The following is a 230,591-nucleotide window of genomic DNA, read 5'->3' on the forward strand; positions in this document are numbered from 1 at the left end:
TTTATTAAACTTTATTGCACCAAGGATGTCTACTAAACTCTTGTTTAAACAGATTTCAGTGAGTTATTCCTAAGAATTACAGGCCTCCAATAAAAAAACAACATATTTCCATTGAAAACAATGTACCGCTTTGAGCACAGAAATACTGATATAATTATACCGCTAGGGAGGTTAAACCCCTTCTTACTGTGTGCGCAGTATGCATATACGCGGCCTCATGAAAGTGGATCTTCTTACGTGGGGCTACATATATGCGCTACTGTATTTGTGCTGGGAGTGGTCTGCACAGAGGCTGAGCTGTCACCAAGAGCTCCCGGTCCCATACTAATGGAGGACTGGTACCTGATCACATAATTGTTGTGATAGCCTGTGAGTAGTTATCATAGTGATCCGTCCCCTGTGTTGTTTCTTCTCTTGAATGTGGAAAAAGATACTATCTTTTTCTGCATGCTAACAGCAAAGATTGTAAACAAAAAAATCATGTGAGCTAGGAATAGTGTAAGGGCTAGTTTACACTAGATTCAGTTCAGTGTGCTTTTTTTCTGCATCAAAAATGCATTCACAGTGTTTTCCATGTTTTTCAATGGCCCCGGTTCACACTAGTGCAGCCAGTTGGTCAGTTTCCGCTGCAGAAAAAAAAGTAGCACATGCTGCATTTTTTCTGCACAGAACCATATTGGAACATGGTAAACTGCATCAAAACTGCACCAGAACTGCATGTGGCGTGAACTGTAAGCAAAAATGTATCCGGAGTGCATCTTTGTAGTGTGAACGGGCCCTAAGTAAATATGTGCATCAAAGGCCAGGGTCAATGTGTTTTTAGTAACAAAAAAATTGTTGTATCGGTGTCAGTTAGTGTCAGTGTCTTTTAGGCAGGCTACAAAGTCAAATGCTCACTATTGTTTCTGGTCCCTATTAGTGGTATAAACAACAAATTACATACGCATACAGAATGTGGTGTCATTGTGATCGTCAGGAAAAGCAGAATTTATTTTAGGTTGGTCTTTTGTGGTAGGTTATGTTAACAGCAAGAAATATACAACTGTTTTTTGAATGACATTTTTTAATATTTTAGGCCAGTTTTGCATTAACCACTTGCCCTCCAAAAAGATGTACCCCCCTTCCCGACCAGGCCATTTTTTGCTATTCTGCACTGTGCTATTTCAACTGGTAATTGTGCCATCATGCAATGCTGTACCCAAACAAAATGTATGTCCTTTTTTCAGACAAATAGAGCTTTCCTTTGGTGGTATATGATCACTATTGGGTTTTTTTTTTTTTGTGATATAACTGAAAAAAGACCGAAAATTAAAAAAAAAAAAGATATTTTCTACTTTTGGTTATAAAAAATATCCAATAAACTCAAATTTAGTCATACATTTAGACCAAATTGTATTCTGCTACATTATTTTGGTAAAAAAAATCCAAATACATGTATATTAATTGGTTTGTGTGAAAGCTATAGCATCTACAAACTATGGTATATAAATGGTATATATATATATGGTATATATTTACACAGCTTTTACTTTCTGATTGATCACATTTCTTGAGGTGCTAAAATTCCAGGGCAATACAAAAAACCCCTAAATTAGTCCTTTTCAGAAAGTAGACACCCAGGGAATTTGCGAAAGGCATTTTGAGTTTATGGAAGATTTTATTATTTTTTGCGATACGGCGCTGCGTTATTTTAACTGACAATTGCGCAGTCATGCAACGCTGTATATAAATTAAATTGATGTCCTTTTTTCCCACAAATGGAGCTTTCTTTTGGTGGTATTTGATCACCTGTGCGGTTTTTATTTTTTTATACATGTAACTTAATTGGTTTACATGAAGGTTATAGCATCTATAAATGGCGGTATATATACTGGAAATTTTATTTTTTTATACTACTAATGGCGGCAATCAGCAACTTATGGCGGGACTGCGGTAGACATTCTGACACTGGGTGGAAACTAACTGCCACTGACATCCTCAGTGATACTAATACAGTGATCAGTGCTAATAAAAAGCACTAACACTGTACTAATGACACTGGCAGGAAGGGGTTAAAATCTGGGGCGATCAAAGGGTTAATTGTGTGCGTTTTACTGTGTGCTGTTTTACAAGGGAGATATGCTGTTTTGTATCTCTTTGCTGTGCAGAGAGATACAAAACAGCATGTCCATGCTGACAGGAGAGAGACCTGTGTTGTTTACACACAGGTGTCTCCCCTGTTGGCCTTCCTCAACACTTGCCGGCCGGGATCTGGTGATTGACATCCCTAGCCGCCAATAGCGGCGCAGGTAGGGCAGCACGCATGGGCGCCCCTTGCCCGGAACTGCAAATCATGAATATACATGTGATTTTGTGCAGCCCTGCCTCCCTGTAGCAGTACATCTGCTATAGGGCGGCAGGCAAGCAGTTAAGCAGTGCATTGAGGGTGCTTGCAGGGGCGGACTGACAACTCATGGGGCCCCCGGGCAATAGAGGATCATGGGACCCCTGTGTCCTTGCCCAAACTCAAAAAAGCCTATGAAAAAGGTACCAGGGGCATCTCATGGGGCCCCCTACTGACCCCGGGCCCTCAGGCAGTGCCCGAGTTTCCAAATGGTCAGTCCGCCCCTGGTTGCTTGTAAATTGGGACATCCTGGAAGGACATTATTCCACTGCATAGCTTGGTGTCACCTGCAAACACTGAAATGGTACTTTTAAAGCGGAGTTCCACCCAAAAGGGGAAGTTCCGCTTTAATGCTTTATCCCCCACTCCCCATTAAGGATTGGCACCTTTGGGGAGCGGGTATCTGAATTTGACAGTTACCCACTCCCACTTCCGCTGCAATCACCTAGGCAGAAGTGACTCCCTCCCTGTAGTCTCCTGGGTCAGGTCCCAGAAGACTACGGGGCCATTCACAAAGCCCAACTCTACTCGTGCATGCACAGTGGGCACCCGGCTGTGAAGCCGCAAGCTGTCACACCTGGGTGCCCACACTAAATATGCCAGCGCCAGGGAGAGAAGACGGCCGGTGAAACCAGCGGTGGTGAGGACCGCTGGACCGAGGGACAGGTAAGCAGCTTTAAAAGTCAGCAGCTACAGTTTTTGTAGCTGCTGACTTTTTTTTTTCAGCTTGAACTCCGCTTTAATCCCACACCTTATACCATTTATAAATATATTACAAAATAAAGGTCTCAACACTGAACTTTGGGGTACACCACTAATAACCTTAGATCAGGCATTAAGCTTTGTTAAACCCCCTATGGTACAAATGAGTTAAAGTAGAACGGAAAGCAAATCTTTTTTCTTATATTTGGACAGAGCAGTTGAAGGCTTAGAACCCCGGTCAGGTTTTACTACTGTTTGTGTCTCCATTGGGGAGAGTCACTCTAAATGTCCTGAACATGAATGTCCCAGGAAAAAAGCAAGGATAAATCCCATGTAATGTCCAATGGGGACACTTGTTTCTCTGACAACTGTCTATGAGGAGATATCCATCACATCTGAAAAATATCCTCTCACCTCCTGTGAAGTCTATAGGACAGGAAGAGAAGGGAAATATCCCTGAGAGACACATATGGCAATACAATAAAAAAATGACTTTTTGGTTTTAATATACACACAAACCAAAAACATTCTTCCTTTCTTAGTTTTGAATAGAGCGGTTCAGTATCAGAACTCGTCAGGTTTCTACTGCTATCCAAGGTTCTGTCAGTGAGATTTCCCCTCGCTAAGGCTAAGTTCACACTAATCAATGCTTTGAAAAGTGATCCATAGTGGATTGCTTTTAGAGTGTGGCTAGGCAGCCGCTGTAAGGCATGCAAAAGGCGATCCTGCCACCTCCCAAATGCCTATTTGTGTTTTGTTTTTTTACGCCAGACAGCAATTTATAATAAGACTAATGTGCCGTAACTGCGAGCTAAAGATTAGCATCACAGTTGTAGCATGGCCCCATATACTTGAATAGCCAAGTCTGACAGGCAGTGCCACCTGTTAACTCAACATACCGTGTTAAATTTGTTAACAGCCTCCTCTGGCTGGAATTGTAATATTTTAGGTGGGTAGCAGGGAGACTAGTAAAAGAGCAGCTCAGCTGCCTATTTTTACTGCTCCACCACCTGCTTTTGTGAATGAGGCTTTACTGTCCTGCTAATTATGTTTTACTAAACAGGAATTATGGAAAATCTGAAACAGAGACACAGACAGAAATACAAATCTGACATGGGCGTTCGATTTCCTCTAACTTACTAAAGAAGTTAATTTTTATATCTGTATTTGTTGTCGAAGTGTTCAATTCATTTAAACTTTTTATTTTATATATTTTATTTAGCAATGTGTATGACAGAATAATTTGTTTTGATTCGTTCGTTAAGTTAGTAGTTTTGTTTCATCATATTTGTTAAAACAAATTATTAATTTTTGGAATACTTGTTTTGCATATTTGGTATTTTCAAATTGATTTGGAAAAAATTCAAATTTCAGAAGACAGCTACATTCGTTCGATTCAATTCTTTTAAATTCTATTCTATTCTTTTCTATTCTTTTATTTTCTATTCTATTTTGTTTTTTTCTATTCTATTTTATTCCTTTTTTCTGTACTAATCTGTTTTATTTTATTTTATTTTCTATTCTATTTTATTTTATTATATTCTAGTCTCTTCTATTCTATTCTGTTCATTTCTATTCTCTTTTTTTCTGTTCAATTCTATTCTATTTTATTCTGCTCTATTCTTTTCTTTTCTGTTCTTTAAAGCAGCCTAAGTAGAAATCATCATCACTTTTATACCTTACTGTATTATTGCAATATGTTGACATTTTTAATTCAAATTCATTTTCGAATTCAAATTAGGATAATTAGTTTTGTTATAATCTATTTCGGATTAGCTGAATTTCATTACTATTGTGATTTCGAAATTCAGATACATCTGAATCTCAAATAACAAAAAAACTGTCCGAATTTCAATTTATAATGAAATGAATCGCACATATCTAATTTTACTTCTTTTAAAGCAGAATTGCCATGAGATCACAGGCCCCGTTCACCTATGGGTGATTTGGAATTGTGAACAGAATTCTGCCCAGGGTTCCAAATTGCAGCAAAACATGCAACACGCTTTTGTGCCACTCAGGATGATTGGCATGTTTTTGCTGCGATTGTCAAGCGACAAAACAAGCAAGAATCATGGCAAAAGGAGAATGAAAATCGTTCCTGGCTCAGGGCCAAATTGGGTCCCTGAGATTCTTAGTGACAGTTGTACATAGGGAAACCCATTCAAGTGAAACATGTGTTTCTGTGTGAGAATTGCGCTACACAAAATCGCAAGTTCCCGCAATGCGTAGTGTGAATGTGGCCTAAAATCACAAAGTAGAGGAGCCTGAAACAACGTGGAAATGGTGTTACATCTTACGTCCTCTATGTAAAGCTCCAGCTCCAGGGCAGAAAATGTATGAATTAGTAAATTTGTGCCCACAATGACAGATTTAATAGAAGTTAGTGGTCAGATGATTTCCTAAAGGACAGCCAGAATTTGAAGTCTTTGGATTGATTTTTATACGGTGACACGAATGCAGTGATGAGGCATTTATATAGCCATCTCCTCCAGCAATTAATCTATTTATAATTATTCATTGTCAGGGCAGAGAAGAGCTGTGAGATTTCTGGTGGCATCAAAGTTAATCCAGAGACAAGAGTGTAAAGTATGCAGGGGGAGGCATATGGAAATAGATACAGAGGGAGATGAAAAGACTGCAAGTGACTAGTCAGGGCAATGTCTCAATGTCACAGCAAGCCAGGGAGACAGCAGCTGCTGCTGGAGATGGGACTGATCCGCAAATACTACACACAGGGCATGGACAGCTTCCAATCAATAAGACCACAGAGCCCTCATTTCCTCCATTCACAGTGTGCAAACAAGCCAACGCATTCACCCTGTTCATTGAGAAACAAATGAATTCCAAATCAATGAAGACAGCTGGATAAATTCGGTCAGACGGCGTGATAAACTGCTGAGCGGGAACCAACTGTTTATATTTTCCTTACTATTGGCCATCATATTACAGCATGCATAAAAAGTTCTTTTTTATGCAATATTTATCACTAGCCATGCACACAAATATCTTACCTGTGCTCTCCTGTGACACAGAATCAGCCGATCGCAGGCTAAAGACCATAAAAGCAGCACACATTACTTAATGTTAGGCACACATTTAACCCCTTGATCGCTCTAGATGTTAACCCCTTCCCAGCCAGTGTCATTAGTACAGTGACAGTGTATAGCAGGGTGCAGGAACTCCCCCCTTCTGAATCACTTCTTGTGTCCATCCCCTTACCCATCTCTGATCACAGTGTCTTAGTTCCACTCCCTACCCACCTCCCAGTACTGCTCCTTATAGAGAATACAGAATACACAGCCAAGTATCATTTGGTGGTGCTGTCATTTGTATAGAGTTTGTTAATGATAACAAGAAATGCAGTAAAATAGCCAGAAGCAATAGACCCCCCTCCCAGCAACAATGGACCCCGGCAATGAAAATCACCCCAGCAACAACAAACCCCCAGCAACATCAACAGATCCCCCAGCAGAAAGCAATAAAACACTCTCCAGCAATCAGCAACAATAGACCCCCTACCTCAACAGTAGATACCTTCCAGCCACAATAGATACCCCACCAGCAACAACTGACCACCATGCAAAAATAGATCTGCTCCTGTAACAATAGATCCCCAAGCAGCCAGCATCAATAGACCTTCCAGCATACCCCAGCACACCTTGCCATTACATAAAATCAATTCTGGAGGTTCCCCTGGGTTCCCACTGAAAAAAATCCCTGGTTTATAGTAATATTACTGATCTCAGTATTAGCTTCACTGTTGATGTCAGTGTCAATTAGTCAGTTCCCTTCCAGTGTTAGTTAGTGTCAGATTGCCCACCGCACTAACGCAGTCCCATTATATGTCGCTGATCACCACCATTAGTAGTATAAAAGAAAAAAATTCCAATATTTATACAGAGTTTGTAGGCGCTATAACTTTCACGCAAACCAATCAATATACACTTATTGGGATGTTTTTAAACCAAAGTCATGTAGCAGAATACATTTTGGCCAAAAGTTATGAAGAATTTTTTTTTCTTTTATTATTGGATATGTTTTATAGCAAAAAGCAAAAAATACAGTTTTTTTTTTCAAAAGGTTTAGTCTTTTTACTTTTATCGCCAAATAATTACAAAACCCATTGGGGATCAAATACAACCAAAAGAAAGTTCTATTTGTGTGTAAAAAATTATATCAATTTTGTTTGCGTACAGCATTGCATGACCGCTCAATTACCAGTTAAAGTCACAGGGAGGCAGCTATCCAATTGGATGCTGGCACCCCATGTGACCATCTATGGTCAGGCAGAGTCTATTTATAACCCTGGCTTCCTGGTTTTACATGCATTTTTGTGAGTGGTAGTGCAGAGACAGGATACCCATCTTTCAGGGACAGAGCTTAGTGTCAGGGAAGAGTTCCTGAGAAGTATTGAAAGTGCAGGGACAGGTCAGTCTTCCTGGAAGACTCCCTATTTGGGTACAGACTGGCCAGGTTGCATTCCACTCCTCGAGACAGACACTGTCGGCACCTCTGGGTCTGCAATCTACTGTTGCTTCGCTGCTGCAACTTGCGAGTGTCCCTGGCCAGGTTACCTTGCCAGCTGAGCCTGTTGTGTATTGCTGGACTTCTGTTACAATATATTCCTGCTACTGCACTTGGACTGTGTTTACTGCCTGCCGAATCAAGCTGCAGCTACCCACAGCCCCATATTCTCACGAAGCACAGATGCAGGACCAGAGAGTAAACATTTCTCAGATTCCTCAGCAGTAGGTGATCTGCAGCCAGTGTGCAACCCTTGACTGTCAGGACTGGTGTGCAGGAGCCTAACTGCGCACAGCTTCTCCTGAAGACCCAGCTACTGTTGGAAGCCCCTCTCAAATTACTACTAGAGGTGGCTCCCCTGTGTCCTAGGCGTTTGAACCCCTCCAGCTGATTGTCTGTGTTACCAGGGCTACTCTGGACTTCACTAAGGCTAGGTTCACTGCTATGCAAGTTGCGTTTGAGCTGTTTATGCATCGCATTTTGCGTTTTGTTTGCATGTTTGACACGTTTTTGCAGCGGTATTGATGCATTTTGCGTTTTTTTTTTTTTCTTTTTCTTGTTGCTAAGCAGATTTAAAACACAAAATGCATCAAAGATGCGGCAAACCCACAATACATGCTTTTCTGCAGCGTTTACAATTAAGTCTATAGAAACAAAAATGCAACATTTTGCGTTCAAAAATGTCCCTAACCCTTTCCAAAAAACGCACAGGTGTGAACATGTCCCATAGGAAATCAAGTTAAATGGACTCTCTTACATTTCTGCAAAACGCTGCAGAAAACACTTAGGTGTAAGAGGGAAAGTATTCATGAAGATAATGGCGGGTAGCTGTCTGTTTTCCGAACTGTTTTACCGAAGTAGTGATGCTCAGCTACACGCTTTGTTGTTATAGACTGGTAAACTGCAGTATATTACATTGTACTTCCTGGGTTTAGATACATGTTCATTTTAGGAAGTTAGACAGCTATTGGAAGTGCTTGTAAGGCAAGCCATAGATCACGGCTGTCAAACTGGCGGCCCTCCAGCTGTTGCCAAACTACAAGTCCCATGAGACATTCCAAGATTGACAGTTACAAGCATGACTCCAAAAGGCAGAAGCATGATGGAACTTGTAGTTTCGCAACAGCTGGAGGGCCGCCAGTTTGACACCCCTGCCAGAGATGATTCAATTTTCTTTTCTTCCACCAAGGGTGGTAGGAAAGAAAATTGCTTGATTCCCCCATCAACATAGTCAGTGGGGGAATCTCTCCCACAGTGTTATAGTGTTCTGCCAGCAGGGAGCCTTCCTGGCCAGCAGAACAAAATATTTTCTGCTGGTGGCTATAGCCACCGACAATAATTGTATGCATAAAATCTGAAAGGTTGGTTGTACACAAGTCAATCAATGGATTGACCTGTATACAACCAGCTTGCCCATAAATGGATAGAATCTCTGCCGGCCCCTGCTGAATCGGACGACATTCCATCATTGGCCATCTTTCAAAACAACTGTGATGGGAACAATCCTTGCAATCACTAAGGAAAGAGAAGAATGTAAAGGCCCCTTTCACATGGTCGCCCTCCATTCCATCTCATCCTAGACTGATCCCCTGCTGAGTTGTATCAGAATGAATAGGGATGTCACATACATGAAATCTGTTTCCGTTGTGATTTCTGCACGATGAAAGGAAACATAGACTCCTGGTGGCCGCATGTCAGCTGATGTGCGTCTGCCTATACAGCACACACTGAGTCAGATCAGTAAGAGCAAACCTATATGGAAACTTTTGCAGTTGATCATAAACAAACCCGGATGTAGGCAGATGTAGGTGGATGCACATCCACTTACATCCAGCCACCCATAGGGATACATTGCAGTCTGTTTTTGATCCGTGTAATCACTGCTCAAAAACGGACGGACCAAATGTCATTGGAAAGGGGCTTTAAGATCTCATTCACACAGGCCTAATTCATTTATTTTATTTAAACACAGGGGAAATTGATCTGGGAAGTATAGTATTTGTTTTTCATTTCTATTAAGTGCTTTGCATCTCTCTGCTGGCTGAGTTAACAGGCACATCAGCAGGTCCCAGCGTGACTGAGAATGGGCAGATGTCTCCCTGTCATTATTCGGGACACAGATGCCTGTCTGTAGCCAATATTGCACATACACTAACCAGTCATTGATTGTAGATATTGCTCATACTTTGCATACTGAGGTCAACTGAGTTTTGTTTTCTTTTTACAGTAACTGTTAGGCCTCGTTCACACAAAGGGGTTGTGGCGAATACAGGCTGTTGAGCCTTGGTTTTATCAGACCTGACCACCAACCTAAAGAAGAACATGCAGCCGCTCAGGGCTGTACACATGCACAGCAAAAATTACTATCCCCGCCACATTCAGTGGGAAGTGCTGCCATTGAGCGCAACCCATGCAAGCGAATTGGGGCGTAGCACAATCATTCTGGAACCGCGGCACAGTGGTGACTTCTCAAGGTTAAAACAGGAGTCTAACCCAGCTGCCACCAGTGTAACCAGTGCCATACCTTAATATCACAAACTATTGGTGTGCATCAATTTTACTTTCGCATGAAATATTTACCAAATCTGTGCAAAGCTTTATTTTTCATGAAGCTCCATTTTTCCTGATACTTATTTTAACCATTTCCCGCCAATGGACTTGCCTGTATGTCTTTGGGTTTCAGTGGTTCTACCAGCATCATGGCGGCAGCTGCAGCCATGCTTCTGGTATCTATTTTCAGAGCCAATTAAACTCTAAAATGTAAAAGTGATTTGTGCAGCAATACAACCACCCAATCACTTTTACAGGGGGCAAAATGGGGTCCACACCTTTACCAGGCTTTCCTGTTTAATTGGGAAGCCCAGGACTGATGTGAGTGGTATGGTAGACACACCATAGAAATGAAAGAAGTACCTCTGTTCCCCAATGGTCTCTATGGTGTGTGATACTGGTGGTGTTGTTTACAAGCTGTTACTGGCTTTTACCATCTGTTACCAGTTGTTTAAATGCTTTTGAGGGCATCTGGGGTCTTTTAACCAGTTGCTGATGGGACATTTACTACAGGTGGGCGTCACATGCAGGCCAGATCACGTACATGTACCAGCTGCCGGGACATGTTGAAAAAATAAAGAAATTAATTTAAAAATTGATTAAAAAAATAATTAAAACATTTTATTTCAGCTTGTTTTGTTTTTTTTTAAACATACTGTCACCAGTCAGTGTCCCTGATCACCACCACACCAACCATATGATGACGCCATACTGCGCTGGTGACAGTATGTAAAACAATTATAAAAACATTTTCCAAAAAAAAAAAAATTGCAACTTCAAAAAGCTCACAATACCTCATACTAAATACCTCAGACTTTCTACTTTCCAAAAAGGAGTCATCTGGGGGGAATTTGTGCTGTCCTGGCTAGGCCATCAGTACTTGAGAACTGATCAATTTTCAAATATACACTGCTCAAAAACACTTCAGATCTCAATGGGGAAAAATATCATGTTGGATATCTATACTGATATGGACTGGGCAATGTGTTAGGAACTTAAGAACGCCCCATCGTTTGATGGAAATGAAAATGATCAACCTGAAGAGGAATGAATTCAAAGACAGTCTGAAAATCAAAGTGAAAAAATTATACAGCAGGCTAGTCCATTTTGCTGAAATTTCATTGCAGCAACTCAGAATGGTACTTATTAGTTTGTATGGCCCCCACGTGCTTGTACGCATGCCTGACAATGTCTGGGTATGCTCCTAATGAGACGATGGATGGTGTCCTAGGGTATTTCCTCGCAGATCTCGACCCGGGCATCACTGAGCTCCGGGACAGTCTGAGGTGCAACCTGGCGGGGTCGGATGAACCAAAACATGATATCCCAGAGGTGTTCTATTAGATTTAGGTCAGGCGAGCATGGGAGCCATTCAATGGTATCAATTCTTCATCCTCCAAGAACTGCCTGTATACTCTCACCACGAGTCCGGGCATTGTCGTGCACTAGGAGGAATCCAGGACCCACTGCACCAGCAATGGGTCCATGGATTTCATCCTGATGTCTAATGGCAGTCCGGGTGCCATTGTCTAGCCTGTAGAGGTCTGTGAGTCCCTCCATGGACATGCCTCCCCAGACCATCACTGACCCACCACCAAAACAGTCATGTTGAATTATGTTACAGGCAGCATTATGTTCTCCACAGCTTCTCCAGACCCTTTTACATCTATTACATGTGCTCAAGGTGAACATGCTCTCATCTGTGAAAAGCACAGGGCGCCAGTGGCGGACCTGCCAATTCTGGTGATCAATAGCAAATGCCAATCAAGCTCTATGGTGCTGGGCAGTGAGCACAGGGCCCACTAGAGGACATTGGGCCCTCAAGCCACCCTCATGAAGTCTGTTGGTAATTGTTTGGTCAAAGACATTCACACCAATGGCCTGCTGGAGGTCATTTTGTAGGGCTCTGGCAGTGCTCATCCTGTTCCTCCTTGCACAAAGGAGCAGATACTGGTCCTGCTGATGGGTTAGGGACCTTCTATGGCCCTGTCCAGCTCCCCTAGAGTAACTGCCTGTCTCCTAGAATCTCCTCCATGCTCTTGCTGGGAGACACAGCAAACCTTCTGGCAATGGCACATATTGATGTGCCATCCTGGAGGAGGTGGACTACTCTGTAGGGTCCAGGTATGCCCTCATACTACCAGTAGTGACACTGGCCCTAGCCAAATGCAAAATTAGTGAAAAACAGTCAGAAAAGATGATTAGGGAAACAAATGTCAGTGGCCTCCACCTGTAAAACCATTGCTGTTTTGGGGGTCATCTCATTGTTGCCTATCTAGTGCACCTGTTGTTAATTTAATTAACACCAAATCAGCTGAAACTGATTAACAACCTCCTCTGCTACGTAACTGACCAGATCAATATCCCAGGAGTTTAACTGACTTGATGCCATACTCTGATAAAAAAAAGTGTTTAATTTTTTTGAACAGTGTATATCCTATAGTTTGCAGTTTTGCATAACATTCACACAAACCAATTAATATACACTTATTGGGATTTATACCAAAGACGTGTAGCAGAATACATTTTGTCCTAAATTTATGAAGAAATTAAATTTTTTTAATTTTTTTATTGGATACGTGTTATAAAAGAAAGGAGAAAATAGTTTTTTTTCTTCAAAATCTTTGGTCTTTTTTTTTTATATAAAACAAAATAAAAAACCCAGTGGTGATCAAATATCACCAAAAGAAAGCTTTATTCGTGTGAAATAATATTAATTTAATTTGCGTACAGTGTTGCATGACCATGCAATTGGCAGTTAAAGTAGTGCAGTGCCAGATATCAAAAAAAGGCCTGGTCATGAAGGAGATAAAACCTTCCAGAGTTTAGGTAGTTAAGTTATCAATTAAGTTGATTAAAAAAATGTAAAGAGACAGTATCAGAAAAAAATTTAAATTGCCCTCCCCCCCTTCCAATCATCCGGTTATGCTCAAATGCAAAAGCTTACATAGGTCCTGCAGCCATATGTAATCAGTGATCACTCACACATGTATTAAGTATCGTAGTTTGTCCCCATTCCATGGGTGTGCACAATTTTAAAACATGACATGTTAAGTATCTATTTACTCTGTGTAACATCATCTTTTATATTTTACCAGAAATTGGGTATTATATTTGGCTCCATTCACAAAGTGGTATTTACAACTTTAAGAAATGCAGTAAAATACCGCTTGGCATTTTTCCAAAACTTTAGTATTCACAAAAAAACACTTTTAAAACACTGCATGCAGTATTTTTCCGAAATATAAGGTATTTATCTCATGAAACCATTCAGTATTTAATTTCATGCGATATCCAGTGGGATGGACACAGTGGAGAAGAAGTAGAACCCGTCGGTTTTTATAGCTAATAAAGAGGTAAAATGGTTTAAATCATAGAAATATACCAAACTCACTAAGTCAGTGCGGCCCCTGCAGCAAATGTATTAATACAAAAGAAAAAAGGAATACAGTCAAAGGGAATCTGCTTTCACAGGACACACATGGTGTATCAAAAACAGCAAGCTAAAATTAGGTAAATACAAAATAATTTTATAAATGTAAAATATTGAATGAAAACAGTATCAACAAAATCACACACATATATACAGTAAGGTCCATAAATATTGGGACATCGACACAATTCTAACATTTTTGGTTCTATACACCACCACAATGGATTTGAAATGAAACAAACAAGATGTGCTTTAACTGCAGACTGTCAGCTTTAATTTGAGGGTATTTACATCAAAATCAGGTGAACGGTGTAGGAATTACAACAGTTTGCCTATGTGCCTCCCACTTGTTAAGGGACCAAAAGTAATGGGACAATTGGCTTCTCAGCTGTTCCATGGCCAAGTGTGTGTTATTCCCTCATTATCCCAATTACAATGAGCAGATAAAAGGTCCAGAGTTCATTTCAAGTGTGCTATTAGCATTTGGAATCTGTTGCTGTCAACTCTCAAGATGAGATCCAAAGATCTGTCACTATCAGTGAAGCAAGCCATCATTAGGCTGAAAAAACAAAACAAACCCATCAGAGAGATAGTAAAAACATTAGGCGTGGCCAAAACAACTGTTTGGAACATTCTTAAAAAGAAGGAACGCACCGGTGAGCTCAGCAACACCAAAAGACCCGGAAGACCACGGAAAACTGTGGTGGATGACCGAAGAATTCTTTCCCTGGTGAAGAAAACACCCTTCACTACAGTTGGCCAGGAGGTAGGTGTATGTGTGACTGTAAATACCCTTTCTCTTCATTTCTATTGGTGGAAGAAGAGTATTTATATATGTGTGTGTTTTTTTTTATATTATTTCCATTCAATATTTGACATTTATAAAGATATTTTGTATTTACTTAAAGTATTACTAAAGGAAAAAATGTTTTGTTTTGTTTTTTTTGGATAGAGTGGAGAGATATAAGAACACCTATTAGGTTTTTACTACTGTCTGTCCCCATTAGAGAGATTCACCCTCTCTATTTTACTATTTGTCCTGTTTACCATTATCATTGAAAGTAAAATTAAAAGAAAATCCCAAATTCTGGGTTGTCCCAGAAAAGTCCCTTATTTTTGCTCCATAAGACGCACTTTTTTCCCCCAAAAATGGGGGGAAATGTCTGTGCGTCTTATGGAGCGAATATGGAGCAGCCGCCTCAGTATTCCTCCCGTCGCAGCCAGTGTTAGAATACCGGGCCGGCCGCTCGGCTCTACTGTGCAGAAGAACCCACTCCTCCGTCCTACCTGTTCCTTGGTCCAGTAGTGTCCTGCTTCCAACGGCTTATTCTCTCCCTGGTGCCGGCATCTTCAGTGTGGGCACCTGGCTGTGACAGCTTGCGGCTTCACAGCCAGGTGCCCACTGCGCATGTACGAGAAGCGCTGTGCTTTGTGACCTGTCACGTGTCCCACAAGACTACGGGGAGGGAGGGGGGAGGACAACTCCGTGGAAGTGGGAGCAGGTACTTGTCAAATTAGGGTACCCCCCTCCCCAAAGGTCTGCAGTCTCTGGTCATCTCCTGTACTATGTCCGCAGTCTCTGGTCATCTCCTGTACTGTGTCCGCAGTCTCTGGTCATCTCCTGTACTGTGTCCGCAGTTTCTGGTCATCTCCTGTACTGTGTCCGCAGTCTCTGGTCATCTCCTGTACTGTGTCCGCAGTCTCTGGTCATCTCCTGTACTGTGTCCGCAGTCTCTGGTCATCTCCTGTACTATGTCTGCAGTCTCTGGTCATCTCCTGTACTGTGTCCGCAGTTTCTGGTCATCTCCTGTACTGTGTCCGCAGTTTCTGGTCATCTCCTGTACTGTGTCCGCAGTCTCTGGTATTCTCCTGTACTATGTCCTCAGTGGTCATCTCCTGTACTATGTCCGCAGTCTCTGGCCATCTCCTGTACTATGTCCGCAGTCCCTGGTCATCTCCTGTACTATGTCCGCAGTCTCTGGTCATCTCCTGTGCTATGTCTGCAGTGTTTGGTCATCTCTTGTACTATGTCTGCAGTCTCTGGTCATCTCCTGTACTATGTCTGCAGTCTCTGGTCATCTCCTGTACTATGTCTGCAGTGTTTGGTCATCTCCTGTACTATATCTGCAGTCTCTGGTCATCTCCTGTACTATGTCCGCAGTCTCAGGTCATCTCCTGTACTGTGTCCGCAGTCTCAGGTCATCTCCTGTACTATGTCCGCAGTCTCAGGTCATCTCCTGTACTATGTCCGCAGTCTCTGGCCATCTCCTGTACTTTGTCTGCAGTCTCTGGTCATCTCCTGTACTGTGTCTGCAGTCTCTGGTTATCTCCTGTACTATGTCTGCAGTCTCTGGTCATCTCCTGTACTATGTCTGCAGTCCATTGGTTCAGAATTTTTTTTTCTTGTTTTCCTACGTAGTTTCTGGTCATCTCCTGTACTATGTCCGCAATCTGTGGTCATCTTTTGTACTATGTCCGCAGTCTCTGGTCATCTCCTGTACTATGTCCGCAGTCTCTGGTCATCTCCTGTACTATGTCCGCAGTCTCTGGTCATCTCCTGTACTATGTCCGCAGTCTCTGGTCATCTCCTGTACTATGTCCGCAGTCTCTGGTCATCTCCTGTACTGTGTCTGCAGTCTCTGGTCATCTCCCGTACTATGTCTGCAGTCTCTGGTCATCTCCTGTACTATGTCTGCAGTATCTGGTCATCTCCTGTACTATGTCTGCAGTCCATTGGTTCAGAATTTTTTTTTCTTGTTTTCCTCCTCTAAAATCTAGGTGACTCTTATGGTCAGGTGCTTCTTATGGAGCGAAGCATATGGTAAAAGAGGGGGACATTTTCCAATGGGGACACTAATTCTGGTTACTTGGGGGACCCCAAGGGATCCCTTCATTTGCAGGGTTTTCTTCTCACTTCCTGTTTTGTCAATGGGGCAGGAAGTGAAGGTAAATCTCCCCAATGGGACAAAAATGGCAAAAAAACTGATAGGGATTATAACCCTCCATTACTCTATTCAAAATGAAAAATAATGTTTTGCCTTTAGTTACACTTTCAAGCAGCCTTTCTGGACTTTCCGCCCTTAAAATAACTTTCCAGTCTCAGGAAACCACTGCTAAAAATTACTATATCTACAAATCATGATACATTAGTGTGATGTCAGTGGGAAGAAAGCTCTTTACACTTGTGGACACTGAGAAGAATCGCCCCCTTACAGATAGCTAAAAAAAGATCAATGATGTCAGTGGGAACTTGTCAGTGGGAAGATATCTCTAAAAATAATTGTGAAAAAGTAAAGTATCTATATTACATATGGCGTATATGGTATGTTCTAACAAGGGATTAGACCATTGTGATATGCATGTACAATGTATTAAGTTTGGAGTGATTCGGAGGTTTTTTGCTGCAAATGATGTATATGCTTGTATATACACAAACAAAAAGGTCTCTGAAGATCTGGCGAAATGACAAGATAAAATAGACAGATTTTACTACATGTAATGGAGTGGATTTACTAAAGGCACATAGACTGAGCACTTTGCAAGTGAAGTTGCTCCAAAGCTTAGTAAATGAGGGGCTCTGCTGACTTCCATTTGCTAAGCTCTGGAGCAATTTTTAAAGTGCACAATCTATTTGCTCTAAAGTAAAACTTATAGGCAAAACTTTTTTTTTTTCATTTTGGACAGAGTAAGGGAGGGTTATATCCCCTGTAAGGTTTTATTTTTATTTTTTTTGCCATCTGTGTCCCATTAGGGAGATTTACCTTCACGTCTAGCCAAAACAGGAAGTGAGAGGAAATCCCTACAAATTAAAGGAATCCCCATTGGAAGATTTTCCCTCTATTACTCTTCTGGAGACAACACACAACTTGGGATTTTCTTTTACTTTCACTTTCATTGATAATGGCAAACGGAACGATTAGAGGGTGGCTCTTTATAGGGGAAACAGACAGCAATAAAAACCCGACAGGTGTTCTAATACACCTCCACTCTATCCAAATCTAAAAAAACATTTCCTTTAGTTATACTTTAAGTAAATCAACCCCAATGATTTCCATATTTCCATAGTTAGGTTTCTAGACATTACTGTTGAGAAAACTGATCCAGTTTTCCAGATCCAAAAAAGCAGTGTTCCAAAATGGCTATTATAGTTTTACATTCCTTAGCCACTTGACCTCCAGAGGATTTACCCCCCTTAATGATCAGGTCTCTTTTTGCTACTCGGCGCTGCACTAATTCAACTGATAATTGCGCGGTCATGCAATGCTGCATCCAAATGAAATTTACGTCCTTTTTTTCACACAAATAGAGCTTTTTTTCGGTGGTATTTGATCACCTGTGCGCTTTTTATTTTTCACGCTATAAACAAAAAAAGGCCAAAAATTTTGAAGAAAAACAATATTTTTTACTTTCAGCTATAAAAAATATATAGTAAACTCAAAGTTGGTTAAACATTTAGGCCAAAATGTATTCTGCTCCATGTTTTTGGTAAAAAAAATCCCAATAAGTGTATATTGATTGCTTTGTGTGGACGTTATAGCGTCTACAAACTATGGTATAAATACTGCAATTTACGCCATTTTTCTGCTATACAGCGCTGCGCTAGTTTAACGGACAATTGCGCGGTCATGCAATACGGTACATAAATGAAATTTACATCCTTTTTTTTCCCACAAATTGAGCTTTCTTTCGGTAGTATTTGATCGCCTGTGCGGTTTTTATTTTTTGCGCTATAAAAAAAAAGGCTGACAATTTTGAGGGAAAAAAACAATATTTTGGACTTTTTGCTATAAAACATGTCCAGTAAAAAAAAATGCAAAAATCAAATTTAGTCATCAATTTCTGCCAAAATGCATTCTGCGACATGTCTTTGCTAAAAAAAAAACCAATACGTGTAAATGAATTGGTTTACGTGAAAGGTATAGCGTTTACAAATGGCGGGAAAGATGCTGGGATTTTTAGGTTTTTTTTATACTAATAATGGCGGCGATCAGCAAATTATGGCAGCAATCAGGGACTTATGGCAGCGACCAGCGACTTATGGCGGGACTGCGGTGGACATTCTGACATTGGGGGGTACTGACTTGGGGTCACTGACATCCCCAAAAACACTAATACAGTGATCAGTGCAAAAAAAAAAAACACTGACACTGTACTAATGGCAATAGGGAGGAAGGGGTTAACTTTATTTTGCAGGGAAGGGTTATAGGAGTGAGGGGAGTGTTTTACTAGGGGGCGGGGGTGTGTACTGGGTGGGACAAGGCTGATCGAGGAAGAGAAACTGTTCTTTCTCGATCAGCTCAACCTCGAGCTGACAGGGAAGTGACAGACAGCACAGCTACTGCAGCTGTGCTGTCTGTCACTGTTTGCCGACGATCGCCGGGAAACAGCCACTAAGGACTGGCTGTGACCCGGCGACTCACATCTGCGGCGGTGATCCGCGGGACAGATAGGGCGGCGGCGCGCCTCGTGCGCTCCCCCTATTTGTTTACAAAACACACGTTTTAAAATGTGGTTTTGCCTGCGAGGGCCGCCCTGCTGCCGTATATTTACAGTGGCTGGGTGGCATGCGGTTAAATACTGCATGCCTGGACCACTACTTAAATACCATGTGCATTTAATTATTTATTTCCTTCTGTGAATTGACTTTAGCCCCTTTTATGGTGGTATTTTCCGAGCATTTTGACTGTTTTGTGGCAAATACTGCAAAACGGTCTAGTGAATTGATAGTTTCTGGATCACATACAATATTTAGGGAAAATGTGTCAGATTGCCTAAATACCACATGCGATCTGCTTTTGTGAATGGAGCTCTTTGTCACTTGCGGTTTTGGTGTTTTTACAAGCTATTACTGGCTTTTACCAGCTGTTACCAGTTTGTTCAGATGCTTTTGAGATCTGGGGTCTTTTAAGTGATCAGTTAAGATCATAGAAAAAAATGTAAAGAAAAATATGTAACGTGCCCCCCCTCCAGTCATGCTCAAATGCAAATAGATATGTAGGTCTTGTAAGCATATGTAAACGATCACACCGAATGTATTGGGTACTGTAGTTTGTCCCCAATCCAAGGCATGTGCAATTTTAAAACATTACATGTTAGGTATCTATTTACTCAGCATCACATTATCTTGGGTATTATATTGTGTTTATGAGTAAATTGAAATTCTTTCTGAAAATGTATATTTGATAAACCGCTACGCAAATATCTTGTGACATAAAAAAATGCAACAATTACCCTTTTTTTCTCCAGGTTCTTTGCTTTCAGAAAATATACAATCTTTGGGGGTTCTAAGTAATGGAGATTTTTACACGTGGCAGCCAAGTATCTCCACCTTGAATGGGTCCCACTTATTAGGCACATCACAGAGACATTGCAATTAACAACAGTTAAAAAAAGTGTATTTTAAAATGTAAACAAAGGAGAGGTATGACCAAGGTTTTTTCGGCTCTACTTCTCCTGTGGATCATAGGAGTACAATTCGTTCTGCACTCCTGTAATCTGCTTTCAGCCATTACTCAGCAGGTCCAAGCATGGAAAAGATCAGCAGTCTTTGATCGCTCAGTTCTCAGCGCTGGATGTTCTGGATAGAGTGGTGAGTAATTAGGTACCCTGTTGGTAATCCTTCACTGAAATTGAGCAAAAAGCTAAAATTTTGACTTGTCTCCAGGCAGGGGCGGACTGACAACTCATGGGGCCCCCAGGCAATAGGGGATCATGGGGCCCCTGTGTTCTTGCCCAAACTCAAAAAAGCCTATGAAAAAGGTACCAGGGGCATCTCATGGGGCCCCCTACTGACCCCGGGCCCTCGGGCAGTGCCCGAGTTTCCAAATGGTCAGTCGGCCCCTGTCTCCAGGTCATTACCCTCACTTTGAATAGGTTTCCTGTCACTTCATGTTGTGTCTACAGGACCAAAGGGTCACAGATAGCAACAAAAACACTAAAACTGGAAGCTAACTAATGGATAACCATTATCTACTCTATACAAAATATAAAAAGACGTTTTTAGCCTTAAACTTTAATGCAATTTTAAAGCCAAATGAAGAAAATGGCCTCTTAAGTTAGGTTCACATCTTTGTGTTTCCTTGCAGCAACAAGGAAACACAGGGAAAAAGTCTCTGCATCTTTTCAAAAATGTGGCCGCAGGTAAATCACATGATGATCTGGCATCATGTGTTTCCACGTAAAGGACACCACGTTGCGTTTCCAGTGTGTGGGGTTGCCATTAAGGTTTAACCACTTTCCACTTGCTCTATAGCAGATTTACTTCTACAGGGCGGATGTTCTGTGCAATATCACATATATAATTGTGATTTTGCACTTCCGCTGTAGGGGGCACACACGCGCTGCTTCTGCTGTGATTGGACACAGCAGAAGTCAAGCAACAGGTGCCGGCCAGTGGATAAGCACTGGCACTCATTGATCGTTGAGGAGAGGGACAGGACACAGCTCTGCCTAAATAAACAATAAACTGTCAGTGGCAATCTGCTATATTTTCTTTCTCAGCAAAGCAGGGAATAAAATATTGAAGATTTCCTAGTAAAATCATCACACTTTGTACATGCAACACATAGCTAACCCTTTGATCGCCCTAAATGTTTAACCGCTTCTCAGCCAGTGTCATTAGTACAGTGACAGTGTATATTTGTATTAGTGACACTGGTTCTCACAGAGTTAGTGTCAGACTGTCCGCCGCAATATGAGGTGGTACATAAATCCTGTATAATATTAATAATGTAACGCTGTAAGGAGAAGAACCCAGTACAGTGAAGCGACGTAACGCTGCAGTGAGGAAAACACAGTACAATGAGGTGACGTAACGCTGTAAGGAGGAGAACACAGTACAATGAGGTGACGTAATGCTGTAAGGAGGAGAACACAGTACAGTGAAGCGACGTAACGCTGCAGTGAGGAAAACACAGTACAATGAGGTGACGTAACGCTGTAAGGAGGAGAACACAGTATAATGAGGTGACGTAATGCTTTAAGGAGGAGAACACAGTACAGTGAGGTGAGGTAATGCTGTAATGAGAACACAGTACAGTGGCATGATGTAACACTAATAAGAAGAACACAGTACAGTGAGGTGAGGTAATGCTGTAATGAGGAGAACACAGTACAGTGAGGTAATGCTGTAATAAGAACACAGTACAGTGAGGTGTCGTAACGCTGTAGTGAGAACACAGTACAGTGAGGTGAGGTAATGCTGTAACAAGGTGAATACAGTACAGTGAGGTGAAATAACGCTGTCGTGAGAAGAACACAGTACAGTGAGGTGACGTAGCACTGTTGTGAGGAGAACACAGTACAGTGAGGGGACGTAACGCTGTCCTGAGAGGAACACAGTACAGTGAGGTGAAGTAACACTGTAGTGAGAACACAGTACAGTGAGGTGACGTAACGCTGTAGTGAGAACACAGTACAGTGAGGTGCCGTAGCAATGTAGTGAGGAGAACACAGTACAGTGAGGTGAGGTAATGCTGTAGTGAGAACACAGTAGTGAGGTGACGTAACGCTGTAGTGAAAACACAGTACAGTGAGGTGACGTAACGCTGCAGTAAGGAGAACACAGTACAGTGAGGTGAAGTAATGCTGCAGTGAGGAGAACACAGTACAGCGAGGTGACCTAAAGCTGCAGTGAAAAGAACACAGTACAGTGAGGTGACATAACTCTGTAGTGAGAACACAGTACAGTGAAGTAATGCTGTAATGAGGTGAACACAGTACAGCAAGGTGAGGTAGCACTGCAGTGAGGAGAACACAGTACAGCGAGGTGACATAATGCTGCAGTGAGAACACAGTACAGCGAGGTGATGTAGAGATGCAGTGAGAACACAGTACAGCGAAGTGATGTAGAGATGCAGTGAGAACACAGTACAGCGAGGTGATGTAGAGATGCAGTGAGAACACAGTACAGTGAGGTGAAGTAACGCTGCAGTGAGAACACAGAACAGCGAGGTGACGTAGTGCTGCAGTGAGAACACAGTACAGCGAGGTGATGTAACGCTGCAGTGAGAACACAGTACAGTGAAGTGACGTAACGCTGCAGTGAGAACACAGTACAGCGGGGTGACGTAGAGATGCAGTGAGGAGAACACAGTACAGTGAGGTGACGCAGCGATACAGTGAGAACACTGTAAGGAGACCTGACGAACGCTGTAGTGAGAACACAGTACAGTGAGGTGACGTAATGCAGCGCTGTACTCAGTTCTGACGCACTCGGGGAATACGGGACGGCGGTGTTCTCCGGTCTGCACACCGCCTATGACATAATGCTCCTGTGGGTTCTGGCATACACACAGCGCATCCCTTCCCAGGGAAATGTGGATGGTCGTCCTTCCTCCTCCCATTCTGCTGTGCTGTAGCCTCTGTGGGTAGCGGCACACTTCCCATGCTGGGGACACACAGAGGAGCAGGGAAGCTCGGATAGAGGCGGGACGGTCCCCTCATACTGCCCGCTCTGCACACACCGGCCGAGCCGCCTCCCTCCCTCCCGGCTCTGCGGCCTCACACTTCGTGGGGTGAATGAGGTTGATGTTACTGTGCTGCAGCTGGAGTGAGGAACACATGGGGGAAGAGGAAGGTGAGGAGGCATGGACACCATAATACCATATACAGGATGCTGGGGGCAGGGAGGGGGGCTGCTGGATTCACTGGGGGTGTGCTATATTCTCAGTGCCATATGATGTGTTCAAGGGGATCTGTTCTGACTTCTGAGGGGTACATGTGTATTGTGGGGTGCATTCTGTATTTTGTGAGGTGCATGTATTCTAAGGGGTGCATTCTGGATTCTGTGGGGTTCATGCTGTATTTTGTAGGGTTCGTTCTGTATCCTGTGAGGTTCATTCTGTTTTCTCTGGTGGGTATGCTGTATTCTGTGGGGTGCACTCTCTTTTGTGGGGGTTTGTGCTGTATTCTGTGGGGCGCATGCTGTATTGTGTGGGGTTCACTCTGTATTCTGTGGTGGGAATTGTGTATTCTGTGGGGTTTACTCTGTATTCTGTGGGGTTTGTGCTGGATTCTATGGGGCGCATGCTGTATTGTGTGGGGTTCCCTCTGTGTTTTGTGGGGTTCACTCTGTATTCTTTAGGGCGCATGCTGTATTGTGTTGGGTTCATGCTGTATTGTGTGGTGGGAATTGTATATTCTGTGGGGTTCACTCTGTGTTTTGTGGGGTTCATGCTGTATTCTGTGGGGTTTACGCTGTATTCTTTGGGGTTCATGCTGTATTCTGTGGGGTTCACTCTGTATTTTGTGGGGTTTGTGCTGTATTCTGTGTGGTTCACTCTGTATTCTGTGGGGTTTACGCTGTATTCTTTGGGGTTCATGCTGTATTCTGTGGGGTTCACTCTGTATTTTGTGGGGTTTGTGCTGTATTCTGTGTGGTTCACTCTGTATTCTGTGGGGCGCATGCTGTATTGTGTGGGGTTCATGCTGTATTGTGTGGGGTTCATGCTGTATTGTGTGGGGTTCATGCTGTATTGTTTGGGGTTCATGCTGTATTGTGTGGGGTTCATGCTGTATTGTGTGGGGTTCATGCTGTATTGTGTGGGGTTCACTCTGTATTCTGTAGGGTGCATGCTGTATTGTTTGGGGTTCATGCTGTATTGTGTGGGGTTCATGCTGTATTATTTAGGGTTCATGCTGTATTGTGTGGGGTTCATGCTGTATTGTGTGATGGGAATTGTTTATTCTGTGGGGTTCACTCTGTATTTTGTGGGGTTCATGCTGTATTCTGTGGGGTTCACGCTGTATTCTATAGGGTGCATGCTGTATTGTGTGGGGTTCATGCTGTATTGTGTGGGGTTCATGCTGTATTCTGTGGGGTTCACGCTGTATTCTATAGGGTGCATGCTGTATTGTGTGGGGTTCATGCTGTATTGTGTGGTGGTAATTGTGTATTCTGTGGGGTTCACTCTGTGTTTTGTGAGGTTTGTGCTGTATTCTGTGGTGGGTATTCTGCATATTGTGTGTTGTATGTTGAGGGGTGTATGCTGTGTTCTGTGTGATGTCAGATGTCTTCTGTGGGGTGCATGTCCTATTCTTCATGATGCCTGCCCTGTACAGTGGGGTGCCTGCTGGCAGGTGCAGGCTGGCTGGGATCTGATGATTCTGCTTGAAGGAGATGACTGAAGCGGATTATCCTGTATTACACTTGGTTGCAGGGCTGCATGTCTACAGTATATGAGTTGTACATTGCAGTCTATAGATGTGTTGGGACAGTGAGCTCCGATGATCCATCCAGTGGAAGTTGCTGCATGTGCTGCTGTTGATGGGGATTCTACAGAGGATGTTGTTTACAGATGGAGAACTGAAAATAATGGAATGACAGTAGAGTGTCACTGATAGGGAATCCCTTTTGGGTTACAGATAAATGCATACAAGCGGAGCTGGGCTGTTGACATCAAAAGTAGATGTAAAGCCAATCAGTAAAGTCTCATGTAAGCTTTACCAGAGCAATCAAGTTTTAAAAAGTAATTTCAATGAATCAAATCAAATGCAGCTTTCATTACCCACTTAATTATAAAGGTCAAAATATATCTTAATACCTGAACCAGGTTTTGCAACTTTGACCTGTGTAAATAAAGCCTTGCAGCTGCTTAAATCAATATTAAACCCATAACCCAGAATGAAATATATTGCAGCTTACCACTCATTAGATGTGGTGGCTGCATTTGTTTTCTTTATTTAGGCGTTTTTCCTTGTTTTCACCCGGTGATCTGACCAGCAACACCAAACTAGAGTTTGGCTTCAAATTGTTAGTGTATCAAAATCTGTTAGTCCATCTAACACTTTGCTTCCCCCAGACTGACAATGCTGCTGACCGAAGGTGGCCCCTGTGCTTTTTCATCCAGAGTGCCCCCAGTCTAGATAAAAGAGCATAGGGGGCAGCTTTGGACAGCAGCATTGTCAGTTTGGGGGTGTTAGAATGACTAGCAGATTTGGGCTGCTTTTACACTGAACTGTTTTTCATCCACATTTGCGTTAAAATAAGGAAGAAAAACGCGTGACCATGTATCCCTATGGAACTCTTCACACTAATCAGTTGCAGGTCCATTGGAGGGCAGTATTTTCAACAGGAAACCAAAATCAAGAACATGGGGGCATGACCTTAAACTAACTGAAGGAAAGTTCAAAACTAATCTCAGAAAGTATTATTTTACTGAAAGAGTAGTTGATGCTTGAAATAAACTTCCAGCAGAGATAGTGAGTCAGTGAACAGTAAATAGCTTCAGACATGCTTGGGACAAGCATAGATCTACACAAAAAAGCTAACGAAGAAAAAAAAAAAAGGGCAGACTTGATGGACCTTTTGGTCTTTTTCTGTCATAACGTTTGTATATTTCCATGTTTCAGTGCATTTTTCAAAGTCCTGCTTGTTGCATTTTGGTGCAGGCTTGGTGCGGTAAAAAAATGCACCAAAATCACACCCCCCCATTGAAATAAATGACAGATGCAGCAAAATCGCATTGTGTTTTTGGTGCATTTTGAGTTACATGTCCTTTAAAAATGCACAGCAAATCAGGGTGGATAAAAATCAATGATTTGTTTTAAAAAAATCGGATTTTTTTGATTTAAATCGGATTTTTTTGAATAAAATGCTTTTTGGGGAAAATATATTACCATCCAAAGGTTATTCCATCATGAAATAAAGATTCGTTTTTTAATTATGTAGAATAAGGCTGTATATGTTTAATTTTTTTGGTAAATAAATTCCATTAATCCATTCACAATGTCATGCTCTTCCAGAGGTTTTTGTAAGATTATTGGGCAGTTTCTCTGCCTACAAGATATTATCACAGAAGCTTGGTTTACTTTTGCAGTTCTCAAAACTGAATTGGACTCAGCGGAGATCACATACCTCTTCTTCACAGCAAAAATGTTATAACATGAACAGAGTTAAGAAAAAGACCTTAATCCTAACTTCTACAAACCTATGAATACAGAATCAACCCATTCAGTGCTAAGTTTCAAGAAGTTCAGTGAATAGAATAGAAACAATATTTTTCTGATTGTTTGGAGTGGAATAGATCTGCACAAGAAGAAAGTGAAACTAAGTGTGAGGAGGAAGGGGCTGACAGTCTAAGTTTCTTAAAATACATATATTTTGTTTAGCCAAATTAGTTAACAAACATGGATGTTTGTTTAAGCAAATAACATATGCTGTAATGTTATTGTTTCAGTTGAATAAATCTATTTAAATTATTATTATTAAGGTAATGATTATTTTTCTCCTTCCTAAGTACACAGAAAAGTTGTCCAAATATGAATGATTAACCTATTAAACTGGGGATAAAAAAACTAATATGAAAAGGTATTCTAAAAATCTTCATCTACTTGCATATTAAAATTATACCAGCAAGAATTAGTCTATGTAGAAAACTATGATTTAAATCAAGCCTTACTGACTAGTGATTTAAATCATGATTTAAATCTTGATTTAAATCAGTTTGATTTAAATCAAATCCACCCTGCAGCAAATGCAGTAAAAATGCATAAAAATCACATACACATATTTTGACACAAAACAGTGGGAGAGTATCCTGAAATACACTAACAAATTGAAGCCAAACTTCAACACACTTTATAAGCAGTTACAGCAAGAGTTTTTTACTTTGGGCATAAAGTTTTTACCAGAAATAAAAACTGATCATTGTAAGCCCTACTGTCAGTGGTAAATGGTTTGTCTCAACCCTCTTACTGCTACATCTGTAGGACAGATTGTTCTATTGAAAACCAACAGACTTACTGTCCAAATCACCAGGTGAAATTAAAGTGTTATTAAACCCAGGACCCTGTGTTCACTATATCTGGTCTCCCACAGTACACAGATCATGGAAATGCAATTATTTTAGTAAATATAAACTGCTAAATACCTTTTCTCATCAGCAGTTAGAGCAGTCTTGTGGCTTCTATCAGTGTTCAGCAGAGCACTGGTTAAAGCTTGTAGGAGGTGTTTTCTCTAGGAGGCTGCAGTACCCCTGACCTCTTTCTGGACAGTGCAGATTGCATGTGACCAGCACAGGGCCACTCTCCCAAGAAAAAGAAAAAACCTCTAGCAATACACACCAAGCTGAGCATGTGCAGTGTCTCCACACAATATGTCTTATCCGGAGATAAGAGGGAGACACTGAAAGAAGGGGAGGGTCAGAGAAGACAGGATCAAACAACAATTTTACACAATGCAGAGGATTAACACCTTAGGTTCCACAGTGAGTATAACAAGCATGCTTTACTGCATCTACAGACTGATTTTACTGTTGTAGGTTTAGTAACACTTTAAATTACACACAGGTGGACTCTATTTAATAATTAGGTGACTTCTGAAGGCAATTGGTTCCACTACTTTTCTTTCTGCTTTAGAAGGATGCTGTCTCTGTCTGGACAGCTCTGATTGGCCCTGTGCTGATCACATACACTTTCCCAAGAAAACTAAAAAAAAAAACCTCTCTAGCAATACACACCAAACTGAGCATGTGCAGAGTGTCTCCACACTATGTCAGGAGATAAGAGGGGCGCACTGGAAGAAGGAGAGGATCAGAGAAGTCAGGATCAAAGAGCATTTTTACACAATGCAGGGGATTACCCCTTAGGTTCCACAGTAAGTATATGAAGTATGCTTACTGCATATACAGACTGATTTTACTGTTGTGGGATTTAGTGACACCTTAAGGGAGAGAGCCTAAAAATAAAAACTAATCACATCTAGGAATTGGTAAGCTGTAATATAATAAATGTTTGCTTTTAGGTTTAATATCACTTTAAGGTATTCAGGTGAATGATATCTTGTTTTTTTAGGACACATTTGGTGATAAAAGTAAATTAATATCTCCTGATCTTATCTTTTTTTAATATCTAAGGGCTGGCCAAAAAAAGAAAAATATTTTTTGAAATTTAGCGAATATTTCTTGACATTACTGTAGTCTAACCACCAAAGAACAACCCAAAATATTCTTCTGCATCTGACGTTCATGACGATACCTCATACTGTATGTGTGCATTATTTGCACAGAGATGAACTTCTATTTTTATTTTCAGGTAGTGATTGCAGCTGCCAGCAAAGAAGTGGGCGGGGGGATGCCGTGCATTTTTCCACCCCCCCCCTTTTTTTTTCCTAAACTTTAATGGAATGTAACAAGGTGGCATTCCGTTCGTTTTTATGCATGACAATGAAAGTACCAGTCATCAACTGCTTTTTTTGACAGATACCTAATCCCACTTCCACAATTCTCACCTAGGTGAGAATTATGTAATCTTGGCCTGCTCCCCACCCACCCATAAAGGCTGGCGAAGAACCGGCCTCAGTAAAGGCTCATGAGTATCTGTTTCTTAAAAGTCATTAGCCACAATATTTGTAGCTGCTGACTTTTAATATAAAAATAACAATGGAGTTCTTTTTTAAAATGTTTATGCAAGCTGTTCAATTAAAGGCAAAACTTTGGGGAGAAGGGTTGGACTCTCTGTAAAGTTATTATTGCTGTCTTTATTCCTGCTGAGTAGCTTCATCTTTTCCATTTTTCTTGTGACTGATGTCACACAGACAAAAAGTGAGGGGAAATCCAACATTTTAGAGTTCTCACTTGAGCAAAAGGTAAGGGTAAATCATCCAATAGGACGTATGTTTCCTTGACCACTGTCTAAGTCAGGAATACCCCTCATTTCACTGAGATTTTCTCTGACATCCTGTCATGTCAGAAGATGAGGAAAGATCTCCCCTGTGGGACAAAATCAGTAAAGAATAACCTGCTGGGGTTTTAATGCTTTTTTGCCCTATCCAAGACAAAAAAAGTCTATATTTGATGCAGAGAATAATTCCCCTTGATGCCGACCTCAAACAGATATGTGGCCTGATTGGCTATCAAGGTGATCAGTCACTGTGAATTCCGCCCCCGGATATTTTCTCTGAATGGAGGAGAGAGATAAATTGTTTTTTTATCTCTCTGTAAATAGAGAGATACAATGTGTAAAAAACAAAACATTTAAATAAAATTTTAAAAAAGAAAAAATACCTAGGTCAAGGTTTGATCTAGGTCAGTGCCAGGGTTAGTGTTTGGGTCAAGTAAGGGTCAAAGGTCAAGTTATTTGGGGCAGGATTTTTTCTATAATTAGTATCAGAGCCAGTTAGTGTCAGTGTGTTTTAGGTTTTTAGGGAAAAAAAAATGCAAAATGTGTACTATTGATTCTGAGCTGTACTATGGGTCCAAACAACAAATAACATACACATATGTGGTATCGCTGCGATTGCCAGAAGCAGGAGAATTTATTTTGGGTTGTTCTTTGGTGGTAGGTTATGGTAGTAACAAGAAATATACAGCCAAATTAAAAAAAAAATGATTTTTTTTTGTATCATTTTGGGCCAGTTTTCCTTTGATAATAAAAATAAAATCAGGAGATATCCATAACCACTTACCATCAAATGAAAACCCAATTTGTCTTGAACAAAATAAGGTATAATTCACCTGGATGTACAAAGTAGTTGTGATCACATGTACAGTTTAACGAACACATGTCACTAACAAAGTTGAAAAATTGTGCTTAGGCACCAAGATTGGTTTTACCCTTAGGCGTGAAGGGGTTAAACAGCTTACCTTAGGGAACAACCTGTCAGTTTTTTAGGCAGAGCTGATCGGAAGGTCCATTCATCCCATTCATCATTCGTCCATTCATCAGGACAGGTGGGTGTAAACGGACTTGTGTCCATTTACATTAACCTACCTTCGGGTGTGATCGGGTCGTCTAAAAAACAGAAGAGGGTTCCATCTTTTTCCGTTTAGGCAGAGCGGATCAGAGGTAGCCAGCTGTAAATGGACCGGGAACTCTGTTTACTCCCGGCCACCCATAAAGAATCAGCAGATCCTCTGCTGATTGGAACATAATCCACGCCATGTGAAGGGGGCCTAACATTGCAGAATATCCCACTGATTTTACTTTAATACAGTTAAGTCATTTATAGACTACTTTGTCAGGTCAGCTAAAGGTCACCATATACATTACAATCTGATTGTACTATCTCCTTTAGATCTACCAACAGCTGTGTGGTGCAAGGACCTGCCTGATTAATCACTTCCCGTCCGGCCCTTGTACATAAATGGCCGGACGAGAGCAGTGCCGAAGCGGGTGGCCGTCCGTAAACGGCCCCCGCATTCCCTGCCTGTGCGCGCTCCTGGGAGCGCGTGGCACTGCGATCCGGTGCTGCTGTGTGAGGGCCCGATCATGTGATCAGTGATTGGCCAATCAGTGATCACATGAATAGTAGTAAACAAGATGTCACTTCCTGACATCATTGCTTACTACTTGTGAAATCTGTGAATGATCACATGGTACAAGGCAATTTTATTATCTGGTTAGTGCAATCTATACCTATTTCCATTATCACAGGAGTCACGGATATTCTGCTTAACAAGATTATTGACTTTTTCACAGCAGTCACGATTATTTTGCACAACAAGTTTATTGACTGTACCTGTTTGGTATTTTATTTTTATTTTATTGTTACTTATATCCTACCTATTCAGTTTCTGGCGTCTTGTGTGTTACGTCCAGGTTTATTTATTTATTTCATATCTCTATGTTCATTAGCGCTGCATATATATATTTTTCATATATGCTTTTATGTTGTTTATGCCAAATTCTGACCCCACTATCTGAATGTCGTAGCTGTAATCGAGATTTATCAGACCAGGCAATATTTTCCAATCTTCTATTGTTCAACTTTGGTGAGCCTGTGCAAATTGTAACCTCTGTTTCCTGTTCCGAGCTGACAGGAGTAGTACCCGGTGTGGTCTTCGATGTGTTGTGCGTTCAGAGATGGTATTCTGCATACCTTGGTTGTAACGAGTGGTTATTTGAGTTACTGTTGCCTTTCTATAATCTTGAACCAGTCTGCCCATTCATCTCTGTCCTCTGACATCAACAAGGCATTTTCATCCAAACAACTGCTGCTCACTGGATAGTTTCTTTTTCGGACCATTCCCTGTAAACCCTAGAGATGATTGTGTGTAAAAATTCCAGTAGATCAGCAGTTTTTGAAATACTCAGACCAGCCCATCTGACACCAACAACCATGCAACATTCAAAGTCACTTAAATCTCCATTCTGATGCTCGGTTTGAACTTCAACAAGTCATCTTCACCACATCTAGATACCTAAATGCACTGAGTTGCTGCCATGTAATTGGCTGATTAGCAATTTGTGTTACCAAGCAATTGAACAGGTGTACCTAATAAAGCGGCCGGTGACTGTATATCTGTAGTATTTACTTGTCTATCTGCAAAGCTCTAAGTGTAGTTTCTATCAGGTGCTTCATTCCTTCGTTATCAGCATGAGTCACTAATGAGAATTTTTCCCCACACATGAGATACATTTGTGTCCAGAAGGGGGGGAGCTCAGCATAGAGCTTGTCTATACAGAACATAGCTCCTGTGTGCTGTGTAAGGGGGGGGGGGGGGTGAACCTTTCCTCCAATCAACTCTCATGGAGCTGTAACTGCAGCTCCCTGCCCCCACCTCTGTGATACAAATGCAGAAGGATTTTACCTAAAATCAGCCCTTTTGAAGGAATGTTGAGAAGAGAAGACTGCAGACAATCAAGTAAAATGTATGTAGGAGGATATGTTTAATCTCTTTGTATCACCTGAGGCTATTCACTTCACTGGGTATATGAGAAGGTGTACAACCACTTTGAGCTGCAGCAGAGTAATGATCTGGTTACCTTGGTGTCAGTTTGCTAGTTACCTGTAAGTACAGGGTACAGTGACCAAAACCATAGCTGTTGGCAGAGTAGAACTCACCAGGTACTATAAATGGTAGGAGGTCAACTATGTACAGAGGTATATGATGTCCATAATTCAAGATGGATTTTGTATAGTTTAGTTGCAGTGTAACAGGGGAATTTATTAAAACTGGAGCAGACAGAATCTGGAGCAGATGCACATAGTATTCTTTCAGCTTCTATCATTTTTAAAACTTGATGTGATATTAAAGGCTATTTTTTTTTAATTAAAATATTACAATATATTTTACAAATATTACAATATTGCACAGTGCAGTCCTTTACTGTCCACTCCTTTTTCTGAGTGCCCCCTCAGCAAGCTGGGTGCTAATGGGGCTCCTGTGAGTGCATAGTCCTGAGCCAGGCAGTGTGCATCCATAGACATGCACAACGCCAGCAAGCTGTGCCCCCACACCCTCCTCATAGGAGTTTGTCTGACAGCATAAGGAACCTATGGATTCTGCTGCCCTCTGTCTCCTGTGACACCAGAAATAGAGGCAATGTTTGGATGCTCATTGACAGAAAGGAGCAAAGTTTGGGTACAAAGTTTAGGCTAGGCTCACACTGCTGCAGCTGTGATTTGATCTGATTTTCAATGCAGTTATGTAGTGCGACTTGGTTGGTGAATTTAGTTTGCATCTTTTATGGGGCCAAAAGTGCCATGGAATTGCACTAAAATAGCTCTGGACCCCTTTCCAAAATCACTCTGCACTGCATTGATGTGAACAGGCACCATTGAAAACAATGTGATTTCTGTGATTTCCATTGTCATGCGATTCTGTGTAACTCAAGTCATGTCTGAAATCACAAGTGTGAACCAGAACTTTGGTGGAAGACCTGCTACATTCTTTTAAAATATAGTCATACTGGTAGCTGAAAAGACAGAGAGGGAACACATGGAACCACATGCTGTGTTTTGGGGGTGAGTCTATGTAAAACATTGTATCAGTGCAGTGCATGACTGTAGTTTAGGTTTACAGTCTATCAGAAGTTTGGAGGCCGCTATTACATTGGGGAGTAAAGCAGTAAACTGCAACAGTATGGGTAATGATACAATGTAAAGTGATTGATGTTATTTCAGATGGTCTGTGGTTTAGTACAGCATACATTGTGGACAATGATAATGGCTGGCTGTTAATTTGGGTGGCAGTATTAGTGCAGTGGATGGTTGCTAGGGGGGATGGTAAAATGTTTAGTGGCAGGTGCTATGCGATGTTTGTGACAGATGCAGAAAAAACTGGGAGAGTAAGTACAGAACATTGACAGATGGTGGCAACAAGTTTTAATCCTGTAATTGCATCTTTTGAAAAATCACAGACGGTGCAGTGAGCTAGAGCAAATTCAGTGATTTTATAAAATGCATCATGGATGAGCTTTACAGTGCGGTGTATGCTAAAGTTTAGTTATATTAGAGTAGTTTTCAGACGCTTGCATATAACCTAGGTGCTGATGCTGCACTGAACATGGATGGTGATGTACGCTAGCAGGAAATTGAAAGCTATACTGCAGGAGTATCTGAATATTTTAGTATGGAGCACTCTTACAGCAATAGAAACAGAATGGGTACAATGGGTTCTCATAAAAGAAAAAAGATCTGTCACAGATGACTGTCTTCTGCCTTGTGTATTGGCTCTAAAGAGAGCTGTGTAATTTATCATTTAAGGGCTCATGTTCACTGCAGCTGATAAACTCACGTTTAGGAGCTGTTCAGCATTTTTTCAGCAGCCCCTGAACTCACCCTAATGTTTTCCTATGTGTCCATGTACACATCTTCATTTACAGGCATTTGAGTTTACAGTAGTTTTTTTGAACGCAGAAAACTTGCATTCAGCAGTCGATTTTATCAAACTCAAAATGCTTGTAAACGCAGCAAATCACGTTTTTCAGCATTTGTGTTTGAAATTTTTTTTTAAGTCTTTCATTTCCCGATGCTGTCCAGAGCCTTTTTCCATCATGAAAAATGAATGCACAGTGTTTTCAGGGTACTCAGATAGACAAAAGACTGAACACAAGGATGTTCCTATCAAGCTTGTCACACATTGTAATGACCAATTCACACCTCAGACCTCTCCCACCCTTGGAAACAATAGATATGTTAATGACCATTTACACCTCAATTTCCTCATGAAGACCCCCTGCAAGGTGTCCTTAATGACTCACTCCACCAGACACCTTTCCCACCCTTGGAAACAAAAGAAATGTTAATGAGCAACTCACACCTTAGCTAATCTCAACACATACTGCTGTCTCTGCTTCTACTCTGTATTGCTCTGAAACAGTCTGAAATAGTTACTAATTTACCACTTTTCAGTGCATTCTGGGCATTTGGGAGGTTCTACTTTGCTTATCTTTAAAAAAAACGCACATAAACGGGTTATGCAAACCCCGCTAAACAGACTTTTTTAACCTACGTTTTCCAGCAGTAGTTTCCATCGTTCAGAAGTGTCCATGGGGCCTAGGACACACAGTGGGTTTAATGTCCCTAGATTATAGTAAAAAAAAAGTAATTTGTTCCGTGAGGCTGTAGGGAGAATCCTGTATGAATCTTACAGCAAATGAAGGTTGACAGGTTCAAAATAGTTACTATTACTCGAAAACACATCTGAAAACTTGAAGCCTGAAAACTCAATTTTTTTTATCATCAAAGCCCCCCCCTAAGTTACTACTATTTGTATCACTTGCACCTCCTCTCTACATTGCTAATAAAAAACTGATGATTACTGATTCAGGTTGCAACAGTTTACATCAGTTCAGCTCAGCTTACATCTGTTTTTGCATTCATTTTTTTAGTTGCTGAAGAAACTAATTATGACAAAGACATGCTGGTAGATTAATTGGATGCTGTCTAAATTTACTCTAGTATGTATGAATGTAAGGTAGGGACCTTATATTGTACGCTCCTTGAGGGTTAGGGACTGATGTGGATGTACAATATATTTGTAAAGCGCTGCGTAAATTGACGCGTTATACAAGTACCTGAAATAAATAAAATAAATGACTAACGTATAAACAAAAAATATATTTCTTGCCTAAAAACAGACAAATGGACACCATCTGTTTACATCCGATCAGATCTGTCTAAATTAAAAAGGATGCAACCTTGTTATGTGGACCTGAACAGACACAGATTTAAATGGATGATCATCTATTTACAGGGTCTTGAAAAAGTATTCATACCCCTTGAAATTTTCCACATTTTGTCATGTTACAACCAAAATTGCAAATGTATTTTATTGGGATTTTATGTGATTGTTGCACATACGGTAAATAATTCAACTGTGCGAAGGATGGGTCGGGTGAAACCAGAAGTGTTTTATTAGGAATGGCTGTAACAAACACAGAAAACCCTTAATTACATGTAACTGGATATGTTCACTGTAATCACTGTCCTCTATACATTACTAAATATTTCCATATACATTAATAAGTATTTTCCTATACATTAATAAACATCTTTAATTGCAATACTGAATATCTAAACCTCTGCAAATATGCTAATGACCTATTCTGCATAACAATAGCGTATTACAATAGAGAAATCACATTCCCTGTATCTTCCCGCCAAATCACATAGCTGCAATATATATTCACATTTATGCTACAAGTAATCTGATTGTATAATAGTAACAGCGGCATTTACTAACCACCAGGGCACATGTTAAGTCATTTTGTCCTATTTATCATGTTAAACAGCCTCCTGCTTACCTGTAACAAACACAGAAAACCCTTAATTACATGTGACTGGATATGTTCACTGTAATCACTGTCCTGTAGGAAACAAAGTGTTAGCTTTTTAGTTCCTACTTCTGTGTCTTCCTATTATCGCAGGAAGTAGTTCTGCCCTCTTGTGATGGTACAATAAAAATGCAATCACTAATATCTTCTATTGACAAAGATAGATCACTGTTATATTAGGTATTAGGCTTTGGATTTAAATTTTATGGGGCTGCCTATTTTCTACACCTCTTACACTATAGACCAACACAAAGTGGCACATAATTGTGAAGTGGAAGGAAAATGATAAAGGTTTAACATTTTTTTACAAATATCTAAAAAGTGTGGCATGCATTTGTATTCAGCCCCCCTGGAGTCCATGCTTTGTAGAACCACCTTTCACTGCAATTACAGCTGCAAGTCTTTTTTGGTATGTCTATCAACTTTGTACATCTAGAGAGTGACATTTTTGCCCATTCTTTGTAAAATAGCTCAAGTTCTGTCATTGGATGGAGAGCATCTGAGATCAGTAGTTTTAAGTCTTGCCACAGATTCTCAATTGGATTTAGGTTTGGACTTTGACTGGGCCATTCTAACAAATGAATATGCTTTGATCTAAACCATTCCATTGTAGCTCTGGCGGTATGTTTAGGGTCGTTGTCCTGCTGGAAGGTGAACCTCTGCATCAGTCTCAAGTCTTTTGCAGACTAACTGGTTTTCTTCTAAGATTGCCCTGTATTTGGCTCCATCCATCTTCCCATCAACTCTGACCAGCTTCCCTGTCCCTGCTAAAGAAAAACATTCCCAAAACATGATGCTGCCACCAACATGTTTCACGGTGGGGATGGTGTGTTCAGGGTAATGTGCAGTGTTAGTTTTCCGGCCACACATAGCGTTTTTCTTTTAGGCCAAAAAGTTCAATTTTGGTCTCATCTGACCAGAGCATCTTCTTCCACATGCTTGCTGTGTCCTCACATGGCTTTTTGCAAACTGCAAATGGGACATTGTATGGATTTCTTTCAACAATGGCTTTCTTCTTGCCACTCTTCCATAAAGGCCAGACTTGTGGAGTGTACGACTAATAGTTGTCCTGTGGACAGATTCTCCCACCTGAGCTGTGGATCTCTGCAGCTCCTCCAAAGTTACAATGGGCCTCTAGCAGCTTCTCTGATTAATGCTGTCCGTGCGTGGCCTGTCAGTTTAGGTGAACAGCCATGTCTTGGTAGGTTTGCAGTTGTGCCATACTCTTTCCATTTTTGGATGGTGGATTGAACAGTGGTCCCTGAGATGTTCAAAGCTTGGGATATTTTTTTTTAACCTAAACTTCTCCACAATGTTATCCCTGACCTGTCTGGTGTGTTCCTTGGCCTTCATGATGCTGTTTGTTAACTAATGTTCTCTAACAAACCTCTGAGGGCTTCACACAGAACATGGAAATGCAATTATTTTAGTAAATATAAATTGCTAAATACCTTTTCTCATCAGCAGTTCAAGCACTCTTGTGACTTTTATCAGTGTGCAGCAGAGCATTGGTTAAAGCTTGTAGGAGGTGTTTTCTCTAGGAGGATGCAGTACCCCTGACCTCTTTCTTGACAGTGCGGATTGGCCCTGTGCTGGCCACATGCATTCTGCCAAGAAAATGAAAAAACCTCACTAGCAATACACACCAAGCTGAGCATATGCAGTACCCCTGACCTCTTTCTGGACAGTGCAGATTGCATGTGACCAGCACAGGGCCACTTTCCCAAGAAAAAGAAAAAAACCTCTAGCAATACACACCAAGCTGAGCATGTGCAGTGTTTCCACACAATATGTCTTATCCGGAGATAAGAGGGAGACTCTGGAAGAAGGGGAGGATCAGAGAAGACAGGATCAAACAAAAATTTTACACAATGCAGAGGATTAACCCCTTAGGTTCCACAGTGAGTATAACAAGCATGCTTTACTGCATATACAGACTGATTTTACTGTTGTGGGTTTAGTAACACTTTAGTAAATAGAGTCCACCTGTGTGTAATTTAATTTGGTGGCTTCTGAAGGCAAGTGGTTCCACTAGATTTTAGTTAGGGGTATCAGAGTAAATGGGGTTGAATACAAATGCACGCCACACTTTTCAGATATTTATTTGTAAAAAATTTTGAAAACCATTTATCATTTTCCTTCCATTTCGCGTTGGTCTATCACATAAAATCCCAATAAAATACATTCATGCTTTTGGTTGTAACATGGCAAAATGTGGAAAATGTCAAGGGGTATGAATACTTTTCCAAGGCACTGTACATCTGCAAGCCCTAAGGCCCCTGGATGTTCCATTTGTCCATTTTTCATCCATCCGTTGAAGGATGAAAAACAGACATCAATGCATCTCTATGGAAAAACGGATGATCATCCATTTACATCCACATCTGTCAACATCTGTTTTATGAAACGGATCAAAGCCATATTTTTGTTCAATTTAAATAATTAAACGGACAAAAAAATGGATGTAAACAGACAAAAGGCCTGTGTTTGCATCTGTTTTTGTATTGGTAGTAGATGTAAAAAACTAATGTAAAAAGCGATGTAAAACTGATGAAAAATGGATCCACTTTTTTTTTTAAAAAAACCTGACTGAACTGGTGAAAAAAAACAGAATGCCTGTTGCCCTGGTTCACACTGGATCTGACTTTGAAATCATGCAACTTCACTTAAAGTCGCATAATTTGAAAGCCGCATGTCAGTGCGACTTGGCAGACATCTATGCAACTTCATGCACAGATATCTATGCAAATTTCACCTGAAATTGCAAAAAAATAGTGCAGGAACCTTTTTTCAAATTGCTGAGCCACTGCAAAGTCACACTGATTTGATTGGTTCCATTGTCGACATAAGGGTGCAACTTGTCTTGCGACTTGAAACTGTGAAATCGCATGGCAAGTCGCACCGGTTTGAGCCAGGGCTTAGGAATTAATTGCTGGCCATTTTTTATCAGAAAACAGATATGTAAAACAGATGAACAGAACTCCTGTGTGAAAGAGCCCAGAGGTGGTCACGAGCAGAAGCCCACAGCTTTACTCAGTGTGCATGTTATGAATAATTGTTTGCAGTGCCTAAGCAGAGTGCATTGTGTAGAGCTCTTGACTCCTTGCAGCTTTTTGCTATGGTGTAGATAATTTACTGGCAAGTATGGAACAATGTCAGTGTGAATGCAGAAAGTGATTCCTACCAAGCCAGTCACTGGTTGGTTTCGCCTCAAGCTAAGTGGGCCTCCCATTGTACTTTCTGTTACAGAAAAAGATCAGCTTCACATGGACATCTTAGTAGTTTCCCTACAATTCCATCAATTTTTACTACTCATTGTTCACCTCTAGAAATTTATGACAAATTCTGGTTTATTAAAATACACCTTTATTGACAAACATTTCAGACTAGCACTATCTGTCCCTAGTAGGCATAATTCAGTTTTGGCTGATTGCAGTTGCTAAATTCAGTATTGATTGCACCTTCATGCCATGCATTTTACCAACAGCTTCTGTGTCTTCACAATGTGCAGCATAAACTCTGCAATCCACAATACAATGTAGGTGTCTCAATAACTAATTGACAGTAGGGATATACAGCAGATACATAAAGTATGTACATCCAGGAGGGATACAGTCAACTAGAGGTTTTCGCCAAGTTCAGTCATTCTAACGCTATCATTCTAACCATTGGACTTATAGCATTAATGTGAATTTTTTTATGGGTTTAAGACACATTTAATGTGTGTTAACCCCTTGACGCCGACGTAACACAAATATGCGGCCTCACGGACCTGGGCTTTTTTCCGTGGGGCCGCATATTTGCGTACCTGTCTTTGTGCTGGGAGCGCGCCGCTCGGCGCGCTCCCAGCACCGAGACCGTGGTGTCACTGAGAGCCCCGGGTCCCGTTCTAACGATCGGGACCCGGGACTCCCGAATTCGGGTCACGTGATCGCTGTGATAGCCTCTGATTGGCTATCACAGTGATCAGTCACTGTGCAGCCCTGCCCCCTTGTTTTCTCTCTCTCTATGAATGGAGAAGAGAGATACATTGTATCTCTCGAACTCCTGACATAGAGAGATAAAAAAAAGTTTGTAAAAAAAAAAAAAAAAAAGATAAATAAATAAATATTAAAAAATAAAATAAAAAATAAAGAAAAATACCTAGATCAAGGTTTGATCTAGTTCAGTACCAGGGTTAGTGTTTGAGTCAAGGTCAGGGTCAAAGGTCAAGGTCAAAGGTCAGGATTTAAAAAAAATTATTAACAGTGTCATTTAGTGTTAATGTCAGTGTCAGTGACAGTGTGTTTTGTGTAAAAAAAAAAAAAAAAAAAAAAAAAAATAAAAGACAAAAACAAAATGCGCACTATTGTTTCTGGGCTGTACTACGGATACAAACAACAAATAACATACACATACAGTTGCAAGAAAAAGTATGTGAACCCCTTAGGATTACATGGAGTTTTGCATGAATCGGGCATAAAATGTGCTCTGAACATCATCTAAGTCACAACAATAGAAGAACACAGTCTGCTGAACATAATACTACACAAACATTAGATGTTGCCATGGTTTAATTGCACATAACATGTAAACATTCACAGTGCAGGGAGGAAAAAGTATGTGAGGCCCTAGCTTAATGACTTCTCCCAGAGCTAATTGGAGCCAGGAGTGAGCCAACCTTGACTCCAATCAGTGTGATGATATTGGATGTGTTGCTGACAGCTGTCCTGCCCTTAAAAAACACACACCTGTTTGGGGTTTACTGGTTTCAACAAGCACTGTCTGATGTGAACCATGCCTCGCAGAAAAGAGCTCTCAGAAGACCTACGATCAAGAATTGTTGACTTGCATGAAGCTGGAAAGGATTACAAAAGTATCTCCAAAAGCCTTGATGTTCATGTGTCCACGGTAAGACAGACTGTCTACAAATGGAGAAAGTTTAGCACTGTTGCTACTCTCCCTAGGCGTGGTCGTCCTGTAAAAATGACTGCAAGAGCACAGCGCAGAATGCTGCATGAGGTAAAGAAGAATCCCAGAGTGTCAGCTAAAGACCTACAGAAATCTCTGGCACATGCTAACATTTTTGTTGACACATCTACAATAAGGAAAACATTAAACAAGAATGGAGTACATGGGAGGACACCACGGAGGAAGCCATTGCTGTCTAAAGAAGACTATTGCAGCACGTTTGAAGTTTGCAAAAGAGCACCTGGATGTTCCACAGCACTACTGGCAAAATATACTGTGGACAGATGAAACCAAGATTGAGTTGTTTGGGAAGAACACACAACACTATGTGTGGAGAAAAAAAGGCACAGCACACCAACATTAAAACCTCATCCCCACTGTGAAACATGGCGGAGGGAGCATCATGGTTTGGGGCTGCTTTGCTACCTCAGGTCCTGGACGGATTGTTGTCATTGATGGGAAAATGAATTCTAGAGTTTATCAAGACATTTTGCAGGAAAACGTACGACCATCTGTCCTCCAACTGAAGCTCCGCAGAGGATGGGTGATGCAACAGTACAATGACCCAAAGCGTACAAGTAATTCAACAAAACAATGGCTGCAACAGCACAGAATACGCCTTCTGGAGTGGCCCAGTCAGAGTCCTGACCTCAACCCGATTGAAATGCTGTGGCATGACCTTAAGAGAGCGATTCACACCAGACATCCCAAGAATATTGCTACACTGAAACAGTTTTGTGAAGAGGAGTGGTCCAAAATAACTCCAGATCGTTGTGCAGGTCTGATCTGCAACTACAGGAAACGTTTGGTTGAGGTTATTGCTGCCAAAGGAGGGTCAACCAGTTATTAAGTCCAAAGGTTCACATACTTTTTCCTCCCTGCACTGTGAATGTTTACATGTTATGTGCAATTAAACCATGGCAACATCTAATGTTTGTGTAGTATTATGTTCAGCAGACTGTGTTCTTCTATTGTTGTAACTTAGATGACGTTCAGAGCACATTTTATGCCCAATTCATGCAAAACTCCACGTAATCCCAAGGGGTTCACATACTTTTTCTTGCAACTGTATATGGTATCGCTGCGATTGTCAAGAACTGGAGAATTTATTTTGGGTTGTGCTTTGGTGGTAGGTTATGGTCGTAACAAGAAACACACAGCTAAATAAAAAAAAACAATTTTTTTTACTATTTTGGCCCAGTTTTCCTTTAATAATAAAAATAAAATTAGGAGCTATCCATTACAATTTACCACCAAATGAAAGCCCAATTTGTCCTGAAAAAAACAAGGTATAATCCACCTGGATGTACAAAGTAGTTGTGATGATATGTACGGTTTTACTAACATGTCAACGTTGCAGAATTGTGCTTAGGCATTTAGATTTGTTTTACCCTTAGGCGTGAAGGGGTTAAAAAGCGCCCCGCAGACACCCGTGAAGTGATTTTTTTTTTTGTTAAGGAGGAGTTGTTTTTTTCCAACTCAAACACGATGTAAACACCCTGTAAATGCACTGTAAACGCTACAGGTGCCTTTACAGTGTGTTACCATAGACCTGAATGAAAGGAGTTGACAAGCTTCAACTTCTCCCATACTTGACATGTAGCTTAATTTTTGCCGCACAGTGAGGCGAGGCAACACAAATGCTACATGTTTTTTCAGTTGTGAACAGCTCTGTCCACTGTACATATTATCCATTGTGGCCTGCGTTGCTAGGCATTCGGGGAGTGGCAAAAACGTACCCCAAATGCATCTTTCTAATGCCAGTGTGAACAGGGCCTAAGTAATACTCTGTGGCTGAATATAAAATGATTACCTCCAATACCTCCTCCTCACAGAGGAGACAGATTTTTAATTTATGTGCTGTTGGAAATGCTTGCCTCCTGTGTTTTCCTAAGGAAGCGGTCTGTCAGTCTAAGAACTTCATAGAGAGGCTCTTCCATAGACCTTTGATGTAGGAAGATTGTAGTAATTGTATCTTGTATATCATATGCATTATGTTTAACAGATTTGATGGGTAGAGTGAAGGCTCGGTTATTAGAAGATCTGAGCTGAGAATTGGTGATAAAAGATATCATGTAATAATAATGTAAAAATGTAACAAATAATTTGTTTTTCTTTTATGTCTGTGTGGCTGGTCTGGTTTTGACCAACCTCCCCCCAAATTCATGTGATCCTCATCAGTTCCTAATTGGGGCTGAGAATTGCTCATTCGATCATCTTCCTATAAATTTAGACCAGCTTATGGGGGAGATCACAGACTGGGGGGGGGGGGGGGGGTACAGTTGCAGAAATTGCGCATTTTCCTGTGTGAGTGCATTTTCTGCTGGAGTATGAAGCAGCAGTTTAACTCAACAGTTTAACTAAAGCAGGATAACTCAAGCAGCAGGAAGACACAACACAGAACTTTACTGCACGCTGAAAGGACTGCAAGCAAACACCCTGGGAAACATCTCCAACATCTACAAGTCTGATTCCCACTCCATGTACCTTTTAATATGCCCCCTCTACTCCTCCTTTTCATATTACTATCCTCTGTTCTCAAAATCTCATTTCTTTACCCCTCTGCTCCACCCCAAAGTTCATACATAACACCCTCACTGCTATCATCTTCCTGCTACTGCTGTCATCACCTCCTGGTAATACTTTACTCACCTGCTGACACAAACACCAGGACAGGAAGGCATGTGCACGTATATACATCCTGCTCCCATCTTACTTTCCTCACCCTCCTTCTCCTAACCTCTGGGAATATCTCCCCAAACCCTGGTCCTCCAGTATCTCACCACCACTCCAGGCGCCCTTCTTCCTCCAGGAATAGCCACAATCCACTCAATTTAATCTCAATTCTCATGCTCCTAAAAACCACAGCCCCTTTTTGATGTGCACTCTGGAATGCCCACTCTGTCTGTAATAAACTCACCTCTGTCCATGACCTTTTTGTCTCCCACTCCCTTAACCTACTAGCAATTACAGAAACCTGGCTTCAAGCAGCAGATTTTGCTTCTCCTTTGCACTTTCCTATGGAGGCCTTCTCTGGACTCACTCACCCAGACCCAGTGGTCGAAAGGAGGTGGAGTTGGTTTGCTTCTATCCCCACTGAGCACCTTTCAAGTCCTCCATAACCCTCTCTCTCTATCCTTCTCTTTTTTCGAGACTCACTGCATTTGGCCGTTTTCTCCTATTTCTCTGATGTTTGCAGTGATCTACCGGCCTCCTGGACCGGTGTCACGCTTTCTTGATGACTTCTCTGCCTGGCTACCCTGCTTTCTCTCCTCTGAAATACCCACTATCATTCTTGGAGATTTTATATCCCCATTAATGTGAACAACCCAGCTACATCCCAACTCTTTAACCTAACCTCATATTTTGCCTTAACACAATGGACATTAGACCTTGCTTTCTCCCATCTTTGCACTGTCTACAACCTCACATACATCCCCTTTCCTCTCTCTGATCACAATCTCATCAACTTCACAGTGTCCTCATCTTCAAACATATATCCCTCCAAGCAGCAAACAATTACCTACAGAAACTTTCACAACTTAACCCTTCTCTTTTCCACTCTACAACTGATCGCCTCTATGACAGTATCTCTCCCCTGTCCTGCCCTGACCTGGCCACTGCTGTCTACAACAGTTCACTTTCATCCACACTAGACTCACTTGCTCCTCTAACTACATGGAGCATCAGGCCCTGACCATTACTACCGTGGCAGACTGACGACACCAGAGATCTTGAGACATAGCCGTGCATTGGAGCGATTGTGGCGTAAAACCAAATCTCACCAAGCATTCACCCTATATAAATCTGCTTTCTTTACATACAATTCCTCCCTCTATGCTGCCAAACAAGCCTACTTTGTCACTCGTATTAATACCTTGTCATCCAGTCCTCGTATATTCTCTACTGTTAACTCTCTACTTTCTCCACCTCCAGCTCCACCCAGTAACTTACTCACTGCTTACAAGATTGCAAATCATTTCAAAAACAAGATTGATGCAATTCGTAGGGGCATTTCCACTGCACAGACATCTATCCCACTTAGCATACCTTAAACTAAACCTCCCTCAACACTTTCTTCTTTTGACCTTGCTACTCCTAGTTTTCTCAGAAGCCCGTCTCACCACCTGCCCCCTGGATCCTGCCCCCTCTCAATTACTATGGTCACCTTCTTCTATCCTATGCTCCCTCACTCACATCTTCAATCTCTCCCTCTCTAATGGTGCCTTCCCCAGCCCTCTAAAGCATGCACACATCACTCCCATACTTAAAAAGCCCTCACTAAATCCCACCAACCTGAACAACTTAAGACCCATCTACCTGCTCCCATTTATGTCTATACTCCTAGAACACTTCGTCTACAATCGCCTGAGCTCCTACCTCACTGACAACAACCTTCTTGACCCTTTACAGTCTGGCTTTCGTTCACTCCACTCCACTGAAACTGCCCTACTAAAACTCACTAATGATCTACTAACTGCTAAAAACCAATGGCCACTACTCTATACTTTTCCTACTTGACCACGCTGTGGCTTTTGATACTGTTGACTATCCCCTCCTCCTCAAAAAACTCCACTCTCTTGGCCTCAGAGACTCTGCTCTCTCCTGGTTCCCCTCCTACCTATCGCAGCGCTCTTTCAGCGTTACCTATACCTCTGTCTCCGACACTTATATGTATAGCCTGTTGCCCTCTCACAGGTCTTATACATCTTGACCCCATATCTGGCACGCTTGCTGGGGAGAAATTGTTTGAATGGAAGGTGGACAGAAAAATTAATGAGCGACTCATCAACACAGATTTTTTTGCTCGGGAGTATAGACATCTGCAAATTTTTGGTTAAGGTGAAATTCAAGGTCACCCCGAGGATGACAGTGTATTGTCATTGAAGTGCGCAAAACACATTATACTCTATCTATGCCTGGCCATGACAGCAGAGAACACGGGCATATGATGAACTGGGTCTGTGGACCAATACTACCACAATTCATTTTTCTCAGTAATGCCCATGTTGAGGGTTAGGCCCAAAAAAAATTTAAATTTGGAAACCATAATGGATTTCCATGCGAATGGTCTGGCAAGGTTCGAATTTGGGTTGGTGGCGATAAATTGTTGTGCATATAAATTGCTTTGATCCACAATCAATGCATACAGATCTTCCGTGAAAAACAGATCCACAAAATCAAGGAGTAGTTAAATTTGCTGTTTCCACCTGAATTCCGGGTTGGGCAGTGAATGGGGGAAGTACGGGTGCTGATTCTGCGAACACTGCAGTTTTGTGTGCAATGTATCAAGTGGCCTACTGACACTGCACTTGCTGGGGGAGAAGGGTGGGGGTTAAGCGTAGGGGCTAAACACAAGTGCTCGCAGGTGCCGGGACTGATAGTTTTTGGGGACACTATACTAATGTGAGAAATTCTGAAGGACCCTCTGCACACTGGTATATACCCTTTCAAGCAGACTATGCAATAAATAGGGATATTTAGCTCACACATATTGCAATACATGCTTAAGCTGGCCAACCTTGTCAAAGTAATCCCTCTATGGCCAGTCCTACTCTGCTCTGCCTACTCAAATACTACTGTGGACACAATGCTATGCTAGCATTGTGTCCACAGTAGCATTTGCGTAGGCAGAGCAGAGTAGAACTGGCCATAGAGGGATTACCATATTTTGCGCTCCGAAAGACGCACCTGACCATAAGACGCTCCTAGGTTTTAGAGGAGAAAAACAAGAAAAAAAATATTCTGAACCAATGGACTGCAGACAGAGTACAGGAAGTGACCAGACACTGCGGACACAGTACAGGAGTTGACCAGAGACTGCAGACAGTACAGGAGATGACCAGAGACTGCGGACAGTGTAGGGGATGACCAGAGACTGCAGACAGTACAGGAGATGACCAGAGACTGCCGTCACAGTACAAGAGATGACCAGAGACTGCCGACATAGTACAGGAGATGACCAGAGACTGCAGACATAGTACAGGAGATGACCAGAGACTGCGGACATAGTACAGGAGATGACCAGAGACTGCGGACATAGTACAGGAGATGATCAAAGACTGCGGACAGTACAGGGGATGACCGAAGACTGCGGACAGTACAGGGGATGACCAGAGACTGCGGACAGTATAGGGGATGAACAGAGACTGCGAACAGTACAGGAGATGACCAGAGACTGCAGACAGTACAGGGGATGACCAGAGACTGCGGACAGTACAGGGGATGAACAGAGACTGCGGACAGTACAGGAGATGACCAGAGACTGCGGACAGTACAAGGGATGACCAGACAGTGCGGACCTTTAGGGAGGGAGGGGGAGTGGGTACCTAAATTTGACAGGTACCCGCTCCCACTTCCGCGGACTTTGACAGCTGGGTGCCCACTGCGTATGCGCGAGAAGCGCTGCACTTTGTGAATGGCCCGGCATCTTTTGGGACCTGTCATGTGTCCCAGAAGACACTGGACCATTCACAAAGCGCAGCGCTTCTCGCGCATGCGCAGTGGGCACCCGGCTGTCACAGATGGGAAGACTACAGCGCTGGACCGAGGAACAGGTGAGTTTCTGCCGCAGCAGCCGGCTCGGTATTCTGACATGGTGGCGGCGGAAATACCGGCCGCTTTATATTCACTCTATAACACGCACTGACATTTTCCCTCCTTTTTTTGGGGGAAAAAAGTGCGTCTTATGGAGCGAAAAATACGGTACTTTGACGCAGTTGGCCAGCTTAAGCATGTATTGCAATATGTGTGAACTAAATATCCCTATTTATTGTATAGTCTGCTGGAAAGGGTATATACCAGTGAGCACAGGGTCCTCAGAATTTCTAGTGTTAATATGTGGTTACACCCCTTTAGCACCTGATGGATAAATGCATGCACTAGCTGTTGGGATTTGAGCACAGGGATCTCTTGTTTGTTTTACTATACTAATGTGAATGCTGGTATAGTGCTGATCTGATCAAAGATATTGCTCCGTACAGACACTATACTAGCAATGGAGGTTTATTGTATATAAGAGTGTTCCTGGCAATCAAGGGGTTAAATATGAATACTGGTGTACTGACCGGCAATCTGACACTATCTGGGAGGGGCTTGAAAACTACTGGAGCACGAATCACGTATATTATTACGTACCTGGTGCTGGAGGCCAATGGAGAGAGGGCTTCCCTTGCGGCTAAGTTCTGGACTCCCCTGAGAGTGGGACAGCGGGAGTCTGGCCCAAAGTTGCACAGGTTGCCTGTAGGAGTGCTGGTTGGTGGTCCATTCAGAAGCACAGCTGGTGCACAGAGATAGGTCTGCAGAAAGGAGGTGCCTGTGCATGGTATGCAAGCCCTTCTGGGATTTGGATGTTTACTGGATAGTTGGTGCAAGCCAAGGTCAGGTACCTGGTGGGAATCAGAGCAGTCGTAGTCAGATGGGATAGCCGAGGTCATTCACAGAGGAGCGAGAGGGAGAGAGTATCCGTAAGCTAGGCCGAGGTCAGATCAGGGGTAAATCAGAGTAGACAGGTCCAAGAGCAAGCCGAGTTGGTAACAGGTAATCACAAGTCAGAACCACAGGAACAGGGCACGGGGAGCTAGAGATCATCCAGCAACCAGAGGAAGTGATGAGCCTCCTTATAAGGCCATCTGGCACCAGACTGAGGCTGATGTGTCCTTCTGCGGCCATGTAGAGTATTGGCAAAAACACCAGATCTTCCAGAACTCCTGCCGTGGACAGGACCCTGACATATATATACTTGATTTTGCGCACCCGTGCCTCCCTGTAGCAGTATTTCTGCTATAGTGCGGTCAGGTAACGGTTACAGAAGCGGTTTGTGTTACGGCACTGCATTACTTTAACTGATAATTGCACGGTCATGCAACGCTGCACCCAAATTAAATTTACGTCCTTTTTTTCCCACTAATTGAGCTTTCTTTTGGTGGTATTTGATCACCTGTGTGTTTCATATTTTTTGCGCTATTAAAAAAAAAACATATTTTGTACTTTTTGCTATAAAACATGTCCAGTAAAAAAATGTAAAAATCGAATTTCGTCATATTTAGGCCAAAATGTATTCTGCGACATGTCTTTGCTAAAACAAAATCCCAATACGTGTAAATTAATTGATAAGTAAAACCTTCTGCGCTTGAATGGATACCTACAATAAAGCTGCTATCACCTGACCTGACTTCAATAGGTGAATGGCAATATTGTGATGAATGGTGAAGCGCTACCAAAAACCATGTAATAGAACGAAGAATGGCAACATATATATAAGAACATAAAATGCTAATCACATCGCATGTTAAAAACTGTACAATATACCACTCAGTGTTCTGATCCGATTGGATCTAATAAAGTGCAACTAAAGTGAAACAGGTAGAACCTGTAACAAAGAAAAGTAGACCCTTCTCTTAACGGAAAAAATCAACCTCCCCCTGTCCACATAGGGGACTTGTAGTGAATAATGTGTGACCCCTCAGGGGGTGGAGGACACAAATCAATGTGACCAGTGTCAGTTGTGAATAAATCAAAGTCCAACACTCATATATGCACATGCGTAAATCAGTATAAATGTCCAAAACTAATAGCTGCAAGCCAACACACTGGTGCACGTGATAAGGTGGTCTTCACTCAGGTGACAGGAATCCTAAATGGCAGAAGTGCCCTCTCACCTCCGAGCATTGACCACAAGGGCCAGCTCGCCTTATGGATCACACCACAATCCCAGGAAAATGAACTCGTCCTGGCAGAGATGTTGCTTAAGATCCTTCCCAATATCACTCTCAGGTCAGATTCCCATCATGTTGTTAAAAACATAAGCAAAAACATCCTCCATAGTGCAATTTGTTTATTGAAAAAAACAAGTGATAGAAGATAAAAATGCCCACTCACATTACATGCTTGATAAAATCGCTTTTACACCACATAATATGGGTGTACTGCATGGGACTGTGAGAATGTCCAATATGGCGTCCCACCGGAAGTGTGTCACCGGAAATGGCGTACCGACGTGTTGCATCACGATATCACGTGACTTCCTCAGGGTATACCCTATGGCTTGTGTGAGAAATATATCATTTAAATTACAACTTTGTGTAAAAAAAAAAATGTTTTTGTCATTTTCCAAAAACTTGTGGAAAAAAAATTAATCTTCCATGGACTCAATATGCCTCTCAGCAGATAGCTTAGGGTGTCTACTTTACGAAAAGGGGTAATTTTGGGGTGTTTGTACTATCCTGGTGTTTTAGCACCTCAAGAAATGTGATGGGCAGTCAGAAAGTAAAAGCTGTGTAAATTGCATTATCTATACCATAGTTTGTAGACTCTATAACTTTCACACAAAGCAATCAATATACACTTATTGGGATTTTTTTTACCAAAAACATGTAGCAGAATACATTTTGGCCTAAATTTATGACAAAATTGTAGTTTGTTTGGATATTTTTTTATGACAGAAAAGAGAAAATATTGTATTTTTAAAAAAAAAATTTTTTCAAAAGTTTTTATGTTTAAAGCGACAAAAATAAAAGCCGCACAGGTGATCAAATACCACCGAAAGAAAGCTTTATTTGTGTGAAAAAAAGGATGTAAATTAATTTATGTACAGCATTGCATGACCGTGCAGTTCTCAGTTAAACTAGTGGAGCGCTGTATAGCAAAAAAATGGTGTAAATTGCAGTATCTATACCAGCAATGGGCAAACTACGGCCCGCGGGCCGTATACGGCCCAGCGGACCTTTTAATCCGGCCCGCGGAGCTAGGCTCCCGCTAGGCTGCTCTCACAGTCCGCCCTGAAGACCGGTGTAGCATGAAAATCTGTCTCCTATGAGGATCTGTCCCCCTCGACGTATCTGCGCATGTGCCGGAGATCGCCGATCGGCTGCTAATGCCTGAAACTGGCACTGATACGTCGAGGGGGACAGATCCTCATAGGAGACAGATTTTCATGCTACACCGGAACGGCGCGGCAACATGGCGAGAGGAACGCGCGGAGCAAAGGTAAGTGAATTGACACAGGGGGGACTTAATATGGGGAATGAATTACTATAGGGGGGATGAATTACTATATGGGGGATGAATTACTATATGGGGGATGAATTACTATGGGGGATGAATTACTATATGGGGGATGAATTACTATGGGGGATGTATTACTATGGGGGATGAATTACTATATGGGGGATGAATTACTATATGGGGGATTAATTACTATATGGGAGATGAATTACTATGGGGGATGAATTACTATGGGGGATGAATTACTATATAGGGGATGAATTACTATATGGGGGATGAATTACTATATGGGGGATGAATTACTATGGGGGATGAATTAATATGGGGGATGAATTACTATGGGGGATGAATTACTATGGGGGATGAATTACTATATGGGGGATGAATTACTATAGGGGGGATGAATTACTATGGGGGATGAATTAATATGGGGAATGAATTACTATATGGGGGATGAATTACTATAGGGGGGATGAATTACTATGGGGGATGAATTACTATGGGGGATGAATTACTATGGGGGATGAATTACTATATGGGGGATGAATTACTATGTGGGGGATGAATTACTATGTGGGGGATTAATTACTATGCTTACTGTGGGGGAATATTACTATACTTACTATGGATGACACATACACATCATTCATCTACTCTTGGTCCGGCCCCCGGGTCCAATATATGAACCCATTGCGGCCCTCAAGTCAAAAAATTTGCCCACCCCTGATCTATACCATAGTTTGTAGACGGTATAACTTTCACACAAAGCAATCAATATACACTTATTGGTATTTTTTTTTACAAAAAGCATGTAGCAGAATACATTTTGGCCTACATTTATGACTAACTGAGTTTACTATATACAGCGAAGGAAATAAGTATTTGATCCCCTGCTGATTTTGAATGTTTGCCCACTCACAAAGAAATGATGAGTCTAAAAATTGAATGGTAGGTGTATTGTAACATTAATGCAGGCCATAGATGGGGAACAAACCGGCCAATTTTTCTATAAAAAACCGAAAAATCGGTCGTTCAAGCAGCCGACGTTACCAGGAACGGTTAAAAAAAAGCCGATTTTCATCCCGTCTACAGCTGGCAAAAAGTGTCCCTGCAGAGAGCTTCGCTTTTTCTTTGACAGTTCTTTGAAATTTATAGCGGTTGCAACAATGTATCTATTTGTATCCATTTTGGATACAGATGTTTTTATTGGGAAACAAATAGATACATTGTTGCAACCGCTATAAATGTCAAAGCACTGTCAAAGAAATAGCGGAGCTCTCTGCAGGGACACTTTTTGCCAGACTGGAATTCTTCTTCTTCTTCTTCCTCTTCTTCATCTTCTTCTTCCTCTTCTTCATCCTCTTCTTCTTCTTCCTCTTCTTCATCTTCTTCATCCTCTTCCTCTTCTTCATCCTCTTCTTTTTCTTCATCTTCTTCTTCATCCTCTTCATCTTCTTCCTCTTCTTCATCTTCTTCTTCCTCATCCTCTTCATCTTCTTCATCCTCTTCTTCTTCATCCTCTTCTTCTTCTTCATCATCCTCTTCTTCTTCTTCATCCTCTTCATCTTCTTCTTCCTCTTCTTCATCTTCTTCTTCCTCTTCATCTTCTTCATCCTCTTCATCTTCTTCATCCTCTTCTTCCTCTTCTTCTTCATCCTCTTCTTCTTCTTCATTCTCTTCTTCTTCTTCATCCTTCCTCTTCTTCTTCTTCATCCTCTTCATCTTCTTCTTCCTCTTCTTCATCTTCTTCTTCCTCTTCTTCTTCCTCTTCCTCTTCCTCCTCTTCATCTTCTTCTTCTTAATCTTCTTCATCCTCTTCTTCTTCCTCTTCCTCTTCTTCTTCTTCTTTTTGTCTTCCTCTTGCAGGTTACTGCTCATGTGCAGATTTTTTATCGGTAAAAAGATTGGCCGATTTGCCCATAATTGCCGTGAAGATCGGCAAAATCGGCCGATCTTTTTCCAACTTTACCGATAAAAAAAATCTGCCAAAATACCGAAAAACGGCCGAACAATTAACCCACTAACGATCCGAAAATCGGCCGATTTTATTTTCGGCCGATTTTCGACCCATCTATGGCCTGCATAAGAGACAGAATAGCAACAAAAAATTCTAAAGAAATGCATGTCTAACAAATGATGCACTGATTTGCATGTTCATGAGGGAAATAAGTATTTGGTCCCCTTTCATTCAGCAGGATTTCTGGCTACCAGGTGTCTTTCATACAGGTAACAAGCTGATATTAGAAGCAGTCTCTTAAAGGGAGTGCTGCTAAACTCATTTTGTTACCTGTATAAAAGACACCTGTCCACAGGAGCAATCAAACAATCAGATTCCAAACTCTCCACCATGGCAAAGACCAAAGAGCTGTCCAAGGATGTCAGGAACAAGATTGTAGACCTACACAAGGCTGGACTGGGCTACAAACTATCACTAAGCAGCTTGGTGAGAAGGTGACAACAGTTGGTGCAATCATTCGCAAATGGAAGAAACACAAAACAACTGTCAGTCTCCCTAGGTCTTGTGCACCATCCAAGATCTCACCTCGTGGAGTGTCAATGATCATGAGAATCATCCCAAAACTACACGTGAGGATCTTGTCAATGATCTCCAGGCAGCTGGGACCACAGTGACCAAGAAAATTGGTAACACACTACGCTGACAAGGATTGAAATCCTGCAGTGCCACAATGTCCCTCTGCTCAAGAAAGCACATGTCCAGGCCCATCTGAAGTTTGCCACTGAACATCTGAATGATACAGAGGAGGACTGGTTGAAAGTGTTGTGGTCAGATGAGACCAAAATCCAGCTCTTTGGCATCAACTCAACTCGCCATGTTTGGAGGAGGAGGAATGCTGCCTATGACCCCAAGAACACCATCCCAGCTGTCAAACATGGTGGTGGAAACATTCTGCTTTGGGGGTGTTTTTCTGCTAAGGGGACAGGACAACTGCAAAGCATCAAAGGGACGAAGGACGGGGTAATGTACTGTCAAATCTTGGGTGAGAACCTTCTTCCCTCAGCCAGGGCATTGAAAATGGGTCGTGGATGGGTGTTCCAGCATGACAATGACCCAAAACACACGGCCAAGGCAACAAAGGAATGGCTCATGAAGAAGCACATTAAGGTCCTGGAGTGACCTAGCCAGTCTCCAGACCTTAATCTGATTGAAAATCTGTGGAGGGAGCTGAAAGTTCGAATTGCCAAACGTCAGCCACCAAACCTTAAAGACTTGGAGAGGATCTGCCAAGATGAGTGGGCCAAAATCCCTCCTGAGATGTGTGCAAACCTGGGGGCCAACTACAGGAAACGTCTGACCTCTGTGATTGCCAACAAGGGATTTGCCATCAAGTACTAAGTTATGTTTTGTGAAGGGCATCAAATACTTATTTCCCTCATGAACATACAGATCAGTGCATGATTTGATAGACATGCATTTCTCTTGAATTTTTTGTTGCTATTCTGTCTCTCAGTGTTACAATACACCTACAGTTCGATTTTTAGACTGATCATTTCTTTGTGAGTGGGCAAACATTCAAAATCAGCAGGGGATCAAATACTTATTTCATTCACTGTATTTTTTATAGCCTAAGGTAAAAAATATAGTTATTCTTCAAAATGTTTTTTTTTTGTTTATAGTGTGAAAAATAAATAGTGCACAGGTGATCAAATACCACCAAAAGAAAGCTCTATTTGTGTGATAAAAAGTACGTAAATTACTTTTGGGTACAGCATTGCATGACCGCGCAATTATCAGTTGAAATAGTGCAGCGCCAAATAGCAAAAAGAGGCCTGGTCAGGAAGGGGGGTAAATCCTCAGGATGGTAAGTAGTTAAGGCCTCATGCATGTGAACGTCTAGAGGGTTCAAAGTCCTCATCCTGTGACCGTGGAGCTGTAGTTGCTGAGTACGGCTGCCCATACAAATGAATGGCTGGCAGTACGTGGCCAAACTCGTGTACACACCAATGGCTCCTGAATCTGTGTTTACCCACATATGGTCTCGCAAGAGTACTTCCGCTTACAGCCATTCACTTGTATGGGCAGCTGTATGCAGCACTTACAGCTCCCGAGCATGAGAAGGGGTCAGGAATTGGCTGCTAGAGGACTTTGAAGCCTTTGACCTCCCTGGCGGTCTAATTATGTCAATATTTTTGAATGTCAAAGCAGTACATAGTTTTGCATGGAAATTTGTTGTTTTATATTGTAGGCCTGTAATTCTTAGGGATAACTTAAAGCTGTCCAAACAAGAGTCTAGTAAACATCCCAGGTATGATAAAATTTGAAACACAAAATCATAAATTATAATATAATAAATAATTATAAAAAATAATAATACATTTAATTCAATAATGTAATCAAACCAAAAACACTGAAATTTGAAATAGATCATCAAGTTCACACATCACTGAGCTCAGTCGCAGAATCGTCGCTGTCGTCACTTTCAGTGTTTGAAATTGAATTTCCCCACGAATCACTATCGCTCAATTCTGCAAGTGATTCTAATTCACTATTGCTGTTTTCTAGCTGGTCTAAAACCACTTTTGACCTAAAGGGACGCTTTTTGGATGCCATGGACATTCTCAAGTTTCCAGGCAGAAAGAACGGTAGAAGTGCAGGCAGGGCACTGGACAAAGCCCTGGGGAAAAAATTTAGGTGAAATGATTTGATACAGTAATGTAATCCTAACACATTACAATGCATTGTGTGTATGCCATATTTTAACCTTTTTGAATCTCCCACTGGTTCCGCCCCCCTACGTCCCAACGTTCACAGGCAAGGGAATCCGGCATCGGCCAGAGGACACAGCGGGAGGACACTGGGGGATTGCAGGACAAGGTAAGGATCGGGGGATCACAGGACAAGCACTACAGTGTAATCCTGAGTGTGGCTCGGGGTTACCGCTTTTGGTACTGTAAATTAATCCCGAGTCACATCCATTTACATGAGTTCCAAAGGAGGAAAGACTTCCAGGTAAATACCTATTCACCACTGTTTTAGGCGCATTTTGAATGTACCTTAAACGTCACGTAAGTGCATTGAATTTTCTGTACTATTTTCTATGGTGCAGATTTGTGTTTTTTTTATAACTCTGTATATGCAATTTGCAGGTTTTAATTTAGAATCTTTCACAAAATTAGTTTACTGCAATGCATGTAAATAGAACTGCATAATAAAACCTTTTTTAATGTACAATTGCAGGATTTCAGGGGTGTATTTGTGAAAAAAAAAATCACAAATCTATTCCTCATGGGAAACTGCATGTACATTTTTTCTGTGCGAATGGGGAAAAATCGCATGCTATTAGGCTATTTTCTTTCCAGGTCAAATGCTATTCATTCATTCATAAGTAGTAAATAAGTATTTGATTCCTATGATTCTTAGCATAAAATATTTGATTTTTCCCCAGTCACACAGAACAATTGCTAATGAAATTTTACAGGACAAATAGATTTGCAGATTTGTTTTATAAATACACTACTAGGTGTTTGAGGCATAGCACTGTTTTTCTTGCACCAGAAGTTTGCTCTAGCATTGGAGAGCTTTATTTGCATACATTTCCAGGGAAGCATTTCCTAAAATCTTCCCAGCTGTACTTTGTGCTTCAGTGAAATCAGTTCATATTGCTAGCAGTCATTCATGAAATAGGTTAAACATGCCTGCAAAATGCTCATGTCAGAGTTATCATACCTGACATGCTCCCCACAGCTAAGTCTTTCCATAATTTCAACAAAGTGGAAAGAATGCTTCTGCTAGGTTGTAGTAGTAACTCATTAAATGCTAGAGGTTCTGAGACATGCTAGTATGTGGGGATTTTTTTGTTGGGATGTGTTTCCTGGTTTATAGGTATGGTAGTGTTCTCTCACTACAAGAAACTGAACATATCTCCCCTCCATAGGACATGGAGATTGGGCCTTATCTGAATTAATATAATATGACAACATTTTCAAAAGCACATTGAGCAGTTTTTACTGGTTGTCACATTTGTATAAATGTAATTTGCATTCACAGCAAAGTTTCCAACAAAAGAATACCTTTATCCTTAACATTAATTGTTAGTTGTAGGTGGTTTACATTATTTTTAAATGTCTCCTTTAGCCACTACCTGGTGCTATATCCAAGTTACTGCTTCAGGTTTTGGGACAGGACATCAAGAGAAGCCACTGCTGTTTTTTGGTTTAAGTCCTGGAAAAAAAAAACAATGCCATGCAGTCTTTTGAAAGTGACTCTTACCTGCTAGAAGGCTGAGCTGTACGACCATAAGTTGCCCACGTTCCATTTGCCTCTCCTTGTGTCCCTTGCTGTCTTTTTACAGAAAGTAAAGCACATACACAGCAAACCAGTTACTTTCAGTGACAATTATCCACTGTTGCTTTTTTGTGTCACAGAATCCACCTGGATCCACGAATGGCATGAAACTTTCAGAAAGGGGAAACATAGTATGTATTTCAAATGGTATTGTAGGACTTACAGTTAGGTAAAGGTTTAAGATAAAGACTATGTTTTGGTTTAAGGGTAGGTTCACATCTATGTGGTGTGGTAATGCATGCACGTTAATGTGCATTATTCATGTGTTAATACGCATTGCGTCAGGGAAGCATATTAATTTGAATGGCCTGCCTATCACACCAAAATCGTATAAAAGAAGTGCATTATTATAATGATGCCCTTCTAAACGCATAATAAGTTGACATGCATTGTGATGTGCTGCAACATGTGTTGCCAAGGCACATTGCTGTGCCATGAAGAATGAATAGAACTGCAGCGCACAAACAAGAAAAACATGCCTTTCTGTGCATGGCAAGAATTAATGCACATCCATACAGCGCACACGTGTAAGTGAAGCCTTAGGGTGGGTGAATGCTAGACTATGTTGGGTTACAATTTATGGTAAAGTATTATGTTAAGGGAAAGGTTAAAAGGTTCATTTTCAGGGTTACATATTACAAAGTTTATAAGGCTAAAAAAAGGCACACATGTCTATCCAGTTCAACCTATTTTTGTATGATAGAGTAGGATTTAATAGGATTGGAGCAGAATATATATGGGAAGGGTGTACTGCGTATCACTGTATTTATGTCAATTCAGTATGTGATTTGTGGAAGTTTGGATCTGGGGGATCAATGTATAGTAACGGTCATGACTAGTTTCCCTCACAAGATGAGCTAGCAAACACCACTAATATACCTTCAGAATTATGGCTCCTGTTATCCATATAGACTACAAGGAATGGCATCTGCAAACAAGCTTTGGTAGCTTGGATTTGCTACCATGACAACAAGATTGGGAAAGAGTATAAATGAGCGGCAGTACATCCAATGGCTATCCCCTGAAAAAGTCACGTGGTGACGTAACGCGTAGGGCGGGCCGGTGACATCAACCGCACACCCTGAAGTTTGTGAGCCGCCATCTTGTGAGTGATCAGGGAAGCTTGTTTGTAAGGGAACAGAAGGCATTTTTACTGTGGTGCTCCAGTAGGGCATTTTTTATGTGAGTGTAATGCATACATTTTAATAAATATTGGTGGATACAGTTGATGTGCTATGATGGCATTTTCTGTCTAACATTTGGAGGGTATATCGTGCATGGTTCAAGAGGATGGATATGGATTGAATCACACTGGGCACTGGAAGCTGGAGAGTGCAAGAGGTTACACCTACCCAGGTTAAAAGGGATAAAGCGCTATTTGACATAAAGTAATCGGTGATATATAGTAAGTGAGAGCATATACATGTGAAACTCGAAAAATTAGAATATCATTTATTTCAGTAATGCAACTTAAAAGATGAAATTAACATATGAGATAGACTCATTACATGCAAAGCAAGATAGTTCAAGCCGTGATTTGTGAATATTGTGAAAAGGTGCAATATACTAGGCTCAAAGTGTCCCACTTTAATCAGCTAATTAATCCATAACACCTGCAAAGGGTTCCTGAGCCTTTAAATGGTCTCTCAGTCTGGTTCAGTAGGAATCACAATCATGGGAAAGACTGCTGACCTGACAGTTGTGCAGAAAACCATCATTGACACCCTCCATAAGGAGGGAAAGCCTCAAAATGTAATTGCAAAAGAAGTTGGATGTTCCCAAAGTGCTGTATCAAAGCAAATTAATAGAAAGTTATGTGGAAGGAAAAGTGTGGAAGAAAAAGGTGCACAAACAGCAGGGATGACCACAGCCTGGAGAGGATTGTCAGGAAAAGGCCATCCAAAAGTGTTGGGAATTTTACAAGGAGTGGACTGAGGTTGGAGTCAGTGCATCAAGAGCCACCACACACAGACGGATCCTTGACATGGGCTTCAAATGTCTTATTCCTCTTGCCAAGCCGCTCCTGAACAACATACAACGTCAGAAGCGTCTTACCTGGGCTAAAGAAAAACAGACCTGGTCTGTTGCTCAGTGGTCCAAAGTCCTCTTTTCTGATGAGAGCAACTTTTGCATCTCATTTGGAAATCAAGGATCCAGAGTATGGAGGAAGAATGGAGAGGCACACACTGCAAGATGCTTGAAGTCCAGTGTGAAGTTTCCACAGTCTGTGTTGATATGGGGAGCCATGTCATCTGCTGGTGTTGGTCCACTGTGCTTCATTAAGTCCAGGGTCAACGCAGCCGCCTACCAGGAAATTTTGGAGCACTTCATGCTTCCTTCCGCAGACGAGCTTTATGGGGATGCTGACTTCATTTTCCAGCAGGACTTGGCACCTGCCCACACTGCCAAAAGCACCAAAACCTGGTTCAATGACCGTGGGATTTCTGTGCTTGATTGGCCAGCAAACTCGCCTGACCTGAACCCCATAGAGAATCTATGGGGCATTTCCAAGAGAAAGATGAGAGACATGAGACTGAACAATGCAGAAGAGCTGAAGGCCGCTATTGAAGCATCCTGATCTTCCATAACACCTCAGCAGTGCCACAGGCTAATAGCTTTCATGCCACCCCTCATCGAGGCAGTAATTGCTGCAAAAGGGGCCCAAACCAAGTACTGAGTACATATGCATGCTTATACTTTTCAGAGGTCCGATATTGTTCTATGTACAATCCTTGTTTTATTGATTGCATGTAATATTCTAATTGTCTGTGATTGTGGATTTGGGGTTTTCATGAGCTGTAAGCCATAATCATCACAATTATGACAAATCACAGCTTGAACTATCTTGCTTTGCATGTAATGAGTCTATCTCATATATTAGTTTCACCTTTTAAGTTGCATTACTGAAGTAAATGAACTTTTGTACGATATTCTAATTTTTCGAGTTTTACCTGTATGTGTTTCGGTGGAGGAAGCACACGTGCGGGTGATTATGAGCACAAAGTATGAAATTGGCGGATCATGATATATAAAAGAAGGATTTTCTTGCATATTATTTCATGAATTGATATTTAATTATGGACCTCGCTTTTTGATTGCATAATGTATTGTATGTTGTACATGGTATATAATAATATGGTTGTGGTATTGTTATAATTTAGTAGTATCGCATTTTGCGGCACTTTATTCAGGTTTTAATTTTCTATTTTTGTGTATATGTACAATTTTTATTCTCTTAACAGTTCCCATAGCCCTGGATATTTTGTATCTTGAGGAAGACAGCTAAATGTTTTGAAGTTGTGACACTCTCGGCTAGTACTACTTACTGGGGAAGATAGTTCCATGTTTTAACTGCTCTAAAAGTAAAGAATCCTTTCCACAACATAATGTTTAACCTTCTTTCTTCTGTCATCAAATTGTGGCTGTGTGTAATGTTTTTGAGGGACTGTCCCTTTGGGATCAAGTATCTCTTTTCTCCTCTGCTTGCTATACATATCTGTAGTCTAATGTACAGACTCCTATCTAAATTTATTATTTCTCTGCTTAACTAGTAGCCGACCGCAGATAGCCAAATGACGGCTGCACTGCGGCCGGCCAGTTCTGAGTGGACGTCATATGACGTCCCCCCAGAACGCGCTCTCCTGCGCTTCCCCAGGGGGCGCGCACCCGGCGATCTCCGTGATCGCTGTGTCCTACGGACACAGCTGATCACGTGATGTGGTAAAAGGCCAATCACAGCGGCCTTTTACCACCTGATCAGCGGTGTCCAATGACACGCTGATCAGAGGGAAATCCAAGTGCCGGTTCTCGGCTGCACTTTCCTCACGCTGTCAGATCGTGAGGAAAGTACTGCCGAGAACCGGCAGTTGTCAGAACGGGGATCGGCACCAATCATCAGGGGACTGATGATCAGTGCCCTGATGATCGGTGCCCAGCAGTGCCACCCGCAAGTTCCGCCCAGCAGTGCGCCCACTAGCTCCGCCCACCTGTGCCCAGCAGTGCCCCCACCTGTGCCCAGCAGTGCCCCCACCTGTGCCCAGCAATGCACCCACCTGTGCCCAGCAATGCACCCACCTGTGCCACTCTGCAATGTCACACACCTGTGCCCAGCAGTGCCACCTACCTGTGCCCAGCAGTGCCACCCACCTGTGCCCAGCAGTGCCACCCACCTGTGCCCACCCACCAGTGCTGCCCACCAGTGCCACCCACCAGTGCTGCCCAGCAGTGCTGCCAGTCAGTGCCACCAGTCAGTGCCCAGCGGTTGTGCCAGTCAGTGCCGCCAGTCAGTGCCCAGCAGTGATGCTAGTCAGTGCCGTCTATCAGGAGCCATCATCAGTGTCACCTATCAGTGCTGCATATTAGTGCTGCCTATCCATGACACCTCATTAGTGCTGTCTATCAGTGCCGCCTATCCGTGCCACCTCATTAGTACTGCCTATCAGTGCCCTTTAGTGCTGCCTATCAGTGCCCATCAGTGCCGCCTATCAGTGCCCATCAGTGCTGCCTCATCAACGCACATCAGTGAAGGAGAAAAATTACCTGTTTGAAAAATTTTATAATAGAAACAAAGAAACGTTTTTTTTTTTTTTCAAATTTTTGGCAATTTTTTATTTATAGCGCAAAAAGTAAAGCGCCCAGTGGCGATTAAATACCACCAAAAGAAAGCTCTATTTGTGAGAAAAATGATCAAAATTTCATATGGGTACAATGTTGCATGACCGCGCAATTGTCAATCAAAGTGCGGCAGCGCTGAAAGCTGAAAATTGGCCTGGTAAAGAAGGGGGTATAAGTGCCTGGTAGGCAAGTGGTTAAAGTGTTATCCTGCACCACACTTTTTATCTAACTTTAATATTAATGCATGAATGGGGTCCCTCTTTTTTCATCTCAGAAGTTGAGAAGGATGGATATCTTTAAGCATTTCTGGTTGGCTTGAAATGTCCTGTGCTCTGTTGCATTTATTGACAGATGGATGGATGGTGGCTGGAGCGCACATGGGAGACGTTGATTTATATGAAGAGCACAAGGGGCATACTGATGCACTGCTTACCATAATCATTTGCAGGGCAAGCAAAAGATGAAGTACAGCATGTCTCTATAGCTTTTCGTGCAAAAAGCAGCATCACTATAGCAAAAATATATGCAGATGTGTAATATATATGTTTTGCACAAGCTGAATAGTTAAGTGGTTTCTGACATTACCTTAGACAGCCATTTATAGTGGTATGTTAAATTTTTACTATGTTACTATATGTATTCTAAGAGTGTGATGTTTAAATACTAGAGCACAGGAAAATTGGAATATTATCCATAGCAACCAATATGGCTCAATCTTTGATAACCTTTACCCAGGCTTGATCAGTTTACATGATGTTTAAATATATAACTTTGTCAGAGAATCTTGCATATTTTATGGCCAGTATGATAGACTGGGTGTGGGTGAATATTGATAGGGGACTATAATGGAGGGGAGAAGACACCATAGATGCCAATGCATCCTTTTAATTTTACATGAATTCCTTGGCAAGTGCTCTAGGATATCTTGAAGTGCTTATGCACATTCAGAAGCCCCATATGCCCCACTCTCACCATCCATTGCCCACAAAAATAGATTCTCATTATAAACAGAACAAAATATTTGGAGAAGTAACCAATGTGCAGGGCAGAGCACTCTGAAAAGTTTGATAGGCAGGTCTATTTTTTGTGGGAGTAGGCAATTGCCTTATGAGCAGTAGATAGGGAAGACCAGCATCTGTGGAGGTTCCTGCTGTTTGTGAATATTCTTTATGAGTACTGAACAGCTCATTATTGATGACAGAACACACACAAAGCCTAGTGCTATGCCCTGTGCTTGGAAAGTACAAACTAGCATAGAAGAACTAATTTGTCCGTAGTTAGCGCCCGTTCACATAGCAAACAAGAGTTATGGTTCTTATAATACATGACCGCTCACCTCACAGGTTTTACTTTATTTTTGCTTTACTGAAAAGTCACAAAATGTCACTTCATTCAACTCTATGCACACAACTCATTTATGAATTGTTGTGTTTTGCGATGCAAAAAAATGCAGACGTATTGTATTATTATGCAGCTAATCTGTATGGTGTGAACAGAGCACATAGAAAACAATAGTTTTTTCTGTGTCTTTGCAATGAACCTGCATTTATCAATGCTGAACAATGCACCTAGTGGGAATGATGCTATATTCTACGTGAGATATATATATATACAGTCATGGCCGAAATTGTTGGCACCCTTGATATTTTTCCTGAAAATCAAGTATTTCACACAAAAAAGGTATTGCATTAACACATGTTTTGCTATACACATGTTTATTCCCTTTGTATGTATTGGAACAAATATAAAACAGAGGCAGAAAAGCAAATATGACATAATGTCACACAAAACCCCAAAAATGGGCTGGACAAAAGTATTGGCACCCTTAACTTAATATTTGGTTGCACACCCTTTGGAAAACATAACTGAAATCAGTCGCTTCCTATAACCATCAATAAGCTTCTGACACCTCTCACCCGGAATTTTGGACCACTCTTCCTTTGCAAACAGCTCCAGGTCTCTCTTATTGGAAGGACACCTTTTCCCAACAGCAATTTTAAGATCTCTCCACAGGTGTTCAATGGGATTTAGATCTGGGCTCATTGCTGGCCACTTCAGAACTCTCCAGCGCTTCTTTGCCATCCATTTCTGAGTGCTTTTTGACGTATGTTTGGGGTCATTGTCCTGCTGGAAGACCCAGGATCTTGGACGCAAACCCAGCTTTCTGACACTGGGCCCTACAGTGCGACCCAAAATCCTTTGGTAATCCTCAGATTTCATGATGCCTTGCACACAGTCAAGGCACCCAGTGCCAGAGGCAGCAAAACAACCCCAAAACATCATTGAACCTCCACCATATTTTACCGTAGGTACTGTGTTTTGTTCTTTGTAGGCCTCATTCCGTTTTCGGTAAACAGTAGAATGATGTGCTTTACCGAAAAGCTCTATCTTGGTCTCATCTGTCCACAAGACGTTTTCCCAGAAGGCTTTTGGCTTACTCAGGTACATTTTGGCAAACTGTAGTCTTGCTTTTTTATGTCTCTGTGTCAGCAGTGGGGTCCTCCTGGGTCTCCTGCCATAGCGTTTCATTTCATTTAAATGTCGACGGATAGTTCGCGCTGACACTGATGCTCCCTGAGCCTGCAGGACAGCTTGAATGTCTTTGGAACATGTTTGGGGCTGCTTATCCACCATCCGGACTATTCTGCGTTGCAATCTTTCATCAATTTTCCTCATCCGTCCACGACCAGGGAGATTAGCTACAGTGCCATGGGTTGCAAACTTCTTGATAATGTTGCGCACTGTGGACAAAGGCAAATCTAGTTCTCTGGAGATGGACTTGTAACCTTGAGATTGTTGATATTTTGCCACAATTTTGGTTCTCAGGTCCTCAGACAGTTCTCGTCTCCTCTTTCTGTTGTCCATGCTTAGTGTGGCACAGACAGACACACAATGCAAAGGTTAAGTGAACGTCTCTCCTTTTTATCTGCTTTCAGGTGTGATTTCTATATTGCCCACACCTGTTACTTGCCCCAGGTGAGTTTACAGGAGCATCACATGCTTGTAACATTCTTATTTATCCGCAGTTGTGAAAGGGTGCCAATACTTTTGTCCAGCCCATTTTTGGAGGTTTGTGTGACATTATGTCGAATTTGCTTTCTTTCCTCCCTTTTTTTGTTTTGTCCCAATACACACAAAGGGAATAAACATGTGTATAGCAAAACATGTGTTAATGCAATACGTTTCGTGAGAAATACATGATTTCCTGGAGAAATATCAAGGGTGCCAACAATTTCGGCCATGACTGTATATATATATATATATATATATATATATATATACAATATATTGCCCAAAGTATTGGGATACTCCTCCAGATAATTAGATTCAGGTGTTCCAATCACCTCCATGGCCACAGGTGTATAAAATCATCAAGCACCTAGGCATGCAGACTGCTTCTACAAATATTTGTGAAAGAATGGGTCGACTCAGGAGCTCAGTGAATTCAAGCATGGTACTCTGATAGGTTGCCACTTATGCAGTAAGTCCATCCGTGAGATTTCCTTGCTGCTAAAAATTCCATGATCAATTGTTAGTGGTATTATACCAAAGTGGAATAAACTGGGAACAACAGCAACTCAGCCATGAAGTGGTAGGCCACGTAAAATGACAGAGCGGGTTCAGCGCATACTGAAGCACACAGTGCGCAGAAGTCACCAACTGTCTGCAGAGTCAATAGCTAAAGACCTCCAAACTTCATGTGGCCTTCAGATTAGCACAACAACAGTGTGTAGAGAGCTTCATGGAATGGGTTTCTATGGCCAAGCAGCTGCATCCAAGCCTTACATCACCAAGTGCAATACAAATCATTGGATGCAGTGGTGTAAAGCACACGGCCACTGGACTCTAGAGTAGTGGAGACAAGTTCTCTGGAGTGACATATCACACACTTCTCTGTCTGGCAATCTGATGGATGTGTCTGGGTTTGGCGGTTGCCAAGAGAACGGTACTTGCCTGACTGCATTGTGGCAAGTGTAAAGTTTAGTGGAGGGGGATTATGGAAGATATCCAAAACCTTGAATATTTTCAGGGGTTGGGCTTGGCCCCTTAGTTCCAGTGAAGGAAACTCTTAGGGTCCGGTCACACATGGTAGTGCGTTTTTTGCCATGTTTTGCATTGTTATTCTGCCCAGCAACAAAAAAAAAATTCCACTTTAACAAAAAAACCCCCAAAAAACTGAAAAGAATGCAATAAAAATGCATGGAGAACAACACAAAACAAACTGCAAAAAGCACCGGAGAAAGCATTAAATGCATATATGTGAACCAAGCGTTAAGGTATCAGCATACCAAGACATTTTGGACAATTTCATACTCCCAACTTGGTGGGAACACTTTGGGGATGGCCCCTTCTTGTTTAACAAGACTGTTCACAAGTGCACAAAGCAAGGTCCATAAAGACATGGGTGATGAGCTTGGGGTGGAGGAACGTGACTGGCCTGCACAGAGTGCTGACCTTAATTTGATAGAACACCCTTGGGATGAATTGGAGTGGAGACTGTGAGCCAGGCCTTCTCGTCTGACATCAGTGCCTGACCTCACAAATGCACTTCTGGAAGAATGGTCAAAAATTCCCATAGACACCCTCCTAAACCTTGTGGACAGCCTTCCCGGAAGAGTTGAAGCTGTTATAGCTGCAAACGGTGGGCCAACTCAATATTGAACCCTACGGACTAAGACTGGGAGGCCATTAAAATTCATTTGTGTGTAAAGGCAGGCGTCCCAATACTTTTGGCAATATAAGGTGTGTATGTGTATATATATATATATATATATACATACATACACACACAGTTATGCTCAATAGTTTGCATACCCTGGCAGAATTTGTGACATTTTGGCATTGATATTGAAAATATGACTGAGCATGCCAAAATACTGTCTTTTATATAAGGATAGTGATCATATGAAGCCATTTATTATCACACAGTTGTTTAGCTCCTTTTTAAATTATAATGGTAACAGAAATCACCCAAATGGCCCTGATAAAAAGTTTACATACTCTAGAATGTTTGGCCTTGGTACAGACACACAAGGTGAGACACACAGGTTAAAATGGCAATGAAAGGTTAGTTTCCCACATCTGAGACTTTTTAAATTGCAATTAGTTTCTGTGTATAAATAGTCTATGAGTTTGTTAAATCTACATGGATGCACTGAGCAGGCTTGATACTGAGCCATGGGGAGCAGAAAAGAACTGTCAAAAGACCTGCGTAAAAAGGTAATGTAACTTTATAAAGATGGAAATTATATCCATCTTATATCTTGGTATAAGGTATCTTATTCAAAACCTTGAATAGGTCAGTTAGTACTGTTCAATCACTTATTGAGAAGTGGAAAATTCAGGTATCTCTTGATACCAAGTCAGGGTCAGTTAGACCAAGAAAAATTACAGCCACAACTGCCAGAAAAGTTGTTCGGGATGCAAAGAGAAATACAGGCTGCTCTGTAAAAAGACAGTGTGGTTGTTTAAATGAGCAAAATACAACAATACTTGAACAAAAATGAGCTGCCAAAAAAGGCCTTTACTGCGCTAATGCCACAAAAAAGCATGGTTACAATATGCCCAACAGCACCTTGACATGTTTAACACAGCCTCTGGCACACTGTTATCTGGAGTGAAGAGACCAAAGTAGAGCTTTATGGTTGCAACCATAAGCACTATGTTTGGAGAGGGGTTAACAAGGCCTATAGCTACAAGAAGACAATCCCCACTGTGAAGCATGGTTACACAGTTACATGGTTAGTCTGGCTGAAAAAAGACAAAATTCCATCTAGTTCAACCATAAAAAAAAGTTACAGTTGCAAGAAAAAGTATGTGAACCCCTTGGGATTACGTGGAGTTTTGCATGAATTGGGCATAAAATGTGCTCTGAATGTCATCTAAGTCACAACAATAGAAGAATACAGTCTGCTGAACATAATATTACACAAACATTAGATGTTGCCATGGTTTAATTGCACATAACATGTAAACATTCACAGTGCAGGGAGGAAAAAGTATGTGAACCTTTGGACTTAATAACTGGTTGACCCTCCTTTGGCAGCAATAACCTCAACCAAACGTTTCCTGTAGTTGCAGATCAGACCTGCAGAACGATCTGGAGTAATTTTGGACCACTCCTCTTCACAAGACTGTTTCAGTGTAGCAATATTCTTGGGATATCTGGTGTGAATCGCTCTCTTAAGGTTATGCCACAGCATTTCAATCGGGTTGAGGTCAGGACTCTGACTGGGCCACTCCAGAAGGTGTATTCTGTGATGTTGCAGCCATTGTTTTGTTGAATTACTTGTATGCTTTGGGTCATTGTCCTGTTGCATCACCCATCCTCTGCGGAGCTTCAGTTGGCGGACAGATTTTCTTACGTTTTCCTGAAAAATGTCTTGATAAACTGTGGAATTCATTTTCATATCAATGACAACAATTCATCCAGGCCCTGAGGCAGCAAAGCAGCCCCAAACCATGATGCTCCCTCCGCCATGTTTTACAGTGGGGATGAGGTTTTGATGTTGGTGTGCTGTGCCTTTTTTTCTCCACACATAGTGTTGTGTGTTCTTCCCAAACAACTCAATCTTGGTTTCATCTGTCCACAGTATATTTTGCCAGTAGTGCTGTGGAACATCCAGGTGCTCTTTTGCAAACTTCAAACGTGCTGCAATATTCTTTTTGGACAGCATTGGCTTCCTCCGTGGTGTCCTCCCATGTACTCCATTCTTGTTTAATGTTTTCCTTATTGTAGATGTGTCAACAAAAATGTTAGCATGTGCCAGAGATTTCTGTAGGTCTTTAGCTGACACTCTGGGATTCTTCTTTACCTCATGCAGCATTCTGTGCTGTGCTCTTGCAGTCATTTTTATAGGACAACCACGCCTAGGGAGAGTAGCAACAGTGCTAAACTTTCTCCATTTGTAGACAGTCTGTCTTACCGTGGACACATGAACATCAAGGCTTTTGGAGATACTTTTGTAACCCTTTCCAGCTTCATGCAAGTCAACAATTCTTGATCGTAGGTCTTCTGAGAGCTTTTTTCTGCGAGGCATGGTTCACATCAGACAGTGCTTCTTGAAACCAGTAAACCCAAAACAGGTGTGTGTTTTTTAAGGGCAGGACAGCTGTCAGCAACACATCCAATATCATCACACTGATTGGAGTCAAGGTTGGCTCACTCCTGGCTCCAATTAGCTCTGGGAGAAGTCATTAAGCTAGGGCTTCACATACTTTTTCCTCCCTGCAGTGTGAATGTTTACATGTTATGTGCAATTAAACCATGGCAACATCTAATGTTTGTATAGTATTATGTTCAGCAGACTGTGTTCTTCTATTGTTGTGACTTAGATGACGTTCAGAGCACATTTTATGCCCAATTCATGCAAAACTCCACATAATCCTAAGGGGTTCACATACTTTTTCTTGCAACTGTATAATCCTATACCCACAGTTGATCCAGAAGAAGGCAAAAAAACCCAGCAAAGCATGATCTAATTTTCTCCTGCAGGGGAAACAATTCCTTCCTGATCTTCCAAGAGGCAATCATATATTCCCTTGATCAACTTTACCTATAAATGTTACAGGGGTGTGGAAGTTTTTGAAAAAAAAACGACTTGTCCAGGTACTAAATCGGGGGAACCAATCTAATTGTCCTGATAAAAAAAAAAATCAATTTTAACCAAAACCGTTTTTAAATCTGAGGTGCTGTTAGGATTGTCTGGGGCTTTTAAAAACAAAAGGGGCTTTATGGCGACCTAAACGTTTAATATTTTTAACATTAATATTATTATACAATATTTATAAAGTGCCAACAGTTCGCTCAGCGCTGTACATTGTAAAGGGAGACAGAACATGCGACAGTGCAATAACAATACAATACAATGCGATACACGAGGGGTTTGAGGGCCCTGCTCTTTCGAGCTTACAATCTAGGAGGAAGGGGAGAGTGGTACAGGAGGAGATAGCTGTGGGGGATGGAGTGGTAGGAAGAGTGGAGGAGGTCGGAAATTAGCAGGGGGTGGGGTAGGCTTCCCTGAAGAGGTTGGTTTTCAGGGTGCGCCTGAAGGAGAGGAGGGTAGGTGATAGTCTGATGGGTTGGGCCAGGGAGTTCCAGAGGATGGGTGACACCCTGGAGAAATCCTGGAGGCGAGCATGGGATGAGGAGACCAAGGAACAAGAGAGAAAGAGGTCTAGTGAGGAGCGGAGTGCGCGTGTTTGGTGGTACTTAGATATTAGGTCGGTGATGTGGTTTGGGGCAGTATGGTGGACAGCTTTGTATGTCAGTGTTAGGATTTTGAGTTTGATCTGTTGTGCAATCGGAAGCCAGTGGAGGGATTGGCAGAGGGGGGTGGCGGAAACGGAACATTTGGTAAGGTGAATGAGTCTGGCTGCCATATTCAGGATCGACTGAAGCGGGGATAGCCTGTGGCGAGGCAGGCCAGTGAGGAGGGAGTTGCAGCAATTGAGTCGTAATATGATGAGGGAGTGGATGAGCTGTTTAGTGGTTTCTGGGGTTAGGAACGTGCAGATTTTGGCGATGTTGCGGAGGTGGAGTCTGCATGAGTTTGTTAATGATTGGACTTGGAGCTAGAAGGATAGGTTGAAGTCCAGAATGACACCAAGTACCCTGGCATGCGGGGTGGGCCTGATAGTGGCATTGTTGGACGTGATGGAGAAGTCAATGGGGGGTGATGTGCGGGCTGGGGGGAAGACTAGGAGCTCAGTTTTGGAGAGGTTCAGTTTAAGGAAGTGGAGCGACATCCAGTCTGATATGTCGTTTAGTAGGTTTGTGATTCGGGCGGAGACTGCGGGGGTGAGGCGAGGGGTTGAGAGATAGATTTGTGTGTCGTCGGCATAGAGGTGATAGTTGAAGCCATGAGAGTGTATGAGTTGGCCAAGGGAGCAGGTGTAGATGGAGAAGAGAAGGGGCCCGAGGACGGAGCCTTGAGGGACCCCAACAGAGAGGGGGAGTGAGGGGGAGGTGGTAGCGTTATAGGTAACGCTGAAAGAGCGTTGTGACAGGTAGGATGAGAGCCAGGAGAGCAGAGTCACGAAGGCCGAGGGAGTGTAGTTTTTTGAGGAGAAGGGGTGGTCGACTGTGTCGAAGGCTGCGGAGAGGTCAAGGAGTAGGAGCACTGAGTAGTGGCCATTAGCTTTGGCGGTTAGAAGGTCGTTGGAGAGTTTGAGTAGGGCGGTTTCGGTGGAATGTAGGGGATGGAAGCCGGACTCTAGGGGATCAAAGAGGTTGTTGTCGTTGAGGTGAGAGCTTAGGCTAGTGTAGACTAAGTGCTCAAGGAGTTTGGATGTGAATGGGAGCAGGGAGATGGGTCTGAGGTTGTTCGGGTCATTGGGGTCCAGAGAGGGCTTTTTAAGTATGGGGGTGATGTGTGCATGCTTAAGAGGGGATGGGAATGTGCCGGAAGAGAGGGAGAGATTAAAGATGTGGATGAGGGAGCGTAGGATGGAGGGGCAAGGAGGTCGTAGCAATTGTGAGGGGATGGGATCGAGGGGGCAGGTGGTGAGGCGGGCATCAGAGAAGACCTTGGAGACCTCCTCAGTGGTAGTAAGGTCGAAGGTGTGGAGTGTTGAGGGGGCTCCAGTGTGAGGATTGTTGGGTGGGGTGCAGGTCAGAGCAGTGGTGGGGCTGTGGAAGAGGGGTGATGAGTGGGTAGCTGTGTGAGAGGGGACGGGGTTGGAGGGAGTTTGAGCAGCGACAAAGTCTCTGTGGATTGTGTCGAGGGAGAGGGTTGATGAGATTGTAGTTGTGTGAGAGGGGACGGAACTGGAGGGAGAGTGAGCTGCGGTGATGTCCTTGCGAATTGTGTCAATCTTGTTTTTGAAGTGATTGTCAATCTCAATGGTGGTAAGTGAGGTGCTGGGTGGAGGTGGGGGCGGAGAGAGTAGAGAGTTAAATGTGGAGAAGAGTTGGCGAGGATTGGAGGAGAGGGTCTTGATGAGGGTCAGGAAGTAGGTTTGTTTGGCGGCGTGGAGGGTGTAGGTGTAGGTGAGGAAGGCAGATTTATAGCGGGTGAAGGCTGGTTGGGATCTGGTTTTGCGCCATAGTCGCTCCAGGGCACGACTGTGTCGTTTGAGAGTATTGGTGTGATCAGTCTGCCAGGGTTGGAGCAGTCGGGGTCTGATGTTTTATGTGGTTAGAGGCGCTAGTGAGTCACGGGCTGTTGACAGCGCGTTGTTATAGGCAGTCATAGCCAGGTCGGGGAAGGACAGGGGGAGGATGCTGTCATGGAGTTGATCAGCTGCAGAGTGGAGGGGGGCAGGGTTCAGGTTGCAGAGGTTATGGCTGGTAGTAGTATGACATTTGGAGGGGTAGGCAGTAGAGGACGAGGAGATAGAGAAGGTAATAAGGTTGTGATCGAAGAGAGGGAAGGGGGTGTTTGTGAGGTTGTGGGGAGCGCAGCGGTTGGAGAAGATAAGGTCCAGGATATTTCCGTTGGAATGGGTGGTGGATTGTATGCACTGTGCAAGTGCAAAGGAGGATGTTAAGTGGAGGAGTTGGGATGAGGTCGGGTTGTCAATGTTGACAGGGATGTTGAAGTCCCCAAGGATGATGATGGGTAGTTTGGAGGAGAGAAAGAAGGGTAACCAGGAGGAAAAGTCATCAAGGAAGCGGGATACGGGTCCAGGAGGCCAGTAGATTACGGCAATCTTAAGGGGGGTTGGGGAGAATAGTTGGATGCTATGGTCTTCAAAGGAGGAGATGGATAGGGAAGGGGGGTTAGGGAGGACTCGGAAGGTGCTCTGTGGTGACAGGAGCAGACCAACCCCACCACCTTTACGACCGTTGGGTCTGGGTGAGTGGGTCCAGGTGAGACCTCCATAGGAGAGTGCTGCAGGAGAGGTAGAATCAGTGGCCTGGATCCAGGTTTCCTTGATCGCTAGGAGGTTGAGGGAGCGGGAAACAAAGAGATCGTGGATGTCGGTGAGCTTGTTGCACACCGATCGGGCGTTCAGGAGTGCACACGAAAACGGGGGGGAGGGGTGGTTTTAGGGAGCAGGGGGACAGATACTAAGTTGCGGGGGTTGCGGCAGGACGTGGAAGTGGGAGGGTGCTGTGTGGGTGAGCGAGGTGGTGGAGGGCCAGGGTTCGGGGAGATGTCCCCCGCGGTTAGGAGGAGAAGAACGGTGAGAAAGGTGGCATGGGAGCGGGATGTGCAGGAGCGTGCAAATCTACCAGTGGAGGTGTCCGGGTCAGTGGGAGAGTGGAGTATTAGGAGGAGGTGGTGGGTGCCGTAGAGCGGCGAAGGAAGCAGTGAGGACACAATATACAGTTGTTTGGGAGGAGCAGAGGGATAGAGTAGATTTTGGGAACAGAGGAGAGGAAAATGAGGAAGAGTGGGAGAGGCATTTTAGGGAGGTGCTCGGGGTGGCGGATAGGAGTGGTGGGAGGCTTGGCTGTCTATAGTCCAGCGTGCAGTGGCGTATCTCGTCGCTGTATCTTCTGGTAGCTGGAGTTTAGGGGAGTAGGGAGAGGGGATCGGGTGTGGATGGATGGTTTCTGGGGGCGCTTGATTGGAGACAGACTGGCGTGCAGTGCGGTGTCTCGTTGTGATTTTTTACGTCTAGGGTTCTAGTCTTTAGGTCAGTTTGAGCTGGGGTTTGGTGTGAGTGGTCTCTGGGTGGGCAGATCTGGAGCGTTGTGAGACTGTTACTTGTCCTTTGGGTCGAGCTGGGTTGGGGTCGGCGTGTGGGGTGTCTGGGTGATCGGATCAGGAGTGTTGTGTGGCTGTAACTTGCGTGTGCTCTTGCAGAGACTTGCTTGGCAGGGTTTAGGGTCCAGGTGGAGGTCCCAGGGTGGTGGTGCTGGCGTGTGGGCTGCCTGTGGTGGTCCTTGGAGCCTGGTGCGCTGCTGTGGATCCCACTAGGTGCTGGTGGCATCCCCTGTGTTGGTGGTGGCAGCTTCGGTGGGGGTGATGGCTGCTTGCCCCTCACACTGGAGAAGAGCAGCGGTGCACTGGCGTCCCGGGGGTGATGGCTGCTTCGCCCTCTCTCACCGGCGCTTGGGGTCGCTGTGGGCCAGCGCATTTGGGTGCTGTAGGGCTCGGCGTCTGTGGAAGCGGCAGGGTCTGGCGCCTGTAGGTGTTGTAGGGCCAGGTATCTGTGGGTGTTGTAGGCCGCGTGGCAGGCTCATGTGGGCACGGGGGGCGGCTGTGCAGCACATGGTGGGGAGCAGGGGTGCCGTTCTGGTGGTGGTGGCTTACCCTGTCCGTGCTGGTGGCTTCTCCTCACGGGTGGAGGTGGTAATAGCATCCCCTTGTCCCCTCGGGCTGGAGCGGAGGCGTTCTGGTTTGTCGTGGCCCGTTCTGGTGGTGGTGGCCGCGCAGACGGTGGTGCTGCCGTGCGGGTATCCTGAGGTGGTCCTGGTTAGGCTGCGGTCCTTCTTAGGTTGCTGTCTGCTTGCTGGTCCTTGCGAGGCTGATCTTTGTGAGGTGGTCCTTGTTAGGTCCTTGGAGCCTTGTGTCTGCTTGCTGTGGCCCCTGGAGACAGTGGAGAGGGCCAGGGGCTGTCTGGGGAGGACCACCCCGCTGCGTGTCGGAGCGGCGGCAGTGCCGCGAGTCGGCCCGCAAATTAATCGAGGCTGCGGCTTCGTGGGCCGCAGTAGGCCGCGATTTTGGAGGGGGCCCAAAATTGATCAGCACCCCTCCTGGATGCTTCACCAGGGGCCGCAAGTGTTCCGGGGCCCCAGTAGTGTCTGCTGCCACCCGGATGGCAGCGGATTAGGCAGTGCAGCGACGGAGCTCGGTGATGACATGTTGCTCCGTCGCCATCTTGATTAATCACCATTGTGTTGTTTATCTTCTCCTCCCTTCCCTGCCTGTCTCCAGCACCGCACCCAGGGATTAGCAGGGAGGGGAGAAACCTTGCAGTGCAATGGGCACCGATTGGCTGCTCCTTAGGAAAGGGGAGTATCGAGCTTATCCTTTATTCCTTTCGCTGCCAGAGCCGGTTTTGTGTTTTTTGCACAAGTTTCAAAAAAATCATTTTAGGCCTGAAGATGACACAAAACCTGCAAACATGATATCTTTCCTGAAAGTAGAGACCCTAGAGAATAAAATAGTTGCAGTTACAATTTTTTATGTCACATGATATTACTGTAAATTTCAGTAAAAAATACACAAAATACACAAAAAAGCAATTAATTACCCTATTTTTGGTAAAATATAAAAAAATGAGGTTTCACTGAGTAAATAGATATCCAACATGTCAAACCTTAAATTTGCGTGCGCTCATGAAATGGTGACAAACTTCAGTACCCTATATTTTTTTTATAGGCGACCCTTCTAACCACTTGCCTACTGGGCACTTATACCCTCTTCATACCCAGGCCAATTTTCATGATAATTGTGCGGTCATGCAACACTGTACCCATATGAAATTTTTATTTTTTTTCACACAAATAGAGCTTTCTTCTGGTGGTGTTTAATCACCGCTGGGTGTTTTATTTTTTGTGCTATAAACAAAAAAGCAAAAAATTTGAAAAGGTTTTCTTTGTTTCTATTATAAAATTTTGCAAAACTGGTAATTTTTCTCCTTCACTGATGTGCGTTGAGGCTGCACTGATAGGCAACACTGATGGGCACTGATAGGCGGCACTGATGAGGCGGCACTGATGATGCTGCACTGATCTGCAACACTGATGGGCAGAACTGATGGGTGACACTGACTAACGGCACTGCTGGGCACTGATGGGTGGCACTGATGGGCACAGGTGGGTGGCACTGATGGGAACAGGTGGGTGGCACTTGGGAACAGGTGGGTGTCACTGCTGGGCACTGGTGGGTGGCACTGCTGGGCACTGATCATCAGTGCCCTGATGATCGGTGCCGATCCATCCTCTGACAATTGCTGGTTATTGGCAGAACTTTCCTCACACTGTGACAGCCGATAACCTGCAACTGCATTTACCGGTGATCTGCTGTGTCATTGGACACGGCTGATCACATGGTAAAAGGCTGCTGTGATTGGCCTTTTACCACATCCTGTAATCAGCTGTGTCCATAGGAGACAGCGATCACGGAGATCGCATGGTGTGCGCCCCCGGGGGCGCGCGGGAGGGCACATTCTGGGAGGACATCATATGATGCCCTCCCAGAACTGGACAACCGCGCTGTAGCCGTCATTCGGCTATAGCGCGGTTGGCAAGTGGTCAAAGCCTCTTATAGGGGTGGAGGCTGGCACCGTGGGCTAGGTGGAAGCAATCGGGCGGCAGTGCTGCCGCCCAAATGCTTCCACCTGACAGGTGAGCCCTGCTGCTTGCCCGCAGCAGGGGGCTACAGGTTGAATAAAGCTACCTACCCAATGCCCGGAACTACATGTTCAACATCCCTGTGTTAGTAACCAGTTATATTTTGTTTATCTAGGAAAGAATCCAGGCCTTTTTAAAGCAATCTACTGAGCTGGCCAGAACCAACACTTGAGGGAGTCTATTCCACATTTTCACAGCTCTTACTGTGAAGAAACCTTTCTGTATTTGGACATGAATCCTCTTTTCCTCCAGACGTAAAGAGTGCCCCTTGTCCTTTGTGATGACCTCAGGGTGAATAACTTTACACCGAGTTCACTATACGAACCACTGATGTATTTATACATGTTGATCATATCCCCCCTTGATCTCCTCTTCTCAAGAGAGAATAATTTCAATTCCTTTAATCTTTCCTCATAGCTGATCTCCTCCATGCCTCTTATCAGTTTGATTGCCCTTCTCTGCACTTTCTTCAGTTCCCCAATGTTCTTTTTGTGAATTGGTGCCCAAAACTGTATATTCCAGATGAGGTCTTACTAATGATTTGTACAGGGGTAAAATGATATCTCTCTCTCTGGAGTCTATACCTCTTTTAATACAAGAGAGGATTTTGCTCGCTTTAGAAACCGCAGCTTGGCATTGCATGCCATTATTAAGCTTGTGATCTACCAGAACCCCCAGATCCTTCTCCACCATTGATTCCCCCAGTTGTACTCCCCCCTAGTATGTATGATGCATGCATATTCTTAGCTCCCAAATGTATAACTTTACATTTATCAACATTAAACCTCATATTCTACATAGCTGCCCAATTAAACAGTGCATTGAGGTCAGCTTGCAAGTCAAAGACTGAAACTGTATTTTTAATCGAAGACCCTATATCATTTATAAACATATTAAAAAGTAAGGGTCCCAACGCTGAACCTTGGGTACACAACTAACAGCCCTAGACCATTCAGTGCATGAATCAATAGCCGCTACTCTCTGAATATAATCTTTTAGCCAGTTTTCTATCCATTTACATACAGATTTTTCCAAGCCTGTAGACGTTACCTTACACATTAGCCGTGTGTGGGGAACTGTGTCAAACTCTTCTGCAAAACCCAAGTATACCACATCCACAGTCACCCCTCTGTCCAAGGTTTTGTTCACCTCTTCATAAAAAGAAATCAGATTTGTTTGACAACGTCTGTCTTTCATGAATCCATGCTGTCTGTAGCTTAAAATATTTTTTTCTAGCAAGAGCTTATCCATGTAGTCTTTTATTAAACTCTCCAGTATCTTCTCAACTATAGAAGTTAAACTAACAGGTCTATAATTACTTGCTAAAGATTTTGATCCTTTTTTAAATATTGGCACCACGTTGGCCTTACTCCAATCAAGTGGTACTATGCCAGTCGTTAAAGAGTCCCTAAAAATGAGAAACAATGGCTTTGAAATGACAGAGCTCAATTCTTTAAGGACCCGTGGGTGTATGCCATCCAGTCCAGGTGCTTTATTTACCTTTATTCTGTCTAAATATTTCTGGATCATATCAATTGTGAGCCAGTGTGGATCAACTGGAGCTGTGTCAATACCATGCCCATTCTGGACAAGAGCTCCCCCATGCTCCTTTGTATACACAGAGCTGAAGAAGGTATTTAATAAATTTGCCTTCTCTTTGTCCCCACTCACCCACTCTAGAATATTTTGTAAAGGGCCTACATGCTCGGACTTGACCTATTTTACTATTAATATATTTGAAGAATTTTTTTGGGGGGGGGGGCTGTCCTGCTATCTTTTGCAATCTGTCGTTCGTTTTCAATTTTTGCGGCCTTGATTTCCTTTTTACATATTCTGTTATATTCTTTGTAATGTTTAAAGGATGATAGCGTTTCTTAATTTTTAGATTTTATAAAAGCTCTTTTGTTATTATTTATAGCTTTTTTAACTTTGGCTGTAAGCCACATAGATTTCATTTTTGGCCTTTTCAACTTGTTGCCCATAGGAATATATTTTGCAGTGTGTTCACATACAGTCTTTTTGAAGAACTCTCATTTGTAGTACGCACCCCATGTGCAGTTCCACCCATAATGCTTCAGCCTCATCACACTCTCCATCAACTAGGTCCTCTTTCACACTCGCTTTGAGATCACTTCTCGCATAGTGACAGACACCACCACCTTTCCTTTTACCCTGTCGCTTCTGGCATTGGTGAACAAACACTTTAATCCATTAACACCTTTTCCATGCGTATGTTGCAGCGGTTTTTCAAACAAATTTTTTTGGGCAAAAAAGTATAGCGCGATCGATGTTTACGTAAGCACGTAGGACATGTTCATTCGCCTTTGTGTGCGGGGACGGGGGTGCTTTTAAAAAAATGTTTATTATTGTTTATGAGTTTTATTTTTCATTTTTACACTGTCTCTTTAATTTTTTTTTTTTAAAAGCATAGCATGGGCAGTGACAGGTACTCTTTACTGAGAGATCTGCTGTCTATTAGCCTATTCTCCCTAAAAGCGTAAGATCAAACCAAGATCGGTTTGATCCAATGCTTTTCCCAAGCCAAATAATGCTTTGTTTACATCCTGGCGAAACCATAAGTGACTAAACACTTGTCGCTTTGGGTTTCTTAGACCATAGAGATGATCTGGGACATTAAGGTAAATGTAAATTAATTTTAAAAGCCGTAAGAACGATAATAACTCTACACTGGTTTTGAGTGTACTCTGATGGATTGGCCGGGGTGTACTGCAACGTCTCCCTAAGAGGTACTTCTAAAAGAAAAGTCTGTGTTTTGGGGGGTTTTCTTACCTTACCTAGGTGGATGCAGCATTGGGGCAGCAACAGTTAGGAGCAGTATTTAGTCCTGACTCTTCAACTGGCTAAACCGTCGATGCTCTTTAACGGTTGGCGCGCTTTCAGACTCTCAATAATGCTTACAGGCAGTATTAGAGCTATGGAGTAGCTGATTGGGTGGTTCCTAATGGCTCAGTCTACAGGGATGGTAGTAGGTAATGGCAGACCCTCTTACCAGACCCAGCGATACCGCAGCAGATGTTCCTTCACTCTGGGTTGTCTGCTTGACTCCGGTCTGTAATGCAGCAAGTCTGTACCCTGGCAGCGGCTCAGTCTCTCTCCCTGCCCATATGCCATAGCTCTACATGGACTGGCATGGTGAGGGGTGTTTCAGTGGCTTGGTCCCTCGCTCTCTCTGGGATGGTGCTGGGCAGTGGGGCTCTCTCTCCCTCTGATGGCGTCCCCCAGCATAGTCCTCTCTCCAGTAACCTGGATAACATTCTACACAGCCCCTCACCTTTTTTCCTGAGCTCCTGGCTCTCTTCTTCCTCTCTCAGCAGCCATGCTGGGTGCTGTAGTTTACCCCCTGTCAGTTCCAATGGGGCCACCTCTCATCTGGGACTACATTTCCCTTGAAGCTCCTGTCCTCCTAATTGGTCCCTTGCTACTGCCAGGGGGGGCGGGGGAAGCAGATTGGGCAGCAAGCCAGTATCACGTGCAGCTCACTGCAAACACATATTGTCCAGCTCAATGCCCTGGTCCTCGGGCAGGAACATAGAGAACTGAGGGGGGTGGGGGGGAGAAGAGAAAGCAGCACAGTCAAGCTTCCTTGAGCCCACTCCTGTCACTTCCTGATGCCGACACACTGTGGCAGGAAGAGCAAGTCAAGATGGGGGGGGGGGGGGGGGGGTTTGACTGAAAATATTTAAGCATGATAATTGCAAAATAATGTGTTATGTCATCAAGTTTTCTTGATTCACTCAGCCTGTGCTAAGTTGTAGATTGTTTGCTCGACTCTGTTTGTGAACTTGAAAGTAACATGCACATAGATCTCACAGAACTGAATGACGGTATTCTATGGGTGTATGTTGTCTCCTTAAAGAACATTTCATGCTCTGGACACTTCATTTATGTTGTCTTTATGTGTCTGTTGCTGCAGGTAATGAGTTGCCGGTATGTGCCAGCTGCAGACAGAGTATATTCGATGGACGCTATCTGCAGGCCTTGGAGTCAGACTGGCATACTGACTGCTTCAGGTATTTGTGATTTCTTATATATATATATAGTACAAGTTTCAGGTTCAAATTAAAAAGCAAACACCACCACAAAAATATTTGTGTCTTATGATTTTTTTTTTTAACTAAAAATGCCCTTGTGTAAGCAGGTATGGAAGTGTAGGTTGGGAGGTGAGGGGGGACAACAGGAATATATGTTGCAAAGGACAGTTATGAAGAATAACTCATAAATATATATATATAGTAACACTGCACTACTTTGTAACTGTAGTATTGTGTATAGGTATACAGTAGGAAAGGTTAAAGGTTTTTTTCCATCTTTGTGCCGTTCAAGGGATTTACCTTCACTTTCTGTCTTGTAAACTCAACAGGAAGTGAAGAAGTCTCTCCAAAGTGGGGTAAATCTTCTCTTGGACAGCTGTCTCCAGAACAAGAGTCCACACTGAGTTATTTCTCCTCTATTCCTGTTCTTGTGGCAAGTCAAAATTTCAGGATTTTCCCTTACTCTCAGTGCAGTGACAATAGATCTTCCTAGCAGGGAGACAGACAACAATAAAAACCTAACAGGGGTTCTAACCTCTTACCACTCTACCCAAAACTAAAAAAAAATTGTTATACTTTAACAAAAGATCTTCAAATCACAAAATAAAAATAGGCAGTGCACATATTACCAATATGTAAAGAATAAAATGTGTAAACTAAGCAAAATAAAACATGAAAACCTAATTCGTATCCCTTGAATAATTGATAAATCCGCAAATGTGTATCCTCAGTAGTCTAAGCGCAGTCCCACCATTTACTAAGTGTGAACTCCCAAAATCAGAATGACCAGCTGTATATTGGCAAGTCAAAAAGCACTTGATAATCTCCACTCCATGGAGTCAAACGTATTTCTCTATGAAGTCTTGAACTCTGTGTAAATGGATATCCCACTGACAGAACGCAATGTTCTTGTACTGACATATAAATATGAAATACTCAGGAAAGATAAAAGTTCTCACAGGTTCATTATGAGAAACAAAGTTAAAACAGCATAGCACACTGACCTGACACAAGTGGATCCAGCTCTTATCCATCAGATAAATACATATGTATACAGAGGGTCAGCAAACTAGTGCCAGATCACAACCACAGTCAATTTTTCAATGTCTTATTAAGTATCAGATACAGTGGATATAAAAAGTCTACACACCCCTGTTAAAATGTCAGGTTTTTGTGATGTAAAAAAATGAGACAAAGATAAATCATTTCAGAACTTTTTCCACCTTTAATGTAACCTATAAACTGTACAACTCAGTTGAACAACAAACTGAAATCTTTTAGGTGGAGGTAAGTAAAAATAAAATAATATGGCTGCATAAGTGTGCACACCCTTAACCACTTTCTGTCTGACCCATGTACATAAATGGCCGGACGGGAGCAGTGCAGGAGCGTGTGGCCATTTATAAACATCCTCCCGCTTTCCTGCCTGTGCGCATTCCTTGGGAGTGTGCAGCACCCATCACTGTGTGGGACCTCTATGTGAGGTCCCAATCATGTGATTACTGATTGGCCAATCAGTGATCACATGAACAGTAGTAAACAAGATGTAATTTCCTGACATCATTGCTTACTACTAGTGAAATCTGTGGATGATCACAGAGGTCACATGGTACAAGGCTATTCACAACAGCCTTGTACCATGTGACAAGCTGTGACCAATCACAGCTCTCACAGTATTTCTCAATGGCTGCAAGAATGCAGCCAGAGAGAAGGAGAAATGATTGCTTTTACAGCCTTTATAGTGTAAAAAATCAGTGTAAAATAAAAAAAAAAAATCTTCATCACCCCCACAAGTAGTACAGTGTCACCATGGTGACACTGTAATGCTAGGGTGACAGTATGTTAAAAAAAAAACAAAACAAAACATAAATAATAATAAAAAAAAATAAAATAAAAAATGTAAAAACAATTTTTGAAAAATTATAATTTTTGGTTATAAACTAATTTGGGTTAGTTTTTTTTTCACTAAAAAGATAGTTGAATACATTTTGGCCAAGATTATGAATACAGATTATTTATTTGCAAAATTTTATAAGAAAAACACTTTTTTTCAAAATGTTTGGACTTTTTCATTTATATAGCAAAAAAAATAAAAATCCCAGTGGTGAATAAATATTGCCAAAATAAAGTTTTATCTGTCTCAAAAAAATGCAAAAAAATTCATATGGGTACAGTGTTGCATGACCGCGCAATAGTCACTCAAAGTGTGATAGCGCTGAAAGCTGAAAATTGGCCTGGACAGGAAGGGGGTGAAAGTGTTCGACCTTGAAGTGGTTAAACTAATACTTTGTTGAAGCACCTTTTGATTTTATTCCAGCACTCAGTCTTTTTGGGTATGAGTCTATCAGCATGGCACATCTTGACTTGGCAATATTTGCCCACTCTTCCTTGCAAAAACACTCCAAATCTGTCAGATTGCGAGGGCATCTCCTGTGCACAGCCCTCTTCAAATCACCCCACAGATTTTCGATTGGATTCAGGTCTGGTCTCTGGCTGGTGAAGCCAATCTGTTGATTTGGATGTATGCTTTGGGTCATAGTCATGCTGAAAGATGAAGTTCTTCTTCATGTTCAGTTTTTTAGCAGAAGCCTGAAGGTTTTGTGCCAACCTTGACTGGTATTTGGAACTGTTCATAATTCCTTCTACCTTGACTAAGGCCCCAGTTGCAGCTGAAGAAAAATAGCCCCAAAGCATGATGTTGCACCACCATGCTTCACTGTGGGTATGGTATTCTTTTGGTGATGTGCAGTGTTGTTTTTGCACCAAACATATCTTTTGGAATTATGGCCAAAAAGTTCATCAGACCATAACACTTTTTCTCAGATGCTTTTGGGAGACTTCAGATGTGTTTTGCAAAATTTAGCCATGCTTGAATGTTTTTCTTCGTAAGAAAAGGCTTCTGTCTTGCCACTCTACCCCATAGCCCAGACATATGAAGAATACGGGAGATTGTTGTCACATGTACCACATAACCAGTACTTGCCAGATAGATGTTCCTGCAGCTCCTTTAATGTTGCTGTAGGCCTCTTGGCAGCCTCCCAGACCAGTTTTCTTCTCGTCTTTTCATCAATTTTGGAGGGACGTCCAGTTCTTGGTAATGTCACTGTTGCGTCATATTTTCTCCACTTGATAATGACTGTCTTCACCGTGTTCCATGGTATATCTAATTCCTTGGAAATTCTTTTCACCCTTCTCCTGACTGATACCTTTTAAAAATGAGATCCCTCTGATGCTTTGTAAGCTCTCTGCAGACCGTGGCTTTTGCTGTAGGATGCGACTAAGAAAATGTTAGGAAATACCTAGTAGAGCAGCTGGACTTTATTTGGGGTTAATCAGAGGCATTTTAAATGATGATAGGTGTGTACCGACTCCTATTTAACATGATCTTAAATGTGATTGCTTAATTCTGAACACAGCTACATCCCCAGTTATAAGAGGGTGTGCAAACTTGTGCAACCACATTATTTTATTTTTTTATCTTTACTCCCCCCCCCAAAAGATTTCAGTTTGTTTTTCAATTGAGTTGTACAGTTTATAAGTCACATTCATTGTGGAAAATGTTCTGAAATTATCTATCTTTATCTCATTTTTTACATCACAGAAACCTGACATTTTAACAGGGGTGTGTAGACTTTTTATATCCACTGTATGTGCCACTGTGTTTACAACCCACGTCTGATGTATTTCCTCACCTGGACTTCAACATAGAGATTTGGACTATTGTTTCATGTGTATTTTGCTTGATTTACACGTTTTTTTACACATTGCTATTATGTGTGCTATTGTGTTATAAAGAATAATTTGTTTCTAACATCTCTTAAAATGCAGTCTTTTGAAGAAATACTGTTTCAAGATACACATTACTTACTAGATTAAACAAACTGAACAGGTCGGGTGTATACAAGCATTATAAGCAGCTACAGAAGAGATGGAAATGTTTGGTAAAGTAAAAAATGTTAAAATTATGGTTAATAACTTTGACGGGCATCATCTTAAAGTGGTATTAAACCCAAAAGCAACATTTATTATATTGCAACTTACCAATTCTTAGATGTAATGGCTGCATGTTTTTATAGGCTTTCTTTCCTGTATTTTCATATGGTATCCAACTAGTAAGTCTGTTGTTTTTCAACAGAACAAGCTCTCCTGAAAATGTAACAGTTACAGGGATGAGACAAACCATTTACCACTGACCAGGGAGATTACAATGATCAGCTTTTATTTATTTATGTAAAACCTTTATCTCAAAAAGAAAAAAAACTGTTGCTATAACTGCCTATAAAGTGTTAAGTAGTGTTTGACTGAAATGTGTTAGTGTATCTAAATCTACTAGTACATGTAACACTCTCCTACCCCAAGACTAACAGTGCCACTGTTTAAAGGTGCTTTGTTGCTCCTTCATCCAGAGGGGGGACACTCTAATATAGGAGGTGCATTACTGGCCAGATCACCAGGTGAAAACAGGAAGAAAGCCTAAGAAAAGAAAACTAAATCAGCCACCACATCTAATGATAGGTAAGCAGCAATTTTTACATTTTTGGTTTTGGGTTTAATACCAGATAAATATACTGTTGGAGAGATGCCAACCAATAAAGCATCTACCTATAAAACTCTTGGATTCAGCAGAAAAATCTGTTGGTCCAAATGCCAAAACTTCTACCTGTTTTGCTGGCACTGTAGGTAAGCAAAAGGCAAGCTCTTCCCTCTAAATTTTTTAGTAATGAACAATAAAAATCAAATTAAATCCACGCTAGGTCAACAATCAATAAAACTAGCTACTGCTGCGAAACTGAAACCAGCCAATCAAATAGTGCAAACAAAAGCATAATAAAGCAAGCAATCCTCATCTATTGGTATCTAATCACATTTCAAACATAATGGCATTTAGGTTTTAAATACTAAAAGTGCAAACAAAAAGCAGCGCTAATACAAATTAAGTTATCAACTTGTGACATACATTCAAAAATAGACTTTCAAAAAACCACATTAAACAAGTGTGAAATAAACCAAAATAATCAAAATAATAATACATAGTTCTAAATTAACCACTTCCTGACCGCCCTATAGCAAAAATATATACGTGATTTTGCATTTCCAGGTAGGGGGGGGCACACGCGTACTACCCGTGCTGCCATTCGCAGTCGCGGTTGTCAATCACCGGGCCCTGAACGGTAATTACCCGCTGGCGTCCGGTGATTACCGCGCATCTCCGACGGGGAGGAAGACTGTTTTGTTTACAAACAGTCTTCGTCCCTGTCAGCTCAGGCACACTGCTCGGGATGGCTGTGCACAGCACAGCCATCCCGAGCAGTGTGCTTACAGTGAAGCACTCATACCCCGCCCCCTAGTAAAATACTCCCTACATATAGTTAAGCCTTTGATCACCTCTCATGTTAACCCCTTCCTGTCATTAGTACAGTGTCAGTGCTTTTTTTTTTTTAGCACTGATCACTGTATTGGTGTCACTGGGGATGTCAATGACACCATGTTAGTTCCCCCCAGTGTCAGAATATCCGCCGTAGTCCTGCTAAAAGTTATTACTAGTAGAAAAATAAAATCCCAGTATCTATACCGCCATTTTTAAACGCTATAACTTTCACGTAAACCAATTACTTTACACGTATTGGGATTTTTTTTTTTTTAGCAAAGACATGTCGCAGAATACATTTTGGCCTAAATTTATGATGAAATTAGATTTTTTCCATTTTTTGTTTAATAGCAAACAGTCCAAAATATTGTTTTTTTCTCAAAATTGTCGGACTTTTTTTGCTTATAGCGCAAAAAATAAACGCACAGGCAATCAAATACCACAGAAAGAAAGCTCAATGGGAAAAAAAAAGATGTACATTTCATTTGGGTGCAGTGTTGCATGACCGCGCATTTGTCAGTTAAAGTAACGCAGCACCATAATGCTAAAAATGGCCAAGTCAGGAAGGGGGGTAAATCCTCAGGAGGGTGTGGTTAAAGTGTCCATGTAAATAAACAAAATATTAACATATACAGTTAGCACTAAATTAAAGTGTCCATACAATCTCTCATCATGAAATATGCTCAAAATTCTCTCCTGCGACAGGAGTTTATTGTCATCCTCCAAGAATTTTACTTTGGCCTCGAGCTGTCAGATGTAAGGACATGATGAAAAGGTTTTTTTCAGAAGAGCAACAAAAGAGAGACCTAGCACTTGGGCCCTCCTGAGCATTGAGAACGACCAACCCATCCTCAAAGTGGAGACGGATATACTCTCCAAAAGCACTACATCCAGATTCATCTTCCATTTACATCCGACAGCTCGAGGCCAAAGTGAGACTCTTGGAGGACAACAATAAACCCCTGTCGCAGGAGAGAATTGTGAGCATATTTCACGATGGGAGATTGTTTGTTTATTTTTCATCCACGTGTGACATCACTTGTTGAAGGCGTTTGTATGCCATGGTGAAGCCGTCCTTGGTCATGATGTATTGAGCGTATTATGACCATTTATAATTTGTGATGGTCCATCTGATCTGGTGAGAGGCACTTTTAACCATGTGACAGAGTGGCATAATCTCCTTTATTATTGTGGATTATACTTCTCTAACTGATGAGTGGTAATCTTTACTCATACTTTGTGATTGGATTCTTTCCTGGATGGAGGATTTCTAAACAACAGTGTTATTTATCTATCCTTCTGGATGCACATTGTATGGACACTTTAATTTAGTGCTATATATTAATATTTTGTTTATTTTTATGGAGACTTTAATTTAGCATATGTAGTAAATATATATAAATTAAATGTATTATTATTTTTGTTTATTTCACACTTGTTTAATATGGTTTTATGAAAGTCTTAATTTTGAATGTATGTCACATGTTGGTAACTTAATTTGCATTAGCGCTGCTTTTTGTTGTTGCTTTTAGTACTTAAAACCTAACTGCCATTGTCTTTAAAATGTGATTAGATAGCAATATATGAGGATGGCTTGCTCCAGATGATGATACCACAGCCCTGGAAATATGCAAAGCTATGCTTTCTGTTAGTAAATAATTGCACAGGCTAGATCTCCAAGTGAAAATAAAGGAAAGAAAGCCTAACAAAGAAACCTAATGCAGCCATCACATCTAAGAATTGGTAAGATGCAATATACTAATTGTTTGCTTTTGTTTTCTTTAATATGTTTCTATTTAATACTTCTTTAAGCCCTGGTTCACACTGATGCATTGTGGAATTCACAGCGTTTTCTATACGAATTCCACACTGTATCAGAATCGCGCCCTGTTCATGCAAACCACTGCGGGTGTGTATGTTAAGTTAACAACACCCCAAAAACGGTCTGCAAAACGCGGTGTGATGTGCAGAATCGGATCGCATGGGTATGAATACCCATGCGATCTGATTCTAGTGCGGACCAAAAAAAGGGTCCTGCATGATTTTGGTGTGGGTGCGGTGCGATTAGAGCCATACAAAATGTATGGCTCCAATCTCACCGCACACAAATCGCATGTGATTTGCTCAGGAATGCGGTGCGGTCCCTGTGCGAATCACATGCGATATACCACACCGCATATGTGAACCCAGGGTAAAGGATTGCAAATGGTCATTTCACCAAACATGTACAGTAATTAATTTTCTTTGCCAGACACTGCTGAAAAATGCCTTGAATAGTGTGCACTTTGCATTTTTATAATTAACCCCCACTACTGAAATGAAACAAAACCTCAGCCCTGTCAAACAGAATTATTGTTTTACTTTTATACTCAATAAATATCCCTCCCCTATTGGCTTGACTAAGAAACTACTGCTAGAATTAGTTTGAGTGAACTTAGGGGTTCTCTGGCTTTCAGAGTTATGATTGTTTTATGTTATCAAACTACAGGGATCCTGTTGTTTTAAGCTAGACAGGCTCTGTCTGGTATTCTTACAGCGTGATAGGAAAATCATCTTGAGTATGTAAGAACACATATGACTGCCTCCACATACAGATAATTACAGCCTATAAATAGAAAAACTGTTTTAAAACATGAGTTCACTTTGACAGGTATATCCATGGTAAATTGATCTTTTCCACATGTGTCTCTGAAAGACAATGACAAGGCTACAGTCCCTGTTTATATGGTTGTAAATACCCTAAAGGGGTAGGTAAGGCAAGATGCATAAAACAGGGGATGTGTCCTATGCATGTGTTATTTGTAGCCTTCTGCTGACCTTCAGAAAGCTGCTCATTTGTGTGGAGCCAGTGAAATATTACAGATGTCCTTTGCCAATGGTATTGCACTAGACTGTAAAGCAGCACTTAGTCTAATGAATGACGTTGTAACTTCTGCATTTGCAAATACAGTTCAGGTAACAGTATTTGTTTCACATGTGGAGCCTTGGAAATGAAGCTGAAGGACATGTTTGTTATTCTTCATGCACCACATGTGAACAAACTCTTCACAAAATTGTCGATTGGCATGTAAAGCAGACCAGCTAACATTTGCACACATTATCCAACTTTGCTACGTCAAATGTAGGATGTATAATAACTGATCATTCGAGTCAGTAAAATATGGGCATCCATGAGCAAGACTTGTGTGTGCTGTACTCAGTATATCATATTGTGGACTTCCATCCAGAGGAACTGTAATTGGCTCACAATTTTTCTCTGTAGCGCTAGCACTTTCAGTGTATGAAAAATCTACTTAAAAACCTGTCAATGCAACAAAGTATAACATGATTGCATATCACATCATATACTGTCACTCCAGTCAGCTCACAAGGCATATTGTGGATGAAGGAGAAGTTTCTTTCTCCAACAATGCATTCCCAGGGTGCCTTGCAAGCTGACCGGAGTGAGAGTGGTCTGCTATTAAATCTCAGTGGTGGTGCCTGATCCTTATACTGGTTTTTCTGGGGTGTCTGCAGCTCAATCCACCTTCCTGCTCATAGTGATGGCTGCGCATGTTTTCTCAGTGGACATATCACAGGACTCTGAGACTGAGCTTCCTTACATGTGCACTCTCTGTACCCACACTTGTGAGTGCAATACATACTGTGTTTTCATGTGTACTATTTTAATAATGGTATCACTGCACTATGTAGCTCTTTTTGCTCCCTTGTTTACCTTCCTGTGTTATAGCTTGCCTATTACCTGCTAATGGTATGTTACATGTGATAGGCTTCTCCCTTTAGAATTTCTAATTTTAGTGAGGAACTAGAACTGATGTTTGCATAACAAATACATTTAATTTAATTTACCAAGGCAACAGTAACTAGTTTGCAGACAGGCTGTCCCTGAATACCCCATCTGCTTTAATTGACTATCTGTATCTTCCAAGTTTGGAAAGTTCTTAAAGGTCAATCTAAAGTTTTTTTCTCTTCAATATGAATTACACATTTATGCAATACTTTCTGAAAAGTACTAGGCAGACCCTCAAACTTAGTACTACCTTTCAGAGTCCCTGCACAGTAGGCAGCTGAAAAAATGCCAGAACCTCTGGCAGAAAAAACAGCATAAAGAACGCTCATAGTGGCTTGTATTGCACAAGAGTTTATGCACATTTATAGGCATTTGCTTTTAAAGACATTTTTTCCAAAACATTCCCCTCTGCACATTTTTCACTGTAATCAATGTACACTTGAAAATGGCAGACACTCCTAAACGCCGCATCGAGACGCTTTATGTTCGTCAAGTGTTTTTTTCTGCCTAAAAGCTGCTCTCAAAAACACGATTGTGATGGTTTTTTTCAGCCTGAAAACACTCCTCTGCAAATATGCCTGCAAATGCTCAAATGTACATGGAAAAATAGGCTAACATAGAGGTGCTTATGCAGGCTGAATAGAAAAATTCCAGAAGTCTGTATGAGCTGCATTTGTATGCCCAGCGTACGTGAGGCCTTACCAAGTACACTGGCATGGTCTATCTCAATCTTTCCAGTACAGATACAGATAACAGTCCTTGCAATACATATGGATCTGGAGGAGATTTAATTTTGCTATAAACAAATATGTAGTGCAATGACCTTTACAGACAAGCAGTCAGCAATTAAAGCCCAACTCCAGGAATTTAAAAAAAATCTACCTTTGCGGTCTAGGGGGAGTTAAATAGTCTATAACACTTACCTAACCCCCGCTTCGGCGCTATCCTCCTTTCCGTCCCTCGGTTGTACCTCTGCGTCATCACATACAATGCATTATACACGAAGGAGTCAGGAGTGTACCACAGCTAGGAGCACCTTAGAAAGGATGCTTGCACGCACACTGCTGGAGCAAGAAATTTGGCTAGTATTACTCCTTATTCCTGCAGTCTAGAATTAATGAGCTGTTAACCTATGGGTGGGGGGGATAGGGTAGATTTCATCTAATTTCTAGAGGAATATGTCTGAACTTTCATGGTTTAGTTGGTCTGAACTAATTAAAGGTGAAATATCGTTTGTTGCTACTGTCTACATCATTGTTGTCTACAGCAGTGTAAAGCCTAAAGCAGAACTCCAGGCAGATAGATATAACTGATACAAATCAATGCAGCTCTATAATTAGCAATACATCATGGATTTTTTTTTTTTAAATGCAAGTACTGCAGGTACCTTATTTTGCATTCCATATACAGCAGAGCACAGAGAGAATTAAAAGAAGCAAAATGAGCCAATCAGGGTGTATTGTAGTGCTAAGAGCGTGCTGAGAGGAGAAGAGAGTGAAGTAGCAAAGAGGTATGCTCATGAGTCTGCTGCTTCTCCTTACATTGTTCATTCAAATGGTTTGGGTGGGGCTGTAAAAGTGAAACTGCAGAAGAGAAAGATCAGTCTCAACAACCTGGAAGGGCTGTGTAACTCTCAGGGCTGGATGGACAGAATCACAAATCCTTTACCAAAGAGAGGCATTCGCCGAAGGAGTCGAGCAAGGGACCCTAGAAGAGGAGGTTTGGGGCCACTCTGTGCAATTCAGTTGTACAGAGCAGGTGAGTATAAACCTTTTTTTTTTTTCTTTTTTTAAAGCATTTACAATCACAATGAAAACAAAATTGTGAACATGCAGGCTTTTTAATACAGAAAAGGCATATTATGTATCCTCAGTATTAAACTATTCTTATCTGCCTGTTCACAATTTCAGCCTCTGCCAAAATGAGTGAACTCCCGAGCATGTGCAGGAGTGACATCATCTTGGTCCTGCCAATCAGTTTCAGCATCATCCAAGGTGAATGAACTCCCTAGCATGTACGGGAGTGATGTAATCTCGGCCCGGCTGAGAGTTGGAACTGTAAAGAAGACCAAACAAAGATGTCAGCAGTCAATGAGGGTGCTCCTGGGCAGCACATTACTGGACTAGATGTGAGTAACATTCCTCAGACCTATTTGTCAAAATTCTTACCCATGCACTTATAGTTTACCACTTTCAATGCTGTTGACTCCTGCTTCCCTGAACTTCTGATATTTACAGAGAAATGTTAACAGTGGACAGTGCAGTCTCTGGTCAGTATGTTAGTTTGAAGAGTAGAGCCGTGCCTTGCCATCCTAGGCTTTGTGGTTGTGTGTTTATATTGAGGAACACAGAGTAAGAAAACACAGCTCTAGTCCCTATGTGCTTCATAGGAGGCTGCGAGAGAACAAAGCCACCCTGAAACAGGAAACCTGGAGCAATGGTCATGGCACCAGCTTAAACAGGAACAAGGATTTAAAGATAAAGAAGCTGCTTACTGAGGGTTTAATATCACTTTAAGCGCAATGTAAAATGTAATTTGAATAGAGCAGCGCACATGATCTCAATATACTGTACGTGCACTTCTCGTATTCAGTAAACGGAAGTAAAAGAGCCCTAATGGGGAGGCATAGAAGTCAGAGTAAATAAAGAAAGGTATTGAGTGAAGATTTAACAATTTTTGGAAACCTGTAGCTTATGACATTGTGAATAGGACTTTGTGGATAGGGTTTTGCACCAATTGTTTATTAACACATTAATTATGTATTTTAGATCACAGAACATATTCATTTTTGTTTTTTTTTGTGACTAAAGTTCAGCTTTAATGTGAAGGACAATGGCAAACTACACATTTCACAAAGTCTCTGGAGTATAGAGAATTGATGAGCTCTGATATTTCCCATTTGCCCGCACATCACATTACCTAAAAGCTTTTCGATTGGAGTGTGTTTTTATATGGTCGCTTGAGCCACAAGTGTGCTGAACAGATGTCTTCAGTACAAGGGAGCACAGGAACCCTGTCATGTAGTTTGAATAATAGCAGTCCAAATAGCGGGATTCCCACCAACTAAACTATTTGCTGGAACGGAATGCATTGATTGGATTTTACATGGGTAAACCTCTCTGAAACTCTGAGTTCATTTTAATTACATACATAAGATGGATGGTACTTTGTTATTAAATTGGCTTGTCTTTTCATTTTTTAGAAATATAGCATGTAGAGGTGGGATTCTCCACACCACAACTGAATGCTGTTATAAACATTTATAAATACTAGCATATTCAGGCACCCAAACACTAGAAAGACTGTAGTAGGCGCTAATCTATGAAACATATGCTGACAAGAAATTTTCTGCACTGCAGGATGGGAAATGAAAAAATGATTCTCAGTGGTTGCTTAAGGCCTCATGCACACAGGGCATTTTTGCAGCCACTTTCAGGGGCGGCAGACTTTTTTTTTTACAGCTTTTAAACGGTCCTCCATGTTATCCTTTGTGTCCATGCACACATAGACGTTTAGAAGCTTTTACCCCCCATGCTTTTTTTAGGGGTTTCCCACTGACAGCTGAAAGAAGAAAAAAAACATTCCCGGCAATAAAAAAAAAAAGTGAACAAAACAGCATGGGGTCCCCTCCCTAATCCATACCAGGCAGTTTTGGGTCTGGTAAGGATTTTAAGGGGAACCCCACGCCAAAATTTAAAAAATAAACGGTGTGGGGTCCACCCAAGAATCAGTACCAGACCCTTATCTGAGCATGCAGCCTGGCAGGTCAGGAAAGGGGGAGACGAGGGAGTGCCCCCCCTCCTGAACCATACCAGACCACATGTTCTCAACATGGGGGGATGCTTTGGGGCAGGGGGGGCTCACCCCCTCACTCCCAAAGCACCTTGTCCCCATGTTGATGGGGACAAGGGCCTCTTCTCCACACCTGTGGCCTGTGGTTGTGGGGGTCTGCGGGCAGATTCCGATAAGTTCCCTTTAACAAGTGGGCCCCAAGATCTCAGCCCCCCCATGTGAATGAGTATGGGGTACATGGTACCCCTACCCTTTCACCTAAAAGTAAATAAAAACACCACACAAGTCTTTGACAAGTCCTTTATTCAAATATTAAATAAAAAAAAATATGCCCCCTGGTATAAATCCATCGTCAATCACGCCGCCTGCTGCCACCGCCGCCGACCTGAAAAAAGGAAATAAAGAAAAGACGAAGGCTTCTGCCGTCTGACAGATCTTAAATAACCAAGGGGCAGGGCCACCTGGTGACATCACTGGGTGACCCCCACCCCCTGTGACGTCACCGACCCAGCATGCCCCGTGTCAGTGATGTCACAGGGGGCAGGGTCTCTCAGAGACGTCACCAGGTGGCCCCCGCCCCTTGGTTATTTGAGGCCATTTAAAAAGGTACATTTTCTTCTTCTGAAGCCAGTATTTGGTGAATTTACTTTGATGCTTAGGGTCATTGTCCTGCTACATCACCCAACTTCTATTAAACTTCAGCTGGCAGACAACCATCCTGACGTTATCCTGTTGGATATTTTGGTAAACTTAGGAATTCATTTTCCCCTCAATGATGGCAAGTTTTCTAGGCCGGAGGAAGTGAAACAAGCCTAAATCATGATGTTCTCTTCACCATACTTCATCATTTGGATGATGTTTTGATGTTGGTAAGCTGTGCCTTTTTGCGCCATATACAGTGCTGAGTATTCTTCCTGAACATTTCAACTTTTGTTTCATCAGTCCACAAAACATTTACCGAGTAGCATTGTGATTTGCCAAGGTGCTCTTTGACAAACTTCAGGCATGCAGTGGCTTCCTCTGTGGTTACTGCTATGGACACCATGCCTTTTCAAAGACTTAAGTATGGTATACTCATAAACAGGGATGTATGGCAGTTCCAGTGATGTCTTCAAGCCTTTAGCTGTTACTCATGGCTTCTTCTTGACCTCATTGAGGATTCTGCATTGTGCCTTGGGAGTCAGCGTGATTGGGAGCTCATTTCTAGAAAGAATATCCAAAGTACCAAACTGTCTCCATTTATAGACTGTTTGTATAACTGATGGAAGCCTAAACACTTTGAAATTGCTTTGTATCCCTTTCCAGCCCTATGCAGATCAGCTACTTTTGATCATATGTCTTGATCGTATAGCTTTTTGCAAGGCATGGTTCACATCAGCTGATGCTTCTTCTAAACAGCAATCTTAAAATGTTTGAGTGTCTTTTATCAATCAAAATAGCTCCAAACTATACCTACAAATTCATTTCAATAATTGGTTCACAGGTGTACTAACTACTGACTCCAATTAGCTTTTGTTTAAGTAATTTGTCTATGGATTCATTTATGTTTTCCTCCAGCGCTGTAAATGTTTAATGGGTGTGTTCAATAAAGACACAAGAAATGTTAATTGTTTGTGTTATCAGCTTAAGCACATTGTGTTTGTCTATTGTTGTGGCTTAGATATGGATCAGCTCACATTTTATTGCAAAGTACTGCACAAAACCAGTTAAGTTCAAGGAGTTCTCATACTTTTTCTTGCCACTCTATTTGTCAAGGACATATAATGAAAAGATGAATTAGACAACAACCTAAATTTTCTGTGTTAAAATTATCCTTAGCTGCCCTAATATCTGTGGATAGATTGTTTTTGTGGCTATACTGTTTAACATGTAGAAACCAAATTTGAAGTTCTTGGTAATATGTAAAAGTCATAGTTCCTGCAATTCATGGTTGCTCAAACCATTATCTGCTGTTAGAGCATTTGCAGAAGGCTGCTCTGCGGAAGCTGTGGATGATGATTTTGTGTGTGTGTATGTAAGGGGGGTGGGGGTTTTTGTCTGATGGTAAAACAGCTGTGTTCAGAACTTCCTGTTCCCTTCATATTACTCACCAGAGGGTGGGGGGAGTCGGGGAGACAAAGCAGGGGATAGGGAGAGAGACAGACAGCTGTGGGAACTGGCTGCATGGAGAATGGAGCAGCAGCAGCCTGTCAAGAAACTGTAAGTTTGTCCAACATCACTAATGTATAGACAAGCACTTCGAGCATGTGTCTGGTGACCCAAGATTTTTTATTCTCTTGCTTTGCCTTTTAGCTTTTGTATATACCAAAATAATTTTATTCATACAGCAAAATATATTTTATAAAACTTAATGTAAAGGAAAGTGAAGTGCTGCCGTAATATTTCACATTTTAGTACCATTTTTTGTGATTAAAAAAGTTAACCGATGACTTTTCACTATAGGAAATATCACTATTTTCCTATGTATCACTTTTCTAATCAATGAATAGTGTATGAGCAAAGTGTGTTAGGTGAACTGGTTATGAATTAACACATACAAATCATGCTAGTTACTTATGTGAAAAACTCATTGCTAGCAATTAGATAAAGTTTACAGAAGTCAGGGCTGTAACCAATAATGATGACTGGTCTCTATATATTATTATTCTTTACACATTGTTTTTTGCTTGTACTGACATACTCCTGTCTGATTAGTTTAGTTTATTAGGAATTAGAAAATGGCACCTTCCATCAGAAACTTCTCACACAGGTATTTTTGCTCAGTAACATATTCTTTTTTAGTGTGGATTGTGCACTTGCTTTTATTTCACCAAGAGTTGAAAATTATATTTTCATGTGCATACAGCTTCTTCGTTTAATTACATTTATCTGTTTTTATAATCAAAGCATTCTGGTCATTTGAAAAAAAAAAACCTGTCTGTGTCTCTCTCCCATTGAAAAAAAACTTCTGTCTGTGTCTCTCTCCCGCTGTCTTCCTATCTTTCTGTCTTCCCCTCTCTTTTTATATTAGAGAACTATATAATTTATACCCATTATTATTTTCAACTTGGCCTATGTAGGTAATGTGGATGAATGTGGGAATAGGAAGAAATAATAAAAAATAGGCTCAGTTGGGTACAGGAAATAGGTTATAAAACATTGACCAGGTGGTACAGAGCACCCGTGAGGCTCCATAAGATGTTTCCTTTGTCCCGTTGCTGTGTTGGAGATGTGGCTTAGATGAAGGCACCCTTCTTCACACCTTCTGGTAATGCCCAAATCTGCAGCCCTTTTGGAGCAATATGTGTAAAATAATGCTGGATGTCACTGGGATTAGTTTTGTAGACAATCCTGTGGTCCTACTCCTACATCTTATCCCATGCCCAAGGAAACAATATAAACGTTCCCTGCTGATTCACTTCATTAATGCAGCAAGGGCCTGCATAGGGGTCAAATGGACAAACTGAAACTCTCCCACAGTAGGTCAGTGGATACCGATGGTTGCTGAGATCATAAGAATGGAGGAGCTCACTCTTACCCTCAGACACCAGGCAGAAAAATTCAAGACACAAAGAAGCTATAACAAACCCTATCAATAATAGTGGGAGAAATGCAACACCCTGATTCATCTGCTCCCTTTTCTTTCTATTTGTCTCTTTCTGTTATTTTCCAGCTCCTGTCTTCTGCACCCCCTTTTCTCCCAAACTCCACATTTTTGCAAGTGTGTACAAGTATTTAGAAGAGTATTACAAGTGTTTTATATGTGGTTTATGTGTGTATTTAAGCTTCAGGTGTTTTTAGCCAGTGCAAAGCACTAGGAAGAAAACATGCAAAAAGCAACCTTCTTGGCCAAGCTCTAAAACCTCTTCATGGGCTTCCTGACCAAGCTCCAAAACCTCTTCTTGGGCTTCTATCACCTCAAAATGCAGACCCCATCGTTCTCCTCAGGCTTCATCTTTAAATCCAAAATTCAGCCCTTTTTCATCTCAAGACTTGGAGCACAAAGCCCACCAAGTCTACCCCAAAGCCTAGTTCACAATGAAGAGGCACCCTCATTCCTAAGAATTTGCATTCCTCTGAGTCACATATATCCCAGACCTATGGGTTCAATTGTTGGTTTCAAAGGAGTACAAAATAGAGTTCCAAACTTTAACCACTTATTTTCTTCTCTCAAACCAACCAATATCTGCCCAAGGACAGTCAGATTTGCAGACTGGCCTGGATCATCTCTTGTCCCTGAGAATAATTGTTCTGGTCCCTCTGGAGGGCAAGTTCAAAGGATTCTATTAAGACCTGTTCACAGGACTAAAACCCAGTGAGGGTATTTGTCTTATTCTGGATCTAAAATCCATAAATAGGTGCCTTTGTGTTTCCAACTATGGCATGGAATTTGTAAGGTCAGTTATTGCCTCTCTGAGACAAGAAGTATTTTGGCGTCAGTAGATATACAAGATGTCTACCCCCATATTTCCTATTACCCACTTTGTCAGGGCTTACTGCACTTCGCAGTAGGTAAAAAACACTTAAAATCTGTTGCACTGCCATTTAGCCAATCCTCTGCACCCATATTATTCACAAAGGTGTTTAAACCCCTACTTTCCCTCATAACAATTCAAGGCATCCAGGTTATAGGGTACCTAAAGGACCTTCTTCTGAAGGTTTCATCTCCCTCAAAACTGTAAGAAGATAAGAAGACCTTTATTGTTATTATAAAATAAATTTACATTGTGATTACAGTGCTACCTCTCACAATATTAAAAAAAAAGAAACATAAAAAAAGTATTTCATACACACCTCACAAGACATAAATGTTAACCACTTTGCCGCCGCCCTATAGAAGATGTACTGCTGCAGGGTGGCAGTGGTGCGCTAAATCACACACACACACACATATATATGATTTTGCATTTCAGGGTAGGGAACGCGCTCCTCCTGCCTATGTTTCCCTGCAGACAGGCTGGGAAGGAGCTGGGTCATGTAACAACTGTTTATCGGTTAGGAAAAAGGTACTTTTTATTTTACTAAAATAATTACAGTGCCATCTCCCATATACAGAAATGAGAAAGAACAATGTAAATTAAACAGTGTGTGTTTAGTATCAGTTTCAGATCCAAAAGCCATCCCTCAGTGAGATTCCCCATGAAAATCCTAAGCCGTATGATTGCCTCATTTGATGATGTTCTCATTGTTCAGTTCCACTCAAGGCCTCTCCCAACACACCATTCTGTTGGCCCCCTTTCAGCTTCCCTATGCTTCTGTCCAGTCAAGCAAGGAGTTACCTAGTATGGGGTCTTTCCAATCCAGCCTTGGAAATGGGAAAGTTGTTTTTCCCACACTCATAAAAGGTTATAACAACAGATGCCAACCTCACAGGCTGGGGAGAAGTGTTCCAATCTCTCACAGTACAGGGAACCCGGTCACCCATGTAAGTAAAGCTCCCCATCTACATCTTGGAGCTCAGAGAAATAAAATTGGTTCTGCACTACTGGACCCCTTTCTTTGAGGACACCCAGTCAGGGTGCAATCAGACAATGCCATGGCAGTGGCCTATATCAATCTTCATGGGGGTACCAGAATTCAGGCAACCTTGAAGGAATAAAGTGTGATTTCCTGGGGGCAAAGAAACACTGTCCAGCAATTTCTGATGTTCATCCACCCCCCACCCCCTTCAGGAGTGGCTTTCCCCAATCACTTCACAGATCTAGGAGAATAGTCTCTTCAATCTGACATCTTCAATCTCTCATTTCAAATGGGGGACTCCAGATGTAAACATCCTGGAATCCAGGTTCAACAGCAAGTTACCATTTGTGGCCAAGACCAAGGATCCTCTAGCACCAGCAATGGATGCTCTGGTAATTTCCTGGACTCCATTCAAGTTAATAAACGCCTTTCTCCCAGTGCAGATTTTTCCTCAACTGCTGTGCAAAATAGAGAAAGAATAAATCTCATTGCACAAAACTGGCCAAGAAGAACGTAGTCCACAGACATAATCAAATCTAGGAGATGATCCCTGGCCTCTTCCAAACAGGCCTGACCTGCTGTCTCAATACCCCCTGCTCCATCCTGCTTCTCAGTCACTCTGTAATGGCAAACATTGAGGAGTGCAAATAACACACCATGTAGATATACACAATATAAACAAACCAAAAAAAATTTACAGTGTCTGTTTGGGAGACTGCATATTTAAACAAAATTAGAGAAACGATAAGCTCGTGACTGCTACACTTCAGAGAAATACTAGTAATTTATGTCTTTATGGCTATATAGGAAGTGGGAGAAAACCAGACAGAGGCTTTATTTATTTATTTTTTTTATTTCCAAAATTAGAAAAAAGGCTGGGCAGAGCTTGACTTTAATATCTAGTAGCTTGAAAGTTACCAGTATGCATTTTAATGAAACCTTTTATATTCCACGCAGATTTTTTAATGTGTGATAATGACAAAGTGTGGTCAGCTTTGTCTTCATATTTGCTGAGAGAAATTTTGGTTAATTTCCATGAGTCACAGTCACACAAAAATCACACAGCATTTACTGGACATTCTGGACAAAGCAGAGAGTCAGCGAACAATCATGGATAAGCTGTGTTTGGAAGAATCAGGCCTGCTTATTGCTGCCATTCATGTTCATGTTCACAACCCTTTTCTTAATATCAGCTTAAATTAAATACCTAGGAATATTCTACACAAATAACCGCATGATGCTTTACCATGTGAACACTTTAACAAAAAGAGATTTGCCATGTTAATTGCTTACTTTGCACTTGATTTAAACACATTGCTGTGCCATTTGAGTTTTGGTAGAACATGCATTTTGAAAGTGATTGTAAAACTAAATTTTTTACGGTATTTGTTACAAATAACAAATATGATATATTTACCTGCTCTGTGCAGTGCTTTTGCACAGAGCAGCCCCAATCCTCCTTGCCAATTGCCCCCATAGCAAGTGGCTTGCTATGAGGGCATTTGTGCGTGTTCACTTCTTAACCCCCCCACTCCCTCCTCACTAGCTGTGATTGACAGCAGTGGGAGCCAATGGCTCCTGCTGATGTGTCTGAGCCATAGAGGAGGGAGAGAGCCGAGAGAGCCTCTGCTCTCGTGCACAGCGATGGGTTGAGGTCGAGCTCAGGTAAGTATTAAGGGGGGCTTTGGAGGAAGCTGCATGCAGAAGGTTTTTTACCTTCATGCATAGAATGCATGAGGGTAAAAAAAAACCTTCTTCCTTTACAACCACTTTAATTTGGACTGCATTGAAAAGTTTTCCACAGTGTATTTATTTACAGCAAACTCTATCATCAGGTTCAAAGTGTAAATCTAGAAAAACAGAGGTGTCTGCACAAACCTTTTAACTCTCTGCATGGCTTCTGAGACCCCATTGTCCAGGTTGCACTGTCACGCAAATAACTATTTAGTAAAGTTGATTCCTAGCACACTTGTTGGTAGTGCGTAATTATAAAGCATCACAGTGATGCAACAAATGTTCATTGGTATAAACTTTTACTATACCTTCTCCACACCAGTGAACAGATTGCTAATTTAAAACAAAACTTGTAGCTAGTCCATTGATGCAAATGTATCCTAAGGCTCCATATACACGAGCCTACCCTGACCACCAGCTGCAGCGGTCCTAAGGCTTCATGTACACGGCCAGCTCCTGAACTCGAGTTTAGGAATTTTTGGCATTTTTTTGCAAAGCTCCTAAACTCAACTCCATAAAAGCCTATGTGCCCGTGTACACATAGGCTTTTAGCAGAGTTTAGGAGCTGCCATGTTTAGGTGAGGTTAAACCTCCCTCTCCTGAACGCGGAAGAATCGCGTTTAGGATAGGAACGTTTTGACTGCGGGAAACGCAAAACCGAGGCAAAATCGTGGTTGCCACGTTTTGCGGTTGCCGGCGGTCAGGGTAGGCTCGTGTACATGGAGCCTAAAACTATCATGAATAGAACATTCTCCAAATCAATGGGACTGATTTATCAAGCAAATAGACTATTCACTTTGCAAGAGAAGGTGTGTGGTGCAAGGGAATTCTCCGCAGATTTTGTGAATAAGTTGAAGCTCTGCCCATCATCATCCAAGCAATATTGCTGTTTTTTTTTTCTCTGCACGTGATTGGGTGTTCTTTGCAAGGTGAAATTTCATCTCATTCAGAAAGCTCTATGAAAAATTCTCTTGCAAAGTGCAACTTCCCTTGCAAAGATAATGAAAAGAAAATACAACAACAGCAGTTTGCTTGCACATGAATGGATGAGGGAGGTCAGCAGAGCTTCAACTTATTTACAAATTTCTCAGAAAAAATAAATCAACCCCAATATATTTTTGCCTATTCCTCCACCACCATACAATACACAACATACCTGTGAAACCTCTAAATAATTAGAAGGTTTATGCTCAATTATCGATACTCCTTTGTTATCAGTAACTCCACACGCATTCTCTCTTGTGTCTTATGTGTGACCAGAGTCTTCCATACCTTTGGTAACCTCTTCCACAGGCTGTTTTGGAAGAAGTCTTTGTTTTGCTTTCTGTTTCAATCCCTTCTAACATTCTGCTTAAACTTTGTGATTTGTAATAGTACTGTTTGGACTTTGAAGAAGGGGACATACCTCGAAAGCTTGTCCTCAAAATTGTATGTTAGTGCAAATAAAAGTATCACGGACAGTACCCAATTGTTTCTGCATGCACATGAAAAGCCACAAACCCAGACTGATAGGGAGATTTCACTGCCTTGAACAGGACTGCAATCTTTAATTTCTTATTTAAAGCATTCATTCAAGTAAATGATTTTTACATTTCTAATGGAAAAAAGAAAAACTGTACAAGATTATTTATAGAAAAGAATAATACAAAACAGACAAGAGGAACAGTGAAATAAACAGGATTAAAAATTAATGGTATTTTGCAATCTTTGCCTGTCTTTGGTTCCTGTGCAGAGTGAAATTCACTTCGGTCAGAGTATGATTTTGCCAGCCACTGGCCCTCAGAAATTACTCTTAGCATTCTGGCATGGTTCTGGTGGAAAATGCGAGCTGCAGCTGCCAAGTGTCAAGCAGTTTTTTGTTGAACCTCTGATAGGTGTCACTAAGCAAATCCTCCCCAGTTAAAAGAGCTGAGGGATGTGTTGTTGGACTGACAAAGTGTTTTATGATACTTTAGCTGACTTTCCCTTTATTGCAATGTATTCAGTCTATATCTATATTTCCAGATGGCCCTGTTTTACAATCTGAAAACCAATATTATTGAATGTATTTATTTTTTGCAGGTACTTGTATAGCACCATCAATTTACGCAATTATTATTAATAGGAGTGTGGACATTTTCTAAAAACCTACTTGTCCAAGGGACTTAATCAAGGTCCCAATCTACTTGTCCTGATAAAAAAAAAAAAAAAATTCCCAGAATGGAAAATACAAAGGGTTGATTTTTTTTTTTTTAGACAGAGGTGCTTGAGGCTGTTAAAAACGAAAGGGGCTGTATGGCGACTTAAACTTTTAATGTGTTTTTATTTTTTGCTAGAAAATTTCTTAGAACTCTGGGAGTATGCGTGTATATCTGATAAGCCGACTGCTGGCTCTCAGAAGGCAGCAATCCAGCAGCTTGGCAGCTGCCCGTTTGCTACCATACACCCCCTGGTAACGGCACCCCCCCTCCCCGCATGCACACACCACTGCCATTTATCCCAGGCTCCCCATGTCCGTTGGCACGCCCAGGACCAGCATAGTGGATGTCGCCTGGAAAAGGGGATGGAGCAGACATGTCATCCATCAGCTCCCTTCCCTTTCTTCTTGCTGACCTTGAAGCAACATGTAAAATGTCGCTTCCAGGTCCCTCTTCACTTTCCCAAACCTGTATGGCTGGGGCACAAACTGATGGAATGCAACCTGCATTCCATTAGTCTCATTGGAGGACAGGTCTGACATCAGGGGGCTTTTAGACCCCTGGTTTCTTATTAAAGAGAACCTGTCACCAAAAATCATCACATAGGGGAATTTTTGTCCTTTATGTAATAAAAAAAGTATAAAATCGTAAAAAATTGCAGTTGCAAGCACTTACATTTTTGCACTTCCTAAACTATTGTGCTAATATCGTGTAACATAAAAAAAATGGAACTACCACCATTTTGTTCTCCAGGGTGTCTGTTTCATAAAATACATAACGTTTGGGGGTTTTATATAATCCTTATGGCTAAAATGATTTTTAAACATGCAAAGAAGCACAAAAATGGCTTTGACAGTGAAAGGGTTAATGTATCCCATCCGCCTGTGCATTATAGCATCTTCATGTTCAGTAACAAGCTGATATACTCCTATGCCTCTTTCACATGAGGAAATCTGTCTGCTGATCCGATCAGAGCAGGCAGATGACAGGTCTGTGTCTGCTCACTTTCTGCAGGCTGCTGTGCTCTATGGATGGCCAGGTGTAAATGGACTCCACTGTCCATTTACACCTGACTGCCCTCCATTCCGAACTGCCTAGATAGAGGGGGACTGATTCTCTTACTTTCTTTTTAAGAGAATCAGATTGGAGGTCAGTGGGTGTATCCATTTACACCCAATGGTCCATAGGTATGAATGTAGGGTCCAATCAGGTCTGCCTGAAAAACTGACAGGCGGACCTGAATGGACTCTTTGTGTTAAAGGGGCCTTATACATTTGTGTACACTTGTTACTTATGTGGCTCCAGCACAGCATTCTTTATGGAAAGTATATGAAACTTTACTCTAGGCAGGTCATCTGCATGTTAAATATAAGTCACTAACTGGCAAATATGTTTTCCTCCAGACTATTTACAATAGGCTGCAATAGGAATCTCTGGCTTTCCAGTCTCTACTAAGTGCTGTTTATGGTATCCATTTAATCATTTATGACATGGCTGATTACCGGGCTCTGCAGATCCTGATATTTGTAATGGCCTGCTTCAAGTCTTGGTAAACTGCGTTTTATTGTAGGGATGTTCAATCTGGTCCTTTCAAATTGAAATCTAGACCTTTTATTTTGCAAATTTATGAATTTTGAAGAAATGAGGATGGCATTATGTGCAACACAACTTCCTCCTTTCTCACTTAATTTGTTTTCATCAGACCTCATTATCATCACAAGAATTTGATGATTTGGCTGTAAAGTTTATGCAATGTATTTCCTATTTTATCTACTTACAGCATTAATAACTCTAATTTCACTTTAGAAAAGATGACATCCGTAGCCGCCAATGGCGGCGCGGGCAGGGTGGCGCACGCGCATGCGCCCCTCCTACCCAGAAATGCAAATCACGTATATTTACATGATTTTGCGTAGCCCTGCCGCTCTGTAGCAGTGGTTCTAAGGTGGCGGGAAACTGGTTAAAGTGGTTATAACTAGAGATGAGCGAATTATTCAAAAATTCGATTCGGCTGATTCGCCGAATTTGAGGAAGAAATTCGATTTGATGCAAATTTATTCGCTACGAATTTAACTTATAAAAAGGGTTTCTAGGCTTCAGAGAGCCTTTAAATTAGTGCAGAACACTGTACCTTTAATTTAAATGCCATTGGAGATGAGGAAGGAGAAGGAGAAGGATGAGAAGAAGGAGAAGGAGAAGGATGAGAAGAAGGAGAAGGATGAGAAGAAGGAGAAGGATGAGAAGAAGGAGAAGGATGAGAAGAAGGAGAAGGATGAGAAGAAGGAGAAGGAGAAGGATGAGAAGAAGGAGAAGGATGAGAAGAAGGAGAAGGAGAAGGATGAGAAGAAGGAGAAGGAGAAGGATGAGAAGAAGGAGAAGGAGAAGGATGAGAAGAAGGAGAAGAAGGAGAAGGATGAGAAGGATGAGAAGAAGGAGAAGGATGAGAAGAAGGATGAGAAGAAGGAGAAGGATGAGAAGAAGAAGAAGGATGAGAAGAAGAAGAAGGATGAGAAGAAGAAGAAGGATGAGAAGAAGAAGAAGGATGAGAAGAAGAAGAAGGATGAGAAGACGGAGAAGGATGAGAAGAAGAAGAAGGATGAGAAGAAGAAGAAGGATGAGAAGAAGAAGAAGGATGAGAAGAAGGAGAAGGATGAGAAGAAGGAGAAGGATGAGAAGAAGAAGAAGGATGAGAAGAAGAAGAAGGATGAGAAGAAGAAGAAGGATGAGAAGAAGAAGAAGGATGAGAAGAAGGAGAATTCCAAGCCGGCAAAAAGTGTATCTGCAGAGCTCCGCTATTTCTTAGCGGAGCTCTGCAGATACACTTAGTGGAGCTCTGCAGATACACTTTTTGCCGGCTTGGAATTCTTCTTATTTTCATCCTACTTCTTCTTCTTCTTCTTCTTCTTCATCCTCATCCTCTTCTTCTGAGGATGAGGATGAAGAAGAAGAAGAAGTAGGATGAAAATAAGAAGAATTCCAAACCGGCAAAAAGTGTATCTGCAGAGCTTCGCTAAGTGTATCTGCAGAGCTCCTCTATCTCTGACATTCACATTTACAGCGGTTGAAACATTGTACCTATTTGTTTCCATAAATGGAAACAAATAGATACAATGTTTCAACCGCTGTATGGAGTGAATGTCAGAGAACTGTCAGAAATAGGCTATTTCTGACAGTTCTCTGACATTCACTCCATACAGCGGTTGAAACAATGTTTCAACCGCTGTATGGAGTGAATGTCAGAGAACTGTCAGAAATAGCCTATTTCTGACAGTTCTCTGACATTCACTCCATACAGCGGTATGTTATGGAAACAAATAGATACAATGTTTCAACCGCTGTATGGAGTGAATGTCAGAGAACTGTCAGAAATAGGCTATTTCTGACAGTTCTCTGACATTCACTCCATACAGCGGTTGAAACATTGTATCTATTTGTTTCCATAATGGAAACAAATAGATACAATGTTTCAACTGCTGTATGGAGTGAATGTCAGAGAACTGTCAGAAATAGGCTATTTCTGACAGTTCTCTGACATTCACTCCATACAGCGGTTGAAACATTGTTTCAACCGCTGTATGGAGTGAATGTCAGAGAACTGTCAGAAATAGCGGAGCTCTGCAGATACACTTAGCGGAGCTCTGCAGATACACTTTTTGCCGGCTTGGAATTCTTCTTATTTTCATCCTACTTCTTCTTCTTCTTCATCCTCATCCTCAGAAGAAGAAGAAGAGGATGAGGATGAAGAAGAAGAAGTAGGATGAAAATAAGAAGAATTCCAAGCCGGCAAAAAGTGTATCTGCAGAGCTCCTCTATTTCTGACAGTTCTATGTCAGAGAACTGTCAGAAATAGAGGAGCTCTGCAGATACACTTTTTGCCGGCTTGGAATTCTTCTTATTTTCATCCTACTTCTTCTTCTTCTTCATCCTCATCCTCTTCTTCTTCTGAGGAGGATGAGGATGAAGAAGAAGAAGTAGGATGAAAATAAGAAGAATTCCAAACCGGCAAAAAGTGTATCTGCAGAGCTCCGCTAAGTGTATCTGCAGAGCTCCTCTATTTCTGACAGTTCTCTGACATTCACATTTACAGCGGTTGAAACATTGTATCTATTTGTTTCCATAAATGGAAACAAATAGATACAATGTTTCAACCGCTGAGCTCTGCAGATACACTTAGCGGAGCTCTGCAGATACACTTTTTGCCGGCTTGGAATTCTTCTTATTTTCATCCTACTTCTTCTTCTTCTTCTTCTTCATCCTCAGAAGAAGAAGAAGAATGAAAAGAAGAAGAAGAATGAAAAGAAGAAGAAGAATGAAAAGAAGAAGAAGAAGAATGAAAAGAAGAAGAAGAAGAATGAAAAGAAGAATGAGAAGAATGAAAAGATTCTTCTTCTTTTCATTCTTCTTTTCATTCTTCTTCTTCTTTTCATTCTTCTCATTCTTCTTTTCATTCTTCTCATTCTTCTTCTCATTCTTCTTTTCATTCTTATTCTTCTTTTCATTCTTCTCATTCTTCTTTTCATTCTTCTTCTTTTCATTCTTCTTCTTCTTCTTTTCATTCTTCTTTTCATTCTTCTCATTCTTCTTTTCATTCTTCTTCTTCTTTTCATTCTTCTTTTCATTCTTCTCTTCATTCTTCTCATTCTTCTTCTCATTCTTCTTTTCATTCTTCTCATTCTTCTTTTCATTCTTCTTTTCATTCTTCTTCTCATGAAGAAGAAAAGAAGAATGAAAAGAAGAATGAAAAGAAGAAGAAGAAGAATGAAAAGAAGAAGAAGAAGAATGAAAAGAAGAATGAAAAGAAGAATGAAAAGAAGAATGAAAAGAAGAAGAAGAATGAAAAGAAGAATGAAAAGAAGAAGAAGAAGAATGAAAAGAAGAAGAATGAAAAGAAGAATGAAAAGAAGAAGAAGACGAATGAAAAGAAGAATGGAAAGAAGAAGAAGAATGAAAAGAAGAAGAATAATGAAAAGAAGAATGAGAAGAATGAAAAGAAGAAGAAGAATGAAAAGAAGAAGAAGAAGAAGAATGAAAAGAAGAAGAAGAAGAAGAAGAATGAAAAGAAGAAGAAGAAGAGGAATGAAAAGAAGAATGAGAAGAATGAAAAGATTCTTCTTCTTCTTTTCATTCTTCATTTCATTCTTCTTTTTCTTTTCATTCTTCTTCTCATTCTTCTTCTCATTCTTCTTCTTTTCATTCTTCTTTTCATTCTTCTCATTCTTCTTTTCATTCTTCTCATTCTTCTTTTCATTCTTCTCATTCTTCTTTTCATTCTTCTTCTCATTCTTCATTCTTCTTTTCATTCTTCTTTTCATTCTTCTTTTCATTCTTCTTTTCATTCTTCTTTTCATTCTTCTTCTTATTCTTCTTTTCATTCTTCTTCTCATTCTTCTTCTCATTCTTCTTCTTCTTTTCATTCTTCTTCTCATTCTTCTTTTCATGAAGAAGAAAAGAAGAATGAGAAGAAGAATGAGAAGAAGAATGAAAAGAAGAATGAGAAGAAGAATGAAAAGAAGAATGAGAAGAAGAATGAAAAGAAGAATGAGAAGAAGAATGAAAAGAAGAAGAAGAATGAAAAGAAGAAGATTGAAAAGAAGAATGGAAAGAAGAAGAATGAAAAGAAGAATGAGAAGAAGAAGAAGAATGAAAAGAAGAATGAAAAGAAGAAGAAGAAGAATGAAAAGAAGAAGAAGAAGAATGAAAAGAAGAAGAAGAAGAATGAAAAGAAGAATGAAAAGAAGAATGAGAAGAGTGAAAAGATTCTTCTTCTTCTTTTCATTCTTCTTTTCATTCTTCTTCTTCTTCTTTTCATTCTTCTTTTCATTCTTCTCCTCATTCTTCTTTTCATTCTTCTTCTTCTTTTCATTCTTCTTTTCATTCTTCTCATTCTTCTTTTTATTCTTCTTTTCATTCTTCTTCTCATTCTTCTTTTCATGAAGAAGAAAAGAAGAATGAAAAGAAGAAGAAGAATGAAAAGAAGAATGAGAAGAATGAAAAGAAGAATGAAAAGAAGAAGTATTCCAGTACAGCAAAAAGTGTATCTGCAGAGAGCTCCGCTATTTCTGACAGTTCTCTGACAGTTCCTTCACATTTACAGCGGTTGAAACATTGTATCTATTTATTTCCAAATAAAAACATCTGTATCCTAAATGGAAACAAATAGATACAATGTTTCAACCGCTGTACATGTGAAGGAACTGTCAGAGAACTGTCAGAAATAGCGGAGCTCTCTGCAGGGACACTTTTGCCGGCTGATCGGGAAAAATCCGATTCGCGCACCCGAAGTATGCAAATATTCGGATTCGACGCGAATCGAATTTTTCCTGAAATTCGAAACGAATTCCACTTCGCCTGGTTCGATTCGCTCATCTCTAGTTATAACCCTAAAAAAATGCCCCTGTCCCTTAAGGTATAATATATAGCATAGTGTTTCTGTAGTGTCATTTGTCCCACTCTTATGTTTTACAATACCTTGTTGATCCTGCCTGTTTCTGTATCCCCCTACGTGTGCTGACTATGGTAATCATTGTATTTAGCATTATAATTTTAGGAAATTACTCACACTGTACTAAACAGGGACCTAAAACAGAAAATCAAAGAAATTAATACATGTGACTGTACAACCACTTTAAGGTTCGAAGATAATAAATTACATTTATGATGATGGCACTCTCTGCCTTACTCTGCACAGGTATATTCCAGCTCGTGGGACAACACTCCAAGTACCAGCAAACTAAAAGTGATCTTCACTGGAGTTGGTTTAGTCCATGGTTAAACTCTTTATGCACAAACAGCTGCCACAACATGTTTTAACTGAAACGAGCATCATTTACAGTATCTACTTTAACAATTAGAATCAGCTTTAAAGTGGGTGTAAAGGCTGAAGGTTTTTTACCTTCAAGGATTCTATGCATAAAAGTAAAAATCCTTCCGCGCATCCCTCCCCCTCCCCCGCCTCAATACTTACCTTAGCCTCATCTCGATCCAGTGATGTGCTCAAGAACAGCAGCTTTCCCAGGTCTCTCCCTCCTCATTGGCTGAGACAGTCACAGCCAGTGAGGAGGGGGCGGGGCTGAGCCATGCTCTGTGTGTCTTATTTACACACAGAGTCAACTCGGGAGCAAGCATGCACAAGTGCCCCCAGAGCAAGCAGCTTGCTCTTGGGGTATTCAGCAGGGAGGAGGAGCCAGGAGCTCTAGGGGGGATCTGGGGTGCACAGTGCAAAACCATAACACAGAGCAGGTAAGTATAACATGTTTATAATTTTTTTAAATATGAGCCTTTAATATCACCTTGTACTTAAAGCGGAGGTCCAGTCAAAATTAAAAAAAAAAAATAAAAGTCAGCAGCTACAAAAACTGCAGCTGCTGACTTTTAAAAAACAGGCACCATACTCCAGCGGTGTCCTCACTGCAGCTGGGTTCACCGTCTGTCCTGTGTGCCTGGCGCTGACATCTTCAGTGTGGGCACCCAGCTGTGACAGATTGTGGCTTCACAGCTGGGTGCCCACTGCGCTGCACTTGAATGGCCCGTAGTCTTCTGGAACCTGTCATGTGTCCCAGAAGACTACGGGGAGGGGGGGGGGGTACAACTTCCACTTCTGAATGCCTAGGTAATCACAATATAAGTGGGAGCAGGGTACCTGTCAAATTCAGGTACCCCGCTCCCCAAAGGTGCCAATCCTTAACGAGGATCGGGGGACAAAGCCTTAAGGCGGAACTTCCCCTTTTGGGTGAAGCTCCACCAAAAATCAAAAATGTCATATAGTGCAGCTTATGAATCCTTAAATATGGTGGCTGAATTTATTTTCTTTTTTTCAGTCTCTATTTCTTTTATTTTCACCTGGTAATCCAGCCAATAATACACTTCCATTTTTAATGCAATAATAAAGGCTTACGTTTAAAAAAAAAAAAAACAAACAAACAAAAAAACACACACACACGTTAAACTTACCTGCTCTGTGTAATGGTTTTGCACAGAGCAGCTCTGATCCTCCTCAGGTCCCCTGCCAGCGCTCTGGGCTTCTCCACCCCTCCAAGTGCCCCCAGTACCTAACAAGGTATGCCTGGTCTTTGGTGCTGGTCTTATTCAATGCAGAGCTAGTTCAATATCTTACAGAGCCACTGGCCCTCAGAATGACTCTAGCCATTCGTGGGTAGCTTCTATAAAACACAGAGTTGACAAGCTGTAGATGTAGCTGTCTTTTCTAGTCCCTCAGAGTACAGAAATGACATAACCACTTTGAGGGGTGAGAGGAAGGAGTGCTGAAGCATTTTATATTTTCAGCTGACCCACCCTTCAGACCCTTCAGACCAGACATATAAATGCATCCATATTTTTATAGGGCCGGGTTTTACAGTTTGATAACCAACATATTATTGCACAGCATGAAATCACAATGTGATAGACCTCAAACTTGATATGGATTTTATGCAGATTCTCCTTAGGAGATGCAATATTATGGATCTGCCTGCTGTACATTATAGTATAGGCATCTGCAATATCAAATGGATTGTCCTTCTCTTGTGTAGACACTTGTAGTAACTTTATCAGATCAGGATTTATGGAATATGACTAGATTTTGAGAGCTGCCTGTTAAAAAACAACACTGACAGGAATATGGATTCCTTTAACTGTCTGCTAAACTGTTTATGACTAACATGAAGGCTTGACCTAGCCATTTTAAAGCACACTTAGTAAAAGTCTCTTCTTAATGCTGTTTACAGTGGCTTATCAGTGCTCTGATTTACCAGATTTCTGTTCCAGTACTGTTATATCACTGCTGAAGTTCTAATGGCAATTTTGCAAAGGCCATTACCAGGCTTTCTTAAAAGAGTTCTATACAGTAGCCACACTTTCATGTTATAACATTAGCATTGTAATAGCAATAAAAACAATACTTATTTTTGACAATCCAGTATAAACTTACTTGAAAAATCTCCTTTCATGTTGTGAGCTCTACCTGTCTGCTGGCCATATCTTTCCACAACTTCCTGGATTCCCTGCATACTTTACAGCTTCTCCTCTGCTGTTTGGTTTTGATTTCTAAGGACTAAATATCCTATGGTACCTTGCTGCCTGAAAGCAGTGATTCCACCTCCTGAAACCCTTCCTCTCTGCAACTCTGTTGTCCAGGTGGCAGGCAATTTGAAATAAATGACACAGCAGTGCCAAATCACAGTGTATAATGCAGGGCTAGGCAACCTTTGAGGGGTGGAGATCTACCTGAACAACATGAAAGAGATCAAAGATCACCGGGGTTTAGCACTATTTAACAAAAAAATTAATTAAATAGCAAGGCTTAACTATATAGGAAAGAAAATGTAGAAAAATATAATAAAACAAATGTCACTGTAAAAATACAAAATTAGCCTACCTTAAAAATGGACAGTGTCAGTCAGTAAGGCGGTGGATGGTGTCAGTAGAGCAGTGGATGGTGTCAGTAGAGCAGTGGATGGTGTCAGTAGAGCAGTGGAAGGTGTCAGTCAGTAGGACAATGGACAGTGTCCGTAGGGCAGAGGTTGGTGTCCGTAGTTTTTATTTTTACAATTTAATTATTTTTCACATTTTTTTTAGGAGCCCAGTTGAAAGGGGAGCACTTGTGGGAGGGGCTGGGCAGCAGAAAAAAAGAAGGAACAAGGACGGGAGGAACAGCGGGGGAAGCATTTACTAGAACTGATCCCCTGGATGGGCAGGTATTTTGAAAATCTGATTTCCCAGCACGTGGCTGGGGATTGGGATTTTTCTGCCCCCCCCCCACAGACACACACACAGGTGTCCTAATGCAGCTGCCTAGGCCATCATATGCTGGGTGCCAGCCATAAGGCTACTTAGGCAGCTGCCTTAGGGCACCAGGGTGGGGACAGAAAAATCCCAACCACTTCAGGAAATTCAGATTTTCCAAATACCTGTCCATGGGAGTTAAGGGGGGAAGAGCACACTGCTGGTGGTGGGAAGGGGGGGGGGAGGAGGGCTAGAGGTCACAGCTATGAGGCTTGACTGAAAAAAAAAAATTTTCGGTAAAAAAAAGTCCAAAAAACGCTGGTTTGCCATGATTTACCGCTTTTTACCACGCTTTATTACGTTTTTCAGCGTTAGGGGGTAAAACCTTCTGGAAGTCAAGTGGTTAAACAAGCATGGTTTAGTGCATTTCCAATAGCAGACTGCAGCCTCATGGAGAGAACTAACCCTGTAGACTGATATTTGATTATAGTAACCATTTATCCTTTCCCAGCAAAAATCTGCAGAGTGGCGCAAACAACTATTTTAGTACAAGGTCACTTCTGGACATTATTGCTGTGCTGTGGGAAACGTATTGTTGGTGCACTGTGCATGTTTTTCATGCAGTCAGCAGTCTAGGAACTGTTTATAGAGGGCTGCTTCTCTCCTCAGTCTTCACTCAAGTTCCAGCCTGGACTTCTCCCAAATTCCGCCTTTCCATCTATAGGTGCTGACTTCATCCCAAACAGTGGCATTCTCTCCTGTTCTATTGATAATTCTACCTTTTATCTTAAATATTATCTATCCTTTGTTATTCTCCAACTATACTGCATGCAAACCCATATTAGTAATTAGGATTGTCTGCTCGAGGTAATAGGCTAAACTGCTTCTGCTACCTAGCACTAGATTAATATATCTGCCGCAAAATTGGTTGTTTAATGCCATTTTCATAATAGCATTATGCACGAATCAGCGAGTGTGCATGCTCAGTGGCACACGCAGAGCACGATAGATTCTGGTGCCTATTCTCCTTTAAAAGGACAGCAGCTCTGACCACTAGTTGCTGGATGATCATCAGTCGCCCTGTCTTATTTCTAGTGGATTTCATGTTGCCGACTCTGGATTGCCTTTGACCTGTCTTGTGTCATCTCCCGGCTCTGACCCCTAGTTTGCTTCACTGACTTCTCTGCTGCCTGATTACCAGTGCATGACCTCGGCTTGCCTTCTGACCCTGCCTCCACCTGACCACCTGTGATTGACCTCACACTGTTCTTGATCTTGCCTCTTGCTCCTGCTTCTGACCGATTCTCTGTGCATGACCTTTGGCCTGACTCCTGACCCTGTCATCTGCCTGCTGCAAAGTTCAGCTTGCCATGTCTGGGGAATATCTACCTGCTGCCAAGTTCTGCCTGCCATGTCTTGGAACATCTGCCTGCTACCAAGTTCCGCCTGTCATGTCTGGGGAACATCAGCTCTGCAGCCAATCCTACCAGTCCTATATCTTCAGGTGACCCTCATCACAAGCTCGTTGGGCTCTTACAGCTGGCAACCCATGCTTTTTTGGGCTGAGTACCTACTAACCCTACCCTCGGGAGTGTTCTGCACTCAGCCGCTTGGGGAGCCTTCTCAGCACTCTGGCCTCTGACCAGGTACATGACAGGATGCAAATAGAAATTGGGGTTGATTTTGTGAAGGCAAAAAGACAGTTTACTTTGTAAGGAAAGTTGTACTTTGCAAGAGAAATGTCCCCAAAGCTTAGTGAATGAGATGAAACTTTGCAACTTTACTGACACATGCTGAATCATGTGCAATAATGTGTTTATTTTCCTTGCTTGTAATTGGGTATTTTTTGTCTCTGCATGTTCATTGGCTTTTATTGCTCCTCATGGTGGGCTCCTGGGGAAACTTTGAAAGTCAAGCCCAGCTCCTTAAGTAAACCTTGCACGTAATGGATTTTGAAAAAGCTGTCAGTGTATTTTTAGAGTTAATTTGCAAAACATTTTAAATGTGAGCTGCAGATGTTTGTGCATGAACACCTTTATGTTCCTTCATCCTACCTTCTATGTAAAAAGACTGAAAGAACAAATGGTTCAGATGAAGAAGACCGTAAGACTCTATCACTGAAAATGAATTCTGTCTAAATAAATATATCAGAATCCTTTTATAATAGCATTTGTTAAACTTGAACCGGTGGAGTGAATTTGAGGGTGAATGCATAGCCAATCAAATATACACTATATTGCCAAAAGTATTGGGAAACTCCTCCGAACCACTGGATTCAGGTGTCCCAATAACCCCATGGCCACAGGTGTATAAAATCAAGCACCTAGGCATGCAGACTGCTTCTACAAACATTTGTGAAAGAATGGGTCGCTCTCAGAAGCTCAGTGAATTCAAGCGTGGTACCATGATAGATTGCCACCTGTGCAATAAGTCCATCTGTGAGATTTCCTTGCTACTAAATATTCCATGGTCAAACTGTTAGTGCTATTATAACAAAGTGGAAGTAACTGGGAAAAACAGCAACTCAGCCATGAAGTGGTAGGCCACATAAAATTGCAGAGCGGGGTCAGCGCATACTGAAGCGCACAGTGCGCAGAAGTCGCCAACTGTCTGCAGAGGCAATAGCTAAAGACCTCCAAACCTCTTGTGGCCTTCAGTTTAGCACAACAACGATGCATAGAGAGCTTCATAGAATGGGTTTCCATGGCCGAGCAGCTGCATTCAAGCCTTACATCACCAAGTGCAATGCAGAGCTCTGGATGTAGTGGTGTAAAGCATGCCTCCACTGGACTCTAGAGCAGTGGACACGATCTCTCTGGAGTGACGAATCATGCTTTTCTGTCTGGCAATTCAATGGACATGTCTGGTTTTGGCAGTTGCCAGGAGAACGGTACTTGTCTGACTGTACTGTGCCAAGTGTAAAGTTTGGTGGAGGGGGGATTATGATGCTGGTTGTTTTTCAGGGGTTGGGCTTGGCCCCTTATTCCAGTGAAGGGAACTCTTAAGGTGTCAGCATTCCAAGACATTTCGGACAATTTCATGCTCCCAACTTTGTGGGAACAGTTTGCGGATGGCCCTTTCTGTTCCAACATGACTGCGCACCAATCACAGCAGGCCACATGCAGGCTTCCTTTCATGCCATCCATTGTATACAACTGTCATGTGGCCTGCTGTGATTGGTGCGCAGCCATGTTGGAACAGTGGATGGCTGTATACAATGGATGGCTTCCTTTCATGTCATCCATTGTATACAAGTGTGTCCAGCTGTGAATGGTCACAGTGATCACATGCACAGGCTGGGACAATCCTGATTAGCCGTGGCCAATCACAGTTAATCACAACAAAAAAAGCTGAAGGAATCAATTTCATTCAGTTAAATGCTTGCTTACAGCAAATAAATTCTTTGCTGTAAGCAATCAAATTGTGTAAAAAAAAATACTGATCACTTCCCCAAAGTAGTACAATGTTACTATGGTAACATTATACTACTTTGGGCGTAGTGTAATATGAAAAAGAAATCTTAAAAAAGAGAAAAAAAATTTAATAAAAAATAATAAATAAAAAAAATTTAAAAAAAATTTTTTTTCGTACTGTCACCAGTCAGTGTCCCTGATCACCACCACACCAGTTATATGATGATGCTGTGCTGCACTGGTGACAGTATGTAAAAAAAAATAAATTGTGAAAATAATTTTTTTAATTTCTTAATGTTCTGAAAAATGACAAAAAAAATTACAACTTCAAAAAACTCACCATGCCTCTTATGAAATACATCGGACTGTGTACTTTGCAAAAAGGGGTCATTTGGGGGATATCTGTACTGTTCTGACATTTTTGGGCCTCAAGAAATTAGATTGGCTGTCAGTACTTCAGGATTGATCAATTTTCAGATATATCCCATAGTTTGTGAACTCTATAACTTTTCTACAGACTAAATAATAAACACTGATTCGGGTTATTTTCTCCAAAGAAATATCGCAGAATACATCTTGGCCTAAATTTATGAAGAACAATTATTTATTTGCAAGCTTTTATAACAGAAACAAAGAAACGTGTTTGTTTTTCAGAAGTTTTGCCTTTTTTTGTTAATTTAGCAAAAAACAAAAACCCCAGTGGTGATTAAATACCACCAAAAGAAAGCTCTAGTTGTGTGAACAAAATTATAACATTTTAGTTTGGGTACAGTGTTGTATGACCGCGCAATTGTCATTCAAAGTGTGAGAGCGCTGAAACCTGAAAATTGGCCTGGGCAGGAAGGGGGTAAAAGTGCCCGGTATTGAAGTGGTTAAACACTGGGAGAAGTGTAGAAATATAGCAGGGGAGTATGTCGAAAAAATGAATGCAGTTTCCACTCCTTGAAATGTGTTCTTTTATTATATAAATTCAAACGTCCCGGTTTGACTTGAACGCCTCTCGTATTATTATATTACAAATTTATAACATCCTTTTTTAGCAGTCAGAAGTATCCCTGTACAAGTGTGACTAGGTCTAGATTACTGTAAGGGTAAAAAGAGTCACATAATAATGTAGAATTTGGTACCCATATACAGAAATATCAGAGATGGCCTTAATATGGTCATGTAAAGATGCAGGTATTTTAAAATCAAATACAAATGTTGCAAGTTTGTTAACCACTTGCCCTCCTGAGGATTTACCCCCCTTCCTGAGAAGGCCATTTTTTGCGTTACGGCGCTGCGTTACTTTAAATGACAATTGCACGGTCATGCAATGCTGCACCCAAATGAAATTTACGTCCTTTTTTTCCCATGGATTGAGCTGTCTTTTGGTGGTATTTGATCGCCTGTGCTATAATAAAAAAAAGCCTGACAATTTTGAGAAAAAACTGTATTTTTGACTTTGCTATTAAACATGTCCAGTAAAAAAAATTTTAAAAATCAAATTTCGTCATCATTTTAGGCCAAAATTTATTCTGCTCCATGTCTTTGCTAAAAAAAAATCCCAATACGTGTAAATTTATTGGTTTCTGAGAACGTTATAGAATTTACAAATATCAGTATATATACTAGGATTTTTTTTTAATTTTTACTAGTAATGGCGGCGATCAGTGAATTTTTGTGGGACTGCGGCGTGCATTCTAACACTGGGGGGAACTGACTTGGTGTCACTGACATCCTCAGTGACACCAGTACAGTGATCAGTGTTAAAATAAAGCACTGACACTGTACTAATGGCCTCTGCTGCTGATTACTGGGGGCCCTCCTCATCTAATTGGCTGTAGGCAAAACATTTTTGAGAAGCTCTGACACATCAACCACACAATGCTGTTCATCTTTTTTTCCCCAATAATGAAGTCTGATCTAGCAATGGGCCTGCCCAGAAGAAAAGAATAATACCAACTGATAATAGCCTTGCCAGTGCTAATAAAACAGTCAGGAGGGTGTTAAAAATGAGTATCTCCTTAGGATTTGGGTCATCTAGTCATGTTTTCCACTTTCTGTTTGAAATAGAAAAACCCCTTTACATTTGTCAGTGCAACAGTATTATAGAAATATTCAACATTCTGATATTTTGAGCTCACTATCTTGAAATACAAACAGCTTCTCACTCTAGACAGGTATTCTTCTATGGGGATGACCCAAACATATGGTGACACTTGGGGGTCATTAATAAAGGAGAGGGATAGAGGAGTGCTGTGATTAACCAGCCAGCTAGATTCTGGATTCTAGGTTTACAGACAACAGTAATTGCTGCTTTCTGATCTTTACACCCCCCACATCACCTCTTTGTAGCTTTTCAGAAAATGCTAGTGCATATTTCCCATGTTGAGTACTAATAAATTCTTCATCTTGTTGCATTTTAATTGTTACAGATGTTTCATCAATTTGCAGATGCAGTTCCAGTGTCACAGAATGTCAAGCTATAGAGGAAGAAGACTGAGTACTGGTTTAGGAGTTTGGTTTAAGAGGAGCGTACTGTAGCTGTATTTTCACATGGGATGTGGTATAATTTAAGGCTGGTTAATACATGCGGCAGCCCTTCTGTCCCTCTGAAAACTGATCCACCACCACCAAATTTGACAGGCAGTGTGAGAAGGCAATATGTTTCCTTCTCATTGCCTGTTTTCATCTTTAAAATGTTGACTCCACGTGCTGAAGCTGTGTGTAATACACCTGTCAAATGGGCATCCACTTGAATTGGTCGTGTACTGCCAAATGCAACAAGCCATTTCATTTTTGTGGACAGCCCTGAATGGCTGCATGCCCTTATTTAGGTGGGCAGTTAAGGGGAGATAAAACTTCAGCTGAACTGCCTGCTTTTACTGTCCCTAGCCACCTGCGTCATTGAGCCCTCTCTGTGAGAGAGAGGTAGAGAATGTATTTCCAATGAACACTATATTATATCACAATTCATTTGCATATTTACGCTAACATTTTGAGTCCTCGGGCCTTTTTTCCTAAACTCCCTTGGGTCCACAAGTGGTTTTTTGTTTCTGTAATTGTCTCACTCCTGCGCATTATATCTTTTAGCGTTTGTAGTCAACCCTGGACACATATTTTTATTTTGTTTTTTATTTGGAATAAATAGTAAAATAAATTTTCCTGTAATTTTCACAACCCCATATGCAGTGAATATAAAAAGTCTACACACCCCTGTTTAAAATGTCAGGTTTCTGTGATGTAAAAAAATGAGACAAAGATAAATAATTTCAGAACTTTTTCCACATTTAATGTGACCTATAAATTGTACAACTTAATTGAAAAGCAAACTGAAATCTTCCGTATTCTTCATATATCTGGAATATGGGGTGGAGTGGCTAGACGGAAGCCTTTTCTTACGAAGAAGAACATCCAAGCCCAGCTAAATTTTGCAAAAACACATCTGAAGTCTCGCAAACGCATGTGGGAAAATGTATTATGGTCTGATGAAACCAAGGTTGAACTTTTTTGGCCATAATTTCAAAAGATATGTTTGGCGCAAAAACAACACTGCACATCACCAAAAGAACACCATTCCCACAGTGAAACATGGTGGTGACAGCATCATTTTTGGGGCTGTTTTTCTTCAGCTGGAACTGGGGCCTTAGTCAAGGTAGAGGGAATTATGAACAGTTCCAAATACTAGTCAATATTGGCACAAAACCTTCAGTCTCCTGCTAGAAAGCTGAACATGAAGAAGAACTTCATCTTTCAACATGACAACGACCCAAAGCATACATCCAAATCAACAAAGGAATGGCTTCACCAGAAGAAGTGGAAAGTTTTGGAATGGCCCAGCCAGAGCCCAGACCTGAATCTGATGGAAAATCTGTGGGGTGATCTGAAGAGGGCTGTGCACAGGAGATGCCCTTGCAATCTGACAGATGTGGAGTGTTTTTGCAAGGAAGAGTGGGCAAATTACCAAGTCAGGATGTCTGACAACTAAATCTCACACTTAATAGGTGCACTTTGCACCTGTGCCTTATTTCTGGAGTGATGTTTATACGTGGTATTCCAGAAATGAACATCCATCTCCATGCTGCATTTTTACAATATGGCAGTATGAAGTGGTTAAAATAGCATTAAACTGTCATAAGCAAGTTATTGTTTTCGGTTTGCTTTATTTCAAATTCTTTTTTTTATATATATATTTTTCAAATAGTTTTTTTTCTACCTTTCTAAAACTTGGCTGCCACTGTTTCCCTCTGCTAGCACTTCCCTAAGCATCTGGCTGGGGGGGTGCGAACTGAATTTCTACTTGACCTTATGACGTGGGCAGTACATGTACCATGATCCCTTGTGCGTTTCTCTTAAAGTACAATGATTCTCCATTGAGCATGGTCTGGGCACATGCCGCTTCATCAGTACCTAGATGGCTGTTCCATCCCCAGCCCTTAGATTGACAGCAGCACTGGAAAAAGCTGACAAATAAGTTTATTGGAAACAAAATGTAAGTCACTCTAAATTACAAAAATACAACAAAACTGACAGAAGCAGCATTGTCTTTCATTCCAAATCTGAATTTACTTCTGTGAATAATTTTGTACAATTGAAATTAAAGTGAAATTACAATATGCTTGTTAACATGTCTCTTATAAATGCATACAATTAACAAAGTTCTTAAAAACAGCTACCAACAAATCACATTAAATATATTTTAATGAGATCTAGTTATGTATATGTATACTGTGTATATATATATATATATATATATATACAGTGGGGATCGAAAGTTTGGGCACCCCAGCTAAAAATTTGTATTAATGTGCATAAAAAAGCCAAGGAAAGATGGAAAAATCTCCAAAAACCATCAAATTACAGATTAGACATTCTTATAATATGTCAACAAACGTTAGATTTTATTTCCATCATTTACACTTTCAAAATAACAAAAAACAAAAAAATGGCGTCTGCAAAAGTTTTGGCACCCTGCAGTTAATATCTTGTACTGCCCCCTTTGGCAAGTATCACAGCTTGTAAACGCTTTTTGTAGCCAGCCAAGAGTCTTTCAATTCTTGTTTGAGGTATCTTTGCCCATTCTTCCTTACAAAAGTCTTCCAGTTCTTTGAGATTTCTGGGCTGTCTGTCACGCACTGCTCTTTTGAGGTCTATCCATAGATTTTCAATTATGTTGAGGTCAGGAGATTGTGAAGGCCATGGCAAAACCTTCAGTTTACGCCTCTTGATGTAATCCCCCGTGGATTTCGAGGTGTGTTTAGGATCATTATCCATTTGTAGAAGCCATCCTCTCTTTAACTTCAGCTTTTTCACAGATGGCATCAAGTTACCATCCAAAATTTGCTGAAATTTTATTGAATCCATTTTTCCTTCTACTCGTGAGATGTTCCCTGTGCCACTGGCTGCAACACAACCCCAAAGCATGACTGATCCAACCCCATGCTTAACAGTTGGACAGAGGTTCTTTTCATTAAATTCTGTGCCCCTTCTTCTCCAAACGTACCTTTGCTCATTCCGGCCAAAAAGTTAAATTTTAACCTCATCGGTCCACAGAACTTGTTTCCAAAATGCATCAGGCTTGTCTATATGTTTATTTGCAAAGTTCAAACGATGATTTTTGTGGTGAGGACGTAGAAGAGGTTTTCTTCTGAGGACTCTTCCATGAAGACCATATTTGTACAAGTATCTCTTTATAGTGGAATAGTGTACCACAACTCCAGTGTCTGCCAGATCTTTCTGGAGGGATCGTACAGTCAAACGTGGGTTTTGAATTGTTTTTCTCACAATCCTGCGAGCTGTTCTGTCTGATATTTTTCTTGGTCTTCCAGATCTTGCTTTAACTTCCACTGTTCCTGATGACTGCCATTTCTTAATTCCATTCCGAACAGAGGATATTGACATCTGAAAACGCTTTGCTATCTTCTTATAGCCTTCTCCAGCTTTGTGAGCGTCAACTATTTTCAGTTTCAGTTTTCTAGACAACTGCTTAGAAGAACCCATGGTGCTGATTGTTGGGGCAAGGTCAGATGAGTCTGGGCATTTAAAACCTTTGAGATTGACATCACCTGGTTTTCCCAGACGATGATTGAGAACAATCCATGACACTGGCAGGTCTCAGCTTTGCAAAGGGGGCAGGGCATGCTATAAATTCTGCAGGGTGCCCAAACTTTTGCAGACGCCATTTTTTTGTTTTCTGTTATTTTGAAAGTGTAAATGATGGAAATAAAATCTAACTTTTGTTGACATATATAAGAATGTCTAATCTGTAATTTGATGCCTTTTGGAGATTTTTCCATCTTTCCTTGGCTTCTTTATGCACATTAATACAACTTTTTAGCTGGGGTGCCCAAACTTTCGATCCCCACTGTATATATATATATAGCCAAAAGTATTGGAACACCTGCCTTTACACGCACATGAACTTTAATGGCATCCCAGTCTTAGTCCATAGATTTTAATATTGAGTTGGCCCACCCTGTGCAGCTATAACAGTTTCAACTCTTCTGAGAAGGCTGTCCACAAGGTTTAGGAGTGTGTCTATAAGAATGTTTGACCATTCTTCCAGAAGCGCATATATGAGGTCAGACACTGATATCGAACGAGAAGGCCTGACTCGCATTCTGTGCTCTAATTCATCCCAAGGGGCTGTAAGCCATAATCATCAAAATTAAAAGAAAAGAAATGCTTGAAATATATCACTCTCTGTGTAATGAATCTATATATTATACGAGTTTCACTTTTTAAATTGAATTACTGAAATAAATTAACTTTTTGATGATATTCTAATTTGTTAAGATGCACCTGTATATGACTTTGACGAACAAAATGAAAGAACTTACAGTCATATGCCTATCAAAGGGAGAATGGAGGAGACCTTCACTGGTGTTCTTCAGAAAGCTAAATGGCTGCAGTGGTAGATGGGCAATCTTTATTTTTAACAAGCAAGAGACACTCCCTGTTCTTAATTGACAAAAGTACAGAAGAGTGCAATTGTAGTGAATGCCCAATAGATCGCTCCTTCAGCACAGTTATGTGAATACAGAACACCCGCTATTAAAAAAAAATATTCATATATACCTATTTTTTATTTGCTATGGTCTGGTCATGTGATTCTGCAGTTCCAGTCTCCTCTGTGTCACAGAGCTACTGCTGCTGCAAGGAACATGAGGGAGCACTCTCAATGGCTGGGCCATAGAAGCCTATGGGTGATGTCACGAGCTCAGGGAAGTTCACAGCCATTGTCAAGCACTCCCTTATACAGAGAAGCTGGGGCTGCTGAACCACATGACCAGACTGGACTGGATTAAGCAAAAGATAAGTATACAGATCTTGTTTGTACAAGGTACTCAGAATAGGTGTGTTTGGTGGGGAGGGAATGTTTTAAAAAATAGTTAGATGTAGCCTTTACGACCATTTTAAGTTATAGAGGTACAGTGGGACTCACATTTAGAAGTGTTATTGGGTCACTTGTTAAGAATTCCAGTCACAATCCTCACCATAAGTGATAAACCTACTGAAATGTTCATGTTATCACAGAAGAAAATAAACATTCATACGTGAATGAAATGCAGCTATTTTTCTAGGCAAACCTAATTAGTATTAGCAACTGTACATACAAGGAAATGGTGCCTGGACGCACACAGGATCAGCAGACTGTAAAGCTAAAACAGTGAAAGATAATGAAAATTGGCCTCAGCTCAGTTCTCCACCCATTGAACATCCCCCCCCCCCCCAATGCATTTTTCCCACGTGGGACTTTTTTTGCACTCCTTCATGAACCTTTTTAATCACATTGGGATCAAAGATCATTTATGAACTGTGGGTATTATACATATATAAAATATTGCACTTTAAAGTGATTGAAAATTATTTTTTTAAAATAACAAACATATCATACTGTGCAAAACAGACCAAATCCTCCCCTTTTGGGGTCCCCTGTCTGCACTCCTGGCTTCTCCCCCCTGCCGAGCTATGCCACACTGGCACTTGTGCGGGCTCGATCCAGAGCCATGCTGTATGTGTCCATAGACACCCACAGCACAGCAAGGCCCCATCCCCACTCTCTCCTCATAGGCAGTGACTAAATGCAGCAGAAAGAAATATAACACAAGGTTTCATATTACATTTATAAATGTAGCGCTCCTTAAAAATATATTAATCCATGCTTGTGATTTGTGATAAATGCATAGCATAATCAAATCATACTTTTATAGATAAAACAATTATAATGACATGATTTCAATAAATAAAAATGTCCACATATAAAAAAATGTGATTATTACTTTACTCTAAAAAATATATAGTCCCATTACTCAATAAGTGATCCAAAAATCGTGACGTGGTGACTTATTAATCATAAAATAGTGACTTTCAGTGAGCTATCACAAACCACTGATGAAGCCACGTGACCTATGGCGTAACGCGTAGGGGTGGGGCTACGAAGTCACTCGGCACCAGAAGAGATCAGACGGCAGACGGCAAGTACATGCCTCAGCGGCTGACAGAGGATTTATTGTTACCGAGCATTTTTATCTTATCTTAAATGTGAGTGCAACAGAGATTGGTATTGGAATAAAACGTATTGTTTTAAGGATAAAGCACTATGTCTCCTACTTTCATTTATTGCTGAGGAACGAATGAGGAGGAGATAATCAGGAGGAGAAAAGCAGGTGATTTCTGGCAGATCAAAGAGGGATTAATCCCTGCAAAGATATCCAGCTATTAAGGGGCTTATCGAGGTATCCATAGGAGAGATCACATATCCACGATATGCTACAGCTAATCCAGCAGGTTCCAGGTTGTGTGAACCACAAGCGTGTGTAGCCTACTTTTTAGGCATAGAAGGAGGTGAGCGCACAATCTTACTGGTTGGAGGATCACAGAAAGTCACTATTTTATGATTAATAAGTCACCACGTCACGATTTTTGGATCACTTATTGAGTAATGGGACTATATATTTTTTAGAGTAAAGTAATAATCACATTTTGTTATATGTGGACATTTTTATTTATTGAAATCATGTCATTATAATTGTTTTATCTATAAAAGTATGATTTGATTATGTTATGCGTTTATCACAAATCACAAGCATGGATTAATATATTTTTAAGGCACGCTACATTTATAATTGTATTATTAGGTTGCACAGTTTGAGTTATGTGTTAAATGTTGGCGATCCATAGAAACACTTGATTGAATATATAGTTTGGCTCGCAAGTCACATACATTTTTTACAAGGTTTCATATGTCTTCTGCGTGCAGGGAGATGTTCCATGTAGTATTGGTTATTTACGGAACTTCTCACAATTAGCTGGATTTGATTGGGTGGTTGTCGATATGCAAGTAGAGGTGGTTCCAGGGATAGTTCTTGAAGTCTTTCATCTTTTTGCAAAGAAGGTGAAGCTTTTTTCTTTCTTGAAGGTTCTAGGCCTGAGTTGGAGGTGACCACAAGAGGGACCCGATTATCCTTTTCAGTCTGTTTAGTGTAAAAGACTGGTTCTGGGGATGTCAATTGCTTTTCTAATCTGTGTGTTGGTTGTCATTGGATTATATCCTTGCTTTATGAAATCCCTCCAGAGGAGTTCCATTTGAGCATTACTGTCTGTGGTATCTGAACAGATACTATCCTGTTGTATCCTATGGCCTATACAGTACATGACGAATTATTTTATTTGCATGGCATGAAAGCTGTTATGCTAAAGGCATGTGGAATGGTCTATGGGTTTCCTGTAGATGGATGTTTGCAAAACTGTTCGTTTAACATATATTGTAGTTTATTTCCTTTTGTGAGTGGTTTAATATAATGCCCAGTTCTTAACTTCTTCTTCTCCTTAACTAAACTTAAACATTTTCTCTTGAAATGGTGCTGCTCCTGCACTTGGGTTAATTACTTGTTTAGTTCTAAAGAACATAGGAAATAAAAAATCTACTTACCCACTCCCCTGAGCTGCTAGACTAGTCCCCACAGTGTCTTCTCCCCCAGGTTCCAGCAGTTTAAGGTCCTGACATCATCAAGACCAATGCAGAGTCCATAGCCCTGCACTGGATGTGATGATGCCGCGGGACAGTTCCCTGTTAGAGCGCAGGAGAGCACCATCTGCCACGGGAGCGGAGGACCAGGTAAGATAAAGTGCTTCATACCTCTCCCCTAAACTAAAAAAGCAGTTAACGCACTGCAATGGATCATTTTCAAATTTCCCAGTGTCAGGCTTTAGGTTTTATTGTGGGGTGAAAGATGTAGGTCCTTTAAAATTGGGAAAGATCCTCCTCACTTGTTATCCAGATGTTCAAAATATCTTCAGAAGAAAGCCATATGTTTTATGGGGCATATAGATGGGTATGTCTCCTCTGTTTAGCCAGAAAAGCTGCATGGGGGGGGGGGGGGGTTATCCTATTGACACTCCCATCTGATGGAAGTAGAGATCTTGGCCAAAGAAAAGGTAGTTGTGAGGATAACGTGTATCAGCAAGCTGGTCCAGTTTCTGCTGATACTGCAGACAGGATGCAATAGCACCGTAATGGAGAATGTTGGTGAATAAGGATTCCACATCCATGGTGACTAGGATGGTTCTTTCAGGTAGGCCTTCTTCTATAGGGCCAATTTCTGCAAGTTTGTTTAGTACATTGGTCTCCAAACTGTGGCCCAAGGGCCAGATGCAGCCCTTTGCTTTCCTTCATCCGGCCCTTGGGGCAATTTCTCCCCTACTGATATGAGGTATTATTCCTTCCACTGACCCCAAAGATGGGGTACTGTTCCCTCCACTGACATCAACAATGGGGCACTTTATCTTCCACTGTCACTGATTGGGCACTATACCTCCCACTAACCTCAACGATGGGGCTCTATTCCTCCCACTAACCCCAACGGGGCACTATTCCTCCCACTGACAATGATGGGACACTTTTTCTTCCACGGATACCAAAGATGAGGCACTATTCCTCCCACTGACCCCAACAATGGGAAACTATTCCTCCCACTGACCCCAACAATGGGAGACTATTCCTCTCACTGACCCCAACAATGGAGACTGTTCCTCCCACTGTCTCCAACAATGGGAGACTATTCCTTCCACTGACCTCAACGATGGGAGAGTATGTCTTCCACTGACCCCAACGAAGGGGCATTTTTTCTTCCACTGATGCCAATGATGAGGCACTATTCCTCCCACTGACTCCAATGATGGGGTAACATTCTTTCCACTATTACCAATGATGGAGCTAGTGACGGAAGCGTAGGTAGGACAGAACGCACACGGAGGATGATAAACACACAAAGCTTTATTGAACTATGGAAGGCACTTAATCAGGGTAGGAAGGTAGCGTCCGGGTACCCAAAAAAGGGGGGAAGAGGTGGAAGGAGTCCAAACAGTTATAATCCAGCCCACGATAGGGCGATTTGGGTAGCGATGGCCCAAGCACTCGGGGGGGGGGGGGGGGGCAGTCCAGGTAGCTATGATACTCCAGACATGCAATAGGCAGTCCGAGCAAGTATTAATCCCAGCACACAATAGGGGCAGTTCAGGCAGCAATAATCCGGGCACTCAATGGGGAAGTTCAGGTAGCAATAATAGAGGCAGTTCAGGCAAGGGTAATCTGGGCACACAATAGGGGCAGTTCAGGCAAGGGTAATCTGGGCACACAATAGGGGCAGTTCAGGGCACTCCGCAACATGCAGCTTGTAGGGACACTCACGGTAGGTGGCTTGCAGACACTCAGCAGCAGGCGGCTTCCAGTGACACTCACGGTAGGCGGCTTGCAGACACTCAGCAGCAGGCGGCTTCCAGGGACACTCACGATAGGCGGCTTGCAGACACTCAGCAGCAGGCAGCTTCCAGGGACACTCACGATAGGCGGCTTGTAGACACTCAGCAGCAGGCAGCTTCCAGGAACACTCACGATAGGGACACAGCAGTCAGCAGACAGGGCAGCTTCAGGGACCCTTACAGCAGTCAGCTTTCCAGGGACAACAGCAGGCCTACAGGGACTCAGTGGGGGTCCTGGCTGTGGGGTCTGGCCTCAGCTCAGACCCCACACAGCGCTTCCCTCAAGAGCAGGGGACCAACAGGCTTGCAGGGACTCGGCAGGGTCTTGGCTGTAGGGTCTGGCCTCAGCTCAGACCTCACACAGCACCCTGTCCCGAGTGGGAGATGAACTTGCGGGCTGGGTCCTGCTCCGGCCTTCTTAAGGCCGGAGCAGGACACTTCCCGGTTGCCCTGGCAACGTCCGGCTCAGCACCACGTTGCCAAGGCAACGAGGCACGCCCCCTGACTCGGGCCGTGCTCTCGTGAGCGCAGCCTTTGTCTCCGGCGGGTGCAGAGCGCAGGAAGCCTCGTGCCCGCGCTGCGCCCGCCGGGGGGGACGCGCTGAGACATCCCGGCGGCCTGTGCCGGAGGTCTCCTGGCGGGGGGTCGCGACTCTCCGGCGACATTGCATTGTAACTGTAATGTCTACCTTCATTTTGTAAAGCGCTGCGCAAACTGTTGGCGCTATATAAATCCTGTATTATGATAATGTAGTGGGGGCTGAAATTACCTAAGTATAGAAGCTTAATCCTGTCTTGGATTGGGGGGGGCAATGTTATTTTAGCTGAGTTTTCAAAATAACGGGTACTAGTTTGGAGAGATGCTGGAAATAATGAAAGTTTGGTTTGAAAGTAGCAGTAAGCTGACATAAAAAGGTACTTCCGGCCTTAATCAAAAATAATTCAAGTACAGTAACCTGTAGTAATCATCTGGCAGTCAAAGGACCTGTGCCAAAAACTTACAGATAATTGCAGGGTTCTTATTTTTTTGCACCCCTTATTTTTATTTTCCTCTCCATTTTTCTCATGGTGGCCATTTTTACTAAATGAATCCATCTTCCTTTACTTTCTGGAACTTTCTAAAACTCTGGACCTGTCTCCTGGAACATGCGACAGGAACTTCCCAGGATGCAGCTATGAGTCCAGGGTTAAATCAATAGGGCCTCACTCAACCAGAAAGTGGAAAAACAATAATAGTAAGTAAAAGCAAAAAGTGTTTGAAGAACAAATTATAGTGAACAAAAACCTGTTGACACAGGATCTTAAGTACCCCATTGATCACATCCTTCTGATCATACTTGTTGTCAGGCTGTGAATGACTTTTTTACTTCTGGGTCACAGACCCTAAACAAGCTTGCAGCAGGTAAATCCAATCTTTATATTCATTCCAGATCATTCATTTACTGTAAAAAGTATAGAATCCATTGGGTCACTGTGACAGCAGGGAGTTAACATTTTCAGAGGGAGAGTTCAGTAACTTGATAGGTGCGATTTAATGAAGTCAAACCAGTACAAGATGGATTCTGATTGGCTGTTTGAAGTACTGAACTTTTAAAACAGGCTGCAGTCACTCTTTGGGGGGATTTACTAAAACCGAAACATGAAAAATCTGGGGCAGCTCTGCATACAAACCAATCTGCTTCAAGGTTTCATTGTTAAAGCTTAATTGAACAAGATGAAGTTAGAAGCTGATTGGCTACTGTGCACTGCTGCACCATTTTCTGAATGATCCAGATTTAGTAAATCTCTCCCTTAGCGTTGTTAAATATATGCCGTTTTTGTGCCATGCTTTGACATGTGTGCCGATGTTTTTATCTGGTCATATAATATCCATTGTTGCTACACAATAAACTTTACAACTACACCATAAATTCAATGACCCCAAAACACAGAGTTTTCCCATTATCCACTGTAATACTGAGATATGAAGAGCACTGGCTTATTTATTGACAATTCTGTGTTTGATTCAGCTGCTGCTTTAAACTACATGTGAATGCAAGCTACTAACAGTAAAAAAAAAATTATCTTTAGTATATTAGAAGGTGGTATTGCCATGTTGGGGTAAAGGAACATTAGATATGCTATGGGATTCCTAAATAGGAAGTCAGTTGTGGGTTTGAAAATATCACTGCCCACTATCACCTACGTGTAGCTTTGATAAGTTCTTGCAATATTTGCTTGTTTGCACACAAATGTTAACACTTTTTAACACCATACCAACTTGTCATTTTGTTAGTGACAATAGTACTTTTTTTTTTACAACTCAAGAATGACCGTGACCTTGTGCACATCGTTATATTATGTCATTGCACAGGGTAGCTAAACTGTTCCATTACTATGTCCCGTGCAGTGCCTCTTCCTGTAAACTACACTTTGCAATGAAGCAGGTATGCTGCATGTTTTATCGGCAGACGGGAAATGTCTTAGAGCAGCGGTTCTCAACCTGGGGGTCGCGACCCCTTTGGGGGTCGAACGACCATTTCCCAGGGGTCGCCTAAGACCATCGGAAAACACATATTTCCGATGGTCTTAGGAACCGAGACACCGCTGCTGTCTCCGGCGATGTGTGGGCGGGATGATATGCTGCCCCTGTCACCGCCTCCTCGCCGCTGATTGGCCACCGGAACTGTAGCTCAGGAGAGGCACACAGGCGGCCAATCACCGGCGAGAAGGTGGAGCTTGGAGAGGAGGAGCCGAGCGGCAGCGCGCGGAGATCGAAGAAGATCGAGGGAGCTGCAGGAGCGAGTGAAGAGAGAGGCCAGAGAAGGAAGACAGCTGACAGGTAAGTGCAAATTTTGCTGCTGCAGCCAGGATTGCAGGCTGTAGATGGGAGAGGGAGAGAGCGAGCCCAGGCTGGAGCAGGGGTCAGCAAGGTAAGTATCATTGGTGTCAGTGGAAGGGATAGTGCCCCATCATTTGTGTCACTAATACCAACGATGGGGCACTATTCCTCCCCCCACTGACACCAACGATGGGGCACTATTCCTCCCCTCACTGACACCAACGATGGGGCACTATTCCTCCCCTCACTGACACCAACGATGGGGCACTATTCCTCCCCTCACTGACACCAACGATGGGGCACTATTCCTCCCCCCACTGACACCAACGATGAGACAGTATTCCTCCCCTCACTGACACCAACGATGGGGCACTATTCCTCCCCCCACTGACACCAACGATGGGGCACTATTCCTCCCCCCACTGACACCAACGATGGGGCACTATTCCTCCCACTAACGCCAACGATGGGGCACTATTCCTCCCACTGATACCAATGATGGGGCACTATTCCTCCCACTGATACCAATGATGGGGCACTATTCCTCCCACTGACACCAATGATGGGGCACTATTCCTCCCACTCATACCAATGATGGGGCACTATTCCTCCCACTCATACCAATGATGGGGCACTATTCCTCCCACTCATACCAATGATGGGGCACTATTCCTCCCACTGACACCAATGATGGGGCACTATTCCTCCCACTGACACCAATGATGGGGCACTATTCCTCCCACTGACACCAATGATGGGGCACTGTTCCTCCCACTCATACCAATGATGGGGCACTATTCCTCCCACTGACACCAATGATGGGGCACTGTTCCTCCCACTCATACCAATGATGGGGCACTATTCCTTCCACTGACACCAATGATGGGGCACTATTCCTCCCACTGATACTAATGATGGGGCACTATTCCTCCCACTGACACCAATGATGGGGCACTATTCCTCCCACTGATACCAATGATGGGGCACTATTCCTCCCACTGATACTAATGATGGGGCACTACTCCTCCCACTGACACCAATGATGGGGCACTATTCCTCCCACTGATACCAATGATGGGGTACTGTTCCTCCCACTCATACCAATGATGGGGCACTATTCCTTCCACTGACACCAATGATGGGGCACTATTCCTCCCACTGATACTAATGATGGGGCACTATTCCTCCCACTGACACCAATGATGGGGCACTATTCCTCTCACTGATACCAATGATGGGGCACTATTCCTCCCACTGATACTAATGATGGGGCACTATTCCTCCCACTGATACCAATGATGGGGCACTATTCCCCCCACTGATACCAATGATGGGGCACTATTCCCCCCACTGACACCAATGATGGGACACTATTCCTCCCACTGACACCAATGATGGGGCACTATTCCTCCCACTGATACCAACGATGGGACACTATTCATCCCACTGACATCAGTGATGGGGCACTATTCCCCCCACTGACACCAATGATGGGACACTATTCCTCCCACTGACACCAATGATGGGGCACTATTCCTCCCACTGATACCAACGATGGGACACTATTCATCCCACTGACATCAGTGATGGGGCGCTAGTCCTCCCACTGCAAAATTACAGTTATGAAGTAGCAACGAAAATAATTTTATGGTTGGGGGTCACCACAACATGAGGAACTGTATTAAGGGGTCGCGGCATTAGAAAGGTTGAGAACCACTGTCTTAGAGGATAGTGGAAGTCCCTGGCATAGGGGAAAAAATTGTGAACCTTTGGCCTGGTGGTATAATGCAAATAATTAGACGTTTTATGTTAAAGCGGAGCTCCACCCAAAAGGGAAAGTTCCGCTTAAAGACTGCTCCCCCGCTCCCCATTAAGGATTGGCACCTTTGGGAAGTTGGGGGGGGGGGATTTGACAGGTACCCACTCCGACTTCTGGTCAGTTCACCTAGGCGATCAGAAGCGGAAGGCGTCCTCCCTCCCTGTAGTCTTTTGGGACACGTGACGGGTCCCAGAAGACTACAGGACCATTCATGAAGCGCTGTGCTACTCGCGTATGCACAGTGGGTACCCAGCTGTGAAGCCGCAAGTTATCATAGCCGGGCGCCCACACTGAAGATGCCGGCCTCCTAGAATACAGGATGGCAGGTAAAACGGGTTGCAAGGGACAGGTAAGTGGCTGTTTTTTAAAAGTCAGCAGCTACAGTTTTTGTAGATGCTGACTTTTATTTTTTGACAGCGCAAGTGGAACTCCGCTTTATGTACAGATTTTTGTAGGCTAAAGAATGTGCACCATGCAAAGTGTGCCAAGGTGCCTTATTGATTGGTGGGCATGGTTAAATAAAAGGTGGGTGTTCTTAAAGTAAATGTTTTATTGGTACACAACTTTTCACATCTTCCAACATCAGCTTCTTTTGTAGCATTCAATCGCATGACATCTCCGAGACCACAAAGGAAGTTGGTGTTGGAAGTCTTCCCCCTGCCAGATTTAAAGTGGTTGTAAAAACAGAAGGTTTTTTGTTACCTTCAAGCATTCTGTGCATGAAGGTAAAAAAAACCTTCATTATGCACCCCCCCCCAAGACTTGGGTACAACCAGCCTGCCTATAGATGGATCAAATCTCATACGGTCCCTGCTGAACTGACCGAGATCGATCCATCTATGGCTGGCTTACATCCAGCCTAACATATCTTATCAGAACTGTGCAAGGGAAGCAATTGTCCTTACCTGCCCTGTTAACTCCTTGGTGCAAGGACTTGGTGGAACCATTAACATCCATGGCAATTTCCCCTCTGTAGACAGCTAATGCACCAGACCTGCTTCATTAAAAGTGGTATTTTACAGCAAGAAGTGTAGTGCTGGAAGAAGCAGTGTAACATATTAGGTACTTTGCACCATTACATTTTTTTCAAATAAATTGTATTTTAAATTATAGCTGTTCTTCTAGTCTAGTGATATTATTAGCAACAAATGTATGTATAGAATTCCAAGTAGTTTCAGCTGTGTAGAACAAGCATGATATCAGCTGTTGAACACAACAAAGAGGTGCTGACAGGCTGGCCTGTGTGTGGGATTAGGAGTTATGTGTGAAATATTTCTCCATGCTGTACAAAGTCATACGCTGGGTCAGTAGGGCTTTAAATGTATCAGTGGAGTGATGCTCTAAATCCCTTTTAGGCTTAGCATTGACATACTTTCACTTCGTGTTATGTGGTTCTCTTAATTCAGTATATGCTTTGCAGGCGTAGAACTACTAGAGGGTAAATAAAAGCTTCCAATTCTATCCAAATGTTCTACTGGAGGTCCTAGCCTTGGGAGGATTTAAATGGAACAGTCAAGTTTCCCAACAATTGCAGCTTTGCAGAACAATGACCTTATGTCAGCCATTTAAAGGATGTGTTCACCTTAATAACCCCAACCACCTTCCCCCATCAGTCACACTACACCATAGCAGCACCTATGCTAATCAGAGCTCACAACCATGCCTCTCATTTGGTAACCTACCTGTGGACTATATTCACAATGACAGGAGCTTGCTGGAAAACTGCCTCTGTAGTACAAGGCTCCGTCCCATCTTACTATGGGGACAAAGTAGCTATCAGGATGAACACCCCCAGTGCTACGGGAAGGCACACTGCCCTCTACACACTATCACACTGCACATGTGTGGCACAACATTCCTTGCTTAGCAATAGGGGGTGCTCATATTGATGGCTTCTCCATGCCTATGCTAAAATGGGGGCACTTGCCATAACAGCTGTAAAAAGATAGGATGGGGCCATGTAAAGCAGTGGCAGTTTTTCTGGCAGGTTCCTGTTATCGGAAATATGGCCCACGGGTATGTTACTTCTACAGTTTTTTCTAATATCCAAGTACCGCCCAGCACGCACACTCCGCTCCTCACAAGACCTCCTTCTCTCTAGTTCCCTGGTCTCCTCCTCCCATGCCCGCCTCCAGGACTTCTCCAGGGTGTCACCCATCCTCTGGAACTCCCTGCCCCAACCCATCAGATTATCACCTACTCTCTTCTCCTTTAGGCGCACCCTGAAAACCCATCTCTTCAGGGAAGCCTACTCCACCCCCTGCTAACTTGCCGACCTCCTCCACTCTTCCCACCACTCCATCCCCCACAGCTATCTCCTCCTGTACCACTATCCCCTCCCTCCTAGATTGTAAGCTCAAAAGAGCAGGGCCCTCAATCCCCTCATGTTTTGCATTGTATTGGTATTGTTCTGTCACATGTTCTGTCCCCTTTGTAATGTACAGTTCTGAGTGAACTATTGGCGCTTTATAAATACTGTATAATAATAAATAATAATACAGTTACTGCTTAATGTTTTGTTTTTTTGACTAAACTTTTATGGCCGGTTCACACAATAGAAATGCAGTCCAGATGCGTTCTGGATGCATTTCTGCATGCGTGTTTTTGATGCATTTTTGACGCGTTCCAGTGGGTTTTTTATGCATTCCAGTTCATTTTTTCCCCTCTCTTTTTCTTCAATTTAAATAGTGACATGTGCGTTCCAGTGTGTTTTTGGTGCGTTCCAGTGCGTTTTTTATGCGTTTTACCGCGTTCCAGTACAGTTCTGTACATGCTCTACTTTTTTTTTCTGCAACCAGAATGCACTGGAACTGCAAGCAATTATGTGAACTATGACTATGACCACATAACCTAATTTCTGTGCGTTTTAAATGCAGAAAAAAAAGCAACTGAAACTCATGTAGTGTGAACTAGCCGCTAGTTTCCATGCACACTATTGTCTTTTTTCAAGCTTCTAGAAGTTTTTTTTCATCAGCATTTTTTTTTCCTGCTCCTAGAAGCTAAATAGTATTATCCCGTGTGGCCATGCACACTATTTTAGGCTAATAGCATTTTTCAAGCTTCAGTGTTTAGGAACAGGAAAAAAGTGTTTTTGGAGGATTTTTGGGAGAGTTTTTCTGGACAGAACAAAATGCTGAACGCTCCTAAATGCTACTAAAACGCTCCTGACAGCTTTTTTATAGTTTTATTTTTCCCTAGATGCACTGCAAAAATGCTAATGAAACAGTAACGCTCCTAAACACTACTATACATTACGAACATGCTACTATGAGCCGACACAAAATTGCTATTATAAGCATTTTTCATCCATGTTTTTTTTTTCTATCATTTTTTGAGCTTTTGAAATATGCTATTGTGCATGGAGCATTAAGATGTTTATAGGGGATAGCAGAAGCAAGAATTTGAGTTTACTACACAACTACAGAAAATCAGACAAACCACTTCCTTTTCACAATCTGCAATATCACTTCTTGTTTATGACGTGTATTTTATTTCACACAGGAAAGGTTACACATTAACTCTGCATGCACATTGTACATGTAACAAACTGCACTCTTTAGGGCTTCTTATCACTGGACACATTGGAAGAATGAAGTGATAATGGGATGCTAAAATATAAGAGGTGACAACAAAATGCGGCATGAGCTCAGTACTTGATGTCATATGGGTGCTCTTATGCAAGGGTACACTGCCTATTTGCTGCTGGGAAATGTAATTCATTGTAGCCCATCATCCTATTATAATCACATTGATTTCAGTAAGACAAATGAATCCTTCACAGGTAGATGCATGTTAACTGCAGTTTATACCGGTGTGTACCAAACGGCCAGGCCTGCTCACTTCTAGTTTTCTTGCTAGAATTGCAGTCTGCATCATTGTCAGCTGTTAGAATGCATGAGATGTTTGAATGCAGTTTGCATAGAAGGGGGATCAGCAGGCTGCTGTAATGCAGGTTCCCACAGTTACTTATGGTTGGCCAGCACAGTCTCTGCATGAACCAGGACAATAGGATGACACAGCTGTATGTTAAAGGCACAGTGTTCTTCTGTGTCACTAGAATAAGCATTTCATTTCCTGATTCAGCATGAACTCTTGCTTTTGTCACTAAAGACAAACTGAAATATCAGTTTTTTTCTTTTGGTAGAGAAGCTTTTCTAGTGCTAACTTTATAGTGCTTTGTGTCATTTAATACCATAGTGTAAACTACAAATGATTGCTACTCCCTTTAGCAAGCAACATATTTTAGCTTTCATCTGCATAGCGTAATAAAACAACTGAAATATGATTTCTGATTAAATACTATGAGCCAGGCAGGCCCTAGATGGGCAGATTTTCCACTGAGGATCACACTATAAAGTGGTGCTCAGCTGCTGAGCAGAAACAGCACATGCATGGTTAAAGTGTCACAGTACTTGCTAATGTGAATGTCTGGCACCAACAGGCAAATATATAAAGAGAAGATGTTTTGCTTATAACTATACAAAGGTCTTGCATGCAATGGTCTTTAACCTCTTCATGACAGAGGGTAAAACAAATCCTAATGCCTGAACAGTTTTGCAACTTTGACATTTACCAGGAAAACTGTACACATCATCGCACTTGGTGTATCCAGGTCAATTATACCTTTTTTTTTTTTTTTTTTTAGGACAAATTGCATTTTCGTTTGGTGGTAAATAGTAATTTATATCTCTTGATTTTTTTTTTTTATTATTGAAGAAAACCCAGTTGTTAGTACAGGATCTGGTGCTCTTGGTAAGAGCCCTGTCTCTGTGCTGTGCAGTGCACTTGTAGCACAAACATAAGCCCCATTTCTGAAAGGACGCATATATGTGTACAGTTGGCAGGAAGGGGCTAATGGAGAAAATGTTGTTCCAGGCTCTCTCCAGCGCTGATCACGTGACCTGAAAACTAAATCCTTTTGCTTTTGGCCACCATACATAATTTATTGGCACCTGAAATCTAGCCCTGCAAATTTGAAGGAAGGTTCTGTTAAAGTGGTTGTGAACCTCAGTCATGAAATCTGAACAAAGCACATATATCTATAGTGTTTACTTGTCATACTCCAAAGCTCAAAGTGTCATTTCTCTCTGTTGATTGTTCCTCTATTATCAACATGTGTCACTTCTGAGTTTTCCCAACACCCTAGATCAGGGGTGTCAAACTCCATTTCATTACGGGCCATATCAGCATTATGATTGCCCTCAAAGGGCTGGTTGTATCTGTAAGGCTAGATGTCCACAGCACCCCACCCCCTCCCCCTCATTACATCAGATGTCAAGAATCCCACACCCTCCCTAACATCACCATGCACCCCCTTTGGGGGCAGAGCTGGATTGCAAAAAGTGCAGGGTCTGGAGGAGGACCAGAGGAGGAATGGAGTCAGTTACCAGAGTCTGCTGAATGCTGAGACCAGGGGAGGCAGAGAAGAGGAGGTGCCTGTAACTGCACTGAGAAGTGCAGGATTTGGCAGAGGAGTTCTATTCTCTTTGCTGCCGACTGCTGAGACAAGGTGGGGGCAGAGACATGGGGGTGCCTGCAGGAGAAGTGCAAGGGCCACATAAAATGGCCTGGAGGGCTGTGGGCCTTGTGTTTGACACCTGTGGCCTAGATAAAATGGTGATGAGGAGGGTGCTCAGCACATAGCTTATCTACTCACAACATAGCTCTGCATGTTCCTTCTTCCTGTGCAGTATGTGGATGAGGGGGTGTCCCTTACAAGAGCTTAACTGCAGCTCCCTGCCCCATCCTCTGTGATACTAATCGATGTTATCTAAATCTAGCCCTTTTAAAGGGTTGTAGAAAACATTTAACTGCTCCTAAACTCTGCTGCTGTTAAAAGCCTGTGTGCATGGCCACAGAAGCTATTATTGAGTTGAATTCAGGGGCTTTGGCGAAAGAATACCAAAAGCTCCTGAACTCATGTTTAGCAGCAGCAGTGTGCGAGTCCTTGCTGTGTCATACTGTAGATCCGTATATTGTTAAATTCAGATAATCTAACTTCTCAACGGTGATCTTCTGGATTTTTCTTGATACTATATACTGTACTTATTGGTCACAAAAAGGCAATACTAATATGCCTTCTGCAGCCACCAGTCATATTCAGTGCAGCCTAGAAAGGTTGTGATGTGTGATGCAGGAAGCAGTATACGGCTAGTGCCCTTCTACTGACCCTGCAAAGTGGTCTGTGTTTTCTTTGACTACAGTAGATTACAAATTGAGGTATATTATTGATATGTCTAATTTTAGCACAGCTGCAGAGTTCTGGAGTGCATTAGTAGCAGAGTGATTGGTTTCACTTGTTGCATGTAATGAAACATACAGAGTTCAGAAATCCAGTTTAATGAGGAAATGTTAGGCTTGATATTCCAGAATATATCAAGATGCTTCCTGACGCCCAAGGCCAAATTCTTCCAGTCTTCTAAAAAAACAAAAAGAATTTATGAGCTGCCATCAGTGGAGGGCTATGACTAAACAATTGCATAGGTATGAGTGTGTTTTGACACCTGTGTATTTTCAGTATATAGCAGATGTGGTGTGTTGGAAAAGGTTTCTGCAATTTTATGTGGTTTACAGCAAGTCATGCTTTTAACCGATATATTTAGATTGTCTGATTTTGTCCTAGAGCAACAAGTATTTGGCTTTTTTTTTGGTATTTTTTACCTATTTTGAAAACAAGGAATTAATATGCTGTATACACTTTTACATACATACACGGTATTTTTTGTAGATTGACAGTTCTACAGTCTGCCCTGTTGTGGGCAGCATTGCCAGCTTTGGAGCTTTTAGACATACAGTAGGCGCCATCTAGTGTCTGGTATAAGGAACTGCAGTTTCAAAAGCACTCATTTACTAGCTCTTACTACAGTTTTATAAATTGTTACTGTATATTCAGATGAATATGCACATTATGGCTGTCATTATGTCCTGCTGGTTAGGCAGATTTTAAAGGCTGTCCATAAGATGGAAAAGTCCAAAACTATCCATCCTATACATGTGTACATCCAGTGGCCTGTATTTAGTGCCCAACAGAACCATCATGTCCTGGTGTGTTGTGTTTAATGTACTTGCTCTAGTGTACGCTTTATTGCACATTAATGTGTATTTTGTTCAGGCAGGCCATTCATCTGAACAGATGGCCAAAGCAGCAGAATACACAAAGTGCATGCACTATTTTTATCAATGCAGCACACCACAACATAGAGTAGTAACGCCACTTGTTGTGCTGCAACGCACATGTGTTGGGAATATACACCAGGGTGCCATTGAGCATGAATGGCACTGCAGCGCCCCAGTGCACATAAAATGCATTATTGTCACATATTTCTGCAATGCTTATTGTTAATTCAGCCTTAAGGAAGATCTATCAATACAATTTTATTTACAGCTCTGTAGAACTTTGTTCCATGTTTCTAAGTGCTTTCTAAGCATTGTTATGAGTACTGACCTGCCTCTCTCCCCTCCTGCAGAGCCAAAAACAGCTTTGAAAGAGACGGTTGATTCAAAGCTGCAGCTTGTCTTGGCTGTGAACACTTACCCAAGCCTAGCAATGTCAGGAGGAATTCTGAGGCTGACACTTCTATCCTCCCTCTCAATTCCACTCGCCTTGCTTATCTTGGAAACGTTTTCACAGCCAAGACAAGCTATGATTATGAATCAGTTATCTCCTTTATAATCTTCTTTAAGGAAACCTGACCCAAGAGAAATACAGTATGTTGGTTGCCATTGCTGAACTGGTCTTCTAAAAATGCTGGTTATTATTATTATACAGGATTTATATAGTTCCAACAGTTTGCGCAGCGCTTTACAAATTGAAGGTAGACATTACAGTTACAATACAATTTGGTACAAGAGAAAACAGAGGGCCCTGCTCATTAGTGCTGGCTGTGCTTTTGATGCCTAGGCTTTAAAAAATTCTTTGACTCTGAAATATTAGGGGAGACACAACCAGCCAGCTCTGTCATGACAGGTGTACTTCAAAATGTAGCAATTGATTACATTGGCCGCATTTAATAGATCTGTCTATCTGTGGGACTGTGGTACACATTTTTTAAATAGTTGTACTATTACAGTTGTCTGACAGTTGTACTTCATGGAAAATGCAAATTTTTTATTTTTAAAAAATCCCTCTTGTATCACTCTTGTAAAAAAAAAAAAAGTTAATCATATTTATGCTTATTTACTTTTAATAGTGATATCATTCTTCTTTCCAGATGCAGTGACTGTGGTGTGTCTTTGTCCCATCGGTACTATGAAAAGGACGGAAGACTTTTCTGTAAAAAGCACTACTGGGCACGGTTTGGTGGCATGTGTCAGGGTTGCTCAGAGCACATCACTAAAGGACTAGTTATGGTACGTACAATGAAAAGCAAGTGCCAGCTCCCTAAAATCTTAGATATACTTCTTGTGTCTATGTGTTGTGATTGTGAGTTGTAGCATTCCTTATGCTGAAGGCTCAAAAGTGGCTTCATTGCAGCAAAGAACAAGTTTTTAATCAAGGGAATGGAGACAAGGGCATCATTGGTTGTAGTTGTACTCTGTGTGAATATTGCTTAGTGCCTGAAACAAACAGAATCAGGATGTTACTAGAGACCCAGAACTTTCATGTACTGTACATGATATTTGTCTTCGAATGCTGCAAGCTGAAGCATAACAGCATCAAAATGTAGATGATTATTCACTTTGCCAATTCAGAATTGGATTTTGCATTTCTGCAAGTCTCTCAACAGAAATTCAGAAGAGTCATTAATACTGTGTCAATGTCAAGTACATGCAAATCTCTTTTACGAACCATGGTTCTATTATCAGCTTTGTGATTTATTTTATTTTTTTTTTAATTTGAAAGAATATATGGGACAAAAGTAGTAAATTATATCAAGACAATGATAAATATACTGCAGCTCACTAATGATAGTGCAGGGGAGAGTTTGGCTGAAGGAAGTTGTAGCCATGTGTTAATAAGATATTTTGGTCTGGAGATTTCTTACCATTCAGACATTATGCAGAGCAGGACTAACAGTCAGTAACACATGCTGGGAATTAAAGCTACCTGCTCACTGTCCAGACCTTTGATTACCAAGCCTGGCAAAAATAAATCTTTCAGCAGCAACTGCTTTCACAGCTCTGAGATGTCAAGTGACTGAACGCTGAGAGCTGACAAAGAAACTGATATGAAAATGCCTGTTACAATAAACCATGCATTTTGGGAACACTCACCCTTTCCTGTGCCCACTAGTCAGTAAGGCACCATAGCACACTTTCCATAGTACACTTTCTTTAGCCCAGAGAAATGTGTTTTACCATGAAAGCACTAGTCAGTTTTATCTGCCCCCAAGGTCAAAGATTTTGAGTCCTTCCCTCTGCTAATGGAATCTAAAGCATTTTATTCTAACATATCTGTTAGAACGAAATAAATGTTTCAGAAAACTGTAAAAGTTGTCTTCGGAAACTGATGCTTCTCTTTTTTTTTTATTTAAATTTTTATTTATTTTCCATATATAATACATATTTCATCATTATTCTCATACAAAAACCATTTCCATATCATTAATAACATTTCTTACTATCTTTATTCCCATTTCCCTCCCCCCCTCTATCTAATTTCCCCTCCTCCCTAAATAAAACCTCCCTCCCCCCATGTAAACCCACCCACTCTGCATTGTTCTATTACCTCTTTTCCCAACTAGAATATAGGATATATAAATCCTTCCATCTTTCTCACATTGCTACTTCATATATTTCACCATAAATTCTTCCCATTTTCTCCACCTCTTAGAGAACAACTCCATCCTGTCTTCCTGCATATAACACAATCTCTCCATCCTACATATTTGATTCGTTCTTTCCACCCAGTCCTCTATCTTCGGCACCTCTGGTCTATGCCAAAACTTAGGTATCAGACCCTTCGCCGCATTCAGGTAGCACCATATACCCGAGTCCTTATATTTATTTACTGATAACTCTGTACTATGTAGTAGACATACTTCTGGGTCCAGTCCTATCTTTATCCCAGAGATATTCTCAATTAGTTGGGCAATTATCTCCCATAAACCTTGGATCTTCGGGCACTCCCACCATATATGATATAACGTGCCTATTTTTCCACAACCCCTCCGTCACCCTTGTGAATTTTCCCCACATACAGTCAGGTCCATAAATATTGGGACATCAACACAATTCTAACATTTTTGGCTCTATACACCACCACAATGGATTTGAAATGAAACGAACAAGATGTGCTTTAACTGCAGACTGTCAGCTTTAATTTGAGGGTATTTACATCCAAATCAGGTGAACGGTGTAGGAAGTACAACAGTTTGCATATGTGCCTCCCACTTATTAAGGAACCAAAAGTAATGGGACAGAATAATAATCATAAATCAAACTTTCACTTTTTAATACTTGGTTGCAAATCCTTTGCAGTCAATTACAGCCTGAAGTCTGGAACGCATAGACATCACCAGACGCTGGGTTTCATCCCTGGTGATGCTCTGCCAGGCCTCTACTGCAACTGTCTTCAGTTCCTGCTTGTTCTTGGGGTATTTTCCCTTCAGTTTTGTCTTCAGCAAATGAAATGCATGCTCAATCAGATTCAGGTCAGGTGATTGACTTGGCCATTGCATAATATTCCACTTCTATCCCTTAAAAAACTCTTTGGTTGCTTTTGCAGTATGCTTTGGGTCATTGTCCATCTGCACTGTGAAGCGGCGTCCAATGAGTTCTGAAGCATTTGGCTGAATATGAGCAGATAATATTGCCCGAAACACTTCAGAATTCATCCTGCTGCTTTTGTCAGCAGTCACATCATCAATAAATACAAGAGAACCAGTTCCATTGGCAGCCATACATGCCCACGCCATGACACTACCACCACCATGCTTCACTGATGAGGTGGTATGCTTAGGATCATGAGCAGTTCCTTTCCTTCTCCATACTCTCTCTTCCCATCACTCTGGTACAAGTTGATCTTGGTCTCATCTGTCCATAGGATGTTGTTCCAGAACTTTGAAGGCTTTTTTAGATGTCGTTTGGCAAACTCTAATCTGGCCTTCCTGTTTTTGAGGCTCACCAATGGTTTACATCTTGTGGTGAACCTTCTGTATTCACTCTGGTGAAGTCTTCTCTTGATTATTGACTTTGACACACATACACCTACCTCCTGGAGAGTGTTCTTGATCTGGCCAACTGTTGTGAAGGGTGTTTTCTTCACCAGGGAAAGAATTCTTCGGTCATCCACCACAGTTGTTTTCCGCGGTCTTCCGGGTCTTTTGGTGTTGCTGAGCTCACCGATGCGTTCCTTCTTTTTAAGAATGTTCCAAACAGTTGTTTTGGCCACGCCTAATGTTTTTGCTATCTCTCTGATGGGTTTGTTTTGTTTTTTCAGCCTAATGATGGCTTGCTTCACTGATAGTGACAGCTCTTTGGATCTCATCTTGAGAGTTGACAGCAACAGATTCCAAATGCAAATAGCACACTTGAAATGAACTCTGGACCTTGTATCTGCTCATTGTAATTGGGATAATGAGGAAATAACACACACCTGGCCATGGAACGGCTGAGAAGCCAATTGTCCCATTAATTTTGGTCCCTTAATAAGTGGGAGGCACATATGTTGTAATTCCTACACCGTTCACCTGATTTGGATGTAAATACCCTCAAATTAAAGCTGACAGTCTGCAGTTAAAGCACATCTTTGTTTCATTTCAAATCCATTGTGGTGGTGTATAGAGCCAAAAATGTTAGAATTGTGTCGATGTCCCAATATTTATGGACCTGACTGTATCTTATACTCAACCTTCAGTGTAATGTGCCATCTCATGCAGTTTTTTTGTAAAATCATATTTTTGCTTTCACAGGTAGCAGGAGAGCACAAGTATCATCCCGAATGCTTCTTGTGTTCACGATGTGCCTCTTTCATTGGTGATGGAGAAACATATGCTCTAGTGGAGAGGTCCAAGTTGTACTGGTAAGACAGAAAAAAATTTATTTTGGGGGCTAAAGTCAACATATTTGACTGACTTTATATGTTTCTTTGTTGTGCATGAACATAATATCCATTCTGGATATGTTAGGAGACAAAATAAACCAAAAGATTCTCTACTAAAGTTCTGTAAAACAAACATACTTGCATTGTTAATACAGAAGATAGTTTCATGCCATTTTCATAATAATTAATTTAAAAACAAAAGGAGTTTTTTTTTTTCTTGTCTTTGGAGGCTGTAGGAGCCCCGCAAACTATTCCTTTATTCCCTCATGGTAAATTTTGCAGAGCACTCAGTTTATAGAGCCTCATTGATAATGATGGTAAAGCATGAAATACACAAACGTTTATCAAACTGGCATACAGCTGTTTCAGCTTGTTAGAACAAATCATTGCATGATATTCACAGCATAACCAATGTGGAGTAGGATTTGGAGAACAATGAGACTAGATAACTAGCTATAATTAGGGGGCCAAAAATACCAAATAATGTAATATACTGCAGTTCTCCAATCTTTAGATGTGGTGACTGCATTTGTTTTCTTTTTTCCCCCTTATTTGTACCTGGTAAACCTGTGATCAAGTCTGTTATTTCTCAACTTATTTTAACCACTTGTATACCAGCCTGTAATACCCCTTCATTACCAGGACATTTTCCAGTTTTCAACACTGTGATAATTTGACTGACAATTACTGTCATGCAACAGTGCTCCCGAATTAATTTTCTTAAATTAATTTTATATCATTCTTTAGAGAGTTTTCTTTTGGTGGTATTTAATAACTGCTGTTTTTTTAAATGTTTTACTATAAAAAAGGAAAAAAGACCATACAAAAAAACAGTTTCCCTTATTTTCTTTTAACATACAAATTGCCAGAATAGTTTGAAAAACCCCAAAATTAAGTTTTATGGAAATTAGACACCCCAAAGGGACCTCATTTTTTTGCCACAAGTTTTTGGAAATGAAGAAACATGACGGTACTGAGGGGTTTATACATGGTGCTTGGTAATTGTCTGGTAGATTCAGTAATGTAAAGGTCAGACACAGAGGGAGGAGGCAGTGAAGTGGTTAATGTACTGGTCACATATAGTGACATGATTCAGGGATTAACATTCAGATGGGTGGGATAAGAGAGGAGAAGGGTTAATATACAGGCCACTAGGGACAGCGCTGGATATAGTATAGGTAGGAAAGGAACAGGAAAGGTTTAACAAAAAAAAAAGATTCCTGTGTTACAGCAACTGAACGAATGGTTCATTCTGTCCCCATTCACAATTACAGTATCTCTCTCCTTCCCCTGTTGGAAAGGAAAGGAGAGGAATCAGCACTGTAATTAGTACCATGTAATTTCTTTAATGACCAATCACAGAGATTCGCATAGTACCCAGCCACTCGGATCAGCTGGGTACAACATCTCTGTGTATCCAGCTGTCTACACTATGATTAGCCAGCGGATCAGCCACCCGAGGGCTGTTTGTCCTGTGCCATTCATAAACACACTGGGTAAATAAAGGCCCACTGATTTGCCGTTGTTAAATGTACTATGGTATCTAAGTAGTTACCAGTCCAAGCTGTCCAGAAAAAGTGTCAAAGGGTTAGGACAACCCATTTATTACTAACATGGGGTGTAAGTGGTCAACTTCCAGTCATTTATGTAAAACCTTTATGACAAAAGCAAAAATGTTGCTGTAACTCCTTTTAAAAGTGTTAACTTTGGCTCAGCTTTGATTCATTAGTTACAAATTTACCATTTATGTCCATTTTGTCTATGAGTAGATATAGTCCCAGGGTGTCTCTATTGCTTCTTCATAGAGGAGCTACCTATAAAGTGGAATTCCAGTCAAACACTAACTATGCCTAAATTAACTCCCTCCCCCATTCTAAGGCTATTCTAACTACTCTGTAAAAAAAAAAAAAAGATGTCTGTACTTACCTATTCTGAAGCAGCTCCAGTTCGGTCACATGATCGGGTCCCAGTGCTGGCTTCAATGTAGAAGAGAGACAGCAACAACGGCTGCAGAGCTTGGGTGATGACTTCACCCTTCGGCTTACTGAGGGTCTGCCGTTGTTGGCTGTTCCTCCTCTACACTTAAGCCTGTGCTGGAACCCGATCATGTGACCGGACTGGAGTGGCTTCAGAATAGGTAAGTATAGGCATCTTTTCTTTTACAGGGTAGATAGAATAGTCTTAGAATGGGGATGGGAATAGATTTTAGCTTAGTTAATTTTTGGCTGGAATGCCATTTTAAGATGGGAAGGTAAAAAAGACAGAAAAAAATAAAACTAATACCACTACATCTAAGGATTGGTAAGCTGCAATATATTCCATTTCTTTTCTGGGGTTTAGATACACTTCTTAAAACAGAAGGTATTCATATGCCATTTCCATTTAAAGATAATAAATAAAGCAAGTGGATTTGTCTTCATTTAAAGTTGAATTTAGGAATAAAATATAAATATTAATTTGGAATACATATATGAAGGAGGCAAATAATCTGTTTCTCATTTTTGTCAAAGTGGACCATGCTACTATCAAACCTCATTGACTCCAGTGATTGACTCTCCAGTCTCTCGATCACCTCACACAGTGACTCTGGTATCTCTTCCTGCATCAGATGGCAGACGTGGGCTGTCTGTTTCCATCACTCCATCATGTGCTGAGCACTCTCACACTGTGCGAGTCCGTGAGTAAGTACTTCTGTTTTTTCTTTTTTCTTTTTTTTTGACAGACATATTTCATCACTGACCTCCCTACGAACTCTTCAAACTAGCATTTCAATTGTGTACTGGTCATCCAACACATAAACTTTAAAATGGCTCATCTGCTAACACGATACCAATTCATTCAAGATAAACTTAAGCAAGGGTTAAATAACAAATTCTTTAAAAATAATAAGTAACTGCCTAATAAGGTAGAATCAATATGTCAACTGCTAAAGATCATTCAGGAAATATTGCAAGTGAGAAAGTCAAGTTAATTTGTATCTAAAGCCAAACATTTTATTTTAATCGAACAGCACAGAGCACAGACTAGCTATTCATAAAAAAAAAACAACAAAGAAATATTCCCAGCTTAAGAGGGAGCCCACCCCTCCTTAAAGGCACAGGGCGCACTGGACACTTAGCATATAGCACAATGGCAGCAAAGGTGTCCAGTGCATCTCCTCACCAATATACCAACATTACAAACAAACGGCAACTGCCCCAGCCTATAACTGGCCTTTGCAGCAAGGAGCAAATAGAAGGGCGACACATGCCAAACAACAAGAAAGAAAAATTCCCAGCTCAACTTACCAACCAGCCTGCAACCAACCAAATTGTCCTGTCCTACTAACTTTAGCTTGTTCATTTAAACTTTGAAAGAAAACAAACCTGGAAGCTGATTGGTTTCTATGCAGAACAGATTTTGCACTCTCCAGTTTTAGTAAAGCAACCCCTGAGTGTAGTTAGCTGCAGGGTGCTATACTGGCCCAGAGCTGTAATCCATTCTTATGATTCCCAGACCCTTAAGACCGCTTCCGAGTTATGCCAACTGTGATGGGGGAAGCCTGGACCCATACAGGGACAAGTGATGTGGAAAGGTTATCAGGCAATTGCTGTAGCCTTATAGCAAGTATGCAGCTACTTCAGTACAGTACACTGATTAGTGTCTTCTAAATAGTATTGACACTTATGTTAAATATATCAGGAAACGAATTGTGTTTGACTTCATTCACCTATTGAATGTTTAAACTTTCAAACTTGGCTATAAAATTTGGACCATTCAGAGCTTAATCACAAGTAGATGACAAGCTGTTACATCACACGATAGGTTGCATTAATACCACCACTTCTGCCCAGAGCACTTCAAAAGTACTTGTCGCATACTGCCATTTGGCCTATCTTCTGGACCCAGAGCATTCACAAAGGTGCTTGCACCCTGCTCACCTTCTTAAGAATTTTAATTTACAGGGCACCTAGATGACATTCTTCTGAAGGATTTATATCCCTCCAAAACTCTGGAAACCTCCAAAGGTCTATTCAGAGTCCTCAGGCTCTGGATTGCTTTATCAACTTCCAAAAGCCTGCTCCTCAGCTGCTGTTTTGTCTGGAATACTTAGGCCTCATCCTAGACATGGCAAAGGTTTTGCTTCTGGCAAACACGCTTCTGTCTCTATTTCTAATGTCTCATGATTGGACCTTAAGGGCTCATTTACACTTGCTTCAAAATGTGGCACTGGAAACGCTTTTTTAAAGCAATTTGAATGCAAATCAGAGTACCTCTAACTAAATAAAATGTTAAGCTTACAGTTCCGTTCAAACATTGCCTTTGCTTTGCTTCAAAAATTATACCACATGTTTCTTTCTTGGTGCTTCAAAGCATCTCCGAAGCCTTCAGCAGTCTATGACAAAGCTCACTAACAGCACCTGCAGTGTTTGAGGGGCTTTTATTCAGAGTTACCTTGGCGTACTTTTGGAGGTATTGCAGATACAGTATGAGATATCTCAGGATGCACTGGGAAGTCAACAGGTGAACCGGAAATACGTCATCAGCAGTCACTTCTGGTTCATGTGTATACAGTCATGGTCAAACATATTAACAACCTTGCATTTCTGTCAGATACTTCGCTCAGAAAATTGTTGCAATTACAAATGTTTAAAAAATGGACTAGACAAAATTATTGGCACCCTCAATTTAATATTTGGTAGCACACTCCTTGGAAAAAAATAACTGAAATCAATCTCCTAAACATTTGTAGAAATGCAGGGGTGCCAGTATTTTTGGCCATGACTGTATATTTTGCAAGCGTATAGTACAGACATCACATCTTGTGTGCAGCGTGGAACAGCTGAAAGGTGAGTGGGGTCCGGAATGGAGCGGAGCAGCTAGCAGATGGCACACATGGTCTGCAGCAAGGGAATGCTATAGCAGAAGGTGAACAGGGACTGGAGAGAGAGGACTGAGCATCAGAGGATCAGCAGAGCTGGCAGACTGGAGCAGGAGAAACTAGCAATGTCACACGTGGTACGCAGTGTGGGAGCAATATAGCGGGAGGTGAGCAGGGACCAGAGAGAGGATCAGCAGAGCTGAGGGTTACTACTGAGCAGGGGATCAGCAGAGCTGGGTGTTACTACTAAGTTTCTACTGAGCAGGGGATCAGCAAAGCTAGGGGTACTACTGAGTGGGGCATCAACAGAGCTGGGGATACTACTGAGCAGGGGACAACAAGGGTACTAATAAGCGGGGAATCTGCTGATCAAGGGCACCAAAGAGCTGGGGATCTGCTGAGTGGTAAAGGGTAAAAGGCTTAAAAGGTACTACTGGGTCCCTTTAAAACAAAAAAAATTAGCACACAGGGCATTTGACAAGCTTTATTAACCTCTTAGAGGATTTAACCCCCTCACTGAGCAGGCCATTTTTTTTGCGATATGGCACTCCATTACTTTAACAATAGTACGGTCATGCAACGCTGTACATAAATTAATTTATGTCCTTTTTTTTCCACAAATAGAGCTTTCGTTCGGTGGTATTTGATCACCTCTGCGGTTTTTATTTTTTTTGCGCTATAAAAAAAAAAAACAACAATTTTGGGGGAAAAAAAACTATATTTTTTACTTTTTGCTATAAAACACATCCAGTAAAAAAAATTAAAAATCAAATGTCTTCATAAATTTAGGCCAAAATGTATTCTGCTACATGTCTTTGCTAAAAAGATCTACTACATGTAAATTAATTGGTTTATGTGAAAGTTATAGCGTCTGCAAATGGCGGTACGTATGCTGGAATGTTTTTGTTTTTTTTATATACTAGTAATGGCGGTAATCAGCAACTTATAGCGGGACCGCGGCAGGCATTCTAACACTGGGTGGGAGCTAACTGCCACTGACATCTCAATGACACTAATACAGTGATCAGTGCTAATAAAAAGCACTGACACTGTATTAATGACACTTGGCAGGAAGGGGGTAATATGTGGGGCAATCAAAGGGTTAACAGTGTGCTGTTTTACATGATGTGCTGTGTGTGTTTTACTAGGGAGACATGCTGCTGTGTATTTCTCTGCTGTGCATAGAAATACACAGCAGCATGTCCTTGCTGGCAGGAGAGAGACCTGTGTTGTTTGCACACAGATCTCTCCCTGTCAGCTTTGCCCGGTGATTGACATCCCTAGCCGCCGTGATTTTGCACAACCCTGCCACGCTGCAGCAGTAGTTCTACTATAGGGAAGCGGGAAAACGGTTAAAGCTTCAAAAAAGCATCACAGAAGTGTAAAAAACACATCAAAAAAGCATGCTGAAGTGGTAGGCATTTAAAATGGTTTTAAAGGTTGAAGATTTTTTTACTATTAGGCATTCTATGCATGAAGGTAAAAAAAACCTTCAGTGTGCAGCTTCCCTTCTCAATACCCCCTTACACTCACCTGATCCCGATCCAGCGATGTGCACAAGAGCAGAAGCTCTCCTGGGTCTCTGCCTTCTCATTGGCTGAGACATAATTGCTCTCGCTGTTGTCAATCATAGCTAGTGAGGGGGGAGTGGCTGTGGGACCGAGCCGCACTCTGTGTGTCTCATAGCTATACACTTTTTATTCCAAAAGTGTTTGGTCTCGCTTTTACTTGTTAAAACCTTCATTCATGGTGTATCATGGATCAGATCCTTGTTAGAGCAGCCTTTGCTTCCTTGGGATCTCTATTTGGTTTTCTCTGCAGAAACCACTCTTTGAACCCATTTGGTCCTCTCCTTGGGTGATCTCTCCTGCAAAGTGGCTTTAGTGGTGGCTATTACATCTGGCAGATGTTTTTCAGAATTAGCAGCTCTCTCTTGTAAGGAGCCCAGTCTTCATAAGGATATTATGTATAGAGAACCCTCAGCGCAATGGACCTCCTAACGAACTTGTGTGGCTAGCTATCACGGTGTAAGGTCAGGTTCAGAGACCAGTTGCTATAGCAGTAAAAGGCTTACCTGGAACCAGCAGGATAGGTACACCAGCGGATCCCCCTGGGAGTGACGCAGGCTCACCTGAGGTGTGGGGTCTAAGTATTAACCGGTATTCACCAGAGCTCCTAATGGTGGAGATGGATTGGGCTGCGTGTTAATACCAGGTCGCAGATCTCAGGATCACCCCACCAGGGAATGAGCAGACTGGGAACCAATAGCGGATCAACAGGTTAGGGATCAGACGAAAGCAGAGTCGGTCACAAGCCAAGGGTCGGTCACAAATGGTAGCAGATCAATCGTGGTCAGGAACAAGCCAAAGGTCAGTAGCGGAGGTGTAGACAGCAGCAGGAACAGTAGCAGGATATTGGCTGGAAAGGCACAATAATCTGGCAAGGAGGAAGTCCAAGGACATGGCTTATATAGGAAGTTCATGGGAGGAGCAAGGAGTTCAAGGTTCAAGAGCAAACAAGGCACAAGGCAGGATTATCCAATAGATGAGGCAAAGTGTTGTCCAGCATCCCAGGTAGCTCAGTGAGTAGAGTTACTGCCCGACACAGTAGAAGTCCCAGGTTCAAGTCCAGGCCCTGACAGTAGCATATAATGTGTTCCCACATGTAAAGCATAAATAAATGAAGAAATGCAGTGCAACAGTATATCTACAAGTATGGTGCTACCAATATAATACGTGAATATATAAGTAGTGAAAAATAGAAGACTGTGCCTGTGAAAATCAATGTGTGCTATACCAGATGTCTTACTAATGCATACATATAGATCCCCATAAACTGCACATAACCGGTGCTATAAATGAATTGTGCACACAAATACCAAATAGAAATGTCCTTAATAGTGCACTGTCCCTTTAAATCTTGAATATCAACACGTGGACTTGTGTGGTATATATCCTATAAATCGTGATCCAAAAACACCAACAAGTGTCATCCGAATATGGTCTCAAAAAATGGTGAGCTGTCCCTTTAAATCCGCTGTACTTCAAGTAGACCAGTGTAACACACTACTGTGTCAACATGTACAGTGCTCCTGTGTCACCCATTAGTGCTCATCCACTTCCAACACTATTATGCTCACCTCCAAGTTTGATCCAACATTACGGGTCAAACTTGGAGGTGAGCGCAATAGAGTGTAAGACATCTGGTATAGCACACATTGATTTTCACAGGCACAGTCTTCTGTTTTTCACTACTTATATATGCACATATTATATTGGTAGCACCATATTTGTAGATATACTGTTGCACTGCATTTCTTCATTTATTTCTTCATAAGGATAAAGTGACCTTACGTCTACATCCCTCCTTTCTACCTCCTACCTCCTTTTGAAAGTGGTATCAGCCTTCCAACATAATGAAGGCCTTGCCATTTCTTTCTTGTGCCCTGCTTATGAGCATCCCAAGGAAATTGCTCTCCACTGTTTAGACCTAGAGCCATCAGAGTTTATTTAAAATCCACAGCTTCTATCCAGAATATGCTGTCTCTTTTTTCCCTACCAACACTCGATAAGGACACCCCACTTTCAAGTCTACTATTGCTAGCTGGATAAGACAACTCATTGTAAGAGCTTACACTCAAAAGGTTAAAGTATCTCCAGTACCTTCACACACTTATTCCACCAGATCAGTGGGGGGTTTCTGGGCTTTCCAATATCAAGAATCTGTTGTAAGGTCACCACCTGGTCTTTCAGTCATGCATTCTCCACGTTCTGCTAGGTGGATGTCCAGGCCTCTGTGGATGCAGCTTTCAGCCACAAGGTTCTTTCATAGGCGCTCTGAGTGGGGCCTCTGACCCTCTTCTATTTGTTGGGACAGCTGGCACAGTTCTGTTTGTCTTCTGATTCTTTGCTTGGGAACATCCCAGGGTACAGTACAATTAGGATAAAAGGAATTTTGACTTGCCTGTAAATTCCATATCTTGGAGTACAGTACAGGACACAGGACAGTTTTCCTTCTTTCCTGTGTTACTATGCATTGCTCACTCAAAGGTAGCAGCCTATAAACCAGGTTCTATAAATATCTAGCCTGTGTCCTGTACTGTACACCAAATGTGACATTTATAGGTAAGTTAAAATTCCTTTTTTTTAGTTTTGGATAGTGTTGAAGGGTTAGAATCTCTGTCATTTTAATATTGCTGTCTGTGTCCATGCTTGGGTGAGTCACCCTCTAGTTGTCCTATTAACCACTGTGACAAGGCAGAGTAATGGGAAATCTAAATGTTTACAGTTGTCACTGAAACAGGAATAGATGAGAAATCTTGTAATGGGGACACCTATTCCAATGATAGTCATCCAACAGGGATTTTCCCCGCATTTTCTCAAGGACAGGAAATTAATAGATATCCCCCCAACACAACACAAAAAAACCTGAAGTCCTAAAACTCTTGGTCTGGATGGCCACATTTACCCAGAGATAGGCTTTAACTATTCTTTACGAAACAAAAAATATCACTTTATATGCACTTTAATTTACATTTAATTTGAGTTTTATGTACTCTCAAGGAACCAAATTTAAACAGATACTAGTGTCCACCATAATGTGAGATTTTTACATGACTCTTCTGTAGTGCTTCAATTTTAATTTCTCTTGTGTGCAATTAGGCTATTTTGTAGTCTCAGGCTCAGGGCCATTCAGAAGATTGCAGTCTCAGACTCAGGGCCATTCAGAAGATTGTAGTCTCAGACTCAGGGCCATTCAGAAGATTGTAGTCTCAGACTCAGGGCCATTCAGAAGATTGTAGTCTCAGATTCTGAGCCATTCAGAAGATAAAGAAGCTGTCAGCTAGGGTTGTTTTGACAAAAAACATAGTATCCTACAAGTACAAAGGAGGCCATCAAAATATTTGCATATATTGGCATTTGGATTAGGGGACTGCAAACATTTCACCCCCCAAGAGCTCTAGAAAGACATTTATTTCTAGAGATTTAAAACATCAAATGCCTTTGGTCAGATTAAATATATATGCAATTTCATTTAAAAACATATTGTCATTGATCATAAATCTAATCTCTCCCTAATTAATAATTCAACTTTAAGAGAACTATTTTAAAAGACTGGAGAAAAGAATAAATGTTAGAGCCACACAGCAGGTAGTTTGTGTCCCCTGAGTTAGTTCAAAGTTTGCCTTTTTAAAATTTTTGTTCTGATTATTTTATCAAAGTATATCAGCTATTGAGTGTACAGGCTTATGTTCCCATGCAGGGGGCTAATATGTTTTTAAGGAGAATACAGACAGTGATCTAGCAAATTAAATGCATAACAGCACACTAGCGGGAGATGAATTGGAAATGAGCCTACAAATTTTCCAGCCAGTTAACACTAACATATTTGTGATACGACAAATGAGATATATATTTGTAGTTAAAAAAACAGGGGATTATGAAACTCAGAAATGGGTCCAGGCATCTTCTCTTAATATCAGAAAGAATCTGGCAGACCCTGATTATTTTATCCCTCCAGAATCGCTGGGCTTTTTCCAAAGGTTTCCATACAATCATTGTTAATGGCATCAATTCTTTCCTAGATCATTATTATGTCAGTATGGATTATAACAGTCATCAGGTGTGATTGGACATTTTTATGTGTGTACACAGCATTAACAAAATTTAAAGTGGTATGCAAGTTTTTATTTCTGTCTGTTTGACCTAATATCCTGTCCCAGAGACCTCACTGAAAGTAAGGGAAATCTTCCAACTGGGTAAATTTAAATTTAGAGTCTAACCTTTCCCTTCTCTACTTTTTAAAAAATTTAATTGAAGTTGCACTTGGCTGTGATAAAGGATTTTAGGTACATAACAATTAAAAAATAAGTCCAGAGGTTATTTGGTGAATTAGAATACAAGATCACCAAACCCCAAACAAATGTAACTGAACTGCATTTGCGTGGATAACAGTATATATGACCTTCAGTATTTTATGTGCTCTGAGGAACGTGTACAATTCAGAATTCCTGAGAAGTCTGTGATATGGAATGTGGCATTTTTTTCTGTGAAAGAGTTTCATCATATGTGTATTATGTAGCTTCCTCATTCTTATTTAGTTCTTAGTATTTCTCATTTATTCATGGGCGGCAATCTATGAAAGTATTTAAACTGCTAACCAAGAATATGTTATCTAGAAAATTAAATAGTAGTGTCTCCCCTTTTAGTAATTGTATGAATAGGTAAGCTATTTAATGATGTATGTCATTGTAGTCAGATCATGAAATAGATGCACTTTGCACTTCATAATTATATAAACCTGGATGTGTTTCATTGCATTCTAGAGTGAACTTGTGCATCCCCTCTGCTTCCTTCTTCCACTGATCCTTTTTCCAAAACTCTTGTTGCAAAGACTTCTGGGTCGAAACATTCTGCTGCTTCCTCTACCTAGCTGTCAGAGATTTTATTTTAGATTTTTTATGGATCTGACACTTGCAGCATCTACAGAAAGAAAGCTACGGCTGGCGTTTGAAATGCCTGGTACGGTACCAGAGCCAAATGACAGATCAGTAGAAATTCAGCCCAAGGCAAAGTGACATCTGAACGGCAGACTCATCTTGCTTTGTTTCTCTCTTATGCACTGAGCAAAGTTTCTTGGGAAAGGGAAACATAGCAGTGTCTCTTGCCTGTCAGCAAGTCTACATAATGGCATCACTTGAGTATAATTCTTCAGAGGATGGCAGTGGTGCCATTGTTTAATTGAGTTATGAAATGCTTGTCCTTTTACCTGATTAAACAGGATTTTAAGCTGACCTTTGGGCAGGGCTACAGCCTCTTGCTAATTAGACTCTGTTGTATAGCTTTAATCTCTGAGAAATGCATATCTCTGGATATGATATTTATTTATAGACTATAGTGGAGGTTAAGCAGGGGAGTTAATTTCTTTCTGAGTGATAAGCTTGGATAATTAGATTGCATCAGGAGTGTGCATAATTACACTGACTTGAAGAATAACAGGCTCAGTATTAGGCATTTCCAAAACACCCATTTAACAACTAGAAGATTATACACAGTGGTGCTCTGATGTACTCAAGCAGTGATAGAATGAAAAACAAAATTCCTTGGCAGGGTTTAGTTTGTACCTTTAAGGGTGAGTGATATGGACTTCAGAACTCTGCAAAGTGTCAGAAACTGAGGGCTGTGTAATGGGGACTTCTCTGGAATATGAGCCCTTTTCTTTTTATAAATGAAGAATCTCTTCAAGTTGCAAATGTTCTGGTTAATAGATACATACCATAATCTGGGTAAGAGAAACATACCAACCAATACATTACATTTGTAATAGAGATAATAAACATATGTAAAAATCTAATAAATGTGACTGAACAACAAGGTAGTCAGGTAGTAATATTTTCATGGTCAGGGGTTGCCATGTGTACTGTATATGTTATTCTCAAATTATCTTGATCAAATTATCAATTGGACACAAAGCCTAATGAGACAATGATAACATAGAGCTGATGCTGACAGTCAGACGGATGAGGTAATTAATGAAGAAATTCTGGTCAGGCTCAACAATGAGCAATACATTAGCTATTCTTGTTCATGTCAAATTGAAAATGTTTCCAGATCATTAAGCTGGCTTCATAAAATGCTTGGCCAATTTTCTGGAACTCAGAAAAGAATCAGTTTCAGATGATTATTAGAAAATATATACTTACACTGTTGTTATTCATTTGGTTTGCTTTTACCTTATATATATATTTGCATTAAACTAAAGAATTATGTTGCGTATTTCAGAGGTGATTTATGTTAAAACTGAACTGAATTATAATATAGGAACACAGAACACATTGCTATTTATTTGCTACTTAATGTGCATGGCTTTGTGGTTTTGCTGGGCTGTGTACACAAGGGCATTTAAAGATGAAGTTCTGAAAAGCAAGATTAGAGTGTGGTGAGTGTAGTGATGTGCATTACAAATACCTCTGTGCTCCCAATCCAGGGAACATCGTTCTGAAACCTGAGGTGCAGGCACTCTGGGCCCTGTTTAAGCATAATAAAATTACATCCACAAGAATCTGGCTACAGAGCAGAATGCAGAGTTTAGATGTGTGCTGGCATCTCAGCAAAGAGGAAGTTGTTCCATATCCTAAAAAGCAATTCCAGAAGCTTTTGAGTACATCTCTTCTCTATTGAGCTCTGTTTATTGAACATTGCTCCCTCACAGTCATTGGGGGTAGTTAGATCAATGCTATATGGCTCACTGCCCTCCTATGTACTGTATGTGGGAATCTATATATGTGTATTTATAACCATCAAACAGCATACTGTATTCTGACAGTCAGCAGTAAACTAGGTCATCAGAGCACTGAACAGTACAAGGGCAATGAAAGGTGCCAAGCATTTTATTCTTTTGAACCTTTCTGTCCATAAGTATTCATGGCAGTAGAAAAGGCTTAGCCTCACTTAAGGGCAGATATTACCATTTTATCAGGGATTGGCAATAGCAATTGAATCAGGTTGTTTACTCTATCCAATCAGTTGTTCGCCCACACATGGTGCACTGGTGGGCATCAGACTAATGCAGAAAAAAGGGATTGCTGAACAACATGGGGAACAATGGCTAACATCTGATGCTTATGGGAACTTAAAGCCACTTCCATATCAAAAGCATGCTGCATTTAGGGTTATACTGGGTACCTGGGGCTCACCAAAGGAAATGAGAGTTCGGGACCACCTTACAGCAGTATGTGCAGCTCTCCATTGTCAATAGTGGGTGTGGATTGTGAGCAGGACTTGGCATTATTTAGGTACTTGGTTTGATGGTTTAGGCTCACTCATTATACATTGCCACTTTTGGCTAGGAACAAGTGTAGTATCTTTTCTTATAAGTGTCCAGTAGGGATTGTGCCACAGCTAAGTTTAGCCTTATGGTCGGGATGGCTGTTTGTATAGTGTCCCTGTAATGTGTGGGTCAGGAATACTTCCAAGGGGCCCAGTGCCACCTGTTTTGAGTGGTGCTACATGGTCTGGCCAAGGGCTAGGAAGGCAAAAAGCCCTCTGTGTCAAGCACCCCCCTGGGAGTGGTGCCCAGGGAGTGCTCTGAGTATCATCATCAGTTTGGGACTCCACTGTGAGAACAAGCAGTAACCACTTTGCTTTTTTCTGCACCACACCTGGAAGGCCTTTTGGTTAAGACTGAGGCAGTTTTTTTGCCAGGCCAAAAAGCCTAGCCAATGCACCTGGACTGGCACTTTTTTGTTTAGCATATTTATTGTTTCTCTCCACGTGTGTCAGTTATCTGTGTGTTCTTTTACACTGAGGATGGAGGGTGTGTGTCCTCAGGCCTACCCTGAAGTCCAGGAGGAGGATGTGTGGCATTTAGGTTCTTTTCTTTACTGCATTTGGTGGTCTGCCTTTGGGAGAGCTCCTCACCTAGTATTCAGTGGTTAGCCTAGCCCCTGTCAGGAGCCTTGGTCAAGGAAAGGTCCTGCTTCTTCAGGAGGTAGAGACACACTCTAAGTGCACTTTTTTGGATTACGCACACATTTACTTTTAGTTGACATACTAGTATTTTGCTTCAAGTCACAACAGCACATTTTATCAGGAGACTATAGGATATTACAAAAGGTTGCAGCAAATGATAGCAGGCCATATCAGTTATTTTATGAAGCAAGAGCATGACCATGCCACAACTACAATTACTCTAGCCAGTAAGAACTTAACAAATTGCAGCAATACATTCTATAATAGTTGTGCAAAAACATAATGCAGCTCATGTGATTGGGCATTGCTTAAAGGGGGTAGTAAATAGTTTATTATACACTGCGCACAAATGCCTCATTCTTTTCATCAATATAATACTCCAAAAGCAATAGTCTCATGAACACATTATCCTCCAGTCAAAGGATTCTTTTTAAAAAATTAAACTCTTACATTACCTATTCTTTTCTGCAACCAGAATATACACAGAGAGCTAACACTTTTGTCTGAGCCTGCGTTTAAGAAGGGCTTCATTACAATCCTTAGAAATTTAGGTTTCTTATTTCATTTATCTCCACCAATTTGGTAAGTTGCCAATTGTCTATATTACATTCTTTTCACGATATAGCAGACCTTGTCGTATTTATTCCTTTGAGTGAATATGTTTAACATAGGTGTATATCTTTGTCAGCATTGATGTTGTTACTTTATGCCTATTTCAATATTAATAAAAACTCCTTTGGACTGAAAAAATATTGTAGAAGTACTTAGCAACCAGCATCTGTTGGGCCAATAAACATTGTGGGGCTGATTTACTAACGGCAAGTATACTGTGCACTGCAAGTGCAGTTGCTCCAGAGCCTAGTAAATGAGGTAAAGCTTTACTTTGCATAGAATACCCAGTCACATACAAGGAAAATAAAAAAAACTGTATTTTTGCTTGCACATGATTGGATGATAGAAATCAGCACAGTTTCCCCTCATTTTGGAGCTTTCCCTCAGATCTAGAAAAACTGCACTTGCAGTACACAGACTATTTGCCTTTAGTAAATCAACTCCTGTGAGTATGTAATGTACAGCAGAGGATATAGAGTGCAATGTTCAGGTCATTGTAATAGTCCCCTCAGAAAAATCATTATCATCATATTACCACCAGCCGGGCTCATTCAGCTATCACCTCTGGTCCCTGTTTAAAAGGCCATAACTATTCCCCTTCATATTCTCTTCTTACCAGCACCCCTCATTTTCAGGCTCTCCTATGTTCAGCCCACCTCATTTGCAGTCATATTCACATTTGTCCCTATTCACAGTCCTATTCCACCATGCTCTCTGAAGTGCAGCTTTCACCAATTTCCCTTATATTTATCCACCGTTGGCACCCCCAATGTAAAAATCCCTCTTATATTCAACAATCAATTGCCCACCCGATGTAACGCTACCTAATAGTCCATCAGCAGTCCCCCATCCCATTATAAAGTCTTCTTCTGTTCATTCATCAACATCTCCCTCATTCAGAACGTACATCATGCACTTATAGTTGTGCTCAAAAGTTTCCATACCCTTGCAGAAATCGTGAAACTTTGGCATTTATATTGAAAATATGACTGATCATGCCAAAAACTGTCTGTTATTTAAGGATAGTAATCATATGAAGCCATTTATTATCACATAGTTGTTTGGCTCGTTTTTAAATTATAATGGTAACAGAAATAACCCAATTGGCCCTGATAAAAAGTTTACATCTCCTGAAATGTTTGGCCTTGGTACAGACACACAAGGTCACGTACTCAGGTTGAAATATCAGTTTTAACAATTGCCAAAATAATTGTTCTGGATAAAAAGAAAAACCTACAGGTATCTTTAGGAGAAATACCAGAGAAAAGCCTGGTTACAATATGCCCGACAAAACCTTGACACGCCGATCTTTTTTGTGGCATTAGAGAAGTAAAGTTTCCTTTCTGGAAACTTGACTATGCAGCTAATTTTTTTAAAGTATTGTCGTTTTGTGCTCCTTGAAACAACCACACCATCTTTTTCCAAGCAACCTGTATTTCTCCTGAGGCTACCAGTGGGTTTTTCTTTGTATCCCGAACACTTCTTCTGGCAGTTGTTGAACAATTCCAGCCCTTACATTCATCCATCAGAGCCGCTGTCACATGCACCCATCAACAGCCCTCAACGTGCAGCCCCTCTCATGTATCTACCACCAGTTGTCAGTGTACACCCTCTCCCACATATCTATCATCAGATCTCAATGTACAGATCCCCTTCCCCCCAAACTTATTTTTTTATCAACTTGATCTCAATGTACAGCCCCCATATAATTATCCATCACCATTTTCCCTCATACAGTATATATTCTTGATCATCTTCATGTTCTTTAATGTACAGCCCCTGCATTAGATTAGTCATTTTATTTTTATTGCCATCTGGATAATCTTGCCTCCCCTAACCTTACCCCCATTCCTTCTAGGTTTGCACTCACCTGATGTGTACAATGACGTCTAAATTATGCAGCCTATGTGTTTAGCTTGACTGCGTATCGTCCCCACTGGTGATCAAACCACTGTGGGAACTACAGAGCCAGTGTCTGAGCTGAGTGCCCGCCAGAGGCTCCTCTGGTTCTGCAGTTGGCCATCTGAGCCTAGCTGCACTTATCCATTTAACCCTTTAACACGGGCCCTAGCACCATGTATAAGGTGTAGACAAAATGTGGTGACCACTGCAAAAGATTATCTGAACCACCACAAACACTGCATACATGGTCAAATAAATATACATTTTATTATGTATTCTTCCGTACCATAATAAACCAACAGTATGATGCTTTTTTTTCAGGGTAGACAATGACTGCCTCAGTCCTGACATTCAAGGTTCAATTCATGTTGGGGACCGAATACTAGAGATCAACGGCACCCCTATTCGCAGTGTTCCACTGGATGAGGTGAGCTGTCTGTTTTGTTTTTTTTTTGAAAGGTGTTTATTTAACCACTTACGGTCCAGACACTTTTACCACCTTCCTGTCCAGGCCAATTTTCAGCTTTCAGTGCTATCACACTTTGAATGACAATTGCGAGTTCATGCAACACTGTGCCCATATAAATTTTTTTGCATTTTTTTGAGACCGATTTATTTTGGTGGTATTTATTCACCACTGGGATTTTAATTTTTTTTGCTATGTAAATTAAAAAGTTTAGTTTGAAAAAAAGTGTTTTTCTTATAAAATTTTGCAAATAAATAATATTTCATCATAAATCTTTGCCAAAATGTATTCCGTTATATTTTTAGTAAAAAAAAAAAATAACCCAAATTAGTTTATAACCAAAAATTATAATTTTTAAACATTTTTTTTAATATTATTTTTTATTTATTATTATTATTATTATTATTTTTTTTTTTACATACTGTCACCCTAGCAGTACAGTGTCACCATGGTGACACTGTAGTACTTGTGGGGGGTGATGAAGTTTTTTTTTTCTTTTTTACACTGATTGCTTTTACACCCATAAAGGCTGTAAAAGCAATCATTTCTCCTCTCTAGCTGCATTCTTGCAGCCATTGAGAAGTACTGAGTGAGCTGTGATTGGTCACAGCTTGTCACATGGTACAAGGCTGTTGTGAATAGCCTTGTACCATGTGACCTCTGTGACCATTCACAGATTTCACACATAGTAAGCAATGATGTCACAAGTGGCATCTTGCTTACTACTCTGCATGTGATCACTGATTGGCCAATCAGTGATCACATGATCGGGACCTCTGTCCCGTCCGATGATCGGTGTTCCACTGTGTCCGGAGGACACAGCGGGCACTGGATCGCGGTGCTGCACGCTCCCAGGGAGCGCGAACAAGCAGGGTGCAGGGAGGCCGTTTATAAACGGCCACCCGACCCTGCACTGACACCGTCCGGCCGTTTATATTCAACGGCCGGACGGTAGGTGGTTAACATTTTCACATAAGAAAACACAACAGTAGGAGGAATAAAAAGGCAAAGGTACAGGAATACATGACCAACAATAATAGCAAAAGAAGTGCATAAAAGTAGCTACACAGAGCCACAAATAAGGCAGACAAAAAGTCATGTCAAGAGCTGTCCTTAAACTTTTCAGGGTCTTGTGTGTCGTGTTCTTCTGCTATACCGTTGATCTTCTTTTCCTTTTTTTCTCCAGATTGATGTCTTGATACAGGAGACCAGTCGTCTCCTGCAGCTGACCATTGAGCATGACCCTCATGAGAACAGTGCCATGTCTACTCCATGTACAGAGTCTGGAGTCAGGCGTCAAAAACCAGTCACGTAAGAAATTTTCTTTTGTGGCACAAATTAGAAATATCATTATTATGATGAAATATTTAAAATAACCACAATTTAATTTGTTAATTTTGATATTTTGTTTACCTTGAAACGCTTGAAAAATTGTGCAGATATCTATAAAAAACCTAATGTCCAAGTCTGTACAGAAGTATACTAATCTTGTGCAATTTGTTACTATGCAGTGTCTGAACTACACCCTCACATGCCAGGTTTCAAGGCTAATATTTCCAGTTTCTCGTAATTATTTCATGCTTCTTCCTCCCCTACATTTGAAACTTACCATATATCGGAATTGTAATTATTTTCCACTGCTCTAAATGTCAGGTAGCATAAACAAGGCTGTAATGCTGTGTCCGTGACTAGAGCAGTGGCGGTCAACTTGAAAATTATAGAGTGCCTCAAGTGCAGTCCCCAACACTTCTAGAGAGATGGACAATAGCAGCACATTTTGTACATTGGGGTCCATTTAATCAAGTTAGGCAGCCCAAGGGCTATAACGCACCTCACCCAAACATTTTCGTCCTATTGCATTTTTTGCAGTGTATCGCAATACGCACTGAAGACTTTGGAGTACAATAACCTCCAGCATTGTTATCAATGGATGCAATAATAACCCCTAGCATTGATGTCAGTGAGTGCAATAATAACCCTTAAGATTGGTGTCAATAGACTCAGTAATAACCCCACAACATTGATGTCAGTGTATACAATAATAAGCCCCAACATTGGGGTCAGTGAATGCAATAAAAAACCCCAGCATTGATATCAGCGAGCGCAGTAATATTCCCCAACATTAGTGTCACTGGATGCAACTGTGACCCCCAACACTGGTGTCAGTGGACACAATAATAACCCTCAACTTTGGTGTCAGTGTGTGCAATAGTAACCCCCAACACTGGACACAATATAAACCCCCAGCAACACAGTAATATCCCCCAGCATTGATGTCAGTGGAAGCAACAATGGCCCCCAACACTTATCAGTGAACGCAATTTTGTTTTTTGCAGCCTCAATAATACCCCCAGCACTGGTGTCAGTACTGTTAACTCCCCCCACTGGTCACTGCCAGTAAAATTTAATTCTCCCCCTGCATTAGTGATCAGTTACCTGATCACATGCTCACATGCACTCTGTCTCTTCCCAGGCCAGGACTTTACTTAAGCCTAGTACACACTTGGTTTTGTTTAGTTCAACCCAGCGGGCTATCTCAACCATCCAATGTTAGTAAAGCGATCTCCCCTGCTGTAAACCCCCCCACCTCTCCCCACCGGAACACTCCAGTGAGCGCTCTCAACCATTGGCTGAGATCACTGATCGGGAGCCAGTCGGCAGATCTTTTCTGGTCATGCCCCTTGGACAGACTTCTGTTGGATGGGCTTCCGCACACATGGGCCGCATGTTCTGCCCAACATTCGGCCTGTGTGTACCAGGCTTTATACTCTGAGGAAGAAACTCTGCCTCAGGTCATTTGCTGAGCTCCAGGGGACATGTGGCTTTTTCCACTGCTACACAGAATGCACCTGCTTAAGATCAGGGATTTTTGTCAAAAGGATACTCAGTGGCTTTTATGTAAATAACACCATAGTGACACTGTACTACTCTGGGGTGATCAGGGATTTTTTCTTTTACACTGTGATTCCTTATAATAATGATGATCAATCTGGTATAAGCAGTTGTCTTAACTGTCATGAATGGCTTTCATTTATGACAGCTTGCTTACTGTTGGGATGCTGTGATAGGCTACAGCTACACATGACACAGTGCTGTGATTGGCCTAGGTACCATGTGATAGCTGTGGGCCAGTCACAGCATCACAATAGTAAGCAAGCTGTCATGAATGGAAGGCATTCACAACAGTTTTGCTTACATGTTTTCATGTGATCGCTATTATTGGTCATGGTACTCACAGCAGCCGGGTACCAAGAGCTGTGACCTGCTGTGTCCACTGGACACAGTGGTCACAGGGTCGTGCTAGTGAGCTTGTGCACCGCGACATATGGGTACATCGCTGTGCCTGGAGAAGCCACCCGCCAGCAGTTAATGTATTAATGGAACTTAGTAAGTGGTTAAAACCTGTGTTGATGGGCATTTGCTCACATAAATGTTCACATAACTGCTTTTCTCCCTATAGAAGTCAATAGGAAAGCAAAAGCAGCTTGATGAACATTTTTGCAGCTTAGAGGAATATTAAATACAGATCAAAAAGAGGTCAACTGCAGGTCAAATGCAATAGTCCATAAACGTGGAAGGATCTCAGGAGCTTCTTATATTATTCTCAAATGCAAGCAGAATACATTTGAAATCAAGCTATTTTCGACGCAATTGACACATATTGTCACACTTTCAGATGCCAAAGAGAGAGGTCACCCTCAGGACCCCTAAAAATGTTATTATGGCGCCCCATGGATTGCAATTGCGCCCCTTGTAGACAGCTTTAATGAGGTTTGCAGATAAATAAACACAGTCAAATACCCAACTTCTGTTGTCATCTTTCAACACTATTTTGGCTTTGTATAGCTAAAAGTCAGGCTTGATTCACCATGTATACAATTTTTGGGTGGTTTTGGGTAATTTTTAAGCATTCTGCCAAGGCACTCTTCAAGAACACAGAATGCAGTCCAGGGTGCCACAGCACCCTGGTTGAAAAAAAAGCTGTCATAGAGCATATAATGACTGATATATAAAACAGTTAAAAAATATTAGTCTTGGCCTAACCCACTGTGATCTGCTATATGTCTGGTCATATAAAAATTGTGGCAAGATTTAACTTCACAACAAAATGTTCCTGTGCAGCTATCTGATCACTATACAAAAAGGCCTCATGCTTTTTCTCTCTTTTTTTTATCTACAAAGACGCAGCTGCAGTATAGACAGATCTCCTGGATCTAGTTGTGTGGGATCCCCATCGTGTTCACGGAGAGACATGTGTCGCTCCGAATCTGTGCGTGGTGTTGCAGGTGCCCATCGCATATTCAGGCCCTCAGACCTCATTCCTGGGGAGGTTCTGGGAAGGGGCTGCTTCGGACAAGCAATTAAAGTGAGTGTCTTTGGACTAGTGTCCTGTATGCTGTTTTAAAATTGCAGTGAACTTTTGTCAATGAAGTTTCTTGTAGAATACAATTAACCAAGTAACATGAAAAGCCTGCCTGTTTCTAGTACATTTCTTCTTCTTCACTTCACAAAGTACCTTAAAATGACATCTTTTACCAGCAATACTACATGGCCAAAACTTTGTGGACACATGACCATCATGAGCTCTTTTGATATTCAATTTCAAAACCAAGGGTATTAATATGAAGTCCCCCCCCCCCCCCTTTGTGACAATAACAGCCTCCAAACATCTAGACATGTTCCAAGATTTTGGAGTGTATCTGTGGGAAAATCTGGCTCACTATCAGCGTTCCAATTAGGAATCAGATTAGGCACATACTTCACATCGTCAAATGCACTAGCAATACTTGTTAATTTAGAGGCCTGCCTAAGAACACGCTTCTATGTTATCTGCTTCCATCTACTAAAGAATTGTAAGCAAAACTTGATGGCCAACACCAAATATTCTTGTTGCAGGTTACTCATCGTCAGACTGGTGAGGTTATGGTGATGAAGGAGTTAATTCGGTTTGATGAAGAAACTCAACGAACCTTTTTAAAAGAGGTACGTTTTCTCACATTTCTCTGTGTTACAATAAATGCCAAAATATTGTGTAATATTATGTTTATTATTCTTGACATTCTAAGTCTTGCCAAATCCTCAGACAAGCCTTCACCTGCATGAATATGCACCATCCACTTTTCAAATACTTGGCCAACTTGTATTCTGAATACTTTGGTGCAGGAGGTGATGTCCCAGGGCAAACCAAGTCAGTTCCCCATCCAGTGTCAGAATGTCCCCCGCAGTCCCACCATAAGTCACTGGTTGCCGCCATAAGTCGCTGATTGCCGCTATTATTAGTATAAAAAAAATTAAAAATCCATTATCTATACCGCCATTTGTAAACGCTATAACTTTCACGTAAACCAATTAATTTAGACGAATTGGGATTTTTTTTTAGCAAAGACATTTTGCAGAATACATTTTGCCCTAAATTTGTGACGAAATTTGATTTTTACATTTTGTTACTGGATATGTTTTATAGCAAAAAGTCCAAAATATTGTTTTTTTTCTCAAAATTGATGGTCCTTGTTTTTTTTTATAGTGCAAAAAATAAAAAATGCACAGGCTATCAAATACCACTGACAGAAAGCTCAATTTGTGGGGAAAAAAAGGACGTAAATTTCATTTGGGTGCAGCGTTGCATGACCGTGCAATTGTCAGTTAAAGTAATGCAGCGCTATAGCACAAACCGCTTCTGTAACCACTTCCTGACCGCCCTGTAGCAGAAATACTGCTACAGGTCAGCATGGGTGCGCAAAATCACATATACATACGTGATTCACGTCCGTCAGTACACCAGTAATCACATTTAACCCCTTGATTGCCAGGAACACGCTCATACACAATAAACCTCTATTTCTAGTATAGTGTCTGAACGGATCAATATCTTTGATCAGATCAACACTATACCAGGGTTCACATTAGTATAGTGACCCCAAAAACGCGGCTTTAGTGGGATCAGCCCCTGCACATGCCAGCACCGGCTTGTAGCCCCTACACTTACCCCCCCCCCCTTCTCCCCCAGCAAGTGCAGTGTCAGTAGGTCACTGTCACTTGATATATTGCACACAAAACCGCAGTGTTCGCAGAATCAGGCCTGATCTCTGTTAGCACTTGCCGGTAAATTTTGATGACTCTCATATGCAGCAGAGTGCCAGTACTAGTGCCGCTCTACCTTTTGGTGAACTGGCAAGCACCAGTGGCCTAGTACATCCTGGTCTTTCACATACCAGCACTGCAGTATCACTTGGTGACGTGGGGAGTCCCATAAGTGCAGTACAAGCTGGTGCGATGGCGAGCACAAGTATTGTCCTGCAACCACCAAGAATTCGCACACAGGCCCGTTGAGCCCCTGGTATCCTTCCGGATGTGCTTGCAAATCTTGATTGGCAGCCCACAAATTCTGCAGCACCCGTACTTCCCCCATTCACTGCCCAACCTGGAATTCATGTGGAAACAGCAAATTTAACTACTCCCCTTGATTTTTTTGGAGCTGTTTTTCATGGAATATCTGTATGCATTTAACGCCGTCAACCTAAATTCAAACCTTGCCAGACCATTCGCATGGAATTTAAATTTTTTTTGGTCCTCACCCTCAACATGGGCTTTACTAAAAAAAAAATTAATTGCGATTGTATTGGTCCACAGACCTGATTCATCATATGCCCGTGTTCTCTGCTGCAATGTCCAGGCATAGATATGAGAGTATATTGTGTTTTTTGCATTTCAACGACAATACACTCTGTCATCCTCGGGGTGACCCTGAATTTGACCGGCTCCACAAAATTCAGCCCCTCGTAAATCACCTTAACCGAAAATTCGCAGATGTCTATACTCTGCATTGATGAGTCCCTCATTAATTTTTCTGGCCGCCTTGCATTCAAACAATTTCTCCCCAGCAAGCGTGCCAGATATGGGATCAAGATGTACAAGACCTGGCTATACATATAAGTGTCGGCTATACATATAAGGCTATACATATAAGGGCAACAGGCTATACATATAAGTGTCGGATTTATGAGGGAAATATAATCACATGGAGACCCCTGGATGCCCATACTATATGGGGAGTAGTGGCAAGAATAGTTTGGGACTTGGTGTCATCCTTATTTCATATGGGGTACCACTTATACGTGGACAATTTTTATTCAAGCTTGCCACTATTTAGACATTTGTACAATCTTGGAACTGGCGCATGTGGCACCGTGTGACCTAATATGTGCCCACCATTATAAGTGGGTGGATGCAGGGCAGTATATTCTAATGGTGGGCATACCACACACTTTTCCTGACAGAGACTTCTTCTCTTTTTTTCATTCAGCCCACAGGCTGCATGCAAAAAAAAAAGAACATAGTATATATACCCAAAAAGGACCAGCGACGTACTGGTACATCACTGGAATTTGAATGGTTATACCAGGATGATGCCTACAGCTGCCGGCATCATCCTGGTATCATTTTTTTCAGCTGGCAATTGGCTTTCACGTAAAAACAATCCTAGTGGCTAATTAGCTGAAGGATTGCTTTTACAAGCAGTGGGAGATGATGCCCCTCCTCCCCCGCTGCCTTCTACGGCCTTCTCGGGCAGTCCCGTGCCATCGGAGGGAACCTGAGAATGCAGCCGGTATTTTTGCCACCTGACCATAGAGCTGATTGGAGACTGGAATGGTGCCAATCATCTCTATAGTCTAAGAAATAAAAAGCTACGAGCCTTTCATCACTTCCGTTTCGCAGGATATAAACAACGCCATTTGTAAATTGGGAAATTATCTGATCACACCGATCTTGGTTTGATTAGATAATGTAAGGGCAGAGGAAACATCTAGAGTCTGACAGACCCCAGATTTCTCAAAAATGAATATATGACAATACCCATTGAAGTTATAGGGGATATTTGCATTTCCTGTGATAGCATTAAAAGTGATAAAAAAAATGAAAGGGACAGTGTAAAAATAATTGTAAAAAATCAAAATAAATAAATAAATTTTAAAAAAAGCACCCTCGCCTGCCTGCACGTGCACACCTGCGTACGCGAGTGTTGACCCTGTGCCTGTATGTAAACAGCGGTTGCACCATGCATGTGAGGTATCGCCGTGAATGTCAGATCAAGGGCAGTAATGCTAGCACTAGACCTCCTCTGTAAATCTAAAATGATAGCTTGTAAAGGCTTTTAAAGCATTGCCTATGGATATTAAATACGTATGCAGTTTGTCACCATTGCACGGGGCATGCGCAGTTTTAAAGGATGTCATGTTTGGTATCTATTTACTTGGCATACTATCCCATCATCCTTTATATCTTACCAAATAATTGGCCAATAAATTGTGTTTTTGTGAAATAAAAGTAAAGAAAAGTGTATTTTTTTTTTTAAATTTGCGTTTGAAAAATTGCTGCGCGAGTACTATGTGACATAAAAATTGCAGCACCCACCATTTTATTCACTAGGGTGTTTGCTTTAAAAAATATATAATGTTTGTGGGTTTAAATTAATTTCCTAGCAAAAATTAAAGATTTTTTTCATATGAACAAAAAGTGTCAGAAAAGACTTGGTCTTCAGGTGGTTAGAAGAGTGATGTGTGACATAAACTTCTAATGCTGAGCATAAAATGTCCCCACCCCCCAAAACAAAACCTTTTTGGAAAGTAGACACCCCAAACTATTTGCTGAGAAGCATGTTGAATCAATAGAAGAATTTGTTTTTTTTACCAGAAGTTTTTGGATAATGACAAAAAATAATTTATTTTTTTTACACAAAATTGTCAATTAAATGATTTAGTGCATACACATGCCATGAGTATATGTGGAATTACTCCCCAAAATACATTCTGCTACTTCAACCGAGTATGAGTGTACCACATGTGAGAGACTTTTTGGCAGTCTAGCCAAGTACAGGACCTCAAAATCCAATAAGCACCTTCAGGCTTTTAAAGGGCTTTATTTTCTCATTACACTTCCTGACTACCTATCACAGTTTCAGAGGCCCTGAAATGCCAGGATAGCACCAAACCCCCCCAAATGACACCATTTTGGAAAGTAGACACCCCAAGGAATTTGATAAGTGTGGTGAGTATTTTGCAGATCTCGTTTGTTGCCACAGGTTTTTGGAAAATGAAGAAAGAAAATTAAAACATATTTTTCTTTTCTTTTTTTCTTTTTCAAAACCTTGTGAGAAAAAAATGAGATATGCAGAATACTCACCATACCTCTTTTTAAGTTCCTTTGGGTTTCTACTTTCCAAAAAGAGCTCATTTGGGGGAGGGGGGGGGGGGGGATGGTGCTGTCCTGGCATTTCAGGGCCTCCAAAACTGTGATAGGTAGCGAGGAAGTGAAATGAGGAAGTTACGCACCTTCAGGCTTTCAAAGTGGTCATTGGATTTCAGGCTCCTGTATGTGGCTAGGCTCCCAAAAAGTCTTACACATGTGGTAACCCCCTTACTCAGTAGAAGTAGCAGAATATATTTTGGGGTGTAATTCCACATATACCATGTGAGAAATATATAATTTAAATGACAGCTTTATGTAAAAAAAAAAAAAGTTTTTGTCATTTTCCAAAAACTTGTGGAAAAAAAATACATCTTCAATGGACTCAATATGCCTCTCAGCAGATAGCTTAGGATGTCTACTTTCCTAAAAGGGGTCATTTGGGGGTGTTTGTACTATCCTGGTATTTTAGCACCTCAAGAAATGTGATGGGCAGTCAGAAAGTAAAAGCTGTGTAAATTCCATTATCTGTACCATAGTTTGTAGATGCTATAATTTTCACACAAAGCAATAAATATACACTTATTGGGATTTTTATAACCAAAAACATGTAGCAGAATACATTTTGGCCTAAATGTATGACGACATTTGAGTTTTTTGGATATTTTTGATGACAGAAATGAGAAAATAGTGCAAAAAGTATGAGTGCAGTGCTAATCAGTATCTAATAGAACCGTAATACAATATACTCAATCCCCCAAATAAATCCAAGATACTCAATACATATACAGTGTCATGCATGTATTCCCTCATGGGGAATATCTCGTGCAAAAACGTGAAAATAAAATAATATATACTATAATAACATATATACTAATAATAAACAGTGCCACACAAAAAGTGCACAAAGGAATAAACGATAGTTCAAATACGAGAAAAGTCCAAAGTTAATAATAATAATAATGATGATGCTGTGCTTAATGATGAACTTCACACTCCACTCTTCATGCAAAATTATGTGCAGTGTACGTGATGCACACGTGACAATCCTTAACAGCCAAAATGCCCCCTCACCTCCTTCCTTAGACCCCAAGGGGCCAGCACGCTTTCAGGATCACACGATCCTATCAGTATGGATCACTCTCTAGAAAATATCTTCCTCCTCCAGCGTCCACCAGTTTAGCAGCCAGCTCCTCCCAGGGTCATAGTAAGACACAAGCAGAGACCCTCCATAGTGCAACCAGTAATTTTATTGGTAATAGGTATAAAAAGTAGATTTCCACTCACAAAACGATGAATCTTCCAGCCTCCTACCACATGCTATGGGTGTACTGCATGGGTAATACACAGGGTGTTCCAATATGGCCCCCACGCCGGAAATGACGTCACCACGATTACAGGAAGCTCCTCCCCACGTACCGACTAGTTGCGTCACGCCCACTTCGTGACTTCATCAAAAGGACGTAAATGTTTGGGTGCAGCATTGCATGTCCACGCAATTATCAGTTGAATTAGTGCAGTGCCGAGTAGCAAAAAGAGGCCTGGTCATTAGGGGGGGGTAAATCCACTGGAGGGCAAGTGGTTAATCAGGCTCTCTCTGGTTTTCTGGATCAAGTTCTAATTCAGTAGTGGCACCAGGGAGGTGCATGAGTGTGTTAAAACACCTCTCAAAATTCAGTGCCCTGATTATCAGTGTAGATGTTCCCTCTGAGGAATGTTGCTTACCAACTCTCCTCTCCTCTCATGCTGTCAGAATGAGGAGAGGACTGCTGATAAACAGCATTTCCTGTTTACATGTGATCAGCTATGATTGGACACAGCAGATCACATGGTAGAGCAGACGTCATCAGCTCTTTACCGTGATCGGAGATCCGCTATGTCTTAGGGACACAGCGCACCCCTGATCGCCGCTCCACATGCCCCCGGGGGTGTGCATGCACAGCTAGAGTGGGAGGACGTCATATGACGTCCTCCCAGAACAAGAGAGCTCTCGCCCGTCCATTATTTCCCTATACAGCGGGCGGGAGATGGTTAAAGTAGAACTTTAGGCAAAACTTTTTTTCCTTTTGGATAGAAAAATGGAGGGTTATAACCCCTGTCAGATTTTGTTTCTGTGTCTCGTGGAGATTTCTCGTTACTTCCTGTCATAGCCAAATTGTTAGCGAAAATCCCTACAAATTAAGGGAATTGCTTGGGGACCCTCAGGTCACCATAACTAATGTCCCCATTGGAAGATTTCCCCTCTATTACTTTTCTGGGGACAACCCCAAATTTGGGATTTTCTTTTACTTTCAATTTCAATAATAAAGGTAAACAGGACAAACTGAGAGGGTGAATCTCGTTAAAGGGGGCATAGACAGCAATAAAAACTGACAGGGTTTCTAATTCCTCACCTCTGCATTTTGTGTTACGGTGCTGCGTTACTTTAACTGAGAATTGCGCGGTCATGCAACACTGCACCCAAATGAAATTTATGTCCCTTTTTTTCCCCAAAAATAGAGCTTTCTTTTGGTGGTATTTAATCACATGTGCAGTTTTATTTTTTGCGCTATAAACAAAAAAAGACACAATTTTTTAGAAAAAAACAATATTTTTTGCTATTAAACATATCGAATAAAAAAATGTAAAAATCAAATTTCATTATAAATTTAGGCCAAAATGTATTCTGCTGCATGTCTTTGCTAAAAACAAAATCCAAATACGTGTAAATGTAGACAGTTATAGTGTTTACAAATGACTGTATATATACTGGAATTTTTTTTTTTTACTAGTGATGGCGGCGATCAGCAACTTATAGCGGGACTGCGGCAGGCATTCTGACACTGGAGGGAACTGACTTGGTGTCACTGACATCCCCAGTGACACCAATACAGTGATCAGTGCTAATAAAACTGACACTGTACTAATGGCACTGAGCAGGAAGGGGTTCACATCTGTGGAGGTCAAAAGGGTTAACTGTGTGTTGTGTGTGTTTTACTGTGGGGCTTTGTCTGTGCTTTCCACTGTAAGCACACTGCTGTGTATGGCTCCTCTATGCAGAGCCATACAAAGCAGTGTGCTGAAGCTGACAGGGGAAAGAACTGTATTGTTTACATACAGTTCTCTCCCTTGTCGGTATTACTCGGTGATCACCGGGTGCCGGCGAGTAATTACTGGCCGGGACCCATGATTGACAGCCAAGGCCGCAAATGGTGGCGTGGGTAGGGCGCGCACGCAGCTTATGCACCCCCCTGCTCGGAAATGCAAAATCACATATATGGTAATACCTCGGTTTACGAATTTAATTAGTTCTGCAGAACTTTTCGTATAACGAAAAATTCGTAAACCGAAACACTGTTCCCATAGGAATACACTGAAAACCAATTAATCCGTTCCGGAGATCAGAAAAAAGTTAACGGTACTAAAATAGCACATGAGTTATTTTACCAAGTCATGCGGTATTTTAGTAGTGACAGCCATGTCTTAGTGTTTCAGCTGTCAGCAGGATTCCCCACTGACAGCTGAATGTGAAACAATTGCTGGCAATTAAAAAAATAATTAAAGAAACGGCGTGGGGTCCCTCCTCCCATCCATACCAAGCCCTTCGGGTCTGGTATGGATTTTGAGGAGAACTCTCACGCCAAAATTTAAACAAAAATGGCGTGGGGATCCCCCCAAAATCCGTACCGGACCCTTTAAAAGAATTTTTTTAAAAATGCTCCGCTTCTGACGATGGTTTCCAGCCTTCTGCCTGCTCTGGTGGTTTGACAGTTCTTAAATAGGTAAGGGGTGGGGCCACCCAGGGACATCACGCATGTGACCCCATCCCATGTGACATCAATGATGTCACATGGGGTGGGGTCACTTGGATGATGTCCCCGAGTGGCCCCGCCCCTTACATGTTTAAGAACTGTCAAACCACCTTGTTAAAGGGGGCTTCGAGATTCCAATAAGCCCCCTTCCCGCACACACCGACAACCACCAGCCAGCGTTGTGGGGAAGAGGCCCTTGTCCCCATCAACATGCCCCAAAGCACCCCCCCATGTTGAGGGCATGTGGACTGGTATGGTTTGGGGGGGTGCTCACGCTTGCTCGCCCCCCCTCCCTCTTTCTGGTTTGTCGGGCTGCGTGCTCGGATAAGGGTCTGGTATGGATTTTGGGGGGGAGACCTTCAGGCCCTTTTTTTTTAAATTTTGGCATGGGAGTTCCCCTCAAGATCCATACAAGACCCGAAGGGCTTTTTATTATGGTGCCGGTTTTTAAATGTAATTACCACTTTTTTTTTCTTCACTGTAGCTCAGAATTTCAGCTGTCACTTCCCCCCCAGCTAAAAGGAAGAAAGTTTCTTTTAGTTTATTTCCCTGAGTTAAGAGAAACAATGTTTCCTTTTAGTTTCTTAAAAGAAACAAAGTTTCTGTTAACTCCAGGGAAAGTGACAGCTATGTGAGCTGTAGCAAAGAAAAAAAACAGGCAATTGCATTTAAAAGCTACAATTTCTGGGGAAATTGTATGAAGTGTTCTTGCCTCCACCAGTAGTCTACAACTGGAGTGGGCTGAGTAACTGGGTGGAGTGGCTTCAGTAACTGTTGTGTGGTTGGAGTGGCTGGAGTAACTGGGAAAAGGTTGGACTGGGCAGAGTAACTTTATGGAGTGGGCAGAGTAACTGTGTGGAGTGTTTGGAGTGAGTAAAGATAGTAAACATTACACTAACCAATTGATTGATCAAATTTAAAAAGTGCACATGGCAAGCTTGATAGAGTGAGAAATGCATTTCAACTTTTAATTATTTATATAGCACATTTAATTGCAATGTTGTTGGCCAAAGTGCTTCACAGTTACATTAAAACATACATTTATAAAAACATTAGCAGCATTATCACCTGAAATACTCTCTACTGTAGAAAGCATATTTCCAAACCTTTAAACAGAAGCCGGCCAAACTGTCACGAATTCAAAATTAGATTTCAAATAGGGCAGAGAAGAGCGGTTAAAAACAAACTGCTCCAAATTGCTCATTTCACTGGCATCTTCAAATGGTTGTTCTTTTAAAAACTATAAATCCTACAGTGAAGAGCTTTATATTGTGAGAATCACAAGACCAAGACCTAAATTTTGATGCATAGTATGTCTCTGAAATATTAAAAAGGAAGGCACAGTCGCAGTTTAGAAATTGCCCTTCAAATTTGAGGTGGCTAGAGTGGAGTTTCAATGAATGTCAATGAGTTGCAAACAAATGGTCATATTGTGCAAACTATCAGGACTATGGCTTAGCCATGGACATTTTTAGTGGCAGCAGAGATAGCTGAACGTTTTGATATAAGATTTGTGTAGGTGGGCTTGAAAATGAGGGAGTGATGGCAGTTTAGAAATCATGTCCTGATTTTTCAGCTCACACTCTAGCTTTTGTCAGCTCCCACTCTAGTTTTGAACATTCCGCCATTCATTCCTATGGGACCAATTTCACCACAAAAACGCCGATATTTCGTGAACCATTCGGTGAAACGTTCCACAAAGTAATAGCACACCAATCGGGAACAATCCGCACGTTTCGGTATATTACTGTCTATGTAGTGTAAAAACTGTAGGAGGAGTTAGGGTGCAAAATTTGGCTATAATAATAAGAATATATATGTGAGATAACAATAATGACATACACTGACATACACTTCGTATTGCGAAAACAAATCGTAAAACATTTGTAAACCGAGGCATTATTTTCAATGGATTTTCATTCGTAAACCGAAAATTACGTTAAACGAGGCATTTGTAAACAGAGGTATTACTTATATACATGATTTTGCGCACCTTCTGCCCTGTAGCAGTATTTCTGCTATAGGGCAGCGGTAAAGCGGGTAATGCTTGCCTGAAAACAGTTCCACTTTATTCACTTTGCTAAGTGAACATTCTCTTCTTGGTAAATCATCCTAATGTATTCTAGTCAAGTAGATAATACAATAATTTTAATAGAATAATCATTTTGGATGCACAGAGTGGAGACCACTAAATCTCTCTGCCATGAGTCACATAAATTGGTATCTAGGTAACTGTGTTTGTAACTTTTATTTGTTTGACAGGTGAAGGTAATGCGCTGCCTGGAACACCCAAACGTGCTGAAATTTATCGGAGTGCTTTATAAGGACAAAAGATTGAACTTCATAACAGAATACATCCCTGGAGGCACCCTGCGAAGAGTGATAAAGGGCATGGTGGGCATTGTGCATTGTTTTTATACTTTCATTCATTGCTTGAAGCACACAAGCCAATAGAGAAATGTACACTATGGACTATAATTCATATGTCAGAAGGCAATTTTAAAACACAGAAATATACAGCAGCCTTTCATAGTACATCCCAATGGGCCTAGAGTTTGTTTGTTCTTTGCTAGAGTGGAGAGGGATAGAGCGTCCAGCAGGATTTTATTTGTCTGTGTCCCAGCTGAGAAGATGAGCCCCCACTTATTGTCAGGACAGGAAATTTTTGAAAATCTCTCCTACAAAGACACAGCCAAAATACATTTTTAGCAGTTTGGGGAAAGGAATAGAACTCCTAACAATGCTTTTATTGCCACCATTGCCTTTCTGTCATAGTAACAACTACACTCCCTATTTTTGTACAAGTATTGCAGTAACAGGAAGATAAGGAAAATCTACGCAATGGGGTCACAATCAGAAATCCAAACCTGGTATAAATAAATGTATGTTTTCATTGATCGCAAAGATTGGGGCTTAGCCAAAACGTATCTTTCTAGTCTTGAATAAAGTGAGGACCAAAGCTGTGTCAGTTTTCATTATTTGGCATTAAATGTATATCATTGACATTCAGCTGACATACATTCACATAAATATTGATTATTTGTGAACAAGAACTTGTTAACTTTTATTTTTAAATATATATCTGCAGGATGCTCAATATCCCTGGAATCAAAGGGTTAGCTTTGCCAGAGATATAGCTGCTGGAATGGTGAGTCTTTAGTATATATTGCAGGTGTATTACTTATTTCTCCAGAATCCTTCTTGTGTATTTGGTAGTAAGTCATAGCTTTACATACTGTACAAAATCCCTGTTTTACAGGACCCATTTGTGTCTCCTCCTAAAGAGCAAATGTTTTTTGCTTTTCAGACCTACCTCCATTCTATGAATATAATCCATCGGGACTTGAATTCTCACAACTGCCTTGTGCGAGAGGTAAGATAAGATTTCTGTTAAAAATAAACAATATGGCTATTTATGTCAGAAGATGTATTTGGAATAATTGGGTATATTTACATAGACAGGTAAGATAAGATTTCTGTTAAAAATAAACAATATGGCTATTTATGTCAGAAGATGTATTTGGAATAATTGGGTATATTTACATATTGCCAACATCCCATTAAACCATAATAATTAAGAAAATATGTGACTTTTTAGACATTATTATGACATAAAAATGTGTATTTTTGTAAAATCATCTGAGATTTATTGTTAACAAATTCATTAAAAAAGGTATAAAAACAAGAAGACAGACAAGTTTCAATCACATTGCCATCAAGCACCCCACTATTACCCACATATTATCACAAAGTGATTTTGTATGTACATCAAAAGCCAGTACTACACTATATTGCCAAAAGTGTTGGGACACCTGCCTTTACACGCACATGAACATTAATGGCATTCCAGTCTTATTCCGTAGGACTCACTATTGAGTTGTCACACCCTTTGCAGCTATAACAGCTTCAACTCTTCTAGCAAGGCTGTCCACAAGGTTTAGGAGTGTGTCTATGGGAATGTTTGACCATTCTTTCAGAAGCGCATTTGTGAGGTCAGACACTGATGTCAGATGAGAAGGTCTGGCTCGCAGTCTCTGCTCTAATTCTTCCCAAAGGTGTTCTATCGGGTTGCGGTCAGTCCAGTTCCTCCACCCCAAACTCGCTCATCCGTGTCTTTATGGACCTTGCTTTGTGCAGTGGTGCGCAGTCATGTTGGAACAGGAAGGGGCCATCCCCAAACTGTTCCCACAAAGTTGGGAGCATGAAATTGTCCAAAATGTCTTGGTATGCTGATGCTTTAAGAGTTCCCTTCACTGGAACTATGGGGCCAAGCCCAACCCCTAAAAAATCAACCCCACACCATAATCCCTCTTCCACCAAACTTTACACTTAGCACAGTGCAGTCAGGCAAGTATCGTTCTCCCGGTAACCACCAAACCCAGACACGTACGTCGGAATGCCACCCAGAGAAGCGTGATTCATCACTCCAGAGAACATGTCTCTAATGCTCTAGAGTCCAGTGGTGGCGTGCTTTACACCACTGCATCCGATGCTTTGCATTGCACTTGGTGATGTAAGGTTTGGATGCAGCTGCTCAGCCATGGAAACGCATTCTATGAAGCTCTCTATGCACTGTTTATGTGCTAATCTGAAGGCCACAAGAAGTTTGGAGGTCTTTAGCTATTGACTCTGCAGACAGTTGGCAACTTCTGCTTACTGCGCTTCAGCATGCGCTGACCCCGCTCTGTGATTTTACATGGCCTACCACTTCATGGCTGACTTTCTGTTGTTCCCAGTTGCTTTCACTTTGTTATAATACCACTAACAGTTGACCGTGGAATATTTAGTAGCAAGGAAATTTCCCAGATGGACTTATTGCACAGTTGGTTATCACGGTACCATGCTTGAATTCATTTTGCTCCTGAGAGCGACCCATTCTTTCACAAATGATTGTAGAAGCAGTCTGCATGCCTAGGTGCTTGATTGTATACACTTGTGGCCATGGAGGTGATTGCAACATCTGAATCCAATGATTTGGAGGGGTTTCCCAATACTTTTGGCAATATAGTGTATGTGGAAAGAACCCAACATCTTTTGAGAAGTAACTCTTCTTCAGGGGTTCAAGTGAGGTTCTGTGTATAAAAGAACTCATATAAAGTACATCAGACAAATAACATTCAAAAACATTATCAGACAGATTATCTTCTAAATTGTCTTCCTATGTTTATTGTGATATGGGAGCTCAGGATCATCGCCAGGTACTTGTAAAATTGACGGTCTTTATTGAAACTTGCAAACAGTCCAGAAATCAAAACCGCTTACTTCAGCAAATGGACACAAAATAGTGCATAACTCTGGTATAATGGAATAACAAGGTTTTGCCTCACTGCCACTATACCAGATCCACACTGGACTTTGAGGGCATCCCATCTGCTTCAGGGGTCCCATAGAGGAGGTATACACATTTCAGCATCCGTGGTTCGATCCCAAGCTTTATTCGCTCAGCTCACTCGAGTGCTTTCAGCTCTCTCTCTCTCTCACAGCCAGATGCTGACTGTTTCCTTTTACTTTTCTGGACTCAGATGTTCTCTTAACCCCTTCAGAACCAAAGTACCTGTAATCAGGATTTGGAGGTTCTTCCCACCCAAGATTCTTGAAACCTCCAAAATTCCGGGTCCCTAATAAGGGTTTAGAAATCCAGAGAATACTGAAATCAATCCTTTTTTATCAACCAGACTTCCCTGAAACCCCTCACCCTGCATAATTGAGAACCCCTGAGTACTCAACAATGACTGCAAACCATCTCCCTTAAAGGTGCCACAACCCAAATAATGGGGAAACATCCCTGCTGTTCAGGACACATCCCTGGCATCCTGTACAGTATATATGTATCCACATAATGCACTTGCATATTAATAATAATTTCCTATTACTTATCATCCAATTTTATATGTAATAACAATTTGAGCTGAAGGGTCCATGTACACACATGAGCAGGACACCTAGGCCTCCACCCGCCCACAAGGAACTTAATTGCAGGGAGTGTCTGCATGATTTAAAATTAAAAGTAATACAGCTATATATTAAATAGCAAGCATCTGCATAAATAAAATGTAAAATTTTTGTAGGGCATGGGTGAGAAAGAAAGGGGGAGAAAGACAATGTAAGTCCTATATATCTTGGATAATAAGCTCCCATGTGGCTAATATATGTAATAGTAGAGGCTATATAACTGGCTGTGAACAAAGGGGCAGACAAGGCAATTGAGGCCAACAGGCCAGCTATGGGGATATGAGTACCTCATGGCCTTAACAAGCTAGTAGAAAGGCAATGAATAATATATGGGCGCATATAGGCAAAATTATGGGCCAATGCACAAATAAGTAATGGTTCCTTTCAAAGGGAACAGGGAAGACTTACCACAACCCCATTATATATGAATCACCCCCACCGCCAATTTAGCAACCAATCGTGACGGCCCTACAAGCATCATGGCACCTACGTCATACGCTTCCAGCAAGCCACTTGGCGTCATCACTCACTTCCTCTCAGTTTTCTCATTTCCTGATGGGGATCTCTGTCAGGTAGGTAAACAGCATCAAATACCAAGTGATGGCACATGCTCCACCAATGCTGGTATGCACCCCCACCCATTTCCTCTCTCCCCATCAGTGCACTATCACAAAGGTGAAAAAAGAAATTCTGCAGCCCAAAGGAAAATCTGGATAGGACTAGGGGAGTGCCCATAAAGGGGCATAAAGTGAGGGAGCTCAAAGGAAAGCCACCAAAAGAATCCCACACTATATCCCCCTGGATACTAGACAGGCCCCTAGGGCTATTACTATTCCAGTATTTCATCATCATAATCTTCAACATTATATTTTATTTATATCTCAACAGCATATTTTGCAGTAATTTATTAAAGGGAGTACACCAGAAACACACTGTAACAATACATAAAATCAGAACATAGCTGGAGAAAAGAGGCTCCCAGTTTAATGGCCCATTCACATCTCCGTGTCTGCCTAAAGGTAACACAAGTTTTTTTAACTGCATGTAAACGCAGGAACAATCAAAATTGGAGTGGTGTCTATGTAGGCTGTTCAGACCACCATGCTTTGCAGCTCAAATTAAAATGAGCCCTGGCCTATTTTTTCTGTAGGAATAAAGGGCAGCAGATAATAGCACACTTTATCATGCACTTTACCTGCATATTGTAAGAAGCACTTTTTAAAGGGAATGTGGTGGTTTTGTATTAAAACATTTTTTAAAAAAATATCTCTCTTTTTGAAGCAGCAGCTGGAGCGTTAGGCTCATGTTTTCCAGAGTCTCCTTAGCCTCTCTGTTGTAAATACCCCATTGTTTACTGAAATCAATAGTGCAACTAACAATATACACAAATAAATGAATGAGTCAGAGTAGTGACTGACCCCTTATTGAATGGCTGTGTCTGAGGTTTCAAAGTGAGCCTGAAGGCAGACTGGTTTTGCCATACTTTCTGTTTTGATAACTCGTAGAGGGCAATTTAATAAAGTATTTACAACACTTTTCTGGTGTTGTGGCCTCTATAAAACAGTGTGTACCTAATTCATAAAAATGCTAAAGTTTCAATAGGAATTCTGACATGTGCAAATTATAAAAGAATAATTGCCAGTTCACAATGGGTATATTTGGTCAATGATAGAAATCTCCCAGCTGGCAGCTGAATGGGACCGAGGATGTGTTTTAGCAATCACTGAAGAAATGCAGCCGACATTGTCATAGCTACCAAGGACGTTGTGCTGCCTGGTGTCCGAACATGGCATGACACTCTGGCTTTAGTGCTACTCCATCCATGCAATAAATGATTCTACCTACTTTATAAATAAGTGCTGCACGACATAAAAATGCAATCTTCATAATAAAGTGCCTGTGCAATTACCCATATAACTTCTTATAAAGTGCATATAACATCACAGTGCATACATAAACAATTTGTGACATAGAGATCCTATATGACAAAGAAAATCCTTATGTGACAAATTATATCAATTCTTCTAAAAGCTGCTCAAACCCTTCTGTGTTTCTCCTCCACCGACATACATATGTACTCTCACCACCTTGATTTGACCTATATATATTTAGGTCAATTGTGCTTTTCCCTTTTAACCTGGGTAGGGGTTGAAATAGTCTTCCTATTTATTATCCAACATATCCTCCGAGCATGTAGAAAAAACACCCATCATAGTGTGTCAATTATAACAACCAATATTTATTAAAAGATTGAGTACACTCACATAAAAAGTGTCTAAACTGGGACACTGCAGTTGAAAAGCTTCCACAGAAAATACATCCAGGGTTCTATGGTGACTCACAAAATGGCAGCTCGCAAATTTTTAGCCATGCGGCTTGACGTCATTGGTCCACCCTACGTGGTATGTCACAACACGTGACTTCATTAGGAGTGGCCATTGGACGCTCTGCCGCTAATTTATATCAAACTCCCTAATTGTTGTCACGGTAACAATCGACACTGATAAGACTAGCGCTGATTTCCTGTAGCTCAGTTTTCAGACATAATACATTAGATGCAATTTTACTATAGCCCACAAGCCAGCTCATCTTGTGAGGTCCAATACGAATGAAGTAAATTAAATAAAATTGACCATACTAGTAACTATACTCCTGCAGTAGAGAAACTAATATGGTTTTACCACAATATGAAAAATGGGCAAATAAATTGATTAGTACATTAAATGAATATATTGTTCAAGCCAATCTGGCTTGTGTGCTAGAGTGGCCAGACAGAACCCACTCCACAGTAAAAGGCAAATGGCAGCCCGCCTGGAGTTTGCCAAAAGCCACCTTTGGGACTCTCAGACCATAAGAAACAAAACTCTCTGAACTAATGAAACAAAGATTGAACTCTTTGGCCTGAATGCTAAGCGTCATGTGTGAAGGAAACCAGGCACCGCTCACCACCTGGCCAATACCATCCCTACAGTGAAGCATGGTGGTGGCAACTTCGTGCTCTGGGGATGTTTTTCCTCGGCAGGAACTGGGAGAATAGTAAGGATCAAAGGAAAGATGAATATAGCAATGTACAGAGACATCCTTGATGAAAACCTTTTCCAGAGCGCTCTGGACCTTAGACTGGGGCGATGGTTCATCTTTCAACAGGACAACGACCCTAAGCACACAGCCCACATAACAAAGGAGTGGCTACGGGCCAACTCTGAAGGTCCTGGAGTGGCCCAGCCAGAGCCCAGACTTGAACCCGATTGAACACCTCTAGAGAGATCTGAAAATAGCTGTGCACCGACACTCCCCATCCAACCTGATGAAGCTTGAGAGGTACTGCAAAGAGGAATGGTGTGCCAAGCTTGTAGCATCATACTCAAAACGCCTTGAAGCTGTAATTGGTGCAAAAGGTGCTTAAACAAAGTATTGAGCAAACGCTTTGAATACTTATGTACGTGGTTTTTTTCGTTTTTTTTTTTTTTTAATAAATTGCAAAGATTTCAAAACAAACTTCTTTCACATTGTCATTATGGGGTATTTGTAGAATGTTGAGGAAAAAAATTAACTTAATCCATTTTGGAATAAGGCTGTAACATAACAAAATGTGGCAAAAGTTAAGCGCTGTGAATACTTTCTGGATGCACTGTATGTATGCACTGTGATGTTATATGCACTGTATAAGAAGTTACAGTATTTTTCACTCCATAAGACACACTTTTTCCCCCCCCAAAAAATGGGGTAAAATGTCTGTGCGTCTTATGGATCGAATATGGAGCAGCCGGCCCAGAATTCCTGCCGCCGGGCTGGCCGCTCGGCTCTTCTGTGCTCCTCGGTCCAGCGCTGTCCTCACCGTCTTCTCTCCCAGGGCTGGCATCTTTAATGTGGGCATCCGGCTGTGACAGCCTGCGGCTTCACAGCCAGGTGCCCACTGCGCATGCATGAGAAGCGCTGCGCTTTGTGAATGGTCTGGCAGTCTTCTGGGACCCGTCACGAGTCCCAGAAGACGGGGAGGGAGGACAGCTCCCCAGAAGTGGGAACAGGTACCTGTCAAATTCGGGTACCCGCTCCCCCCCCCCTCTGCTCCCCAAAGTTTGCAGTGTTTGGCTATCTCCTGTACTATGTCTGCAGTGTTTGGTCATCCCCTGTACAATGTCCACAGTCTCTGGTCATCGCTTGTACTATGTCCGCAGTCTCTGGTCATCTCCTGTACTGTGTCCGCAGTCTCTGGTCATCTCCTGTACTATATCCGCAGTCTCTGGTCATCTCCTGTACTATGTCCGCAGTCTGGTCATTTCCTGTACTATGTCTGCAGTCCATTGGTTCAGAATATTTTTTTTTCTTGTTTTCCTCCTCTAAAACCTAGGTGCGTCTTATGGTCAGGTGCGTCTTATGGAGCGAAACGTACGGTATATGGGTAATTGCACAGGCACTTTATTATGAAGATTGCACATATGGGATAAATTGCATTTTTTTGTTGCGAGGCACTTTTTTATAAAGTATTTACTGTATACATATGTGGGAACACATATAGTGTCAGCAGCAAGAACAATATTGGAGCTGGGAGTTTGTTAATTGTGCTGAAGTCATTGTGAAAACTAAATTCTTGTACCTGTTTCCCCACATGTACATGCTTGATGCAGGCACCAACATATGTTGTGCAACGCGTTTATAATTTCCAGGGACAGTGCTCTGTGAATCCTTTCTCACGTATTAATTCTCCACTTGCAAAATTTTATATACCGTATATACTCGAGTATAAGCCGAGTTTTTCAGCACATTTTTTGTGCTGAAAAACGGCCCCCTCGGCTTATACTCGAGTCAACGTCTGCAGATGTCTAGCAGGGGGCGCTGCTTCTAAAGCCAGTGCTTCTCAAATAGTGGGGCGCGCCCCCCAGGGGGGGCGCGAGGCTCCGTCAAGGGGGGCGTGTACAGGGGTGGGCAGAGGGCTGCTGTCTCTTACCTGGCTCCCACGATGATCCATCCAGGAAGTGCTGCTCCTTCCGTCACTCCGGCCACTCCCTCACTCCTGCCGCTCGGCTCCGCCTCCTCACCGGTGATTGGCCGCCAGAACTGTAGCTCAGGAAAGGTACACAGGCGGCCAATCACGGGCGAGGAGGCGGAGCCGAGCGGACCCGCGAAAATCGAGCGAGGGAAAAGCCGGTAAGTGTGCAGTGCAGAGGTGCTGCTGCAACCACATATGCTGGCTGCAGCAGCACCATACTGCAACAGGGGTCAGCAAGTGTCATTGGTGTCAGTGGGAGGAATAGTGCCGCATCATTGGTGTCACTGATACTAATGATGGGGCATTATTCCTCCCACTGACACCAACGATGGGGCACTATTCCTCCCACTGACACCAATGATGGGGCACTATTCCTCCCACTGATACTAATGATGGGGCATTATTCCTCCCACTGACACCAACGATGGGGCACTATTCCTCCCACTGATACCAATGATGGGGCACTATTCCTCCCACTGATACCAATGATGGGGCACTATTCCTCACACTGACACCAATGATGGGGCACTATTCCTCCCACTGATACCAATGATGGGGCACTATTCCTCCCACTGACACCAATGATGGGGCACTATTCCTCCCACTGATACCAATGATGGGGCACTATTCCTCCCACTGACACCAATGATGGGGCACTATTCCTACTTATAACAATTTTATAGACAAATTATACTATTTACAGTCGCGCGGGTGGGCGCGAAATGTTTTCTTCTTCCTAGGGGGGGGCATGACAGAAAATAATTGAAAAGCACTGTTCTAAAGCTAAGGTTTCCATAACCGCGGCTGCAGATATGGAAACCTTCGCAGTGATGTGCTGGGCATTCCTACAGTGTGTGCTGTGCCTGTGCGAGCGGCGGGTGCTAAGTTGTCACCTGCCGCCCGCAGAAGTAGTTGTAGTAAGCACGGACCCTCCCCCCCCGACTTCCCCTGCAGAGGTACCTGTAGTTGAGCAGAGTTGGCCCCCCCTCGAGCCCGCAGCAGCACATCCTGGACAGTGTGACAGGCTCGGGCTGTCACAGGCAGCGTTAAGGAGGCTGGCACATCACACATTGACTAGTAGGTGCCTCATTTCCCACCCTCGGCTTATACTCGAGTCAATAGTTTTTCCCAGTTTTTTGTGGTAAAATTAGGTACCTCGGCTTATATTCGGGTCGGCTTATACTCGAGTATATATATATATATATATATATATATATACACACACACACACATTGGGTATAGAAAAGAATCACCCCCTTTTAAATAATTAAATTTTGTTGCTTTAAATCACTGATTTAGGAAAAGGATCACCCCCTTGTGTCAGTATTTTGTTGAACCACTTTTTTCTTTTATTACAGCCTTTGTTCTGTTGGGATATGTCTCTACTAACTTTGCACATCTAGACTTGGTAGTATTTGCCCACTCTTCTTTGCAGAACTGCTCAAGTTCACTTAAAGTTGATGGTGACCATTTGTGGACTGCAGTCTTCAAGTCATTCCTCAGATTTTCAATGGGGTTTAAATTTGGACTCTGACTAGCCCATGCGAAGATATTCACCTTTTACTCCTTCAACCACTGTGTGGTCATTTTTGCTGTGTGCTTTGGGTCATTGTCGTGTTGGAAAGTAAACCTTCTTCCTACTGACAACTTTCTGGCAGAGGGCAGCAGATTTTCCTCAGTATGACGGTATTTTGCACCATCCATTTTTCCTTATATCCTGACAAGTGCTCCAGTCGCTGCTGCAGAGAAACATCCCCATAACAGGATATTACCTCCTCCGTGCTTTGCTGTAGGAATGGTGTTATTTGGATGGTGAGCTATATTGGAATTCCACCAGTTATATTGTTTAGTGTTGAGGCCAAATAATTAAATTTTAGTCTCATCTGACCATAGCACCTTTTTCCGTGTGGCTTCAGAATCTTCAAGGTGCGTTTTGGCAAATATCAGTCGTGACTGCATGTGGCCTGTCTTGAGGAGTGGCTTTTTTCTTGCAACCCTCCCATATAAGCCACATTTGTGGAGAATTTATGATATTGTTGTCACATGCACACAATGACCACTCTGTCATAAATTCCTGCAACTGCTTTAGAGTTGCTGTAGGTCTCTTGGTTGCCTCTCTGACCAGTTTCCTCCTGCATCTTTCATCCAGTTTAGAGCAACGCCCTGATCAAGAGGGTCTGTGTTGCACCAAATACCTCCCACTTCTTAATAATAGACTTCACTGTGCTTCTAGGCATTGATAAAGCCTTTGAAATGTTTTTTGTATCCATCTCCTGACTTGTCATATGACTACGTCCACAACTTTATCCCGCAGATCTTTTGACAGTGCCTTGCTACCCATAGTTGATTGTTTGCTTCAGTTGCACTACCGGGACTAAAATGCTCCAGGAAAGCTCTTTTCATGCTGAGTTAATAAAAATGACCACAGCTGATCACAGTTGAAAGTCAAATGGCTTTTTGTGCCATTGAGAAGATGATTAGCTACACCTGAATAAGTTTGCAAGTAATTTTTAGGAGAGGTGATGTTTTTTTTCCTGATATGTTGGTGTTATATATTTGGCTTGGATGTTATAAGTTGCCCTGAGTAAATTCAGCTGGATAAAACATAAATTGTGTCTGACTTTATTTCAGGCTGCAAAGCAACAAAATGTGATTATTTTAAATGGGGGTGGTTCTTTTCTATAGCCATTATATGTGTGAGTATAGATAGATAGATAGATAGATAAATAGATAGATAGATATTGAGGGATTATTAGCTCAGTGGTAGTAGCAGTTTTAGTGAGATCCTCTTAGTCCAAATTTAATTTTAGAGCTTGTTGAACCAGCTTTTTTTAAACATCAAAGTAAAAGTTGTCCATTCACACACAGAGCCGTGGTTTGGCCCCGCCCCCTCGCTCTCCTCATTAGCTGACTGTTCATGATTGACAGCAGTGGGAACCAATGGCTCCCACTTGCAGTCTCAGCCAATGAGGAGGCAGAGACCCAGGACAGCCCACGCTGTCATTCACACCGCTGGATCGCGATAAGGCTCAGGTAGGTATGGAGGGGGCTGGGGGAGCTGCTGCACACAGAAGGTTATTTACCTTCATGCCTTTACAACTACTTTCATTTTGTTACGGATGCAGAGGAATGGATACATCCCTACAGGGCACATATGAGAAGTTTAATCAAAAGTAGGAGACTTAGAAGAATTTTGTCTCTCTGAGTGGAGGACGGCATAGAACAAATTCGACTTAATAATATATAAATACAAGAACATATATAAATACAAGACATACTAGAGTTTATTTCTTTGTATATAAAACGGTTCTCCGAGCGCTCTCTCCATTTTTTTTTTGTTTTGTTTTTTCCTCTCTTCTTGTTGTTTACGTAGTCATATGAAAATGTGATAATATATTTAATATAAGTCAAGGTAGGAGGAGTAGTGTAGGGCTGTCTTGTGTCAGGGATATACAGTAGGTATAGTCTTGTAACAGGATTTGTTCTAGAGTATGTGTTTTTTGTATTTTTATTTTTTATATATATATGTAATGGAAAATAAGAAATAAAGATTATTTTAAAAATCACAGATAAATAAATGCAGATAAATAGACAGCCCCGCTTCTCTGTAGTAAGGCATTGCAGGCAGAAGAGACAGTGCCAAGCTAGCTTTTTCAGGAAAGGTAAAGTTTTCTACAAAACTTTAAAGTGTCTGTGTTAGTACAACTTAAAAAACACATTCAGTTTATTTGACGAATACATGTACATCCCCCATGTGCAACATTAGCAGTGCTTTCAGGATAGGCAGGTGCTGGCCACATTTCTGGCAGGATCATCGGGATTTTTATACTACATGCAGTTGAATATACCCCTAGATCTACTGAAGGTTTTTACATGCGGTTTTCACTGTATGTTACCACTGCTTATCTCATATGCTCAGTTTGAATTGCTGATATATATATATCATAAATGCTTACAGTTCCAATAAAATGAAAAAAACAAAAAACAGATGTGACTTATATTACACTTGCTGAGCAACAATACAATCTGCATAGGGTGTATATATGTTTTATTGATGTTGCTTTACTTGTTACAATAGAGTATATTCTGCACCAGAAAAAATAGGTGTTTGACTAAATTCAGTTAGATTCTTCATTTTATGACTTTGCCCAGCTTCTGTAAGAATATGAGGAATGTGAGTGGATAGCAAAAACAAACTAGAAAAGCTACAATTTCTGGGGAAATTATGTGAAGTGTTCTTGCCTCCACCAGTAGTCTACAACTGGAGTGGGCGGAGTAACTGGTGGAGTGGCTTGTCACTCTGCTGCCTGCTCACACACCTGGGTTCCTATGGCAACTCACTCTACAGCAAGGGCAGAGAAGAGCGGTTAAAAACAAACTGCTCCAACTAGTTCACTTCACTGGTGGTTGCCTCTTCAAATGGTTGTAGTTTAAAAATTATAAATCGTACACCGAAGAGCTTTATATTGTGAGAATCACAAGACCCAAACCTACATTTTGATGCATAGTATGTCTCTGAAATATTAAAAATGAAGGCACAGTCGCAGTTTAGAGATTGCCCTTCAAATTAGAGGTGGCTAGAGTGGAGTTTCAATGAATGTCAATGGGTGCCGTGAGTTGCAAACAAATGGTCATATTGTGAAAACTATCAGGACTATGGCTTAGCCGTGGACATTTTTAGTGGCCGCAGGGATAGCTGAACGTTTTGATACAAGATTTGTGTAGGTGGGCTTAAAAATGAGGGAGTGATGGCAGTTTAGAAATCATGTCCTGATTTTTCAGGACATTCCGCCATTCATTCCTATGGGACCAACCACAAAAACGCCGATATTTCGTGAACCATTCGGCGAAACGTTCCACAAAGTAATAGCACAGGGAGCAATCCGCACGTTTCGGTATATTACTGTCTATGTAGTGTAAAAACTGTGGGAGGAGTTAGGGTGGTAAATTTGGCTATAATAAGAATATATATGTGAGATAACAGTAAGTGTTCTTGCCATGCAACTTAATAAAAGATTTTTATGCTACATTGATAATTTGTTGTTTTTCATTCAGGATGGCAGTCTGGTTGTGGCAGATTTTGGGTTGGCTCGATTAGTAACAGATGAAGCTCGGGACCTGCGGAAAGACAGAAGGAAACGGTACACTGTGGTGGGGAATCCTTATTGGATGGCACCAGAAATGATAAACGGTGAGCATGATTGGGATGTGATTTGAGCTAATAGGAGGACACAGTGTCTTTTTAGATGAAGTTTTTTGGAATGTGCCCTAAGCTTTATATTATGTTTCACAAGTTCAATCCTTCATATGCTTGTACTACATATTGCAAAGTAGCCAGTAGCTTGCTAGCTGCTTTGAACCATTTTTTTACTGTGTTTTTAGGTTGGGGTATTACTACTTACATTGCTCCCACAGTTGATTTGTTCACACCAAGCTGCTTGCCTATTGCAGATTCAGTCTTCCCAGCCTGGTGCAGGTCTACAATTTTGTTTCTGGTGTCCTTCGACAGCTCTTTGGTCTTCACCATAGTGGAGTTTGGAGTGTGACTGTTTGAGGTTGTGGACAGGTGTCTTTTATACTGATAACAAGTTCAAACAGGTGCCATTGATACAGGTAATGAGTGCAGGACAGAGGAGCCTCTTAAAGAAGAAGGTACAGGTCTGTGAGAGCCAGAAATCTTGCTTGTTTGTAGGTGACCAAATACTTATTTCCACCATAATTTGCAAATAAATTCTTTCCAAATCAGCCAATGTGATTGTCTGGATTTTTTTTCTCATTTTGTCTCTCATAGTTGAGGTCTACCTATGATGCCAATTACAGGCCTCTCTCATCTTTTTAAGTGGGAGAACTTGCACAATTGGTGGCTGACTAAATACTTTTTTGCCCCACTGTATATAGGATTCCTCTCTATATATCAGATCTCTTCATGTATCGGACCTTTCCCTCTTTTCTCTGTATAGATCGGATCTCCGTATAGTAGTTTCACTCCCCCTGTATACACAATTGCTCAGTATAGCTGATATATCCATGTATCTGACCCTCCTTTCTCTTTGCATAGTAGATTTCTATATATAGAGGATCTCTCCATGTAACGGAATTCTGTATTTACGAATAGTAGATCTCTGTCTGTGGGACCCCTCTCTGTACATGGGATCTCTCTGTGATTTGTATTTCTGTCTCTATATAGTTGATCTCTCCCAGTCTCTCTCTGTATATGGGATCTCTCTGTATACAGATTCATCTCTCTTTCTCCTTCTGTCTCCCTTTCTTCTTCCCCCCACCCTCTCTCTCTCCTTCCCTCTCTCTCTCCTTCTATCTCCCCCTCTCTCTCTGTATAGTAGACCTCTCTCTCACACTTTCGGGGCCCCCATAGCTCTCTCTGTACCTCTATAAAGTGGTTCTGGCTCTCTGTAGGTCATGTGTAGTCCCTTCACAGCTAGGCTGGGCATGGTGTGGCCCCTGAACACTCCTCCCAGAGAGTCAGTTCAGACCCTGCCCCCTCCTCACTCAGTTTTTCCATTAAGCAGAGTGGCCAGCTGTGCATTGTTCCAGGGGGACCGGGCTGGATCAGCTTGGGAGAATCACTTCTGAAGACTCCAGTTCCTCCCACACTGGGGCGGGACAGCAGGGGGAAGATACACAGGTACAGCCACAAAGCGGGAGGTGAACGGCAACTGCGGTCTGGATAACCCTGTGCCGAGCGCGGTTGGCACTTGTCTTATGCTCTGCGGTCCGGCCATTAACAGGCCACGGACCGGTCTGTGGCCTGGGGGTTGGGTCCAGCGGTCCCAGCCCACTGGGAAAGTGGCCAATCCAAGCCTGATGTTGTCTAACATGTCAGATTTAAACCGCAGCTGGATTTTTTAATAGCACAGGCTTACCTATTGCAACTTAATTGAAGTTTGACTACAGTTAACTGAATGCTGATTGGTGACTGGGTTGCTGTGATTTATCTTTGAAGTTATTTATTTAGCAAGGTCATTGTAAAGCCAGTGGAAGTAAAGTAGCCCATAGATGAGTGTTTTTTTTTTTCTTTTTATTCAACCAGCAGGTTGAATAAAAAAAAATTACTTGATTCCCCTATCCACACAATTGAGGTGGATAGGGGAATCCTCACGCTGATCTATTGTATTCTGACAGCAGAGGGACAAAATTCTACTGGTCCCTGCTGAAATGGCCAAATTTCAACCCATGTATGGCCGACTTTACATTCAGCTTTCACACCTTCAGTCATGCCTCAATCAACTTCTGCCTTGATATATTCATAATAACGTGATGTTTGGATTAAAGTGGTATTAAACCCAAAAACAGAAATGGTATATATTGCAGTTTTAGGTGGACTTGACTAATATATTTAAGCCAAAATCCAGCTAACACTTTTTGTATTTCAATGGTTTTTATTAATTAATAACAATTAACACAGGAGCAACAAATCACGCCCATGCAGGGGCTATCAATTGCACATAAAAGAAGTAGAAAATTAAAGAAATCAGTGCTCTAACACCAACAGGGCAAAAGATCGCCCCAGCTAACACTTTTTAAGAAGTTACAGCAACAGTTTTTCTCCATTTGGGATAATGGTTTTACATAAATAAATCAAAGTTGACCATTGTAGGCACTTCTGCCAATTAATTTTGCTGCACAGCTTGGTCTGGTAAAGGAAATTAAAAAATAACAGACTTGCTGACCAGAGGGAAAAAAAAGGGAAAAAGCCTACTAAAAAGGAAATGAAAAAGAAATGCAGCCACCACACCTAAAAATTGGTAAGACAATAATAATGAATTTTTGCTTTTCAATTTAATACTGCTTAAAAGTGACTAAAGCTGGCCGTACACACACAGGCAGAATGGAAAAAAATCTAGCAGATTCCTCAATCCATAAACAGCACGGATGGAAAGAAATCTCAAGCTGCGGCTAGTGTAATCTGACAGCCACCACCGCTGGCTGTAAATATACCCAAACAATTGGATGCAGGCTCTGTTTGGCCAACAATTTTACATCTGGCTATTTCAATTGTGCAGTTGGAAAAAGTCGGGCAGACAGGTGCAAAAAGGGCCACACACAGAGCTAATTTTGACCAGTTCCGCTATGGTCGGTTTAAGTTATTACTTGTGTGGATGGGAAAACAAATACAGATTGCTTTTAGATGTATTTAGCGTGCATTTGAGATCAGTTTGAGATGCTTCTGAGATCATTATGAGTCCCTTCAGAGGTGGTCATTTTAAGCTGGATTCAAGCTGTTTTAAGTGAGAATTCCCCTCATAGAAAGTTATTATCAGAACACATTTCTAATCTATTTCTGTAAAAAAACAAAACCTCAGCGCTGAGGACTTCCTATTTACCATACAAATCCCCGTGAGATGCTGCTGTGCACAGGTACAAAGGACCAAAAACTTTTAACAATGAAAACCAGCGCAAACCCACATGATCAATTACATTACTCAGTTTAAAAAAACATTAATGTGCTAATAAAGTAAATTATATATAAAATATATTGATATATAAAAATTTAAAATTATAAGTCCAGTGACAAAAAAGCAAAGTGACAAAAAATCAAAAAAATCAAAAAAAACCCCAGAAAATATATATATATATATATATATATAATTACAGTCCCGTGACAAAATTAAATCAAATTAAATTATAATATATTTTCCATTTGATTCTTCCGTGTTACTGATCCCTTCACCATCCACCAGTGCAGAAATCAACATTAACCGCACTCACCAGATAATGGTGAGTCACACGCCTTTCAGGATTGTTAAGGGCTCCTGGACCCCCTTTACTTTGTCTGAGACCTCCAAGTGCTGTTTCCTCTTATGTCTAGGTACCTCTTCTGCTTACTCCTCTCACCGAATCCCCCAAAGGAAAATCAGGAAGAAGAAAAGACCATAGCGTGATACCGCAGTAACTTCTCCTCAAATTAATCTCTCCAGACCACTCACATTCTTTTGCGGGGTATAGCCCACTTTTTATTCAAAACAACAGCGATTCTCTTCAAGAATGATCCACTTTTCATGTACACCGATTATACAAGGACCCCACAGTTTAGTGTGCAGCAGGATGGCAGACCTCAGCTACAGACTCTTCTACTTAGGCTAAGATGGCCCCTTGGAACGCACCGCTCGGCGTGCGCTCCACTCACCGGAAATGACGTCAGACGACGGACCAGGCAACCGGAAGTGCGTCAACGCGTTTCGCCCCACCCACAGGGCGTTATCAAGACGTCTTGATAACGCCCTGTGGGTGGGGCGAAACGCGTTGACGCACTTCCGGTTGCCTGGTCCGTCGTCTGACGTCATTTCCGGTGAGTGGAGCGCACGCCGAGCGGTGCGTTCCAAGGGGCCATCTTAGCCTAAGTAGAAGAGTCTGTAGCTGAGGTCTGCCATCCTGCTGCACACTAAACTGTGGGGTCCTTGTATAATCGGTGTACATGAAAAGTGGATCATTCTTGAAGAGAATCGCTGTTGTTTTGAATAAAAAGTGGGCTATACCCCGCAAAAGAATGTGAGTGGTCTGGAGAGATTAATTTGAGGAGAAGTTACTGCGGTATCACGCTATGGTCTTTTCTTCTTCCTGATTTTCCTTTGGGGGATTCGGTGAGAGGAGTAAGCAGAAGAGGTACCTAGACATAAGAGGAAACAGCACTTGGAGGTCTCAGACAAAGTAAAGGGGGTCCAGGAGCCCTTAACAATCCTGAAAGGCGTGTGACTCACCATTATCTGGTGAGTGCGGTTAATGTTGATTTCTGCACTGGTGGATGGTGAAGGGATCAGTAACACGGAAGAATCAAATGGAAAATATATTATAATTTAATTTGATTTAATTTTGTCACGGGACTGTAATTATATATATATATATATATATATTTTTTCTGGGGTTTTTTTTGATTTTTTTGATTTTTTGTCACTTTGCTTTTTTGTCACTGGACTTATAATTTTAAATTTTTATATATCAATATATTTTATATCTAATCTATTTCTGTCTAACCTTTCCTTTGTTACTTTATTAAATTTAGAAAAAAAGGTTTTGTTCATATATATCCTTTAAGATTTTTTTGTTATTAACATTCCTATAGACAGTAATAAACTGTTGAGAAATATTTGATTCCAGAACTTGTTAAAAACAAGTGAAACTCAAGTGATAAGGCTAGGTTCACACCTATGCAGTTTGCGTTTGATATGTTTCTGCAGTTCGTTTTGCGTTGCGGTTTTGATGTGTTTTGCAGGGGTTTTTTTTCTTGTAGTTAGGCAGATTAAAAATGCAAAACACATCAAAAATTCTGCAAAAACACACTACATGCTTTTCTACAGCTTTCCATTGAAGTCTATAGAACAAAAAACGCAACATTTTGTGTTTAAAAAAGTCCCTGACCCTTTCCAAAAAACGCACCAGGTAAAAACACAGAGATGTGAACATGTCCCATAGGAACTCATGTTAAATGGACTGTAGTGCATTTCTGCAAAACACTGCAGAAAACGCTTAGGTGTGAACCTAGGGTGCTATGAGACCAAGGTCCTTATTCATGCCATTTATTTGTATCATCATCAATACCCTATGTTACCTTTCTGTGGGTAACTGGGTTGCTTTCTTTTTCTTTACAGGGAGAATCTATGATGAGTCAGTGGATGTTTTCTCCTTTGGAATTGTGATCTGTGAGGTACTGTTACTTACATTGCCAGCTTCTGGTATTTTGTCTGTTCTCTGCACATAAATTATAACAATTCTTTAAAGATTTTCAGATTTTACCTGCCATAACTTCCTGAGATGAACAGATCTTATAATTTGTTTGTTTTCCATCAGATAATTGGTCGTGTTAGTGCAGACCCGGACTATCTCCCACGCACACTGGATTTTGGGTTGAATGTGCGTGCCTTCTTGGACCGATTTTGCCCCCCAAATTGTCCACCAGGCTTCTTTCCTAGTGCAGTATTATGCTGTGACATGGACCCTGAGAAAAGGTAATTTATTCTTTAGTTTAGTCTTACTTGAACGTTGCCATTCAACAGAAGAACTAAGCTGCAGACTGTGCACAGTCTTATGTAGATATAACACTTAACTGGATAACTAAAGTATTAGTTAAGATTTTACATTGGTATGAGAATCAACGTAACATCAGTTTATGTGTGTTCATGGTGCAGTTTGATAGACTTCAGGAAAGGTTTATCGTGAGATAAATGTAAAAACAGAAATACCACTGATATCTTCCTTCACATCTGTGTCAGATATTGATGTATACCGTGTCCAGCTTAGTTTTATACCAAAGGCAAGAATCTTAGAATTCATTTACATTTATCGGGTCTATTGTGGTGCATTAAAGCACATGCTTTATGTTGTGCGTTAACAAGTGATGCATGAAGGTAGCCTGTTCAGTTTAGGCGACTGCCAGTGCACTACAATTGACCGAAAACACCAATACAGCGCACCGAAATGTGTGGGAGTACATTACTGTGTGTTGCGTTGCAATGTGGGTTAAAAATGAATGCCACCACAACACAATGTTCAATGTATGTACGTGTGAATAAAAGTTAAGGGCATGTTAATGCTCATTCCAGAAAGGGTTGAAATTGGCAGAGTGGCAGCTTCAATTTTAAAGGCTTGTAGTCTGCACCACTGGAGACAGCTGCTGATAAGACATGGAACAGTTAATGTGCTAAATCAGGTATGGTCTAGGAACTAGCCATGAGGTCAAGGCAGGTGACAAATGCAGAATTCCATTTTCATGCCAAATCATAATCAGGAAGAACAGAAATTTAGGATCAGATACCAGGAGTCTGGTCAGATCAAAACAAGGATAGGAGATCAGGAAAAATCACCAGAAGACAAGCTGAAGCATAACCAGAGTGGTAGATATTTACAGGAAAGCTTCTCACAGTTCTGCCAAAAAATAACAGATGCCTTTTCTCATGCACTGTCAGTGGACAGTCATAACAGGTGATTGCTGCACATTGCGCACACCTCAGAACCATATACGGTATCTACTAGAGCAGTGGTTCTCAAACTGTGGAATCTCAGGACCCACATTTGTCCTTGGTCATTAAGTCACTACCCAAAAAATAATTTAATTTCCAAAACATTATAATTTATGCCACAAAATAACTTGTGCAGTATTCTACAATGTACATAATTTTACATAATAAAACACTTTTTTAGACTTAAGCTGAGCAATGCCTTCTCTACCTCTCACTCTCTCAAAGGCACACTAAGTTAAGAATATTATTGTCTTCAGCTTTTTAAATAAACAGTATAGTTTGTGCAATATTTGTGTGATGGTTTTCAGTCCCCCCTATTTCATGCACTCCTTCAATCCCCCCTTCCATGCCCTCCTTTAGCCCCCCCTTCCTTTCCCCTTTTAAACTCTTTCATTTTCCATCTTTCATCTCTCTCACCCATCCACAGCCCAGAAAAAGTACCTAGTGGAGTCATTCCCTGGCATCCAGTGCTGCTTTTCTTCCGTCCTGCATGGCTGTCTGGAAGGAAGTGTAGTTATATACCTGTAAACCAGACAAGATTGAGGATTTCACATGCTTTAAGTGGAATTCAAGTCTAAAACTAACTAAGCTTAAAGCTGCTCCCACCCCCTTCCAACAACTGTACTATGTACCCTGTAGAAGGAAGATGCATATACTTACCAATTTTCAGGGCACTCTGGTCTAGTCAGTTGATCTCCCCAGAGAAGAAGAGAGAATGCCAACAACAGATTGAATGCCTGGACGGTGACGTCACCCTTAGGTTTGCTGTGGGGCATCCATTGTGAGCTGTCCCTTCTCTCCCCCTTGAAGCCGGCTGCTGGGAGCCAATCACATGATCAGACTAGAGCACCCTGAAAATAGGTAAGTGTATGCATCTTTCTTTTACAGGGTAGTTAGTGTAGGTGTTGGAAGGGGGTGCAGTTTTAGCTTAGTTAGTTCTAGACTTTAATTCCACTTTAGGCATATGAAATCCTCAATCTTGTCTGGTTTGCAGGCATCTTGTTGTTCTTAATAATCGGCTGTTAAAATGAACACAATTTAACAATTTTGCCTACTTTGTATGAACTGACAGAACAGCTGTTAGGCTGACATCCACACACATAAAATGTGTGTACCCTGTGCTAATAATATTTAATAATGATTGACAATACAGTTCAGATAAAAATCAAAATCGTGGTAGCTGACCCAGTTTGCCTTGATTTTTTTTTTTTTTTTTTAATGACAGAAAGATTCTAAAATTACTATGTCATATTGGTTTGTGGCCCTCTTACATTTAAACAAGGGGAAGGAAATATTCCAACTCCTAATCTGTAAGTTGTAACCTGAATCTTCACTCATGTGGTACATTTTAATTCAGCTGAATATATGTATCAAGGTGTGTTGGTCATCATTTAAAAAAGGGCATTTTTCTTATAAAAAACGATTTTCTTTGACGGTGGTACCTTGCGCTATTAATAGCAACATATGCTTGGAGAAATGAGGAAGGTGGCTATTGGTGGTCTCTTCTGGTGGTACTTTCTGAATCACTGAGCCAGAAAAACAGAACAATATGCAGAAGAAGTGTTCTGTGTTCATTTGCTGCATGCTTTTTCCAGGACAATGAAGCTGAAGACAGCCAAGTAGCTAGCATTTTCAGGCGTTTGTTGGTAATGGCAGTTCCTATATTTATCTTAGCACAGGTTTCCTTCAAAACAATCCTCTGTAAAATTAACTTACTATTTTTTGTGGCTAGTAGTATTTTTCTAGCCAGTAGTAGTGATGTGTTTGACATTATTTGATCCTCACTGTCTCTTTTCACACATTATTGCAGGCCCAGCTTCTCACAGCTCCAGCTCTGGTTGGACTCATTGCTCAGGCACTTGACTCTTCAGCTCCCTATTAGTTCACATCTTGAGCAGCTCGAGCGAAGCTTTTGGGAGACATATCATAGAGGAGAGAGTACCCTGCACTCCCATCCTGAAATCACAGAATAACACATCTGGCAATGGAGAAGAAACCGAGATACAAATACCCCAGTGTGGTGTGTATGGGGAACTCATGTTGCTTATTTTGCAAGAAGAGGGGATAATATTATCCCTACATCTAGGTTAAATGAAGAGGATCTTTTGTGTCCAAGCTTACTGGTACTGCTTGTGAGCAATGAAGGGAATCCAAAGATACATTCTTGCAGTTCCACAGTTCCATTGGGTGCCTAATGAGTTTAATTAGCTTGTAATGGTCCTTGGACTGTCATTGGTAAAGATGAACAAGGCTTTTTGTGTTCCACTCACTAAACCACTTAGAAAGCCAGTGTGAGTTTTGTGGTTTTAAAGGCGTCATTTCATCACATTCACCCTGCATGACGCCCCTTTTGTTCAAATTTCCTCTAAAAAGGAGCATTCTGCACCTTGTGTATATACCTGTATGTATATTTAGACCCTCCTGTACATATCGTCCTAATGTTTGTGACTTGAGCCTGTCACCCCCGATCTCTTGTTCATGTTGCCAAGAAGAGCTTACTGGTTTTTCTCTGTCCAAAGCATTCTGGGCCTGGGAATTATTACCTAAAAGGACCATTATGCACGTGGGTATAAAAACAGTGAAGAATTTGTGATGTAGGCCAACTGTCTTACACAAAATAACACATTTCATTTCTTGTTATGTGTCTACACATTTAGCACTTATAGATTGGTTAGAAGCTTTTAAAACCACCAGCATAAAAATGTTTGCATATGTTCACTGTTAGCTCAGTTTCTAACTTGCAGCACCTCTAGGGGTTTCTGTATACCCCAGAAGAAAATAACATTACTTAGGTGTCAACCTATTCTATTTTATGTAGCTTGAAAATGGTAATTGTCCTGACATGAGAGCATAATTAACAATGGGCTATCTGCCTAAAAGCCAGTATGTATGTAGAAGTTATGTAATAAATGTATAGCTTGGGGATGCATTTGCAAGTACAGTAGCTAGATGAAAATGAAATGAGGCTACTTAAGGCTTCCTCTGATGCTCTCTTTTACAGGTTTGCTGTGTTCTATAAGTGCACTTCATGTCCCCCACCCCCATTATGTTACATATGACATCCATAAGTCTTTGTTTTCCTCTGTGCAGCAGTTTGCACATTTAAATAGCCCACGGTTTTGCCTTATCTTATGTATGTGGAAAGTATTTCATAAGGGACACATCAATATTGATATTTTTGGTACATTTAAGGTTCTAAATGCTGAAATGCCCATACTATATAATGCTGAATGTAGGTTTGCCGAATCTAATATGGATTTTGCAGGCCATGCCTTTCCTGCACATTGGAAGGTAGGTTTTTGTTCTTGTCTAGGTTTCCTATAAACAACTGTTGATTTCTCTCACAAAAAATCTGACATTAATAGAAAATTTTACATGACAATCGCAGGTTTATAGCCATTTTGTTTTAGCTCTGGAACAATCAGAACACAGTCATCGAAATGCCATATCAAAATATGGTAGCAGCACAAGAAATTATCCTCATAATATGCAATCATACTCCACCAGTAGTTAGAATAAAAAAGATACATGTCCATCAAGTAGTGGGCATTCTACATAACAAAATCCACCCCTTCAATGTTACAATGTAGGTGTCACTCATACAGAGGACAAGCAGTTTTTTGTTTTTTACACTTAATCAATTTTGAAGGTACAGAATACATAATCAGTTGCACTTAAAGCTGCAGTGCTGTCAGTAGATGCTAATAAATTAGAAAGATTAATTCTTTACTGTAGGTCATCCTTAGAAACTGTCTGCCTTCAATGACTGGTATACTTTGCAATAAATCGAATTTGTAGGTGTTCTTGTAATAAAGATCTGCTGATAAAATGTACAGATTTACAAAGGTTTCCATACACAACCTTAACCCAGACCTATACTCAAATTCAAATGTGAAGGAAGATTCTACTTTCATTAAACAGTTGATATAAGATATATGGTTACTGTACACTCCAATTTGTAATTTAACTGATTATACATTTGCATTTTGGGCAATAATTGTTAGGGTTTTCTAAAACTGCCCAGTAATTGAATTGTCTCTTTCATGTCTGAGCTGCAGCTTTTATTATTACTACACAGAGACTGATTGGTGATTACAGTAGAGGAAGACCCACCTCCTTTCTAGCAAGTTTTTGAATGTGCTAGCAAGGCATGCATGAGTATTTTCAGAATAAAAGCAGGCATGCATTTCATTGTTTTCTTTATTACAGTGTAAGCTACTTTGATAATCTTAATTGGATGGATAAAAGGAGAGTAGTAACAGGCTTGAAATAACTAATTTTTCTTTAAAACCTCTGCTCTGTGGCTGGCCTATGCAAGTCATGTGACCTAAGGTGTAAGCATGAGCTCTGGGTTCAGAATAGCTTACCCTTCCTCTTAGAGATCACATCATAAAATGGCTAGGCTTTTAATCACTTGACTAGCACAAGTGAGAGTTCATAACAAAGAGGGGAGGTTATCAAAATTGGACCAGCCAGAATTTGGAGCAGCTGTGCATTGCAACCAATCACATCTTTTATTTTCAAAGCTTAACTGGACAAGCTGAAGGTAAAAGCTGATTGGTTGCCATGCACAACCGTTCTAGTTTTGCAAAATTTCCCTCAATGCGTTCTGCAGTAAAAGGTAAGTATTTTTGCTGTGTTGTTACTTGTTATCCATGATAGCAACACTGTTAACAAAATTACTAGCAGCTCTTTATGTAAGCAGATCATAATTTTGGTATTACAGACATGTAATTATTATTTTTGAAATTATTTATCCATTATCAAAGAAATAAGCAAAAGACAAACCAAACTTATAAATGGCTAAATGAGGTATTTACCTGTAACCACTTTTAAGTTTAGGTTCACATCTTTGGGTTTTGTAGGGGTGCGTTCTTTTGAATGGGCTGCTACACCTGCCAGAAGCACAGGGAAAAACTCCCCGATTCTGTTGCCATGGAACAGCACCATGCAGTTTTGCTGAAGTGAAAACTAAGGCTACTTTCACACTGATCTCCCAAAAACACAGCAAAAACACATAGGCATTTTTACCGCGCTTTCTGAGCATTTTTAAAGGACACATGGCTTCTCAGAGGCGTTTTTGAGACGCTTTTCAGGCATTTTCTATTGATTTCAATGGAAGGAGGCATTTTTAGGGCTTTTTTTTAACTCACCAAACATGCCAAAGAGATGCTGCAAGCAGGAGTTTTTACACTGCAAGTGCAACGCCTCAGTGTGAAAACATACATAGATATACATTCACATACATAGGGAAGCATTTTTCTTGAGCTTTTCAGGCGCTGTTCTTAATGCAAAAACGCTTCCAAAACTCCTCAGTGTAACATTAGCCTTAGAATTATTGGCACCATCATGCATCTGCTAAGGAGCAGCACTGTTTGGCTGTGGGTGCCTTTGGGTGAGGGAACGCATGTAATTTACATGCAGCCCGGCACCTACATATGTGCGAATCTAGGCTGAGGAGCACCAAAATGCATTTTAATAACAAGGAAAACAATAACTAGGTTAACAGAAATTTTACACTTTTTAAAATTTTTGCTGGAAAGTATATAACTGTATCTGAAGTTTTATGAGCCCACACCCATTCTGTCACTATGGTAGGAAGCCCTTCTCCACCTCCAGACTCCCACATATGACAGCCAGGCTTTGCTGTGAACTGAGTTCCTTACCAATCAGTATTGTGTTCTCACATACTTTCTTCATAGGGATATATGGAGAGTGCACTCCAGGAAGTTCTGCTTATGGCTTAGCATTTCAAGGCAGTGCTGGTAGTGAATCAAGATTTCATGGAGGCCTAATGGAGGATTAAACCAACTGTCCAAAACTAAACGAATTTGTGGTTTCTAATGTTGTATTACGTTTAGATTAGTGAAGTTACCAGGATGATTTGCCATTAGGGTACAAGCTTTGGTAGAATGCTAGGGAGCTCTGGACACACTCCACCTAGTAGTATGTCTAGACACCAAGAATGATAATATGAAATATAAGGATTTATTATTAAAAAAAATCTATTTTAAATCCTGCTATGTAAAAGTGGCCCTTTATGAACATTTTAATGTACTTTGAAATTTAAACCAGTCTGGCCTGATAGTTTACTACGACTCTGTGCATAATTAGTGACTGTTCTTCCTCACATATTTAGATTATTATTATTTGTTCTGTTAATAATGAGCCCTTAATACATTTTACACTAATGTGTACAAGCACAATTATACTGAAGGAAGAACTCAAGGAAGCAATGATTTATCAAAACTCTCCCCTTAGCATAATCTCAGCTCTGCAGTTTAAGAGAAACAAACACATTCTTGTGTGGACACAATTTAACATTTTCAAACATGAAGCATGCCTGTGTCACTCCCTTCTCTGCAAGTTACTTCAGCAGCTCTGAGCCACACAAAAATGCATGAGGCCTGGGAACCCTTTGTTCCCTACAGAAGCAAGCTCTGTTTAAACCACTAGACGGCACTATGCAAATAGCACTAATAGGAAAATCACATACTAGAGAACTCACATACAGTGGGGAAAATAATTATTGATCCCCTGCAGATTTTGTAAGTTTGCCCACTTACAAAAAAATTAATGGTCTAAAATTTTTATCGTAGGTGTATTTTAAATGATAGAAACAGAATATCAACCAAATCTCCAGAAAAAAACACATGATACAAATGTTATAAATTGAGTTGAAGTTCAGTGAGTAAAATAAATATTTGATCCCTAACCAAAACAGTACTAGGTGGAGAAACCATTGTTGGCAAGCACAAAAGGTAAGACGTTTCTTGTAGTTGGTTACCAGGTTTGCACACATCTCAGGAGGAATTTTGTTCCACTCTTCTTTACAGATCTTCTCTAAATCTTTAAGCTTTCTTGGCTGTTGCTTGGCAACTCAAAGTTTCAGCTCCCTCCATAAAATAGGATAGGATTTAGGTCTGGAGACTGGATAGGCCACTCCGTGACCTTAATGTGCTTCTTCTTTAACCACTCCTTTGTTGCCTTTGTGGTATGTTTTGGGTCATTGTCATGCTAGAAGACCCATCCACAACCCATCTTCCATGCTCTGGCTGAGGGAAGAAGGTTCTCATCCAAGATTTTACAATACATAGTCCTGTCCATTGGCCCCCCAATGCGGCAATGTCAGCCTATACCTTTAGCAGAGAAACAACCCCAAAGCATAATGTTTCCACTGAACCAGCAAACACAAATGCTCCTGCGCTTGGGGATGGACTCAATGCAGGCTACAACCACATTAAGAATGTCCTGGAACATGCACACCTTGCTGCCCTCAAATGGACCGGGGGAATCCACACAGGCCTAGTGCATTAGCATAAAAAATGTTTAATAAGAAATAAATTAGGTGTTGTACTCACAAACGAGAATAAAGTCAAGGCACATCATAAAAGAACAGTGGGGTCAACATCGCGCTGAGTAACAGTCCGCAATGGGGAGTGTAGGCATCCAATAGGCTGACGCGTTTCGAGGACTTGCCTCTTCCTCAGAGCCCTGCGGACTGTTACTCAGCGCAGTGTTGACCCAGCTGTTCTTTTATGATGTGCCTTGACTTTATGCTCGTTTGTGAGTACAACACCTATTTTATTTCTTATTAAACATTTTTTATGCTAATGCACTAGGCCTGTGTGCCCTCTCTTTGTTCTTTCCTCATAATGTTTCCACTGTAATGCTTGACTGTAAGGATGGTGTTCTTAAGGTCATAGTCAGCATTTTTCTTCCTCCAAACATAGTGAGTTGAGTTGTTGCCAAACAGCTCAATTTTGGTCTTATCTAACCACAGCACTTTTCTTCTCTGAATCATTTAGATGTTCATTGGCAAACTTCTGATGGGCCTGTACATGTGCCTTCTTGAGGAGGGGGACCTTGCGGGCACTGCAGGATTTCAATCCATGGTGGCGTATTGTTACCAATGGTTTGTTTGGTGACTGTGGTCCAAACCACCTTGAGATCATTCACAAGCTCCTCACTTGTAGTTCTGAGCTGATCCCTCACTTTTCTCATGATCATTCTTACCCCATGAGGCTAAATCTTGTATGGAGCTCAAGACTGAGGGCAATTGATGGTTATTCTGTTTTTCTTGCATTTGCAAATAATTGCTCCAACAGTTTTATCCTTCTCACCAAGCTTCTTGCTGATGGTCTTGCAGCCCAATCCAGCCTTATGCAGGTCTACAATCTTGTCCCTGACATCCTTTAACAGCTTTTTGGCCATGGTGGTGAGGTTTGAATGGAAGAAAGTGATTGTGTTGACAGGTGTCTTTTATACAGATAACGAGTTGTCGTTAGGAGCACCTTCTTAAATAGACAGTACTAATCTGTGTACCACATGAGCACATAGCCAGTCTGTGGAAGCCAGAATTATTGTTGGTTGGTAGGTGATCAAATACTTATTTTACTCATTGAACTGCAACTCATTTTATAACAATTGTTTTATGTGTTTTTTTCTGGATTTATGGTTGATAATCTGTCTCTATCATTAAAAATACATCATGATAAAAAATTATAGACCCTTCATTTCTTTGTAAGTGGACAAAATCTGCAGGGGATCAAATAATAATTTTCCCCACTGTAATTCCCTTCCTTCATAGACAAGCTATTACTCATAGATTATGCCGACAACTAATCTTTCTTCTTTGGTTGCTGTAGGAGCTCATTTGCATATCGGGACAGAACTTGGCAGGTACCAGACTTTTTTGTACAATATATTTGCGCATATTTATAACATGGACTTTGGAACACATAATGCATTTGTGGCAGAATCTGAAATTCATCTTGAGATGAGTGATAGGGATTGATGGGATTTAGAGGAGTATTTTCTTCAACAACTGAATCAAAAGATGAAGAGCACATATAATATTCCTCAGTGGATCCACTCAATCTGCAGTGCCAATGCCAGTAGAGAGACATTATGCATATTGCAAACCAGAAAACAAATGACAGCACACTATTTCTTTAACATAAAACATCTGCATCATAATTCAACTTCACCAAACATCTAACATTGGTTACAATGCCCACAAAAACATACAGTACATATTGCATGGTACAGAACTGAGTAAAGAAAAGCGAGGTATGTGGAATAAACGTTTTTTGTGCCTGACAGCGCTTTACTAGGTGCCATTGCACAGTAAACATGTCAGCTGGCATCTGCCTACCTCCTAGGTCTGCATCTCTTAGTTCTGAGAGTTTTATGTAGCAGTGTTTTTGTGGGCCATTTGTAACAGCTTTCAAGTAGAAGTGATAAAAATGCAGACATTTTATGCAGTTAAGGAACTACAAGGGCCAAGTTCTTTATTTTGTACTACATGTATGAATATAATTTATTTCTCTCTTGTCATAATATGCTACACTGAATGTCAGGTAAAGAGGTCTTCAACCAGCTGACTGTTCATCATCCCTGAGTGACAGTCATCATGTTGATCCTTGAATATTCACTTTGCTCAAACATAGCAGGCTGGGGATGGAAGTACCAGCCTCTGGGTTTGGGATGTAAAAACCCATACACGCCCCACAAGTAAATGCCAATCAACACTGAATCATGCTGCAACAAGTGGCTCCTTTTATCAATATTGGGTAGTTCTACTAAGGATCCAATTGGTTAACCCCCTCAAATAGATGCTCCATTATGTGCAGGTGACCGGCCATATTTCACACAAGTTTGTCATTCGCTTTACAAAACAATCACAATATAAACAACAGCGCTTGAAAATGAATATTTTAGGTCTAGGCTAATGGTTGGATGTAACGATGTTGCACATCATTTAATTTGTACTGTATGCCATTGGTCTTGAAAACCACACTCTGCTTGTTACTGTTCTGTTACACTTTGCTGCAAAACAATCTGAATACATGAAGTTGTCTCAGAAGCTGCAGTGTGGTCCGTGTGTTTATTTCTCTGACTCATACCTTAAGAAATAACAAGTGGGCAGGGATAAAGACTGCAGTAGTTCCACTCCTGACAATGCAGTAGCTGCATAAAGTATCGACTGAATATGCTTCTCATTTTTTAAAGTAGGTGCAAGGTAGACTTGATCTATTTTACATGAGTTTATACATTATAAGTACTTCATTATCAGTAAGTTTCAGTCCTATAGTTTTGGGTCAGTACTGGTTTACCAGAAGTGACAGGAAATGTAAAAATGTATTGAAGTGTGGTAAGCAAAGTAGCGTCAGCTCAAGCTGTATCACAATTAAAATGGAACTATGGGCAAAATTAAAAATTACCCATATGGTGTAGTCTGTCAATAGCATTAACACAGCAGTCTTTGTTGTCTTTGTAACCCCTGCTTTAGAGTCTGTTGATTTCGCCAGTAAGTTTTATTCATCTAATTAAAACCTTAAGACCCCATTCACACTTGTGTGACTTGTCATGCGACTTTGGACATCAAAGTCACATGACAAGTCATGCCCCACGTTTTCCAATGATAACCATTCATGTATGTGTCACAGCGACTTCAAAGTTGTTCATGCACTACTTTGGTCCAACTTTTATGCAACCTGAGGGCCATAGACTTCCATGTTAACCCTCAAAAGTTGCATGAAAGTTGTACCTGAATGGCTCTGACTTTGCAGTGGGACAATTCACATCCAAGTCGCACCCATACAAAGTTACGTCAAAGTTGCACTCCAAAGTCATTCAACTGTGGAGTCATGCAAGTATGAAATGAGCCTTATTCTAAAAGAAAAAAAAATCTGTAACTGCTAAAAAAGTGGAAGAAGATGAAAGAAAGAGCGCACAACCCTTGCGCATTACCTCAATCAATAGTGACTAATTTTATTATAAAGGAAATATACTCACAAAGTGATGGTATAACAGGCATAAGTAACCATAATCCACACAGGGTTACAGGTAAATCCAAAAGGGGGGGGATGAAGGCTAACGCGTTTGGAAGGGTGCTCCCTTCTTCATCAGAGCTGGGTTGAGCAGATAGAGACTCAGTATGGCAGAGTTCCCATGGCAAGGAGATATTCAGCCACTGAGTGTCCGTATTACAGCAGTTCAGCCTGTTTAGTCATCTTTGGTGACTGCTAAAAAAGTGTTAGCTGGAGTTCAGCAGATGGTCACCAGCTGTCCAATGACCAATTGCCTACTGGGCACTTTTACCCCCTTCCTGCCCAGGCCAATTTTCAGCTTTCAGCTCTTGTCGCACTTTGAATGACAATTGCTCGGTCATGCAACACTGTAAAATTAAAAACAAAGAGCGCTCTCCAATGTAGCAGCTGATACACTCAGGTAACCAAATGAAACCTCCAAAGTATAATATATATGATAAAGTACAGCGCTAAATAAAATATATTATAGATATGATCACAAAAGAATCCAAATGCAAATAAGTCTGGAAGACACGAGCCCTAAGCCCCCCAACACTCCACATACCACAACATCAGGGAAGCAGCCCAGCCACAGGACCAGCGTGCTCCAGTCTTCTCCACTGGAAGGCGGAACCTGTGAGCAGAGCGGAGCACGGACAGCAATCCAGGGTGCACCCAGGTGCGGGGAAGAATACAGCGTGGCTCAGGTTGGCTGGCGGAAGGCGTTTCTGCCATTAATATATATAGTGAAGTGCTATAAATCAATTCTAACACATGTGCAATAATCTTGTGCTATATAATGCTAACCGTGCCAACATAATGGTGCTCAGTGGAAAAAATGCAATTGAATGTTCAACAATATAAAGTGAAAAAACCATTATAATTATGAATATCCAGAAAATTGTGTAAGTGGTTCTTAAAAAAAGGGGAGTCACATCCCGTGTTGGTATATCAATATCTAATATAAACACAATAAACCTTATTCAAAAAAGGAAAATATCTGTGTAATTATAAAACATAAAGTCCATGCAAGTGAAACTGTGCCAACGTGATCTTCACTCCAGTGAAAAAGAAAAAAAGATCCTCAAATGTCAGCAATGCCTGCTCACCTCCACACACTGACCCGCACAGGGCCAAAAGGCTATGATTATCAATATCAGATCCTCTCAATTCCGCTCCTCATCACAGGGACCATGGGATTGAATATAAACTCCCCAGCGCACCTTATCCACTCCACCTCCACTTAAGGCCACATACATGAGATACAAAACAAAGATCCTTCCATAGTGCAGTAATCTTTTTATTTGAAAAATGGAAATACTTGAAATTGCACTCACATGAATTGCCAGTAAGAAACGCCTGTCACCACATCCTATGGGTGTACTGCATGGTTACTGGGTGTAGCAATATGGCCGCTGTGTCCGGAAGTGCGTCACGTACTGCAAATGGCGTACCGACACGTTGCGTCACATGCCTCGTGACTTCATCAGGGTTGAACTCTCTTTGAGCTCTCTTTTTTCCTCAGCCAGGAAAAACTACATTTGATATGTAGTGCATTCATAGATCCCCATGAAAACAACCCGAGTATAGCACTCAAAAATAAAGAGGAAACACAATGATTTCTTTATTACCAAAAACCTGCTCTGTTCCACAAGAAAGAGCAGTGGAAGAAACTAGTGATGCTCCTTGTACCAAACTGGCCCAGAAAAACCTGGTACGCAGACGTACTTAGACTTCTAGGAGACAATCTCTGGCCTTTTTTGAACAGGTCAGATCTGTTGTCTGAAGGTTCTCTGTTCCATCCTGCTTCTTAGTGACTGGCTTTAACAGCATGGCTGTTGAAGCTTAGGTCTTGAGGGGCAGAGAGGTCTCTGAGTCTGTCATTCTCACACTGCTAAAAACAAGAAAATTAACTTTCAGAAAGATCAATTATTGTATGTGGAAATCCTTTTTTGCCTAACGTAAAAACAGGAACTTCAATCCCAGATATTAATCTCCCGCATTCAGGCATTCCTACAATTGGAACTTGACCAGAATTTATCCTTAAGTACTTCTAAAGGTGAGCTCATTCTTTTCCAAAAACCTTTGTCTTCACTTTCCCTATTAAAGAACTTTATTCACGGTGTCATTGGCTGCCGAAGATGTCAATCACTGGGTCCAGGCCAGAAATTCATGGCTGGGACTCGGTGATCGGCAGAGAAGCTGATGGGAGAGACCTGTGGGTAAACAACAATCTCTCTCCTGTCAGCAAGGACATGCTGCTATTTCCCTGCAAAGAAACACAACACAGCATAAAGCAGCACACAGTTACCCCTTGATCACCCCAGATGTTAACCTTTTCCTGCCCACTGTCATTAGTACAGTGTCAGTGCTTTTTATTAGCACTGATCACTGTATTAGTGTCACCGGAGATGTCAATGGCAGTTAATCAGTTCCCACCTAGTGTCAGAATGCCTGCCACAGTCCTGCTATAAGTCGCTGATTGCCAGCTCTACTAGAAAAAATAAATACAAATTCCAGTATATATACTGCCATTTGTAGATACTATAACTTTCACCTAAACCAAAATATATATTTATTGGGATGTTTTTTACCAAAGCCTAAATTTATGAAAACATTTTATTTTTCATTTTTTTTGTGGATATGTTTTATAGCAAAAAGGTGTATCCCAAAAAAATGTTCTGGTCATGAAGGGGGGTACATTTTCCGGAGGGTAATTGGTTATAGGGGAATGCCCAGGGAACATGTCCTGAAAATCTTTGCCAGTGTCCAGTCAGCTGAGCACAAAATCCTATAACCCAGGGTCTGTCAATCCTGTGTCCTGTAATCCAAGGTATGGAATTTACAGGTAAGCCAACATTCCTTTTTCAGTTCCATCATTCCACATACAGTATCTCACAGAAGTGAGTACACCCCTCACATTTTTGTAAATATTTTATTATATCTTTTCATGTGACAACACTGAAGAAATGACACTTTGCTACAATGTAAAGTAGTGAGTGTACAGCTTGTATAACAGTGGGAATTTGCTGTCCACTCAAAATAACTCAACACACAGCCATTAATGTCTAAACTGCTGGCAACAAAAGTGAGTACACCCCTAAGTGAAAACACTGACACTAATGATGGGACACTATTCCTCACACACTGACACTAATGATGGAGCACCATCATTGGTGTCAGTGGGAGGAATAGTGTCCCACCATTGGTGTCAGTGGGAGGAATAGTGTCCCATCATTGGTGTCAGTGGGAGGAATAGAGCCCCATCATTGGTGTCAGAGCGAGGAATCGTGCCCCATCATTGGTGTCAGTGGGAGGAATAGCGCCCCATCATTGGTGTCAGTAGGAGGAATCATGCCCCATCATTGGTATCAGTGGCAGGAATAGTGCCCCATCATTGGTATCAGTGGGAGGAATAGTGGCCCATCATTGGTGTCAGTGGGAGGAATAGTGCCCCATCATTAGTATCAGTGGGGGGAATAGTGCCCTGTCTTTGGTGTCAGTGGGAGGAATCGTGCCCCGTCTTTGGTGTCAGTGGGAGGAATCGTGCCCCGTCATTGGTGTCAGTGGGAGGAATCGTGCCCCGTCATTGGTGTCAGTGGGAGGAATAGTGCCCCGTCATTGGTGTCAGTGTGAGGAATAGTGGCCCATCATTGGTGTCAGTGGGAGGAATAGTGCCCCATCATTAGTATCAGTGGGCGGAACAGTACCCCATCTTTGGTGTCAGTGGGAGGAATCGTGCCCTGTCATTGGTATCAGTGGGAGGAATCGTGCCCTGTCATTGGTGTCAGTGGGAGGAATAGTGCCCCATCATTAGTATCAGTGGGCGGAACAGTGCCCCGTCTTTGGTGTCAGTGGGAGGAATCGTGCCCTGTCATTGGTGTCAGTGGGAGGAATCGTGCCCTGTCATTGGTGTCAGTGGGAGGAATAGTGCCCCATCATTAGTGTCAGTGTTTTCACTTAGGGAGCGGCCGGTAAGTGTGCCGTGCAGAAGTGCTGCTGCAACCACATATGCTGGCTGCAGCAGCACCATACTGGAACGGGTCAGCAAGTGTCATTGGTGTCAGTGAGAGGAATAGTGCCCCATCATTGTTGTCACTGATACTAATGATGGGGCATTATTCCCCCCACTGACCCCAACGATGGGGCACTATTCCTCCCCCCACTGACCCCAACGATGGGGCACTATTCCTCCCCCCCCACTGACACCAACGATGGGGCACTATTCCTCCTCCCCACTGACACCAACGATGGGGCACTATTCCTCCCTCCCCCTACTGACACCAACGATGGGACACTATACCACCCGCCACTGACACCAATGATGGAACACTATTGCTTCCCCCACTGACACCAATGTTGGGACACTATTCCTCCCACTGACACCAATGATGGGGCACTATTCCTGCCCTGACACTAATGATGGAGCACCATCATTGGTGTCAGTGGGAGGAATAGTGTCCCATCATTGGTGTCAGTGGGAGGAATAGTGTCCCATCATTGGTGTCAGTGGGAGGAATAGAGCCCCATCATTGGTGTCAGAGCGAGGAATCGTGCCCCATCATTGGTGTCAGTGGAAGGAATAGCACCCCATCATTGGTGTCAGTGGGAGGAATAGCGCCCCATCATTGGTGTCAGTGGGAGGAATCATGCCCCATCATTGGTATCAGTGGCAGGAATAGTGCCCCATCATTGGTATCAGTGGGAGGAATAGTGGCCCATCATTGGTGTCAGTGGGAGGAATAGTGCCCCATCATTAGTATCAGTGGGCGGAACAGTGCCCCGTCTTTGGTGTCAGTGGGAGGAATCGTGCCCTGTCATTGGTGTCAGTGGGAGGAATCGTGCCCTGTCATTGGTGTCAGTGGGAGGAATAGTGCCCCATCATTGGTGTCAGTGGGAGGAATAGTGCCCCATCATTGGTGTCAGTGGGAGGAATAGTGTCCCAACATTGGTGTCAGTGGGGGAAGCAATAGTGTTCCATCATTGGTGTCAGTGGCGGGTGGTATAGTGTCCCATCGTTGGTGTCAGTAGGGGGAGGGAGGAATAGTGGCCCATCGTTGGGGTCAGTGGGGGGAGGAATAGTGCCCCATCGTTGGTGTCAGTGGGAGGAATAATGCCCCATCATTAGTATCAGTGACACCAATGATGCGGCACTATTCCTCTCACTGACACCAATGACACTTGCTGACCCCTGTTCCAGTATGGTGCTGCTGCAGCCAGCATATGTGGTTGCAGCAGCACTTCTGCACGGCACACTTACCGGCCGCTCCCTCACTCGATTTTTGCGGGGCCGCTCGTGCCTGTGTGCCTTTCCTGAGCTACAGATCTGGCGGCCAATCACCGATGAGGTGGCGGAGCCTCGCGAACATCGTTCGATCGAACTGAATGAAGGAGCAGCCGTGCTTCTTGGACTGGATCGTGGTGGGACTGGGACCGGAGCCAGGTAAGAAACAGCAGCCCCCTGCCCACCCCTGTACTTAGTGTCCCTTCCGTTTGAAGGGGGGGGTGGCGGCAGCACCGCGCCGCCCCCTTAAAAAGTGCCTCCCTGACACCAAGTGTCAGCATGCCGTATACCGGCGTATAAGACGACCCCCGACTTTTGAGAAGATTTTCAAGGGTTAAAAAGTCGTCTTATATGCCGGAAAATACGGTAATTGTTGCTCTACATAAAGATGGCCTAGGCTATAAGAAGATTGCCAAGACCCTGAAACTAAGCTGCAGCACGGTGGCCAAGACCATACTGCAGTTTAACAGCACAGGTTCCACTCAGAACAGACCTCAAAATGGTCGACCAAAGAAGTTGAGTGTGAGATTCTGTATTACTTGAGCTGGTCTCTGTGTACAGCTATTCAGATCAGTGTATCCTGGAGCTAGCCTGGAATGTAGCCTTCAGGTACTAGCCTCTGTATTGTGGCACTTTAAAGACCTGAGTGTATTGCATTAGCCAAGAAGTGCTTTTAATGTCCAGAGTTATGGCACAGTCTTTGGTGTGACCCAGCCTCTGAAGACTCCATTTGTGGGTAGACCATGTGGGCTGAGTACCAAGAACCATAGGAACCTTAGATGACTTTTTTTAGGAGTCCCTTTCCTTCTATATTATGGAGTCGTCTTCCTTGTATCTATCCAAGATCTCTTAGAGACTGTTTCTTCCTTTGTATTCTTTGTCCCCCCCACTACGTACCAACATCACTTCCTATTCCATGTACTCTATGAACCAGTCAAACAATTTATTTAGCATACACATATAGGAAGCTCAGCTTCTAAAAACATTGCATGGTAACTAAAATGTATCATTCCATATATTTATGCTATGAAAATCACCAAAATAGCCATACCAACACATTCCACCTGTTGATTCTTTTTATTTTTATAGCATAATATAGGAAAAATAGGAAACTTAGCAGTTCTCAGCAGCTCTTGAAGCCTTTGTTCAGAAAAGGGTGATATAAGCCCCCCATAATCTAAATGGAAGGACAAAATCTCCCCCCCCTTATGTATTGGACAATCAGACTTTATACCTGGACAAGCTGCAATGTTCTTTTAGGCAGATTTAGCAATGTGGTTGGCAGTCTATGTAACATAGATGGAAGGAAAATTCCAATTAACAGTTCATTCATTGTTCTCCATGCCATAAGGAAATGCTCAGATGAAATTCCACTCTAATTCATGAGGAAATTATCTACATCTTCCTCATATTCTCATCTTTGCTTCTGGTCTGCCTCATCCTATATGTCTTAGACATCTGGTCTGTGTGCTCCACCTCTCAATTTTTATTACCTTAAAGTGGTAGTAAACCCACTTTGTTAATTTTTACCTACAGGTAAGCTTATTATAAAGCTTACCTGTTCGTAAAATGAAAATCTCCTAAACATGCACTTTTAGCTGGCATGCACTCTGAAGGAACAGAATAAGAGAAATGCATGTTTATTCTTTCTGCTGGAAATCATTTCCTTTCCGTGAGAATGTTACAAGGCAACAATGGACGATTTTGTAGGGTGGATGTCCATTGTTGCCTTGTAACATTCTCATGGAAAGGCAATGATTTCCAGCAGAAAGAATAAACATTCATATCTCTTCCATGCTGTCCTGCCACTAAAAAAGAAAAGGTGCCTGCACATAATCACATGTGATTTGCACAGAAACGCGGTGCAATTCCTGCGCAAATCTCATGCAGTTCACAGTGTGAAACAGGGCTGAGACAGACAAGTAAATATCTCTTTTGAAAGGTATGAGCCCAAAGGGTAATTTATGCATCATAAACATGCAGATGTTCAAAGAATTGAGCCTAAATCCTCTTTTCCTGATACCTTTAAACATAGAATTAAGGCTCTTTTTATTAAATGTATTATCAGACATTTGTATTGGCAAGCCACAAGATGTGACTCTATATTAACTTGTTGCCCTTAGGCCAGACCTTTTCTAATATACTGAATTCAGGACAATGATATGTTTATTTGACTGGACACCACATGTAAAACAGAACCTAAAATTTCACTTGGCAAGGTATATGAATTTTGTTTTATAAACTCACACTGCAATCACAAAAATATTACATATGATTAACTTGTTAATTCCCTTCCCACCGAGTGTACAAACATATGCAGCCTCTTCTTCCCTATGTGCGTACTAGTGTTTATGCTGAGAGTGTGCTGCACAGCAAGATCCCAGCACAGAGACTGAGCTGTCATCGACTGCTCTGAGTCTTGTATTAAACAATGGGAGTCAGGAGGACCAGCTCTTAATCACATGATCGCTGTGATAGCCTGTGATTGGATATCGCAGTGATCAGTCACTGTACAGTTACACTGTCATTGTCACTGCCCATTTTTTTTCTCCTCTTAAGGGAAGATTGTGAACAAAGTTGTGCAAAAAATAAAAAATAAAGCTAGATCAGGGTCCTGTTGTGGTCAAAGTTAGGGTCAAAGGTCAGGGTAAGTTTGGTTTAGGCATGATTAAAAAAGCATTTTTCAATTTGGTATCATGTATACAATGTACTATATGTGCATCGCTGCAATCATCAGGAGTAAGAAAATTTGTTTTGGGTTCTTTGGTGGTAGGTCATGGTACTGGAAAGAAATATACAGCTAAATTAAAAAAAAATAAAATAAATATATATATTTACTGTTTGTGGCCAGTTTTCCTTTGATTAAAAAGAAATCAGGAGATATCCATTTCCATTTAAGACTGATACACACAGCACGTGTGTACATCAGCCTGTGAGACAGAAGCCGGTCTAATGACCAGCTTTTATCAAACAGGCATGCTGGAAAACCAGCATCCAATCAGTGCTTGCAATCAATGGCTGTAAGCACTGATCAGTGTGCTGGCAAGGGGGGGCAGTCCCCCTGTCAAAACAGAATAGCTCAGTGAGGGAGATCACCACACTAACATTGCTTAGTTAGTACAGCATCCTTCCGCTGGGCTGAACTGAAAAAAAAACTCCCCGTGTGTACCTAGCATTACTACTGAATGAAGGTCCATTTTGTCTCCCCTGGATACATGAAGGGGTTAATGTTATTACAAAGGTAAATTTCAATATTTTTAAATCTGATAATTCTATTATTTGAGTGGCAGAAAACGTATAATACATCTCACCTGTAGGTACCATAAATTTCTTCTAAACTTGCACCATTTAGAAGATATTCACATCGGCTGCAGTCAGTGATGTGACCAGCACATGTGCAGTAGCCCTGCATTTACGGCACAGTGTGTGTGCCCTGATTGCAATGAGCACCGTACTACGATGGTGACTCCCATGCACATTAGAACGGTGTCATCCCTTCTGTAGCAGGATGAAATAACCGTTGGATATTCGCCTCAGAATCTCATTATTAAGCACTCATCTATGAGAACTAACCACACATGTGCAGTATGCTTTCTCAGCAACACTGTGCCTGCATGGTTAGGCAAACCATGTGCTCATTTATGGGGTGGGGGGTCTGTGCATCCAACAGCAGAAAAAGGGGGTACCCACAAAAGCAGCAGCTTAAAAATTAAGATTTTTTTTTAAAACAGACAGCATTTTAATATTCAGTCAAAGCTGTAATGTATATCGATTTTTTTAATGTCATTAAGCCTGGGTTCACATACAGTACATGCGGTGTGGTATATTTCATGTGATTTGCACAGGAACTGCACCGCATTCCTGTGCAAATCACATTTGATTTGTGTGCGGTGCGATTGGAGACATACATTTTGTATGGCTCTAATTGCACCGCACCAAAAAGGTGCAGGACCCTTTTTGGGGTCCACACTAGAATTGGATTGCATGGGTATTCACACCTATGCGATTCGATTCTGCACATCGCACCGCGTTTTGCAGACAGCTTTCGGGGTGTTTTTAACTTAATATATACACCCATAGCAGTTTGCATGAACGGTGCGATTCTGAAGCGGTGTGGAATTCGCACCGAAAATGCTGCAACTTCCACACCACATCAGTGTGAACTAGGGCTACAGTTGAACTAACCCTTTAAGCTTTAGTGGTAGTTTTTGGAAGCAGAATGAGCAACATTGACTTTTTTACAGTGGTAGGATGTGAGTGTCATATAAATTTGCAGAGGGTGCCATATAACCTAAAATATAACTGAAGGCAACATTTTTTTTTCTTGTAGATAGAGGGATTTGGAGAATGATTAGGACACCTATCTTTATTGCTGTCTATGCCCCCATTAGGGAGATTCACCTTCTCTATTTGTCCCGGAGACCGTTATCACCAAAAGTGAAAGAAAATATCAAATTTTTAATTTGAAGTCATTTTTGAAGTTAAGAGAAATCTCAATGATAAATCGCCCGATATTTAAAAACTGTCCATAAATTTACAAATAGTTGGCAACCCTGACTGGTGCACCCCCTCATGGTGCTTGGTACCCAGCGGCATCGGGGGTATCATGTGATCGCTATGACCAGTCATAGCGATCACATGATTATAATTAAGCAAAACTGTCATAAACATCACATGGTATCTGGCACCCTGTACCATGTGATTAGCTGTAGCTAATTACAACATCACAATAGTAAGTAAAAGAAGGCCATTCATGACCTTTAAAACTATTGATTATAACAGTGATCATCACTGTTATAAGCAATAAGAGTGTAAAAAAACAATTCCTGTTCACCCCCCCTCCCCCCCAGGGTAGTACTGTATGTAAAAATAAATGTGACAAAATAAAAAAATTGTTTTAAGAATTTGAATTTTTTTTTTTTTTTTTTTTTTACATACTGTCACCAGTCAGTATCCCTGATCACTGCCACACCAATCATATGATGATGCTGTACTGCACAGGTGACAGTATGAAAAAAAGGTGAAAACTTCTTTTTTTTTATTTAATTATCTCATTTTCCAGAAAATTGGGACAAAAAATTACAACTTATAAAAAACTCGCCATGCCCCTTAGTAAATACCTTGGACTGTCTACTTTCCAAGTAGGGGTTATTCGGGGTGGGGGGGGATTTGTACTGTCTTGGCAGTTTAGGGATTAAAGAACTGAGATAGGCAGTCAGGATTTATCAATTTTGAAATATATACACTGCTCAAAAAAATTGGGGAAAAAAAAGAACACTTTTTAATCAGAGTAGCATCAAGTCAATTAAATTCCTGGGATATTGATCTGGTCAGTTAAGTAGCAGAGAGGGTTGTTAATCAGTTTCAGCTGCTTTGGTGTTAATGAAATTAACTACAGGTGCACTAAATGGGCAAACCCCCAAAACAGGAATGGTTTTACAGGTGGAGGCCACTGAAATTTCTTTATCTACTTATCTTTTCTGACTTTTTTTCACTAGTTTTGCATTTGGCTAGGGTCAATGTCATTACTTGTAGCATGAGGCGATACCTGGACCCTACAGAGGTTGCACAGGCAGTCCAACTTCTCCAGGATAGCACATCAATACGTGCCATTGCCAGAAGGTTTGCTGTGTCTCCCGGCACAGTCTCAAGAGCATGGAGAAGATTCCTGGAGACAGGTAGTTACTCTAGGAGAGCTGGACAGGGCCATAGAAGGTCCTTAACCCATCAGCAAGACTGGTATCTGCTCCTTTGTGCAAGGAGGAACAGAATGAGCAGTGCCAGAGTCCTACAAAATGACCTCCAGTAGGCCACTGGTGTGAATGTCTCTGACCAAGAAATCAGAAACAGACTTCATGAGGGTGGCCTGAGGGCCCGACATCCTCTGGCACCATACAGCTCCATTGGCATTTGCCATTGAACACCAGAATTGGCAGGTCCATCACTGGCACCCTGTGCTTTTCACAGATAAGAGCAGGTTCACCCTGAGCACGTGACAGACGTGAAAGGGTCTGGACAAACTGTGGAGAATGTTTTGCTGCCTGTAACATCATTCAGCATGACCGTTTTGGTGGTGTGTCAGTGATGGTGTCAGGGCTCCCAGGTGTGACCAGAGGTGTGTGGCTGACGCAGGGAAACGCAGACCTCAGATATGTTATAAACAATATAATTTATTAACACTAACAATACAAACATAAACGCAGTGCAATACTAAAACATAATACAGTGCAACCAAACCAAACCAAACCAACCACCCACAGATAACAGTACATACAAGCAAGCGTCGTCAGGCAGGCCGGGTCAATATCAATAGGGCAGGTAGGTACAGGGGGAGCAAGCGGAGATTGGTCGGGGTCACAGGCCAGGTTCAGCAGGTAGCAAGCAGCGTAGTACAGAGGGTCAGGCAGAGGGATGGTCAGGGTCACAAGCCAGGGATCAGAACAGGTAGCAAGCAGCGTGGTACAGAGGGTCAGGCAGAGGGATGGTCAGACAAGCCAGGGATCAGAGCAGGGTCAGCAGAGAATCAGACAGGAACAGAGAACAGGATACAGGGCCCAAGAGAAACACAACACCAAGGCAGAGTCTGTGGGTCTGGCCATCCCTTAAATACCCCAGCATAATCAGTTCCAGGTGTTAGCTGGCTGCAAAGTCTCTGATTGCTGGGAGCATCCGCTGGCCAGCCCTGGTACTGCAGATCAAAAGGCAGGTGAGTCCCACCATTGCTGGCCAGTCCATTCCTGACAGTACCCCCCCCCCTCAAGGAGCGGCCTCAGGACGCTCCAAAAAGTCCTAGCTGGGAAAAATGTTCCACCGCCCGGGTCTGGTAACTGGCGGGATATCAAAGACTGGCACACCGGGCAGGACTCCGGGCAGCGGTACACCGGGCAGAGGCACATCGGGCTGGACTCCGGGCAGAGGCACACCGGGCAGAGGCACACCGGGCAGAGGCACATCGGGCAGAGGCACATCGGGCTGGACTCCGGGCAGAGGCACATCGGGCTGGACTCCGGGCAGAGGCACATCGGGCTGGACTCCGGGCAGAGGCACATCGGGCTGGACTCCGGGCAGAGGCACACCGGGCAGAGGCACATCGGGCTGGACTCCGGGCAGAGGCACAGCGGGCTGGACTCCGGGCAGAGGCACAGCGGGCAGAGGCACATCGGGCAGAGGCACATCGGGCTGGACTCCAGGCAGAGGCACATCGGGCAGGACTCCGGGCAGAGGCACATCGGGCAGGACTCCGGGCAGAGGCACATTGGGCTACCAGGAGAAGCAGCAGGCAGCGGGCCACCGGGCGGAGCGGCAGGCACCGGGCCCCCGGGCGGAGCGGCAGGCAACGGGCCCCCGGGCGGGGCGACAGGCACCGGGCCCCCGGGCGGGGCGACAGGCACCGGGCCCCCGGGCGGGGCGACAGGCACCGGGCCCCCGGGCGGGGCGACAGACCTCGGGCCCCCGGGCGGGGCGACAGGCCTCGGGCCCCCTGGCGAGGTGACAGGCCTCGGGCCCCCAGGTGGGGCGACAGGCCTCGGGCCCCCAGGCGGAGCGGCGGGCGCTGGACCCCCAGGCGGAACTACAGGTCTCGGGCCCTCAGGCGGAGAGGCGGACGCCGGACCCCCAGATGGAGTGACAGGTCTCGGGCCCTCAGGCGGAGCGGCGGGCGCCGGACCCCCAGATGGAGCGACAGGCCTCGGGCCCCCAGGCGGAGCGACAGGCATCGGGCCCCCAGGCGGGGCGACAGGCATCGGGCCCCCAGGCGGGGCGACAGGCCTCGGGCCCCCAGGCGGGGCGACAGGCCTCGGGCCCCCAGGCGGAGCGGCGGGCGCCTGACCCCCAGATGGAGCGACAGGTCTCGGGCCCTCAGGCGGAGCAACAGGTCTCGGGCCCCCAGACGAAGCGGCGGGCACCGAGTCACCAGGCACGACAGTGGGCACCGAGTCGTCTGGCAAGACTGCGGGCACCGAGTCAACTGGCGGAACAGCGGGCATCGAGTCAACTGGCGGAACTGCGGGCACCGAGTCGTCTGGCAAGACTGCGGGCACCGAGTCGTCTGGCAAGACTGCGGGCACCGAGTCGTCTGGCAAGACTGCGGGCACCGAGTCGTCTGGCAAGACTGCGGGCACCGAGTCGTCTGGCAAGACTGCGAGCATCGAGTCAACTGGCAGAACAGCGGGCATCGAGTCGTCTGGCAAGACTGCGGGCACCGAGTTGTCTGGCAAGACTGCGGGCACCGAGTCGTCTGGCAAGACTGCGGGCACCGAGTCGTCTGGCAAGACTGCGGGCACCGAGTCGTCTGGCAAGACTGCGGGCACCGAGTCAACAGGCACGACAGTGGGCTCCGAGTCAACAGGCACGACAGTGGGCACCGGGTCATCAGGTATCGGATTGTCTGGCTCGACAGCGGGCATCGGGTCACCAGGTATGACAGCGGGCACTGGGTCACCAGGCATCAGGTCATTTGGCTTGCCAGCGGGCAACGCGTCATCTGGCAAGGCAGTGGGCACCGGGTCACCAGGTATGACAGCGGGCTCTGAGTCAATTGGCACAACAGCGGGCACTGGGTCAGGTACCGGATCATCTGGATCAACAGCGGGCATCGAGTCAACTGGCCTAATAGGATCATCGGGCTGGATCAGTTCATTATGCTGAGTAGCGGCATCAGGCTGAATGCAGGCATCAGGCTGAGTAGAGGCTGAAGAGAGGCATCCGGCTGAAGAGAGGCATCCGGCTGAAGAGAGGCATCCGGCTGAAGAGAGGCATCAGGCTGAGTAGAGGCATCAGGCTGAGTAGAGGCATCAGGCTGAGTAGAGGCTTCAGGCTGAGTAGAGGCTTCAGGCTGAGTAGAGGCTTCAGGCTGAGTCACGGAAGGCAGGTTCACCGGTTTGGATACTGGCAGGAAAGAATTTTCGCTTTTTTCTGGTTTTAACTACTGGAGCACTGCAAGTAAACGCAGGTCTGCAAATGAATGGAGCAGCTGGAGACAGAGAAAAACTGGAGGATGGAACAGGAGAGGGAGCAGTTGCTACAGAGGGCTTTTTTACAGGGTTAAAGGCAGGATAGGTGCAGCGAGTGGGAACAGGGTACTGACATGCGGTAGATAGCCAAGTATACTGGGCTGTAACTGGAGGAGCTGGTGGGAATACAGGAGTAGAGTTAGAAGCAGGACTGGGTTTTTGTAAGCTGACTGAGGCTGGGTGCAACAAGTCTGTCCATGTCTGCAGTATGGGTTGAACAAAGCTGAGCTTACACAAAGCCTGTCTGGTCAAAGACTGCACTGCGTTTATACAATCTCTTAGTGTCTGTGGTGAACATGTGGAATAACGCTCCAGAAAGTAACGCACATCATCCTCTAATAACCACACCAGGGACTCTACCTGGTCTGCACTAAATGGTGGCAAAAATTCATCCCTGCATTCGGGGGAACCAGATGAAACCAACTCAGCACAAACCTCAATCAAAGGCTGCACCTCAGAGAACTCTGTGCCCTGATCTACTAGAACATGAGCGAGCCGTATACATTCTAGTAGTTGATCCCTGGGATACTCCTTCAGAGTTTGATAAGCATACTCCCTGTCATCAAACACTAGCAGATATAAATACTCAACCTCATCCAGATCCATCCTTCCCAGCAACAAGCCAAGATGGCTTCCCTGTGCAGCCACTTCTGGTCAGGATTGGCCTTGGTGTAATGTCAGGGCTCCCAGGTGTGACCAGAGGTGTGTGGCTGACGCAGGGAAACGCAGACCTCAGATATGTTATAAACAATATAATTTATTAACACTAACAATACAAACATAAACGCAGTGCAATACTAAAACATAATACAGTGCAACCAAACCAAACCAAACCAACCACCCACAGATAACAGTACATACAAGCAAGCGTCGTCAGGCAGGCCGGGTCAATATCAATAGGGCAGGTAGGTACAGGGGGAGCAAGCGGAGATTGGTCGGGGTCACAGGCCAGGTTCAGCAGGTAGCAAGCAGCGTAGTACAGAGGGTCAGGCAGAGGGATGGTCAGGGTCACAAGCCAGGGATCAGAACAGGTAGCAAGCAGCGTGGTACAGAGGGTCAGGCAGAGGGATGGTCAGACAAGCCAGGGATCAGAGCAGGGTCAGCAGAGAATCAGACAGGAACAGAGAACAGGATACAGGGCCCAAGAGAAACACAACACCAAGGCAGAGTCTGTGGGTCTGGCCATCCCTTAAATACCCCAGCATAATCAGTTCCAGGTGTTAGCTGGCTGCAAAGTTGAGTCTCTGATTGCTGGGAGCATCCGCTGGCCAGCCCTGGTACTGCAGATCACAAGGCAGCTGAGTCCCACCATTATTGGTGAATTCATTCCTGAGAGAGGGTGTGTTGCACTTGTCTGCTGAGCTCCAGAAAGGCCCGAGAAGCCTGGGGCTAAAGTGCCCTGCCCAGCCCAGGCAGGATGGCGGATCCTGGGCCTGGGTCCAGCGGGGAGAAGGCCCTGGAGGGGCCTAGTACCGGCCTCTCTTTTCCACCAGTAGAGGACCTGGGAATGGCCCCTAGGAAGGGGGAAGTTTATTCTGCCTACCGGGACCGTGTGGCCGCTCGGGCCAGGTTAATAGACAAGGAGGAAGCCAAGCTCCAGAAGCTGACTCTGGAGCTAAAGAAGTTCCGGTCATCCTACGACCGTGTATGGTCTACTAAGCGGCAGGCCATGAAACTGGACCTGGAGGCGCTGGAACTTCGTGTGTCACAGCAGGGGAGGTATGTGGCGGCGCTGCAGCGCCAGAGCAGCGTCCTAAGCGAGAAGTATCTGAATGAAGCGAGATTTAAGGCTGCAAGAAGCCGCAGTGTTGCGGCGATGCGGGGTCCGGTGGAGGAGGCCTCTTCAGTGGAGGAATTGTCGGGGGAGTTGCTGGTGGAAGGCGAGCAGGGGCAGGTTGAGCCCACAGCACCCTCAGAGGAAATGGCGTCTAAAATGGAAGACAGCGTGGTGGCAGGATCATCAGAGTCCCTCCCCCCTGGGCAGCTGCCTGTGGATTGGGGGACCCAGGTGGAGGAGGAGGAGATAGTGGGCGGATTGCAGTTCCTGGCAGAGGCGGTTGCAGAGCTGCGTGGAGCCGACTTCAGGTTTACGTCCGAGGACTCTGAGGAAGAAGCTGAAAGTGATGTCATCCCCCGCAGGCCGGCTAAGCCGGTGGTGAAGGAGCATGCTGCCTTTGTCATGCTGCAACGCATCCCCAAGGACGTGTTGGCAAAGGCAGGGGAGCCACTGGAAGGGGAGAAGGACTCTGCTGATTGTGTTGGTGAGATGGTTCTGGACACTGGGGTAGCGGGTATAATGCCTGCAAAATTGTCTGAGGTGCAGGTTAGCCCTACAGTCCTGGCTAAGGGTGTTTCCCCTCCGGTGGTGGTCCCACTGGGCCCCACCCCTTTGGGGGGCATGGTGGCCTCTGGTGTGCAACCAGCAGGTCCCCCGGTTTCTCCTCAGGGGGCTCCAGGTTCTCAGGTCCAGGCTCCTGCGGGTCCGGCTCAGGTGGGTTCTCCTGCTGGTATGGGTGGTCCCCAGCCCCGGGCTCCCCCAGGTCATGGCTCATCAGCATCTGCCCCTTCAGTTGCTGCTGCTGGTGTGGCGGCTTCCCCTGGTCATGCCCCCTTGATGTTGAGTGCCCCTGGGGCTAGATCGGGGCTCAGTTACTCTGCTGCAGTTAGGGGAGGTCAGGGGTCAGTGGGATCGGCCCGGGCAAGGGCAAGTAACCTACCCACTTCCGCCGCAAGGCGAAATGTTGTTCAGCTGAAATGGTCAGGGGAGGGCCCCCCCCTTAGCAGGAGAGAGGTCATAGACCGCATAATAGAAATGGGCTTCCGTGCTGCGGATATTTTTGTGTTTATTGCTCCAGTTGGTACTGGAGAATATGACGTGTCCTTCATGCGGCCAGAATTGTTGGACCTCTTTTGGCAGAGGTATGAGGCCACCTTTGTCACCAGCCCTAGGTGGGTGGGCCTAACCCCGAGGCTCGTCTCTCGCCAGTCCCTGATTAAAAAAATAACGGTGCTGGTGAGAAATGAATCCATCCCAGCATCAGATATTGTGGTCTGGCTAAGTAGATATGGGGATGTGATGGGGCCCCTTGGGAAGATCAAGGATGAGAGGGGAATATGGACAGGTGGGTGGACGACCACCGTCCGCTTAAAGGTGGTTGGAAATGTGCTCCAGCACATTCCTTCTTCCGCTTTTCTAGGGAAGGACCGCCTGATAATTTTTTATGCGGGTCAGCCGAGGGTCTGCCACCGGTGTGGGGGCAAGGGGCATTTTGCGGCCACCTGCCCCGTCATTAGATGTTCCCTGTGTCAGGAAATAGGACACCTGGCCAGGGACTGCAATGTTGTCCGATGCAATCTCTGCGGGGAGCTCGGGCATTCATACAACCAGTGCCCGGAGGCCCTCCACAACCTTCCGGTGGGGGAGCTTGAAGCAGAGTTGGATCGGATAGATGCTGAAGAGGCGGAGGCGGCATTGGAGAGAGCGGCTTCGGTTGCTGTGGCGGCCCTTGTGAGGGAAGGGGAGGTTTCTGTGGCCCCTCCTGTCTCTGTCCCCCCTGTTTCGTCTACCCCTTTGGAGTCCCCTGTTGTTCCCCCTTATGTGCCGGTTCCTCCTCCCAGGACTAAGAAACAGCTGAGGGAGGCTGCTAAAGGGGCCGGGATGGTTGAGGCTAGGTCTAGTCCCTCAGTGTCTGCTCCCCCCTTGCTCTTGCCGCTGCGGCGGAGTAGGAGGCCCGGTAGGGAGTCCCAAGGTCCTGCTCCAGTAGGGGCTCAGGTGGAGGAGGGGTGGTCCCTGGTGGGTAGGCGGAGTAAGCCAGTTTTGTCCTCAGCAGGGTCGGTGTCCTCTTTAGAGGCGGGGGAGGTGGCCCTGGGGAATAGGTTTGGGGCTTTGTCGGGGGAGGAGGAGGGGTCAGGTGATCCCGCTTCCCCGATGGAGGACGAGGATGCTGGGGGGTCTCTTAAGAGAGTGAGGGACCCTGCCAAGAAAGTCAAGAGGAGGATTAAGAAACGTCCCTCTCAATTATCTTAATGGCAGTTCCCGCTCCGATAAAGGTAGCAACCATTAATGTTGCCAGCCTGAAGTCTGTAAGTGCTAGAGAAACAGCCTTATTTTTGATCAGTGGGATGGAAGCTGATATTTTCTTTTTGCAGGAGACCAGGTTGCCCACCTTGGCTGATGTCCATCTGGCCAAGCGTGAGTGGAGGCGTGGGCCCTCCTACTGGTCTCTTGCGGCTGAGCTTTACAGCGGAGTTGCGGTGCTTTTTACCGGCATGGTAACGTGTCGGCGGATAATTGAGGTAGAGATCGGAAGATGTCTGATTCTGGATGTTCTCGTAAGGGGGCATGAGCTCCGTCTCATTAATATCTATGGCCCACAGTCCAAGTGGGACAGGAAGAACCTCTTTGCGAGGATTAAACCTTACCTCTTTACATCCCGGCTGGTAGTCTTTGGAGGTGATTTTAACACCATTACTAGGCCCAAGGACAGGAGAGGCTTCACTGACGGGCTGGGATATGATAGCAATTTTCTAAATGCTATAGTCAGGGAGGCAGGTCTGGTTGACGCTTGGATTCAAAGTGTCCCAGACGGCACGGGTTTCACCTTTAGGAGAGGTAATAGCCAGAGTAGGATAGACAGGTTTTTTTTGAGGGAGAACTCTGCCTTCTCGGCACCTGAGTGTCAGGCGGTGGAGTTTTCCGATCACCTTATGCTATCTGTCACCTTGAATATTTCAGACACGCCGCTGAGAGGAAAGGGCATCTGGAGGATGAATTCATCTCTGCTGGAGGACGAGGAGGTGAGACGATCTTTCGAGGAGTTCTTTCAGGCGCAGGAGACGGTGCTGGATTTCTGCGGCAGTAAGTCTGAGTGGTGGGAGCTCACCAAAGTGCGGATCAGCAGGTTTTTCAAGGCCGTTGGTAAGAGACGGCAGTTTAAACAGTATAACGCCTACCAGCGGTTGCGGAGGAAGCTCGACCGCCTTGTTTCTAGCGGTGGAGATTCGGGGGCAATCTTGGAGGTGAAGCTTCTCCTTAGGAAACTCCAGTATGATCGGCGTGCCTCTTTGGTTCTGGAGAGGGATTATGGGAAATACCACTCGCCTGACCCTTTCCAGAATTGCAAACAGAGTGCAGCAGTTAAGACAATCTCTGCTCTGAGGGATAGTACAGGGTCCCTGACTAAATCCAGGTCAGGGATTCTGGAGGTCTCCAGGTCCTTTTATGCGGATTTACTGAGTGAGAAACACCTTGACCGGACAGGGATGTCGAGCTTTTTGGAATCCACGCCTGGTCTGGACAGTGATGTCCCTCTGGCGAGTTTGACTGGGGAGATTACTGCAGAAGAGGTGTCCAGAGCGATTGATAGTCTGGCCATTAAAAAGACTCCTGGGCCAGACGGTCTGACTGCCGAATTTTTTAAGGCTTTTAAATCCCGCCTGGCACCTCGTCTCGCGGAAGTGTATAACAGCTGTCTGGATGAGGGATCTCTCCCTCCTTCCATGAGACAGTCTGCAGTTATTCTCCTGTCAAAGGGTAAAGATCCTTCGGCTATTGAGAACTGGCGCCCCATCAGCCTCCTCAATGTCGATAGAAAGGTTCTGGCGAAGATCTTGTTCTGGCGCTTGTCGTCAGTGGCAGACAGTTTGCTTTCTCATCAGCAGCATTGCTCGGTCCAGGGCAGGAGTACCTTTACAGCGGTGTTAGCTGTCCGGGAGGCTCTGGAGCGATGTAAGGCTGAAGGATGGGGAAAGTACTTGCTGGCGGTGGATCAGGCAAAGGCCTTTGATCGAGTTGATCACAAGTACCTCTGGCATCTCCTGGACCGGTATGGTTTGGAGGGGAGGTTCATCGGCTGGTTGAAGACATTGTATCAAGGGGCGGAGAGCTTCATGTTGGTGAATGGTTGGGTTGGGCAGCCCTTTGAGGTTGGATCTGGGGTGCGCCAGGGGTGCCCGCTGAGTCCCTTGCTCTATGCCTTTGCCATCGACCCCTTCGTCAGGAGGCTAGATGGCGGGGCGGTGAGTGGGGTGCTGGTGGGTGCCACTGGAGATCCGCCTTTGAGAGTTGTGGCTTATGCTGATGACGTTTCTGTTTTCATTTCTGGACCGGAGGAGGCGCAGGAGGTGGTTTCAGTAATGGATCAGTATGCCTAGGCATCAGGTTCCAAGGTCAATCAGGACAAATGTGAAGTTCTCTGGATGGGTAGGGAGGGTGAGAGCTTCTCACTCCCGGACACCTTCCGGGTGCCTCAGCCGAACATCAAAGTGTTGGGCATCAATTTTGGCTCTGCTGATTACAGCAAGCAAAATTGGGAATCCAAGCTGTCGGATGCCGAGGTCAAAGTGAGATGCTGGAAGGGGTGGCGGCTCTCCTTGAGGGAAAGGGTTGATTTGATCAAGACTTTCCTGCTCCCAGTCTTTTTGTACGTCAGCTTCGTTTGCCTCTTGCCAGAATCGCTCTATACGAGGATCTATAGCTGTTTCTTCCAGATGTTATGGGGGAATCGGCTGAACCTCGTCAAGAGGGACGTGACTTACTCATCCAGGCGGGAGGGTGGCCTAGGTATGGTCAACCCGGTGGTCTTTTTCTCTCTGATGTTCTTGAAACATAACTTTGGTAACATGCTGGCAGAGAGACCGCCTGCATGGGTAGGACTGTTCCGGATCTGGTTTGGACCCTTTCTGCACAGTGGCGGGCCAGTGAGAAGCCTGCGGGTCAAGCATGGTAAGCTCCCGGCTTATGTGGCCCCGTGCCTGAAGTTACTCCGGCGGTGGCATGTGACTGCGGAGGAGGTCCGGTCCCTCCCCAGGAGGCTCCTGGGTGAGAGGATTATGGCATCTGCTTTCCATGCGCCGCTGGCCTTGAGAGATTGCCCGGGCCATGTTATGAGGGAGGGTTTGCGGTTGATAAATCTGGAGCAGATCCCCCTGCAGTTGCGGGACCAGGCCTGGCTCGCCTTCCATGGCAGGCTCTACGTGAGGGGTAACCTGAAGTACCGTCCTGCGGATGACCGTGGTTGTCCGAGGTCGGAGTGTGGGGGTGAAGTGGAGACTATGGACCACTTCTTGCTTCAGTGCCCCTTTAACGTAGAGGTGTATAAACAGGTGGGAGGGGCTCTGGGTGTTCCTTTCCTCCATCGCATGTCGTATGCGGAGTGGGTGTACGGAGCATTCGAGAGTCGCATGGGTTTTAATTTGGACACCCTGTTTTTAGTCAGCTTAGTTGTCCGTTATCACACTTGGATGGCACGGTGTCAGGTCTCCATTCGGCATAAGGTCCTCCCTGTTCAGGTGGTGGCGAGTGACATCCTTGGTGAGGTGGGGAAAATTCGGGGTCTTGAGAAAGACAGGCTGCGACGCAGAGCTTGGATGGAGGCGTGGAGGAACATCAAGCCTGTTGCTGCGGTCTGTTGATCTCGGGTGGTGGGATCTGTCCCTAGTTTCTGCCTTCAGCACTGCCTAGATTTTTGCGTTCGGATCTTTTTGGTAGCCTTTTGCATGGTAGGTTGTAGGGGTCAGACGTGGAAGATCTGCGGGTTCCTTAGCCCTCCCCTGTGGTGTATATAATGGTATGGTTAGGTCCTTTGTATATAGTTTAGGCCATATAGGCCGTAAGCAGCAGGTTTGAATATGGAAATTGTATATGGTTTATGTTTTTGTCTGAGCCATAAAGGCTCTTAGTCATGTGGTCTCGGCCATAAAGGCCTTGTACTGTAAATATTGTATATAGTTTCCGTTTTTTCCTTTCAGGTTATGGACTTTTATTTATGAGCCGTTCAGGCTATGTTTGAGTTTTGTTTTTTTTTTTGTTTTTTTTTTTCCCCAGGGACTGTTGGGACATTTTAGTTTCCTTTCTGTTGAGTTTTGTATTTATTTATTTATATTTATACTTTTATACATAAGTCTGATGGATATGTATGACATCAATACTTAATAAAAAATCTCCATTCCTGACAGATGGTCTGGGGAGGCATATCCATGGAGGGACGCACAGACCTCTACAAGATTGACAATGGCACCCTGTCTGCCATTATCAGGATGAAATCCTTGGACCCATTGCCTGCTGGTGAAATGGGTCCTGGGTTCCTCCTGGTGCAGGAAAATGCCCAGGCTCATGTGGCGAGAGTAAGCAGGTAGTTCCTGGAGGATGAAGGAATTGATACCATTGAATGGCTCCCACGCTCGCCTGACCTAAATCCAATAGAACACCTCG

At 42.2% G+C, this 230,591-nt stretch overlaps 1 protein-coding gene across 1 annotated transcript; it reads left to right on the forward strand.

Annotated features, from left to right (window-relative positions):
- The first annotated feature begins 22,605 nt into the window (after nucleotides 1–22,605).
- On the forward strand, nucleotides 22,606–201,461 carry LIMK1 (LIM domain kinase 1). The gene is made up of 16 exons (XM_089657278.1): nucleotides 22,606–23,172; nucleotides 80,154–80,250; nucleotides 140,299–140,437; nucleotides 143,941–144,050; nucleotides 146,582–146,752; nucleotides 161,238–161,343; nucleotides 162,569–162,693; nucleotides 165,565–165,748; nucleotides 166,279–166,365; nucleotides 176,619–176,750; nucleotides 177,445–177,504; nucleotides 177,664–177,729; nucleotides 190,354–190,489; nucleotides 195,903–195,958; nucleotides 196,102–196,259; nucleotides 199,081–201,461. The coding sequence occupies exons 1-16, from the start codon at nucleotides 23,115–23,117 to the stop codon at nucleotides 199,241–199,243; spliced, it is 1,848 nt and encodes a 615-aa protein (XP_089513404.1). The 5' UTR covers nucleotides 22,606–23,114; the 3' UTR covers nucleotides 199,244–201,461.
- The last annotated feature ends 29,130 nt before the right edge of the window (nucleotides 201,462–230,591 follow it).

Source organism: Staurois parvus, unplaced genomic scaffold (assembly GCF_062004578.1).
Source record: "Staurois parvus isolate SC_StPar_1 unplaced genomic scaffold, SC_StPar_1.0 ptg000029l, whole genome shotgun sequence".
NCBI classification, from domain to species: Eukaryota; Metazoa; Chordata; class Amphibia; order Anura; family Ranidae; genus Staurois; species Staurois parvus.

Bases quoted from the DNA above. Each gene is read 5' to 3' on its own strand.
- LIMK1 (XM_089657278.1), top strand. From the start codon at position 23,115: ATGAGGTTGATGTTACTGTGCTGCAGCTGGAGTGAGGAACACATGGGG. The intron at 144,051-146,581 runs GTAAGACAGAAA...TTTTTGTCAAAG, and splicing joins GAGAGGTCCAAGTTGTACTG to TGGACCATGCTACTATCAAA. The intron at 162,694-165,564 runs GTAAGAAATTTT...TTATCTACAAAG, and splicing joins AGGCGTCAAAAACCAGTCAC to ACGCAGCTGCAGTATAGACA.